The 288,358-nt window shown below is 38.8% G+C and overlaps 1 protein-coding gene across 1 annotated transcript; it reads right to left on the reverse strand.

The window, feature by feature from the left end:
• Positions 1 to 19,539: 19,539 nt before the first annotated feature.
• igsf9bb (immunoglobulin superfamily, member 9Bb) lies at positions 19,540 to 179,773 on the reverse strand. The gene is made up of 21 exons (XM_088939434.1): positions 179,492 to 179,773; positions 132,104 to 132,301; positions 121,671 to 121,817; positions 97,390 to 97,541; positions 89,284 to 89,401; positions 84,059 to 84,200; positions 80,241 to 80,386; positions 71,768 to 71,910; positions 70,912 to 71,052; positions 67,192 to 67,308; positions 65,684 to 65,834; positions 60,436 to 60,559; positions 48,283 to 48,458; positions 47,217 to 47,443; positions 44,866 to 44,950; positions 43,793 to 43,954; positions 41,979 to 42,024; positions 36,950 to 37,036; positions 27,067 to 28,731; positions 21,912 to 22,039; positions 19,540 to 19,754 (listed from the first exon to the last, which is right to left on the reverse strand). The coding sequence occupies exons 1-21, from the start codon at positions 179,553 to 179,555 to the stop codon at positions 19,540 to 19,542; spliced, it is 4,434 nt and encodes a 1,477-aa protein (XP_088795560.1). The 5' UTR covers positions 179,556 to 179,773.
• Positions 179,774 to 288,358: the final 108,585 nt, after the last annotated feature.

The following is a 288,358-nucleotide window of genomic DNA, read 5'->3' on the forward strand; positions in this document are numbered from 1 at the left end:
AGGAAAATGCCTACACAGGAGGATTGTGAGAGGTGAGGAGCTGGTATTTGCAAAATGTACCAGTGGAATGGATTGGGAAGTCCAGAGGCTCAGCAGATTGTGTAGATATCACTCAGAATTTCCCCAAACCTGTGCATGTATCTATTATGAAAAATGAAATGCAAAAATCCTGTCCAGTAAAACACCTCTAATTATATTTTATATCATTCCTTGGATAGTTTTAAAGCAAAGCAATTATTAAAAAGATAAAGTAGTGTTAAATCTTATTATGCTGGCACTTCATTAAGTATGGTGAACTAAAACATTGTTCCCCCCCCAGTAACTGGGTAGTGTATACAGGGAAAATGAACACAAATAACAAATGTTCAACCATCACTAATGATTGTCTTTCATTTACTTGTGAAAGTAAAAGACAGAATACAAGTTTCAATTCTGCATTCCGTAGTTTAGGCAGGATATGAGCAGCTTCCTAAGGTAACAGGAAACTTTGGAAGCAGCTTATTGTTTCCTAGTGTCTTTCTCAGGAACTTTTGTTTTATTTTTTAAAAGTAAAATAAGAAATGGCTTTTTGTTCACTTCACTGATGTTTTGTAAGATGTCCGATAAAATGCGCAATTTTGTTGAGGCGGACAGAAAAGCTGTTTAGCTTTCTTCTCCACATTTTGCCACCGGAGGGCGACCTATAAAAAAAGGAACTAGTTGTGTGTTTCAGCAGCGTGTGATTTTCTCACCAGGATTCTGCTTTTGTCGGGAATTTTGATACAGGAGCAGTGAATGTTAACACGCAATTAACTGGCCAGGCACGACTCACATTTTTTTTTCTTTTTGAATGATGCCAAGTAGCTTTCCAATGCTGAAGATGATATTATTTGAATCGACACTAAAACGTCAGTAAAGATTTGTGCCGCACCGTTAACTGTGGAAACTCCCGAACACCGATCTTAAATTTAACCTTAACAATTAAGTCCTCTTCACCCTAGGACATGGACAATCTGCAGTACTCGAAATTAATAATGTCTCATGGTCCCGTATTAGATAAAATACACAACTGAGCAACACAGTTCTGTTCATAACGTTCTGGAATTCTACAGCACTGCAGAGAGATTGCGTGACGTCATTTCAGCACCTTGGCTAGAGCACGTTTTATAATGTCAGGGGAGAAGAAGCTTTGTGAGTTAAACGGCCAACTGCACAAAATAATTACCTTTTACGTCTGAAGACCAGCATTAACCGTTTTTGGTATATTTAGTGGGGAAAATAAGTCATAAAAACAGTGTAGGTGAAAAAACAATACCTCTTGGAACTCTCGGCTACTCAAATTTGGTAATTTTTTTACAAAGCATTAAGTCATAAAGCAAATCCGTGTGTAAACTGCGATTCAGCAGTTTTGTGGTTATTTATAATGCGTTTTCATTGATTACAAAAAACAACATAAACCTCGAAACAAAAAGTGAACTTCTGTCTATGCAACATACTTTGACAATGAAAATTAATTTGTAGTTCTGCGTCAATCAATCGTGAAAATAAGGGATTCACAAAGGATGAGACGAGCCTGAGACCCTTTTACTGTCAAAACTAAAAAAAAATGTGTAGGTTTTACAAATATATTTTGTTTTTATATTTGTAAAATGATTTCCATTTGAAGATGGAAACACTGTTTCCTATTGAGTGGAGAAGTGCTGTATAATGAACACTTAAAAGGATCAGCAGGTATTGTTTACTTCTTACTGTTTTTATTTTGCTCTTTAACATCAGAAAAGAGGCTTAAATTTCTATTTGTGGAATATAAAAATTCAGGTTTCACTGTGTTGTTTTGTATGGAAACTTCTGTAATGTATCATAAATTGAATACATTTGTACTGAGTGATAGAGAAAGCTGAGGCTAAGTTGAAGCCTCTTCCTTCCCTGCAGTAAATTGCACACACCTGCCCTGATTGAGTGATTGGACTCCTGTAGAATGGAATTCCACAGGCAGGGAAGGGATCAGCTGATTGGCCCTGTGCTTAATTGGACATTCCTCAGGAGCAGCAGCAGTCTGGTGCAGAGGGCAGGAGCTCTGTCTGTGCTCCTGCAGTTCGGGGAGGGAGAATGTTCATGGATGCTTCACACTCCTGTGCTTAAACATCAGCCATCAGCTGGTGGTCCTAAATCCAGTTTGGGTTTAAAAAGTTGGAAAGACATCATGAAGACTTGCAAGGATTTTGTTGGGTATTGGATTTAGAGAAGATAAATTCTCTTTCAATCCGTCACGTAGTTTTGTTCTAGTGTGTATGGTATTCCTGGATTGATTTGAGTTCGCTGTAGTCTTTATAGTGTAGTAAATTGGCATTTACTGTTGGAAACCGGGTGCCGGAGGTAAGGTGAGCAAGTGGGTCTTGGAAAAGACAGAATGTGTCCCTTCCAGTGAAGGGCAGAGTGCCCATGGAAGGGTGAGTCCTCTTGAGTGAGCCCGGAGCTCCTGGGGATGGGGGGATCAGTGGTGTATTGTGCAAGAAGAGAGATGGAGAAAGGAGGAGTTTGACAGGAATGTGTCAGTTCCTGCTCTTCTAGTGCTCTTCTAGAGGACAGAAGAGGAACTGAAGATCTTTCACTGACCAACACCTGTGTGGGGGACTGAGCAGGATTCTTGGGGAAGGGACCACCAGTATGTTTCAGAAGACCAGAGGGGTTCTGCAAGCCAACAGTGACAGACCACCCAGACGTGCGTATGTCATCTAGGGATATGATGACCTTCGCCACTTTTTGTTAACTTCATGTCAAGGAGTCATCCCGTTATTTACACCTTCGTTATTACAACCTTCGAAGATGAATTTTCTGTTAGTCACATTTCAACAGAACTTTAAACTATTTTGAGGGGTGACCAGAAAAGGCATTTTGTAGTTTACCCCAGCCTCTCTGGTCAGGTATTTCTGATATCTTAGAGTTGGTTCATAATAAAATGAATCGCCTAAAATAGACGTTCTGGTCGTTCATGGTCTCCAGTGCACAGTAGAATATACACTTGAGAGTAAGTCAATAGAACCGGTGACAGCTGTTGCATGAAGGCAGGAAAGAGTGGCTGTTGGCCTCCCTCATGGGGTGTAGGGATGTAAGAGTTTGGTTACAGACGAGAAAATGGAGATTCTTCTCTGAACCACATTTCCCAGAAACCAACGGGGAACCACCTGCCATCCTCAGGCACCTGACCGATCGATAGGGTGACAGTTCACACAAGGAAACAGGCTTCCAGTGGGATGTCAGCCTCTGCCATCAATCTGTGTGGGTCTCCTTTTCTTAGACCTGCATGTTAAACAATTACCGCTGCTGAACCCTGTCCCCAGGTGGACCACACATCGCTTTGACTAAATCTCGAAAAACAAGTGATTTGATGTCTGTCTATTGACTTGGTCAGGTGAATAAGAGGGATTTAAGTAAAAGTTTTATATTGGACTTCATAAGGTTCATATTATAGATGGTTATTAGTTTATATGATAAGTAGGGATATTAGCCTTTTGAAAGGCAGCTGGGAAGTAGTATGCCAGCTGATGAAATCAAGAGATTGAGTACTTCCACACCATTTTCAGTCAAGTGAAAAAGCAGGAAATATGTAAGGTGACGTTGCTTTAAACAAAGCGCTAACGTGGGACCTAATAGGGGGGTAATGGCTCATTAAATGAGGTTTGTAACCACATTCAGTAAACATGCCAATGGACACCATAAGACAGCATTTTGTAAAATCCAGATATTTACATTTACAATCGGTTTTCTTTCCAGAAGAAATAGTTTCTGGCATTAAAGAGAAAGGGAAGACTTTGACTCTTTAAAAAAAGAGGAATATACTGTATGTGTTTTTTGTAAATGTTTATTATATCAAAATACAAAACATTTCTGAAGCAGAGTAAATGTTACATGGGAGATAAGCATCTGAAAAATGTCAACTCAATAAATTGCCTCCCAACTCCATTGCTCGGCTGCAACGTGTCAGGCAATATTCAACAATGCAACACTGCCTTTCTCAGCAGGTCAAGCATCTCCATGGACATGCAGTGTTACTGATAATGAGCTACAGCAGAACTCAGCAGAATGTCCAACACACCATGTTTGGTAAAAGTAAACCGCATCTAACTGGTAACTGAAATCAAAGCGTGCAGCTGCTCCCCTCTTTGCTAGCTTATTTGTCATTTTTAAAAATAGTCAGGTTTTTTTCTTCAATTTAAAATACCTACTGATCGATGCCCCCATATCGCACGTAACTTCTCCATTCTGAGGTCAGTGCATTTGCTCCGATAAAAGAAAACGGCGATGAGTGAAATGTCTGCACCTGCTTCAGTCCTTTCAGAGTGATACAGCCTTAAAAAAACTCGACCAGAGCATACTGAGCAATGCCCAGATTTCACATTCCTGCCTTGAACTAAAGACCTCAGCATGAGGAGAAACAAAATCTGAAAAATCTAGGACTGGCAACCCAACCTCTTCTCTTTGTATTTCATACAAGAAAAAACAGTGTCAATTGGAATTTGGGGGTTCTTTCACTAGATAAGTGTTGCCCCGCAGGTGCACAGGTGCAGGCTATTTCAATAAGTAAGAGCATACAGCACTGGCATCATTGCCATCTAGCTTGAAATACAGCAAAAATATATTATGTACTGTAGGTGGACGATGAGGGCATCTTTTAGCATATAGGTTTCTAACGAACCAGACCACTCTTTTACTAAATCCTACAATAATCAAGCATCTCCTTATGATTAATAAAGGGAAGAGGGGGCTACTGTCAAGCCTAAAAATGTGAAAAGATGCGTTCAAAGCCACAAAGAGCAAGGAGAGGCTTCTTAATAGAGGATGCTCGCGTGTCCCATCAACAGCTAGCAGCACCAGTTAGATAAACACTAGGGTATGTAACCCTTACAGTGTGTGTGTATACTTTCCCAGGGAGTGTATTTTATTCCCTGCTGAGTAAATAGGCTGAATGTTTGACAAAACAATACAACAGTATAGTATGTTACATAAGGCTTTGGTACAGCACCATATATATTTTTTCTATCTTTCACAGAAAAAAAAGGCTTGGAAAAATATTGATTTCTTATAATACCTGAAGTAGTTAAAAATTAACCCTCTGGTTGCCTTGTTGCCATGGGGGAAAAAAAATGTCAAGAGTCAAAAATCTGAAACTTGAAATAAAAAATCATTGACTTAATTGAACAATCTCAGTATTTTTTTTGTTACAAAATGCTGTGATATATTTACTACACAGCATTCTTTTCACCCCAGTAAGAGAATGTGTTTGCGTATATGCCAAAAATATTAAACTTGAACAGTATTGACGCTTAGTATTCCATTTCAAGGAAATCAATTATGGAAACTGTGTTCTGTTTTTGACTGGTATATCAGAACCAAAATATAATGACTGAAAATCAAAGTAAAGTAATCCAAGCAATAAAATAATAGCAGAAATTCTGACATACCGTATACAGGAACATATCAAATAAATCTTGCTTTAAAATCCTTTGTTATGTTTGGACACTGATGGTAAAGAAGAAAGCAGATTAAACACAGAACTCATATAATGTAGGAAAGTAATTGAAAGTTTGCTTTGAATGCCAGTGCAAATTATTCACATAATTTCTAAATATGATTCTCAAAATGTAGTTTTAGAGCCTCTATAAGCATAGAAAAGAGAGGCAAAATGTGTCCTAGCTTAAATGTATCTTTAAAGGATAAAAAAAAATATGTAGAAATTAAGTGACAGCACATTGAAGATCTACAGTAATTATGCCATGAACATTTATGCTCTTAATATGTAAAGTAACCAAACTTTCACAGTTCTTTAGCTCACTGGAAAGTAATCAAAACTGAAAAAAATATTACATTCTTCTGCAATTAACTTAAGGAATGTTTTAAACATGTAATCATAATCAGAAGTTTTTTTTAATTATTTGCTAGATTGGTAACTTGGTATTTTTAAATATAAGCAAAAAAGGCCAATTTAAATCTAAAGCCCAACTATAGTAAGATAAGCCTTTAAAGGCGTGTGTTAAGATTGGATATTCATTATTGCTGTTATAATTAAGCAAACAACAGTACATGCAAATATGGAAAACCTAAAAGCTGAATTGCTAAACGTGCTCTGCTGTCATTAAGGATTTTGTGTTCCATCATAAAATTGAGGCATTTTTTTAAAAGGAGTTCTGTCAAAATAAGTTTTTGTTCTGGGATATCTAAAATGTACAAGGAGCCTATAATTGTCAAAAAGAGAACAAAAAGTTACTAAATGAAGATGATAAGTTTTACAAAGCTCTATAAAGACTTAGACTTAGCTTAGTCTTAGTATAGGATTCCTCAAAATTAATTATAATTAATTCTGCGAATAACAAAAGCAACAAGAAATGATAATACCAGTAATAAAGCCCTGATAAATATTAACATTTTTTTGGTATATGCAATTATTAATGCAAACAAAAAGGCCAGGAAGACTACACATGCCAACAAACTGAAGTGGAAATTAAAATGAGCATTGAATACAAAAAAAAAAACATTGAATGGAAAAGAAACGCCAAATTTGCAGATGGATATTTGGCACCAAGAGGGTTAACATTACTGCAGTAGTGTGCTTGTAAACGTAATTTTTACACATTTACTGTCGCATTAATCTGTAAAAAGTGTGAGAACCTGTTTTTGTTTTTCTCTCCAAACCCAAACTTCAAGTTTAGGTTTGGAGGAACGGCATCCTTTTGAAAAGCCCAGTCTGAGATATAAAACACGCATGTGTTTTCTTCTTTTAAAAAAAAAATATCCGGTGCTGAACAAAATTCAGAACTCAAAAAATTAATAAAAATGTGTGTTTCCAATCTATGCTACCTCTCCGTGTTCTCTCGTGCAAGTGAACACAATCTGTGATTGTGAACGTTTGTGACTTTAATTCAGCAACCCACAAAGTTTCACTACAACATGTTCTGTTAAAGAGGTCATGGGGCCCACATTACTCTGTTGTTATAGTGGTGGCTTTGTAAAAAAATCTTCACATTTGTGGCGTTACAAAAGTCAAAAAAGTGTGATGGCAGCCTGCACAACATCAGTTAAAAGTCAGTAAAAGTGTGATTATGCTCTCTCATACTTTTAATTGTACATACAGTATGTGCTCCTCACTGAAATGCAGGGGAAAAAAAGCATTTATTGCCTGCTCAGCCTTTCATGATTTCATACTCGCTGGCCGCTCTGCATTACAACTCCATTTGCTTATAAAAATCAGAGCCGTTATATTCTCAGGGCTGTTGACTCTGAAAGTGAGCACCACGAAGGAGTTTGGAAAGAGATAGCACCAAGGAGTGATGTGTGCACACCGCTGCAAAGTCAGCACGCCAACAGAAGTTCAGATCGTATGTAAACATGACATGCAGTCTTTACGAACCTGCCTGCCTCCTTCTCCTTTTTTGTATTGTCATGATCCTTTTTGGATCTGAAACTCAGAAATAGTAAAGGCAGTTACAAAAAAATCTGAGTATATTCCAGTAAGCCTAAATTGGAAACACACTTTTTTTTTGTTTCGCTCCAGTTTTAGAAGTCTTTAGGGACCCCCTCCCCCTGCTGTGACTGTATCACATTTTTTCAAAACAGCTTCATGTATTGGTTCAACACGCATGTGCAGTAACAGATTTCACTACTTACATGGTTTGGATACTAGAGGAAGAAAAACTACATTCTTATATGCCCTGCACTGCCACACGGAGCTCAGTAAAGAGGGGGCCCCTCTCTGTGAAGATAATCTTCCCAAAGCCCAAAAGAGGTTGAGAATGATGCAGGGTTCGAGGCGCGGTTTGGAACAACGCGTAGGGAAGGGTGCTACAGCCAAACAGACCTAGACCTTCCCCATGCTGTTGTTTTGACTATGGTCTCACTCATTAAGACAGAAGGAAGATAACGGGCTCAGCTGATAATTTGATGTCCTGTGAGACTCGAAGGCCAGATTCAAAAACATGGCTCGTCCAGGTTAAATGTTCACGTGCAAGAGATTAGAATAAAAATTAATTTAGATGTATACATCGCCTAGCCACCCTTCACATTTAAAACAACTGGTTATGATTATACATCTGCAAGTCAGCTAGACACAAGTCTATTCCTAAAGTGGGAGAGATCTCTGTTCATTTTTTCCCGCACTGAATAGGTAGAGGACAAGAGCTTAAACAGGTTACTCCATGTTTCCTGCTCATATTATTTTTAACATGGCCAGAATTGTTTTCCCACAGTTTTTCAAAATCAATTGTAACCTGCAGAAGAACTGCTGCTTGTGCTTTAACATTTACATAAGAGGCAGGGGGACACAATTACAGGGTCGCTAATGAACATAATGAGATGCTTAGCTCTGCAAGTCACAGCACTGGAATTGGTAATTAAATACTTTCCATTGCATCCTGACTTGATATGCAAAGGCCATTTTTATAGGCTAATCCTGTGATTCATAATTTGAGAGGAACAGGAACCTTTCATCTGCTGTCTTTACCTAACATGCTTGACTTTAAAGGATATTAACCCCCTACTCCATTCCCCATATTTAATGACAGTGACAGTGGAAAAGCATCAGACTAGAATCCCTGCCACTTAATACTTGCAAAGATAATCATAACCAGAGAATTCAAACGAGCCATTAGATACTGTGTAAAAAAGCATTTGTATAGTAAATGCCTTTTTGTGTAAATGCTGTAGTTCTCTGAAGCTTTTTAAGTTGTCAATTAAACCAACCCTGCATCTAATTCTCAAGTTAAGAAAAATTTATGTCACACTAAGAATGATGGTATACTAAGTTTTGATTTTTTATTTTTTGTACACAACCAAAATGCCTTGTCAATATGTGAATAATATATCCATTTTTTTTCTTAAGTCTTTTATGATACAGTATTGCTTAACGCAGCAATGGATACAAAAATAAAATAACTTATAACTTTTATATATCTGGAAAAAATGGAACACTCTAAGCAACAGCAAAAATAACCCTTTTTCCCCATGTGCAGATAAGCAACATCTACACTGGTTGTTATTGTTACCTTTAATAATATTTTTTTGTTAATAATATTAAGTCATTAAACTAAAATCAACTGTAGCATTAAACATTTTATTATTCACATTAGAGAGATTTACTAACGGAGGTCTGCTATTTGTTACATGTGTTACCGCTGGAACGGGTAAAAAGATATACAATATGGTATAACAAGTTTGTATTCACCAGGTGTATCTATGTGCGTAGTTCGCAATTAAGCAAATCATAAACATTTCCAGTTCTTGGTTTTTAGACTGCTCTGCAAAAGTGTTTTTCTCCTTATACAAGGCAGATCTCAAGTTATAAAAGATAAGCAGAATCGCTAAGCCTTTTCGGATAAAGTCACATTGTTTCCTGATTCTTTGGCCCTGACCATTTGTGTCGAGTTGGCAGCAAACTGATAGACAACACATGCAGAATTGTCCACTCTTCAGTAATAAAAACCTCTGAAACATCTGTAACCATAATTGTACTGTTACAGACAGTAATATAAATCCCATTAGTTCATTTCTCTTCATGAACGGAGACCCAGACTGGAACACAAGACTGAAAGCTGTTGTCTGTTGTTTAAAAAAAAGTTCAAACTACATGGTGTAAATTCACCTGCTTGTAATATTACAATTTTGGTGTAAAGACACTGAAAGACTGGACAAATTGCAAGCAACATGTTCCTGCCAACAATTCATTTTTGACACTAAAAATGATTTTTTCTTTTGAGAAATGTGTAGTCACACCTTCACAAGACAGTTCACCTTATGAGTCATGGTCAGCTCACTAATTATAATAGCACATTTACTGTATATCCAAACTAACCAGCTTGGAATACGATTGTAGAAACAGAGCTTTGAATGAATGTTGTAAATGCTGAAAAGAGGAAAAGGGCTCTGATTGTGGCAACAGCCCTAACAAAAGATTGTAATTGTACCTAAAAAAACATTTTTGTCCATAGGGACCTTTTCAGCAAATAAGCTGAACCACCACAAACTGGAGACATGCATCACTTCTCCAACATACTTCTCTGAATCCCATTTCAGCCTCTCTTGAAACAGTGCTACAAGCAAAAGCACTCCAATGGCAAAATTAAACAATTCATGGTTTCTTGGATAGGGTGAGTGCTTCCTGACAGAATATTACAAGATCATTTACTTTTCTCTACTTTAGTAACAAACGCCATCTGTGAAACAGGAACAAGAACATAATGATTTACAGTAGCACTCCTTCGTTTTGTACATGTTGAGCTACGTCAGGCCTTTGCGTTCTGAAACCACAGCAGTGTTGGGTTCTTGATTTAGTCCATGTTGGTGGTGAAATCATGAGAAACTTTTCTGAGCTCTCAAAGACAACCCATGATTTAGGTGGAGAATTCTTGGTTAGTTTTCTGTAATCGTGGAAAATCTGCTACTGCATTCGGCAGTGGAAGACTGTCCCATTCATAAGGGGTAATATGGTGCTGTCTACAAGCCCTGACTATGGAACAACCTCACTAGATTTTTAGATTTTAATTCTTGGATTTTTTGATTGATTGGTTTGATTATTTGGATTTTAATAATTTTGGAATTTTATCACAACATTGTAATCTTTATTCTTGACATTAAAAAAAACATTGTGTTGGTGTATTTGTCACACAAAATCCAGTACTGTGAGAAAAAGTAATTCCTCATCCAATTCCAGTTTCATTACATTAACAATAAAGTGCCTTGTGGTATCATTTGTTTCACCAGACATTTCTCTTAGTATGAATTGGAAATAAGGACAGTCAGAGCTTTCATCCTGGTGTAAAGTTTCATAAAATAAGATAGGTGCAGATAGGCTCAAATTTGCAATTTGAGTTTGATTAACATATACGTGTTTAAACAACAGTATGCTTCTCCAATAATATTGTGCATTTTATGGTCTGAATTAGAGGTAAACTGTTCGATACTTAACGCCACAAAAACCAAACAGCTAAAAATATATATATATATAAAAATCAGGTGCTATATATAAACAGCATATATCTCAACACACCAGATAAATAGAATATTCTACTGCATATAAACTTTTTTTTTAATAATTATTCTTCCGTGGCTATAGCAGCAGTTACTGTCTGAATTTAACAATTGTACAAAAATATTTTTTGAGAAACACCAAACACCAATAACAAGACTTTCTACAAGCTTGAGCCATAACTGCTTAGGCAGCATTTAAGTTGAGTTCCACTTAGGGCTTGCTAATTACAAGTCACAGTTACAACCTAGGGAAGTGTTATCAGTATAACAATGGAGTCTTTATAAACACACACATTTGCCCTGTGTGATTTTAATTTTCAGGTCACTAACACAATATAATGGTTCGCATGAATAAACATTTTTTGTATCACATTGAGCTTCATTATCAGTGCTTTCCAAGAGCAACTGGATAAATTCATACATTACCAGCCTCATGTATTGTTCATCTTGACCCATTTTCAGCTGTTGGAGCCTGTTTATGAGATCACCAAATTACTGTGCTTTCACAAGTGATGCTGAAACCACAATATCTACCAACACAGACATACAGACGCCTAGTTTTTTCTATATTTTTCCACTGTTGCCACCTTGGTTTTATAGTTTACAAGACCTCAAATAAATGAGAAAAGGTCTAAGGTTAAATCAGTAATGAGAAGGTCAAAGTGAAATGCCTACTTCTTCTCTGAAACATTTTATATACTGTAATATGCAGATCCCACTTAATATTAAGTGAAACCTAGAAACAGTAATGTGAGTACAATAAAAAAGAAAATGAAGAATTTTATTTATATCCATTTTACATATATCACGGTAGGAGAAACATTAAATTAGAAATCAATTCAAACCATTTGTCATGGTCTGCCCTGCACTGAAGATGGAAACTACTTGAATTAAGAGTGCTTTCATACCCTCAGACTCAACTCATGTTGCCATGTCACTGTGGACAAAAAATGTAGACTTGCTTCCTTTAATATCATCACAATTAAAATGATAAAGTATTCACTTTGCCTTTTGCCATGCAATGAATCAAACAATTTCACTAAAAACTAAAATAAATAACTGCATTGCACATGCCTAATAAAGTAGGGTGCTTTTATGCTTTCTTCATTACTGCACTGAAGCTAATCTGCTATGTGTTTCTCAGCTCTGAAGTGGAAGACTTGACAAAGTGAGGCTCAAAGTCAACATTCCTTCCTAACCCATTCCTCTTACATGCCGTTTTGAGTTTTGTCTTCCCTTAGCACCCTTTGAAAAAAAAGTAAGCTTGTTACCCCAAAACATCCTAACAAATCTGAAGAAGTGAGTAACTGTATTATCATTTTTTTCTCCAAGCATTTAATCTCTTTTAGCACACCTAAGCTAGTTCCTATATCTTTATCTTTTCATTTCCTCTTTCTTTACACATATTCTAAAGCAATAACCATGCATAGAAAATCTTTCAGCTATACAATATGTACATTATACTTCAATACACCGTCCTTCACACTCTGCACTACATTTACCATTATATTTCACTCTTGTGTTGTCTTTATATATTATTTTGTATATTTATATATATATTCTTATTCTCTTTCTTAACATGCAGTAAAATCCCTTTAAACAATTCAGTCTGTACATATAAATATTCTGTTTCATATTCTGATCCATACTGAATTTCAACGGCTAACTTTCTAAAAATTAAGGGGAGAACAGCAACAAATTAAGCTTTTTTTTTGTAGGTACCCTAGGTACCTTGACATATCTAAATATGTTTCAGTAAATCAAATATGTTTAAAAAATTTCAGTTGTAATTTGCAATAGATATTGCTTTTCGGTCATCAACCAACACAGTATTCACAAACATATCTTATAAAACAATTCAGCCCTAGATAGCCCTTTAGAAACTGCTGCAACAGTCAGTGCAGAGACTACGATTGCAAAAAAAAACACTCCTTGAACTTCCATACATATCTATGATTTTCTACTTCAAACCTTAACCACTTGTGAACAGTAAATAAATATTCTTCCTTTATGGGGTGGGGAATTAGAAATATGTACAATATGGTACACAGCAGGACTTTCTGCCAATTAGATAGATATTAACAGGTAACAAGCAATCCTGCCAGTTTACCTAGATTTGACTCTCCAAAAGCTGTTTGCTTTTATATCGCGCTCATATTATTTCACCCTTCCTTTCTTTGTATGATACTAATACACTAATGCAAAATTTCATCAGTAATTTTTTAGTCGACAAAGCCAAACGTCTGTGCAAATAATATAGGGGAACAAGAGTTTTGATCTTTGGTGCTGCCATAGCTTATAAAACCTCAGAAAAGCACAGTTTATAGAGGAAAAGGCAGAGTTTTTAGAGAAAAGATTCTACTTGTAATTTGGAGCCCAAATCATCGAAAAAGGTTAAGAGTTTTAGACAGAATTTTTAAGTTTCCAAACATCTATTCGCTAAACCATGGAATAAGATAAACTTTTCATTTGTCTCTCCTTATACAGTATTTTTCACGTGCGAAAATATGAAAATAAAATGGTAGAGACTGACAGATGTGGCTGTACTGCCCGTTTTTAAAAATGCAATTATTTTGTTAGTTAAAGACTGAAAAATTGTCAATATTGAAAGATTTATTTCTCTCTCCCCTTTCTGTGATTATCTTCATTCAGAACAGCTGGTGTAGTGAGTAATCCATTCATTCTTTTAGAACAGTATTAAGACAATGAATCAGCTCTCTGAGAACTGACAGCTACTTAGGTCTACAACATATGGTAAATGCTGCTGGAGCTTCCTTCAATACTATTCAGTGAAATAACTTATTACCGGACTGCACTGGGAACAAAAGAGTAAATGGCTCGTTATACATCATTCTGTTCTCTTCAGTTATTGCACATCTGCTTCAACAAAGATCTTGCGATGTGTTCAATTCTTTCATCTCGTTCTGTCCTTCAGGTAGTGTGCGTTACAGGGGGCATTCTTTATATACAGTAGGAAAGCAATTTTAGCCATAATTTTCTGAGCGTTTCCATCATACATGAATGTTTGAAATCAAAACCCAAGACATAAATATGAAATTTATAGAAGCACAAAAACATGCTGAAAAATTAAAAAAGCTCACAGTCTAACTGATATGAATTAATCTAGCATTATTAATAAGTCTATTAATTAATCCAAAATTATATACTGTATATACATTCATTAAAATATAATGCAAAATCATACTTGAAGGACACAGTTTAGGATTGGATATGAAACTTATACTAAAGACCATTCACAATGCAAATCAAAATCTGTATTTTTGCCAGAATCATATTCCCTGCTATAACCAATGTACACTCTGTCCCTGCTAAACACCTGTTCGCTCTTAATAAAAAAAAAACAGATACCCTTAAAAAGGGAAGATTATTCGTTTCAAAGTGTACAAGATTTGTAAAAAAATGTCATGACACTGATGTCAAAGACAAAAACAAAACAGGAATCATCTTTCAAGTTTGTTCTGAAGGACTAAGGAAATAAGGAAAGTGCAAATACTGTATGCACATGTAAGAAAACACAGAGCCAAGTTCTACTGTATATGCTTCAGTTTAAAATGATTTTATACCCAATAAAAAGAAAAAAAAATGAAGTAATCCTTTTAGGCCAAGACAAATACTATCTATTTGATCTTTGAATGGGAAACTACACTGAATATTATGGCTAAAATAAGAAAATAAATTTTAAAAAGAAATCTAGTGCACCAAAATGTTTGGTACTAGAATTTTACAATTGGTCTATGGTTTTTGAAAACAATGGTATTTTCAGTTGTCTTGTATACATACAAAAAAAGAGATTTACTGTGAATACTCGAAAACCATGCACATCAATGCTCCTTGCGGGATCTTATTTTAAGCTACTATATTACGAAAAATAGTGTTTCCTAGGTGAAATGTATACCCCAATGTTCAACAATAAGCATATTAACAGCATTTACAGGGTATTTCATATGCACGCAGTATTGCAGCTAAAGAGAATCTGTTTCTGATATTACCAGCCAAAAGCTGCATTAATGACTGCGTATAAAAAATGGTAAATGCGTACATCATGAACATTCTGGTCAATACACCAATTATATTAGACTAGTGTACTTCACACACACTTGGATTTGTTGCAAATACAGTAGTATTCTATCAGAAGTACACCACTACTACTTTGTCTATGCATGTACAGAAAAAACCAAACACTTGTTTTATTCCACTTACAAGTAGCAAACATTTATCTGCAGCATAACAGTAAAGCCTATGTGGATTTATTGAGTAAAAATCAGAGCACTGGTATTGGTGAGTGTTTGATTTTGGAAACTTTTTGAAAGATATTTACTTGTACAACAGAAAAGGTTTTCCATGTACATTAGTGTCTACTGTCTTCAACAAATAGTTTCTTCTTATTTCCTAATATGCTCTGAGTTTATTTTGATTCTGTCTACCACACAGGAATGATCAATAAGCTGTAGAAAACTAATGCACAGGTAGTATGCCTTCTGAATGAGAAATTGTATACAGCTTAAAATTAAATACAAAAAGTACAAAAATCTATTGTTGTAAACAGAATTCTGCATTAGAAATACCCCTTTGAAACTGCAGAACTTTCATCGTTTTCCACAGTTTGGACAGCACCCCAAAGGATTCTAGCTTTGCCAACAGCTGAGTAAAATTTTGTCAACTCAGAATACTTTAGCAAATATTTTTGTTGAAACTTTAACGAGCCTCCCCATTCAAACAGCTGCGAGGTCTAGTGTAACAACAGGAAGAGGTCTGGATCTACCGTACCTTTTGAGCTCAATCAATTTGACTTCTGGAGGTGAAGTCCATCCTCATACTTGAAATTCAAAGAGAAATCACATTTCCTAACCTCCGACTCTGCACCCCACAACTCTCTTAAGATTCTTGTCCCCACACTATTAACAATATTGCAAAGGAAAACAGCAATCGACAAAATCAAAGCAAAAACCTCCACAAAAAGCCAACATATTCTCTTTTTGACAAAAATTTCTATTCAGAAATTGAAAAGATCTATTTGACCTACATTTTGATTTGTGAACTGTGTCTTGTTCTTCAGAACCAGATAATGATCCCTACTCCTCCAAAACATTTACGCCTGCCACCTAGAGCCAGTTGCAAATAAATGCTCAGGTATTTTCTTCTGAGAATATTCCTTAAATAATAAAGTATGTCAGAGTGGGGGGGGGGGGAAATATATTTTTTTACACTGATCCTTTCAAAAGAATTTGACAGTCCGTCATTGTCCACACAAAAATATTTCATATATACAGTGTATAGTATATATGTTTATACTGTATATATGTATCAGTTGGAGTTGATTCTTTCTGAAGTTGAATATAAAAAAGATGCCAGACGATCTGTGCAATACTCTTGAGCAGAGGATGTCAGCACTTATGCATGTGACTCACAGGATCCTCTGCTTTGAGAGTTGTTTGTTAGACCTTAATTTCGGAGACTTAACTGGTCAAAATGACCACTTGGCATTTGGTTCACCTTTGCTGAAGGAGAGTATATTTTCAAGAAAACTAGCAGGCCAAGCCCAAATGCAAGTCTAAATAAAAGCGAGTTCTGTTAATGGACTTGTTGCTATCGTAAGTGTGTACAATGTACCCTGTGGGCCAGAGGTCAAACAAGCAAGCAAAATTGATCCCTTGAAAGCAGTTGCTTTCAGCTTTCTCTGTCCCCAAACTGACAGTCACTTTATCTGTTTCTCAGAGGTTGCAGAGGTCTCAGAGGTTGCAGGGCACACACCTTGAATTATGTCCACTGTTTAAAACATTAATTGTGTGAGACCCAGTGAAGATATTGAATGAACACATGAATTGTTCAAGTGCTTGAGATCTTAATGTGGAAAAGGGAAACCAAAAGCCCTGCTTATTATCTTAATAACAAGAGTTTGACATGTTGTTCAATTCACAAATAAGGCATGCCCTGATTACAGGCAACAGATTAGCTACACAAGCAGTCACTGTCAAAAATAATGTTGTGATTTTCCACTGGTTACAACTATGCTAATTGCTAAACTGTGTAAGTAAAATAAAAAAAATTAAGATGCATCAGGCTTCTGGAGGTGCCCTGCCTTAATTAAAGCAGTAGCACTAGGTCCAGTAAGTGAACGTTATTCATGCCATCTCTGAAGAAATGTGAGTCTCACACACACATGCACTGCAAAAGACAGGTTAGGCTATGGCAGTCATTTGATCAGCTGCAGTGGGATCAATCAGGTAAACCATTCAACCTTTTCACACAGCAACCTGAAGTGTATGTATATAAATGCAAAACGAAAAAAGATTTGATTAAAAAATAATTGAGAAAATCTACTTGAAAAGCTTTCAGTGCGATGTGGATCCAATCAAATCTTTGTTTTCTGAACACTTGTCTGAAGAACATTCATTAAGCTAGAAAAAGAAGACTGGTCTATAAAGCACTTACATACTTTTTAAATCCTACTTTCATTTGGTATTTCTCAGGGGTTCAAAAATCGTGTCTGATCCTGTGGGTGAGTGGAACAACCACACTGGCCAACAGGACACCCTGCTGCCTTGAAACCAAACTCTCTTGACATGTCTGACACACTGTTTGTACTGGATATGTAAATTCTGCTGGGAACATACATATCTTCATAAACAAATTCTAAAAAAGCACCATCTGACGTCGAGAACAGCCAAACCCACTAAATATTCTCCAGAAAATGGAGGGCAGCTAGTCTAGAAAGGCGCCAGTAAAAAAAAAAAGCATTCCCTACATGAATGCTTTGGAGGCTTATAAAGATGTAAGGTTGTAACTGCCAAGAGTGGACATTTTTGTTGTCTTGAACCTTTGATATGGTCTAGGCAGTTATATTGACAAACATGATCAACTAAACAAGATGATAAATAGGAGCACCAGGCTACAAAGGCTGCTATTGAAGACTGTTCATTTAGTTGCTCTAAGAAAGAAATCAACTGAGGAAGATTAAGGAGGCAAACAGCACTGAGCTCTCGTTTAAATCAAGACATGCCAGAAGGTGTCCAGACTGTATATTTATAGTGTACTTGACTTAAAATAGAGCTCTCCCATATTCATAAAAAATACTATAGTATACTATGGCACAAAATCCTATCCTCCTCACAGTACAGTACTTGTGTTGTTTTATTTTCTTTAAGGGAGCTGTAGTATTTTTGGCATTACTATAGTACTTTTTTCCATACGGGGTTGTGGACCTTCCTAACAAAGCACAAGTGTGCTCACAAAAGAGGCAACATAACGTCACACCAGTGCTTTTATCAAAAGAGCCCAAAAGGGCGGAGACACCAAGATTCTGCTCCAGTGCAAAGCAGCAATAGTTCAAAGATTGTAGATCTGAAAACCAAGGAGCAAATAGGGATCCAAAATACATTTTTTGGACTGCGGTTGCAGTTTCTGTACACTTTATGCTCAAGATGTAAGTCAATGTTTTACTTTTTTCAAATCGCGGCAGAGACAGCAGACTTCTTTTTTCGTTTGTCAAAATGTGTTTTGACTCCCATTGTGCTTTGCATCGATAAAAAGCTTCCTTTTGATTGAAAATACTGAATCTGCAATGCAATTTCAATAAAGATTAATTCATTATCTGCCTTCTCAAAATGTAAATGAAGGCCACCATTGATTCCGAAACTTTCTGATTTAAGTATTTAATTTCATTCTCACAGCTCTACATAACCTCAGTGTGTCTATTTGTCAAATTTTAGTTGCTCCTGAAATTAAATTGTATTTAAGCACAAAATCTCCACTAGGGCTGTTTTTTAGGTATTAAATTATTTAGTTAGAAGCTTAATTAAATACAATGTTTGTGTTAGGAAATGTAAATGGTAGTTCTTTCTTTCAGAACATAATTTAAATAATTTAAATATGAACTATAAAAATTGGTGAGAAGAACTATAAATATCTGTTACCTTTTAAAACCTACTTTTCCAAAGCATTTAGTTATCTCTTTCTCTTACGAAAGGGAGGTGTTTCAAAACAACATCTGAAAGTATGTAGGAGGTAAGAACCAACTGAGGAGACATACATTGTAATGTTCAAAAGCTTTACAATGTGGAAACATTTTGAGATATTCTAAACAAATTAAAACAATGGAAAAAGGCTGAAGAAGGCTACTGTGTCTATTAGAAAAAAGTCCAATTGGGAATAATACTGTAATATATAAATAAAGGGAAAGATTTAAAAAAAATTAAATGCAAAGAAGATGGCCCCTTTATTCAAAATTCTAGTCTGGAAATTGCTGCTAGTTTCTTTTCATTCTGGTTCATTTTTAGCAAGAGTTAGAGCAGACGTATGCTGTTTGTGCCATTTCTTACCACTTAAAAACAACTAAATCGCGTGGGTGTGCCCATAAGGCCTTTGCACTGGAGTAAAACCTTTGGGAATTGGTCCTTTATAAATGACTAAAACAAACAAACAACTCCCCCCCCCCTTCCAAAAAAAAAAAAGAAAGAAAGGTAAACCGTTGGTCTTGGCAAGGAGCTGGCAGATGTGGGGTCGAGGAAGGAAGGAGACTGGTCTTCAGAGGAGTGTGGAGTGGTCAGGATCGGCTGTGTCCATGCTGGCCAGAATGGCTTTCTGGTCCTCTCGAGCCGGGCGCCGGTACAGCAGGGCGGAGAAGCGGGCATAGGGGTCCTGCCTGGCCGGCCGCCTCTTCTTCTTACGGAGGTAGAGAGCTTCTTCGGGCTGGAGTACCTGAGAGGCACGGGGCTGCTGGGTCTGAGAGGCAAGTACACCTGGGGGGAGGGGGGAAGGGCAAAAATGGCATGTTCCAAAAAAATGAGTCGGGAGCACAGATTCTCAGGGCTGCACCCCCAACCTGAATGATAGTAGATGATTGGGTCAGGGGAAAACCCTCAAGTGTCTCCTCCTTCCGTCCACGTTAACACCCTTCAAACCCTGACCCCTCACAGCCCATGTCATAGGGAGCCAGCCTCCCGTCCCCTGTGTATGACGTGCCCAGTGGCATAACATTTACCCTTTCACAAGATATTATTACATATTCTAGAAGCAAGTTTCTTTTGCTTGTCCATGATTTTTAATAGTGATCTTTTCTGCTTTTACTTGATACCAGTGTTAGATGATACCAGAGTTAGAAAACTCTGATTTCAGCCTCTCGCAGCACCAGAACAGATCGAGCTGGCTGGTCTGGCTAAAAAGTAGCTGGTGCTGCGTCAAAATTCCCGGTCCCGGCTTATCTTGATATTACAGTATGAACAGTTTGTGGAGCTCTGAGCTGCTGGAGTGTTACAGCTGATGCAGAGAAAGTCTTGCTAAACGGGGGCTTTTATTGTAGCTGTAAGGCTGTATTTTTAGGCTGTAGGGGTCCTTAAGTGGAAATTTGGAGGATGGCACCACTGAGGGTGATGGACGATGAGTAACAGAGCTTTGTGGGGTGGGGGTGTTATTCTTTGTATTTTAAATAAATCTGAAGAATTATTTGTCAAAGAATAATGTCCCACGTAGCCATCCCTGTAGGCAAAGAGAACATTTAAGGGCCTCCCATGGATTAGGGAAAACCAGAAGTAATTTTGCTTACGAAGAACAATTTCAGTCTCCCTCTAGGTCACTGACAGAGTGGACAATGGTGCATCAATACAAGTCAATTTCAACCTATTTTTCATCCTGAATGAGAACAGTTAGCTGGGATTCCTATTGCCCTAACCTTATGGGAACTAAAAATGTTGATTACAGTTGGTGCCTTTCAGGTTTGAAGCATTTTCTCTTTTTAGTTTCTGTTTAGTTTCTTCCACCACTGCCTTGTTATAAGCCTACTACTGATCTCATTGTCCTGATGGGATTAGTTTTCCATTCATAGGCTACTCCCCTGCAGTACTGCAGAGCTAATAGGTACCCTTCCTGATATCTTCTGAGCTCTCTGTACAGGATTTTGGTCTCAAGAGCCTAGTTTCAAAACCATTTGCCCTGTCGACCATGGGCCACCACTGAAGACTCTTGTAGTAGTTAATTTAACATCCTATCTTGTAATACACAGGATGGTGCTACAGAGTTGCCTGTTTTGGCCAATTAATGACAAAGTTAGATGGCAGTAAGTACAGAATGAGTATGAAATGCATTACCATGTCATAAAGGGAATGCTTCTGAATTTTCAGCAGTGATGTTTTTACGTTGTGTGGATAAAAATTATTAAAGCAGTGTCCAGAACAACTTTGGTGTTGCATAAAGATTTTAAAGAGGTGAAAAGCCATGGAGTTGATTGTTCCAAGCAAGCTTCCTCCACTACTACAGTTAACACACAATACCTTCTCAGACCTCTGTGGAATGGTGGTGGGAGGTCAGTATCACCTGGTGCATATATACAATCTGACTTTGGCCTGGAAAAAAGGAATTGATTCAGTTCTCCACAAGCAGTTGGAAGAGCCTTCACATGACTCAGGAATTAAGAACAGTTGTCAGTTAATGAGAGGGCTTAACGTTGCATCACTGAAACTCATGAGATTTCAATTATCCAGGTGATCTGGGGTTGATTTGAAGGATGTCCTTTAAAATTTAAGAAGGTCGGTCAAACGTTCTTGAAGCTTTGTTTGTTAAGCCATATCTTCAGGGCACATTTATAGCATACCAGTGAATGATCACTAAGGCAAGACACTATATATACAGTATATCCCGGCAAGCAACAGGCACAAGTAAGGATACAGCCTGGACAGGGTGCCTGTCTATTCTAACCACCGCTACACCGTGCTACCCTCTGTTTGATACATAATAAATCCACTTATGATTTTGTTTATTATATATATATTTTTGTTATGATCCCTTTCTGAAGGTAAGCCAGATGAGAGAAGGAAGGAGAGTTTCCCCAGACAGTAATCTGCACTGGAAAACATTTTTAAGTGGAAAATCGTTTTCTAACACGTGCCGGCAGCCGAACTGACCTGTTTTTCTCCTAGATTTGGAGTTGTTGTTGTTGACGGCCACCTTCTTGGGTTTTTTAATCCGTTGGTAACGCAGTGCTTCAAACCTCTCAGACCCTGCAGGGGCACTCGACGCACCTAAACGTTTCCTGGGAAGAAAAGGCAAAATAAGCCTCCCCTTTATTCTGGGATCTAGGATCAATTAAGAATAAAACCCCTCGCTCTTATTCATAAAGAGTCAGTGAACCACAGCTTGCCAGGTCGTTCGTCGTGCCTGTGATGGCAGAATACCCATTAAGGGCACGTCCCATAACCTACAAAACAACTGTAGTTATCACTAACGATCCCAAGTCAGTACTTTTAAAAAATGGCAACAGCAACCATTGTGTCAGTGTGTTAAAACAACAGCAAAAACATTTTCCACATATTTGAGACCTCCTAAACGTCTTAATTTCAAACACTGGGCTGTGACTTGAGTAATGACAGCATAACAAGCTGGAATTTTTTTAAAGAAAAAGAATAATATTCCAGAGTAAATGAATTCTGGCACATAGGAAAATGGCCTTCCCCTATTATGGCTGGTTTGAAAAAGAAAATGGAAATGAAAGGGAGAAATAAAAGTTAAACATTTGCTTACAGAACAGTATAACAAAGTGAGAAGAGCTGTACTCTCTTCATGCCTATGATGGGTGAGAAACTAGACACAATCCCTTCAAGATGGATCTTCAAAAATCAAAAGGCTACTGTATAAAGAACATCCTGTGTAAAAAGTGAGATGTAATAGTGATAACAAAGTAATAACAACCTGGCTACAGGACAATCATCAACAAAAAAACCCCAACAAAAACAGGAGCTGTAAGGCACTGAACACAACCTTCTTGTCATCATGTTCAAGTGCAGATTCTCAACCTACATTTTCATTACTTTGTCCACCCCTGTGACGTTGCAATCCAGCTCAGGACAGTATGAAAACACCCAAAGCTCGTCTCAGGATAGTACAAATGATGTAAAAGCTAGGCAAGACAGTCTGCATGTTCTAGCCAACTTACAACTTGTGAGCTACTGTAACTTTTATCTTTCCTTTACTATTGTGTATCTATTTATAATACTACATACAGTAACTTAATATTAAACCACAACTGCAGCCGTATTTTTATTACCTCATGGTAAATGGGCCATTTTTTCAATGCGGGGAACAGCCTTATGATTAGGAAATACTTAACACGATTACAGTTAAAATGAGCTTTTTTCTTAAAACCATCTTAGTGGATCAAAGAGGGTGGTCCTGGGTAATATTCATTCATTACAACCACTGAACGACAAATTTAAATGTACAAACTGAGATCTCTTTAGGTATCTGCACTAGAATGAGGCATTTTAATTCACTTTGACAAAGGATAAACACTGCTGGGTTACCTCAAGTTGAAAACTCCTGCTGTGTAGCACAGCTTTTCTTTCACAAATAAAAGTACAATGGTGGGTGGATGCAAAAACCTTCATTAATATGGCTGAGACTTTGGAATGATGCTGCAGTTGAAGTGACTGCTTGTATGTACACAACTAGACTGAAAGTATTTATTCCAGGTGAAACTTCAGGCACTTTAGTCCACATAATTGAGCAAAAACAACTTTCGCGAGGCATAATAACACAGTATTTTAGGATGCTGCCCTGCTGCTGTGGCTGTGAAGAGAGAAATCAAAGGACATTAGCAGAAGTGGAAAACACAGCTGAGCAACAAAGCTTTATCGGTATGTGTTCATAGACATGGATACTTGTCTACAATGGGCTTCACCATGCTGACAGGGGGAGAGATGGCGGGAGGGAAAATGGCTACTTGGGAACAGTCACAGAAAAGAAATCAAAGCACTCAGACGACAAATGTAACAAGAATTTATTCTGAGATATATTTTTTTTTGGGATATCGAAGAGCAATATTTAGCAAAGGCATGCATGGCATTTTGCACATGAAACAGGACTTTAAAGGGGAATACTTGCAAGGACTAGGAGAAAAACACGTACTTTATTTGAATTGCAATGCACGTGAATGACTATTGCAGTATACAGAAAGAAATCTAGTGTAGTCCAACAGCCTCCCATTAACCTCCGAGCAACATGATTCTGAACAACTGGAACTCTCAAAAGAAATGTCTTTTTTGGGGTTTCATGTTTATTTAGGAATAACCTGCATACTACAATCTCCTGTGAACAATGAATACGAAGGCTCCTCAGCACCTTTTGTTCAGGATACATACAGTAGAACTACTTAAAGTAAATACCAACAAACTGCCTGCAATGAAATATGTTTTTTCACCCTTTCAGCTGGATAAATCAATCACCATACCTAATGCTTCACTGATCTAGAAAGAAAGTCTTTGTTGTTTTAACAAAGAATAAAGGAACTGCATTTATAGCAAAGGGTTGCATTTTGTTGCTAAGTATATACGTGAATGAGCTGCTAATACAAACGAACAAAAACTCAATTTCAGCTTAGACCTGTGCAATCCTATTAAGGGGTATTTACTCTGGCTGCCTGCACAGTGCTTCTCCTCTCTAAAATTGTAACTGAGTAACTTATCTATTTTGACCAGAGCAGACTGGTCATTACAGATTGCAGATCTACAGTGGGCAACTACAAAAAATGTTACAAAAAGCTGCATGCTTATTTTTGGGGATTTCTTAATGCATTAGTGAGATAAAGATGGATGTATTCCCCTTTAAAGGACGATGTGATTAAAAGCCCCACCTGCTGCCCCCCCCCTTTCAGACATGGATCCAACCCTTACCTATTGCGCTGTAGAGGGCCTGGTCACAACAACGCTGCCCAGATAGCTGAGATCAATCAAAAACAAAGCAGGTAAGACTCCAGGACCCATCAAGAATGGTCAGTTTCCCTAGCCAAGCAAATGAAGACATTGTAACAGGTGAGGGCGCATTATCCTTTGCAACAAAGGTTTCTGAATTGGCCTCCCCTAGCCACTTCTGTCTTGGAGCAAGTGGTGTGTGTGAGGGGGCGTCATGTTGTCAGGTTAGTAGCAAAGATGGAGGGCCTCCTGTGCCCACTGTGTCGTGCTCTCCTTACGCTCTGCAGATCACACCATAACCAAGGTGTCCTAAAAAGCCTGGAACTGGTAACAGAAACGAAGTTCTTTTTTTTTCTGCTTCAGAGGCAGAGGCAGTGTCTGAAACCACTCAATCTACATGAACACAGGGGGTTCCTCCTGTTGGGGCGAAAGATGAATAAAACGGGACACAAGTATTGCCATCCTGTGGTGCTCCTCTCTCTTGAAACCAGGCTTTTTAGGTACCTGAGCTGAATTGGAAAATATTTTACCATGCATCAAGGGAGACTTCTCAAACGCTCTGCCCCAGAGGGACCTATTAAATTACAGTATTTAGGATGCACAGTGCAGAAAAACCTGCTGAAATGCACAGAAGAAACAAATGGGATTCTAGCACATCCTTGGCAAGCGAGAAATGATTCATAGGGGTAGACAGAAGACAAAAAACCTGTTCCCAGACTAGTTTCTTTCAGCACTTTCGGGCTTTATGAAAAGTATTTGAAGTTAAGAGCTGAACATGTACTAATTCAGCAAAGACTGACATTGGGGATCATACAAATACATAATTCATCATACAAACAATCATACATAATATCATACAAAGCTTTTACGATGTTCACCTATAATACAAAAGTCAGTTTTCCTCACATAAAATATACGGTAGCAGACAACACGCTTTGTAATTCATGGTGGGTGAATTTTAATTTAAATTGCTCTGCTTTGAATTGCACTTTGGATGGTTCTAAAGGCACTTGGAATTGTTCACAAACCTTAATGCTTTCTAAAGTAATTATTCACCTTTACAGAAGTGATTACTCACGTTTACTTACCTGTCATTGAAGTCAGTCCGTCTTAATTTTTTTTATTGTTATAAAAAGATTGCTGTAACAATTTAGACAAATACTGGTTTGATAATAACGATAAAATCAAATACAAATGTGTTTCTTTGAGATCAAGTTGCCATCATCTTCAAGCTATTAATTGTAGTCCACACTTAAACACCGATTCTTGGGGAAGTTGTAGGTGAAATTTAATTGATTAGATTTAGTGTTATGACCCAGCTTTACTTTTCTTTGGCCTCAGTGAATTAAATTAGAGATACACAAGAAGATGAAAGACTGTGAAAATAGTCTGCCTTTTTGCAGACTTTCAGCTTTTGAAAACCTTTATGCCAGTTTTCTTATCAAATCCCCATATGTACTGTTCTGTATAATCAAAACTTCCAGGAGCTCCTTGATTCATTACTTTGGGTCAGTGGTTCTCAACCTTTTTGGCCAAAGATTATTGTAGGCATAGAACGCTAAGAAAGGGGTGTTTTTCGTTTTTTTGCATGTATGTATAGCTACTCGTAAAATTTTAAACTAAAAAAAAAGGATTATTAAGACTCCAAATTAAAATAATAAAAAACAGACTTACTCAGTGAATCAAATGAGAGACCTGCTGTGACAGATTTTCAGTGGTTTTGCTGAAATTACAGTAGGTGTCAAAGCTGATAATTGACAGCGAATGTCTGCTGAAGCGTCAAGTTTGTTTCTCATTTTTGATTTTGTGTCACAATATTTGGCAAACCCACATTCACATACGTACGTCGTCACAGATGGTAAAAGCTTACGAACTGCTTTGTCTGCTATGTTAGGAAAAGAGTCAAATAGTTACCCAGAAAAAACCACCACGTCACTCCAACACAAAATCACAACACAAAGCATTTCTGGGAATCCCCCACCTTCCCTGATGCAGCTGTGCGATTGCAAAGCTCTCTGCTGCGGCTGCATACAGATTTCAGCGGATAGAGGTCACGCTCTGCCATCGCACTGCCCCTCTTTCTCCTCATGACAATAGAAATAGGAATATCGTAGATATGCATAGATCATTCAGAATCTAAATGATTTCAGAATTAGCTGATACATTTTTTGCTAAAAACCAAGCACATGAAAATCCACCATTTTGGATGCGACGCCCGAGGTAACCCTTGGTACTGAACATCTCGAGGTACCCCCAGGGGTACACGTACCCCTGGTTGAGAACCACTGCTTTAGGTTGTGACTGAACAGTAGCAAAGTCCTCCTCCCTCAGACATGAGACAGTTGCTTTCAATGTGACACCCTACTTCACCTACCCTGAAGTTGACAACTGAGGTGGCGATGGCTCAGAGGGAAGAATCTCTTCATCTGTCCTCCGCTGGGACGGTATCTGCCCGAAAACATCGCTGCTTTCCATGGGGGGCGATGGGGACTGGGAGGGATAGCTAGTTGCAGTGGTGGCAAAGGCCAGCTGGGGCCGGTAGCTGGGGCTGCCCCATCTGCCATTGCCCGGGACTTGGGCCGGCGAGGAAGTAGGAGAAGACCTCCTGGAGAAGCTGACGGCAGCGGGGGGCTGAAGGGTGATTTCTGACATTTCGGGTAGGATAGAGGGCTGGATGAGGCCTGGGCGGGGCCTAGGGCGGACAGCCAGCTCAGGGGATCCCTCCTGAGAGCTCAGGGGACTCTGGGTGAGAGGGGAGAGCCGAGAGGGCTGGAGGACCACCTGATGAAGGCTGGGATCCACCCGGCGAGCCAGCCTTGGGCTCAGCCGGGGCCGGGGCTCATACCACCGAGAGTCCAGGCTACCAAATGTGCTTGGGCCGCCCATGTGGGCAGCCGGGTCGGGGTAAGGCAATACCGGTACGCCCATACCATGGCTGGTATGTCTTAGCTGCCCGTGACTCTGTGCCTCTTGCATAGGTAAACGCTTGCCTGGGAGGCCAGAGGGCTTGACCTTGCTGGGAGACTTGCTGGGGCGGCTCTTTGGGGCCTCCAGCTGCAGGACGCCGGGGTACGAGGAGACTTGCAGGGAAGAGGGCGGGAGGGCCGGCCGGGGAAAGAGATGCGGCAGGGGGAGGGGGGGCTCTGGGAGGTCGCGATGAGGATGGAGAGGGTGGGGTGTGGGAAACATTAAGGGAGGACCCTCAAAGCTAGCAAAGGAGAATTCGGGCCGCTGCCAGAACTCGGGGGAGTGGGAGGACGGAGGGGTGTGGGTGAGGGGTAGCGTGCTGCTGGAGGCGGCGTAGTGTGGGATCTCGCCTTCCCCACTTTCCTCTGGGATAGTGGGGTGACCAAAAGGTCCTTCTGGTAGCAGAGGCGGAGAGGACATAACGGAGCTGAGGGGGCTGATTTCAGGCATGTAAAACGGGGCAGGGGGTTCGGGCTCCCCTGGGCTGCCTAGATAGCTGTAGAACTGGCCATGGGGGAAGCCTCTCTGGTGAGGAGGGGCCCGGATCTGTCCCGTGGCCTGGAGTCGGCTGCTCTCCACTATTCCCATTCCTTCCATAGGCCTCTGGAACCTGGGGCTGTAGGCTGGGGGCTGCAGGTAGGACTCTTGGCTGGAGGAGATAGGAGAAATCTGGGGCCGGAGGGCTGCGACAGCCGGGGGCATCGGCGCGGGGTCGTCGTTCTCCTCGTCCGACTGCCGGAACTCGGGGTACAGGTCCGACTCTTCCACAAAGGGGAAGCCTTCGATCCGCCGGGGCTTGACCGATGGCTCCAGCTCTGAGGGCTCCATGACGAAGCGCCCATCCGGCCCGCGGCTGATGAGCTCGATGGGTGTGGTGGCCTCAGCCTCGTGCTTGGACACGCTATACTTCTTGCTGGTTATTGCTCGTTTGGTCTTCTTGTAGAGCGAAAGCTCCTTCTCCTTCCCGGGGCTCAGTGTCTTCTTCACCTGCAGGCCGCGGCCATCCTCGGAGGACTCGGAAGGGGCGCGCAGGGAGCGGACACTTTCGGGGCTCACTTTCCCAGAAGAGGACCTGAAAGACGAACAGACGAACAGGTCCTGTTAGTACCACTAAAGCCCTTTGACTTAAAATCCACTCAGCCCTGGGAAGATTTTGTGTCTTACAGGAACAGGGAACAGGAGAGGAAGAATGATCAAAACAAACAAAAAAACACAGTCATGTTAAGTACACACCCCTGCAGAAAATCATCACTATTTACACTGTTGAGGTTCACTCCTGAGAAGCAACATTCTCGTGCATTTCTACTTTTCACATAAAAGTTAAAAAATGGGAAAATAGGACTGATTAAATCCCAAGGACAAGGATAATTCTGATCCTGCTCTCTCAGTTTTTGCATTAGCAAAATCATATTGCATGCAATCAAGTGCAGTTTAAGGGTTGTGTCTGTCTCCACTCATCCTTTCATCCATGTCATGAGTAAGCTGCTCCTCCTCAGTCTCCACCCAACCTCGTGAAAAAATGTGTTTGGTTGCAAAATCGGATGTGTAAGGTTAAAGTTAATGAATTTGTTGGCATTCTAGGTTTTCAAAGGAAGAGAAAACAAGGTGCCAGACTGTGTCTCAATCAGTCCTCTCCAATCCAAAAGCTTGGTTCACATAAAAGTGGGTAAGTAAAGGGATGTGGACTTGTCGGTATAATTAAATTAGTCTAAATTGGTAAAGGCATATGACGGTTTGGAGAAAATGGTTAACCTTCTTCCAAATGCCCAATTAGTTTTCAATGACTGGGCTCATTCAAAGGGAGAAAGTCTAGTCCTTGGGAGGGAAAAATAAAAGAACCAGGAATCTAATTGCCTTAACTAAAACTTCCCCAATTAGATGTAAATGAAGTGATGCTCCAGAATCCAACTGCTTCCAAAACACCTTCAGTTGAAAAGCTCAATAGTAATTATTACTAAGTATAGTCATAAACTAGTAATTACAGTATATAGTAAGGTCATCAGCTGTACCATTGGTCACATATTTCTCCAGAGGAAACTAGCATTCATCCAATTTTTATAGATATTGTATGGGAATAAAATGGAGAGCATAGAAAATTAGAAATGACAAGAAGTGCATTTGTTTTCACAATGGAAATCCTACCATGTAACATAGCCACTAGGGAAGACCATCTAGTCAGATTTGCTATAAAATGATTCTGGACCTTGAGCCTATTCGCTTTATAAGACGGCAGAGAATCAGAGCAGATGCCCAGAAAAGTAAAGCTTGCAGACTGCCAGTGAAAAGGAATATGCAAATGAGTGATCCAAAGCTCTCCAAACTCCTACTCAAAAGAGGATATTCTGCCAACCCTCTGTTTAACACAAAAAGATAACGAGTTTGATAGCAAAAGGAAGATCAGCTGTTTCAATGTTCCAGTTATCACTTATTCTAATCACACTCAGTCTCCACAGAAAAAAAAATCAACCTGGAGCATGCTGTTTGGAAAGAGCACTATTTAGAAATTATATTTCAATATCTATGTTTTGCATCTTCTTATACAGCTGAATAGCTAAAAGAAGGAGAAAACCAGCTTCAATTTCAGTTCTTTTTACCTCCTAAAGATGTTAGGAGAAACAATCTAAGGCAAATCATTTGTAGATTTGTAGAAGTTCCGTTTACTGTAATGGAGCTCCGTATGAAACATTTCAAGAGCAGAGCCAGCACTGCATCCTCTGCTTGACACCTCCTACTGCAAGACCTCTCCACTAATAAGAGCTAAGAACAGACCGTGTACTTCACATCTTGAGCCAGGTGAGTCTCGAATTGTTTCGTTCCTTATTTAATTTGCTAGATTCGGACTGCAATTAAGCCTTGCTTCTACGCCATTGTTTTTGCTTCTTTGTTCGTGTTTCTTCGCCATCTGTGATATTTTTAGGATTACTGTACAGAGATGTACAGAGACCATTGACAGAGATGCTGAAAGACAGATGATTCACTTGAAAGTGTTTCTACAGTATTCTTCCATTCTTCATTTTAAGCTACAGTAATTGCCAATTTTTAAGCATTGCTTTTCAGGATATTGCACTAATGTAATCCAAATGTAGTACTGAATCACTGTCAAACACACTGACGTTTCAAGATAGTCCTGTAGGAAACAACATTTGACTTCTCATTCTGGATACAGAAATTTTAAATGACCTTTAAGTGGCCATGTTTCATTTTTATCATTATAATTTCAGTACTGTCAAGATATCATGTTTGAACAAATATATTTCCATATTTGTGTATTCTGAATATACTCTGCCTGCAAAAACCAATTCTTTTTAAAATTGGCAGATACTGAAACTTGAAAATTAAGGAATGCGAGGGCGGAAAAAACATGATGCCTGATTTTGTCTCCAAAGCCTATTGTTTCTTTGTGTACGGCAATACATTATTCACTATCTTCTTTTGTGAAAAAGAGCCTTTATGAGGCCTTCACTGAAGGAAATGATGTAATACTGTGCAGCCCTAAGACATGTGAGAAACACCTTAATCTACAGCATTTCTTCAGCCAATGGACATGCTTTAACACTTTGTAAACTGCATTCTGACAGCTTCAAATCACCCCCTGAATCTAACATTTGCACAACATAAGTGAATGTTTTAATTAAGCCACTTCACAGCTTTACAAAGTGTATAAATGTCCTGTTCTGTCATACTAATTTAGTATCTTTGCATTCCTGAACATATTAACCATAAAAATATACTATTCAGATGGCATTGCTCAGGAAGTGCTTCGTAGTTGTAATATCAGTGAGCTGATATGTCTGCCTTTTACAAGGAAAGGAGCAAAACTGGACATGTAGCCACTTTTTTATAGTAGCAGAAACCTTTTACAAATCGCATTTTCAGACATTCTGTGCAACGAGGCTTGAACTAGAAATCTGAAATGCCTTACGAAAAAAGAAAGCCCTGAGATACAATCACAGATAAAATCAGTTTACATTCCAGATACAGGGCAGTACTTGCTGACATGGATGCATGAAATATTAATGTAATTTTCAGCCTGTATGTCCTGTACAGCAGCCTTTGGGTACACAGGCCCATCTTTCTTATGGGACACAAATGTGGAAGAGCATGTAAAGTCCTGATGTCTTTTATACGATATGATCCTTTAAGACCTCATTTTAAACATTGCAGGTGTTCCCTGAATTGACTGTTATTGTTCTTATACAGCACGCAGTGTATCAGTGTATTTTAGACATTTATGGGGAAAGCCTACTGTGTGTATAAAATGAGTTGAACAACTCAGATTCCTTTGAAATTTCAGAAGTGAGTGAATATTCTGTAGGCACAACTACTTCAGGAGCTGTGTGTGTGTGTGGAGGGGTTATTAAGGGTCTATCGGCAATAGATGCCTCATTTTTTTTTTGAGTTTGTAAGCATTACTGTCAGCAACAACCAATGGACCACATTTTTTTATTCCCCCTTTAGAACATTCAATTGCTTGCAATTGATTTGATACTCCCAATAAAGGGTACACAAGGTAATTGTTCTATCATATTAGGACTATTTATGACTAGGATATGAGTAAGGCACAGCTCATAAAATTGTATGAGAGCCTACTGAGAGCTGCATTGATTTATCTTTAACTTCTAACTTCAGCTTACAGTTCAAGATCCTGCCTTTTCTTTTTTTTCTGGATAATTCTTGTCATTACTCAGCTTTTCCTGGGTAGAATACATACTCTCTGATTGGCCTTTTACCATAGATAGCTTTATACATTTCATATAATTTTTGTTTTCTTTTTGTTTTGAAAGTATACTGTACATACAAAATGTTTTCATGTGATCTCTATTCATACGTGAATATGTGAGTGAGAATTATTTGTGCATGCAGAATCTTACAATGAGCCCTATTTTTTCTGTTTATTGAGATGTTTTGATGCATTCTGGATTCTTGCTCATAGGGTTATCACAGCAATGAAAAGGTTAATGGAATGCACTGTAAGTTCCAGTCCAATATATCAGATATGAATTAAGCCAACAAGAGAGTATTTAACCAAGAGATGAAGAGGAATAACCAGCATTCTCCAGAAAACAAAAGCAAAAGTCAGTTTTCATCAAAGATAAAGCATTTTATTTAAAGGAGCAAAATACAAGTTGTAGCAAAGTTCAAATGTCTGCAAAATTTCCTGGAATCACAAAACAGTAGCTCGTGGTCATGGGGGCTGAAGCGAAGAGGTTCAGTTCCAGCTGTCATCAGATGGTTCAGTGTTCAGTAATAACACCTAATGTGCTCTCTCTGCCACACAAACCAGTCTGTAAAACGTTCTTCTATGGCAATATAAAGTTACAGACAATTCAGCTCAAGTGCAATACAGAAGATGTGGCAGCAGTTGGACAATCTACTTAACATTGATTGAAAACAATTTTACAGTAAATTGATCTACAATAATGTAAGCACATGCGGCTAAAGAATTTAAGGTTTTAGAGGTTTTTAGGCCAAAGGTTTTAAATTGTCACTCTAAAGCACTTATATTAATCACAACGTCAAAGCACCACAGTAGCTTAGAACTGTAATAAGAAACGTGAATGGGATTTTAGTGGAAATATTACATTTTCTTTTACTGCACTTACTTTCTAAAATTGTGCACCCTACTGCAGATCTTGTGCTTTTCATTTTCTAGATCCTGCAGTACCTCAGTAGCCCATATAGAAATGATGTAAGTGTCTAAACATATTACAGAACAAATCTGAATACGCAGAGAGGTACAAAGGAAAGAAGAATGCCAGCGCACTCAGATTGCATGAAAGTACCCTATAGAAATATATAGTATGTATTTATATTAACAGTTGTCTAGCAAAGTGCTAAACCTACCTCTGAAAACTATGCACTGTGCACGGTTACAAAGCTGTAAAACAGCATACAAAGCTGCACAACACTGGAACTGAATACTGCACACAGCAATAATACATTAAGTGCAAGAAACATTTTGCACATACTTCTATTCAGTTCAGTATTTTATTCAGCCACTTGCTCAGACTCAGAATTACCCCAAGCATATTACTATAAATGCTGAAGCTTAGAACACTGAAGTCGAAGAAACTCGATTGGGGGGCAATTTGAAAGATTCCCCCCTTCACAATAATAAATGTAATTTGTCTCCGCTAAAATTTTAACAGTTCAAAAAACCTTTGTAAAGGTTGTCTGCTGGCACAAAAGTTTTTAACACCTTTTTCTCCATGTGAGAGCTGCCGGATCATAAGAAAAAAAAGTGTCAGATTTGACTGGAAAATAAACTCACACTTTAACTTCTTTATAAAGCTTTGGAAAAATTGTAAAGTTCATCAAATGCATGCAAAAGTAAACTCAACACACGCAAAAAAAACCAAACAGTTCTAGTGCTTTCCTGGTAGACTGCCACTGAGCTTTTTCAGGAAATAATAGGCATAGTGCTGTATTGTCACGCTCTCGTGTGCAGCGGTGTGCTCAGCGTCACAATGTGGCAGTGATTCAGGTGTGGCTTCCGTTCGGAGTCAGCACAGAATCTGAAAAAATACGAGGCACAATTGACATTACTGTTTAATGTCAACAAACACAAAGAGGGCTGTTTTTCCGCTTGGCAGAGGGTGTTTGCTGTTATCATACAAGTACAGCACATTTTAAGTAGTCTGACTGCAACTCATTTATCAGTCAACAGACGCCGTGTGAATTACGAAACTCAAACTCTTCTTTTACTGCTCTCATGAGATATTCCAAGGTTGGATAACGTATACAAATATAATGTATCACCTTATTCCTGATAATATCATACCTTTTCTAAGCAGTATCAAGCAGAACCTGGATCACATCAGCAGAGATTCAGTTTTTTTTAAGTTACGTTTCAGTCTCAGTCTTCATTTATCGGCAACTATTTGAAGGGCATGAGAAGACAATACTCTGAAACTGAAGAGTGCTGTGTTGTGTATTAAAAATATTTTATTGCTTGAACAATCCTTCAAATTATTCCAAATTATCCAAAAATATTCCAGTAAGGAATATGCTAATGATGGGTCACGTCCTGTAGTCGCTCCCATGATATGGTCAGTGCATTTAAAAAAAAACTTGGCTGTGTTATTTTGTTTTCGTTTTGGGGAAAGCTCTGGTCTTTCTAGCTCAAAAACACTTTATGTCAGTGAATGGTGACTGAAGAAATATTTTTGAAGCCTCCCTTTTGAGTAAAAGAGGCCTGTGCTGTTCCCATAAAGTCAGAAACAGGAACAGCATTAAGTACAGTAGCTGGTTTAGAGGTATGTCGTATGCAGCATTTGAACAAACAAAAACATAGGAAACGTTACAGATGAGAGGAGGCTTATCTAGATCATTTGGAAGTTAGTAGCTAACAGAACCTAGGATCTTATCCAGCTGTTTCCTGAAAGCATAGCTTTCCATGTTTGCTAGTCTCCTGTTTTGCCTAGCTTCATCGCTTAGTCACTTTATTGCCATTTTTCAATTTTTTTACAATTTAAAGATCTTTCAAAATGTAGTTCAAAATTCGATTTAAATGTGTTAAAGTATGAACAGTTTACTCATCCTTACTTAGTGAAGCCTTTTGTTGTTTCTTATTTATACAATATGTATCACAACCGAATTTCCCAAAATTTCCAGCAAGATTGAAAACGTTAGTAGGCATAAAGCAAGATTTGCTTTACACGTTTAATGCAAAGGAAACAAGGTTCTGCGTGGGTGACACACTGAGAGCTTGTTATGGGTTGTAATTTACCTAGTTGCTCAAAATTCTTCCGTAGAGAATTACTGGTTTGCAATTTGCTTATCGCAACCTTTTTTTTGTGTACAATTAATTCAATTTAAAATACCAGTCCTCCAAACCCAGGTCACACCAGGAAGTCTTTGTGATTTTAATTACATCTCGTTATATTCTGAAGGCTGCCAAAAGTCTCTGTCTTACTCTGCTTTGCCCAGTAAGATACATGCTGCTTAAGGTACACTGTTAATATTTCACCATTATGCAAGGTCCCTCCTGCAATTCTTCCCTATTTAATTCCTCCTTATTATGCTCAGGAGAACAGGAACTTAATTTTGCCTGTGTCCTTGAGGAGCACTTAGTAATTACAGAAGCAAGACTGCAACAGAGCTTTCTTTGGAGCACCCCATTAAAACCTTAATAAGGCTGGACAAAGTGCCCCCCCCCCCCCCCCAAATGTTCAACAATCCCCACCCTGGAGCAGCCAACACACTACAACACAGAGAAGGGGAGGCGTCTGTGTGATTAAAGACCGCTGTAGTACAATGGGGTGAACAGCAGCCACAGGCTAAAGGAAGCCCATGGAATATGAAAAGCAGCACTGGAGAACAAGACGTCTACAGATCAGCACTGAAACAATATCCACCGGCATTTAAAATGGCCAGTGAGGCAATTAGCTGAAGGTATGCCATAAAGTGAGCAATTGTTTTTCCACCCACTGCCTGCTTTGGAAATAGTTTAAAAACCAGGCAACATATTCTTAAATGACCAGCAGGTGGTGGTGTTATGTGTAAATATTATTGGCCACTTGAGAGTTATAAAACCTAGATAATGTAATAAGAGGAAGAAAACGGCAGCATCTTAAGGTGTGAAGAAAATCCTGAGGTTAGCATATTGACAAACTCAGATAACATAGGAACGGCCCTATTCCTGCTGGTTTACCCATAAAAATATACACAACCCCCCCCCAACATTTTCTTAACAATTTAGACTGTAAGATGGAAAAGATGTCATTTTGAAGTCTAGATCACAGCAGACAAGATGTATGGGATCACTAAAACTGAAAACATAACTTGCAGGACATGGTTAGACAACCTCACCATTACAGAAGGACAGATGTAAAAAAGGTAGTTATTAAATAAGTAGACCACAAGCACCGGTATTGATTTTGTTTGGGAAAAAAAAGGAATAGATTTCCTCTTATAGTTACCTCCGGACACTCAATACTGACACATTAACATGTGGCGGAGGAAATCCGGTAGTCATCATTTGACGTTGAGCAGGAGACTGCTTGGAGCGTCCATATGGTACGTTTTAGGCAAACTTTACTTAAATTTAGTAACCCTAAAGGCCTGTGCCTTTGCCACCTGCTGGGCACTTAGGACACAACAGTGATCAGAAATGCAAACAAGAGGGGACCAGCTCTGGTCCAAGGTTTTTAAAGGTGGCTGCTTATTATGGCCTGTGAGTGGTAAAGACTGGGGTACTTTTTCCACCCCTGGCAGATATGTGCCCAGCACTCTAATGGAGGCATTCCGCTAAGCCAGCACACAATGCTGAACAAGGTGCAGGCACTCACAGAGGGCTGCTGTGGGGAGCCCTGCAGCTGTTCCTCTCCCTCCCCTCCCAGTAAGGCTCAATACCAGGCAGTGGGCTTAGAGGAGTCCTGCGATGGGAAACAAAATAAAAATGGGGGAGAATTGGCCATCAATAAGGCTAAGGTTCAAATAAATATAAAAGAGATACAGAAGACACAAGAAAAAGTATGGCCAGTGCAATTATCACATTTCTCTGTTTATTAGTCACAGATAATACATAGTACAGTTCAAGGCTGATGCATGCAGAGAGTAAGGCATGATCTCATGCAGTTAGAAATGAACTGTAATATTTCTTGGTAGCGCTACTTTATCCTACAGACATCTTTAGAAGACTTTTGGTAGACGTTTCTGTACTTTTCATCTAAGGGAATGTGCAGAAGAGTGTACTGCAGCACACTAAAGAGGGAAAAAATGCTACACAATACTGTATGTTGGCTCAAGAGGTCTAAGAAGGCTGTTGCATGTTTTTTTTTGTTGTTTGCAGAAAGCAATTAAAGAGCGTAAAAACAGATAAATCCAAGTTCAGGAATAGCTACTTGTAGATTAATTCAATGTTAACTAACACATCGACAATACACTCTAATTTCAGAATCCTTGTAGGGCACCATTTTGTTACAGAACAAAATACAATAAAAAAAACATTACTTGGCTCATACTACATTGCAGCATGTGATACTTCATTAAAAGTGAGGGTGAAACCAATCTTGCACCATAGACTTACAGTATATTACTAGAAACCAAACAGTAAACAGGCATTTGTTTCTGTGTTAGTGTAATGTACTGTATAGTAAGTAATTGCATGGTGGCAGAGATCATTGAGGTAAACGTTACTATCTTCATGTTGAAAACCCACATATGTGTGAATTTTTTGCAAGAATTATGTAGATGTCTACAGACAGAAGTCAAACTATGTGCACTACTGTATGTACCACCCACTGTAGTTGCTCTCAATTTTAATGCTTTAAACTTATTAAAAGCTGCTTTTTAGTATCTTTTACTTAAAGCACCATGACAAAAGTCACATTAACAACACTATTTTTCAAGTGATGTAAATGACAGGATTTTACTAACAGATTAATTAGATACTGTGTAACATTAGATTTCTACTCACATGTACAGTACTGTACGTACCTCTCACTAGCATCACAACTAATCTCTAAAAACAAAAATCATGTTGTAGTATTTGGAAATCCAGTCCAACCTTTATTAAACTATCATGAAGATCACATTCAATAAAGAGTTGAAACAAGAAACTCTTGACAGCTGTTTAAGAGTACTGTAGGTACAATTCTGCATAGAAGACAATTTCTCATAATTGTATTAACAAGGATACAGATCACCACGACTAATCTGTATTGAAACTGACAAGAAAAATCCAAAAGTCATCAAAGGTCGAAGTTACTATAACTGGAAAAAGAAAAATAACATGATGTTAAGTTAAAAATAACCTCCATAAAGAAGAAAAACAATTGAAAATTATCAAGTGTGTTTCTTAAATCCTCGCTTGTTGGATACCAAAGTGAAAAGTTTTCCACATTCGTAAAATCTAACATTGATTTTTGTTTTTCAGAATTTACCCACAAATATGACTAAAGCACTCATGTGTTACGGAATGTCCTGTACTCCTAACTAGCTCCAGTGTACCATGGTAAAACCTTTTCAAAAGCATTAGTAAAGCACTGTAAAAGCGTGACAAAAGCCAAAGCCAAGCATGGTGAACGCATGAAGAAGCCCAGTGTTGAACAGTAACAGAAAAACACACAACAGCGTGCACATTTACCATGGTAAACCTTCTTAGCCGATTTCACTACAGTTGCTAAGCTGCTTCTGCCCTTTTGACTAATTCAAACCATCGCCTGTTTGAAGCTAAAGGCTCCTGCTTCATTTCACATACTGTAGAAACACTTTCACATCGCAACAAGAAAAGAAAGCAGAAACCAGTGCTGAATTTCCCATTTTGCTGTAGTGTTTAACGTTGAATTTGAATGGTGGAGGATAAATGTATTTAGTCAACCAAAAAAAAAACATGTTTTCTTCTAGAATTTCTTTAATAGAGACTTATCCAAGACATGTTCAAGAAAGACCTTTCAGCCTCACCATAAAGAACGGTGTTAAAATTAAATGGAAGCAATAATTTAACACTGTTCAAGGGGTGTGATAGTCTGACCCACACAGAAAGAACCATGCGTGCAAATTGGTTTCTTAAAAGTTGCGCTCTCTGAAGCAGGCTACTCTCCTTTCTGTCTTTTGCCCCCTTGCATCATATGCTGACTCTTATCGACTGTTATCCAAATACTGGACTGTTCTGCACCAGCAGCACTTCTAACTTTGTATTTCCATTAGCCATTAGATGAAAGAGTATTTAGAAAGAATACACAAAGGTGTCCATTTTTTTACATGTGTGGACACCGTGCTTATTTCAAACACGGCTAAGAATGAGATTTATGAAAAAAATGCCTCAAATGTAATATAACTCAACACACACACTTACGGATGATGGAAGAGAATGCCAAAAATGCGAGGAAATCAATGTCTTTGAATTGATTTTATCAGGCACACTTTCAATTTCATGTCAGCCTTTCATCACAATCACATTTCAGGTGTTGCATATTGAACTCATCTCAGACTTTATGATTTGCGAAGACCAAAAACAGTGTCAGCACATGAGGGAAGACGAAAGCTGTTAATAATTAAGGAGCTTTTTTCCCCCCACTTATTCCTTCCCCTTAAATGTAGTTTAACCCTTTAGATATCACACAGGAGATCATATATCACTTAATACCTCAGAGTGGGCAAGGTGACATAGTGGGTATGGCTGTGGCCGCAAGGGTCCTGGGTTCGATCCTGAGCCGTGGTGTGCTGTCTGTGTGGAGCTTGTAAGTTGCCCCCATGTTCAGGTGTCTTTTCTCTGGGAGCTGCCTTTCCTCCCAGCGCACAAAGTCATGCTTGCTTTCCTATTCTATGTACAGCAGCAGTGGAGGCACTTCCTCATCTATCTGATGTGTTTGGAGTAGCATGTGAAACTATGCTGATTCTGACAGTGAGTAGTTATACGGCACATAATGTAAACTTAACACACAGGAGCCTGTTAGCTTGGAGAAGGAAGTGTAGCACCAATCACCTTGTATGCCAAACTCATACAAATCCACTGTTTACAGCACATCTTTAAACTGAGTTCATTACCGTTTATAGAACAACGGTTATTAAAACAGCTCATGCGGAATTGATGTATGTGCAAAATGATGGCGGTATGATGTCTGCAATTGCAGGCAGCTGCAAATCAAGTCTTAAGGACACAGTGACGTTTTCAAGTGCCAACAACAACAACAAAAAAAGATCAGTATAACATTTTCATCCTGTACTGCAAACACTGTAGTCTTGTCATGTCAAATTGCATAGAGACGTTCAATTCAGAATTCTAAAAATTGTTTTTCTTGGCTTTTCTGGGACAATAGACTGATTAAACATGCAAAAGATGACAGACTTTACAGATTTTGATTTAATTTTAAATTAACTTGGCGTAAATTTTGGCAGTTTAAATGTGTTTCAAGCATAGTATTAGAAAACATCTCTCAAGTAGCATGAGCCTCTCCTCTGGAGCAGCTCCTTACCAAAACCATGTATGTGTGTGTGTAAGAATACAAGGTAACAGTCAAATGATGGTAAAACCACTGATATAATAGAATGTGAAATACAACCACAGGGCTAAATGAAGCATACTGAAAAACAATTCATACTGTATAAAGTGATTCTGTTTTGTCCATGTTATTGTGTTATCTTATAAGAGGAGTGACAACCTATTTACATTCAATAAGAAACAGCTTTGCTGACAGTTTAAAGTTTAGGTCTGTGTTTAGCTAACTATTGCCTGCTTCTGAACTGCTCAAAATCTCATGCAAATTAAATTGATGTTCTCAACTTAAAAACAGGCACATCCCCCCCCACCCATAATCAAATTTTTGTTTAATATTTACAGTGTTTAGGAAGAATGGTTTATTATACATGTGCCCTAGATCTGACTCCAACATCAGCAGAATGCAATTCTGACTTCTAAGATTGATACAATCAAGTTCACAATCAAGTTCTGGTGTCAAAGAATTCTTACCAGGTTGACTGGACTATAGCCCCATGGAAATGTTCTCATGGACAACAACAGCAGACACTAACCAGCTGCATGCAGTCCTAACCTACAGTATGGCTCTCCAAGTATGCCAGCCATCATAGACACAAACTGGGGCCACAGTGGACAGACTGGGAAAGAGCCTTCAAGAAACTACTGTTGTTTTCAATGGGAAAGTGTTCCTAATAATCCCATTTGTATGAATACAAAATGTCTTTGCTCCAGAGTGCTCAATTTTTATGATACAGCTGTTTGATTAAACCAGATAACATAACTACCCCATCATTTACGGTAATCTTCTTACTATATAGTATTATGATAAAACTATTCAGAGTAGCATTACTTATTTACAGGTATTGATTGTATTGTGAATTCTAAAACACAGTTGAGACAAAATCTCCATCTTTTGTAGAAGGCTAAATTCAGTGAGAATTGTCAGGCAAACCTTTGTCAAACTTAGAAGACTATCAAGAAGCTCTGAAGGGATGTGATAGGCACTTCAAAAGATGAAAAGTAGAAAAAAAATTGTGCAAAAACACCTTTGTGAAAGATTACCTTTGGGAAACTATGACAGGATGTGATATCTGGAAGAGGTATGGAAAACTGAAACACGTGATGGATTTTAAACTTAAAACATGGTAAAATCCCAACTGTAGCAGTAGCCAATAAATACAAGCTGCAGCAACTACAAGGGTGTTTACAGGCATCAGTTATTGATTATTTCCAGTTAATTGGTGTTGTTGCCATCACCTGGCTTCTCCATCCTAAAGATACATGACTCTCAATTCCCTGAAATTTGGAAACAGGTCAACCGACAGTATTCAGGTATGTATGTAAAAAAAATGCATGTGTGTGAAATCCAGGAGACGTGTTTGTGTCATTTTACTTACGGAGTTTCGACGCTTTTTCTGCAGTGAGTTATAGATAGGGGAGGGTCTAGAAGAGAAAGAGAACATGTGAAACAGAAGGTGAGGTCTCAGTTCTCAGTGTGGCATGAAGCATGAAGCAGCCACCCCAGTTCAATCGCAAGACTTTCGCACGATATATCCCAGCTGTCCAGTTTTGTGAAGGTGACCCTGTTACCACGAATCGGGAAACCAAAGAGGACCAACACAGCACTGTACTTGTAACAGAAAAGGGTAATTACTATTGTCTCACCAGACATCCAGTAAAATAAAAAAAATGTTTCTAGGGCTGTTACATTGATCCAGGCTTCGTTGAGCAATTGCTGGTTGGCGTGCTTTTTGAAAAACACTTTACTATGGATACGAATAGGAACAATTAAAAAGCCATGCACTTTTCCGATCTGTTCTTTTTTTTAATGTGAACTGAACTGCTTATGTGTCATGTCCACACTAGAGGTATATGCTGTAATTGCACATAACTGTTTGAGCCCTGTGGGGTATACTGGATGAAAACCTTTAGTTTAAAAGAAAAAATGATTAGGGAACACTAAGAACCCTGTCATTACCTTTATAAATCTCCACTACTGTTGAGCTAAAATCATTTGTATTTTCTTTCAGATTACAAGTCTCATATGTTTGATGGTTTAGATGGGCAGGTCATTTCCACACTGGATCGCAAATTGTTCTGAACAACTCGGTTTTTGCTGTTATTAAACAAATATTAACCGTCCAGAAATACATTATTTTCATCTCATAAAATGAACGTCTTTTGACATCGTTACAGCATTTGTTTTAGGAGAGATTGCTCAGACAATGCAATGGACCAGTTATTTAGTTAATTAAAGAATTAACTAAATAACTGGTCCATTGTTATTTGTTATGCGATGTCTCGGTCACTTGATCGCACTGTCCCTATCGCAATTTGATCCTCGCAAATGGGATCTCATCCTGCACCTAGTAGACCGTGTTGCCATAAAAATCACGGGTCTTTGCTTCGTCCTCATTATCTTCCTGTCAGTTGTTCGGTCAAATTTGTCATAATGACGAAATGCGGCAACAAATATAAAGGCCTAGTGTGCTTAATACTCTGGCTGGACAGAGGAAATGACCGTGCTGGTCGGAGATTGGGCTGTCACCTCCCCCCTCACTTACGAGCCAGGAAGTAAAGGCTGCAGTGGTAATGTTGTGGGTGCTAGACAAAGATGCAGTGCCATCTTCAGGCAGGGAGGACTCATAGGCAGGGGGGAGAGATTACAATTCAACATCGAATTTCCGTTCAATAAAACCATTTCCCCGCTTAACCCTGGAAGCTTTTCTTAGAAAGATATTTCAGAGCTTATTTCTGGAAGCGAGCATCTGAAATCCAAAGTGAAGTTTTGGCAGGTTTCATTGGTTACTTTAAGACTTTTCCTGACCTGACATCTAGCATTTAAGAATACAGACTGCAAAATAGAGAATGGAGCTAGGGAACAAAACTGAATCCTGTTTTTTTTTTTAAGAAAAACTGAATTTGAAGTCAAAGTTCAAATCGTTAAGTACCCCATATATAAATCAAACTGATGAAAAAGCAGGTCTTCTTCAGCACCTGCACTGATGATCAACTGAGATAACAGTGTGCAATTTCAGTTTGTAAAACGGACAGCCTGTTTTTTTTTTAATGAGAACTCGATTTTCCGGAAACACAGAAAGAGAGAGAGAGAGAGAGAGAATCCAAATGTGGGATGTGCCCCGCTTGGAAGCCAGCGATGGCCAGCTGCTCGTCACCCTTCAGGGAGATTAGCATGCAGCTGGACACCTACCACGCTTCCTCTTGAGCTTGCGTTTGCGCTGCTTGTTGACGAAACAGGCCGCCAGTGTGCTGAACAAGATCGCCGCGGCCAGGAAACAGATGGTGGCCACGATCCCAGCCACCACCGGCCTCGCCAACCCCTCGTCTGCCATCTCTGGGGGGGGGAAGAGATCTGAGCAAGAGAAAAAAGACACGCTGCATCTGAGAATCTCCTGTCACAGGAAGGTACACTTCCAGAGGGCACCTTTCCAACCAAGGAAGCACAAGGTTCTGCCTGTGCTTTGTGTTGCAGTTATTTTTCTTATTTCTAAATAAACTAAACATGAACATAAAAATAACAAAAAAAAAACCCATCAACATTGATCCATTTTCAAACTCCCAAATCATAATTCATGGCAAACTGTAGTTTACTTACATGAAGTGTTGTAGTAGCTAATTCATCACATTTTCCAATCAATGTGATTGACTCATTGTTATTAACATTTGTACCTCTTTATACATATCCATAAATCTGATGGATTTGTACAAATCAATCAGGATTAAGTATCATCTGAGAAAATGGCTAAAGTTTTAGATGGCTGTCATTAAATAATGTTTTTACATAAAGAAAAAAAAAAGCCCCAAAAGAGTGTGAAAAGAGTGTGTAATGATACAGCAGTGTACATTTATAAACCAATAAATACATATTTGTAAACATAATGAACCATTCTTTAGAGACTTGAAATACACTATTCCTCGTCTAGGGTCTTTCTGGACGTGATATTGTAATGATTTTATTAATACATGGGAAACGTCTTTTATAATGCATCAGAGATCAACAAAGGGAAGCCAATGTGTAGGACAAAGTGGGTTTTTAAAAACACTCTCCCCATAAGTAAGATGTGGCAGATGAAACAAAGAAACAGCAAGTGGAAATGAAATTCAGGGGATAATGCATATATATATATTAACTATATCAATGAATTCTACTTTCACTTTTCTATTGCTACTTTGAATGAAATGAGTTCAATTCATTTAAGTGGTAACCTCTGTGAGAGGCATAGGCATTTATTTGAGTTTTCCCACAATCACCATTTGACTCACCTGTACTTGAGACCCCCACAACATTACTGGGTTCGCTTATGAGGTCTTCCATGACAGCCATCACACGGAACTCGTACCATGAATCCTAGAGAGGAGACATAAATATTTTGTACGGACACAGAACTGAAGCATTTATGCGTGACAACAGAGAAGAATAGCACACGCCTGGTTATGTTTTTTAAATGCTCCCAAACAGTTTCTGTGTTTTCTTGGTTAAAAGTCCAACAATTTGCTGGGTGGCTACTTTCAATTGAAAGTGAAAAGGTCACCCACAAGGATCAATAGCGGAGGACATCAATAGGAGAACAGGAGATCAATTGGATTTGATCAGAATGAGGTTGGATTGAAAGTGCCTTCAACCTTCATTAGCCCTGCGGAGACCGATCACTCTCCCAATGGCGGGTGCTGAGGTGTACAGAAAAGATGACCTTTTTCACCTAATATACTGGTTTTGTTACTGAGACCCCCCATGACTCCTTGCAAGCTGCTTCTGAGGTATTCTTTATAATTACTAATTTTTATGACAGCCCACTGCACAAATCACCCAAAGACCTACTGGCAGTTTCGAGCATGTTCCACTGTGGCAAAATCAATACTACCAGGCCGGGCTTAGGAATAATGTATGAATAGGGGTCTACAAGGTTTACAAGATCAGTGACCTCTGTAAACCCAGACACTGATCGATGAGAGACAGGGTTATGGAAAAAGAAAAAAAAAACTTCCCTAAAGGAGACATGAAACATATTAGATGAAACAGGAGAACCCACTGTTGCACAACGTACAGTACATGAAATCAAGGTTTTCATCGGGGAACAGTCCTGAAATTAGATCTATCCGGTCAGGGCCAGAAACAAAATATTGGAAGACAGTGTGTAGGATATATGGAAAAAAAAAACCTGCAAAACTCTGAAAACGATGTGGCAATAAATCTAAATTCAGAGAATACAAATCCTTAGCTTATAATTATCATGTTTAAAATATATTTCTTCTGTTTAAAATGTAAAGTCCTCTCCTAACGTCTCATGCAGAAATAAGTTGCAGAGCAAGTTTAAGATAACGGGAAAATCACACATATACTTTATACACCTTTTATGCTATTTCTACAAGTAAAAGTGAGAACAGATTTTAAATTAGTAGTCACTGTGAGCACTAAGGAAGTAAGCAGAAAAAATAGACTACATTAACTAGGACATTTTGTGACCTTCAAAAGTGAACTGATGAAAACGTAAAAACTTTGAAATCTTGATATGGTGAACACATATAATGAAAAACAGCGAAAAAGAAATGATCTGAAGTAATTTCTTAAAAACAAATTGTTTTCACATTCTGTATATTCAGGATAACAAGCTAAAAATGTTCTTTTAGTGGGAACTAACTTTCTCCCTGAGGAATCTGACTCTAAAAGACAAAAAGATTTTTTCAAAAGTTTCATTTCTTATAGCTACATGTACTGTTGATTGGAGCAATTGTAGAACTGTTGCAATTCTGAACATGAAACAATAGAAGACATCAATATTACATTATGGTATAAAATTGCCAGCAGATTTTGTCCTGGACATCAATATTTTGTAAAGGACAGTAAAGTTCAGACAAAATGCCAGCTCTTGTTTTAACCACATTCCAGTGAGGACAGGCCTGCTGTCCTCAGTCGTCTGATCCTTTGATGTAAGACAACTGGCCAGTTAATAAAATCCAGGAAGCAGAGGCTTCCAGTTGGCTGTCAACCTCTTCTGTTCAGGAAGGAAAGCAGAGCCTCTGTTATGCTTTATTCCAGTGGGGGTAGAGAAGTGACCAATGAGCCTGTGGGCACATTGTAAATTTTTTTTTGGAAAAGGATTTGAGAAGACTCAAAAAGATTTGGGGGTTTGAAGCCAGTAAGAAACTCATCTGACCAGATAGAGATTCACAAAGAACACGTAAAATCAGAGCCTGCAGAGTGCATAGGCTATTTAGATCATAAATAAAGAAACACTGTTTTTACCTAACAACTGTGTTTTTGTGTGTCTCTTTTCCCTCAAATCAGCCTATTCAAAGATAGTTACAGCACACCGTCCCTGGGTACAATTGTATGAGGCACTGTCCTCACATTTACCAGGTTCTATGCAAATTGGAACAATAGATCACATTACAAAGAGGTGTGGGGTCATTTTCAAAGATGGAAAAAAAGGAGAATGCCCATTTAGTCATGGCACGTGACAGAAAGATTATTATAAACATCATAGGATATTCTATAGCACTTCTGAGCTCAGTAAATCGATAAAAGAAAGTGTCTTACAAAAAATTAAACAAATGAAATCTGACAAATTCACTGTCAACCCACTATCAGGATGTGTGTGCGTGGCTGTCTTTACCTGAACAAGGTCTCTGGCTAAAAGCTCCGTCTCTTCCGGAGGGATTGCATTGTCCAGCATGTCCCACCTCTCTCCGAGGCGGAACTCCATGATGTAACGCTCAAGTGGAGAAGTGTGGTTAGCTGGAGGGAGCCACGTTAACAGGACTCCCTGCTGCGTCCGATTGGCTGTGAGGCACCTTGGTGGGGTAAGCAGCACCAGTGGTTCAGGGGTAGTAATAGGAAATACTAAAAATAAACAGGAAAAAAAGAACTGGAAGTTACAGGACCCTGAGCCGTTTCTGTTTAATGAACACATTCCTGCAAAAGTGTCACATGTGTTCACCTTGGCGTAGAGGTAGGTGAATGCTCTGACTTCAAAGCCTGCAATTACAGCCCTTGTGCTGAACCTTTCAGTGTTATGATCACACGCAAACAACTCTGCACGGGTTTGACTGCATTTGAGAACAGGTGATTTATAAAAAAAAAAGAATATTCAGTTTCCACAGTGGAGCATCACAGTTTCAAAGAGAAGTGGAATGATGTTACAGAGCGAAAAAAGTGGCCCCATCCACATCATAACCTACTTTCAGAATTAAAGTACCGTACTATTTGAGAACAAATTAGCTACTCTTTTAACATTTGATCTAAATTTATTTGCCGTGTACAGTACATACAAGCATCTGACAGAGAGGTAAACATTTTATAACAAAATAATCTGCTAGATTTGGGAAACCGATCCATTTATCCATTTTCAGACAGCTTTATCCAAAACAGGGTCACGAGAGAGACAGGGTCTAACCCGGCAAGCAATGGGTCCAAGGCAGGTCCCACTCTGGACAGGATTCCAACACAGGGCAGACGCAGACACAGATGCACTAATTTTACTAAATCCAAACCGTGATTGAGGCAGCCGATTAAAAAAAAAAATATATATATATATAAGGGCCGGGACCTCACAAGGTAGCTTCACCTTCAAGGACCTGGGTATAAGGGGGGATACTGCGCACCAGATGTGGGAAAAAATGAAAGCCCTGTGAAATTCCTGTGGCCTGCTGCTTCAGCGACACGTCAAGACCCTCACTTACCTAGTGTGTTCACAGTGACGACCTCGCTGAAGGGGCCTGTTCCCAGCTTGTTCTGGGCCAGAACACTGAACTGGTACGCCACCTCGGGCTCCAGGCCCTCCACGAGCAGCCAGCTCTGGCTGCTAGGAACCGGCAGGGAGAGCCAGTCGTGGGGCCCAAACTGAGCTCGCTTCACCCTGCGCGGGAGAGAAGTGGGCACATACTGTAGCACAGAGTTTAGCGTCACGCGGGTGGGCACCCGCAGTGCAGCCCTGACGGGTGCCGCTGCTTTTGTCAAAGGAACACGGGGTGAGAATAAAAACAAGTGGCAGCCTGGATACTGTCCGATGCGCACGTACACTGTTCTTATTTAGAAGAAACTGCAGCCCGGTTAGAAATAACCACCACAGTCCCGAAAACCTATCTAGAATTTCGAGATGATAATACACTGAGATTAGAGTGTACTTTTGTGACTGTTTCTCCTTAGGCTTGTTCTTGCATTCAAGAGAAAGAGACAGCCCTGGCCTGCATTTTTCAATAAGCCTGAGGTACGCCAAGTGTAATTACAAGGGTCTTAAGAGATGCGCATTTGTAAATGTTGAGGAAAAAAATTGCTAGAAAATCTGGAAAGGTACTAAAGGAATGTGAGAGCTTTCTCTGTACCTTCAATCTAGGTTTAAGTTATAATATCCTACTCTTTCAAAGGACAGAAACCTGGGAAAAATAAACCCTCAACCATTAAATGAATTTCAGGATAAATGATGGCTCTGACAGGCCTAACAGTGCACTGAGAAGCTTCCATGAGCTAATGCAAGTTCATGGTGTCATGGAGTCTACAACAACCTGAACATATAAACACTGCAAGGCAGTGAGAACGTGAGGATAGTGAAGTGAGACATTAAGAGTCAGCTATACATTTATTACCTCATAAATCTAATTTCTCTAATTTATACCTAAAAGCTGTTATGGCTCATGCCTGTTTCCTGTCTACAACACAGCAAATGCAGATTCGCAAGGCGTTCAATAGCAAATGATGAAATTTTATGGAAGGTTACAATGTCATTATGGGTTTTAAAAACAACAAGAAGATTGTAGATGTAATACTGTATCAGGTCAGAGCTAGGATTATAGCGAGGGCCTGGTTTCTGCTAATTGTTCAGAAAATGTCATTGTAATGAACATCTTCAACTCTAAACCTTAATTAAACCTTTTTTCATCCAGAAGAGATACTTTTTTATTTCTTTGGTTTCTGGTGTGCCTTTAGGATGCCTAGCACCTTCACAGCGGCTGGAGCAGACTGGCTAACACAGGGACTCCAGTTACAGTTGACCTGCAACTACAGGCTGCTACTGTATATGGCCTCTTAGTCACATATAAATTGCCTCACTAGGGAGTTATTGACTTAATTATTGGATAATTGGTAAAGGGTTTAGAATTTCACATTCTCACATGGCTGTTTGGTATTTAAAGGACATGCATGGGGCTGGTGGTGATCCAGCTTTTTATGCTTTTGAATGCTGGATTTTGGGTGAGAAAGAAAGAAAGAAAGAAAGAAAGAAAGAAAGAAAGAAAGAAAGAAAGAAAGAAAGAAAGAAAGAAAGAAAGAAAAGGCCTAGACTACGGCAGGGTCTTTCATAGTGCCTTTTTACAGAATCAGACTTGACATCTCAGTTGCGACCAAAAGAAACTTAAGTGCTTTGCGTCTCATCCATAAGAACCAAATCAAACGACTGAAAGGTGTTTATGATTCTCTGGCACTGTGTGTTCCTTCAGTAGAAAACAAAAAGGAATTCCTATCCTAGTGATACCATGTCCTTCATCACATCCTCTTATTCATCTAGGTTTTTAATGTTTTTTTTTGTGGAATACATAATGCAATAGGTGAAATTAGGGGATTAATGGAATAAAAATAATAGAAATAAATCACACATCATAAGATTAAGAGACGTAGGAAATGTTAACAGAATAAAGATTTTAGCCAGTTTTGGCCTCGTTCTTTGCTTTAGTTTACTTCAACGGGGATTTGTTAACCTGGGATTATTTTGTGTGGCAGTGATGCATAACACAAAAAAAGCCTCTGAGTAACAGCCAAGGAGGTCGATTCTGATGAACGATCACAACGCTTCTCTGTGTCAGCCTGGTCTTTCATGATATCTGTTACATGCGTGAGGGCAATTCCATATCAATATTTTATTATATTTCTCTTCATTCTCAGACACATAGCAAGAAAGCATGAAAGAGGGGTATTTACAAGAAGCACCCTAGCTTGTTTGGATTCTGGATTTTGTCAAAAAAGCTTTGCAGAGCTTTTAATCTTTTTGGAAACGCATACAAGGGCAGCCCCGGTGACAGATGAAAAGTCTAATTTCGGTGAACATGGTTCCCAGGCTGCACATGCGTTGATTTGACGGAGTGGTTATTGACTTTGACGTGAACTGAAATCTTGGCGAGTTGTTGGAGAAGATTCAGGAAGTGAAGCCGCTGTAATTACTGGATTCTCTTTCCTGAGAATTTCATTTCTTAACACCTTTCACAAACACTGAATACCAACTCTGCATGCTACCAGTACCAAAAAATAAAAATGACTGTAAAGAAAATTGACCTGTATAGGTAAAGATTCTATGGAGAAAAGAGAACAAGGAGAGAGAAAATAAAAAGGCAAACTAACAATTTTTAAAAATAAAGCAGAACAGGTCTGAAATCTACAGTACCTCAAGTATAGAAAATGCCAGTAACACATGAACTCCTATTAAAAGGCAATGAATGTCTTTCAGGCTCAGGACAAAAAACCTAAGGAAAAAGCCTGCTTTTTTCAAGAAATATACGCATTCACAAAATGCATGTTCTAGATGAGTTCAAGAATACATACAGTAAAACTTCATTTTCACTCAAGGAATAGACACAGTATTTCTTATTTGGATAAATAAAAAAACTGAGGCTTTTAATCTTCCTTCCATCCATTTCTGCTCTCTTAAGGTATCAGAGAATAGCAGGGGGTGTCATTTTACATTCTGAAGTAAAATGTCACATTGGAAATTTTAAAACGCACCTTTCAATGACAGGAAATTTCTTATTTGACCCCAGTTCAAGGATAATAGACAATTCACCCTAATTTCAATGTGTAATAATACTTAAGCTGTAAAAAAAATGACTGTCGACAAGGGCTATGTAAAAAACACCTGAAAAGGACTAATCAAAATGATCACGTAGTATTCAGTGTCTTGCTTTCTGAAAGTCTAAATGGAACATGCAAAGAGTTTGAGGAATCTCTGGTGCTATTTTGGAGTGTAGGAGGAATTAAGCACCTCAGAGTGCACAAATTTAAATCAATGCAATGCATCTACAGTACATGAGCATATGCTTCGGAAATGCTTGACCTGATAGTGTCAGTATTTAGTATCTGATTAGATAATGGCTGCAGGGCTAAATGCTATCCTTAAATGCCAGTCCTTGTTATAATTGATGTGAAAAAAAGGGATGGTCAGCACATCTTGGGAAAGTGAAAAGTTCACTTGGGAGTGTTCACTTGGGAGTGTGTATTTGGTGTTTGCCTTACCTTGCATGGAAAGTGACAACGTTAGCTGGAGTAATGTTAATTGTCCATTATCTGTGTTTAACCTCCCATTTTGTACATTTAGAACTTGTATTTATGATCTTTCAGGTCAAACAGACCCAGTGCGGTTTTGATCTAACTGAAACCATCACTGTATTGGAGAAAAATACATATTTTCTTTTCTTTTTGTATGGATTGTGCAACTGCAATGTACATTTTAGATTTGTTAAAGCAAAAATGCATTGTAAATTAAATGATTTATTGCAGAGTGTGTTTGATCATTCTCTTACTGGAGGAGCAGATGAAATACAAACTAGAAATATATCTGGAAGGTCAAAAAGACGTTTTGGAAGAAAGTTCAAAAAGGTGGACAATTCTAAATTTAATTTAAAACCTGTAAATGTCTTTAAGGAACAGGATCCTGGCTTTTTTTTTGCCACATAACTTATGTTGAAGGACGTTGTTCCAGATTATCACAGCAAAAACTATCATTTATTACAGTTCTCTCCTAGTACGCATACACACTGTAGCTCTTTCTGGTTTGTTTGTACTTCATGAGTAGGGAAAGTCTACAGGATCTGAAATCTGAAAAGCTAAATGGAAGCAGGGGAAACGGAGACAAGGATAGAGAGAGACAGGAGGGGACTGGCTGCCGACACTTTGTTCAAGGACCTTGAAATTAGAGCACCGGTTCATCTTAATCCCCCTAGCACGACACTCTCATTGAATACTGACTCTGTCCTCCACAGCCCGCACTGTGTTCAAAGTCAAAACGTGAACAGCCTCCTCAATCACAGTTTCTATCAGCCAGCAAGGTACTGTAGCTACCTCTTTTTTTGTACCTTTCTTGCTGAATTAGTTCTGCAGTGAGCAAGGCTTGCATCACCTCCTCGTTGGGACCTCCTACAAAGGCGTAAAAGCCATAGTGCTGCACAAGGACTTAAGTCAATGAAGGGATAGATGGGGAGGCGCTGTAACCCACACAGAAATGCTGGAGACTGGAGAATTTTATGCAAGCCACCTGACACCACAACCTATGGATCAATATTAAGTTCAAGTAGACAGCTGCATCGGCAATGCATAGGTGGCAAAGGAACACACCTGAAGAAGGCTCCACAGCCGAAACCTTGGGTCTCTTTTCTTTTTGGCGTGGAATAACCCTTTGCATGATCAATATTCGGCCACCATGTCTACATAAACGTGCGATGGTGGTGTTTGAAAATGGACCAAGAACTCACTATCGAATTGGAGGATAAGAGCACCTGCAAGTCCATCCGCAAAACAAGAGTGCTTTGATTTTTCAACCCTGACATCTCAAATGAGCACCATGCTCTGGAAAATGTCAACGTCAGTGTTATTATTAAACAGTTGTCTAGTCTACGTAAGGGCGGTTAAGGCATGTTTGGTCTTGGGAAATGGGCTGCACTTGCCCAGAGAGGTTAGATTTGAAATTAGAAAGAAGGGAGTGTGCTTGAAAAAACATTTTCTGATGATAGAGACATCCAGTGCAGCGCAAAAAAAAACTTTACCGCTCTATGGCCTAGACACTGCATTCAAGCCTGTGTCATGCCACTATCTGACCGTGACTGAGATTTGTCAAGCTGCGGCTCATAATTAGCTCAGCGCCACTGGGACAGGGTGAGGATTAGTCAACCAGATTCTCTCCGCAAAACCACACCTCTTGTGACTTCCCAGGCACCTTCAGGCTCTGCAAAGGGAGGCAGAAGAAGATAATCCCGAAACAAGATGAATGGCTTGATGGGTAGGTGGTTCAGAAGCACCCGTTTACTCCTCCTCTTCCCCCCTGTGCAGTAAAGGCATTGCTGCTGTAAATTGAGACTTAAAGAAACCATCATTGACTCCACACTGGAGGGTATAAAATGGAAAATACAAAAACGGTTAAGAAAACTGCCAATTAGGTCCATAGACTGGTCTATAGCTATAGTTCTAATTGGCAGTTTTTTAATATAATAAAAATAAGAAGTATTTTCCATGTTATACTTCTAATGTATAAGACATGAGTGAACTAGAGGGAAGGACTTCTCAGAAGTTGATGCAGCTATACTAAGAGATAAGTAGCCCATTGAAATTCAGTACCTCCTTCTGCAATGTACAATGTAGACCTTTATCCTTCCTTTTGCAGTGGTAGTGTGCTGACACCGTTGAACTGGAACAATGCTTCATTGTTTCTGTTATTTATAATCACTTGCCCTCTCATGGACAGCAAATGTCCTATACTGCCAAAATGTTGTCATCCTTTGCTGACCAAGTACACCTTCTCACACCGAACCACAGAGGGATTGTTAAATTACCCTCTACTATGGGTACAGTATGGGTGACAGTGTAGAGCAAAGAATGAAAAGGCACATGTTGACTTGTTAACGATGATCATTCATTAAAATATGCAAATTCCGAATGAAGGCACACACCTAAAACCTAAAACAATCAGGGCAAACCAGGTAAATACTGTATATTCACAGGAAAGCATCTTGTACCCTAGCACGGCATTCCTCTTTCCCTGTCTTGGATAGCAAACAGCCCTCCAGGTTGTATAAGGTTCTCAGAATCCTCAGTGACTGAAGAATTGGAAACAGACCAATTATGACTGTAATTCCATTCAATAATTCATATACAGGTATCAATGAAATATGAAAAATCTTTACTTGCTTGACAGAATTCACAAATTAATTAATCTTTCAGTTGTTGCCTCCCCAAAAAGTGTACTCATGTGAACATTTAACGTAAAGGTGAAACATTTCCTGTTTCTAAAAGGACAAAACTGTGCCGTAGAATGAGCTCCAGTGAGGACAGAATCAATATACTGTAGTTATTCAGCCATTTAGAAAAAGATACCGCACAAAAATTGTCAAAAGATACAGTGCGAAACAAGACACAAGAGCGGTATATTGATGTGTACAAGTAACATGACTGTACAAGAATGAAGTAAAAAGTAATTCTTTCTCTAATGTTGCTCACTGAACTGAGCTCCTCACCATCAAAGGTTATGTTCCATGACCGTTTCGCCTTTCCAGGAGAAGAAAAATGTATTTTGATTCAGCAATTATAAATCATCTAGAAAGCACAGTTTTTTTGGAAAATGAACAAATTCCACTGAATCACTCAGGGGATCCTCACATGGAAGTAAATGCATTTAACATTACTGTAAACTGATAGGGCTATAAAAACCTTTTCAGAGCTCAGGTAGAATGAAAACAGGAAGCCTCTATTGAACTAGTAAGTAAAGACATAACTGCCCTAGAAAGCTGAACCTTCTGTGCATTGAAGTGATTTATAAATCTGAGAATGTGTGGAAGAAGTACATAGTTTTCAACAAATCAGTCCAGGTCAGTGAAACAAAATGTTCACCCGACGGTAGATGAAAGATTTTACAGAACACAGCATAACACCGAAACAAGATGTAGATGTTTGACACTTTCATGCAGCTGAATATAAAACATCTACGAACAATCAGCAAAAAATAACTATACGTCATTTCACCTTGTGCGAATCTGCATAATCTGAATAGGTTTCCGAGCCAGAATACTGAATATGAATGACAAAGTATGTTGCACAGGTCTTGAGTAAGCAAACACAACAAAAATGCCATCCATTCTATAGGAAAAAAACAAAATGCTCTATAGAATGTTGATATTCATTTGGAATATCTAGAATACAGAAATTGCAAAGGTTGCCAAGCAGTAAGAATGCATTACAGTGTTTTCTATTGGCCAAAGACATAAGAAACAGCAGCTGTAGTGTAAAGTGTTGCCAGCAGATCAGTTGATGTACAGCCAGTGAATACAAAGCTTTTGTTTCGCAGAGAATGAAGTGCTTGTAGACCCTGTACCTTACCCACAGGTCAGGGAGTTTTCACGATAACACACTTTATCCCCTGTCAGGTGCTGAGAAAATGCGATTTGCAAAGCATGTTCTCTTCTGTAACCTCTTAAGACTCTTACTGATATTTCTTAGCACAGAATAAATTTATATAGTTCCACCTAAACAAAAGTCTTGTGATTTACACGTATAGCTCATCATCATTGTCAACTGAAAATAACAATAATTACAAGTTACATTTATAAGGTGCTTCCCAATTAAGGAACTCAGAAAAGCCCTGTATACTGTAGTAGATCCAACAATCAAAAAAGGGGTTTGTTATTAACAAACACTTTAATGTTTTAGCAGGATCTAAATTCTCTAGTATTCAGGATCTAATATTAACAGCATCTGTTAATATAAAAGTCAAGCTAATCCTGCTACAATAGGGTTAATGTGGGCTGAACTTAGAGTTGAACTACTTTTGAGTCATTTTGTAGATTATTGGTTTTTGGAAGTTCAACATAAATCAGAAATCCAAAATACCTAAAGCAGTTCAAAATAGGTTGAAAACAGAAACATTTTCAACATTTCATTTTCAGTGTCAACTAATGCAGAACACTGTTTCTTTTGTACCTTAGAGTGCAAAACTTATTTTTTATTTGCAAGTACTAACTCAATACCATTTGTTAAAAAAGCACTTCTACTGGCTGGAATAATGCTCGTTGAAGTGTTCACCTCTGCCTGTGCTTTCTGCTGGCCTTTCTAAAATGCACTTTCATGAAGAAGAATCCATCGAGGCTCCATTCAACAAATGAAAGACACAGCATTGGGGAAAGTGTGTTTTTTTGTGAGAACTTCCTGACCTTTTCTATGGCAAGTGGTCTAGAAAGAACAGCTGTCTGTTTTGCCCTTGTTGATGAAAGTAAGAAACTCAGCTCTCCTGTTCATTCTCTAAATTAAAAATCAAACCAGACTAAAAGGCATTGTCTGCAGTTAAAAGTTAGCTTTTAAAGCCGAGCCGGAGTTCCGAACCTCACCACAAGAGACTTTCAAAGTTTAACCCATCTATTAATTCACAGGCTTTGTGAGGAATCAGTCATTAAGCACCGCCCAGCAGTGACTTCCTTCTTACCCCTTTAATTCACTCTTACTGTAAGTGCTTAAGGAACTTTGTTCTCTGAAGTACGCAAACTTAAATATCTTACTTCACAACAGAATACCACATCTGATAAAGTCAAGAGTCTTTGAATTTAAACCCCCGGGATTGACTAGTTACCCCTCTTGCCAAACACAACCCTATGACACACATCAACTATTGGAGAGTAAGAAGATGAAACCTAGCACTTTAAAGTACACATTCAAGTTGATCTTGAATACAACACTGGTTTCTGGGGGGGAAAAAAAGCTTTCCAATTTGTAATGGAGCATTTATCGCCCTCTGCGCCTCCTGATATTAACGAGTGGAAGTATGGAAAAGACGCAAGAAAAATAAAACAGTAAACAAGCTAATTATTGTTTATTCATTAGTTTTGTGGAGGAACCATGTATATTCTTAAGACAGATGCCACGACTAAGACTGTTCATGTGGGAACGATATATGAATCGTGTAAATACAGTGCTGAAGCATAAAAGGGGGTAGTCAGCTTGTAAGAGATGAGTGGGTGAGAAAGACTGTGGAGAATATGTGAGTCAAAGAACAGAGCAAAAGAGCTGTGGGAAAGAGAAAGAAGTCAGGGAAAAAAAACAAAAAGGCTAAGTAATACTGTAGCTGCACAGACATGGCGTCAGAGGTAGAGAGAGAGCAGCTGTTGTTTTTGTGGTATGGAACCTTGACTCAAAGTTTGTGGGACAGCACTTTTGGTGAGGAAGCAACTATGAGCACAGGGTTCTGATCCACCAGGTCAGCATCTTTGCTTTGAAACCCCCCCTGGTTACTACAATAGCAAAGAACGAGGGAAAAAGGATAAATATTTGAAAATCCACTTGCAGCTATGAAGCTGAATGGCAGCACAAAAAAAGGTCGAGTTGACACTTCTATGAGAGTTACTATATCTGCAATGTGGACTTTCTTTTATCACTGAATTTTTGACACACATAAAACACAAAAACAGAGAATGTCAAAGAGCCATAGAGCAGGAGCTCTGTGTTTCACTGTCTTATTCCAGGATAAGGCAACTATGCACTGTAAGGCATTCTCAGATTAAACAGTGAAATACGTTTTTTGTGTGTAATATTAATAACAGTAACGTGCTTGGGTCAGTGACTTGTGTGCATATGGAGGGCAGGGAGTAATGTATATTTTCTCTATGTGTGTTGTGGGATGGAAAAGGTTGAGAAACACTGTTCTAATCATCTATTATTCACATTGTCCTGGCTGTGCAATACAAAAACCAAACCAACAAAGCTGCACTGCTGAAAAACATTACAAGACAAATTTGACACAGAAAAGTCCGGTATTGCGGCATTCTCTAACAAACTGAATTCTTTTGCATAGTTCAGTGCTACACCTCACTGCATTTGCATTTTGTCTCACGTTAAAAGCTCCACTGTTTCGATAGGTGCTAGAAAAGGACAGAGGATGAACCTCTAAAATATGGCACTCAGAAGAGTGTTAAGATTTTAAAATAATTTAGAGTTCAGCCAGTGCTATACTCCTGGTGCCAGTTGTCTTTTTTTTTCATTCATGGGGGGGTTCGCTTCTTGTGCTATTGGCTTTATGGAGTGTGTGTGGAGGGTTTTTAATTCTGGTGGAATTCTTTTAATTCTGGAGGGCCTGGTGGTCCACAGGTGAAAGATTCTCTCACCACTTATCAGTGCAAATTGTGGAATGAATTTTTCCTTCTACAGTCAGGGGTCCCCATGCTAACTGCATCATTCTTCCTAATGTGAGGCCTTTAAGAAGACTAGAAATTAATTCTTACTGTGCCTAACAACCTAATTTACAGCATATTTATTCTACAGTGCTTCAGTTGTCTTTTATGTAACGTAAAAGATTCTGAAACATGAAGACTGTTTTTATGCGGAATGACATTTGAGAGGTCTGCACTAAGTCTTTGTTAATTAACAATGTACAGTACATCATTTTTTAACCTGCAATCTAGGTTATTTCCTTACAAACTAAAACATTTTTAGTAATTTTGTTAATGAGATGGGATACATCAGTATAGAATGACCCCCTTCACTCAAAATAATCTATTTTTTTAAATACTTTTAAACCAAATGGTAATTGCATGCACAAAAGATTCTGTAATTGCCATTTTGCCTTAATAAGGCTCTTTATATGCATTTCATTTAAAAAGTCTTCATTTACAGGATCTTTGCTATCTAATAATGTCTTTGCTGCAATATTCATTCCATGGAACTGCACTGCCATGATAAATTGTCAGGCTTGATCATTTTCCACTCAGTCTTCATAAGTATGGCTCCGCAGAATGTTATAGCAAGCTGACGATATTAACCCTTTCAAGTAATGAGGCTGAATTCAATAACATACCGAAATGCACGTTCTATCCCTGTCTGCATTGTGAGCAACTCAAAAGAAATTGTTTCTGATGAAGGATTAAAAAACTGTTTTGAAAACTTTGAGGTGCAGGGCTGCCGATTCAAACTCAATGGTGCCAACTATAGTCAGTTCACTTTTTTTACTCAACATAAATAATTTTCCATGCTTAGGCTGAATTAAAACACAGACCGCAATATGGTGTCAGTTGTGTAGTGACCAACAATCTGAACCTCATATTGAATCATATACAAATAAGGCTGAAGTGCAAAGGATATAGGCACTTATTCATGTGCTGTCCACAACTACTGTAGATATCTTCTCTTTCTGGGGTATTTCCTGGTGTTTATTCTAAATAAAATATATTTAATATATACCAAAGGGCTAGAATTGGCAGAACAAATCAGGGTTTGGCTGGGAATGTGCAAAGGTTTTCTCTTCATAATACTAATGATAAACAACACTCCTGCTGTTTTGATTGCAGAGTAGTGCTTCTCTTTAAATACAAGGTTGATGAATCCTGGTATGACTCTAAACTCCCTAAACATCCAAACTGCAGCATACTTCCCATTAACTTGATTGCAGACTGTGGGCAGGATAACTAAAAAAAGGACATCACTGACAAATTACCCAAACTTTGAAGCTGTCAAATAGCTCCACTAAAACATATCATTAACAAAACATTTTTTCTATTATCTAACAATGACTGATTCCTTGCAAAACAGCCTATCATACTAGACCACTGTTTGCAGAGCAATTACAAAGCATTCCCAAGACTCTAGGCTTAATAAACAAAACCTTTCTTGTCTATAAAATTATATCAGCACCATTTTATTTAAAGTGTTTCTAGTTAATTTACATGTACTAACTGTACATATTACACTTTATTTTTCCATGTTGGAGAAACAAAGATGCTGATAATGTTTTAAGACATTTTAAGAAGATTCCCCATATTTTCTATTAAAAAAATGCCACTTTCTCTTTCTTAAACATCTCCCTAGCAGGTGAAGTGAATGAATGTCATAAACACATTTATTCACTGCCCAGAGAATCAAGGAGCCCATTAGAAGAGATATTTGAGAAGAGAAAACTGGTGTTTTTCTTGCTTTTTCGAAAAAAAATTGCAAGAGAGTCTAGGGAGAACAATATAGTCTTGCCCAGAACCCCGACCCTCACCCCCCACCTTGACCCCCACCCCCCATATCTTGCCCTCTTATGGTGCTGCAGCCTTACAGAAGCAGGACAGAGCTCAGGTTAGTTGTTAGGAAAGAAGCAGAAAGCAAAGCATGCTGGGATGACTCACACAGGGCCGTACCAGACTGAGAATGTCTGCTCAAATCCTCCGTCATATCCTGGCTCCCAGGAGACATTAGCAGAAGTCGTCGAGGCCGAAACGTGTACATGGGCTGGGGCATGAGGGCTTGTGCCTGGAAAACAATATGTCCATGAGCACATTCAAGTACACTGTCAACAACACTAAACTCTAAGATACACAATGTTATGATAAATGAATTTCATTAGTCTAGACTTACCTCTTAGACCGACAACAGTATGTAACATACTGTATACCCTCCCGTATAGCTCTGTAAGCATTATTTTGTCTTGCCTTAAGAGACAACAATCTTGCACACCTGTACTTCACGAGGAATGAAGGCAGCCGGAAGCTTGGGAGAAATTAGAATCATTTATTGAGATGTGGAGTTTTGGCGTAACCCGCTTGGCTGAGGGCCAACCTCCCGGCCGTTGGACGGGGAGGATAGGACCCCCATGCGACCAATGGGGTAGCCGCAAAGGTGGAGAGGGGGTGGAGGAGGGATGCAGAAAACGAACGAGGAAGAGGAGAGGGTGACGTTTGGTATATATGGAGACCGGTTGCTTACGTCAGGATTAGTGAGAACTGCAGCAGCTGTGTCGAATGAGCTTGGCTGCTTTCATTCCTCCCGAACTTTCATTAAAAACTCCGTAAGATATGTGCTGCTGTTACGGACATGTGGTACAGAACTGAAACCCTGCTAACGGAGTACCTCTTTCTGCATTTGAAAAGTGCTTTTTTTTCAATTTGCTGCCTGGTAAACCCTCTGACACATTATTATCCAAAGCTTTTGCCAGACCTCGTGGCAAAAAACAAACTGGATCCCACTGTTTGAAGTGAATGTAGCTCACCAAACTGGAAACAATGTGCACCCATTATCTGATAGAACTGTAACCTTTTAGATTTCATTAATTAATAAAACTTATTTCACTTCTTCTCCATCTTATTCTTTTAGCACTTTAACTTTCTCTTGCAAGCCTTATTGCCTTCTGAAAAAAAAGAAAAAGATCAACTCTATATGCTATTTATATTACAGTTTCCACCTACAGCAATATCAACTTTATCATTTGGTGTTTACACTTCTACATACACGGATCCAAATCGTACACTTACCCTGACTCTTAATCCTTTAATATTACCATATTCTTTTTACTGTAATCCCAGAAATAGCTATTCAGCTCACACAACCTTAGCACTCACAATAACAGAAGGACAGGTATTTATTTCTGCAGCTGAGTGGAGAAATTACAGTGCTTTCACTTGCTCATTTACTTTTATTGTTAAAATATACTGTATCATATGTTCACTTGTAACATTAAAATAACAGCCATGAATACGGACTGTGCACACAAATATTTTCTAAGGGAAATACATTGTATAAGATACTGCTTTGACCTAGATGAATGGAATTACTGTATGTCATTTTTCTTGAAGGAGAAAAAAATCAGTCTACCATGCACTGAATTGTGAAATAGAGCCTATTAGGATATAAAACGTCTGCAATTGTGCATTATAAATGAAACAGGTCTTCTGCATGTTTGGCGTGGGCATTAAGGATGGTCAAACTTTGCCCAAGTGTGAAATGAAACCCCCAAACCTTTCATGCCCTCCTGCTTATTTCTTCCACACTTCATATCCTCTTTAAAAAAAACCCTATCTTAGCAACACATCTGAAAAACAGCCAGACGTTGTGAATGAAATAAACTCAAAAAGGTACAGGTCTGCAGCCTAGCTTGGCTCCACTAATGCTGTCACAAGCCTGCTCCTGGAGGTAAAATCTGAAATAAATCTGCCATGTCATTTCAGCAAAGCGCTTGCTATATACAGTAATGCACTGGCACGATCCTGCTTTGTCTGATCCCACTTCTCCCACTCACATTGTTTTAAACCTAATTCTAAGGTTACAAAGAAATCTGAACTGACGAATGCTTGTATGTTTACAGTATATTTAGAACAGGAGTAACGTAAGCAAGCTTAGGAAAAATAATTTCATTAGGGCAGGTTAGGATAAACATTTCACTTGAATTCAGGCTGAAAAATGACTGAATTTCTAGTCTGACACCCTTTTAACTCTCCAATAAATGTGTATGTCTTACAAGTTAAGCTCTCATTTATCTTAAATATTGAGCGCTCAACAACTGCCTGATTCCCACACTTCAATTCAATGACTAGTTCAAGGGGTTTAATGGAATCCTGAACGTTAGATTTACAGAACTGTTTTCGTTTAGAAAACCCGTACAACCAAAGACAAATAATGTGTAGTATGGTTCATCGATCAAAAATAAAATATAAATGCATCAGTTAAACTGATGTGAGAATATGGCTTTTAAGCCTCATTTTGTGGGAACGCAAAACGTGCGAGGGAACATGATTCATTATTAGACAGGAGATATCGATGGGAATGTAACTCTGTGTGCCAATTTAAAGTATTTTGATTAAGCAATACGACCTTCGCATCATTCCAAACTTTTTGCCTACTATGACTACATCCTGTAGCTCTCTGCTTGAATTGCGATATTTATTAATTACATTAATTAAATGATTATTTTAGCACATACTTGGAAGCTGCAATTTGTAAAGAACATTTTTTCTAACCTTTTAAGAGACACAATGAAAAGGAAGTGCAGAGTAATCCATTTCTGGTTTTTTAATGATCTAAAGCATTTTTGAGGTACAGCCGGGACCACAAATGGACTATAATTCTTAGAAATGGAAGGTTGTCTCTAAAATGCATATATAGATATATATTTGAAAATAAGTTCACAGACTTAAATGCACATATTCTAAAGACATTGAAGAGAGGAGACTGTTATCCTCATTTGGTGGCTAGCAGCTCATTGATCCAAAGGTCTTATGCAGATGTTTCTTGAAGTATTCCAGAGAATCTGCTTCAACAACATGGCGTGGACATCGGTGTCTTTCCCAAACATGTTTCTTCTAAATTTCTTCCTGAATCCATCCTCTGGTCCTAATTTTAGCACTTGCCCTGAAGTAAACTGAAAGTCCTCCATCATTTCTTCTGCCCAAGACAAAAGAGGCTCAGTTCTTTTAATCTATCTGAATGAAACATGCTAGTAGAAGCTGGCAGCTTTCATCTTATTCCTTGTGATTCATAACAATGATATCCGTGCCTTGAGCAACACGCAAAATACCTTTATTTCACAAGCTTTCACAATTCTTATCTCTAGCCCTCTAACCAGCTTGGGTGATGGGTATTCCTAGAATGAAGCCCTGTCATCCTTCAGCAAGCTGTAAGAGTCACAGGGCTTGAGAATGGAGTTATTGATTTTGAAAAAAAAAAAACTTTTACAGCATAAATCCTCTACAGCATATACACAGGAAAAAAAAGACCAGGAAATATTTATTCTCTAATGCACCCACATCTCAGACTCATGTATCTTTTGACAAACTGTAAGCTTTAGAGCTGTCCTTGACAAAAGGGTCACCATAGACGGGAGAGGCAGTACACTTTTCAGTCAGTAAAAACTTAAACAGAAATAATTTAATTACCTTAGGGGGTGTCTGAAAGTGCAAATTAAGGAACTTCTGATATAACTTTCTACAATAACCTCTCAGGAGTGTTTGTCATTGTTCAGGAGCAAAAATGTTTAAATAAAAAACGTTTCTTATTTAAACATTTTTTTATTTTTAATGACATAGTAGTGACATTTTTATTATCGTAAAAATATTGTTCCTCTGGATATATTCTACAGAAGAATAACCAAAATCATTCCTGTGTAAAAAGAAATGTTCTACTCTGACAGGATAAGATCTTTTTAGCCCTGAAAAAGTACTGTATGGGGTGACCTGATTCCAGTAGTCACAATCATTACAGGCATTGACAAAGTCAGCCAATTGACTTTTTTACTTTAGGATCACCAGTGAAACACAAACCAACTGACGAGTGGAATTACTGAACAAAGAAGCACATTTAAAACTGAGAAAATAATTATTATTTTATACAAAAGGTTGTTGGAATAAGAGAATAAGCCACCCACTCATGTCATTGAATCTAATACCATGGCTTTTTTTCTAGGAAAAGGTTTGATGAGATAATTAAATTATTTAGCTACTAGCAACTAAATGAGTTCCACAGGCTAAACTGTCTGGTCTTGTCTGTTGCCTTTCTTATGTTCTTCTGTACAACAGCACTGAAACACTCACATTTTCTCTTCCATATTTGCATAGTTCATGCAAAAGGCTGGATAAGCAGATTGGCTTATTTGTTCTATAACCTCATGTTGTAATTGCAATGTGAACTAGCTGTTTTCTTAATGTCTTTTATAAAGCTGCTCCCTGCAAGTAGCTGCCCACATGAAGAAACCTTCCCGAGTCAATACAGCACTTTTAAAAAAAATAGTCAGGGATTTAATGACTTTGCAGGTTCTGCAAGTCAGATACATTTGACACAGAACTCATTTAGACCTGCTCCTTTTTTACCCTCCAATGAAGAGATATGTTGGTAGGCAACAATTGCAAAGCACCATCCAATTTAACAGATATCTGGATAACAGTTGAGTACCTGGCAATTAGCATGAGATGGCTGGTGCACCACTCAGAGAGCTCCTGCTAATCACAGCGAGATGATGGCTGGATAGATACTGCTCAATGACACCCAATTAAACCACAGCCAGTGACTGAAAGTGCCCTTCACTGCCAAAGGAATGTCGACATTATCAATGTACACAACACCAAAGAACACTGTGTGCAGTATCTACAGTGAGTTGCACCTGTAATCTGTCTGTAGAAAACATCCTGGGGGTGAAACTAAATAAGAGCTATTGTATACCAGCGCTAGTTTTTAAAATAATAAAGCTAAACGAATGAAGTCCTACATAATGAAATATGAGACGCACAGCTCGCAGTTCAGATTTTTTTGTTGCAGCTGTTTACTTATTCTAAAAAGGAGAGCCCTGGATCTCACAAATTTCTCCTGAAAGATGAGCAGAGTAGTAACGCGGTTTTCATGAACAAATCGGCGGGAGAGGTGCGATGTCAAGGAGATAAAAACAAAAGTTATTCATGCACACAGCACACAGGGGAAGGGGCACACACACCATTAAACAATCTCAAATGCAAAAATAATGGCTAAGAGAAGTACTTTATAGTTTGACAGCAAGCACATTTTCACCAAAGGAATGTCTTAACTTGCTTACAGTGATTTATACGACAGTGAGTTTAGCTCTTTCTCGGGCTTTCTACCAGAGTCAGACAAGGGAAGAAGAGAAGAAGTTCCTACCGATTACTAGGAGATGAGTACTGGCAGTGATGCTTGTGACGACGTTGGTAGCGACACACTCCCACTCCCCATGGTCCTCCTTACTCAGGGATTTGAACTGTAAGCTGCCACTCGGTAGAATATTGTGCTTGCTTCTGCTGGGCTTCCCTACCTTCACAAGAGACAACACCGTTCAGCAGGAGCCATTACAGTAACCCAGGCGAAAGCTTTCAGCACATTACCCTGGGCTTTGGCTGTGTTGCAATCTGGAGTCTTGGGGCGCAAGGATAATTCCCCGAGGAGAGGAAGAGAGGAAACTTACTGTCAGTGTGGAGGAACTATAGAGATCTGCCTAAGGCATGTTACTGATGTGTCAGCAGATCAGCATCATTTTGTTCATTCAATAACGAGTCTTACACTAATTGATGGGAATCGCAATCAATCACAGAGCTGACAGGCATAATTGAAATTTGCCTTGAATAAAAGCTACCTTTACCCTCACGAAGGGCAAATTTCAATCAGCCACCATCAATTGTCAGGACTGCGAAGGAAAATACAAATTAAAAAATTAAAAACATTCTTCCTGTCTTCTGGCAATGACCTTTTTAATAAGAGCAAGTGTACTTTTCATGCACAGCATCTACTGTTTGCCTTTTCTCAAAGGAAAGACTACTCTAGTAACTATCACGTTTAGTAGTACTGTACATTTAAAATTTCATTTTGTACTGTAAGTATTGACAGAAGCTGTCTGGATGTTCTTTTGTAAATATTTATTAAAAGGAAAAAAAATATCTCCATTATTCATGCTGAATGTGGGGCAATTCCACATTCCACAGGATTCACTATTGGGTTATATTAGGGCCAGGTGTGCATAAGCTAGGCACAGTTCTGGGAGAGAGTGAGGAGAAGGATGAACTGTAGGGAGTTTAGAAAGCACAAAAAGAACTGATTTCCTCTTTTATTCAGAATAGCAAACTGATTAAACAAGATCCAGTCCTTACACACTTGCCCTAAACTTCAACAGCTTCCATGACTCACATAGAGAGATTCTGACATGTCTGCCGTTCTGATCCTTTTCACTCTGAAGAATGGATAAATAATATAATAATTCTTATGCTTAATATAGTACTTTTCTGGACACTCCACTCAAAGCACTTTACAGGTAATGGGGAATCCCACTACCAACACCAATGTGTAGTCCCACCAGGATGGTACTCTGGACGGCAGCCAGAGTGTGCCAGTATGCCCCCCACACACCAGCTATCAGAGGCAGGAGAACAGAGTGAGGAAGCCAGTTCATAGATGTGGATTATTAGGAGGCCGTGATTGGTAAAGGCCAGGGATAAAGTTGGTTAATGACCACAAAGAGTCAGGACCTTGGTTTGATGTCTCATTTGAAGGATGGTGCATTTTTTTACAGTACAGCGTACCTATCACCATACTGGGGCATTAGGACCCGCACACAGACAGAAGGGGGAGCGCCCCCTGACTGGTCCCGCTAACGAAAGCAGGAGTTGTGAGCAGTGTACCTTCCTCCATGTGATCGTGGGGAATGGATCTCCGGCAGCAGCACAAGGGATCACCAGCTCTCTCCCAGCCTCCTGCCGGTATTCCCAGCCGGGTAGCACCGTGAAGTAAGGGGGATCCTGCATTTCAGCGGAGAAAAGAATTAGAAACGGAGACTTGTTCTCACGCCCTCTGTAGCCAGAGGGCACTCCTTCTCTGTCCTATCTCTCATTTCCGTTTCTTTGCTGTCCTTCCGGTGTTTCTCTCTCTCTGGGGCTATATATCTCCGGGTCTTTCAGTCTGCCTTGGCTCAGCATTGACGTTCGGATGTCCTGAAACCCGCCGAGCACCAGGTCACCCCATGTCCGCTACTTGAGGGCATAGGCTTCTATACGGCATTCCCTGAACAGCTGAGCCTGGGCTAACCCCCGTCTCGCCGCTACGCATAGGGTCTTTTCGCTCTGCTGCCAATCTACGGTTCGTCCTTTCCGACATCCGTGACAGAATGCTGAGCCATTTTCCACCCCGCGAGTGACGTCTTTTGTTTTTTCCGCAGCCTTTTTCTTTTTCTCTGGGCTTTGTTTTTTCAGTTTCTCTATTCTAATCACTGGATATCACTCCAATCTTCCGTGTCTGTAAGCGGGTCCTGTACCTGGCATTCCTCGGGTAAGATCTCTCCGATATCAGTGATTGAATGTTGAGCTGGCTCTCCCATCCTAATTGCTGGATATCACTCCGGTCATCCGTGTCTGTGAAAGGGTCCTGTGCCTGGCTTTCCTCGGGTTGTCCACTCCGATATCAGCGTTAGTTTGGTGAGCTTTCTGCCGTTCCTCCATTCTTTTAGCTGGATATCTCTCCAGGCATCCGTGTCTGTGAGCGGACTATGGTCTGGCTTTCCTCGGGTTGTCCACTCCGATATCAGCGTTAGAATGTGAACGTGTCTATTGCCCAGTCTGCGGTATTTTTCCCCGGGTTTTTTGTTTTTTAATCTTGTTTTTGCCTGTTGTTTTGATTTTTCTCTTCCTGGTTTCCCCTCCTATTTGGTCCCCCCTGCTCCCTGTGTCTCGGAACTCCCTGGTCTCCCAGGTTTATGTCTGTTGTGGTTTGTGCTTGTGTACTTTTTTGTTTTAAGTCTCCGGAGCTCTACTCGACCCCCCCTTCCTCTACCCAATAAAGGTTTATACCCTGGAGGAGGGGGTAGCTCTCAGCCGTGGACTCCCGGAGGTTTCCTTTCAGTTAAATGAGGTTTTTCCTCCCCCCAGTGCTGTGCAGCTCATTTATTTGTATGGGCGTCAGGAGCCCCCCTTGAAGGGGGGGGGGGGGTACTGTCACGCCCTCTGCAGCCAGAGGGCGCTCCTTCTCTGTCCTATCTCTCATTTCCGGTTCTTTGCTGTCCTTCCGGTGTTTCTCTCTCTCTGGGGCTATATATTTCCTTGGCTCAGCATTGATGTTCGGATGTCCTGAAACCCGCCTAGCACCAGGTCGCCCCATGTCCGCTACCCGAGTGCATAGGTTTCTAACCCCCATCTCGCCGCTACGCATAGGGTCTTTTCGCTCTCCTGCCATTCTACGGTTCGTCCTTTCCGACAACCGTGACACTTGTTTCATGAGTGCACTTCAGCTATGCATCCACCACCTCGCAGAAAAACCATTCAGACACTTGCTGTGATGTTCCATTTTGTGATGCGTGATGTGGAGACATTTTTTAACCTTTAACATATAAAACATTTCGTTCAAAATCCTGAAATCCTAAACACTGAATACTTTTAAGGGTAACACGGGTAAGATGAACCACAGCAAGTTTCATCAATAAGAAAATAACTGAAATATATGAATTGCTTTCAGACCTGTGAATACTTGGTGGAAGCTCAGTTATGAGCTCTTTTTGGGTAAGACTTTACCAATCTTTGTATATCAGTTTGTACAATTTCTGACCGTTCATCTTCCCAGTTTGCATACAGATTTTTCTAAAGTCGCTCTCTGAAGGCTGCTCAAGGATCACTTATGGATGGCAGTTTTTCAACAGTCTTTCAACAGATTCTCAGTTCAGTTTCTAATTCTGAAGCCAGTCCAATGTAGCCATGTGCTTTGTGACATTTTCCTACTGAAAGGTGAGTTTTTGTTCGTTTTAGATTGAGAGCTGTTTTCCTCTATGATTTGCCAGTATTTCACCTATTTCCCTGTCAGTCTTGACAATCTTCCCAGTTGCTGCTGATGAGAAGCACAAATATAACAAAATGCCACCATCCTCTTTGACAGTAGGGACCATCTTGACTGAGTAACGTTTGGTTTGTGTGAGACGGAACACCGTATTTGTCTGGTCTCATTATTGCACACAGATAGAGGACACTCAACAAAATGTGAGGCTCATTAAGGTTATTCAATGTACCTAAATTAATCCAGGTTTGCTACAGCAAAGGATTTGTGTACTTACTGAAGGTAAATCATGACTTTTCTATTTTTCATATTCAATTTTTCACTTAATGTAGTGTTTTTACTTCGAATGTGTGAAGTAAATGTTGTACATAACAATTATTAATTGCTGCTTCAAAGTGCCATGAGTGCAAACTTTAAAGCAACAAAATGTGAAAACTGGGCACGAATCTAAATACTTTTTCAAGGCATTGTATTTGCTTAATTTTAGTTTAGAGTTGTTAACATATACAGGCAAATGATAGGTTTTTGAATTATTTGTTAAAATATGGTACAAATGAGTGGATGATGCCGAGAGGGTGTTATATAGTCAAGATCTGGGTAAACTTAATCCAATTATTCCACAGCCTACATGATAAATTTAGACATGAATATCATAATATTCAAACCAGCGCTATGGGTTTGCTTCTAACTGGTGTTTGTAAAGCCTCCTGCAGCAAAGTAATTAATCAAACGTTCAGCTAGTACAGCCACAGCGTTCTATAATACTGTATGCATAAAAGCAAACCCATTAAATATATAATACTGTATGTTAAATGACTGAGATAAATGAATCCTTTCTACATTAATAATTATATATAATATGATAATATGCATATAAAATGTACAGTATTGTAGATAGTTGCTATAAGGCTGTATAAGATATATGCTTTTCATTTCTGCTCCCTGGCATTTCAGTGCCTGTTTTTGGAGACAGAGACATGTTTATTATGTATTGGAAAGCAAATAACAAATAAAGATAAAATATCTGAAAGTAAAGGGAGAAATAAGAGTTGATGTTGCTTTATATTAGGATTAATGTAGCACGAATTAACGAGTGATTCATTTTGTGAATGAGGACTTATTAAATTTAATTGGGCACTTGTGAACCTGGCATACGCCGGCTATTGAGTCCACTTGACTGCAATTTGATTACCACCAGTGTTTTTGCAGGCTTGCCCGTATTTCATACATTTCCCAGAACCTTACTTCATGTTCCTTACACTTAGCGTATACACGGAGCGCAAAGCTCTAATTTTAGTTTGTTGCTTTCAGTCAGACATCCTGTAGGAGAAAAAACAAACACCTCTGAAATTAAGTTTCTTGCAATTTGCGGTTGTCCGGAGATGAAAACAGGAAGAGCTGACCTTTTACAAAATTACCTAACGCACAGAAAATAGAAACATCCAAAAATACACCAAAGCACACCCTGAGGATGTGTCTTTCTTTTGCTAAACAAACAGGTTTTACGTCCTTCACATAAAATCACTAGCCACAGTCTCGGCTGTGGGCCACAGAAGGAATATAAAAATAAAGTGAACAATCCTTGCCTTTAGCACCAGACGGGCTGGGGGGGACTGTCCCATGGTACCCAGGACGTTGTAAGGCACACAGGTGTAAGTGCCAAGAGAATCCTCTGTCACCTCTTCCACACGTATGGTCCCATCCTCCATCAGGCTCCAGCCGGGATACTGTGTGCAGAGAAGCACAGCAGAGAGTTCGTCGTAACTTCTGCCTCTTGCTTTGACAAACAAACGACCCTTAATCCCTTGATGAATAATGACCTTTTATCAAATGAATGACCCATGATCAATAATGTATTGTACCCACTCTCCTGATGATGAGAGCTTTTCTGTCGAGACTATTGTTCTTTCTCCAAAGTAATTTCCATTGCTCTCCAAACGTTGATTATTACCCTAGCAGCCATTACTAAATGAAATAGGCACATGAATGGATGCCAATGAGGTGATTGCCTGGAAGAGTATTTGGCTTGTAAAAAACCTAATTCACTTATGGTTTCTTCACAGACTTTACCTGAACCTTGCAGAACCTCTGAAGCTAACCCATACAGTATTCCTGTGTGTAAGCCCTGCCCAGGTGGCACTTTGGACATTATACTACGCTCTTGGTGGTGGGGATGGGGTTGGTAGGGGAATGTTTCCATGTTTTCTTACATCTGTTCTGAATTTCTGAGCCACTGAATTAAAACAACCGAACTTCAGGGGACGCCAACAGATCGAAACAAGATGCTTTGCTTTTCAGTGTACTACGAAAAAGCTCTCAAAAGGTATTTGGAAAAATAACTAATTGAAATAGATTTTAAATGAAGTATTATGCCAATTCAAACATATTCCTCTTTATTTAACTGTGGGTGAGACGTCAGTAGCTGAGGACGCGCCAACTGACCTTCTCAATTCGCAGTGGGCGGCCATCTTTATTCCACTTGACGGATATCACTGGCGGGTTGGCATCAGCTGGGCAGCGAATGAATCCTGGCAATCCAATTGGGACGTAGATGACAGACGGCATATTTACAACCCGGGCGGGGACTACAAAGGGAGGTCAGTGCAGCACACGTTAGAAAAAAAATACAAATGATATTGAAAAAGGCACAACAATTTATTTAACCTTGGCTGTGCTCTGCTTTATTCCAACAAGAGACCCAAGCATTCAGGTGTTATCTAAAAGAATGACTGAACAATTTAAGAAACCTGCTCTTCCAAACTTTCTTTGCCTTCCATATATTGATAATAAAGTAGAGATCTATTTGTACTTGAGAAGTATGGTCCTGTGCATTACAGGGATTTATGACTTAATTTGCATGATACTATATAACCTGTGGAATCAAATGTAAAACAGCTGTGATGTATTCATTCAATCAATCAAGGTTTATTTATCAAAGCACGAACAGTACAGCATCCAGCGGTGCTGTCAGCAATGAAATGCTTCGTCTGCGTGCTCGTTAACAGGGATAGAAGAGTAGAAGGACAGGAATTTATAGGGATTAGATTAACGAAAAGAAAAAAAAATGGGAGACAAAATAATTACACCATTGCAATTTACAGTACAATTTACAGATTGTGCGAAAGTAACACAAGGATAGGGGGTATTTAGCGCTCTTCGTATGCGTCCTGAGAGTGCAAGTGACAAGGAGGGCGCTGGTGCCCCCTGTCAGTTCAAGGAGGTAACTGCAGGCGTCTGCTGTGGTTGGCTGTTGAGCAGCCTTACAGCCTGGGGGAAGAAAGTGTTTCGAAACCAGGTGGTCTTGGCCTGTATACTTCGGTATCATTTTCCAGATGGTAGTAGAGAGAGCAAGTTGTGGTTTGGGTGACTGGGGTCCCTGAGGATAGACCCAGCCTTCTTGAGGCATCTAATAGACTAGATAACCTCGATATTCGGTAGCGCGCAGCCAGTAGTGTTTTGTGCCAGTTTCACCACCCTCTGGAGCACCTTGCATTCTCGGGCTGAGCAGTTATCATTACAGTATTACAGAGTAATACTATATGGAGTATTACAGTAACTGATCTGTTTTTGCCATATTGTGTCTCATTTTACTCAATATTCCAATTGGCCTGTTCCACTTTTGTGGTGCAGTTATCTATCAAAGACATACCACATTTGTATACGATACCAATGGCGTCCTGGCAATATGTTCTCGCAACAAGATTAAAAGTCTTTTCCGCTGAACAGTTACTGAAGTAGTGCAACAGATTGATAACATCTGCATAATGATGCTCAATCTGAGGCCAAAACATTTCAATTCAGTGGTCATTTTCTGCCATATTCCCTAACAAGGTCCCAGTGGGTTCACAACAGATAATGCCTCATTAAGAGTGTAATGTAATGCTTGTAATGCTTGGCTTACATGCCATAATACAACTTGCTTGTAATGTTGAGATTGACCACTGTACTACACAGGCAAACAGGAAATTGGATGCAATCAGACTGCAGCCAGTGAAGCATAACAGGCAGTGTCCAGTGTCAGTCTGGAGAACAATTAATAGATTGTCTTAAAATTAAAATCAGGTTTGACCACCATTACACCTTACATTCACAGGACAAGTACTGTACAATAGTAGCTTCTGGCTTTGCAGCAAATGCTTATTTTATTTAAGGCTAATTTTTTTAAAAAAAATGATTCGGGGTGATCTGAAATGAAAACATCTTCTGTTAGCAAAAGATTACAATGGGTCAAGACTAGTGGATCCAGCCCTCCGTTCTATAACAAGAGAAAGAAGGCTTGGTGTGAAGTTTGACCAAAGTAGGCTTTGATAGAACAAACACCTATAGACATTCCATGTATTTCAAATTCAATCTTTGAGCAATGGTTATTTCGATATCTGTTTTTACGCAAATCATTTCTAAACATAATAACTTTAAGACAGTTTTCTATTGATCCTGAAGAAGTCCACTCAATTAACATGCAATGCATTTTTAATATCTGGTTCACATTCTCAACCTGGTAATGAAATCTCTCCCTAGAAGAACAACTAAAGGAAACCAAAACTCCACCTAAAGCATACAGATATTATTTGTAAGGCTACCGCCAACTGAAATACATTAAAAACGTGTCATTTATAAGCAGTGGCAGAACAGATCTGCTGTCTGAGAGAGCACTTTACTCAGGATCTCAAAGGAAGCCTGGGACAGTCTCTAAGAAAACCTCTGAAGAGACCCCTGGTTGAAAACCGCTAGACTATAACATTAATCAATCATAATGTCTCTTGATACACATCGTGATATGCAGTATGTACTTCACAGTAATTTCACCCTGCATCCAATTTTGTTGGAACTTTTTTTCACTGCCAGATTGTGTATAAGAGATGACACGTCCAATAAGTTATAAAGTTTAAATAAATCTTTGCAGCATCCCCAAAATAATTTAATCTAACTATGCGGTTTCTCCCCTAATCCATAATTTTTGTTTGGTTTCAAACTTGACTACAACTCACTCTCCCACTTAACTTTGGAAAGACGTAGAATTGGACTTCAGACCATCTTTTTAGTGGGATTTTATCAACAGCTTTTTTAGAAATATGATCTTTTCAAAAGCAAATAAGCGCAACTGCTGAGGCATTGCTCAGTAAAATTCAATGAAAGCAAGGTAAATTGGACATACTGTACGCTCTCTCTACACCCTCAAACATTTTATTAAAACTTCTCCATGTTATTACAGATTTGATTCATAAATTAGATTCCATGATTTTATACAGAGATTTATACAAAAGCCATTATATAAATAATATGTGTTTATTTGGCAAGATCATTATATTTTAGATTCATTTTGAATAATTAAGATAATTGGATTTTTCTCTATATACTGGCTCATGTGCATTTAGATTTAAATGTACTATACTCAGGTCTTAATAGGTTAAACGTATCTATGGCAAGATGGATTACTTTATTCTTAGTATGATGCTGTAAACAAGCCTTTGGCCAGGGTCTACTCTGGGAGTGAAAACTGGACACACCTGACCCGGTTCCCTGATTAAGGTCCTGTGTGACTGGAATGCCCCTGGAAGGGAAAGAGCTCATTTGATTGGTCCAGGGGGTAACTCCACATTCCACAGGATTCACTATGGGGTTATATTAGTGCCAGGTGTGCATAAGCTAGGCACAGTTCTGGGAGGGAGTGAGGAGAAGGAGTAACTGTAGGGAGTTTAGATAGCACAGGGGTTAATAATGGACTCCTCTGCTTTAACACAGTCAGTCTGTAGCCCTGATCTAGGTGAAATCTGAAAGAGGGGAGAGAAAAAGAAGGAAGTTCAAGTATTTTTTTTTTCTTTGGAGTGGATTGATCTGGTGATGCAACCAAAGTGAATTTAGTATTTTTGTATTCTTGAATCCTCTGTAGTCTGAGTTGTAAAGGAGTAGTAATTCTAGTTGGAAACTGAACTGCCAAAAGGGTTGAAACAAGTGTGGTATGCTAGTAGGTCTCCAAAGAGACAAGGAACATGTCTTCCTATTGAAGGAGAAGACTAGATATTTATTGAGCATATGAGCCCAGTTTGGGGTGAGGGTGTCCCTGAGTATGTTGGGATTGTTTTGTTTTTTTAAGCCAATTGTTTGCCCTGATGAAGGCTTGTGTAAATGTTGAAGTATTTTAAAATATTATACTATACACCCTAATACTACCAATTAGTGCTGGTGCTTGTTTTCAGTTACTCAAAACACTGAACAGTGTTCATGGGATGGAAGAAAAAGAATAAAATGCTTTCGATGAGAACAGCAGCAGACTCCTAATTTCTTGTAGACTGCTACCAGCAGTGTTTGAAGTCATGGATGAAAAGACAGACAATGTGGCGATATAAGCACCACAGATGTGTTGGTTTTTCCCACAGTGTGCAGTGGGTAATAAAAGAAATGGAAACATTTAAATGTTTAAACTGGCATCACGATCAGTTGCAGAGGAGGGGGAGGCACAAAGTGGAGGAAGGGTAGGAATTTTAAAAAGCAGCTGATGAGAATGTTGCTTTCCACTACTGTAAAAGAGTATCTAAGGGCCTAATGGTGTTCATGGATCTCCACAATATAAAACAATTAGTAGAGGTCAGGTGGTGCTTTCAGAACAAAAGTTAGAATTAGCTATTAACCGAGTATTAGACATTATTAAGAATGAAATGGTGCAGGCAGCAAGCTAATTCAGGAATGGCTGGCAAAAATAGACAGCTGTACTTGTTCTACAGTACTGCCTCGTTAGGGAATACTGGAAAGATACTTGACTGATTCTATGCTGTTCACCTCAGGGCTGGTTTTTGTGTAAATAATATAACTACTTAGTAGCGCTGGTGGGCTCTTTCGCAGAGGATTCCTGTAGGATTCCAGTCTTAAAAGTTAGAAGAGCCTGTCAGTCTTCTAGCACCGCCGTTGTAAACGCTAACATCAAAGACCAAAGGAACCATGGGAAAACTGCTTTTACTGAGACTGGTACATCAGTCCCAGCTCCTCAGATGTGTCCCTCCAACACTCAAAACACGGTTTCTGTTCTTGTTGCTACCTGTACACGCCTATAGAAGGCTCCACAACCAAAGGCTTGGTTTTATTTTTTCTTTAATCATTTTCAGTCACCTTAACCTCTGCTTACATGCTCCAGCTTATCTTTGTATATATATTCTTTTATAAGGTAGTGTGAACTTTCATACAAATGAATTCAAACTGATACCACAGTATTACCCGTTGCCTGTCTATTCAAAAGTAACCCCAGTCCTAAGATTATGCCTATCTGTGGTGTCATGTCATGGAATAAATGTTCCCTGCTAAAAAGGAATGAGATTAGCTCTTGAAACTGGTGACTTTGGAAACCCCTGGAATGAACGCATTATTGTGACATTATGATGTGATACACATTTTCAGCAACACGTTTACTGTACAGTGCTTATGTTTATTTCTAAAGAGCTAAATAAGCACCTTTTTTTGAAATGTCCTAAAACAAAATATCTTCAGCCACTTAAATCATGTGTACCCCACACAATTTGAATTCCAAAATACAGAAAGGTATTTCCCCCCCTATAGTAAAATGAAATCCTCTGTGTTTCACAAAGCTTTGGGTTGGGAGATCAGATATCATGATGGCTTTTTCTTTTTTCATACAAAAAAGAACTACTCTACACTAACTAAGCCAGCTCAGTTCTCTGTGGCCAAAGCATTCTAATTCATAATTATGGCTGAGTACCCCCTCTATGTTAACCACAGAGATCCTTACTCAGATAGATTCTCTTTTTTTTTTGTCTTGGGCTACACTTATATGGAGAAGCCGTGTCTGAACTGGTTCTTCTACTCTCCTTCACATTCAGTTTTTAACTGCGGCGCTGTTGCCAGATAAGAATTTGCAGATGCAGAGTGTCAGGGGATGTGTGCCCATCAGTTCATCTCCATGCTATACCCTGTCGCTCGGTGGAGCTGTGTGCCAGACTCAGCGGGGCATGAGCAGTTTGCGGGAAGCTGCAGCAGTGGCAGAGGAAGTCTTCTGGGATCAGGTCTGGATCGCTGCCAAGTCAGATTCTTCCTGTCTGATGCTCCTGTACAAGTCAGAGCTTTCACTGAGTGGGTGGGGTGAAATTGCATTTTCTCTACGACTGTCACAGCCACAGCTAATAAGCCTTATTGATGTGCATTTTTTTTTTTCCACCAGCCAACAGGGATGATTATACATTTTTTGTGGTCTGATTTCTGCTTTGCTTGCTGGCTGGCAAGAATTTTTAAGAAAACATATTGCAGGGGATTATTTTAATGAGCAAGTGTGCTGGAGTTTGGTCTACCAAGACACAAGCACCTCTGCTGTCCCTGCAGGTTGTTCTCCTGATCTTGCCTGAGTGTTCGGCTTGCTTTGAAATGTCAGTACGGATTTAAAAGCCTGCACACCAAACACTGAAGGCATCAGAAACAGTCAGAGCTCACCTAGCTGGAGTGCATCAGCGCGGATATGAAATTATCCAACACAGGAACAAAATAAACATTGACGATTCACATGTTCACAGTTATTCAATGTTTTCTCCTTTAACTTGCACAATAAATATTTGTGAAAGGTGAAGCAAAATGAAACAGTTTTCATTGTGGGAGGATACCTAGGAGCACCTTTCGCAACTCAAAACCATAGCAAATGACATTTAATGTAGAAAACGACAAGAGTGCATAACAAACAGAGGAGAGCAGGAGGGTCTTCTTTATGCAAAGAGCTGTGGGAGTCAGGATATACAGTAGTTACCCAGCCATATTATTGAAGCTGATGTCTTGGTTTCCATTAAAAAAAAAACAATTACATAAGATGTAACAAGCCAGATGAGATTGTTAATATTACTGACGTTTCTCACGCTACTTAACTTAAACGTAGTAAATTCACTACTGGCAGCATACCAGACATTCATCCTCCCATGAGAAAAACAATCCCAAATGGCTTAATATTCAGTTCTCATAAATAAATCATTTCAAACTTGTCAAAATTCCCACTCACAATGGTTATCTTTCAATTCTGTCTGGGATAAACCTAATCATTTTAATTTTAGCATTAAACTGGAGTAGAAAAAGAAACCACACCATCAAAGATCCATACTTGTCCATAATATCCATAGAGTACTGTGGCACATCATCGACGTTTCAGTTTAAAAGCACTGAAAACCATTGATTTCAAAAGTGAAAACCACGGTATAGTGTCCAGGAATGAAACAACAGCAGCAAATAAGAAAAAGGTCCTGGTTTTACAACTGCATCGATGTTTTAAACAGCAGAAGTAAAACCTGAGGGAAAAGTACTGACCAGATTACTAAAAGGCTCAAGGTCATCGTTTCATTTCCACTCAATGACTCATGGGAGTGTGAACCATCAGATTGCAAATGTGTGAAATCACATCTTGATCACTTGACCACAATCACAAATGGCACTAATGGGCATTTTCACACACAATTCAAGGGCTAAATTGGCTCAGAGACTTAAGTAACCTCTCCTCCATTACAAAGCAACTAGCCAGAAAGTTTGGATTTGACAGTTCCTTCCAGAAGAGAGACAGAAATGTCCTAGAACAATACTAAAAGGTCAAACCCCTTCACACAAAGTAATTCAAATACAAACAAAAAAGGTTTCCCGTTTAATGTCATTTTATTCCTGTTTATATAATCTCTTTAGCTAATAAAAAGGGGCGAGCTTTAAAAATTGAAATGAAGGTTTCTGAAGTAATATACAGTATACTGTACATGTGTGTTGTGGAGGTTTTTCTACCTTTTTGGAGAAAAACAAAATATACAGCAAAATGGAAAAAAAAAACAGAACTGGCTTTTGTTTTAACCAAATGATTAAGGAACTCTTAATTACTATTATTATTTGCTAACATCATCATTCTTCAAGGATGAACTGTGGAATTCCACAGATTGATCAGGAATGGCTAAAACACTCAATGAGTGAGCTATTAATTATTTTACGGCTCGCAGGTTACAATGGAATACTAAGGAATGTATTCCATTGCAGTCAATGGAAGACCAGATACTGAGCTGCTAATTCTTGAAGCAGACAAGGAATTTTTATATCTTACATTGTCTGGAAATAGGACAACATTCTTTCTAGTATTTCATTTCCTATATTAGAATTTTTGTTTTCTCTCACTGCTCATCATTAAACAGATGCTTGAAATTTGCTAAAATACAGACAATACACAAATTCTGTTCTAAAAAACCAATAAGAAAATCTGAGAACTGTAATTGGGGCATACAATTACTGTGATTGGAGTACGTGCCAAATGTGAAAGCTCTTCTCGTTGAAGTGGTCAAGTCTTTTTAAAATGAGTATCAATTACTTAGCACACCAAAACTGGAACGGAGGAAGCAATGGACTACTTTGATGGGCAAAAAGAAGTGAATGCTGGGAATCTTGAACAGAGACGTCTACAAAAGGACCTGACTTAAGCATTGAAAATTCTCAAAGGCTTTGACATAGTCAACCAAATGGACTTCTTCAGACTCAACAGCGAACAGCGAAAAGCGATCCAATCAAGTGGAAACTACTCAAAGGTGCCTTAAAACCTGAGAAAGTTTACCTGTTTTTTTTTACATAAACGTGTAAACATACATGGGTTTCACAAATGTGGGAGTTTGGAATAACCTATTTTTGGAAAAAACATGTTTCACAGCTGCTAGGCCAATGAAATGGGATGCTCAGATTGGTTAGGCTACTGTTCTAGCAAATTAAGAAGCTAGATTACCTTCTTTATGTTTCTGTGCTCTTTAGCTAAGTTGAAACTTTTGCAATCTGCGCAAAAGTCACATCACAACTGCTGCCCAGTTGCATGCAATTTCCCAATTTTACCAGGGATGCTCATTTTAATGGGGAGGGCCTTTGTATTCACTCTGTTTTCTTGTTTCACTTTGACTTCAGCAGTCGGTTCAATACTCACACTGTACCGTCAGGTAGGCTGAAGCAGAGGGCGAGCGGCCCAAGCTGTTGCTGGGAATGCAGGTATACTTCCCAGAATCCTCAGGCTTCACTCGAAAGATGATGAGGGTTCCATCAATCAAAATCCGCACTCTTAGCTTCAAGTCACTGGGGAGACAAAAAAAGAGAAAATTAATAAAATGTGGCTTACAAAAACGACCACATTTAGATCCACTCTGCTGGTACACTGTGTATTGGGTGGTTTGAAAGAATCTTTGCATGAGTGTCCATCAAAACAATCACTTTCATACACTTCCTTAAACCAAAGATAGCAGTTCAATTTGGAATTGGATGTTCTCAAAAAAGCAAAGCAACACAAAGCACAAAATAAGATTTTGGAACTGGTATCTCTACAGCCTGAAACAACACTATTTTATAGAGCAGCGAATTTACAATGCCGGTTTGGGTTTTTTGAATGCCCATCACATAGGTTATTGCTATTGCTATTTTTAAAATCTTCCTCCATGAGAGCATTTTTGAAATTGTAACACAAGAGCCCAATCTGCATGACTGCCTTAATGAGATCTAGCAGATAATCGAACAAGGAGAGACAGACTCGGGAGAGTCTTACTGCTGGTTGGCTGACTCCAAGGGTCACGGACTTGTTTGGCGAAGATTAAACCAAAAAATGGAAATTATTTTACACTGGTGACCATTAGGTATCCATCACAACCAGGCCAAGAAGGAATGAAATAAAACAGCATTCATTATTTTTGCCCTTGAAAATATTTACGACCTATTTAGAGTAGCAAAAAGTAGTATTCTCTTTAAAATAAGCTTCAACAACGGAAGCATTAAATGTAGTTTTTAAGAGGTGGCACTAGAGAGCACTGTGTTGCTTACAAACTGATGTGAAAACAGAATGAGGGAAATAGGGGGTGTGTCTGAGTGAGAAATAATTGGTGCTGCTAGAGGTGCTTACTTTCAGCTGACTTCAAGGTAAAATGATAAAAATCAGGTTTTGCAGAGTTTTTCATCTTTTTGGAGTGTCAAAATCTATTATACATAAATATATTTTCAAATAGGAGTACTGTAGATTTCCTGTATCCATAAACAGCACAAAAAAATTGCCTAAAACAATCCAGTTCTGCATGGTTTTCTGTTGTTGAAAATATAACTGAAAGCTCTGATTTGTCCAGACAGTTAAAAAAAATGGCACTGTATATAAAGCAATCACATCAGCATTAAAGCATTAAAGAAAAGCCTACAAAATAATCTTTGCATTATCAGTGAAAATCAGTGAATCTCTACAATCTAACCATATTCTGCCTCCTTCAAGGTACGTCTTCGTTTTTTCCACTCGTACTGTTTTTATAGCCAGCAGCTATATCACTCTGCAACTCTCGACTAGCAACCCACTGAAGATAAGCAAGTGTGAGCCTGGCTGTACCTGTATGGGAGACCCGTCTGTGTGGGTCCTAGTGCCCCAGTATAGTGATGGGAACACTATACTTTTAAACGGTGCCGTCCGTTCGATGAGATGTAAAACCGAGCTCTCTATGGTCATTAAAAATCACAGGTCACTTCTTCAAAAGAGTACGGGTGTTACCCCGGTGTGCTGGCCAAATTTCCTCCTGGCCTTTACCAGTCATGGCCTCCTAATAATCCACATCTCTGAACTGGCTCCATCACTCTGCTCTCCTCCCCACTGATAGCTGGTGTGTGGGGAGCGTACTGGCGCACTTTGGCTGCCAGCGCATCATCCAGATGGTGGTGGAGGGGAGTCCCCCTTACCTGTTAAGAGCTTTGAGTCGTGTGTCCACAAAAGTGCAAGGATTAATTCATTAATCAAAAGATAGATAAATAATCCTTACACTTATATAGTGCTTTAAATTAATTAATTCTTACACTGGACTCGTAACAACAACATGCTACAGTACTATCAAATAAAATCATTCTTAGGAACGCTGCAGGTTCACTTTCATGCTCTTATATCTGAACTCTCCCGAGAAGTGGTCACCAGCCTCCCACACTCCCATACTGCATTTCTACACCTGCTGGCAGCCTCTGTTTAAAGTGCTTTAGTTCTCAAGGAGCAAAAAAGATCCCTTTCTAAGGAGTCAGTGCCGTACGCATGGAGAAGCCTGATGCAGCTCTTGGCTATATTTTTGATAATCCATGCCAGTGAAGCGTGTGATGACACAAGCACAGTGTCACAAGATATTCATGTCAGGAAGAAACAACCTGCTTTGTACACACTAGATACAAGCATGCAATTGCTTAGCCAGGATCACAAAAGCGCCTGCACAAACTAGCAGTCTCACCATGGGATTTAGTCATATTGCAAAAGAAGATTTGAATCTGTTTACAGTCTGTTGGAGACCAGTTCCTAAAAACATTACATTTTCTGCCAGAGCAGTATACTTGATAGTTTGGGCAAAACCTGTACAAAAACAGTATTTGTATGGTTTTATCAAATACAGTAAAGCATAATCTATGTGATCAATCCTGTAACATGACAGCATCTCAAACACATTCACAAAAAAAAACAAAAATAAAATGTTTTATTTTTTAAAAGTAGACCATGCACTATGCATGTGACAATCCATTGCATGTGTCTTTAGAGCTAAATCAATGTCTATTATGATTATCAGCTATCATTTTATTTGGTGTTTAGAGATTACGATTATACCTTATAAGTGACATTATTTGCTTGGTTTATTTCAGCATTTTAATTGTTATGATGTAGATTATCCATTTAAAAAGGCAACAGGGGAAATCTATTTTATTAGAAATGAAAGGTGATATACCGCATACTTAGATTTTAATCTTGATTAAAACTACTGGGCATAGGCTTTCTCATTAAATTTTATAATTTAAAGCAATTTTAGTCCATCCTGCTGCACAACATTGTCATATATTACAATGTTGCTAGGTATAAACGTGTACTAAGCTGCAATACAGTTGTCAGTAATTGCTATAACAATTCTATACTATAACATCTGGAAAAGAAGTGTAGGGTTTATGTTCCAGCCCAAAATGTGCCCATGACCATTTGTCAGCTTAGGGTGATTACAGAGAGAGTTACTGTATGCCTGCCTTCCAATCAATGCTGCATACAAAGTGTCAAATAACGAATAGTTCAGTAGGTGGTTCTGCCAGCCATGTGGTTGTGGGTGTCCCTGCTGAAAAAGCTGAATCTTAAAAATGAAATTTTTATGGCAAATCCAATTTGAGTGGGTAATTAGTATTGTTAATCCCAAGTTTGAAAAAAGAGAAATCTTTAGTCAACCAGCCTTAACCATAATTATAACAGCATATTATAATTGAGGGACTACACTATTATAATAGAACAGAACTATAAAATTATACTTACCCCCCATGAAATAGATGTCCTGCATACGTTTGCTGCCTGATATTACTGTATTATCTGCATAAGCTGTGCCAGAGTGTTGTGTAATACTTGGTCTTCACCGACTGTAAGGGGCGTAATTATTATTAATCCTTATTTGCCTGATTTGCAAGTTGGGTTAAGGACCCCATATTTCATTTTCAACTTGATATCTCTTATTTTTTAATTATATCCCCCCAACACGTTACAATAGGAATGCGATGGGAGCACTGCGGTTTGACAGTGCCTGCTGTTCCTAATTTGTTTTAGTGTGTGCATTCCTACCCTGTTGACTGCTGCTTCATCTATCAATTACTGCAAGTTATGTGTCATTCTCTGAAGACATAAAATCAGCATTTGATTTATCCCCTTCATTTCTCTAAAAAGGTCATTCTTCAACAGCTAGGCAAAGCATAACAACACAAATGTGAACCCGATCATAACTTTACTTCTTGAAGAAGACATTTTCTTCCTCCTGAAACCAGATGTATGTCAGGTTGCCAGGGTATGCTTCTGCTTGACAGGTGAACAGGGCATCCTGGGATATGTTTACAGTAATGTTCTCAGGTGGTGACACGATAAATGGAGGTCCTGGGGAAAAAAAGCAAAGAGAGAGCTTCTTGAGTAACATGCTTGGCAGAAACTATTTCTGCAATGTTTTATCAATTTGGACACTTGTTTCCAAGTGCCTAGAATTACAGCAATACATCAGATCAGTGACCAAAAAGAATATATATATATATTTACAATTATTTAATACCCATTCAAAGTTAAAATAAAGAAAAACTGATACTTATTCACAAAAATGAATGTTCGTACAAATCATTTAAAATTACAATAGTTAACTTTCAACAAATGACCTCCTTTAATCAGAAACCACAAAGGTGCAAATCACATAAATCTCCAGCAGGGAAAAGAGGTTTCTTTAGAATTACCATTTAAATGGTAAATTCCCTGCAGTGAACTGAAACTACACTATCACCTTCTTTTAATATTACTGCCAGAAATTGTATATCTAACTCTTAGACAGAGACTGTGTATCGAAATACCTTTGAAAAGAAACTCCTAACAATAACTATAAGAGACTATAAACTACAGTATAGAGCATTTATAACTCTAAAATTAGGTTCACTGATTGAACACAATCTACTCCATCAATCACTGAGACATAAGAAGTAGTGCTAATTGTTAAGCTAGGCATAACCATCCACAGAAGAATGAGCTGAAACTTATTTACTTTGACATCCTGGACAAACTGCATCAGTGCTCTCTTGTTTAACTTGCTAAGAGAGTTTACAATATTGCTTATCCTGGGGATAAAATCTGAAATGGTTAAGTAGTACAACCCTTCATTGCAAAATTAACTAAACAAATCCACTGTTTCAGTGAATAGAAAGAACATATGTTATACTGTAGTGCTTAAATACATATCAGCATTTACAGAAGTTCCTATGGTTCTTTGGCATGTGTTTTTGAACCAGATTTTCTGAGGAAAGTGGTGCATTTTTATCTATTAATGAATAGTCAGGACTCCCCTGGTTTTTAGTTTTAGAGTACCATGGAATTCTAATGGACTAAAGAAGCTAACCACTTAAACCATTAAACCTAGCACTCCAGATTGGACTATTAACAATCAACAATAGCTAGCTATGGTGGTGAAAGCATCTTGTACTTGATCAAGCAGCTTTCCTTTCGTGAGAACACGATTTTGTTCACAGCTCTTTCTGAGAAAAAAAAATTGCAAATGTTGTTTATCCATTAGAACTTGGTGTAGTTTGAATGGTTTTGACCTCATGTGTTAGTCAGCTAGATAGTGTCATCCACAGGATTTCACACGATGTTATAGTACAATTTTTCAATCAGTTTACTGCTTTAGGTTTTTTCCCCCCCTACTAGTTACTGTATATGCACCCTTTGCATCTTAAGAAGATGCAGCTGAAAGTCACTGCGGATATTAACATCCAAAATGAAAATTAACAAAAATAAATGTACCGGCCCCAAAATACAGAAGCACCCGGACTACCTTTCTAGTACTACTCCTGAAGTCTTTGTGCTAGTAGAAACCAAAAAAATTCCTCTCTACTGGGACCAAATATCACTGAAGATGTCTGAGACATTTTTAATGCACCTACAGGTATACTGTAGACAAGCAATTACTTCTAAAGAGGTCAAAAGTAGAGTTCTAACCCCACTCCCCTTATGTGGCTATACGGTGACAGTCTTTTTTTAATTTATAGTGCTTAAGGAGAACCATCTATATACTGTAGGCTACAGACCAAAAGAAAGCTTTAGTGAAATCTTATTTTTTGACAGAATGTTTAGGGCCGTTTTGGAACATGCCTGATGCATTAAGCTATCTGTCTTCATTTTTTACAGGACTGTTTTTATTCACTCGTACTATTCTGCACTATAAAAATATCTTCCTTTTATGAAGTTATCTGGCTTGCTCACTGAACTGATTTATTCATAATTCTCAAAGAGGAAAGGACAGAAGGTACCTGTGAGCATCCAATGTTTAAACAGACAATGAGTCATGTATATTGCAGACTTATGCCTTGTTTTCCCAGCATATGATCCAAGAAGACTATACATCTAACTACTGATGGAGAACAAGGCAGGGCAGAATGTTATGTCTATGTGTGTATGGTAATTTGTCATTTTCAAGAGTCTCAATGCATATGTGTGTGTGTGGTGCAGAGGGGATGACACTGACAAGGTCCCTGTGATTAAAAGTGATTGATACACCCTGATCCCACTGATGCCTATTCACTCTTTCTATTGGCTGGCTCGGTTAAAGTCTTCCTCTAGGCAATACATAAATCAATCGTTTGTTTAACAAGGTGTTCTATCATGCCCACTGGCTAAAAAGCTGCAAAATTTCCCTTTTCTCTTGTAGACTGACACCTTCATTGTTGTGGAATTTTCATTGCAAATGTAAGACTTTCTTCTCTTCTCCGGAGGTTTTTCTGCTTGTGATCAGGAGCTGCGCTCATCCCCTTCTGTTTGGGAAGAGCAGCTGCTAAGAACTCCAGCTAGGGGAATGGCGCACTAGGTGTTCGTCTAGCTGATACTCGTATAATGCAGGCTTGCGCCGAAATCTAGATAAACAACCTCAGAACACCACAGCCTATGTCGGACCTGACAATCAGGCTGTTACCGTGACAACAACATATGGGCAGAAATCAATCCCACTTCAATGCATTTGTCTACCATTCGAGACCTGCATTTGTGATATTATGGCGATCAGTCTAAGTGTGTCCTACCTCGCGTCTGTGTTTTTCTTATGCGCTTCTTGGTTTTGGATTTTTGCGTGTTTTCTCTTCTCTTTTTAGATTTCCCCCTTTCGCTTTTCACTCGAATTTTTCTGTTTTTTTTTAAAAAACTTTTGCTGGTACCCTTAGTTTTTGTCCTTGGATCTCCTTTGGTGCCTTTGTTAGTTTTCGCGGTCCCGAACTCTGCCCATTTCCTTTGACTCTCGCAGATTGTGCAAGCCGGCTTCATTGCTCTGCACTGCAATTTGCTACTTACAGTACCTGCCATTGGATCTGTCTTCAGCTCCAGAGTGCTGTGCTTACGCAAGTGCAGAGCATTACAGCTTGGTTTTGTTTTAGATTGGGGTCCCCAAGGAAGCCCTGAGGACCCTCCTGAAGCAAACAGCTCATGAGATCACGGAGAAATGTGCCAGGAGACACGTGCACAACTGATCAAAGAGAAAGGGTCCTGACTTATTACACATTTAATCAAGTCTTCTGGAGGAGCAGAGGAGGCCAAATGCAAGCCCACATCTTCCACTTAAGATGCCACTGTGCAACATTCACGCACCCTAAAATATTTGCAATGCAGATGAGGGGCTCAATCATAAACATGTGAGATGTGCAAGAATTCTTGCAAGGAAAACTGGCACTTGAATTTGTTCTATAGTCGTCATAGGTTTCAAGGGGGTCACCCATTTTACTGCCCCGTGAATGCTTTATGAACCCCAAATCCTGACCCGTGACCTGCTCCCACTGGTGATGTGTTTTGAATCACTCACTTGTGAATGGCCCTAGGTTGCTTGGTGCAAACAAAGCAGTGGCTAAAGCAATATCATGGCATTCATGATTGTACAATAAGGTGCAGTACACACAGCAACACCAAACGCTATGGTTCATGGGCCATTATGCCTTCATCACGCCTTACCACAATTTAAATCACATTATGAGCAGTTTCTGCCAGTCTTCCCTTTCATGAGAGCCACTACTATAGATCTCACTCATAGACGTGACAGCCAGCCATCATGGATTTTGAATCAAGCTGGTGATTCCTATCCTTCTTTTGACTAATTATGCATGAAACATCGGTTCAATGTTCAATCTAGTGCAAAGCAACAGTCAAAGGGAATGCATGTACTGTATGTGTGTGAAAGACAGAGTTACTCACATCCCCAGAATCATTCATACACAGAGGGCTGAAAGTAAGAGCTCCCAGGCATTGAGAGAGATAGTGTCAACTGGTACTGCTGCAGCTAATCTCTCCACAATTGTAAAACCGAATCAAGAGCTGTCTCCAGTCAACCCACAATACCTACAGTAGTTTCACTCCAGTGAATTGTACCTCCAAGGTGAAAGCCACAAGTTATTGGAGTGCATGGACTGAAAAGACTGTATACAAGCTCTTTTATATGTGGAAGGAATGATCTGTAAAAACTTATTTGATTTGAAAATCCCACCATTGGAATCCTGCACATATACATTACGTAAAGACTTTCACATTTGAGAGGGAGAGGGTGGCAGAGCTGTGTATATGCATAGCTGGAGGTACTGACTGGCACAGAATGACGGCAAACAGCTGTGAGAAGATCCACACCAACTTAAAATAACACATTTGCTGTTTCTGCATATCACATCCACATCACTAAGATAAGGTCAAACAGAAGAGAGAGTGAATCAGAGCATCTGGTGAATGGAAAAACTGCAATACATTTTATTACTGGATTATTTCCTGCAGCTGTTGTTAAGTAAGGTTAATAAAATAGCCAGTATAATCGTTCACAGAAAAATCTATGTTCAATGTGATACACATCCATATCACTAGAGTCCTAGAAACAAATATTCTTTTAAAACAAATTTGTAGCAGAAATTGTATACTGTGTGTCATAAAACATGTTAATTTAGAAAAATAATTGCTCTTGCATTTTCCAGGAGCTGTAGATACCATTAAAGTCATGACAGTTCTCAGAGCAGCCTTTTGAAGAAGTGTGACCTTGGGCTCAAGAGGTCTATATCTCGGTTAAATCAATTTAAAGTATTTCAGAACCCCAAAGTCAATAATACCAACTGTTCAAATCCCTTCAATTCTGTGATTCTTAATTGTGTTGTGGTAACAAATTAAAGCCAAGAACAGCACAAGCAGCCAAAAAAAGAGAGATTGTCCACCCGCAGAACACAGTAAACACAACCTGACCTTGACAGACTGCTGCCTGGAGTGAGAGGTTTCAATTAGTCATGCAGGCTTGAATCACTACCATAAGACAGTGCCCAGAGTAATGCCAGTTGGCCGCAACTATAAGTCATGTAATGTAACTACCAGTCAATGAGGGATGGTGTCATTGAGAGGTAGTTACATACAGTAGTATGGGTCTCACGATCCCATGCTAATGTTACTAGACTCATCAGAAATGGAGCAGTCAAGTTACCTTGGACAAGCAGGCGTGTCGTGTGGATGGCCTCTCCTTGAATACTGTAAGCCCGACATGTATAGGCTCCACGGTCCTCCCGGCTGATGGACAGGACTGTCAGACTCCCATCGCTTACCTGAAGACAGAGAAACCACCTCAAACAGAGACAAACGCTGGCACCTCCAGGCTCCCATGTATCCAGAATTTTTTAGAAAATTCAATGTAATTTAACTGCTTGTGGAAGCATAAATGACTATAAAGGTCTCCGTTACTTCTTTTATTTCCAGAATCTGTGCCGTTCATTGATCATGGCCTTTAAAAATAAAGATATTCTCTGAGTCAGTATACTGATCTGTATTTTCATTGCCCTTTTGAATGTTTACTGAAGGGATTCTGAAAGTTCAGTACACCAACGCCATAAATTTTGCACTGCAATCATTTTCACAGTTTCAAACGCGCTTTATCATAAAGTACCATTCTGTGATTTACTTTTACCATGCAACACCACAATAAACTTTTATAAGATACCTATTTTTATGTATATACAGTATGATTTGTTATGTGGCATAAAAATAGTTATTTTTATTCTCTCATTTTGAGTTAAACATTTTAGGGAAAAAACAACCACCCAGTTGCTGAATGTCCTCACGATTTCTCACTCTTCGTTTCAATAAGGCTGCAGACCTGTCCCGTGCTCTGCTCTTAAAGTGAATAGTCAGCACTGCTCTCGTGTTGTCCTCACTGCAGTGCATCTCTGACTACGTACAAACCACGGAAGGGGAGTTGTGCAGTTCTTTGATTTGCTTGTTTGAATGTTGAAATATGCCGCATGTCACCTATTGAGAAGAACGCCTGGGTTAAATGAGACACACCTGGGATAACTGAATAGCTGTCCTACACGGGGAGAGGGATTACACACGAGGCAGAGCTGCATATAGGAAAGGGTCTGTGTGGCCACTCCCCTTGGCCAATTCTTCAGTCATCCCAAGTGTGTCCCATTTTACCCAGCTTTTCTCCTTAAAAGACGGCTCTCTCTCAAAGCCACATTTCACTCTCACACTGCCCTATAACAATGCCACCATAATCCGATTTACTGTTGATGTGTGTCTTCCCTTTCATGTGTCACTTCACAAATTTGATAATGCTGCAAAGAATCGCTGTCCAGCCCATGAAAGCTCCAAGTACGACCAAGCAAAAGAGCGTGCTAGGAAAGGGATAGTCGGGAAGTTATTTTATACAATTCTTTTGCAGTTTTTGTCATTTACTTCTGTATATAGGTTTTACTCCTGTTCGTATACTGTGCTATTGGACTTCAATATACACTGGATTAGCAATGTTCAAATCTAGACAATGACAATTAAAAAATGCATGCAACTGATTCCATGTACAGAGCATACTGAAACTGTGTTTACAGTTTGCTAAATATGACTCTGAATAATTATTCATTTCAACCATTTTAATTCAGTTGTCCTACGCTGTATTATATTGACAAAAAAAGTCACAGATTCTGCTGCTTTCCCAAACAACAGCACACTGGAATGTGTTGACAGGAGCAGTTTAGAAGCTGGGGTCCTTCTGAATTATGCAACAGCTAACGAACGTGCTGGAATGTGGTTTATCGATCCTGGACAATAATAAGCTGATGGCTGCGGCTCTCGGAGAGATTCCATCCGCCTGTGTTCCCACAGGTATTCTTCAGAAGCATGCACATGTCAGGGCTGAGTGGGAGCCGCCGACAAGCCCGCCACCCGACAGAGCTAAAGAGACATTCATTTGTCAGGACTGAGAGGCCCTGCAGGGTCTGATGGACCCATGCATTATCGATAGGATACCAGCCTTAAAGGCTTGTGGTGCTGGCGACAGACCTTAATTAATTATCCAAAGAGGGGAAATACTGTAACTTGGCACAGGTGTTAAAGGTACAACAGCCTTTCAATCTTTATCTCCCTAGGAGTCTCATCTTTCTCAGTTCCAAGCTCACGTTACGGCACGGCAGTCTCCGTTCAGAAATGATCGTACAAAACCGAATATGACATCGGCTAACCCCCATAAAGATCAGGACATATTAGCCTCATTTCAGCAGAGGAAACTCAACAGCTGAGGTTACTGAGGCAAGGAAGGAACAGCATACTGTATATACTGTACACATGACACAGGAAATGTTTCTTCATCCGTTGTTTCCTGACTCCCTTATGGATATTCCATAGATCCTTAACAGCTTAAAACTAAACCACTAGTATCATTAATTCTAATAACTTCCAAGGCTTTCACAGGCTTTATAAGACCACCTTAAAGCATAGTTAAGAAAAACTGCACAACAATAAAGCAAATCATCAGCAAAGACTACAAACTCTTTTCAATTAAAGAGCAGAGCATAGCAATTGTACTGCAATTAAACTGTTTAAATATTTACAGATGTACAGTAGTTGACACAATGGCCTACATGGTTTTATTTCATAAGGTTTGTTTAGAACAATAACATTTCTTTCCCTGCATGATTCCTTAAGTAACTTGATAAAAAAGTTACTTTTACTTACTTTTTTTACTTATTACGTGTTCCAGAGGGTACAGTATTATTAGGGTACAGTACATGTGTTGCTAGTAACAGCATAATGATGACATGCAGGACTCCAAAGACAGTAATGTAACAAGGCCAGAAAATAAGTTAGGGGGGAAAAAAACTTGTCGTATTGCCGAAAAGAGAGGCAGAGAGAAAGAACTGGGTTCAAAAGATCACCGTTAATTGATGGATCGAAAGAACCTGTCCACCTGGGTCTGAGCATCCAAACATTGCTCTCCTGCCCTGGAGCTGCAAGATCACCAAAACTGCTGCTGGGGAATGGTTGCTGGGGCATTGTGGGAGGTAAAGCTTTAAACCAGGACATTCAAATGCAATACCTTGAGGGCCTAGTGTCTTCCAGCTCTTCTCCCACCTGAATTTTCAATTAAACCTAATTATTTCCCCATATATGTGCATTTTAAGTGGATTCTGGGAAAAGTGGCCCTAGGCGAGTGAGTGTGTGCGTACAGTATCTGTGTTTGTGTCAGTGTGACCAGTCCTGTGATGGACTGGCATCCCATCCGGAATGTGCCTGTGGCTTACTGGGATTGAGTATGGCTCCCCCACAATCCCGCGCTGGAAGAAGTGGTCAGAAAATGCATGGCTGGATAGCTAAACAAAAAAAGTACATCATGCTCCCCTATGAAATGATCTATATTAACTACAGAATCCAGCTTTGCATGGACCATTTGTTTTCTGGATCTGAGGATTGTGGGGTTTAATTACAGTAGTACTGAGTAGTACTGCAGAAGTACTGAGGCTCCTAACCACAAGCCCACACAATGACACGTGAGAGCTCCATGAAGGGTGTACGAAGTGAATTATCCTTTCTGTCAAAATTCGGCTCCCAATTTGGATTCAGTAAATCTACAATGATATGCTAATTACAATTGATTATAATTACCCTTGTCCCTGCTCACCTATCTCACCTCTAAACTCAAACAGTATTTTTCCTGAGGAACAAAACATCTGTGAATTTCAGAACATAAAGGGTCGGAGAACCTACATAAAGCAATTAACGGCTTCTGCATTTCACAAAGTTTCTTCTCTACTACCTTACAGCAGAGCTTGCTGATTCTGCACTGGTAAAGTGGGAAAAAAATCATATTTAGGCTACGGTATCTCCACTGGGATATTCAGCCTTTCATTCTCACTTGCTTTGCTATTATATGGATATACAACTTGCAATTAAAAATCACTTATAGAAGGGTTGAAGATTTTAGAATCATGTCTTGCTCAATATCTACACATTCTGTCTGAAACTACTGCATGTACAGGCAAGTGCTTAGAATAGTTGGCCAAGTCTTACCCCTCCATTGCACAGTATACACCAAAATATTTAATCAAGGTATCTGAGAAATACCATGCTGTGACCATTCGGATTACCTAAAAACATTTGGAAGCCAGTCAGAATCAGATGGAAGGCATCATATAATCAACGATGGGCCTTCATCTTGTTTTTATCTGTTGTCTAAATCCAAAACTTATAAATGAGCAAACAGTGATGGAAAGCAGCTGCAAGAGCAGCTCCTGCCAGGGCTCCAACTCTAATTCAATTCATTCTAACCTCCCGTAACCCCAAGTACAGCACACCAATTATTCATCATAAGGACTCATGACAGTGCGCTCATTGTAGCTACAGAATTACATTGCACACCCCACCATTCTAATTAAGACTTGATGAATTATTTGGTGCAGGATTAAGTTAACAACAGCCCACTAAATTTTTACAGGAGCTGAACAAAAAATAATCAATCAGGCAGGGCTGGCCTGACAGATCACAATAATTAAGTAATTATTTTGCAACTTACAGAAAGTTGTAAGTCACCAGTAATAACAGACTGGAAATGAACCATAAGATGAGAGCAACCAAAAATGACCAGTGCCCCTTCTTTATATGTACAGTACTGTATCGAAACGTTTCCATATACTGTATCTATAGGTACAGCATATCAAACAGTAAAGAGACAAGTAATAGGTTTATTCTATGCTGAAAAAAAGAAGAAAGAGAACACAACGTTTCAGCCGTGGAGCCTTCTTCAGGTGTGGGAGCCTTCTTCAGGTTCTTCGCACACCTGAAGAAGGCTCCACGGCCGAAACGTTGTGTTCTCTTTCTTCTTTTTTTCAGCATGGAATAAACCTATTACTTGTTCCTTTGCAGCCTACGCATGCTGACGCAGCTACCCACCTAAACAGTAAAGAGTACACTTAATGCAAAAATGCAAAGTATTCAACATCTACTGCAATTACCCAAACATATATTTTTTCAGACCATTTTTAAATAAAGCCTGAAAGCTGAAAGGACATTTTGCTATTTAGCTCTTTTGCCTAAGGAGCTGCCAGCTGTCTGTTTCAGACATTTAGCACTAAGGCTGGCTTCACATCTTATCTGAAACCACATCTGTTTGAAACTGTACTTTCTTTTTAGCTGGCTCGGATTACAAAGACAAAACTTTTATGTCCTTTAAATCCGGGGACAAGAAAAAGCTTTAATGAGAATCATTTAAACTTTAACGCCGATATTGTAGAAAGCCTTCGTGGCGAGATGCAGCTACTGTAGGTCTGTGTGTTCAAAATTCAAAATGCAAAAAACAAGCACAGCAGAGAGCGGCTGAGAAAAAAAAAATTGTGAAACATCTGTCGCCCTTTAGAGCTCTACATTTCTAAAGACTATAAATGTTAAACACTCAAAGTTAAGAAACATAGGACAGTTCCATCCCTCCATTTTCCAACTCTTTACACACATACTGTACAGGGTTGCAAGGGATCTGGAGCCTATCCCAGCAGGCAATGGGTATAAGGCAGGATACTCCTTGGACAGGATGCCAGTCCATCGCAGGGCACACACACACAGACAGACACACACACCAATATTCCCAGATGTCAATTAACCTCCCAGTATGTCTTTGGACTGTGGGAGGAAACCGGAGCCCTACAAGGAAACCCGCAGTAACAAGGTGAAAGAACACACTGTACAAACTCCATACAGTTCCGCACCACGCGTTGAGAATTGAATCTGGGGCCCCAGTGCCGATATGCAATGCGAACCACCTTGCCACCATGCCTCCTGGAAACAGGACAATCTGCCACACTAAAATATCACAGATCAGATACGTGCCAAGGCCGCGATTGTTTCTTTACAGAAACAGGCCTGTATCACCTCTAACAGGCAACACAGCCAGCACTGCACTTCCTATGCAAAGGTACCCCACTGGAAGGACTTCACAGGATCTCCTGACTTTGCTGATGGGGCCGCTTCAAGCGGTGTCTTTTTCAAAAGGAGATTCCAGAGCGCGACAAGGGGCTCCAGGAATTTAGCTGTAAACGTCACTGCTTCCCCCCCCCCCCACACCCCCCAGGAAAGATGATGCCAGAATGTACACATGCAGCAAACCAGCAAGGGACTCCCCATCAATAACGGCAGCCATGGAGATGATGATACGTTTCAATTTGTTTTGTGACAACTGACACGTTGTCATTCCTGCATGTGGCAGGCCTGGCTTTCACTTGAGTTACAGCACAATTCTGTCTTGCTGCTGCGAGCACCACATAAGCAACACGATCTCAATTCTATATATCTATTGGGAGTCAGCAGTTCAAAGATTAAATGGCATTTGGGTACATGATTGTATTATTTTTAGAATTTAAGCTAGTCTTTTGATTGTTATCCACAAAGTCACCTACTGTATGTGAAATTTAGGACTTTTTAGAATAAATTGATTTCTCTCATAAATTTGTAGCTAATTACGGGTCATTTTATACCATTAAGCTTACATATTTTTCAAGTGCATTTCAACCTTTTCAAATTAACCCATGACCACCACATACTCCATATTTCCCATTTGATGAAAAGCACTTAGCCCCAAAGCACAATTATTCATGTAAACTATTACACCAGACAAAATAGAAATTATAAGCTTTTTAAAGTTGTGTGCCACTTACATCAATGTGTTCTCTTCAGAGCTAAAAAAAAATCAGCTGTTTATTGAAATGCTTTATGAATTCCTCCTAGCCTTGCAAAACCAGCCTTCCAATAGAACTACATTTGACTCTGCTTGGAATATTTGTACAGTAATATGTACTCACATCAACATGAAACCTGAAACTGAAAATGAAATTAAACACGCATATTAAAATCAACAAAAATGTTATTTCTATTGATTAACTTACCGAAGAAAAATTAATTCAACCTCACTATAAATACGGTAGATAACTCAGGTGTTGCTTGACCTAGGTATAACACATAACAGAGGTGTTGCTTGACCTTTTGTTCATCAATTACACGGTCAGGTCACAGGCACTGGCACAGAAGCTGGTCAAGCTAGTAAACTAGTAGAAAGCTTTGGGTCTGGCAAAGATTTTCAGCAACGTGTCACTCTAAATAATTCCGCCAGTGGGAGTGGCACCTCCAAATAACAATGGAAATGTCACTCTACACCAGAGAAATAAATGTCAGGTGTTGCTATTAGCGCTTTAGAAAACAGCAAGCAAGAAAGGCAGGAAAGATGTATTTTTTAACAGGATCTTCAGCAGTTTCTGACCTAATCTGTACAACACATTACATCATACTATAAAATGGGAAAACCACTTTGAGGTGAATGTTTCTCATCACTTCTTCTCGGAGGTGTTACGCTTTTAATGTTGCTTGACAGTTTGCACAACTGGTCATCTCAGATTTGTTTTATACTGTATATACATAAACCTTTGATTTAAATCATTTTTCCTTAAATACCCCAAATTTGGATTTCCATAACTGATTGTATCAAACATTGTCCAGGACTGCTGCTGTGGAATATTAGGCACAAGGCCTAAGATTCTGCCTTGAATTTCCTAGGCAGAGAAGTTCGAATTACACAGTTCACATTGAGAGACAGTAATTTCTGACATTTACAGTGCAAAGTTGAGCTATTCATAACATTCTGCATGAGGAGGTGTTATCCAATTTAGAAATGCAAATGATAGGAATGTAAAGAGCTCCCTTCTAAACTGAGGTTAGCAATTTCTGCAGGTAAGAGTCACAGGACAAAACCATTAACGGGAGCAAAATAGGATAAAAGATAAAATAGGGAATGCATATTTTCACTTTCATTATATTATACATATAATGCTTTTAAAACAAGTCAGCATGCTCTGTGAAAACTGCACCATGTCATCCAGTCCACATACAAATGAGACCATTGAATTAAATAATTTTTCCTTAAATACCCCAAAATGTGGAATTCCCTGTTAGCAACTGATTGTGACAGGGATTGGCCAGGAATGCTGGTAGCGTGCTACTGGGGATGGGTTTGGGAGTTTGGAAGTACTGTCTTCTGGGGCAGTGAAAGTACTCATGTGAGGGAAGTGTTGCAGCTCAACCCCACATGTCCATGACTTCTTGCGTGCATCCTGTGGTGGGACCCTGGCGACATTAGCGCCATCTAAAGTCAACGTCATTGCTGCATGGTGGGCAGGTTTCAAACTACGGTTGTCTGGACTGCCAGCTATCGAGGTCAAGAACACTGTAGAGGACCTGGGAGGTACCTTACCTTATACTTCCCACTGTCCCCCAGGAGGTGCCTTACCTTATACTTCCCACTGTCCCCCAGGAGCTGTCCCTCTCGCAGCCAGCTGACCACGGGTTTGGGGTTACCAAAGGCAGTGCAGGTCAAGGTGATGCTGCCCCCTTCCTTGGCCTCCACATACTGTGGCGGGGTCTCCGTGAAATTAGGGGGAGCTGAGAAAAGAGAAAGGGGAAAAACTGCTAAGCTACGTGGACAGGTTGTCCATTAAATCCCAGATGAGGAACACCACTTTGTTTTTGTAAGAGGCAGCTGTTCTGACGCTTCAGTAAACACCACGCACCGTACTGGCCTAAAAATAGCCTCTTTCTCCCCCTTGATTTTAGAGAAACAAAAGAACAGATGTACTGACAGAACACAACATCAAAGGAACTGATTTTTTTCTTCAATCCGAGTGCGCTGGGAGTACTTTACTTATACGAAATCCAATGCTTAATCCATGCATGCACTGGTCGAACTCCAAACAGGACCGGATGTCTACGTTAGCAATCTGGTCATTTGGAATCTGGTCCGCTTTACTCTGCTTGGTCGTAAACATTCGCAGGAGACCCATGAATTGTGTGGAAAATTGAAATATGCAGTGCCTTCAGAAAGTATTCAGTCCCCTCCACTTTTTCCACACTTTGTTGTGTTGTAGACTTATTTCGAAATGGACTGAATTGATTCTTTTTGCCGTCAATCGACGCACACCACCCCATAATGAGAAGGTGAAAACTCGTTTTTAGGAACTTTTGCAAATTTATTACAAATAAAAAACTGAAATCTCTCATTTACAAAAATATCCAGACCCTTTATTCAGTACCTTGTAGGACCACCTTTAGCAGCTGCGAGTCTCCTTGGGTATGCTTCTACCAGCTTTGAACACCTGGATTTGGGCAGTTTCTCCCATTCTTCCTCGCAGATCCTTTCAACGCACTGTATGTTTATAATTAATATTTTTTTTTGTGCCTAAATCTTGAGATACCGTCAGCATGTCAACTGTGTTTTAATGTTGTGATCAGCTTATGGTGATGAGCAATGTCATCTGTATTCAGGGAAGTCATGCTTTCTGCATTTGCTGAAAAGCAGCCCATCACAATATTTATACATCTACTGACATGTATAACTACAGTATGTATCGCCTGCTTTTACCAACACCCCTCTCTTCTTCTTTTCACAAGAATCATTTATTTAATTCCATCTGCATTTCTCTGGAGCGGTCTCCTTAACCAGCCCCCAATTTCCCAGCTACACCAGTGCCATATATCACTCTCTGCTTGTTTCAATATTTCAGTGGAAAAGCCCCAGAGCTTTTATGCTACAAAAAAGCTTCAAGCTTCCCATTTGCTGTCCCGGTGCAATATCCTTTATTGCTTCTGTCTCTCTCTCTCTCTCCACCATATCTTGCACAGACACCTCTCTGAAACTACAGTAAATGGGCATCATATTTAATTTCTTTCCCCGACCTGAAGTCTCGGTTGCATTTCACCAAAGTTGTTTTGGGATGGATAATTATTTGGCCGAGTCCAAAACAAACGTTTCGGAGCCAACACTTCTTAAATAAAATGGACACATCTTTCAGACTTCAGGAACGCAAACCATAACGAGTCCTGCAAAACCATTTCAAAGCACTTCAATTGGCCGGTTATGGTATTGATAGTAGAGCTGATACCTAAAATACCTGAAGATCCCTATAGTTCCAAGGAATATGGTTTTAACATCTGAACGTGTTGCCAATGAATAATTAGGATTTGACTTTCAACAAAACATCATCGTCAAACTCTACTTTTGTAGTTTGTCTGAAATTGCTACAAAACCCTTTCTTCTCACAACATTTAAAGTGTCATAAAGTAGTGCAGGTTTAATAAAAAAACATGGCTTTTTCTTAGAGCTGTGATTCCAGGTATCTTTTTTTAAAATTTTTATTCAATGGAATGGCTCTGTCATTTATCAAATGGAGCTATAATTTATATTCTAGCTAGAGAGCCTGCTGTGACAGATACAGGTCTATCTCGGGCCTGAAGTGCATTACGACTTTGATTATTGCCTATATATGTCTTTAAGCTTGTTTAATTCAAATCAACTTCTTCATTTCCTTTTAGCACAGGAATGTGTTGACTGCATGCTGCTGAACACGATTACTTGCTCCACCATAAATTACCATATAACTCTATAAACTTACTGCAGGGCAGATCTTCCATCTTAAATCTCCTATTAACATAATCGTTTTTGAGCATGTTTTATTTCCATATGTTCCATTATCTGCGGATAGAGCTCTGCACCACAAAAATGAATATGAAATAAGTAAAGACATACCCATTACTGAAGTTACTGTGCATTCTTCCCTAAATAAGTAAGAGTGTTCTAAAAAAATATTGAGTTGCACGAAAAGCACTGTTAAAATCTTGGGGCTGCTGCTTACTCTACTGTATATTAAATAAAAAAGAAAGCAACATCCAACCTCATGTACAGTAAGTGAAGGTTTAGTTTCAGGGTCACAATGTTTGAGGACAAACTCTGTACCTTTTCTGTATACTGTAGGAACAGTACCAACATGTTGTCTAGGCACAGTGTACAGTATGTACTGTACCACAGTACAGGTAATGTTTTCTGTTTACATTTGTAACAAATATACTATATTTTGAACATGTTTTAAAATGAATGTGAAAAGGAAATTATACTGCAGCTGTTACTGAATCTTTGGTTTCTTAAAGATACTATGCTGAAAACGATGTGTCCGATTTTACTCCAGTACCAGGTGTGACACAGCACAGCTTGCTTGGCTCAGTAAAACTGAAGACATGTGGTCAAACTTTGCTCTGAGACAATAACTGGGAATTCTGCATGTCTGGCAGCCTGCTGTTAGAGAAATCATCGCCAGGAAATGAACATTTTTAACTAGTGTGGAGTGGGGGAATATTAAAAAAATAGGCTTTGGATGTATTGCTAGCACACTAGAGCTTTTTAAACTCGACGTCACATGAGCTGACTAAAAACTCAATTGACATTAAAGGAATATACAGGTACCTCTGCCTCTCAATTTGTTCAAGTGGGAAGACACTCATTATGGGGTTTGTGAAAAGTATTTGATTTTTCTCAATCGGGACGGTTTTTAATTTAGTCTGTTTCATTTTGCTTTCATTCACCTTCATTCATCTTTGCCATCCTATAATGTAGGTCAGTGGACATTCTTCACTTATCTCCAGGTGTGGAACAATCACAAATTGTTCCACGTTGTGAAAAGCCCATCCTTACATTGGGTTCTCATTTTACCCCTCTTCTATACCTTACAGTGCTTCTTTTCCATGTGATCTCTGAGGGGCAATACATTCCAGATTTAGCTTCTTTGCTCAAGATCAGCTTAGAGTTCTAGATCAAAATGTTACTGCAGTGTAGCTTTTATTTTAAATTATAGGGGCTCTCTGAAGATGTGAAACTTTTCACATGTTAATACCATAAGGGAAGGATGAGAAGAGGCCACTGCGTGCCCTTCAAATTATTGTGAAACCACAACTACATCTAGAAGTGGACTATGTGAGCCCTATTTTACAGACCCTGACTGGTAACAGTGCTATGACTGCGTTGTGTGCTTTACCATAAGTCACTAAAGAAGTACATCAAGAATGAGAATAAAATATTCAAAATAATACCTATCCTGGAAAGTGCACTATGAATTATTTTTATCCACACGCCTGCAAGGCAACAATATATTTGTAGTTCACTCATCATTGAAAGCAAAAGTGAATGTTGCCATTTTTTATAGGCCAAGCAAATTGTGCACTTAAGATCCCAAAAATGGGCTAAAGGCCTGTTCTTCTTTTAAAATGTCAGTTTAAGTATTCTTCTTCTTTACTAAGTAATGTATTGTTTGATAAGCTGCTCATGATACAAAGCACATTAAGTAATGTAATGTTTTTTTAAAACTGCAGGCTAGTCATGAAGGATAATGCTTAAAATGCTGCCACATCAATCTTCACTACAACAAACAGTTTGAGCTCCTATTTTCCTAGACAGCAATGTTCCACAGTGACACTTTTATAACCAGCTATGAGAGATCATTAAGAGGAATATTGCTAAATGAATCCAAATCACTGGTGAATTGGAAGGACAGTGATGTATAATCACTTAAGACATGCAACATATCACCACCAAGAGCTCAATAAAACTGATGTCCGTGGAAGATTTATTGTTTGAACATTTCATGTGTTTACAGATGCAGTATATATAAACCCCCAAACAATAATCTATCTCACCAAGCAATTAATTGTCTTAGTAGACAGAACATTTTGAATATTAATATTATTAATATTAGATTCAGTAACTGAGTTTTGCATGGAAATCAAATATTACAATGCTCCAATAATAACAATCATATTTTAAACCGGGCACTGTAGTAATATGCCTTCAAAATAAGCGCCAAGTGAAATTCACCTTTTACCTTATGCTGTATTGGAAACCATTACAATTTAAATGGAAATCACATTACAAAAAGAGATTGACAGATCAAAAAAATGTCCTTACACCAGGTGTCAAACTACTGTGTTTCACTGAAGAATAGGAAGACCATGGATATACTTTAAGCATTGTCCAGTATATGGCACCTGGCTTGTTTACAGGCTGATACAGTACCTGCAAAAACATCTAGCATTCTACTGTACATGCACACTTATGAAAACCACACTGAAGTGCATTAAAAAACCAACAATAGGAGACACTGCTTTACACAACATGTTCTGGGTGTCTAGAACATGCAACATAGAAATGTGGTTCAAAGTGACTCCATCATTGCATTTAAACAATGGCTGGAAGATATCCTTGGATGAATCAGCTACTGAACGACCAAACATATACAGTACGACAGGCCTCGATTTTCAATTGCAGACATTCTAATATTGCCATTAAGTGTTATAAAGGAATGGTGATCACTTTTACTCATTTCAGAAAGTGGTCTGGTTTTTTGAAGCATCAGTCGCATTTTTAATTGCAGTTGACGATTTCTGTCATTTCACTTTTCACCTCAAGATCCTTAATATTCTTACATTTGTGTTTTCTTTTGGTTCAATACAATATACGTTTCATCAGTTCTTCCTACAAAAATACTAAGTGTTGCAAATTTTTTGAACCGTGTCTCCATTTAGACCTGTTGTCTTCCCCTCGTTAATGAAAACTGAGAGACTGTAACAATATTGACAGCACACCAGGGAGGAAGCTGCCAAAGAAAGGAATTGGAGAACAAAAAAGATCGCTCTGTATTTGTCAGCCTGCTTGTGCTTCATGATTTTTTTTTCCTGGCTCTTTCCTTTTGAAATACTTGGGTGGCTAATTATTCCACCTATAGTGTCCACAACAAGTATCCCACTTCTGTAAAAATACAGAAGAAAGAAAATCAGTAAAAATGGAAGACCTACTTTCATATTTACCTATATTTACAGCTTCTTCTATTAGTCAGAGCAAACTAGCCTACAAAAACTCCTCCTAGTTTAAAAGAAAATGGCAGATTTCCACAAATCTTATTTTTAATTTAAATGGTATCCTACTAGCAATCAATTGTCCTGTATTCCAAACACCTGCAACTGCTTCCAAAGAGTATAAGAGTAAATGGAAGGAATCTTATTCCAAGACCACAAAGGAAATATGAATGGAAAATGGAAGTGTTAAAACCAACTGAGTGGGACACTGGTTCCTAAATCAGTTGGGTACCACATTACAGAGCAGCTGACACACAGCAGGGCTTTGGAAAGCTGGCTACTCCCTGCCTTGAATGAGATATTAGAGAAAACAGGTGGGCTGTTTCACAAAAGATCAGGCAGTAACGAGATCTGCCCGATCTGTGATGGCAGTTGTGTGACAATACAGGTATGTCATATCCAGTTAGACAACATGGGAGGATTAGAAGTGGCCCTGAAGAATTATTGGTAGAAAGGATGTTTGAATGAGATTTCCTTATTGTGCCCCAATGAGCCTGTGTAGGTAGATGTATTCCTGCATATCGGAAGTACTCTGAGTGCAATAGCTAGGGACAAAATCTATGAAATGTTTAGATCGGCACAGGCAGGAGAACATTAGAAATGACACTGGCGAAACTTATGAATACAGTGGTGTTTCTTTCGAGTTAGTGAGAAAAAACGAGCCCAGAGACAACCAGAAATGACAACTGTGGAGGCCTGGAAAGACGATCAGGAGAGCAGGAGGACAGAGAATAAATTCCTCTCACTCAGCATAGGGCAGTGTTTCCCAGCTGGGATACCATCAACCATGAACTGGTGCCCGGATTAATTTTGGAGCAGAAAAAAAAGATTGGAATTAAACCATTTTTCAAGGGGGTGGGAATGGCCCAAACTTGAAAACAGATTTCCCCGTGACAGGATTTCAGTGAAGGCCACGTCGGTCTCTGATGGCACCTGCCTGCCGCTAACTTCATGGTTTTCCAAACAAAGATATCTGTGGGGAAGAGACTAAACTAAACTGTTTGATGCTTCTTTATTTGACTAAATGTAAGTGACTTCATTAAGGCCAAAACCCATGCAAGGAAATGCAGACTGAAAATGGGCAGATGGATAGATTTCATTAGGATTAAAATGCATTACATGTATAAACCCATTACTTACAGCACACTCACTGATAAAGATATATTAACTGGATAGATGCCACCCTATTCCTTAACTTTAGAAGACACAAATGTTTTTAAAAGTGGTAAAAAAGGGTGGGATGGGGGGCAGTGTGTTGCTTATCTTAGCGCTGTTATCAAAACAAGCCTGCCTTAGGCTGGAAAAAGTTGGAAACAACTCCCCAAGAAAGGGCTTAAGATTTTTAGAGGTGAGTAACAAAAGACTTCTGTGCCACCTCTGCCCATTAAAAGAAGCACAACCATCTCTCTACAGCATTAAAGTCATTAACATTACTTGCTAGTGTTAGTATTTCACGATGAGTTGAAGAAACTCAAGATGCTTTTCTATGTTAAATAAATAATACTACTGAGTTATCAGCACATACAAATTGGCACTATCAGGTATACAGAAGTGACTCACATTCTATCCTACCACTGCGAATGTACTGTATTTCGAAGATTTTCTTAAAAATAACAATAAACTACCAAGGAGGAATTTAAAACTTTTGAACTCAATGCACACTTGATTTCCAGTTGAATTCATTATCTATTCATACGCAAATTTGTGTTATGACATTGCTCATGCATTAAAATGAAATCCTTCATCAGGCATTATTCATCCTAAACAGAAGCTTGTTTCATAGCACCATTGCTGGTAGACAAATGCCAAGTAGTGCCATCTGCACTGACCTGGTTTTGCAATTTGGGCACCTGCCGTATCGGAAATGAACTGACTCCACCATAACTTTCGACATTTTGGCAGGAAACTCCAATCGCCAGAAGGGAATCAAAGCAGAAGTGTTTACTATGACTGCAGCAACTCAGAGAAAATGCTTGCTCTCAGATTCCTGTTGCAGACGAACCAGTAAACACCTGCACATGCACCAAAGAGCTCTTTTGATGTGGCTGTCTTTGGACAGAGGAAGCAGACAGATGCATTAAGGGGTGTCATTATTCCCTTTTCAGCATTTCTTTTAATTTTCTTTTCTTCCCCTGCCTTAGTCCCCGGCTATACAAATAGCAGTATAAAGTGAGGGTCTGTATTACAGAACAGAATCAAAGAATGGGGCTGTATAAAGTTGGCTTTGTCACACCGTCCCATTCCATTATAACCCAATCCCTAGCCTTGGATGACACAACTTTCTTTTACATTGTAATGGTAGCTACAGTACAGCCGGAACTCTGTGAGACTGATCAACGAGACCATTTTCATCTTCCTCACACTGGATTTTAACTCAGCCTTTCTAAAAATGAATAAGAAGTTATTAAACAGATCCATTATACTACCAGGCTCTAGTTTCTACCCAGCCTCAGAAAGAGAGAGCAACCCATCTGCCAGGCAGTTTTTCTAAACTGTGCTACTCTCGTGCTCACAGGAGTGACACTCACACTGCTGTGAGCCAAGTAACAGTGACATCACCACTTGGTTAAACTATTAGACATTCACACACTTGCGTAAGCTTTCACAAGAACAAATTAAAAGACTGCGAAGAAAGCAAGTTAAAAAAAGAAATCACAGGACCCAGCAAGCTGTGTAAATGTACGCAGATGTTAATCTCTTTCCCTCCCCTCACGCTAGTACAGGTGTGATATAATTGGCAGAAAAGCTGCTCGCCATGAGACTGCTGAAAGAGCACCATTTGCTTTAAGCCTAATTTACAGTGTTTTTTGCCCATTCCATGTACAGCTCAGGTATGTATCAGTCACACATAAACACTGCTTTAAATTAAAAAAAAACTTTCCACTTTATCTGGGTAAGCACAGTGAATGAAACATGAAACATTTATTAACAAGGACACCATTCAGCAGCCTCACTCCCCAAGACATCTAACATCATCAGGTAAATAGTTAAAACTAATCCAAGAAACAATCAGAGCAAAAACTTCGGAAAAAAATTAATATCAGTTTTAATTATGCGAAGTGGGGAAAAAATTAGGCAGAAGTTACAGTATAAAGGCAACCCGATATGCAGCACACGGCTGTGCTGAAAAATTCTTTGCATAGTGGTGCATGTATACCTTAGAACTCTAGTAGTGATTGCTTACTAGCTTTCAAAGGAAAAACACAAACATCAGCCATTCCCAGGAAATGCATAACATCAAAACCTTTCTATCGGATCAAAGCCATTGTCTTTATACAGTAGCTTTATAGTTTGGCTGTGCAATGATTATGTGTTCTACAGTACCTCTATCAAAGCAAAATACTTCCTAACTTAGCGAGTGGAATATAAATATACAGTATGTAAACTAATGTAATTTCCTATGCTGATAAATGCATGCGACACAAAATTTTGTTCTAGGAATAACAGAAAAAACAAACTCTAATTACATTGTTATTCATGTTTACAGGTAGTGTTCAGTAATGTGGGCATCACACTGGGGAGGGAGTTGCATCAAATTAGGCCAGGACTGAGAATGTTTTCCCAGTTGACTTATCTAGCTTAAGGTATTAAAAATAAAGTACTTGTATGTGTCATCGGAGTAACATTTTTACTTTTTTACTTTTTCCGTATAGCTATTTCTTGCAAGTACCTCTCCGATGAAGTCAAACGTGATAAAAAAACGATGAAAAGTCAGATCACAACAGCTCCCATCACAACTAACATCATGTTACTTAAGGATGCTACATTTTATAAAAAAGCAGCATGAAAAATGTCAAACTCTGTGAGTCACCTGTTGTATCTTAACAAAATAACAATTCTTCAGCTCCTCTTTCAGAATCACAACCCAGATTGAAAAGCAGTCTATGATGGGTACTATGATATTCTACAGTGGCATGTAAGGTGAAAACTGTGCGCCATATCTAGCTTTGTGCAGAAAATAGATATTATTCTGTACTTGTACGAATAATATTGATCAGAAATTCTGCATACCCCTGTAATAATACACATGGTCATTATAAGCATTTTGTAAGCATTTTCCATCTAAACAGCACGCTTTAATGTGGTGTTATTATGACTTATCCTTCCTTACAGGCAGGAAAAAGGTTGAAGAATGAATAAAAAGTGTAGCGTACAGTATATATACCAAAGAGACGGTAATTTATGGAGACAGTATTGCTGATGTGCATCTGCATATGCATAAAGCATATATCCAACTAATCAGTACAGTGGTTGTGGTTCAGGTGCATAAGCCCTGGATGAATGCCCTTATAGTAACCTCTGCTTAGGCTTTCCTTCCTAGAAAAAAAGATTATTCCGGCATTATCAATGATTTTCCTGAAGGATTGTACTGAGTAGAGTTGAAATACATTTAATCTCTGATCAGTGCTGAATGTATGGAATCTTTTAAGCACTGAGAGGTCATATAAATGCCATTTTCGGTGACCTCAATATGTACATAGGCAGCATCCATACAAGCAAACAAAACAATCAAAACAGGCCACAAATCGGATTTTGGGGTCTTAGTGCTAATCCAGACTTTCCTTTTATCAGTGTTGAAAAGGTACTGTAATTCTAAACAAGATCCTGTGTGTGGCAAACCAGTATCGGGGCCTTTGTTATTTTGCTGGTTACCAAAGAACCCCATTCTTTAAAGCATGCATTTCTGTTATCAACATCAGATGACAGTCATTATTTCAGCTCAGAGAAACCTACAGCATTCTGTAAAGTGCCTAAGTCAGTAAGCCTAATGCTCAGGGAGAAATTAAAATAGTCTCTCTCTTTTTTTTGTAACTATTCTGGGACTGATTAACCTAAAAGGAGGACTCAGTGTGAGGAAACAGCATGACTGTGCTTTTACGATTTTTCAGCTTGTGGCTCTGCTGAATAATGCAGATAAGGTCCACCAGGCTGTATCTACAGTAAAAGGTAACTAGAACAAGGCCTGGCAAAGAACAGTGCTTCTCAGTTAGCATCAGCCTTGATTTCAATTCAGTCTGACCGTCCAAATGCACACATACTGTATGTTGCATGCACTGTACCATGGTGAAAAAAAAACAAGCTTAATGAAATCCAAGTAGGTGTTTAAGACAGCATTGTAGTAGAAATAAATCGTGAAAGATTAACACATTACATTACATCACATTAAAAATTCTTTAAGTCTTAATCAACACCTCCCCTGGCTATGAAGAATGAGGGGAAGACCATGACAGATTATATCCGTGTTCCTACACCACATCATCTCCGCCATCTAATACTGGTTTCACACTAGAGAGGTGCTCATCAGTACACTGGGGAATGTTCATGCGGGGGGTATTTTTGCATAGCTAGCAGAGTGTTTGAGGCCTGTCTTCACAAAGGGACAGATACAGTAAGTCCTGTGATGTAAGAACATCAACTCCAACTATCTAGCTTTAGCTATTATGGACCATAAAAGACGAGCCCACACACACACCGACATTTTGTGCATTGGGTACAACACTGGATTGTTCTAAAAAAGTACTGGTCTAAGTAGTAGCTACAGTATAATCAAAAATGTCGGTGGCAAAGAGTTTGTGAAATGCACTGAAACAAGAGAAGTGAATTAAGAGTGTACAGAATGTTTCTCTGTGGGATATACTGGAATATAGAAAATACATAATGAGTATATAATATAGGCCACCCAGTGCAGACATGGATATTGAGGACAAATAGCTTACTTTATGATGAGAACATAAAGGGGTGAAGCAAAAGTGACATGACATCAATAGGAGATTTCAATTTTCCACATATAAATTTGGGAATTGTGACGGATGTTTTTAGAGTTAGATGTACTATCAATCAACTATCAACTATGGTTGATGATTGCTTATTAACCTACAATAGCTTGTAAAGTTCACAAAAGTGAGGATTATTTTGCTGCCCAGATAAAACCAATAATACCTAGGTTTTATTGACCTAATCTTTTCAAACAATCAGGATATACAGGAATCAAGTGAATAGATGTTATAGAACCAATGGAAAATGTCGAACGTTACATGGTAGCTTTTGATTTATAACCTAGTATTTTCTAAAACTTCAGTATATAATTTTATAAAAACAGACTACAAAGCAATGAGGCAGATGTGAACAGAAGGGTTCGGAATCAACAGAAAAAGGATGGCTGTGCGTTAAAACCCCAATACAAATACATCCAACTCTAATAGTTTAATGGAGAAATTAAAAAAATAAATCAAAAGGAAGAGGCAGCTACAGGCTGTAAAAAGGCTCATGTAAAAAGGCGTGAGATTCAATTATTGAGAAAGAACATGCAGTACTATATGAACAACAGAATAAAGATATTACAATTGCTAAGAGAAAAAATATTGTAACAAGAGCTAGAATAATACAAAGCATTAAGATAAAGTTGTGGTCCCCCATAAAAGATTAAATCTCAAAAAGAAGTCATAGGAATCCAAGATAATGTATGGAATGTAAATTGGTTAAACTGGGGGCATAACGTCTCACTGAGTAGATAGGAATAGTAAGCAGTGATAGGACATCTGTACCAGGTCCATTGGTCTTTCTGATCTACTTCAAATATTTAGATTCTGTTAAGGTTTGCAAACTAGTTGAATATGTCAATGACACACGAGCAGGGTAAGTGGCAAACACATCAACAGTAGAACAGTATTACAAAAATCTTGTAGAAAATCGTGGATTGGCAGTCATTGGTAGGAAACACATGACAGAGATCTGGGTATTTATGAAGATTCTTCTCTGTCCCCATGTGGGCAAACAGCAATAAAAGCAATCAGAATGCTTGGGTATATAGTAACATTTGCGGAATTTAAACCTAGGGAAACTACTGTATGTTCAAGTTTTATTACATATTGGTAAGACCTTGATTACAAAAGTGTTCAGTTAGGGGCAAAAAAGAATCTATAGCTTTATAGCTTGTCTGAAAACCAAACAAAGGAAATTGACAGGAGTTTTAATCCCAGTATATAATATCCTAAAGTGTATAGATGTTCTGCCCCATTCATATCAACTCGATTATCATATGGCTCTCATTTCCAACAACAGTTACCCATTATGTCTTCATATTTTACAATATCACATCATATCACTTTTAATAACTGCTTATCCAATGTCGGGACATGGTGGTATGGAGCCTAATGTTACAATATTTCTGTAATGATTACTTTTTTAGTATAAAATCAGTTTTAAGCATTGCCTTCAACAATCATATTAACTATTATATTTTACTCGTTTGCTACTATACAGCTAAACCTAAATGTAGTGTTCAGGGACCATCCTTCACAAACTTTTTGTTTCTCTGAATACATGCAGCTGAAAGCAAGACGATAATATTTGTATACTTGAACAACTTAGTAACATCAATTAAATCCTACTGGAAAATGTACAGATGCAGCCATTCAAAACGGGTGGGGTATTTCGCGGTATACCACGGTGGGCGTCGCATCAAAAACGCGGTATCACGCGGTGCATCGCATCATTTGACGTCATGCCGGAAAGTATCCGGAATCACCTTGTAAAATCACCAGGAGGAGCCAATAAAGCTTAACCTCTCATGTACAGCATTTGAGCTTTTAAATTTAAACTGTGTATTACAGCATGTTAATCATCAGTCATTAAAAAGTTGGTAAAATAAACATGAACTCTTAAAACTTGTATTAAAATCCTTGTATCTCCTACCCTAGAAAAATAAATGAAAAAGACATTTTTTCTTTTTTACAATGGCTGTCTGCCCCAAAAACATACTTATGGTGTGCATCACATTGCTGATTTACTGTACATCTGCCAGTATATAAGAGAGAGAGATCAAAGCAACTTGTAATCACCCTTCCTCCTATGAGTGAACAACGTCTGCAAAATGAAAAGCATTTGCCATAAGGCACAGTGATTGAACTTGAAGTTACAAGATGCTAAAGCCAGGAGCAGGAGATGGATACAATGACAGAACCAATAAAGCAAAAAAAGCTGAAAACCCCACCTTCATGACAAATAGCAATAGGGGATCTATTATTTTCTCATTTAAAAATAAAAATCACCTATCAATATAAAGGATCTTGGTTCAAACCCTAAAGAAAACAAAAACAGGAAGACATTAATATATCTGTGTGGAAACAAATAGGTACAGCTGAAAGCAAACAGTCCCATGTCTTAAAAATCGATACAGAAAAATATACTGGTCACTGGACAGATTACTTGCCAAAAAATACACAAATCATAATCAAGTAAAAGACAAATGAAACCAGAGATGAATTTCTTTTGTCTTTTTAGAACCCTCGCTGACAAGAGTGTTTCACAAATTCACACATCTCTCATTTCTGCTCAGTGCCAGGAAAATGATGAGATAGATGCAACACATATCTTAGAAGATGAAAATGCAATCAAAGGTGGCTAAAAAAAACAAAAACAAATTGCAGGCGTTGACTAATCAGTGTTTTGCTGACAGCAAACAATATTACAGAGACATGGTATTATTACCATTTTTTTTTTACAACCTCCCACAGATTCTAGTTTCTCCAGCTTATAAAGTAGCTGATGCAATTACCTCCCCCCGAATCCATAGCTCTCATCTCTGACAAGATAACTCAATTCCAGGAGATGCAACCACTCTCGGTGGTTTTATTGGGTTACATCAATGTGGCGCAGGCCTGGCTGCCTGTTCTCAGATTTTTTAACACAAGACTAGGCTTCGGCAGAGATTTCAGACCTGCTGCAGGCAGATCAGTCCATGATAGGTGTGCAGTGCGTCTCGAGGGCCGTCTCGGCATTCTAAAAATAGACCGCCTTCTTGCCCCTGTTGCAACCTGAGCTAAAAAAAGACCAACATTCAATTCAAAGATGAAAACACTGCGAATTTTCACCCCTGAAGTAATTTCACTTTTGGAGAAGCAGTCCCTTCTGATATTACTGCAGTCTCACGTCACCCTTTAAAGTCACAAATGCAGGTGGAAATACTTACATCGCACCTTGACCTCTGTGGGTTTGTTATTGTAGTAGTCAAAGGTAGGAAAGCATTACTTTTTGTAAACATCCTTTTAGTGGCCAGGTAAATGGCTTTAAGCGTGCGTTATAAACAAGTGCACGGAGGAGCTCTCAGATCTCTGTACGATGAGGATGTCTGCCGTCTTTTTCTTTTTTTTTTTTTTTTTGCCAATTGTTTCATTTGCAAAAGTATCAATGAAAAGCTGACAGTCACACTGGCGGGTGGGAGAGTGCAGTTTCGACAACAAAGGAGGCACACTGCAAGAAAGACAAAACTGCAGCTCAGGGCTCGCGATTCTTATCGGCCTACTAATTAATGAAAATGAAAGCAACATTTTAACTTGCACTGATTGTGATCTGGAAGGTGACCTTAAGAGAATTGTCTATGGAAAACAGCAGAATCATCATCAGTTGCCATAAAAGCAACTGCTACTGTATGTCTAGTCTCTCCAGATTTTGCTTTTTAATACTTTTTTGTAATACACATATATAATCACCTTAGCAGACTTGATCTGCTTATACATGTAATCCTTAGCTTTGTCCATTTTACATCATTTTCCTGCTATCATTTCTACAGGCATATCGCTAATTTTAAAGTCCTAAATGCAAGCAATCCCAGCCAACTAGCAGAGCGTCATGATGATGTTATGCTTTCAACCATATCTTTGGTTTCTGTTTAGGACTACTAAACACAAGCATTTTTTATCAATAAAACATAGCTCAAAGAAATGTGGAATATACAACCATAGAAGAGACAGCATTTCTGTCACAGGAAGAGCAACCAGGCTCAGCACTTCACCTTTCATCAGAACACGGCTGCTAAATAATTATTTAGACAGCACGCATTCACTGAGTACGCTGAGGTTCTTGTTAGAGGAGCCACATTTTAATCAATTTACTATTATCACAGGGCGCGGCATGTGTTGCCAAAAACATTCTAAGTATTTAACAGAACCAAACAGCAAAATCAGACAGTTACAGGTTACAGAGGCTTCATATTCAGAATGAGTTCGAGGCCCACCTGATGGAGAAAAGAATGGAGATGGGCACTTGGATGTTTAACAGGATTTTGCCACCCTGGCTAGCAGTATAAAGAGAAGGCATCGGCCATATGAAAACAGCATGTGTTAAAGAAAAGATTCTGACAACTTCGTGCCTGTGTCAAATAATCTCCTTATCGGTAACCAATGAAACCTTGCGCGGAAAGAAGCTGAGGGATTTAGCTTGCCAAACACACTGCTTGAATACTAAAACTAAAACTAATACACTACTAATTTTAAATTTATGGCAGAAATAACACAGAAAAACACATTTCAAATGTGAACATAAACTAATATTGAATAATAACTCTCACTATCAAGTAGCCACAATTATGAAATGGTTGTTCCTCCTTTAAAAAAGCTGTCCAGCGTGGAACACGAAGCACAGAGAAGATGAAGGGATGAGCAGTGTAGCTCTAGCGGTTGTGCAGGAACAGGTACCAGAGGGAGAGCCTTGTGGCGAAGCAGAAGTCACAAAACATCAGAAAACGACTGTCCCTAGCTCACGCTCGAAGGAAATGAACAGCTGTGAGATTCGGGCTGCCCTGAGGACATTTTATAATAAACCCAACTTCATTACAGAGCGAAAAATAAACGACTAAATGCTGAAGAACAATAACAGGAAATCAGAAAGCCAGTGGCGAAAGGGGTAAACATGAAACAGCCACACTGATATCAAAATAATAAAACCGTGCTAATTATTTTAAGCTCACATTCAGGAATTGGCAGCTTCAGCAAACGAAATGGACTTTTCAGCGGATGGTGCAGTATACGGACACATACAGTACTGTATGTAATGATGAAAAGAAAAAAAACGTTTTCCACTCAGCTTTGATACAAATTGACTCGCTTTACATAGTACAGTATATCTTTGCCGAGCTGCTTTCCAAGTTATAGTTCGCTTGATTACTTTGTAGCTGTCATGAAAAGCATGAAAAGCTAATAAGAATACAGCTTACGCTCATTGTCATTCTCTGTTCAAGAATGCTGAAATAATGGAGGCTAAATAAACAATTGATCTTGTTTAAATTCTCCTCAGATTCTTTTCTACCAAACAGAATGAACTCACCTACATTCAGCTCTGGAGAATGTGATACGTCTTTTTTTAAGTGAACAAAATGCAGAGTAGTGGTTAGGACTCTCGAATCATAACTAGAAGGTTGCAGGTTTCAGTTCCCACTACAAAGGTTGTAACTGAACCCTTAAGTCAATTGCTCGAGCTCAACAAGTTATATGATTGGTACCACCAATGTCTCATCCTGCTTTATGCCGTGAAAATCAGGTTGAACTATGGGTTTCAGGCTTAAATATGGACTTTACCATTAATTACTACATACTAAAACAATAATAATACTAAAAAGATAGTAATAATCAACATCGGCATTCAGTTCCACTAAAATTGGCATAAAAATTTATTAAGTTTATTAAGTTAAAGGCAGGTACTTTATTCAAACTGCTGTGGTAAAATGCCCCCCTGTATAAATGGGAGTCCAGGTCATCTCTGTGAATGAGAATCGTCCATTGACTTTGGAATAAACAGTTGAAATAAAGGAATGAACAGTTTTCCAGTACTAACTTTTATGAAAGCCTGACACCAAATGGAAGCGACCACATGGAGTGTTTCAGACATGTACAGTCCATACTGTATTACAGGAATGAGACATAAATCACGCTGCTGAATCGCACACTGTCTTGAAAAACTAAAATAAAATCCTCATTATCCAGTCATAAGTGAACTTGAGTGCCTGCTCGATATTCATCATCATTTTCTCCCCCTTAAGAGGCAAGAACACACTTTCTCACATGCCATGGTTCTGTGGCTCTGTCTCTTAATTAAATATAAAGCAGTCTGCCATCTAATTAGCACCTAACTGACCTGACAATGACGTGATGTGCTAAGCTAGGGCAGAAACAAATGGGAAAAGACTAACTTTCCTCAGACTTTCATCCGCATGGAGTGTAAACACAGATGAAGTTTTCTGAAACCAATTGGAGCAAGGAAACCCATTCAATAGAAAAACAAATCCAAGCAGACCATGCGAGATGTAAATTTCATCTCTTTGTCAGGACAGTGCTTAATCCTGGGGGGATTATTGATGACACAGAGTCATGGTAAAATCCTTTTACTTAAGTTAACCTCAGCGGATTTCTTTTTTGATACTTGAAATGAATGAAAGCAAGTACAACATGGAATAAGCCACCTCACTGTGACTTACTAGGTTGACATGCAATTAAAGCTGAAGCTACACAGTGGAATGACATGGTAAGACTTTCAGCTGTCTTTAAGACTTCCCCTACTTGAACCACAATGAAAACAAAAGCAAACTGTCTGTACAGATCCATAGGAATTAAATTTAAATGAAATCTGCACTGACTGCTTTTGTCATTAGTAGGAATTATACAGATCCCTGCTGTTATCACACAGAGATAACATGCAAGGAACTCAACAGCAAGCTGAAATCAGATCTTACATAAGCCCGTGTTTTATTAAGGGTGTCTTGTGGAAGGTGTATGATGACCATGAAAGTATGGTGTTCACTATGTTCTGTTCAACCGATTTTAATATCATCCAAGCGGGATGGTTGCAATTAGCTGCAATTTCACTCAGGTGAGAATGACATATGTGGATATACTGTATGTCAAATGATAAAAATGTTACAGTTTTAGACCTAGGCATGGTACTGAGAAGCGGACATTAACTTTAATCTCAGGACAAGGGGAATACAGACTCACATACATACAGGTACAATGAAACTTTAAATCTTTCGCATCTAATTTCAAATGCTCCGTGACAAAAAGTAATTAGTCCATAACTGGCTAAACAAATGTATAAATTCTTGTGTTTTGTTTCAGTTCCTGCCTTGAGATGGCAATGCTATTTTAATTGCCATGGAGTTTAATTTTTGAAGCTTAGGGCATAATCTTCTTTAGGAGATTATAGGGAATCCTGACTAATGCTTTCATAAAAGCAAAAAGATCAGTTTATTAAAATTTAATTAAACAAATTTGGTGTCTAACCGAAGCAAGAGTGATGAAGCAGGTGTCTTGATGAACAAGGCTAGGACAGAGACAAAGAGATAAGAAATCTGAAGAACAATCACCATACATATCATGATACAGGCAAGTCTATCCCTAACGGACAGTGTATCAACTCGTAATAAAAACGACAAAATCAACAAAGGACATGGAATGAGGAAATGTACAAATTTCATGTTATATTAATGAGGAATCAGCACAGGAAAAAAAAAAGATTCCTTTCAATCCGACTGTTTCACTATAGTGAAAAACTGCTAAAATGCATTATTTAGGACTTCTTTGTTTGATTCAATTTTAGTGTCTACTGGCCACCACAATTTCGTGTGAGGTTTAACATCCTGCAAAACCCAGCGTGCGCACCGATAAAATATAAATAGAGAGTATCGAAATTCCTCAGAACGAACAAAACATTTAGAGCATTTTGATTTCTCTGTAGGGCATTTCAGAACAGGAAATTACAGAACATGAGAGAAAATACTTCATGAAAATTCACTCGGGTCTGCATCAATTCAAACAGATCCAGTTCATTATTTGTGCCTGTGATGTTACATAGAGTATATATTTGGATTAAAATAAGTACACCCCACATCCTGTCATAGGTGGTGTTTACAGTAATGGTTTAGGGGTTGGCAGCAGTCATCAGATCACTTTCACCTCACTTGCCCTAACTTACAATCATTAGCCAGCAGCCATATCACTCTGCAACTCACAACTCACAACTGGCAACCCACTGAAGCTCAGCAGGTGTGGAAGAGATGTTAGTGGGGACAGCAGGGGGCACTCACCCTGCGGTCTATGTGGGTCCTAATGCCCCAGTATAGTGACGGGGACACTACACTGTAAACGGGCACCGTCCTTCGGATGAGACGTTAAACCGAGGTCCTGACTCTCTGTGGTCATTAAAAATCCCAGGGCGTTTCTCGAAAAGAGTAGGGGTGTAACCATGGCGTCCTGGCCAAATTTCCCATTGGCCCTTACCAATCATGGCCTCCTAATAATCCCCATCTATGATTTGGCTTCATTACTCTGCTCTCCTCTCCACTGAGAGCTGGTGTGTGGTGAGCGTTCTGGCGCGCTATGGCTGCCGTCGCATCATCCAGGTGGATGCTGCACATTGGTGGTGGTGGAGGGGAGCGCTATATAAGTGTAAGCAATTATTATTATTATCATTCCAGATCTTGCTTCCTAGATATAAAAAAGTGAATACCATATAGAAGCATCTCTCCCTCCTCCACCATACTTCCACCTTTGCTCCACCTTGGTTAACTGCGCACACTACATGTAGGTCCCAGTTTCCTCATCCAGTTGCCAGAAGGTTGCTGGTTTGTCAAGAGAGTTAAGCTAAATCCTAGCATTACTAATCAATCATCTTTCAGTACATTTCATTCTTGGGTCATGTTATTCCTCTTGACTGAGCTGTAATAAAGAATGCATGTATATACAGAGGAACCTCTGACTTTGTTGGATGAACTGCTCTTCCTTTTCTGAAACGTATAGAATTTGGTAATTACTACAGAATTAATCATATGTTCTGCCTATGAATACAACGATATTAAAATTAACTATCCACACCGTACTGTGTAAGTCACCTTGAAATGAAATGAACATCACTTTCTGTGTTGAAAAATGTTTTGTTATGCACTGAATAGCAATATGTATAATTCATTTGAAGTATTTCTTCTCTCTGCCTCAGCTGCTTTTTAATCCTAAATGGATTAGTGATGACCAGGAGTCATGTATAAATCCTTTTACAAACCTAAACTTGGGATGTGCTATTTTGTTCTCTTCCTTTTGAAACCTTAGCTGAGGTAAATACTGTAATGCACTGCCACTCCTTGGTGGTCTTTTCTAAACCCAAAAATCAGAACTTTGGTTTGAAGAACTATGAAGTACCAAAAATGGGACAGTGCAGCCATCTGTATTTAACCTGTGAATGAATACTATATCTGTATTTCACAAAAATACCATGGACATGCAGCCAATTAATCCTGCCAATGAACATCAATCTTGCCTGAATAATATGACTCCATCGTTATAATTTTTTTGCAACTAATAGCTCTGAAAGAAGAAAAAAAAAGAAAAGCTCTGGAAGGTGAGGCACTCCATGAGTACTTCGGGTTGCCTTGGCAACTCTCCATTTGGGAACAGGGAGAAAAAAAACATTAAAGACATGAAAATTAAGTTTTGCATACAGCTGTTGATTCCAGTTCAGGCTGGGAAACTTTGGGGTCTGGATCAGCCTGAGGTCAATAGTGGCAGCGGATGTTTCAATTTCTTTCTGTTATCACAAATACAACATCTACGTTGCGGGGCATTACACATACTGTACGCCATCAGAGCAAAAGCAAAAACCCTCTTAGAACTGGAGACTTTGCAGTAGAAAAGTGGAGACTGCTGATTGATCCGAAAAGAGAATGTACCAGTGAGCACTCGCATGCCTCAGGGTATGGGCTCTCAGGGCCCAGACTGAAGCTAATTTGCACAAGATGTGTGTGACAAAATACAGTATGACATTGCCAACGTGTGATGTGAAAATTGCAATACTTTAGGAACCAGCACCTGAACTGTCGCAGGCACTAAAAATTTGGTCAAAACTTCAGTGCTGAATAATACTACGGTTAATAAGGTGGGGCTAATGTATTCCTTCCAGTACCAAAAACAACTGCTTCACTCTAATACACATCCTGTTGACTTTATGAAGGGCACTGACTGCATTTTAACACTAACCCACTTGACATTTTCTTCACACCTGCCCTGCCACATTGAAAACGTGTGAAGTCTGGGAATATTGCAGGAACACTACCTTAATTAGCTCAAATGATGAGTAAATAATGATGTTGGTGTTGTAAGTGCATCATTGTTCATTCCTAATTGACAACTGGCAGTCAAAAACGCTCCAGAAAATGACCAACAATAACAGACCAGGGAGAATTAGGAGCTCAGGTTTTCATACATTACAACTGTAAGACAACAAAAAAAAGTTTGCAGAATTGGTCTGGCTTTTATACACACAATATAAATGTACTTTTGTTTTCTTTGATATTAAATCCTATTGCAAACAATGGGATGCTTTAAAAGGCCATAATGAGCTTTTTAGAAACACCTTTACAGTCAACATTACCAATCAATTGCCTTGCTTTAATGTGTTTTGCTATCAGTATTGAATAGGTATATTCCACTTATTCCTTCACGGAGATTTTATATTGTGAACATACAGTATTTACTCTCTAATGACTTTCAAAAAGTCAGCCAATAAAAGTAAGCAGCTAACCGCAGCAAAGACTTCAAAAGTACTTTGAAGTTTCCCGATAAATTAATCAACCCAATGGACTCTTTCAGAATCAACCAAGTGAAACACAAACTAGAGTCTAAGTGGAAATTACAGGAATCTGCTTTTAAAACTGAGAACAGGAGGAGCGTCTTCACTCAAAAGTTGTGTGAGTCTGGAATAAATTACTCAGCCATCACTTCATGTCTGGATGAGATTCTAAGATCAATTAGCTCTTAGCAGCCAAATTAGTTGGATGGGTATAATGCTCTACTCTTATTTCTTACATGACATTCTCGTCAAAATTTAGTAGCGCAGTGAAGGTTAGATATTATAATATATATATATATTATGGTCAACATATTAGTTCTAACTGCATATTTCTGCCTGTATATACAATTGTCAACATTTTATTTTAATTCTAATTTTACTTGGGAAATGTGCACTTTGAAAGGCAAATTTAGATGCTTTTAAATGTAAAAATGTATCTGTCATTTTGGAGCCTTTTGCACAATTCTAAGAACATGACACTCAGGTTTAATGGCATGGGGACTCTGATAGGAATATATAAATTTTTAATGTTACATCAATAGCTTTATATGGACCATTCAAAGCCAGAGTAAAATAAAGTAAATAATTAACTGGTCTTGAATGTAGAGCGTTATCATTGAGAAATTAAATAAAGAGCTTTCTTCTTGGGCCAGTCATTCAGTGCTGGAGGAAAGCCAGGGAAATTGTGCCCCTCTCAGAACACATCTGGTCCCCCACAAAAAATTGTGTTTTGAGTGTTCAATACTGGATTATAGATATTTTTCTCTTGTTACAGTATGTACAGTGTTCCTTCTCATTGAGTGTAGAAAATCCTGCCCCCCGAGACGGTAAATCTTTCAAGGGGTTGCTGTCCACGCCTCCTCTGAGTTCATGAAACCTTCGACACTCACACCAAGATATAAAAAAAAGGGCCAAACACCTCCATGACAGACATAGTGTACAGTACTTAATGCTTATGTAACTTCCTCCTCCACTTCTTCCCATTCCTCTTATTCTGCAAGGTCCTCTCTGATTGACATGACGTCACTGTGTGTACGAAGACATCTGCCCTTTAAAATCCCCCAATTCCCTCCCCATCAGCCAAATTCTGATATCCCCTTCACCCCCCTGCTGAAGTGTATTTAACAAACCAGCCCATCCCAACCCATCTACTGGCCTGGCTTTGACCTGACAGCTCCCTTGGCATAAGAAATAACAGCTAAACTCAAGACCTATCTAAGGTTTGCTGTCACTACATGTCCTAACAGACAGCAAGTATATTAAGGCACAAAAAATCTTTCCTCATATAAAAATGAAAGCACTGAGCAAGCGCCTGTCTTGAACCCATGAAAAGAGCTTTCTGTATTCTGAAATAACTACTAATAACTAATGATGATTATCTACTAAAGTACATGAACACTATAATGCAGTAATTAATTAAGAATGGCCACATTTAAAGTATATACTATATATATATATTATATAGTACTTACATGATACTAATTATGGAACATGATAGTACATGTTAGCCAATCATGGAACTAACCATAGGTATTTTTCAACAATGCAGTGAAAGTAAAACTAAACAAATGATTTAGTTTTCCTCAAAGTATTACTCAAAATGTACCATATCTGTTTCAAAGACGGCTATAAATGTAACAGTTTGGAAAGCAATACATTGCATCAAGGCCATTCTTATTTTTTTTTATTTTGGTTTCTATAATGAACTTGTTTGTCAAGAACTTGTGTGCCACTTTATGCGATAAGTTGCTTTTCATGTCAATCTCTGCTAATGTAACCTTTAATTGAATACTCAATTTTACAATTTCTTCAGCATACTGTAGCAGTAATTACAAAATAGTCATGCAAAGCTAAGGCAGAGTAGCAATTAATACACTGTACATTCATGCTGGAATAAGCATAAAATTACCATCTATGGTATTAAGCAATTGCCTTTGTAATTACACTTAATACCAAGGTGAAGAAATCAGCTACTCATAGATTTTAAGACAAATCTCTTGGGGGTAGTGGCTTTTAAAGTTGAACTGATTTCATTGAGATTAAACATAATCACATAAAACAAGGAGGAAGACCAATTTACAACAGGTACGGAACATACAGTAATATTCATTCATTCATTCATTCAATTGAATGACTTAATTCAATTAATTATGGCAAATATGATTCTGTTTCAAATATGATTATATATGGCAAATATGATTCTGTAATAACAAGGCTATTATAAACATTTGTAGAGCTCTTTAAACAAGGCATGTTAACCAAACCACAGATCTCGCTGTTATACTGTATGATTTTTGACAACATCATTTGATCATTTGATAAATGTTAAGTAACATCTGGAAGGCGCTACATGTTCAAGTCCAGCTCTGCGAGGCACTACGAGCCCAGGCTCCGACATGGTGGACACGCGGCAATGGCGACCCTGGACAAGACTTGTTCCTTACTCACCATTCACCGTGAGGTGCACCCAGCTGCCATTGTAAAAGGTGTCGTATTGCTGCTCCAGCATCAGGACTTTACACTCGTACCAGCCCTGGTCCTCCGACCGCACCTGCTCGATCCGCAGAGAGGCCTTGCCGTGCAGACTGACCCGACCTGCGAGAAGGGGGCAGAAAGGGGAAACGCCCTTTGAAGCAAATTCTAGCGATTACAGTGCTACCTGCTAATGAAGCCCCCATACACACCAAGGGTGACAACACTGTGTCATTCTAGACAAATAATTAGGAACAGCTGTACTGCCTACCACAAAGGCCAGAGCCAAATCAGACTGTCTTATGTTCTTATTGGACATGTTTACATCAAGATGGGGCCATGCAGCTGATCTAGTCCATTTGCTTTTTTATCGTTAACTGATCCAAGGATCTCATCCAATCATTTGTTTAAACAAGCCATGGTTTCGTGGTTGACCATAATGTGGATGGGTAGAGTTTTCCAAGTACCCCCTCATTCTTTTTCTAAGAAAAGTGCCCCCTGTCCTCCTGTTCTCAGTTTTGTAACCTCTTTCCATAGTTTCCACATGGGTGGAAACATGTCCACTGGTCCTTGAATGATCTTGTTGTGATTCTGTTACGATCTGTTGAAGCAGCAGAAGTAATTCCAAATTCTAAAGTGATTCACATTGAAAGACATTTATACAGGGAAAAATATAATTAAAGGCTCATTAAACGAAGAAAACAAACTTTAACTTCTGAAAACAAACTTGGTCGATTTTAGCAGGTGCTGTTAGCATGTAACATGTGACAATAGCACGTAAAGACAATGATCTATAAACAGAAATACAGTAGCCTGACCGTCCATGTTTCTTCCTTTGCTGTGTGAACCAGGTGTCTGCAGTTTTGGCTCTTAAAAACGCTTCATTGCAGGAATTAATCCTTTCAAGGACATTAACTACTTAATTGATCTTAATGAAGTAACATAAAATAATTAAGAATCTGTTTGGGGACAAATTCTTCAACAGAAACTCAAAGCTGTGGTTGTCTAATGCCAGAAGTAGCAATGAAGGGGAAAGAGGTAATGCTAATCAGTGAGGAAGAAAGGGATATTATGGCTTTGCTGTTACACTGAGACAGAAAAAGAAAACCTCAGAGATAAGGAAGAATGCTGTAAACACAGTAAATATACCACAACACCAAGAGTTCCAGTGGCACAGAATATCAAGAGTGACATTTGGTTTTACAAGCTCTGGCGATATAAAGGCAATACAAACTCCCTGCTGCACTTCTGGCAGCTGTTCATGGTAGACTAAAATATCAGAACATAAAGGCCTTTCAAGAAAAAAGACAGCTGAAACAGGCAACACTCTGGCTTCTTCTTTAAGCTGTTTTCCATCATCCTCGCCAAACAAGTCCGCTTTTGTGATCTACAGTGGACTGACTTGTGTTTTCGCTGTTAGGAAGTCGTTCTTCTCAAACCCTCCTCCCCCCGAATTTCTTTTCGTGCCTTTGCTCATTCATATTTAAAGAGAAGCACTAATGTGGACGGTGTGGCATGACGCGGGGGCCTGCCCAGTGTGGAGGCGGAGCCTAGGTAGAAGGGCGGAGCCCCGCCGTTGTAGTCCCAGCTGTCCCAGGTTCTAGAAGATGAGCCCCAGCTGGGCGGGTCCTATAAAGGCACACTGGACACCCCCCGAAGGGACGAGCAGGGACAGCCCCGGAAGGGGATGGCACCCACGTAAGGTTTTCTTTTTCTTTGTTCGCCTGACCTGCTGTGCAGTACCACCGGGGCAGGCTGTTCCTTTTCCACAAGTTTAATTTTTATTTTTGGCCTACCAGACTACCAGACTGTACCCCGCTAAACAGGGTCAGTCCAGTTTGGTCACTGCTGGGCTAGTGTTTTTTTTTTTTTTTTACCCCAGGTTGGACCCCGTTAAATAGGGCCCAGCGCAGGCTGAAGGTCACGAGGCACAACGGTACACTTTAGGTCGGCCTTTTTATTTTTTCACCCCTTTTTGTGTTATTTTTCGTGCCTGCTAACCTCACACCAGTGCTTTCGTGCCCTCACCCAGGGCATTGACTTTCTACTGGTGCTTGCTATGGCGCCTCCCACTACACACTGTCACAACAGGGAAAATGTGCTTGTTTGCTAGATGTAGAATCTACACAGTGACACAGAAAGCAATCTGCAGTTCGAAGAATGAAGTGAAGCCTGTAACTCCACATGCACATATTCAACAAATTCATAACACTGAGCAAACTCTGACAACAATCCTTCATGTAAAAACCATTAAGATTAGCTAAGAGGGTGAACTCCAAAGACACGACCACCTCTCTCACTTACTCAAACTAAAAAACCTATTTCCAACTATTGGAGATACAAGTAATAGAAAACTGTTTTATATAACTTTACCGTACCTCCATATTAAGTCCAAAAGAGCCCATAACTCCAATAATATTACAACTTGAAAATAAAGTAAAAAATAATTACTTTTTTTATAACAAGCATGCATCTAGATAGACTGTTTTTGTCAGTATGCACACGTTAAGCTTCACTGACATTCATTTAATTCCAAAATAGCATTCACTCCTCTCTGATGGTCTTGAATTGCTTTTGGAAAATGCAAAAGAAGGACAGCTGTCGGCATTTCAATTATACAGAACATAAAATCATTTTCCACTTTTTTTTCCATTCTTGGCTCATACAGTGTAGATAGTGCAGTACACTTTCAAAAGGCAATCAAAAAAGGTTTATTTTTGTGATCTCGGCTCTACTAGAAAATCCTTGAGTTGCAGTTCTCTTTATTGCTTACTTTTCCATTATAAATTCTGTACACAGTTGTGCAAAAGTTTTCAATGAGTGTTGTGCTAAGAAATCGAGCGACAGGGGCTTTTTCACAGAGTGTTGTGTTTAAAATCGAGTGATGGGAGCTATTTCGCTGAGTCTTTTCTTGAAAATCAAGTGATGGGGCTTTTTTACTCGTGTTAAAAATCAAGCAACGAAAAAGTTTCTCTAAGTATTGTTCCCATTTTATATGTAAACTTGATTTTATGTTTCATTTAAGAATATAAGAACAAGAGGAGGCTATTTGACTCGCCTAGTCTGTGTATTTTTCACTACATGATTGAAACAGAGAACTCATTCGGACATTTCATAAAGGTAGGCAGGTTAACTGTTTCAATAGCATGTCTGAGCAGCTTGTTCCAAACTTACACAGCCCTTTTCGTGTGTAGTAAAGAAATACCTTTATAACCTCTGATTGGGATATCTGAAAAAAAAATAGCTGATGACATCCATCTCTCCCACCAGAATGAATTTATTCTCTCCCCATAGGCCTTGATATTGTTTTGGTATCAGCTGGTCTTTCATCTCATACTTACATTATTCTATATTTATTTCAGTGGAGCTTTAAATAAAAAGGGGACATTATTTTGCTCATGCCTTCCACATTCCACAATTTAATTTAAAAGCATAACATTTCAATAGCATAGCTTCTCTGTAGCAAAAGGCTTAAGAGAGACAAATGATATACTTAAAAAGGAAAATAAGAGTGCAAGCCACGCTTTAGTTCAAAGTTTGTTTAATAAGCATGGAAAGAGTCTCCTAGCAGAGACTCTTTCTGTGCTTAGCTCTGGGCACCAATATAAAAAGAACAGTATTACTGGAAAACCTTACTGTTCATGAACTTCTATCAAAAGCTTATACAAATTAGGCACACTTTGTAAGCAGGCATAATTTGGTTATTTGTATCTACCAAGAGTCAATTAATTTTTAAGTATATATCAAGCGATAGACACCTGGTGAATCTTGGAGAATCCCTAGAAGGCTCAGCTAAGTCATGTGTATGCAGAGCAGTTAGAATAGGAGAACAAGCTAAGGCAAAACTAAAAAAAGACAACCAGGAATAAACATTGTCAGGAAAGGACAAAATATCCCTCCTCAGAATCAGTCTTAAACCCAAACAAATGTTTTTGCAGTTCAGATTTGAGCTTTTTTTCTCAGTGGAGATGTATTGTGTTGTTACAGTAAGGGTAAACCATTCACCAGGTATTAAAAAATAATTTGTTCAAAAACTAAGCAATGTAGGTTTACCTTAATTTACCTTAATTTCTTTACAGAGAATACTATTAGCAACAAGAACATAAAAAAATCTCTGGTCTGGTCCAAACTTTCCGGTTCCCTGACAAAGGTGAGCCAGGAAAAATAAAAAAAAAATAATTCTGAGGTCACATTAAGGCAAATGGATAAAAAACAGGAAAACCATAGCCAGTGTTTAAAACCACAAAATGTATTAAAGTAACACAGTGTAGGAGCTGTTCACAACAGCACATTTTTGCAGACATTTTTGAACACCCTGTATCAATGAGACCTCCAGTTTAATTTCATCTTAAATCTTCTCCATCAAAAAAGCATTCTGACCTAGCCGCCAAATATTCCACTAACACCTTGTAGCACAGTTGTGAATTAACACCAGGTGGTCTTTGTGACACTGTCTGAAGACGAGTGAGATACAATCTCATTTTTAATTTATTTCCAAAGCATGGAGTGTGTCTTGCAAACTGGGTTTTAGATTAATTGTTCTTGGAACTTTTCCAGATTGAGTTAAAATGTCATCCTGTTTTTAATCAACTTTCCAATCATTCTTGCTGAAGGTGCAGCAGGGTACTGCATACAGTACAGTATGGGCCATTTGCTTATTCTAGAGCACAACAGGACAGAGAGAGCAAGTGCTATGTTTTTCAGAACTTTGCTTTTGCATGAAACATATACTGTCATTTCACATTAACAAAGGAACATGCTGAAGTTTAACATTATGCATGTTATGTACTGTATTAATGTTCTTTTTAAAGTACTGTATAATAGCAGAACTAGAATACTGCAGTATCTCTTCATGCGACATGCTTATGTCATTACAAGCGGTGGCTACTCAGATATAAATGTTTCTTTATTTAGCTACAGCAACAGAAATAATCCAGCCCTATTCTTTGAAGGTTCTGCAGTATCCGTGAAAGTTAATTCCATCTCACCACCACAAAGGGGCCCCTGCTATAAAAACTGATAGACACAGACTTGGCCGCTGTTAGATGGCAAATGTAATCCCTCCTCTGGAGAGCTTCTGTAATTTAGATGTTATATCCTGATGAGAAAAACCTGGTTAAATATTTTAAATTACAGTGCTGCAGCGTCACAGCTGCAGGCGAGCCTGTCTTGAATGAGAATCACCCCACATAGCACAGAAAACCTAGGAGCCTAGGGGAGCACGGTTAAAATTAGGAATCGGTAAAAGAATGTGCTTGCTCCCGTCAGCTCTGAATGCAGTACATTTTCATTTTGCTGAAAAAAATCACCGTGATAATGTAAGAGACAAACAATACTGCTCAAATCTCATTTACACAAAAGATACTGTATATGCTTTGATTTTTTTTTTTTAGTTTACGGGTTTAGGTTTGCAGTATTATAGGCTGGGTCAGTCAAAACTTTAACACAGAGTAAAATACAAAACCCGTTGTCTCCTTCCAGGAACTACAATTAAATGCATGAAGCTGTGAATGCAGTCTAACACATAGAATGGCAGAGAAAAATAATCTCCACTGAACTAATTGGGACTGACGGAGTTGGAGATACATGAGTAAGGAGAATGAGGGTGCGTTTCAGGAATGGTTCAGTCATTGAGCAGAGCTCAGTTTCAGATTGGCGCACCTCACCAAGGTACTGTACCTCCGACTCCAGATTCCCTCTGAAGAGACTCACGAGAACTATTTAATCAGCCCTGAAAGACAGCGAGATGTACTCTTTCATTGAGCCTTTCCATCTATGACCTGTTAGAATCAGATTATGGAGTAATACATGAATAAAATGTCAGCCTGCACATTAACAAGGTTAAACTGAATTGAGCTGGTTCCTTCTGTCAAGTTAAGGCGGATCAATCTGAATAAATTAGAAACATATAGAAAATAAATTGTGCCATAATCTTACTGTCTCTCCTTCATGGGCAATTGTTGGATCATTCAATAAAAAAACATGTAAAGATCAAAATACTATGTGAGATCCAATGTTTTTGAGTCTTTGTCAATTTGCATCTTAACATTTGTGATGACTTTGCGATGGATTATGTGACTTTGTAGAAAAGGCTCACTTCTGGCGACCTATTTAAGGTCAATAAGCAGCTATGCAATATTTTATACAGACAAGTTTTTGTTTTGAAATGTTTAAAATACATAATCTAAAATATAATATGTTGTATTTCAAAGGTATTACCTAACGCCAGAAAGTAATTTGTCTTCTGGGCAATTTCAATTACTTTACTAGAAACCCTAGATGAAGATCAAATTTGGCCTCACTCATAGAACGTTTATGTTGCATCAATTTTTACTAATTTTTTGGACAAAACGCAAGCAACATAACGGGAGAAAAAATTAAATTCTTTGGGCAACTTTTAAATTAGTTTCCTGAAAGATCATGTATATTTCTGACTGTTTTCTTAAACGATTGTTAATCTTGAACATTGTATGAATATGGCCACTTGTCTTGATGGGTAAAAAGAGTTTTATCCATTCTCCCTGCTAACATCATTAGACTCCCCAACAGATTAACCTTAACTTCACTACCCACTATGCAAAGGATTCATTTCTTTTTGGCTCTGAATGAATGGTGTCCTTACAAAACAACCCCTTTAGAAGACTGAGAACACAAGGAGGTTAAGTCCTGTACTGGAAAGGAACCAGTGGCATTTTAATGCAACTGTGCACATGCTACCAGATGAACTCTTTGCACTCATTACAGTGCCCACGCAAGATGTCAAAACAAAGGCAAGCGCTCCCGAATTACAAAGCCTCTGCTTGTTCGTGGGCACTCGGCTTCACGCTGGTGTATAAAAGTGCAATTGTGTGCTATAGCCACCACTAAAAGAAAGCTGTGTTTTAGATACAGTACAAGAGGTTAACAATTTCTAGAGGTTCCTGGGACATCTAGAAGAATTATCACACAATTTTCAGACACACAGACACATACAGTATGGAGCTGCAGAAAGACAGCCAAAGTATTTGAGAAGGTTGGCTTGTTTTTTAAGAATTTACCTGCATCACTGTCAAGGTTATCAATTGTTGGGCAAATTCATTCCCAAGATGATTGCTAATTTCTTTATGTACACCACATATACACTTGGACTTGAATGGAGAGTAAATGAGATATACAGTATACCAATTTAAGGATACAGGAAGTCGAGCTGAAACATAACTTCTGGAAGTTCAAATGATCCAAGAATGCCCCATTATTTTTCATTTGTGTATTGCCTATACTGCTCGCAATGAGACAACACTGAGTGATCGTCAATTCATTTATTTAAAATTGGAAGTCATTAGGAGAAATTGTATAATGGCACACTTGGGACCTGTGAGGAAAACAACGAATCGATCAGTAAAGCAAGCCCATCACTAGGAGACAGATAGAGATAGAGGACATATGCCTGTAACAAGCAAAACTGGATCGACCCAGTCCTGCAGCAATAATCTGCTAAGGAGGTTAAAAGATGATTCAGTCTCCTTGTCCATCATCTCTTGTCCTCTCATCTACCGGCAGAAACCCAAAAGATCTCTCAATCAAGTCCCCAGACAGGCACGCAGACATTTACTCAACTAAGAGGAAATCCTCTCTGAAGAAAAAGTAAAAGGCATTATTTATGAAATCAATGGTGAATCAGCAACATGGCCTTGTTGGTAAACATCAGTAATGATTACCTTTATATTCATGCATTATAAAGCCCTGATTTGAATTCTTCATTTCTGCTACTTCCTCTGCAATCAATTATTCAAGCTTTTCATTAGGGATCAGAACTGAGGAGTAGTAAACGAGTGAGAGGAAACCTGGATTAAACATTGAGCTGCACTTGGGTCTGTAAGCAAATGCTTTAACTCCAGACAACTCATTTACATTCCCTGAAATGATCAGCCGATTAAAAATGCATACCATGCCTGTAGCAACGTCTAATAAACTATCATCTTCTCTTTGCTTTTATTAAACGGACACGGTTTTAAATCGCGCCCTTTGTGCCTCCGCATCTTATCGCCAATATAAATTTTAATCTCTGTAATGAACATGTCTGCTGCTTTCCCATTTTTCTGCTAATTCTGCAGCCCAATGTTCTGGCCACTTGGCTTGCTTTCATTAGTCTGCAGATTGTCTACAGACAACAGATTATGTAAACGATCATAATCTTTTCATTAGCCCTCTTATTTCCACGGTCATTATCTCTTCTTATGTAAAAAGGCAGTGACCTGCAGTTGCTATTTTTATCGATTTCACAGGTATAAATGAATTCCTTTTTAACCTCGTTTTCGAGAAATGTTTATACTTTGACAAATGCACATCACTGCCAACCATTTTAGTGTGCAGTTAATACCGTTTGTCTCATTCATTCTTTACTCTTCTCAGCACCAACTGTGTGTGTTCAAATCCACATGACTTCCCTGTAGCTTTAATCATCTCAAATTAAACCTTTATATACAACTGCTAACGGATTTTGAGAACTTTATTGAAAAGTAATATAATGAAGGTAATAATTGAAGGTAATATAATGGACATTTTTTAAATCTGATCAAAACTATCTGAGGATTGGTCTATATGCTGTTACAATTTGAATTATGAAAAAAACAAGCAGAACTTTTTAGAAATACAAACATTTACTAGCAGGAATTTTAACCCTTGTATAATACATGAAACGTATACCAATAAGAGCGCATACTTCAGCTCTGTACACAGGACTTTCAGGAAGAACTATGGCTTGCCATAAATTTAGATTTCTGATTGACAAAGGCTTTACCAACTCTTTTTGTTCTGACATTTAACACCGCAGAACACATTCTGCGGATGAAAAAGAAGAAAAGTTTTAATTGCCAACATAAAAATGGTCTCTGAGCAAAAAAAGCACTATTTGACACACCCTGATACAGTTCAGCTGTTCATCTTGGAAACTCACAAACCTTAGAGGCATTTTGAACTCCACAGATTGCCAGCTTACAAAAGTGCCCTTGATGGCACTACGCTAAGTTGCTATAGGTATGCATGCACCAAAGTCATAAGTGATCCAGATTTTCCAATGACTGAAATGAGCTTGCAGATGGTTGATTAATTAAGGTGGTTGAAATAATTAAGCAGTTGCAGGGATGACAGCACTGAATGGATGTGCTGTCAGGCAGGTCTTTTTTTTTTTCCTGGAGGTGGTATCAAATGGAAGAATCATAAGAACTCCCCTCCTTTAGTCTTTGCAAAGATTCCTTTGCTGTTTTAAGAATGAAGAAATTGCAGCTGACAGATGTGTAGTAGAGCATCATAAGAAGAGTAACAAACGACAGGAGGGTTGTTCGGCTCAGCAAACTCATCTGGGTGTTGGCCAATAAATGCTCTGAGGATCTGACCAAGCCATTTCTTGAAAGAAGTCATGGTATCAGCCTCATGAACATGACTGGACAGCTTGTTACAAGTACCCAAAACCCTTTCAGTGCCTTTGAGGATTTGGAATACTTGAGTCGGATCCCCTCATAACTTTCTCTGTCTAACGTTTCTCTGTTTAACTTTCTCTGAATTTGTCCATAAATGTAATGCAGAAAAGCTACACTGAAAAAGACTAAATAAAACCGATCAATAAAGTTGTTTATGTGTTGTTTAAAGATACTGTTCCAACCACCTTATCATGTGTTCAAAACTTTAAAAGATGTCTCTATGCTCAACTTCTTCTCAGGTTTCTAGGCAATCCTGTTCTTGATCTCATCTATTCACAATTCCTTTAAAACTTTCCCCCAAAGTGTCCTAAACTTAAGATGGATAATTAAAAATTCTCTAGCAACTTCCAATTTGGAACGATCTGAGGTGGACAAGGGAGAGGTCACAAAAAGCAGACAAGGCGAATAATAAAAAATGCTATCTCAGCTTAGGCTTTAACAGGACGGTCCTATAAATCACATACTTTCTGCCTACCTGGCAGAGCTCATGAGTGTCGATAAAAATAGGCTGACAGAATAAAAATAAATGAACACCAGTAAACACCACACCACAGAGCACAACTTGGCAAGAGGAAACCATAAACTGTATCCTCTTGTAACTTATTTATATTAGAAAAAAAAGCTAAATTAATTTAGTGGTATTAACAATTATTTTACCACACAATCCATGCAAAATCAGTTTGTTCTACTAGTTTCTAATGATTCTAGTAACATAGAGCACTGGTGAGGTTTAGCTGATAGCAGTGACACTGTTCTGTCCCTGAAAAGGACAACTTAGTAGCACAACCCCTTGTAGACTTTTACATTGTTTTGAAGAGCTTGTACTTTATTTCAAATCTGAAAAATGGATTCAGAATAAATTCATAAGGGCTACAGTAAATACCCTAGTCTAATTTCAATGGGAGTATGCCATCTGGTCCTCTTCAGAGGAGATGCAAGACTGCAGCTTACCAGCATACTCGGGGTCCACATGAGGAGGGTAGAATCGAAAGTTGATGAAGAAGGGGATAGGCACTCCAAACTTGAACCATTCCACCACATAGGGGGGCTGCTGGCCGTTCAGAGGGTGGATCACATCACATCCCAGGATGACGCTGTCTCCAGCACGCGCCGTCACGAACTGGGGCTCCTCCCGGACTCCGTGGGCACCTGCAAAGAAACATGATACACTCTGATACGCTACGTTTTAAACACCAAACGAACTGCATGACACCCATGCAACATCCTGTTCGGGAACCTTTCTCAGTGCTTTGCCAATTACCCAATAATTAACTAATGACCAAGTTCAACTCAAATGTGCATATTTTCGAGAGTCAGAGCCTTATTGTCATGGCCTCCAGTGGAAGGAAGGCTGAAGGGGTTAGTCTTCCCTGACCTGGCTACTTTATAAAGGTAAGATCCCAACAGCAGAGTTCTGTCTTTCTCTATCTCATCTTAAAAATAGGGCACCAAGAGTAGAATGTGAATCATTTTACAAAGAGGGACAAAAAACATAAATATGAGAGTACTAAACAGCAAGCAAATACTTTTTAGGAGTATTTTTTAAGGGTTTTATGTTCTATCAGTTAGCGATGTTAGATTTTGTTTTTAAAACGCTGATAAGACTTTAAACTAATCAAAGCTCTTGGGAATTCCTATTTCCAGGCTTAGCTTTAAATTTTGATTCTTAGTAACAATGGTAAGATGTCCTTCATGTGCCATCATAACAGCAGACTCACCTACGGCCTTCAGTTGCGGCGTTATTAATCAGAACACAGAAATACATCACATTTTTTTAAGAACTTCTGTTTCTGCCCTGCATTAATTTCAATTTTCCAAAGTAAAATCTGACTGGAACTCAATCAATTTTAATGCATTTTTTTTATGATACATCCTATCAGCTAAACATGTTTTTTGTCAGGGCCAAGATAATCATCAGTCCAACTTTCATTTGTCATTTTTTGTCCTTCATCATCACAACCTGCAAATCTACGCTGCTGTTTGAGCAATAATCAGCAAACCTGATACAGTTAAATGTTTTTCATTGTCGTTCACACTACCGTCACTCCAGTTAAGATAATAAAAGACTTATAAGCATACATTAAAGGTAAAAAAATAGGTTCTAGGGAGAGAGTATCACCTCAGTTTTCTGGATATTTATTGTATTCTGTATACAATAAATGGATTCTCCGCTTGGATATACAGTATTTGCTTAAAAAATGCAATAGATAGAACTTGTACAAAGCACTTCCCTAGGGGCAGATTATCAATGTCTTTTGCTAAGTGATTTTCTGCTTTGATGGATCAAATTTCAAAGATGGGACTCAAGCAAGTGAAGAATAAAGAAACGTTGGTTTTTCAGCCGAATCGTTTTTTTTCCTAAATGAAATTAAAAGAAAACGTCGGAAGCGCCCCGACGTCGGTTATTGTCGATTTTGAAAATGTCTGACAGAGAGATCAACATGCAAAGCCCCTCTGGTTACTGCTGAACAAATTAAGGACCTGTGACCTGATTATGCCAAAAGTTCACTTGTTTCCTCTCAAAACCTGGCACGCTTACTAGGGCTGTGGGGTGACAGCTGCACAATCCTGTCAAGAAAACGAAACATTGAAAGAAAAAAATAAATGGGGTGGACCTCTGGCTTGTAATGTGTGAAGTTTACAGTGCTTCAAATATTTACAAATACAGTATATCTGTAGACAGGCTTCCAACCCTATCAACTGTCTCAATAATGAATGTTAACCACATCCCATTCCATAAATGCTAGAGCTCGTAGTGTCATCTCATCTTTCAAGGTTAAAATTTTGATGTACAGAATCAAAATATGTAGACAATTTTGTATTAAGAATATCGCTGCTGCAAATTTGCAACAAATTTAATACATGAGTATCAGATTTGATTGGTGTTTCACTTCTCACCCTATACTTCAACTGACATTGTACAGGTGGAATAGAAGCTTAAGATTCCTGTAAATTTTTATCCCACTCTGGGGCTTCAGTGTTTTGAGCTTGTATATTTTTACAGTCCACTCGCTCTGGTCAGAATATATAGCCACAGGGATCCATCCCATCAATGGAAGGGCAGGCTGTGAGCCCTGAGTCCTCATTGATTGGGTGCTAACCCTCACTGGGATGAGCTCTGGAATGAGGAGTCATGTGTTTCTGTTTTAGTGATCGATATGTACAGCACTGTACCCCTCCCCGCGCCCATGCGTGCACATTTCCCAAAAGGCAAAGGTTAGAGTTTCTGCTTGGCAGAAAAGGCACTTGTCTTTATGGATTTCCTCCCACTGGTACAAGTGCATTCACATTGCCTGTTCTCTCCACCGAGAAATAACCAAAAATCAACATCAAACTGTGTCAACAAAACTTCAGCCCATCTTCCTGCTGAGCAGAGAAATCATTCAGTCTTAAGATCACACAGGCCGTTTGACTTTATTTGGCTGGAATCCTCACATAATATGACTCTCATTCGAGAAAGAAATTTCTCTTAGGTTACTTTAAAAAAATCCACATTAGTACAATGCAAAGCGGATTAAAACGTTTAAAACATGTAGGAAAGAATAAATCAATATAATCTGAGTTCAGAAAACAATCTATTGGTTTATAACACCGCACAAAAAAATGTTCTGAAATCATTCTGCATTTTTGGTTTTTAGTTTCTATCATTATGTTTTGACATAGTGGAATGTGAGGTAAAAAACAAAAACCTCCCTAAAAAATAAGGTATTACAGTTTGCTATTTTCCTCTGAGCCATCTTAATTCAATAACTGATCACACATTTACAATATGGCATTATTAGATATTAATGCGAGTTCAAATGGAAAATGTACCTTGTTTTTATTTGGACAGTCAGATTTTGTTTTCTTTTTTTGTGCATGGACATGTGATATCAGTTTGTGGGCATTCGTTTTCAGACCTCTTTATCCACTTCAGGGTCGGGGGGGGGGGTGGGGGGGTGGAGCCTATCCTGGCAAGAAATGGGTGCAAGGCAGGGTACATCCTGGACGCCCACTCCATCACAGGGCGCGCACGCACGCACACACACAAACACACACACACACATAAGCGCCAGGGCCAGATTTCCCAGAAGCCGATTACCCTACCAGTACAGTATATCTCTGGGAGGAAACCGGAGCAACCTGAACACAAGGTGAACATACACACTCTAGGAAGCTAGTGCTGCCCACGTCAGTAGTTTATATGCCCAATATTAAACTGCTTTCAAAACGGTGGCTTTCGTAAAATCTCATGACTCAGGGGATGTTAGGTTGCAGGCAAAGCTCATTCAAAGCACCTGTAAAATCCGTTTAGAGCACAGAGGCGTGAGTACACCGAAGGACACTTCTGCTTGCATATTCAAACAGCCTATTGAACGCACAACTCTGAACAGCTTCCAGTTTTTGGGTGCTTATTGTCACTCATCCGTGCCAATCTTGTCTTTCGTTTTCTTCAAGTTAACTTGTACAAATGTAAGACATCAGGAAAAAAGAACTGTTTGCAGAAGGCAGTGAAAAGATGGAAAAGCTACACATACGCTTTAGGTGGTGATTCAGCACAACACTGTACCCAGGATGGGTGTAATACAGGACGACCTCTGATAGCCAGCTCCTTGAATTTGCAATGACTGGCCAATCAATCTATCCAGGTCACGCAAAACAAGCTGAGGAGATGATTTAATGAAAACCTAAGATGATGTGTTTAATTAAAAAAAGATCCCATGTCCATGATTTCTTTATCTATCTTGTGAATTTAGAATGCTAATGTTAATTATGATATATTTTGGATTCCGTATTTTTTTATTGCTTTTTATGCAGAACTTGAGCCCTTCTATAGATGCATCTATATATAGCATTATTGAGTAAAACGGTGTATTTCAGAAATAAACAGGTGTAAAATGATTTTAGATGGTAGATTTGAATGATATCAGGGAGGCAAACATCATTGATCAAATTACAAATGCTGTTCTATTAGATAAAACTGCAATAATATTAATAGTAAAAACAGTATTACGTTATCCCTACGGTGTCCCAGTGCAAATAGCCAAGTCTCCCAGAGCCTCTGTTGTCAATCGTAGCAGGATGTGCTGATTGGCTAACGGTGACATCATCCGCTGGCAAAACAAGCCTTTCAGGGAATGACTTCACAGTTTATATTAAGGAGAGCAACAAGCAGTAACTAGCAGACCTCAGCCTCCCAGGAGGCCTTTCACAGGTTTACAATCAAAAGAAGCAGGGGAAAAGAAAGGCCGGTGAGTTCATCTCCATTAAAAAAAAACAGAAAAGAACACAGACTCCATCAGCACTCATTCTTTACACAGGTGTCACTGTGTTTCCAAACCAGAGGAGAAACCATGTGATCCATTCTAGTGACATCAACCCATGTGTGGTGTGTTCTTCCATGTTACAATTTAGAGTTCATTATTAAACAAGTCCCCATTAAATCATAAAATCATAAATTGTAAGTGTACACAATTCTATCAATTCAGTAATGAATTTAGCCAGCCTCTTCTGTTCTGGAGATAAGGTAAATTTGCTACCCTCACAGAACCATCGACAATTGCACCGCAGGAAATACAATGTTTTTTAATTGTTTGGTGCACCACTAGCTTTTGAGAGAGGAGGGGAATTTTGAATTCTTAAGATTTTTTTATTTATTTAACACGCATGTTTCAAACCTTTACATTTTTTTTTATCTACAACCCTTGATCAATCTGGATAAAGAGATATACTAGATGATCTGTCTGGATATCACTCCGCTCTTTGACTTCTATTGACTATCGCTTTGGACTGCTTGTTAGGTTTTAGAAAGTAAATCCTTCCAATAACAATGGAAACTGCTGGTGCACCTAAAGAGTCACAAATTGTAACACAAGAAGCACAATTATACGGCTGGGGTCCTTACAGAGGTGCAGATCTTGCTGAAGGTACAGAAACTGCAGCGTGGTCACAGCGAGTGGAAAAGTGAATCTTTTTTTTTGTTGTTTTTTTTGAAGTAGCCAGCTTTTTTATTATCTTCCTTTTACATTTTGAACGTTGTTTCAAAATTTTGGGTGGGGGGGCTTGAGGTCAGAACAAATCCAATGGAATTAGTTTCAAAGTTGCGTTCTGGATGCCAGCGCCCTAATTTGTTAGTATTTCTATTTCAGAATTAAATAAATAAATACAAAGTAGGTCAGTTGAAGAGTACAGTTCATTCACAGTTCAACTCACTGTCTTCTGAACTATCGCCACACTTTTAATGTTACAATAAAGTATATCCTGTACAACAAGGCTCCTGGTTAAAGCTGGTACTCCATGACGTACAGTGTATTTCCATGTGGTTTGGCCAAGACCATCATTCTTTTGATGGGGCTATACTGCAATATGACCTTGCAATCCAGCTTCTGCACGTATAGCTATATTCTTCACAGAATATAAAAATAATTACAATCTTAATAATTACGATCAAACATATCCTATACGAGGGGTAAGGATCTTTATTATAATTAATGCATGGATGGATATCCTGTATTTGGTATTACTTTATTATAGCATTTAAACATTGTGGCTTTTACTGTTTGTTAACAAGAACCAGTTAAAATTTACATTCACACCTTTGTCTTTTACTGCGTTTTCTTTTCATAAGATAATAGCTTAACACCTACAGCCTTGTCAGCTGCTTGATCTTGCATTCTGTCTCTGAGTTGTACTTCTCATTAAATTAGTGTTCCGTTTTATTCATGGGAGAGCAATTAGTTAGCTGGATGCAGACACACACTGATGCCCAAAAGTACAGGCCTGAGAGTTTACTCCTGAATTACCACCACACGAGCGTGATCCATCGGCTGGTATCATCAGACGCAAACTCCAGTGGTAAAACTGGCAGTTCCATACAGATCTAGCCCAACTACATCCCCTTGAATAATACAAGCACAGTTCAGTTAACTCTCACAGAAAGACATACAGTAAAAGTGTATTTCTGTTACAACAGTTTCATCTCTAAAGGAAAAAAAAAAGTGTCTTTTTTTCCATCTAATACTGACCAAGGATGCTTCTTTGTTATTCACCACTACAGCCACCTTAATAATGCGATTTATTATGCTCCAAGAGTGATAATGTGCTGCAGTTGTTAGTGACTGTGCAATCTTTTCGATTGCAGAGCAAAGAGATAACCCTGAGCGAAACTCTTTACAAGGAAAGAGCTTTCCTTGAAAAGAGGTATGTTTAATAGAATGAGCTTTGGTTCTCGTAACCGGATTTTATTTTTATATACCACAAAAGTGCTTTGTTGTACATGATACGCGACAGCAAAGTACAAAACAAAATGTTACAAATTGAAATTAGGATAGTGTAAGGAACCTGCCCCCTGTCGCAGCCTTCTTTCGAAAGCAGCTCCTTTTTAAATGAAACCCTTGAAAAAAGCCTCTGGTCAAGTCACAGGGTCTAAATGGTCCTACTCTGAGAAACAGGGAGAGAGCACAATAACAGTTCTTCAAAAAACAAGCCCGGAAGCTAAACAATGAAATTGCATCTAAATGGATTAAAATCAGTGTGTAATGAAACGCCGACATAAAAGATCTGAAATATTCCAGAATTTAGGTCACAAAATACTAAAATAATCCGAAGTGGGTTAAAAAAACTAATTGAAATCATTAAAAAAGCAAACCAATACAACGTAGAAGCATAATTTCCCAAGGAATAATTACTTGTATCCAATAATAAACTACGTCAAAAAGAGCAGTCAGGTTTCAGCAGTTCAAATAACAGATGCTTTGAAGAGCTTTCCCCATTTTCTTGTTCCCGTTAAAATATGAATGAAGCTTTTATACTTTCTAGATAGCGTCTTGGACCTCTTTATCTCTGAAAGGAAGTACAAGGGAGAAGTACAAGGGCAAAAAACTACCCTGTGCGTAACTAATAAATAAACATGACAGGTGATTTTCTTTCAAATATCTGAAGACTCTTCTCCAAGGTACATCTTTATTCTTATTTTTTTCTTTCTGGAATACATACAGTACTTAGGATTGGCAACATTATGTCTGTATATTTGTGTTTTGTATATTGTACTATCCACTCCTCTCACAGCCCAGAGGCAGAATTCCAGAGAGCAACACTTTTCAATTTCCGCCATTGCTGTACTGTAACTCAACGCAAACAGGATTATCATGCTGCAGGCTTTCCCATCAGATGTTTCCCAAACGAGAGGAATCAATAAAGATTGTGTTCTTTAATGGTATATTTGCAGGAAGTGAGCAATTTTAGACATACTGTACAAAACTAACTCTAGAGGTCCTCCTTGCTCATAAGCAGTGCTTATTTTCCTCTTACTGTGTTCACTTAAAATCAAAAACATTTATCCATAAAGGATGGTTCCTACTCCTGAAGTGCTGCATCTTCGATTGAAAATTAACAGGAAGGACTAATTTCGCCTTTTCCCTGTGCTGCTGCAGATTAGACTAAGAAGCTGATTTTATCACTGTTGCTTTTTAGGAGTTGGCCTAATTAAAACTACATTTGTATTTGCATTGTAGTAACTGAATACACTAAGTTGTTCATACGCCTTTGTTGACCTCTTGGTATAGAATGCCACAAAACTAAGTGTCACTTAAAACTAAAAAAGAGAGATTTGTTGTTTGAATATTAGTATATTATACTAAGAATATTTCTTCCTGGCATGTGCTGTATATAGAGCATTTCACCCACACTCCCAACGTGCTTTACATACAGGAGGTGGCCCAGTTCATCCACTACTGAAATGCAGGACCCAACTGGGTGATACACAGTAGCAATTACGGGCCTGCAGCCCAACTACACAGCAAATCAGGCAGAGAAGGAGGAATTTAATTCACCAGCTGAATTAAGGAGGAATCATGAATCACTGGTTGGCCAGATTGTGCAAGGCCAGAGTAGAATTTATCCAGGTCAGCAAACAATCTTTAAAGATCAGCTAGTGAAGCCCGTTCTCATTCAAAGGACAGCATCTCATACAGGGCAGTGTCCCTGCTCACCATACTGGAACACTAGTCTGGAAACCGACATCTGGCTCACAGAGAAGAGTGCTCCCTCCCTATCCACCGACACTACATACAGCAACAGCCAGGTTTCTGTGCCCAGCCTTGCTTAGCTTTGGAGATCTGACAAGATCAGACTAGAAGGAGATAGTGGTGCTGTTGTACACATAAGAAAATGTCAATTGGTTAATCTGGCTGGCCTAACCTAATCTTTATTACTTAATGGTGCTGTAGAATGTTTCTCCTACTTGTTTCTTTTATAATTACAGTATTCCAAAACTAACTAAAAGAAAAAATTAGGAAAAAAACCTTAGTCTTTGACTAAAGCAGGGACACTGTGAAAACGACAATCCAGGGTTGGATAAGTCACAGGAGAAGCAAGAAGAGCAAGTACTATGCCTTTTTAAACTATAGATTGAGCAACCAGATAGAAAAAACATTCACAGAAAACAAAGAAATGTTACAAAAATAAATGCAGAAGAATTTGGTTATTGTTATTGTTCTTTTTGACACAAAGTTTACAGAAGTTGGTGAGTCTGTAGTCCAACAGATAATCTTGTTTGAATTTCAGTTTTAATAAAATTTCATTAGGCACATTCCTCAGCTCTCATCAACGAAACCAATACAAGACTGACCTAAAAAAAACATACCCACTCATTCTCCATCAAGCCTGCTACAGTTTACAGTGATCTAATGAACCCCTAGCAACATCAGAAACAGAGATTCCTGAGATTGACTCTCGCCTTTTCAGAGCCAGTGACACAGAAATACTCCTCCGTGGTGATTACTGGAAACGCATTCTGCAACTGTGTCTGCTGACAGGGAAATAACTATTGGTAGACACAGGAATGCAACCTTCTGAACAACACATGTAGTTCTGAAGACTAGCCACTCTTTGAAATGCCACTATGCAACATATTTTTTAAATGCCTTCTCATTTCAAGGGAAAACCTGAGAAACAGAGACAAAAGGCCTGACACTATTAATAAATATACTGCTTTTAATAAATTTTCAATTACCACTGTTTTATTTCCACGAGCCTGACTTAGAATGGCAGACGGTGTGGTAAAGTTTATGTAAATTAGTTTCTGAGTCCCTTCTTTCTCTAATCTCTCAAAGTAAAGAAAAAGGCATCCCAACATCATGCTATTGCTATTAGTAACCAATGAATTAATCCACAATAATAACCATAGAGGAAAATGCTATAAAGCTGATGGGCTTCTAATTACAAGGGAGAGGAAAAGGGCAGTACATAACTCAGCTCCACAGCCCCTATTAGGATTTAATGCACTATAAATGACAGATCTTCTGTGCAAGTTGATTGCTTCACCTTAACCTGGTCCACTATCCAATAACATCTTTACTGATGTATATTGCTTCTGACAGCTGGTTTAAAAGCAATCACCATGTCTCTTTTCTTCATTTTATGATCCTGACTAGCCAAGATTTTTTTTCCCCTCTGTTGTGAGACCTGGCCTGTGAAGTTCTGTTCTCAGACGTTATTGCGCTGTACTGGCAGCACTTGGTCCTCAAACAGGCGAAGAGATTTGATTGATTTCCCTTCCATTTGGGAATACATCACAGCAAGGAATGGCCAAATGCAAGATTGTTTTATTATGGAAAGACTGGGTCATTCAAAGACCGCCATTGTGGCACAACTAATAGTGCCAACGGGGCAGTCCTTCAGAGTACTGTGAGCCCTAAGGCCAAGAAATCACTGGTTCAAACCTAGGTCGAACAACAAGCCGGTTCTGACCAATATTTCCCAAACCGCACCAGACAACTGGCAGAGCCCTGCTGGGAGCTAGTCCCTCATGTTCCTATTGGTTTTCGATGTCTGCAGGCTTACAGTGACATCAGTGAGGAAACTGCTGATCCTCCAATCCGCTCTATCTCTCCTGGAATTCTCCATGGTCCTTATTCTCTCCATGTCATTGATCGAGAACGAAGCCTTAAACAGTGGGTGATCCCAAACGTTTTCTAATGGGATATGCCCTCAACATATCAGTAATTGGACTTGTATCTATAAGACATAATTAAATATAAAAATCAGAAAGAGTCCATGGTAAAATAATCAAATATGAAAATGGAGACATGGGTTTTCATGGGAAATTGTAATTATCCTCACCTGCACTGTGAAAACCTACATAAATGTTAGCAGCAGACACAGAAATGGTCCACCTGACTAATGTCAGTATTCCTAACACAAAACAGATGATATCTGTATTGATATCGTCTTTTCAGACAGCCAAGACTGAGCAAGTAAAAAGTGAGAGAATCGTTAGGGAAATCCCATCATATTATAGCATGCTTTGAAATACATTTTGAAACTATACAGGCAGAGTTGTAAGCAAAGGTCTCCATGCTCAGAACAGATGACATTGAACAAAAGAGGCAGATCGTAAGAGAAGGGGAATGGGTTAGAATGGATATAGAATCGGTTGTGAATGGATGACATCAGTTTAAAGATCCTCTGCTTGAAGCACATAATATATAATATATTCATACCAAAAGTAGGTAATGTAAAGCAAAGGCTAGAAAGCAGTGGCCCAATGGATTAACAAAGAAATACTGTAGTTTTAACAAATGCGGAGCACTTGATCAAAACAGAACAGAACCTAGCTGAAAATATGGATGAATAATGAATTACAAGAACAGGTAAAAAAGGTTATTAGAATTATTAATTATTAATGTCCGAGAATTAAAAAAAAGGAATATCTTCAATCTTATTACAGCAAAAGAACAGTAATGGGTTGTGTAAAGCATCTCAGTGATAATACTGTGAACTTTCTTGAGAAACGGGAAATGGATGATGAAATGAATACGTTATTTCACTCAGGTGTGTATCAGGGAAGGAACAAGACGGTATGCCACAGTCTGAGGAAATAAAGTTTTATATTGAATAATATTAGGAATGAAAAGGCAGAAGTGTTTCATGTATTAAAAGCACTTAATTCATTTGTAGGGCCTGAAACAAACTGTTCTCAAGGAAACAAAAGATGTTATTCATACTGTAGGTCAGTAACAAAACTCTTCTAGCAGTTTCTCGAGACAGGAGAAATACCCACTGGCTGGAAAATTGCTATATTATCATCCATCCATAGAAAGGGTGATACAACTGAATCGAGCAATCACAAACTAATTAGCCTTACTTGTAATAAAGTAAAAATATGGACATGATAATTGGAATTAAACCAGATGATCAACTGTAGAGAAACGAATTCTAAACATGGTCAAAATGTCATTTAGAAAAGGTACAGTAGGTCTCGCTTAACTTACTTGGAAGAATTGGCGAAAAAAGTAAGACACAAAGAGAGTATACGATATGGTATGTTATGAGTTTCAGAAGAACTCTGCCAAAGTTCTTCATCAAAGTTTAATTCTTTGAAGTCTGAATCCAAATACTGTACATGCATTGCCTTCAATGCTTACTGCATTGTAATTAATAAACTAATTAGCAACTAATAACTAATAATAATAAACTAATAATCTTCTCTATTCAGGACTGAAAAGTTTCAGTTCTTTTAGTCTGACCATGTGGGACATTACTTTGAGCCACAGAATTTGTCTGATTGCTCTTCACTAAATTTCCATAATAGGGCGTCCAAAATTGCACACAATCTTATAAACAAGACCTTAAGTAGGATTTTGCATAATGTGCCTTGATTTTAAATTCTACTCTTTTTAACTTTATACAGTATCCTAACATGTCCTCAGCCTTTCTATTTTCTTCCCCACATTGTGTAGAAGATGTAAATGATGTGTCAACACAAACACCTCAGTCTTTGTCAAAAGTAAGTTCTTCTACTGAAGCTTTTCCCATTTAGTATTTATAGATTTATTTTTTTTTCAACCTGCATGCAATACCCTGCACTCTTTTTCGCAAAGTGTCATCTGTCTGCTGTCTGAATGGAAACCGTGACCAAGTCCTTATCTTGGTCACAGTCTTTTTCAGGCTTCTTTTCAAATCCTTATTTTGTTCTTCAACAGAATGTGTCCTAGTGCCTTTAACAAGTTGAACAATAAACAACCTAAAAATGAATCCTGGGACTTGCACTTACAGAGCCCCTCATTCATTGATGCCAAAAATATTGAAATACTTCATACCAGATTAAGAGTAGGGTGAAAATCTTAGGAGTCAAGAACAATGTCCATTTCTTGGCAAAAAAGTGCATGACTGATGAATGCATCACTACTGATACAGTAGCATACTGATATCACAGTACATTACAGAAGCTGACAACATGTACAGTACATAGAAATACATTTACTAAATATCTTTGTACATAAAAGAAAGCAGGCAAAAACAGGAAATACAGGATTAATGCGTAATTTAATTGTTAGATATTTAAATCCAGTAATGCTTGGATGAATTAAAATAGAAGTCTTATCTGAGGCACGACTTTGGAGAAGAAAGAAGAGTCTGATTCTGAGCCTCTTACCCTCTGTAGTCAGTGAGGTCATGTCGCCAGATGGCTAAAGACAAATGAAGATGCCAGCAATTTACTTTGGAAGCTGAACTAATATCATACAATATTTGTGTGTTAACCACCAACAAACTGCAATGGGGTGGAAGGCATTTTAAATCTGAGTAGTTTGTTTAAACTCTAATACTACATAATACAATCCTGATATCAAGAATCCGAGGAAATCTGTAAAACATGATGATACATTTCACTTTGCCAGATGTTTCCTCTCTAGGAAATAGAAAATATTTGTTTCAACCTACTAAGCCAACTTACAAGTTTTACTATGAAAAATGATTAAACAACTATTAGGCTTACTGCTGAAAATAACATTAATAATCAAGAAACTGTAGTAGCTCCCACAGATTTCTGTGTGTATGCGTACACATGTTCAATAACTTACAGCAACATTTCTGCAACAGCAACATTTCTGACAATCTGGATGAAAATCAACACATCCACTTTTATGAAACCACTTATTTTCTCTGTTCTTTCATGTACATTTTTGCTTCCATTCCAGTAAATAAATGCATTTAAAAACAGATGTTATCACATCCTGAAATAAAGCTACAAATTCTGGAAATCTATTAACTCTGTCAGCCCACACGAACATCTATTCCATCATGTTTTAATCATACAGTGGAGACATTCAAGCACGGATAACAGCCATAGCACAAGACATGATATGGATTGTCCATCATTATTTGAAAGTATTTCCCCCGTTACTTTTAATCTGTGTGTTTGCTGTTTCTATAAGAAGCTCTTAGCCTCTGTTCCCTCCCAGTGTGCTCCAATGCATCAGTTAGCAACTGTGTCTGCTGGTTTAATCCTCTTTATTTTGTGGAAGAGTTAATCCACTTTATTTGATTAAGCTTGCACAGCTTTCGGACTGAAAGAGAGCAGATTTAATCAAACAAAGTTATGTAAAATGGGGCCGTGGTCTGCCTGTTACAGTCTGCACTTAAGGAATCTGCGGCGCTTACTGGTTGTTTCTATGAAAAGCCATGTGACTGCAACAGAGTAACAGACAGGCTCAGCGCTGAGCTGAAAAAATGTCCATAAGAACACATGGACTTATGCAACATGGGACCTTGTTATGTGTGAAACGACAGAACATTTATAACAAAAACAGATTTGCCAAAGAATCCAGAAAATTGATTCATGATAGCATTCATGTCCTTAAATACTACAAGGAACGTTTTTTTTGCCTACATTGGTATGTTTCAGTCTAACAGCATTATTTTGAGAAGTTGCCGTGCTCTAAAGGGGGAAATTGGCATTGCTTACGCTCGCTTGAGCTCCAAACACTTAACCATGCCGTCTCCATCAGCGGAAATCAAACGCTTTTCAGTTGAAGAGCTTCAACGTCAATAGTTTGGATCCTTGAGCGCCTCTCCAAGTTGCATCTAAAAAGAATGTCAGTTATTCATGTCTTTCCAAATGTGCTGAAAAGTGAAGCAAACATGCTAAAGGCTTGCTCTTAACCCATTAACGCAACAGGCCTGCCCAGCGGGTGCAACTGACTGAATGCTAATGGCAAAATTAGAGACCTCCTACACCATTTATACAATAATGTGCAGAAATCACATAATTGGAAGCTTCCCCTATTTAGATTGTATGGTGTTGGGCTCCTCTTTCTTGGGTGTAATTAACGCTGTTCCTGCACTGTGTTCTGAAGGAAGTAATCACTGGCAAATGTAAACAGAACTGAGGCAAAGACAGAAATCGACATCGTCTCTGCCTGACCCTTCTCCTACGAGACAGATCACAGGAGGGTAATGTGGCTGAGGGCAATGCTTAAACAAAAAAAGCTGCTTTTTTAAGAGTATCACTTGCTACGAGAACCATATTATCTTTTTTGTTTCCTCTTTCCTTGCCCTGGCAATGGAAAACCATACATAAGCACTCACTGCCACCTACAAATGAAGCATTGCACATGTTTTGCAACTGAACATTCAGTCTTCCTCATCCTGCTTCAAGCCTGTACACATTTCCAGGATTTATTATTGCACTGGATGCACAGAAAACATGCAGAGCTCAGTATCGCAAACTGGGGAGAACAGGGAGAAAAAACGCTCCAGTGCGCTTACATTTTCTTGGTAATTCATTTCAAAGGATGTTTCGCAACTGGCTACTAAAATTATAGGTAAACATAATTTGTGGAATGTTAGGGTACAGTAATTCAAACCTACAAAGACACCATTGTAAAGTTTATGGAATCTACTGTACCTATAATTCTTCCTTAAAGATTCTTGCAATATAAAGACCTTACATTCACCTGACATTCAGTTTTCAAACAGAAATTAGGTTAATGCTTCTGAAATAAGGAATTGATTTGTATTGTTTTATTTTCTCAAGGGCATAAATGTGTATGGTTTGGTCTCCAGCATGGGTTGTGTAAACATATAACATGGGCCATTAAAACTAAGGCCTGAAGGACTGACGTTCATCACAAAATAGAAATACATGCATTTTGATGTAGTGAATCAAATGTTGAATTACACAACAAGTGCTCACTGTTTCTCCTGCGTTTTCTCTGAATGAATGAGCAGTTTCACAGCTATAGTAATTAAAGCAGGAGCTAACATCAGCTGGAGGGCTCTCCAACATACAATAGACATTAAATGAGTACATGTAAACTGGGCAGTGATAGGGCCAAATCTACTGTAAACCATGAAGAGGCCATTTCAGTTCACTTCAGCATTTTTACAAATGTAAAAAGGACACAATTGTCTCTTTTAGATCCGGAGGAGAAAATTGTTGTTGTTTTTTAAAATAAACTGGTACAGTCAAAAAAGAAAGGGAAAATGGAGGTTAATGACTGTAATGATATTAATAACTTTTGTGATCCCTTTAATTTGGCTTCTAACTGTCATGTATTCAATAGTATTGCGGCACATTTAAAAACTAATTACATGAGTATGAGCTGCGGTTCAGTGGAAAAAGCCATTCAATACTGGCTGGTATGGGCTGTGAAAGCCCCAGCACTGTTCTGATAAAAGCTACCTATTTGGATAGCTCTTAAGCATCCAGGTGAAGTGAAGCCTCTCCAATCCATCGAAGAACAGGAACAAATTTCTCTTCTGCTCCTTCCTGCACAGCAATGGGTGGGAAATCCAGAGTCATTGATTTACTAACTAAAGAGGTCTCACCTTCAATTCCACCTGCTGGCAAATCGATTTTCCCTGAAAGCTGCAGTGTGCCATATTGGAAGCTACAGCTGACACATCCCTTTCTGCCCTGTTCTCCTGGGTAACCTTAGGGCTCCAGAGGAAAGATGATAAACTGATTCCATAGCAGACTGCGAGATCTTGCGGCTGGCAGGTGGTCTTGTCCTAACAAAGCTTCCTTGCAATTACACATTGTCTTTATTTCCCCCAATGCTTACATTGTGTGATTTATTGCAAGCTTGTCCAAAAGGAAAATGGAAAATGGAACAAAATTCAACAAGGCTTTTGGTTCCCTAGGTATTCCAGGTATTGAGCCATAGCTGAATACTTCATGGCCAAGGCTAAATTGCTGTATGATGCCTGATCAAAGCATCCTAATTAAAAATGGTGAAGGAGTATTATTATTACTTAATGTGTGCATTTTTAGATATACTTAATTAACCCTGATTCAGACAGAGTGATGAGAATTTAATAACTCTTAAGCGATAAAATCAGGGTAGAGATAATAAGAAAGCTATTACAGCTGCTGTCTATATCTCTTCTCTCATGCCCTGGGAGAAAGCGTTCATTGATTTGTTATTAACAAAGTACACCAAAGTCGTTGGCATACATTGAATTCTCATGATGAGAGATGTAGCGAAAGAGCTTTCTTTTTTGGAGGGGGCTGGGTTAGGACAACTGCAGAATTAAAGACGGACGAAATACAGAGAATTGCACGTAAACAGCTTCCTTCGAAACTGTCTCCTTAAAGAGATTTTGAAAGTAACGTTCCACAGAACCGCCTCTACCTCTTACTCCCAGGTTTAACAAATACACTAATTAAATTAGCGTGACTGACCGTCGATAGCCTAAAGATGTTGTCAATCGAAGTCCAATAAACTATGGTTCTTACTCTAAACCCCTGGCTTCTCGGTCTTTTCCACTTCTGGTGTTCCTCAAATCCACCGGACAGGTTGGCATCTGATGCAACCTGTTGATTTTGTCCTCTGTTTTGACACGGAAGGCCTATTTGTTTATTCTCGTCTCTGCTTTAAGTCGGTCGACCGAGTGCATGTTCAATATAAAAACACAGAAAACAGAATTTCTCAAGCCGCAACATGTAAAACCACAGACTGAAAGCAGGTTAACATTCCGAAGAAAATTCAATAAGGGGCACCACAGTGTGTGACTTCTACTGTAAAAGACTTCTGGAGCTCTGTTCCTAAAAAGAACGTCTGGGCAGCAATTAAGCTGAGTTTTATTCGTTTTATATAGAAGAGGCTATAGACAGGACAAGAAAGGTTAATTAATATCTTTCTTTTTTTTTCTTGTTGTTTGTTCTTTTTGTTCATTAAGATGAGCCACCTAAGAGTGGTAACTCCAACAGCACTTTATCATCCAACAAAAACATTGGATTTGAATTATTAGGTTTGAATGGTTATTCTGTCCTAATATCCTCACCGGATTTATTATGCATCCTGGCAAAATGATTCTGTGGTATGCTCCAGTGTTCACATCAGCGTGGAAAACAAAATGCATCCCTTTCTACAGTATGTCTAAAAACGTTGGCTTCGCCACTCAACAAACCCTCACAGTGCCACATTTAAACTACAGACGTACAGTATTTCCATGGATGTCCTGCTCAACTATACAAAAGAGGCAAACAACTAAGGATTCTTATCAGTCATACTTGTTGAAGGTCAGTGAGCATTTCTGCCTCTGGATGGGGCTACAGTGAATGGCTTCCCTTGGTGTAGCATGAGTGGATCAGTAATTCTATATGCTGGGTTAAGTTAAATGGTGGCAGCTGTCAGCTTGGCAGATCTGTGAAAGCACCTAAAGGGAATTTGAAAATGTGCCCTGGCGCACAGAAGAGAAGAAAGCAAGTAACAAATCTTAAAGAGACTACTGTTTCAAGTGACTATACCTTTCCAGCCTCTCACGTCCTTCAAGAGAAAAGTTTTCTCCTAACAGTGCTTTGGTTAACATTATAATATCCTGTACTTAATTGCTTACTCGGTGATGATTTTGCTCCTCATTTTCCATTTTTCCTAATATAACACTTAAAACAACATGCGGATGCCCAAAAGGCTTGTGCATACCCATTGGAATTTCCCCTGAATGCTCTATTACATCACAAGGCATCTGATGTAGATAAGAGCTACTGTACTTCAGATTCTGGGTCACTCATGATGTGATTAATGGCTGCTCTTCTTTTAGAAAATGCCTTGGATAAATGCTGCGATATTAATATTAAATAAGAAGGGAACGACTGCAAAAGGCAAAGCCATTTGGTTTTAAATCAAAGCTAATTCTTGATACGTACTGATACTGTATATGGAATGAGTCTGGGCTGCTGGTCACCACCGCCAGATGTTTTTAGCTTGTCCTTGCAAATGCGGAGGTATTTTTATTTACATGTACAGCACAGAGCAGTTACAAAATAAAGTGACAGCCCCCATTTTGTTTACAGAAAAAATGCTCCAGCCTCCATACATTATTCAAAAACATTAAACAGCACTTATTTTTCCAAGCAAGAAAGCTTGCCTGATGAGGCAGAAGTACCGCACCCCATGCAAATCCAGATGCTGTTTTCACAAAGATGCCCTGAAAAAATATGTTAACTGTGAAGTTCAATAAAGTCGGGATTCATTGACTTCCAATCTCAATGCAGGAGCATATTGTTCTTCACTAGACATTGATAAAACAAGGACTAAAATAACAGTGAAAAAATGAATAACACTCTGCCACTGGACGTCGAACAATGACAGGATGCAGAATGTATACAGACAATGCTTCCGCTGTGTCCTACTGAATTTCAACCTGATCTTGTGCACTGGTGTTCTGAGTCACCTTTCCTGCCACGCTGAAAATCTATAAAACACTACCACTGAGCAAAGTGGCTTATAAAAAGAAAAGTATTATTTAAAAAAAAACACTGCACCATCATCATTTTCCACTTTGGCAGGCATAAGCAAGAAATTTTGCTTGGGTCTGGGCAGGAAGTTAGCGTGGACTAGCCTTGCAATTTTCGTTAGCGTGTTAGCGGTAACACCCGTTCTTTCCAGTACAATATTAAACCTGCCTGACTGCACTAATACAGCACAAGACCCTTTGCTAATACACCCCCACGGAAATCAACTGAGGAAAAACAAAAATGAGCAAAAGGTATACATTAAGACTAAAAACAGCTGCCAAGTGAAGCCGCTTGCCACTAAAACTGGAGACACGAGAGTCCATCTGTGGCTTTTATAGCTGAAAGACAGACAGTGGAAAGGGCTAGGAAAATATTGCTTGTCTGTTGCTATAGTAGACATATTAATGTTTAAAGATCACTTTGCTATACACAGACCATATTGCCGACTAATGTGGTTTAGTAATGTTAATATCCTCATCGCTTCATCATCACCCAACCACCCTTTTTGTAAGTGCTTTATCCAAATCCGGATCGCTGGGGACATGCAACAGGCGCAAGGCAGGATACACCCTGGACGGGACACCAGTCCATCACATGGCAGAAGCCAGTTAACCTAACTCTGTGTCTTTGGACTGTGAGAGGAGACCAAGGCACCCAGGGGAAACCCACATGCACGGGGGGGGGGGGCATACAAACTCCACGCTAACAGCTCCCAAGGTCCAGAACTCATCCCAGGGTTCCAGGACTGCGAGACAGCGATGCTGACCACCCTGCTTCGTCAGCAGAGAAAGGAAATACAGCCAAGCAGGCCAGAGGGACTGAGTGGAATCGGGCAGTTATCTCAGGAGCATGTGGAACAGCGGGAGTATACTGTCCTGCAAATAAAGCAAGAATCTGCCACTGCCTTCGTTTTTGTAATGGAAATACCCTAGCAATAACGTTATTGCTGTTGATGTTATGAGAAGCAGTTTAAAAAAAAAATCTCCTTTGGAATACCATTTCTGTCGCCTAGTACTTTTGTTCTTAGATTTATTTTCAGACTATAGTCACACAAGTGGCTGGTAACGTGCTGCCAAACACTAATGAGTTTCACCACATAACCCTTTATACATTTTTAAAAGCATAGATTAAAACAATCATAATCAATCCTTTTCCTAACACAAGTATCAAAGACGCTGGTTTCCAAATTTCAGTGAATGATTCTTAAGTTATTTCAAATATCTTGGCACCTAAACTCATTCATCACACCGAAATAATTATTCATATCCTTGCTTTGTGAGAGTCCCTTGAAAAAATGTCTCTGCATGCTACCTTTCTGTAAAAATTAATTTTCAGAGCATTTACAGGTACTCATGTTTCAAGTGCTGATTCAAAGGGACACAGACTAAGCCTTTTAAAAGCTTGGCAGCTCACACACAAAACGGATGCATACAACTGGCTGTCTTTAGTTGGCCAAATATTACTGTAACTTTAAAAGGCACAACATTCTTCCCGACTACATTAGCTACATAGTCTGTAACAGTTGTTCTCAATCATGGTCTTTTTGTTTAGCTGGAATCTTAATCACCAGCGCTAATTAAAGCCAGTAATTGATCTGCTTGCTTGTTTAGGCTTTCAAATATAGTTCAATAAAGTGGTTCTCAGCTCTGCACCTGGGTAACCACTGTGTCTACTCATTTTTGCTCCAGCCAAGTTCTAATTCATAGGCTAATTTATTTTAATTTCCTATTTATTTTTTTTTTAAAAATTGCTTTAAGCTCTTAAAAAACTGAGCAAGATTTGTAATGGGTCTAAATCCTATGCTAATCGATGAGTTTGAAGAAAGCACTCATTCTGGTATGCTGGCAGAAATATAACCAATCGCATTTGAAACAGAAGAAAAAAAACACTGAATCACAATGGGAGTTATCTAATACAGTGCCCTTCTCACTTGCATCTGTTCAGCATCAATTAATAGCTTATGAAGATGTTAAGACAGAAATAGGGGAACAAATTCTTAATACTGGATGTCTGGTCTATAAGATTCTGATCTATCACTAGCAATAGGAAGCAGCCACAGGCTCGACAGGAGGTGCACCAATGCAATCCAATCAACAATAGTTGCTTTCGTATATAATATCTTATACAAACTGCATGATATCAGAATTCCCAAATATTGATAGTAGACCATTAAGGAAAGCCAGACTGCAGTGCAAAGGGATGCTGTTGAAATGCAGGCAGGCTGCTCTACCCTCTGGATTGGAAATTGGCAAAGCCAGAATGCACACTGCTGAAGGAGATCACTATTTATCTGAGTTTGTTGCTTAAGCAAATGGAAAACCATGTCTTTGGTGTTGCCTAAACATTTAAGGTGATAAATATTTAAATTATTTAAATAATGGAAAATCATTTTAATTCAAATACTACATCATCTTGAGCAGTAAATCTGTAACATGTACTCATTACACAGCATCAACATCTGGTGTAACTATGTAAAATCTAGAATATATTCCTAGTCCTTTCTTTCTTCATAAGGGTTGAGCTCACTGCTGACTGCTCATCTATGCTCATGAAACAGCACTGCACTCAGGAAGGTACTGGAAATTCAGGACCGAAGACCCAGAAGTCTAGTGCTCAAGGAGTTAAGATCTTTCAGTGAGAGAACCCTTTGATAGGGATGTAATTGAGTGCCCTTATCAGCGCAGTGAAGGTCACATCCAATAACAAGACACAGCTCATTTGTTTCGAGCTACACTGTGAAGCCCAGCCTGTGACAGTTCTCAGGATGTGTGTGACTGTACAGGAGTGAAGTATGATATGAGTGTGATATCTATTATTTCCAGATATTGTACCTTCTGTTCTCTTCTGTCACCCTTGCTGGCTCTGAACCCCTTGCCATTACTGCATAAGTAATCATCTCTTTGTTTTTAAATTCGATCATAAGATTTTTACATGCAACATCAAATCAAATGCTCCACTTCTGGCTCTTTTTTATAATGCATTTGCAAATGCAGCGTGGCGTGGCCGATGTGATCAGGCTAGACAGAGGTATCAAAATACAGCACCTCTTTCTAGCCTGATGGTTTCCTTCCTGTCTGACCATTGGACACATTTTCATAAGATACAAAATGCAGCCTGGCTAAGCTCCATTACAAAAGCAACCTAAGAAAAATCAATCAAAATATCACACTTGAAAGTGACAGAATCGTTTTTCAAATTTGACATATTTCCTCATTTTTCTAGATGGATATCTACAGTAGGAAGACATAGGGGTTCATATTCTCCTATGTACTCTAATTGTAAAGGAACTGTATCTAAAAATGTACGATAACTCAAAATTAGTGAGCCTAGCTGTATTTTTTTCATGTCCTACAAAGGTAATAAATATGCTCATAGAACACAACAGGTTACATATGCTTTGAACACAGCAAATCCTATATTGTTGGCTAAATATTAGCCATGTCCAATCCTCTCACCCTGCAAGTTTCCTGGAAGCTAAGTGACTCTTTCTAATCCCTGATACCCCCCTCCCCACCACCGCCGCCCCCCATGGCAATAACATCCATAGGACAGCATTGCAGATGCTGCACAGATGCAGAGGGACTGACAAAGAGATAGTCAGATCATGCCACCCCAGATCTAGTGTCAGGCAGAGAAAGGATCAGGTGTGCAATACTGAGCTTGCAGACAGAAGGAGGGGAGGTAATTAAAATTCAATCAAATCCATTTCATTCCCTCCTTCAGAACACACTTTTTTTTGTATCAGGTAAGCTATTACTTGGTTATTTTTTAGAGCACAGCCCTGTTCTTTTTACATGCTTATGTATTTTATTCATTTTTAAATCCAGTGGTTTGTTTTTGGTTTTCCCCATTTTTTTGGGGGGGGGTATTTCTGACAATAATCCGACAAGCTGGCACACAGTCTAAAAAAAACCTGTAGGTACCTCCTCTCAGCAAATAAACCGGGCAAACTTTTTAAAACCCTTGATTTACCACCAAAACTGCACCGACACAAATCACTACAGAAGATCACAAGCAGCTTTGGTGGACTCCTTGTTCTGCTGCATTTTCACTCCACAAGAGTGGAGGGCTGTAATCCTTGACTGTATTTGCAGGGCGTAACACCACAGTTTTGCTTTAGCAGAGTTTAGCTTGGCAGCTGCACTGAGGCTGGCTGCACACCGGAGGAAATGGAATGACGATGATGTCAGTGTAATGGGCTGACCATGTCACAGATCGGTATATGGTTTTCAAGCACATGTCATTGAGCCCCAGCAGGTCATTGACAGAGCACCATATTAATACGTAAATAAGCAAAACATAAGGGTTCATGAAAAATACAGATCAATGTGTAAGCTAAACAGAATTTCACAGAATCCCTGGGAGAACTCTCAATATCAATTGTGTTACTGAAGATAGCACAGGTAATACAGTACATACTGTAGCACAGTAACATTTTTTTAAAATCTCTGAGCAGGTCCATTTGTTACAAATAACACTTTCCATGTAGGTAGTTTTCAAAGATTTTTACAATACACATTTGTATGAATTACTAATGCATGCCCAGTCATCATCTGAGGCACAGACTCAATGCTTTGGTATTCAGGAACCTCACTGCAACCTAATGTTAAATGTTTTCCAATTTCCTGAGACTGAAGGACACTTTTCTCATTGGCTCTGTAAAATGAACTGAAACCAGGGGGACTTCAGAGAAGACAATACACAGGAGGATAGGTAATGTGTTGATAGCTTTGTTGATCATATACGATATTACATCCTCCTTCCAGAAAATTACACTCTCATACAAGTACAACTGCAGGAATGAAAAAAGGAATTTAAAGTTTTTAACTCTTGTATACTCTATGACTGTGCTTTATTAGCTATGCTATGCTATATCTTTTTTAATTATTAGCTTGACCATCAGTGTTATTTTCAGGAATCAAACAAATCAAATGTAGTCAAAGACATGGCCAAAAACTGATCAGTTAAATCTCAGGTAATAAATAAATAGGTAAAAATCCATTACTTGCAGTATGGTATTATAAATATCTCAAATGTTTATCAGTCTTTAAATGTTTAAACCTAAGATGAAAACCTCATTTGGCAACAGCTGGGGACAAAACATGTGGGCACTTATTTTTAGACCTAAAAATCAGTTCTAGGAAACAAGGAATAGAACAGGCATGGAGAAAATAAAAATTTCAGCAAATTCTCTATAACATTAATTTTTAAGTTTTTTGTCTCTTACTGTTATCAATCCTAGGAAACTCCCTTCAGGCTATCCTAGATGCTTGCTAACTTAAAAAAAAGATATTACTAATGCATGCATACTTCAATGTGCACATTATAAAATAACAATCTAAAATAAGAAAACAGAATTGTTAAGCATTACAAAGATTAAAACTTGTCAATTAGGATCTATACTTATTTAGAATTTAATTTTCTGAGAAAAAATATTGAGGAAAAATAAGGAAAGATTAATATTTTTCAAACATCTCCCCTTAGACATAATTCTTACATACTCCTGCTTGAAAAAGGACCATCAGAAATACTCATATTAAATTCTTTGCTTCTTTATCCTGAAAAAACAAAAAAATGCAATGAGAATAAATGATGTTAAAAGTGTCCATATGAAAAAAAGCGTTTCTTTTTCTGAACTTCAGTTTTCAGAACTTCTTTTCAGTTTTCACTTGAACATAACTTCAACGACTTGAACTTGAACTGAACTTGAAGAACAGTTTTCAGAAATTCAGAACATCTGAGTTTCAGTGTTTCTGAACTTTAACCAAAAACCAGAATCCATTTATGATTCTCTCCATCACCTTAGAAAGATACTGAAAATGCACTTCACATAAACTGGGGCTGCTGGAAGATTGATATCAGCTTGGACAGAGAGTGTTGACTCTTTCAATTATCTTTCAACTCAAAAATATTGTATTGTTATTTAATCTCAGCTAAATTCCAATCAAGCTCAAATGCTGTTAAACACCCCAGCGGCAGCAGCTGTGGAATGATTATTGGATTGATGGAGCCTGCTCACTCTCCGATGGTTTGGAAGAACAATGATGGGAACGTAATAACATTTACTGTACAAACGAGAGGAGATCTTTCAGTCCACCTGGTCTGTTTGATAGACTCATTACTGAAAGAGAGCTCCTTTAGCCACTGAGCAGCAAACTGCATCAAATAACCACAACACTGAGATGAGGAAAACAGAAACTGTCTTCAAGTGCCAAAAGCAGAGCAAAGCATCTGAATTAGGCCGTTAAAATGCGAGTTGCACACATCTGCCTCACATCACAAGTGACATACAGTAGCAGGAGATCTAAGCTGTCGAGAAGCAAATGGGACAGGCAGAAGGAGGGGAACCTGCTTGTTTTTCCACATCTCTTTATGCACTGAGACGAAAAGCAAACCTGTCATTTCGTATTGAAAATCACTTTGGGTTGCTTTACATCTGAAGTATATATTTATATACCACACTTCCAAAGGTGTGGCCCTTGGGCCTGATGTCTAATTAGTGGCAGAACATAAAGATCACTAAATAGATCAGCACGGCCTTAACTTTCTATCCCTCTGTGGAACAACAAAATGGCTTTTTAGTGCTATTGTTTGTCCAAGACATGAATTATAATTAAGGCAGTGAATGACTAATGATGCTTTCCTTTTGTTAAAAGGCGAATAATTACAATTACTTTCAAAGAATTATAGTTACACTGCAAAGAGCTACACAACAAGAAAGCAGATTTTGTCCTTCAAATTGTGTGAGACGCACATCCAACCGAAAGCAAACCCGATTCTTTTTTAAATATCTGTATCAAATGCTTGAGGATTCTTAAAAAGGTTCTTGTATCTGAAAACCTAGTCCATCAATGTAACAACGCAAAATACAAGGTACTCCACAGACAGATCTGAGGGTCACAAATGTAGCAAAATCTAAACGGATCCGGGTGCCACAGCAGAGGAAAAACAGAAAGCTACAGGAAACAAAGTTGCCCATCTTTTCTGTGCAATGTGTATCAAGACAACATCCTGATGAAAGTGCAGCCTTGGGGTGACTGGCAACGGCTTCTCTACAGCGCATTATCAGATGGGCTTCATGTGTGACCGGCACTACGACAGCTACTGTCAGTCCCAGTCTCCACAAGAGCCAAGAGCTCCTAGGCATTTTTTTGTAACCAGAGTGAGATTATTAGAGAGATCCGTTCCCAGTGCTGTCCTGTCAAGGCTCTGTGACTTATCGCAGTGTGACGCCGAGCTGGACTTGACTGAGTGCAACGTGTCCAAAAAGCTGCCCAACGCACCGTTGTTACAGTGCACACACATCCCGCTGCCTGCCAGCCAAGGCTTGTTTCCAGACCCGGTCCAGCGCCTCTGGCATTAGCACAAAGATGCTAGTAAGGACAGGAGCAAACAACGTCTGGGGACCTGGAGTCAACGGATTGTATAGCGTAGCGTACAGTTTACTGCCAAGAAAATGTAGAAATCCAAGCTCAGCACACAGGGACAAATCTGAAAACTGTCTGTGTTACTGCCACACAAAAACATGTTACCAAATGAGTGACTATTTGACTATTTTCTATTTTTTTGCGGTACAGTAAATGTACAGTATATCTATATAACCTGGTCTAGTAATTAATTTACCAGTGCATCTCTACAGCAGAACAAATGGTATTGTCTGGCCCAGCTCCAAACATATGATAGGTGATTATTTAAGATGCTTGAGGCATCTTAGTATATTATCATATTCAGTAGCAGGAGTAATTTACCACAGAAGGTACTAAGGTTCAGTAACACTGCAGTGTTGTGGTAATTTTCCAAGAAATTCTGATGTAGTTTTCCCATCATACTTTGAGTATTAGAAATCCTGCGATACTTTTGTTGTACCTACTATAGAAGTATTGCAAGACTACCACAAATCATTTCCGTATTAAATCTGACCATCCTTTGGAATTTGCAGATTTTGTGCTCATGGAATATCAAAGACAGAACTGCTGGATAAAGTAAGGCAAGCAGCCAACAGGAGATATGTTACCTTCCTTGAATTACTCTAAAACTCTATTTCAATCCTGTCTTCTGACTCCACTCCGGGTCCCCACCACGTGACACCACCAGCCTGCCCTGAATCACTGCCTTCCTCCGAATTGCAAGCTGCCTTCCAGTAAAAGCTGAAACCACAAGACTAACACCACCGATCAGTAACCTGAGTCAGTTTAAAACTCGGGAAGAGAAGAGATAGAGAGTACGAAAATCTGCAAATACCACCTCCACTTCAATGTCGCTAAACACTGTACAGTACTTCTCCAAACTGCGTTAAAACAGAAGGCGACTGCCAAAACTGGAGTCATTCCTAAAACACCAGCATACCACCCTGAATGACTTCAGACGCTCATGTCTTAAAGAATGAAATAGAAAGAGACTGGCCACGAGCTATGACATGCAACCTTCAAGGTATTTATGGAAAGGATTTGAGGTCAGAGATTACTTTTTCAATAACATGAAAAGAGCAGTACAAAATAAATGTATGCAGTACATACAAATAGCAACTGTGTAACAGTTACTGTAGACACAGACATCCCAACCTGCAGCTTAGATGGACCAGAACACAGCTGGAAATACCTAGACTGGTAAATACAACGGCTGGCAGAAAAACAGAGGAGACCCAGGTTTCAATGCTACCTAGTTTCAGTGTTTTGGTTTAAAAAAATGTTTCTGTGAGTTTCTGAACTAAAATCTTTGATTGCAGGAACTGCGACTTTTTTTTACAAATCATATAAGGCTTTCCTACAACACCTGAGTCTAGTTCAAACATTTATATAGTATCCATAATGATACAAAAGCAATATGAATAATGGCCTAATCAACATACTGTCAACAAATGTAAAAAAAATGGCTACTTCCAGCTACATTTACTTAACAGTGCTAGCTTAATATTGTCCACGCTTTTTGCAGAACAGATGCATTTTCTGAGACTGCACTCCTTCCGACAGCGCTCGCCTCTTGAGGGCAGGTCAGCAACAGGGCAGACGGGCAGAGAAAGAGGGTCGCATCAAGTTTCTTCATCATCAATCCCATGTAAATGGCCCTGGCAGTGACTGCACTTCGGGAAGAGGGAGCGGATTAGTCTTGAAGGCAGCCTGCTCCTATACAGGCAATCAGCCCCCTGCTGCACCACTTTCAAGAGCAGCGGCCTTACAAAAATGCCGCTGAAGTGGCACAGATGGAGGTCAGAAAGGTAGGCAGGGGGATGGAAGAGAAGTATGGGATAGGTGAAGATTAACTTGCTCTGACCCATTTCACAATATGAGAACACTAAATTGTACTTCTCACAATGAGCCTTAAGCCCATTTCACCAGCCAAGATACAGCCATACTGTATTACACTGACAGGGGTGAATTAGGTGAATGAAGTATTTGTGGTTGCTTGTCTTGACAATATACAGTATGTTAAAGTTCAAGTTTATTGTCACATGTCCCAGAGTACAATGAAATGCCTACTTGCATGTTTTCCTCACATGACAAATGACATAACAGATGACAAAAACTGACATAGAAAATAACATACAGTACAGTAACAAACGACACCACACTTCTTGGAGACAGGAACAGTCTGGCAGCTGTAATTTCAATCAGCATACTTTTAATCAGATAAACATACAGCAGAATTGAAGTCTCTTTAGATATTTGGTTTCTAGTGTTGTGAAATAGGTCGGGGCAGTTTTTCTGTCGGGGTCTAGATGGAAGGACAGACAGATGGATGGAGAGTTGGGCCGAGGTCGAGCTTTGATCTTGATCACGAAACCAAACGGAGATACTTCCTGGGCAGACCTGAAGGTAGCAGCCGAGTTACAGTATCTCTGTGCTTTTTTCGGCATGAATATTTAATGCGGGTGGAGGAGACGGTGAGGAGGAAGCTGACAGGACTGCATCAATGGAACGGCTGCCGGCGAGGCAGGGAGAGCTGTAAGATGAGACAGGAGAGGAAGCAGAGAAGCCGCAGGGGGCTGGGCGAGATGAGAGAGGCACAATCTCTGCACACCGACTGACGCTCCCCGCTTCCACAAAGCATTTTAAATAGCAAACAACACAACATATGCATCGGCTCAAAGCTCCACTGACTGACTGACACATGCTGCTTCCGCACAGCAGTGAGAAAATCATGGTGCTGCAGTAAAGCTATGCCACTGAGAGCTGGGGACTGGCAACAATCAAAAAGTCCTTTGCAAGATGACGTTTAGGGCTCGTTTTTTATTGTAGTGTTGACGTTTTCCCAAAACACGTTGTCGTCTTTTGCATCTTGGAACCTCCACAACTATCTTTGAAAAATTAGCTGCATTAAAAAAAAAAGTTACAGACCAATACTCACGTGGAAGAGCATGACAACTAATAAACAAAATGATTACCTTAAAGAGAACCTTTTGTTAGCGGGATTGTGCTTAACACAGACATAAATGGAAACCTGCAAGATGTGATTTCTGTGGCTCCTTTCCTGCCAGACATACTAGATTTGATGTTCCCTGAAGGGTCAAATTAAGATAAACACAAGGAATGTTTTATTTAAATGAGATATTTTCTGAGGGCCAGTCCACTGTTCTAATGAACAAACTCGACAATGTGACTTTGAGAACATAAACTTTGGGAAGCACCCTCTCTATATCCTGTGCAACTCAAGAGAAATGGAATGGGCTCATGTAAGGGAAGTAAAGACAATCACAAGCATTTTAGGATTCTGCACAATCCCCTTCGTTAATGGATGAATTTCTCCCTGAGACAAAACTTTAGAGAGACTTTAAAAGAACATATCTCATTTGAATTTCATTGTGGATGGATATCACACAATTCCAACTACACTGAACCCCTACCGTTGTAACACAATGTGTGGTTGAGGTGATGGGAACAACCTGCCAGAAAAATCACAGTACATCTACTTAATCCTTCAGCAGATTTCCGAAGGGAACAAGACAGTGAACTCCCCCACCCCCACTTCCAAAAAAGTAGTAGCAGTGTGAAGTCATGGTTAAGACTGTGGGCTCAGAGGATTGCAGGTTCAAATCCCACATGGAGGCATTGGTGCTGCAGCCTTGAGCAAGGTGCTTGACTTAGACTGTCTTAATGTGGCCTTGGACAAAAGCGTCAGCCAACTAAATTAATAAAAAATAATATAAAATCATACTGCCGACTCTAAACGTAATTGTAAAATCAAAGTGTTCCTGAAATACCATTTGAAAAAATATAGCTGTCAGGGATCAATGGGTTTTACGAAGTCTGTGTATGTGAAATGAACCAATTATTTTAACAGCAGGTAAGCTGCTGGGATGGCAGTTCAGTGTGTAAATCTCCAGTTCAATGTCTATTTTACATTAATATCCTCCAAAGTAAATTCAAGGAGCATCCCTGTGTAGCAGGTACTGACCCTAGCTCGCACTCAGCAGAATTACACACGCCACTGTTGCTTGTGGAAAAAAAAAAAAAAAAAAACCTTTAGTAGAAGCAGAAAGGCCAAGTGGGAAAAAATAAGCCAAGTCACATTACATGAAGGATCAAAACCACCGTGCAGAATCAGCTTTCTTATGCAATTTATTCAGGGCACAGAAAACTGGAGCAAACTGAGTCCAGCTTGCCAGATGACCAGCGGCTGAATAAATTCTGTTTGGTTAGACAAACTCAACACAGCTAGATGAATTATGTCTACTGCTCGAAAAGGCACAGGCATTGCCAGCAAGTGTAAATTACAAGGAATCAGCATGTAGTGCTGCCAAGAGCTTTTGTCACTGTACGGAGCAGAGGAGGATCTAAATGGCAGCTCTAACATTTACTTTTCTCTGCTCGTTACCATGCTAGATCCCATGTCTACAAGACAAGTTCCTTCCCACTGTGCTCTGAGCTGCAGTGTCCCCCCACAAAAGACATGAGCTAATTTATTTTCGTGTACTGTACGTGACATCACTAGCGCTGACTCATAGGAGCTCAGAGCATTAATGGCGTAATACTATACCCTCTTTAGAAAAAGGTTCTTGGTTGCGCACATAATTCTTCAATGCATAATTTAATTTTCATGACACCAGTTTGCTGCTGTTTCTCTGTGAGGTCTGACACTTTGCCAGTGTGTTTTTCAGGAATCAGTCGGACTAATTATACCACAAGTGTATTTTCAACAAGGAGCATTAATCAAACGTATTGGCAGGTGGGATGCTCAACTACAAATATGAGATTGAGACAGTTCTATTGTACTTTTTGAAACTATAGATACGCGATTCCATATTATATTAGCAGAAAAGCTTAAAACTACCACTTTTTTACACCCTATTTCACGTTAGTTAAAGACTTCGATGCTTAAAATGTTTAGGAAGAAATGGAATACTGGTGTGTATTTTTTCTTTAAAGTACCGAGACCAGCCATATACTGTAATACTGTCTGTTTATGTTCCAAAATTAATATCATTTATGGCCTTCACATGCGTTATGCTCCTATTCTTTTTATGCTCAGCTACTAAGATTTCCCTTCAGTGGTAAAATTCCATATAAATATTCAATACTAAAACGGGCACAGTAAAGACATTTAAATCTTTCTATGACCGACCAACGCACCACGAGTGCCCCTGTTTGTCAACCAATCACGTACCGCGGTATTTTGCGTCATCGCGCGTCACGATGCGCGAGGCCGTAGCCAATTACCTCCGGTACGTGTCTGTGCCACGCACTTTGAATGGCTGCATCTGTAGGTTGAAACAAAAATGATAAAAGACTGCTTATAGTTTGCTTACAGCTACTTCTTGCCTCTGCTAATTCTAACGTTCTGCTGCAGCCAATTCTTTTCAAAGTTTAAAAAATTACCACCTCTATCCATCCACTTTTCCCCCATGGAATATTTACTTATAAGCAGAAGACTCCATTCTGATGTGGAGCCCAATTGATCACAATTATCATTGGAAGGTTCTCTCTCTGTTTATGTACTCTGTCCTGAAATCACTTTTTCTCTCACAAATCAGGTCTGCTGTATTCAAGATCAAAAATTTTCATGTTAAAACAGTAATCAGAAAACAGTAAACATTTTTATATAGTACACCTTGTTTTACTTACAGTTAAATTAAATTAGTTAAATGGAAAACGTCTTCACTAAGTAATTATAGATATCTGAGCTTCTATACTCACTGCCGCCAACTCTGATAAGATATCTGAGACATGCCTTGTTGTAAGCTTTCATTAACACAGGAGAGGGAGAAGCAGAGACACACACATACTGCACAGTACATTTTTTCCCAAAGGTCTTTCAGATTCCTTCAGATCATAGCAAGCAACCTAAAACTTAAATTAGGACGGAACTTAGTAGGAACTTCCTTCTGTTCCACAGAGGAATAGCCATTAAATTATTCTAGGCTATAAGGATTGCACATACTGTCCTAGGGCCTGGACTCCCATAATCAATACTTTGTGCCACGGATGCACATACGAAATACAACAAATATGAAGTTACACGTCTCAGACTGTAGTGCAGCTCATGAAGCTGTGTTCTTGAGCACAGAAACTCAATACAATATACTACTACAACGTGGTCATTTAATCAAGTCATTAAATTACGCCTCACAGTCCTGCCTGCTATGAATGAAGAAGTCTTCCGCGTGGAATAAGGTAAAGCCTGTTACTGTTTGTTTTTTTGTTGGCTATCCTTTCCACGAACAGGGAAAAACATTTGTCAACACCTTATCACAGTCCCTGCCTGCTGACTGTGCTCCTGCAATGGGACATGGGCTGCATTTTTTCTCAGGCTAATCAGTTTTTGGAAGCAAGGTCGCTAGGCAACCCAACAGGCTCTCGTTCTAGAAGCTGCTGGGGTGGCCATTGCTAATATTGATGGGTTGGACTTACGAGGAATGCAGCCATCAGCTCTGAGACTCCAGGAATATCCAGAGGGAGCATAACATTATGAAACAGGGCATCAAGCAGGGGCTGAACTCCTCTACTGAGAGGATCTTAGCGGGTGTCTGAGGTGAGACACTCCTGCAAGGCAGTGTGAAGCCACCAGGAGGTGACTGACAGAAGATTTTGTCTTAGCTGTTGACTGAACAAGAAGGCCTTAGACTGGGCTGACTGGTTCAGAAATATCCACTCATTAGTTAGAGAAGAGGAAAAGAGGATTTGAACGTTTGACTGTGGGAACCAATAAGAGGTAGAAATTGGAAATACTCGTTCCACGTGCTGGGTAATAGAAGCAAAAAATAATTTGGCATCCATCCTTTAACCTTCATGTGTCTTCTTTTTTATGAAGATACAGTATAACCATAAAAGCAATATGGCTATGGTTACTACAGTGCGAGATGTACTGTAACTAAAGTTAAACGCATGCAACCCTACTTAATTTGTTTGTGTAAAATATTTTCTTCTAAATTACGGTGTTTATCAAACAATGCATCCCTTTAACCTTGCCAACAGCATCTACAGTACACTGGACACAATTAAACAACACTCACTGCAGGAATGGAAATGCTCATTCACTGTTCCATATCATGGACACTGAGGACACCCTGAGTTCAGAAAGCATCTGTGTAGCAGTTCAGTTTGTTAACTTTTCCAAAAGACAGGCACAGTAAAACCAAGAAAACAAATCACAATTTAAAAATGGGGAAATATCTCCACTGCCAAAATTGTATCGCATTCATATCACTGTGTTGTTTATTATACACCGAAAAATACCCTCCAGCCACTCAATAAACAGCAGAGATCATTAAGGGACACTCACTGAGATAAGGGATTGCTTTTACAGCCTGCAGCTAAGGCTGTCCTCTCTCCCCTTATTGAAATATAGGTCTTCTCTTCCCCAGCCTGTATTACTGGAGTTCTTTATTGTAGTTGATTTCTTCTCCTTGAACTATTTGCTCATTGTAATTACAAGTTCCTACAAAGCAAAGACAAGCACGGAATTCTGCAAAGAACACCTCAAAATGGGAAAGGCCACTGCTTATGGCAATGAACTTTCATAACACAATATTTACTTCTTTAAATTGGCCCTGACATGCAGATGTTCCACAGAGAAAGAGTAAAAAAAACACAGTACGGCAAGAGTGACAATAAATGAGTAAATATACTGCCTGCTTAACATTGTGCTGATGTCTGCTCAATGTTAGGTGTTAATAGATACTCCCATATGATTTACTGCCTTTGAAGCCTTTACGTTACAAGGCTGCAGGTTTTTGTTCACGAGTTAAGTAGACTGGGGAGTAAAGAGGCTATTTGCTTCCAAAACAGAATACAGTCATCACCTAAGGGAAAATACTTTGTCACTGACATAAATCTGAAACCCCCAACCATGTTATTCTAGAGGCTCAAAGTTGGGGTGTCAGGGGGCTGCTCTATGGCATTTTTGCCTCAATGCTGATGAGATTGCTTTGCCTTTCTTTTCCTACTGTATATCCTTAAGCGAATATTGCTGCTAACTCAACTTAAGCCTACGGAGGACACATTCTTTTACAGAAGCCCAGAGATCACTCACTCAGGTAATGAGGTCTCCATCCCCATATTACCACACCTCTCCTCCATTCCCCCTTACCAATTAATTCTGTTTTCCCATGACCATGCACAATGCACTCCAGACAGGAACTTACATGATGAGTCGGTCCTTCCCTCTAGAGACTCAGTCATTAAAGTGACCCAGATGCATCTAAGCATGCATTCATATTGTAAACAAATCCCAGTTTTGGAAAAATATTCAGTTTCTAACTTGAGGGAGAAACGAAACACACCGATGGATCGTCAAGTCAAAATGAATGATGTCAACTACATCAAAACCTTGTCTTCTCAAAGGAAACACGAGAAACAGGAATTTGGTTTACTTATCAAGCTCCAGGTAAACCAGCATAAATAAGGTCTACAATTTAAAACAGCTAGACCTTCTTTTCTGTGGCCTGTGGCAGGCCTAGAATAGAAGCATACTGACCTTATTGAGATCAAACTTCAATCAAGTCAAAGCCATACATAATTTATTGAACTTCTCTACAATGCATCTTTAAAAGTGCTTAGTGCTTTCAAGCAAGAAACGCCTTTTAGTTAGTTTCTGGCATTTGTTCAGTCATATTACAAAGAGAAGCTAACAGAAAAAGCTGGGGTGTTTCAGAAATTTCACTGAGATAGCAAGTGGGAAGTGGGAACTGAACTGGTTCTGGCCCAGATATTCTCTTTGATCGACTTATAAAGATAGCGGAGATTTATGGAGCTTATCGTTTGCCTAGGCCTAGAGAAGTTCAAACTGCCAAACATTAATATCAGCTGCAAGAAGGGTTTAATAAATGTAAGAAAGATAGCAACCAAGAGGAATACATTTAGCTTGTTTGCTTGCTAGTATTCAACTGTTCCAAGTATCTCATTTAATCTCTTCTTGAAAAAAAGCAGGGTGTCAACTTCAAAAACATGACTATGTGCCCTGTTCCAGTCCTACAGTTCTCTGCAGCAAAAAGTTCAAAAGCTTCATGCATTTCACACAAAACGTACACCCAAACTACACCGGTTTGAAATTTGACAACACAATAAAGCCCTTGCATTCATTTGTAAGTTCACAGCACTGCTGCCACATGCAGACAGGTTTTTTAATGTTGGCAAAACCAGCTCCATGCTGCAATTACTTAAAATGACCAAAAATGTTTAAAATGTGGGTGATTATGTAATACAGAGGAACATAATACCAAACTGTTTGAATCAGACCCAAATTACTGTTTGTGGTACACAAATAAACAGTTCTCTAGCTACAGCAGGCCATCATGTTTGCATCAGCTAAATACCGATACAGATTTTAATAGATGTGTGGTTATGAGAGGACGAAAAGCAAACAAATTTAAAAACATGCTAAAAAGATGTTCATTTTGTTTATTTTATTTTTAAGCACTAGAACTATCTAAATCCACTATTTTAACTAAATCAAGTTAGAAAAAGTGAAGGCAATCTGACAAAAAAATGAGAACTTCTTATTCTACAATCTGTTCTTGATTAAGAATAATACCTCTGAAACTTTCACTAAAAAGTTCCCAAAACTGTCCACAAAACTATCAGGATGTCTAACAATATTAAAATTAAAATTCTAGTGTCAATGTGACAGCAAAATTACCAAAAATTACAAAACAAGAAAACAAATCACCAGATATTTTTTTACAGTGCATTGTTGATTTGAATACAACCGATATTCTTGAACGGGGTAGCCACATGTGTTAGTCTATAAATCTCATTATACAGGTTCTAACTCAATTAGCTCCTGGCATCCTTAGACCAAACCTGCAGCTAGAAAGCATTTCCAACCGAGCTATTACTGCAAGCAGACCATGAAAATCCAACAAACCGAGCAGCACTGCATCGACTGCACCCAATTCTTTCTGAACTAACTTCACGCACAAAGCTGATTGGAACAGCACACTACAGCTACATTGACAATTGCCAAGATTCTATAAGCCCTTATAATGTTCATGTGATGGATTGGACAGACACACATGACAAGTTACGTTTAACACAGATAAGTGCGAAGCGATCCGCACTGCTAGGAGGAGCGCACACACTGTACATGTATCACATGGGTGAGTCAAAGCTGCAGGAAGCTACATACTAAAGGGATCTCGGTGCCTATGTAGATTCTACCATGTCCTCACCAATGCAGTTTGGGAAAGCAATGTAAAAGCGAACAGAAGACTTGGGTATAAAACAAAATGTGTGATATTCAAGCATAAGCACACTCTACTTATGCTTATACTTTCTAATGCACCAGCCAGACCTCACTTAGAATACTAAGTGGTCAGCATACCACTAAAAGGATATTATGGCAAGTTCAAAGAGAAGCAACAATGATTTCAGGGGACTGTCATATTCTGAATGGTCAATGGAAAGAATTATTTTCAGTCTACGACAAAGGAGAACAAAAAGAGATTGCATTCAGGTAAGAATGAAGGATTATAGAGTAAACGCAGGTGATCATTTCACACTCAGCAGTGAAACGAGGACCCTGGGTTCCATCTAAAGAGTGAAAGAGAATAAGAATAAGAAGAGCTTCTGCAGGTAGTTGTGTACCACACTAACTGTAGTTAACTGAAGCTGTGCAACATTTTAGTTTCACTTGGCAATTAAACGACCCAGGTGGGCCAGAAGGGCCTACTCTCGTTTATTATATGCAACTATTAGAATTATTACTTTATCATAACACCCAGTTTGGTTCACATTCATTTTGTGTGTGTGATAATTTTTTTTAGAGGAAAACATTTTCAGTGCCCGTAAAGTTGCATCTCACATTAAGCAAGTGAAATGACTAAACTGTCTGCGAGACACATTCATTCACACTAATGTGAAAGAACAGGCTGCAGAACAGGAGCTACATTTGGTTTAAAAAATGAGTAAACTCTAACTTAAAACTTAGGAAAGAGAGTTGGCAGAATAACAGGGAGCATCATTTCCTTCTCCCTAATCACAACTAAAATTAATCAGGGCCAAATTGTAGCAAAGTATTAACCAAATTATCTGTGTAGGAGCATTAAATATCCTAAATCTGCAGTCGCCTACATACAGTACACAGGAACTTTGCTCTGCAATCCTTAAGGATAGCAAATTTATCAATCGCTTGCCTCCTGAATCCTAGTACCTCTTTTTTCATCCACATAATAGCTAATGCACTGAGTCAGTTTTGGGACATTGTACAGTACATCCTTAATGTTCTATTTTCTTCAACATGGAGAACTGTTATTTGGGTTGAGAAGTTATGAGTGTTGTGATACACGACAATTTCTTCAAATGTTCTTCTTCTCAGGGAATAACTGAGTGCAGAAAGAGCAGAAAGTACCACTGTGGCACTTAGTCTGCACTGGCACACAGTCTAGGTTAAATGGCATCTTAAAAAATGTGAGTGTGTGTGTTACACAACAGACTGGTGTCCGGTTCAATGGATATTCTGCTTTGCGCACACTCTCTGTTGGATTAGGATCTGGCTCACTAAGCAGTTATTGAAAATAGATGGATAGCTCTTCTGTATGGGACTGGGTATACCTGCACTGTGTCTGTCAGCGAATGGTTCCACTGTAAACATTCCTTGTGGAATTGAAATAATTCGGTTTGCAGAAAAAAAAAAACAGCTGTAAACTCAAGTCGCAAACCATTTTCAGATTTCAGAAGATGTACAGTACGGTCGCTTTTACCCAGTTATACTGTATAGCTGTATTTACACTTCTCAACACCACAATCAACAGATGCAATGTCTGTGCAATATTTACACAATGTTTTTTAATCTTTTTGGAAAGATGCTTCATTTTGGGGATGAACAGAACAGGATTTCGCCAAAACCACTGCCATCTCATATTACAAGTTGGCACACATACTCCTTACCCCTGTCCTTTGTGCACTGCTGAAGTGTCATAACTGGCCTATTAGGTCTCTAACTTTTCCAGTCTCTTTTAACTTCTATTTCTTTTCTCCAACATTATACCTCTCATTCCACTCCTCCTCATTGCCACTACTAAAGAAAAGTTACAACTGGGCCAAAAGTCTTTTGTCTTTCCTATTTTGTTCAATTTTCATGTCACCTTCTACTATTTTCAGTTTTCCTTTTCATTTTCATTTAGTTTAAGATGGGAGAATAACTTATGAATGAAAACGCCTGGATGGGTTCAACAGCTTGCACACACAACACAAAGATTATATTGCAAAGAAATAGACAATAGCCAAGAAAAACACAAATATTAGCATCAAACTGGAGTGCAGGGAAAACCGGAGGACTTGACTGGACAAAATAGTAACTCTCTTTAAGGGATTAAACAAAAGATTGTGATGAAGCAAGCTGAGACTTAGTGAAAAGCTTCTTCCTTCCCTGCAGTAAATTGGACACACCTGCCCTGATTGAGTGATTGGACTCCTGTAGAATGGAATTCCACAGGCAGGGAAGGGATCAACTGATTGGCCCTGTGCTTAATTGGACATTCCTCAGGAGCAGCAGCAGTCAGTATAACAGCAGTCTAGTGGAGAGGGTAGGAGTTGTGTCTAAAGCCCTACAGTTCAGGCAAGGAGAGTGTGTTAGTGGTATCATGAGCTGCAAAGTGTCTAGATAGTGCAGGAGGGTTTATTCAACTCCTGTACTTTAGCATCAGTGGTTGGTTGGCAGTCCAGTTTGGGGTTTGGAGCATTAGAAAGAGATAGTGAAGACTTGCAAGGATTGTTATGGATTGGATTTAGTAAAGAGAGAGGGATCCACAGAGAACTGAGGATTTTTCTCTTGTGTGCACTGCATTCCTGGTTTAGCCTGAATTCTCCAGAGTCTTTACCGAGTAGTAGACTGTTTTTAGCTGGAAATTAGCATCAGTTAGGGAGGTGTCCTAGTAGTTTAGATGAGGGGGGAAAAGTACAGTGGAGAGTGGCCACAGAATTGTGAGCCCAGCTGGGCATGCCAGGGGTCTCAAGGTAGGAATGGGATGGGTAGGTCAGGGATGGGAGAGGCTGGCTGATATGGGGAAAAAGAGGAGTTCGAGAGGAATTTTATAGCTCCAGCTCTTCCAGTGGAAGATGGAAGTGAAGGGTTGTTCCACAGAAGAGGACCTTATGATCTGATGTTAACTAATACCTTTGTGGCTTTTCTGGGGACTGAGCAGGCTTCTCTGAAGGGGGATCACTGGTACATCCTAAGAGCCTGGAGGGGTTCTGCAAGCCAAGAGTCATAGTGTCATCTGGTCAAGTGCTGCCCCCTAACTACTCTCCCCCCCCCCCCCCCCATCAGGCTACAGGAAGCATTAATCATTTTGATAGTTTACTCCTCTGAGCTCTTACCTACAGAAGACTACTTTGCTAGCCCCATTAATGTTGACATTCAAGCTAAAAATATTAAAACCCAAGTACAGTAGATGCTGTATTTCCTTGTAATCAGATCAAGAAGGTGTCTGAAGAAATCACTTCTTAAAAATACCCATTGTTCCTGTATACCTGCTGGAGAAAGCAGTGTGCTGGGTGACGGAAAAAGCAATTTTCACTTGTCAATTTGTGTGCCTTTTAAAGCCCATTTTATTTCAGATTGCATGTATTTGAACTATTTCTTTTAGAACAGAGCATTGAAATTTATCTTGGGTGTTTCTATGCCCTTTCAAGTTTTTCTTAAATCTTCATCTTCACAAAGGTTTACACAATCTGTTTTGTACAAGGAGAAGGTCAAATGAACCCACTGTAGAATGAATACTTAGGAACACATTTGCAGATAGTAGCTTGTAGTATTTTTGCAATATTATAAATGCAGTCTTAAATCAGGCCTAATAAATGTTCATAGTTTGTGGCAGAGAGTTGTACCCCACTTTCCATAAAGTTGGGGACCCACTTCATTTACCACATGGGCAATACTTGAAAGCCATTTTTCCCATTAAAGAGCAAACCAGGAGAAGTGAGAAAATGCCTCACTAACCAAATGAAGGGAGGCCATATGGAGCAAGCCCAGAGTGGAATTTAGTTAGGACACTGGTGTTAACACCCCTTCAGTCATAAAAACATGGGATCTTAAATGACCGAGTTATTGGGACCTTGGGTTAACATCTAATGTGAAGGGCAACACCTCCTATTACAGCTGCCACATTTAGGCATTGCTCTGGAATTTAGGATCCAGAAGTAACGGTGTTGACTTCTCGTCAACCAACACAATTTACAGCAATATCCTGGTTTTCCTTAGTTTCCTTAGGACTGTCATCCTAGTACTGTCAGATCATATTTAAACGCTGCTGAATTTTTGTCAAGCAACCCAACATTCCTATATTTATTGTATCGGAATGTAGTCCTGACGAAAGTGTTTTCTGAACAATGATCAGTATAAGTAACCATTTTTAGCCAGCGATCCTAAACTTCTGTTTTTTACAGTTACAACAACGACTCCTAATATAAATTTATTTTGACAGCTCTCACTTTGATGAAAGCCAACACCATGTTTCAGACATTTTGTAGTCATTGTTATAAGCTAAGTTTATAGGTATAAAAACACCAAGCTTGTGACGATGAGGGTGAAAAAACTGTAAAAGACAATTGTACAGAAAGTCAGCTGAACTACATGACAGTTGATAGCAGGCCCTCATGCCCAATTTCTTTTTTAAAAAAAATCAGGCGACACTCAATTTAGCTAATTTATGCCTCTGTGAATCATTTACTCAGGCAAGCTTCGCACCTCTGCTATTGCCAGTAGAGGCAGTTGGTAAGAGAATCTTACAATTAGAATAAGCGTGACTGGGGGGAGGCACTGATGCTGGAGACACATCAGGAAATCTTCTGCTTGGGTGACAAATGCCCCTTATCCATAGGAAGACACAATGAATCAGGCATTAGATCAATGTCAAACCTGCCTTCTACTTAATCTATGCATTCAGGTCACCATTGCAGGGCTTTTGTCACTGTCACTGTAATATTTTTTTTTCTTCCTAGTTCCTACGCTTAATTTTTCATAGACTACATGGGGTAGAACAGAAAGGTCCACTTACAGGGGAGACCAAGAGCCACAGCTTTTATCAGGATGACAACATCCACTCCACACATATCTGGTATCCACGCCACATGGAGTTGACAAATACCCGCCTAAGCACGTCTTAAACAATCTAAATAAAATGATTAGGTCGGACTTTCACATCAGTACCACTGATGCATTCCTACATACTGTATACAGAGATAGAGATTAATGAGTGTTTCTCTTCATTTTTTAGAATAGTAATTAGATAGATAACATGCAAATTTTGTCAAAGAATTCAGATTTGCTGTTCTTTGATCTGAAAGCTGTTAACAGTTTGCAATTTTAATTACTTGCGATGAGGGGACGGTCGTTTAATAAAATTATAAATACAGTATATTGAGGGCAGAAAGTACTTGGAAGAGCTGGGATATAAACTAGCCAAGCAATCCTAATAGTTTCAACTGCCAGTTTAAAATGGCACCATTTTATAAGATTTTGCTTTTGCCATCTAATTTCTGATGCCTTTCGGCACTTTAGAGCAAATCATAAGGATTTTCTTATTTCGCTCTTTAAAGAATTCAGATTGGTCTCAGTTTAATGCCAGTGACACTGGTCAGAGGAAAAGCAGGATTTCCCAAACTTTACCTGACACATACTGTATGTATGTACTGTATTGACAGTCTTGACTGCCTTATAATTTATAGGCAGTACTTTCACAGTAATAAGTCTCTTCAGATTCAAGTGCTATTTTTAAGCTTCCTCATAAATGCAACTTATTACTCCACGGATTTACATTAGGTAATCAAAAGTCAAGAAACTAAATCTACATAAGAGTCATAAAGAATAAGCTCCTAAGAGGTTAACTACTGAATGTACATATACTGTATATTCCAGCAAAGTAAAGACCCTCTCTATGGTATTGGTATAGTTACTGTATAAATAGGAACAGGTAAAGGTTTAATCCATGCTGAAAGGAAAAGAAAACAGACACAACGTAACAGCTGTGGTGTGTACAGTATATACTCCATCTCATTCTCAGGTTCTGACCCAGCAAACAGCATGCGTTGCAACCAGTCCTCTGCCTTCTGACTCATAACCACGCTACAATAAAAATGGTGAAAAGACGCGTTCATTTTCCATTAAAAAACACATATGGATTCAAAACTTACCACACAATCCATGAGTTTACTCTTCATGAAAACGGCAAAAGGAAACATTTTAAGTCGGACCTAGCGCTTCTGTCAAGCACAAAGGGAGACCTAACGCACTGAGTGCTCTGACAGCGGCCCTGCTCAAATGCTGATTCTGTCAACATCACTCGACGCCATATTCCACGATGCCAATACTTACAGCACGAGACGGCAGAAGCAGCACGCTTGCGGGAGGCGGGAAGCCCCGCGCCCTGTCCGCCCGCTCTCCTGCAGCAGGTGTCAGCAGCTCTGAGGGAGCCTGAGCCTCCTCTGACGAGATAACTGCAGGGCGAGGGTGGCTCATCAGCCCCCACCCGCGCTAACTGCTGTCTGCGTGTGTGAAGGGTACCAGTGTGGCATTTACTCAGCCGCAGAGATTAGTCATAATCAGTTTAAGGGAGACAGCCGTTATTGGGCATATGCTCATATCGTGCATAAAGATGCACGATTCCCCTGGGGTGGGGAGGGGGGGGGGGGTACTTAGAGATTCAACAAGTGTGGCGTAGGCTTCCATCACACCCCCTCCAGGCCCCCATTAAGAGTTCCTGCCCTGTCTCTCCCGTAAAGCTCACGGCAGTCTTACTGGGGGGATTTCAACTGGGAAAGGGTTTGCGTTGGTAGGGAAAAGAAAAGGGGGGGGCTGGCTCGCATCCAGTTCGATGCTGGCGAAGGCAATAGTGGCTGCCAGCTGACAGCTTGAGACAGCAGCGGAGCAGCAGAAGGATAAAGCTCCTGTTAGTCTCTGTTTCCACACAGTTCTTGGCTGTGAGGTAGGGGAAAACAAAGCATATGCATCTGAGAAGAGCTGCGATGAGGCCCTTAAGTCACGGAGTGACATAGAAGTCTGCGAAAACAGCCCGGGCGCACATGAAGATCGGGACACGTTGGACGGGGCTGATGAGCTTCTTGGTTGTATGTGTGATAAGATCAAGGGACCGCAGATAAACGAAGTCTCACTGAAACGCAATGCTGCCGGCAGACGTCCCTGCATATCCGCCAATCGCACTTATTGAGCGTTTAAAAGCTTAATTTGAAATGTAGATAGGCAGTGCTGTGGGAACACACGTCTTTGGCGAGCTAAAAAATGTTCCTCCACCACCAGGCACGAGGAACATCAAAACCTCAGCTCCCGACTCCGATTTCCTGGGCTCAAGTCCAATTTAGTTCCAGAAATTAGGTCTGCATTGTTACATTTACTGTAGGAAATTGTAGCCTTGAACAGAAAATGGCTAATAAAATGGCTATAATTTATGAAAGTTAACTCGGGCAATAATTAATAATGTTAGCTGAATGTGAAGATCTTAATTCAGATCTATTATTTAAAAAGACAGAGCTCATTATGCTGGATAGCAGTGTACCTGTCTGACTTCTCCACATTCCTTGAGCCCAGACTGGCAGCAGATCTCTCACAGTTAAAAGGTTTCTCAAAAGGGGCATTGGTCGAAACTCAAATGAGAGAGAGTCCTTCTGTTGTTTGAAACCTGCCCCTGATGTTTGATATTACTCTTGCCAGGTCCCAGTTTAATGCCAGTGACACTGATCACAGGAAAAGCAGGTTTTCCCAAACTTTACCTGACACATACTGTATGAGATATTGACAGTCTTGACTGCCTTATAATTTATAGGCAGTACGTTTACAGTATTAAGTCTCTTCAGATTCAAGTGCTATTTGTTTCAGGGAGCAAGTACTCTCAAACATGGCAGAATGGTAGAATGAGTACATGGGTAGAAAATAACAACAGATTAGCGCCTCCATAACATTCACTGGTTTTTAAGCAAAATTTGACATGGTGCCAACTCGAGATACATTGGAATTCCACTTTCATCTTTAGCGATGCTATTAAACATGTTCCGTCTGTATTTTAAATTACAATTAGACAAACAGCTCTGTGAAAATGCTCGGGTTAGAATAGTGCAACTTTTGTCATCGGGAACATTTTATTCTAGAAAGGCTACTCAGTTGCCTGACCTGTCCCACTAAAAATAAAGTATTTCCTTGTTCCTTCTGTGTTTCTGAAACCCCTGAAAGACCGGGTCATACAGTATATCATTTTAATGTCTAAACTAAGAATGTCAATGGTGATGTATGTTTGTAAAATAAACATTGGCCCTTTGACATTAACAGTCATTTGAATAGTGTGTAAGAGCTTAATTAATCAATATCTGGGGTAAAATAACGACAACATGAGGACAGGAGGTCAGAGGTCTGGGGTGACTGCTTCCTAGTTTGTCACTGCAATTTTTATTCACATTGAGAAGGCGCTAATATTGTAAAACAAAGATTACTCCTAGGACCTCTTGGACTGAAAAGCCACCCAGCTAGCACAAAAGGCTGTAAAAATATTGGCAATGTTATATTTTTTTGCTGAACGTTTGTTGTTGGGTTGTGCTAAGAACAATATTTTAAGGAGGTTTTTACAGTGTTATTGGAACATTGCAATATCACACATTCAGACCTACTGTAACACTGGAGCCATATCACAAAAAACTTCAATATTGACAAGATGTACATGTTTGTTGAAGGTTTACGTAGGAGTGTTTTACACACACTACAAAGATGTCAGCTAAGTATTTTGTAATATTTTGACAAGCGAATACTGCAGCTGCATTGTGCTCATGTTTGTTTGTTTTTTAAATAAAACAAGTCAGTTTCGCAACTAACTTCCAAATACGTTAAAAAAAACTTCTTGTTTCTAAAAAAAGATCTCAGTCTCGACAGATAAAGGTGGTGGACTGCACTGTATATCCCCCAAAAAAGGATCTGTAATTAAGTATAATTAAATACCATTAGGATAATTTTTGCTTTGTTAAGCTATTTGAGCTTCCAATTGCAACATTCAAAACTCTGAATTCTCCATCCAAAGAAAAGATTAACCAGATTTGTTATGAGCACCAATTACCGTTAAAGCCAAAATATTAATTACCTACGCACATCCATTAGCTTGCATTAAAAGAAGTTATCATTTCATTAGCGCTCTAAGCCACAAAGAACTGCGCCACGCACACACACAAAAAACAAAACAAAACAAATCAGACACTATTCCCGTTAGCTCAGGTCTAGTCCTATAAAAATGCAATAGCAGGGTTTTCACGGTGGAGGCAAGAGCGATCCTCTGATCTTGTCAAATCTCACCACGCTCAACTCCAAAGCACCACCTCCACACGCACTGAGTCAACGCTCTGTCAGAAGCGCCGTGTACACTGACTCAGCAGGAGAAACACATGATTCTAGTAAAGAGCACAAACCACCGTCACTCCGGAAGGCATCCCCCCTTTTTCCCAGTGACGAAATTTTGCAGTGACAAGTCTCGTTTCCCAAACTGACCCCCCCAATAATTCGTAACGGGGAGAGCAGCAGAGTAGTGACCTAGACGGGGTACATCAGCGCAAATACAGCACAGCATCGGATTTTAGCAACATCAGACTCGCCAGAATAAAATCCACATCACAGATGTGTGTGTTTTTTTCTGCTATTCTAGGCACAGAACCGAAAAGCCTTCATTTTCGTTTTAACACGCTGGAAAATAGCCCGTTGTGAAAGCTCAGCGTAGAGACGCGCTGTTCCACCAGATTATGCAGATATAACGTTGTTAGCATTATTTCAGAGCACCATGTTTGTCATGGGAGAGAAAAGCGTTTGATTCAAAGGTTTAAAGCACACGCCCCATTTTTGGGTATAATACCGACAGCCTAAAAAACATGACCGGTTTCGCTTCAGATTTAAACATTGATACGATATAAAATGACAATTTTTGTTGAAAAACGTGAACCTTATAACATCGTTTTATAACCATAACACAACATCACTTAAAAAACAAATTATCCCAAACTGTACTCTGCATCAAGTACACTTGGTGCGCTCTATTGCACCAGTTTAGGTAGAGTTCAGAAGCGCCCCTTCCTCTGGTTTACAGTGGTACTGCAAGGTTAAGTAAGTCCACCAGGATGAGACAAATTACCGACTTTTAGTATCGATACATTAAGGCATTTTTTATTGTATTTTCTAATAAATTTGGTTAAATCTAGCGATGCAGTTACTCACATACCAAAATGTATCCCTGAAAAGAAAACCCGTTCGTTGCCGCTACGACAAGGAAAGGGGGTATTTATGAAATCTCAAGGGTTTTTTTTATGGGAGCAAAACAACTTCAATTGCAAAATTTCTGGACTACCGACATACAGTATATGCACCCATATTGGTTTCTAAGGCATTCCAGATTTAAGATCTAAGATTTTCCCAAAGTATTTTAATATTACCGTTTTAACTTTTTACTAGATAGTAAAACTGACAACGAGATCATAAAAACCCGCTAAATGATTTACTCCAAGACACATTACAGGAATACATAGTAAAAGCCGGTACTATAACCTCTGTGTAGGATACCATGCCGTTGCCTGCCCCGACGCCTCTTCAAATAAATTAACTATTTACTGTATTTAAGTGTTTTCCAATACAGTAAGTGCGTTATAAATAAAGCCAATCACAAGCAAAGAGCTACAATGCACTCATTTCACTTGTTAAGAATTTCACCCATGATCTGCAATACTTATTCGTTCTGATCAGCAGGATCTGTCTCCCAATCCCGACTTGAAATGCTGGACTGTGTAATGAGGATACTGGAATAACATTATTGTCCCAATAACTGGATTAAAAATGCAATCTTTCTTGCTGTGATATTTATATTACATTTACAACTGGAAATGCACAGAGCTAAATACCTTCATACAGTCTTGAATTAAGCATATTTTTAAACACTGCAGCATTGTATGCAGGTAATAATTCTTGGGCTTTTTTTGACATATTTGTCATGTGGAAAGTGTAACTAATAATCTAAACCACCTTGCCTTTTTTTGAACAATGTTGTCCATAATACAAAAAAAAACTATTTTATCTCTTTGCTTTTCAAACCATTTCCCCATAAAGCGTTAAAAGTATTTATAGAAAATTGACTCCACTTTCTGAAAAGGGACTGATCGCTCTTCCCTGCACTATGCAATAACTATTAATTAGCCAAAGATCAACAGTCATTATTCACGTCTTGCAATTTCCCACAACTTAACCTAAGCTACGAAACCGCAGCCGGTCGGGATACTTAAAATAATAACTATTGCATTTTGGTTTTTCAAGAAAATCTGGTACACTAAAATAAAAAAGGGAGAAACGACAGGGATCCAAAATACGAAAGAGAACTGGTTATGGCAAGAAAAACTTGGGTACCAAGCAGCATCAAATATTGCACTTCAACTCACCTTGAGCAGCCGTTCCTCGGGTGATGAATACACTTGCTATCAAAGTGGCCACATACCAAATCATAGTACTATTGCCAACCAGAAAGAAACCTCATCATATCTCAAAGTGCCCCTTTCAGTAAATCTTTCATCGCCGAGCCCCCTGGACGGTGTTCGCACAATCTCCCGCTAATACCCTTTTACTCATGCCCTGTGCACTTTTTTCTCTGCGCTTGCCTTCATTCTCGCCCTCCCGTTCTCTCCGTTCGCATCCTCTCTCGTCGAGATAGAGCACCTGCAACCAGCGAGTTCGGAGGCAGCCAGCGCTAAGCTTGCGAGCCCGCGGTGAAACCTAACTTGGGCCTTTAGCGGGTGGCTCCGCCCGCGCTCCGCGCTCATTGGTCGGTGTGGGAGGCCTGTGGGCGGGTATTGGCCGCTCCCCCCGTCAGTCGGGCGGCAGCAGCGGGCGAGCCCTGTTCTCAAGGTGAGTTGGAGCGTGCAGTTGTGCGAGCCGCAGTATCATGCGCAATGACAGAGAGCCGAGTTAGCATCTTATCAGGCGTTCCTGTGTCCCTTTTTTTTTTTGAACAGCCAGGCAGCGTTGGAAGTTGTGTCGAGGGGGGGGACATTTAAGCGATGCTTTTCTTGAAACCCACACATCTGCGTGCTTAAGCCTCAGAATTACAAATCCGTTAAGGGACCAGTGTGTTTGAGCAACTTGTTCAGAGCGTAGGTACAGTATAGCATAGTTCTTTCTGATAGTTGACTCAAGTTTTAGCCATTGTGCTGGAAGGCTTAAACATTTAACCCACGGAGATCAGGGTTGCCGCCGGTAATTTTAAAGCTATTTCATGCAATTTGAATTTTAGCAGCGAGATGTTGATATTCACGTATTCTAAATTAAATTCTTATCTGCTGTCCATCAGTCGGAAATTACAGCCAATTTCTGTTGAAGTTATCTTTGAATTCTAAAAGTCACGTGGTTCTTTCTTTGGATTTAACTGGTTCCAAATATATATATATACAGTATATACACACATGGCTTTATCTAAACTTTTTTTTTTTCATCCGAGAAAACTGAAGAGGATAACAGTATTTTAAGAAATGTGCGACCATGCACATCTCTGATGTCAATGAGTGGTAACATGTACAGCTCATTTTAAAGTTTTTTTTTTCTTAAGGACGCGAGTCACATTCCGTTTCCTTCACTTTTACTGATTAAACCAGTTTTCAGCCGCGCAGAGACGGATACGCGTTACAGAGCAGAACGAGTCAGAGCGCAAAGGCGATGGTAACAAAATAACGTCACTAAGCAAGCCTCGGAGGAATGCAAAAACGGTCCTCCAGTCTTTCCCTGAAATTCATGACAGTGAATAGCGTCAATGAGATGTAATTCTCCGTTTTTAAAAGCATAATTCTGGCACCACATTACGATTGTGCGTCCATCCACTTTCTAGCCCAATTCAAGGTCGTGGGGTAGCCGGAGCCTGTTCCTACACCAGTCTGTAACTGGGCAGACATGCACAAACACACATGCTTGTACCAGGGCCAGTTTTCCCAGAGGCCAATTCACTTACCAGTATGTTTTTGGACGATGGGAGCACCCACAAATGGGGGAAACTCATGTGCACAAGGAAGGTCTGGCAAACTCCATGCAGATAGCCTCCCAGGTCCAGAATTGAACCCAGGGCCCCAGCACTGCAAGGTTGCAATACTGACCACTGTACCACCCACCCACCAAATTCACAAGCAGTACGCAATTTACTGTGTTCTTCCCTCAGGACTATTTAGCGTCCCAAACCCTTGTCTCACCAACAGCTGTCTACTAGAGTAAAAAATATTTTTAGCTTTTTAGCTTCTGGGCAAGGCTCTGGTGCTCTGATGCAGGCAGCACAGTGGCACAGTGGTCAGTGCTGGGGCCACGGGTTCAATTCCAGGCCTGGGGTTCTGTCTGTGTGGGGACTGTATGATCCCTCCATGTTCATGTGGGTTTCCTCCCACAGTCCAAAGACCTACTAGTAGGTTAATTGGCTTCTGGATAAACTGGCCCAGGTGCAAGTGAGTGTCTATCTGTATTTCTGCCCTGCGACGGACTGGTGTCCTGCCCAGGGTGTATCTTGCCTATTGCCCCTTGTTTTTACTGTAAGTCTAAAGATGAAATTCAGATTGTGCACATTAGTGAAAACCAAAATTTTGCAACATCTAGTGGCGAGAGTTAGTCTTGCCTTTTACCAATTATTTAAATGACTTTTTTAAATTTTAGCCATTGCATGGCTTTCATATTTTCACATTAAAAAAAAACAATAAAAGTAGGTTTGGCCTATCTGTAAGTTTTTGTGTATAATATAAATCCAAATTTAACTGCACAAAGCTTGCTGCATTGAGTGCAATTCACTTTAAGTTTAGTTTTTAAGTAATTATTAGTAGGATTAATATCAGTTCATTTGTTGATAAACATTCTATCGTGAGGATAACAGATTGGAAATCTGGCATGTGGTTTGCTGAAAGGCTGAAGCAGTTCCTCTGAATTTAAGCAAATCCAATTGCATTGAGCTTTTCTCATGTTTCCTTCTCACAGTGTACAAATAATAGATTATACACAGCCCAGGGGTGTATTCTGTCATCATTAGTCCTGTGCTGATACAAGGTATTCCAAATTTATGTAATGAGCATAAAAAACCATCATTTATAAGAGAAACAAATTCTCAAAGTTATTATCAGGAAAATGACCATGTGGTTTGTAGCAGGTGCACTAACATTTTACAGAGCAGACATGACATGCTACGAAAGGCACAGATTAGTTGCATGTGTAGCCACCTTCAGGAGGAATACAAGCTGGAAATATGCACCACATGATTTACACAAAGTTGCAGAAGATGTCCTGTCAGCTTCTGTCCCATTTCTTTCATAGAACCAGCACATGGCTATTCAGATGCAACATGTCAACCTAGATCATCCTACAAATGTTCAAAGGACTCATGCCTGGCATGTCTTCCTGCACATTTGTGCCACATTTGCTGACACCAGTCAAGGTCTTCTACACAATCTTTCATTCATTGCTAAAGAAGACATGGTTCCACTATCGGCAGACCCATCTAAGGTATTGATCCAACATAACGATGGCATAAAGGCATTGTGCTTCTGATAAACAGGACTTATTGGTTGCTCACTGTATTTGTTTGTGTGATTTTCATCATGCCTGGCATTCAAGAGGCGGAGTTATCTCAGGTCCAGGTCCAAATAACCCTCAGGTTTTGAATTTGATGGTGACAAATTTCAGCCTTCTCTCTTTAAATGGCATGATGCGATACTGTGTTCATTATGCTGCGGGAGTAAGTAAGGGGAAAAAAAGTGCTAAAAGTAGAAGTCTTAACACCTACAGTGTTGGAGTCTGGTAGCAATGTGCTTGACTTTGCATATGAGAGAGCATATGACTGGCACGTATTTTCTAATTAAAGAAGAGCTCATTTAAGAGGCAGGGGGAGATATTGGATTCTGTTTAAACTAATGTGGGGGCTGTAATACACAGCTAAGGAAGAAGAGGTCATCATTAATTAATAATTTGAATCGGACTCCCAGGCGATTTCAGGCAGTAAAGAAATGAGCTCCGAGCACAGAGTATCCGTACTTACAGCACATTACCACCTCATGTACAGAGAAATAGTGAGGCTTTCAGAATAGGCTTTTGACAGTTCTTCAAAATGTTATGTGCTGGAGAAGTGGTAGCATTATTATTTTTATTATTAATTTATATGGCTTTTATCCAAAGTGACTTATATTGCACCCATTTTTATAACGGGTCATTTTACTGAAGTAATAAAATTACCTTGCTCAAGGGTGACACAGGAGAGGCCCACCCAGGGTATGAACTCACTGCCATCCCTGTACCAGTCCAGGGCCCTAACCAGTACTACACAATGCTGTGAACCTGACAGAACGATCTCTCTGGGTTTCAATGCAGGTTTCTCTAATGTGTTTCTGGCTCATCAAGTGTTTTGAAATTATACAGCGCTTGCTAATACAGCACTTGGCATGACCAAGGTTCAGACCTATTTCACATTTTCCTGTTCATTTGCACAGACCTAGATGATGCTTCTGTATGGTGTACAGTATTTCTGTTATTTACAAAATATTTGGCTGCCTTAAAGCTTGAATTCTTTGCTTTTTTGTCCACTGAATTGCACACAGTCAGCTGTGTTTTTTCTCTCCCCTCTTCTGAGGACAGCTTTCTATAATTATCTTGCATAATTAAGCAGAAAATATACTATAGCAGGAATTGACCTGCATATTATGTGCAATTGGAAGTCCAGCTCAATCATTTAATTATGGTTTACAAATTAAACTGGGCAAAAGTATAGGCTTTGAGTGAACACGTTTATTGTACTTGACATTTCATGGTTCTTATATCCTAATTCTGCCCACCATGCATAGAAAACAATCTATTTATTTCTTTAAAAACTTGAATAGGAAAAAAACCTATCATTTTGTAAGCAATGCCTTATATTTAAAAGAAGCTTCACAATTTAAAAAAGCTTAAAATGACTTCCAAGCTTATAACATGATGTTAACTGCCTTTAAGAGCTGGCCTGTCAGCAGATTTTCTAGGTTTCTTTAAAGCACCTGAAGAGCTCTGAGGGGGTGGTACATTAGTCCAGTTGGGCCAATAAGAAGCTTGCTTAGGTCATAAAGCTCTGCTAGAATGAAAATCTACAGACATACCTGTATCAGCTCTCCTATCAGAACAGGAGTTAGACCGTTCGGTCTAAAACAATCAGAAACAGAGCAGCCTAAATCCACAATTGTCCTCGGTATTGCAAAACATTTTCCAGGGCAGTTTTAAGTGTGAGAAACTGTAGGGAACAGCAACCCAGCTAAACATGAACTTTAGGAGTATCTCAATGCAAGCTGTCCTAAGAAGTGGTGATGCTTAGTGTTTGCATTTGAGTTTGAGAGTCATCTGTTATAAGCTGATGAATCATGCCTTATATCCACAATGAGGGTAATCACAGTCCACTGAGGCTATTCCAGACTACGCAAAACAATGTGTGATACTATGGGAGTTTCAGAAAATGAGTGGTGCCTTTCTACGAGAATCTGTGTGCCTGGCCTGAGCTCGACACCAGTAGAAATGATTGTGGGGTGCAGGGTCTGACATCAGATTATACAGGCTTGCTTCAGGTTAGCACAAGTAAGATGATTTGTATAAAAGCAGCAGTAAAGCTGCCGAACATCACAAACGTTGGATGTTGTGACCACTTTTTAAAACACTCCAACACTCTTCAGGGGATGCTAGCCAAGTGAAACCTGTAATGCCATATAAATATCAGAGTGTGAGAACATTCTTTTATTAGAGCAAAGCCCGAGTCCTGGCTAAAAATATACATTTCAATATCTATATTTAGGATATGCAGGAAAAATGTGATCGTGTGTGTGTGCAGATTTACAGTTCCTGGCTTTACACTTATACTATTGGTGACATTATGTTACAAAGATGAATTCTGGCTTTGGACTGTGTCTGGAAACATGAGCACCTTGCACAAAATCCAAGTGACCATGGAGGAGCATGCAAGCTCCACACAGAAGATATGTTAGGACAGAAGCTGTCTTATTAAGTGGAGATGCTTAGTGTTTGCACTAATTAAAATTAAATGGAATTGAAACTAATACCCGAGAGGCAGCAGCACTGACACTCCACCATGCTGCCATTTAATGTTTGATTGTGTTGTTCAGTTCCACGATTTGTTTTACATTTAACAACATCTATTGTCATTCTTTTTCTATCTTTATTAAGTTGTTTTGTGTATATATACATCTGTGTATACATACATGCACAAACAAGTTTTGGAGCCTTCACTATTGGTCTATGTCAAGAGAGGGTATTTTCTAGTGATGGGATCGAAAAAGATGTTTCCTAGGCATTTTATGGGCTTGATCAGGATGGGACTGCAGTGACTGACTGACAGACGACACGGAGGACGATTTGATAGAAATAAAACTTCTAACTGAAGAGATAAAAATCAGCAAAGCAGCCAGAAGATAATGAAGCACATAAACATGCTAGCGTCTCTCTAGGATTCTGTTTCTTGAACCGGAGTCCTTGGCTTCAATCAAGTCTGTTTCCCTAATAATGCAAAAACTGTCGAAATCACAAATTCTGTCAATACCACACAAAAATAGCCTGCTTCTCGGCTATTTATAAGCTTGAGCCAGCTCCCAGAAGACCCTGGGACTTCCCTTCCAAGGTTTCTTCTCCACTGAAGCATGTGGGACTTAGATAATGAGCATTAAACAGCTTCCAGAAAACATAAGAAGCACTTCAAACGGGAGAAGATAATTCCTCTGATCTAGTTTGTTGGGTTATGTAGCTATTTTAATATATCCGTCAATTTTCTAAGAACTTTATCCCATTCCAGGTCGCAAGGGAGCCGCAGCGTAACCTGTAAAACAACGGACATGAGGCTGGACACACCCTGGACAGGACATCTGTCAATCAAAGGGTACAGAGAAACCCAATCACTCACACGCACACCAGGGCCAGTTTTCCCAAAAGCCAATTTATCTACCAGCATGTCTTCGGACTGTGGGAGGAAACTGGAGCACCTGGAGGAAACCCACAAGACCACAGGGAGAACATGCAAACTCCACACAGACAGCACCCCAGGAACCGAACCCAGGTCCGCGGCGCTGTGAGCCAGCAATGCTAATCACTGCTAATAGCTGACATAGTCTAATCTAATAACTGATCAGTCATCAGTCATCTTACATAGTTCTTTGTGCACCATTTTAGAATATTTCTACATGAAGACTGATTAACAAAGTGTAACACTACAATACCAGTGACGAGTAAGGCTTTTATACAGAATTGACAAATGCTCCCGTTTTAGAAAAATAAACCTTATGCCGGTAAGAAATTCCTTACATAAACCGTAGTATAATTCTGAAAAATGTTTGTAATACAGTAGGGCTTGGATATGGCAATTTTAAATACTTTATACATTTGAATATATTTATTAGAAAGTATTAATAGGGCTGTGATGTTGGTAAGATATCAATGTGCTCAATCATTTTACACAGACTACAGTGAAACCAACCCTTATTGTAGATTAACAGGATGCTAGTAGCAAGGACTTGGCCCTCACCCGAACCACACACCTTACCCTAGGTTTAGGGGAATGTAATGGTTTTATAACCATTTACAACTTCATTAATAATAATAATTGTTCAAAGAAAGTTATTACCTTTATTCAGTTTTATTTCAAAAGGCAAAATGAAAATGTGAGTTGAAGATCATTTAAGTTTCTGAATCACATTGTACAGTTTTGTACCACTTGCTTCTTGTATTGACAAACAATTCTCCATCCTGAAGCAAAAATGCAAAGGAATTCATCACCTCCCAAAAAAAAAGGCACTGGATCCTAACTATTCAGTTGTTGCTTTTTCTCAGGAATGTGAAATTCCAAATAATGAAATTCGCATTAGAACAGTAATAAAACTTCTTAAGATGCAGGTAGAAAGCAGTATAACTAAAAATAGTCTTGTTTTTCAAATTAACAGTGTTAATATAGCTAAGCAGGTGGGTGTTGCATTATGACAAGGTGTTAATGTACTCAACTATCTTGCACAAATTACAGTGAAACTTTGCACATTGTGCTTCTCAAACGATTTGACTTGTTTTGCGTAGTAAATTCCACCTTAGCAAATACCAAGTCCTGAAACTCAATTAAAAGAATGGAATCAGGAGTTCCCAAATGGTTAAATAGGTCTACAATACAAGATTTTGTTGGGAGATTAGGAAATGTCAGTAGTTGACGTGACCATGAATTCCCAAATGGTGGTACACAATTAGCTGAACAAGGCCATTCAGCCCTTAGATAGTACAGTAGCTAATTGATCCAAGGGTCTCATGCAGTCATTTCTTGAAAGAAGCCATGGTATTGTCTTTAACAACCTTGTCCGATAGCTTGTTCCATACTCCCACAACCCTTTGGGTAAAGAAATGCCTCCTCTTCTCTGTTCCCATTGCACTTCCACTGAACGTCTACTTGTGTCCTTTGGTGTGTGATTCACTGCTCATTCTGAAGACGTCCACTGAGTTGGTTTTGTTACTGACCTCGGACGATTTATTTACTTGTACTGGGTCCCCTTGTAATGTTCCCTGTATGTGGCATCTATCCGCCTGTGCAGGGTATTCTCTATCTAATATCTAGCTGCCCTTTTGTGGATGGATTTTAGAGCAGCAGAATTTTCTCTAATGTAGTGACCAAAATGTTTTTACAATATACAAACTGATATCTTACTGCCACAGTCTACAATTTTAACATAACATCCCTTAATTTAACATTTATGCTTTTATCCATATAACAACAATACTATGATAATAGTTAGATGATAACCATCATCACATTCTAATTGTTTTGAAAACATTTATGCCTTTTCTGTGCTGCTACTATTTACTACAGAACTTTGTTCTTCAGTTGCCTCAGCCATATTGTTCAACTACTGTATTTGCCTTTCACTGTCTAGACGTCTCCTATTATATAATGGGAAATTGAATAATGAGGGCTCCGCTTCCCATTGTCCTGGATACATGTGACTTCATCTTTAATGGTTTGCAAAATGGTTTTGCAATTGTAGTAATGAAAGCACTTATTTTAGCTTCAATTGCAAATTTCCTTTCAATTTCTCCTTTTTCTACTTTTCATCTTTTTTATGTGTGCCTTCAATTAATTGTTTTTTTTAAAATATTTATTTCCAATTCATTATTCTCATTATATTACTTTCTTGTTTTTTCCCTAATTGATTTGTTGAACCTTTGGGATAGTGTTTTTAGCTTTTGATTTAGACACTCTAGGGATAAATGTGTTCTGAGCTTCAAGCAGAATCTGCTTAAAATGTTGCCATCCATTCTCCTCTGATTTCATACCTATCCTGTGCCATTTTTATTCTCTTAACTTACTCCATGAAAGTCTGCTTTCTGAAAATGGTAACCTTTTGCTTTGGATTAATTATATATAGTTTCAGAATATACTTCTCTCGACTCTGTGTTCCTCAAGTCTGGACTGACTTGATTGACTTGATTGAGAAGACAAGATCTATACAAACATTTCCTCTTGTAAGTGCTTTAACACACTGGGTAAGAATGCTGTCATTGACTATTTCCACCATTTCACTTTCTGCTGCTGTAACTTTCTACCCTTGGTGAAAAAGCAGATGTCTCAAAAACTATTTTACACATGCCCTGTAAAATGAAATAAAGAATTTTCCTGTAATGAACATTTGTATTTGGTGGCTATATCATATTGCTAACACTACACCTTTACTTCAAGGTCAGATTTGCCTGCCAATGTGGTTGTTTCATGCCTGTCTCATGCAATGCGTTTCTTATACTGCTAACATTTAAATATAAACACTTAATTACCTACTCATTTAGGTATAAGCACTTAATTACTTCTCCAAGATAACTTCCTTTTGGAATTTCATTGTTTTGTCTGTCTTCCACTCTAGTTTATTCCATTATACATGGCACAGACATGGAATTTCAAACAAAGAAGATACTGTATGAAGATACCATCTGTGTGTGGGCATCAATTTTATATCCGAACAAGTTATGATTGTTATTTTTACAGTTAAAGACAGACCAATCAGATATAGTTCTATAATCATTCCTACAGTATTCTGAATATTAAGAACTAATCAAAGGAAAAGAAAATGTGTATACAGGAACACCACATTGCAAGCATCACATTAGAAGTGGACTGATCACATGGAAGGACCTGACTTTTATTCAGAATACTAACTGTATTCATATCCAGAGAAAAACAAAAATCACTCTGTAACCACTTTCTAGACAGAAAAGCACAAGCAATCTTCTAAAATGAACTACGGGTGTACTTGGCAAAAAGTAGAAAACAGACCTTCCTCAGGAAACCAGAGCATCCATTGGAAGCCCACTTGAACTTGAACCAAGTGCCCCAACACTGTCAGGCAGCAATGCTAACCCTACCCTAACCGCAGATCTAAACGTAGGCAAATCAGGTTGTCTGTCCTCAACACATACTTATTAGATTCCAAAATGAAACAGTGTCTTATTCAAAAACAAAAAGTCTTGGTTTCGTCTCCAGCAGCACAAAAAGCCGGAGAAAAGCAAACAGATCTAGCGGTCAGCTTCGAGCTTCACCTATACTGTTCTGGACAGCTAGTGACAGATGCCACATTGAAGCAGAGCCACAGAAGAAGAGTTTTGCCAATCTTGCAGAAAGTATCTGTCTTCCTGGAAAAGTGCAATGGTTTGCTTTTGCAGCAGCTTTTGGAGCAAATATGTCTACATAGTATTATACAGTAGGTAGTAATATTATTAGTGACATACGCACATTTCCTATTTCTGCCTGAACTAGATAAATAAAAATAGGATCTTGGTGGAACATGAAACCTTGTGCCAGGAAATTTAAGACAGACTCCGGGTCTAGGCACATAATATAAATTGAGTACCAGGTGGTGTCTGGAAATAAGGAGCACTATAACCTTGCTTGCCCAAAACCATTTTGAGAACCCATTGAAACTATTTGTTTCATCATGAAAAACAGATGCATTAGAAACAGTATTGTACTGTATACAGCTGAATTTAAAAAAAAAAAACATAGAATGACACAGGTATGAGAAATGTGTGCATTACAGTCCTTAAGAAGTTCCTCCTGGAGAGGAGAAATAGCAATTTCCATTATAACATTCTCATTATTTTCTGCTAGAACTTTGTTTGCTCAGGATTGAAACTCCAGTCCTAACCCTTTTGCCTTTACTGTTCATAATCCAGAAAATGGGGGAAAAACACTAGGTGGAAAAGACTCTGCTTCACTTGCTACTGTATATTGATGTTCTCCAGGATTAGTAACTTCAGAGTATCCCCTAATCTCAAACTGATTGCCTGCTTCACCTGTGAAGTACTGTATTAATGTTTTACAAAATTCTTGGAACCTGACACTTGAAATTGTAATGATTTAAGCCTGCCTGACATCAAATGCATTCTCGAAAAGACTGTTCTTTGAGGGCTGCCAGCTCATGGAGTTCTCTTGTGTTGGGCACTTCAAACAAGCTCTTTGTCCCACATGTGTTCTATTGGAGGGAAACATTTTGTTTTTCACTTAAAAGCTGTCTCCTCCCTCACTCTCTCGTCTCTCGTTCTCCCCGCTACGCCAGCACAGCTTAATTAGAGTTTACCAAGAAGGAAGAAAACATTTGAACATCAGGTTTCTAAAGCCCACAATGCAAGGAGGGGGGAGGGGGAGTGGAGGTCTGAAGAATTTAATCCTGTCACGGGATATCTAGGTAATCTGTACACAGTTTCAACAAAGAACGTAAAGAACCATGTCAGATTCCGACAATAAATTCTGTGCTTTATGGAACCTCAAAAATGAATGCCATGAAGAGCAAGTTCAGAGCTTAATCTAATTTCACTGTGGAGAAAAGCATTAATTAGAAGGCTGCAAGCATTTGTTTTCCTAAAAAGAAAAAAAAATAGATCCAGTGCATGACTACACTGTTTCAACAGGTTGTAGTGAAAAGCTGGTTGCAAGCGAAACAAAACAAATGAGATTTGGCATTGATAAATGCCACCTTCGATGGTACGACACTAGAGTGATGATAAGCTATTAACAGGAATTGTACACACTGTCCATTAGGTACTGTATGTGTGGTCCAGAGGGCAAATTTTTGTTCTGCTGAATCTAAATGCTATGTGTAAAGTGAGTGTACAGTTAGTGAGCAGTTTTTCCAATAAGTACTGGTTTGTGGAGATAATTCTTGGGATCACTGTTTCCTATTGGACAGAATTTGTTTTTCATATGGGGTTTTAAACAAACTCTGTGCTAATTGTGCTCTGTGCCTCTTTCTTTCTAAAACAAATGGTCAGTTGCAGGAAGTGGGCCTGATTTCTCTACTTTTCAATCTCCAGAGGTGAAAACTCATTGTGCTGTTGAGTAGATGTACTGGTCAATTTTCTCTACAGGAATTCAACCAAAACTTTTGGAGCTCAATACCACTATCCAAAGTCTCTGAAGTATTTCTTAACACTGCAGCATATTAACCACTGATTAAGGTAGGAAACTAAACAGTGTTGTCAAATGATTAAAATCAATTTAATTGATTTGGAGGGCTTGATAGCATGTATACCTGAAGGTCTACATGTGGATTATTAGGTGGATGTACTTCTGCGTGGGTGGTGGAGAGTGGTTTTCACGTGGATGTGTGTGTGGATGGGAGGTTGTATATACTGTATACAGCATCTTCATGTGTGGATCTGTGTGGGAGAGCATGTGTGGGCGTACAGGTTGGAGGGGGAGCAGATGTTCAAACACAAGAGTTTAAATAAACTTACAAGAGTTAATTGCTTCATTATGCTCGTGTTTTTCTGAAATAGAAAAATACAGCTAAGAGTTATGTTAGTGCGCTCCTTCCAGTGTTAATAAAAAATCCAATCTGAAATACAGTACCAGAAAAAAACATGCAACTATTTTTAGTCCTAATGTCAAGCTAAAGGATATCAAGGGAAGAGTATACAAGATACATTACACAGTTTATTCCTAGGAGTGACAAGTGACAGAACACTGTGATTTAACAAGTTAAAAAAACGGACAAAACAGCATTTTGCTTTATCTTGCAGTTTAAAATTATGTATCTGTTGCTGGGGCTCACATGTTATTTGATGGTTTTCTAAAGTGCTTAATCAAATAAATAGTTGAGACCTTCAGCACATCATGCAACTGATTGGATGTAGTCAAGTCAAAGACTTGGATTGCTTATTTTTTTCATTTAAATGTCCTTTTAATTGAAATATCCATATAATTATGCAAAGTGAATATCTACTACAAGCAATATCTACGCTGTATGTAATTACAGTATGTTTTTAATATCCAAACGTGGAATGCTGTGACTTATATGTGACATGACCTAAATAACTTGCAGGCTGATGTTTTCTAAGTTTGCCCTTCTGAATTTATTCTTAATCAGAGATGTGTGAGAGATCAGTGTGCCTCCTGCCAGCTGGACCCTCTGTCCTCCTGGGTGTCAGGAAAGGCTGATTAAAGAGAGTGATGCCGGCAGAAAAGCTTAATTTGCTTTTATTCAGTTTTACTTTAAAAAAGGCAAGAAGAGAAAGTCACAAAAATGTATCCCGATGATTATTAACATGAAGCAAATCCAATTCTCTCAGCACACGAGTGCCTGATATAAGATCACCAAAGGCACACAGGTTATTTGACATGACTTGTCTTTATTAAAAGGTGTGCAGTCTATTATTTTGTCTAGCTGAGACATTGATATGTGAGGGGCAAGAGTCTGGGCATGCTGATGAATAATACAAGCTAAAAGAGATACCTACAGGTGCCACATGTGGCTCTGACAACATAATTAGCACAAATGTTCACAAAGGACAAGGGACAACACATGAGGATGTTATCAGCCTAGGTTTGAGCTTTGAACCTCTTGTGACCTGAATTCAGATCTAACTATTCATTTTACACATTGGTACTTTTAGGCTATCAGTGCTTCACAGAAAATACATTTTTGTAGAATTCTATTTTTCTTAGAATTCCAGGAAGGCCAGAGGATGTAATGGCAAAATATTTTCAAACAGAGGGAAATGAGCAAACTCTCAAGGATAAAAAAAGATGTTTTGTGTACAACTGAAATTGACAAGAATCTCATCTTGTGCTCATGGACAGAATACACAAGCGGAGTAAAAAACATTTTTCTTCTTAGAAAGTACCTTCAGTAACCTGTAAACTGCACTTATCAGCCACTGTTCAGAGGTTAAGGTCAGCTCAACCTGCAAGGCTGCAAGCACAAACAACCAAAAAAAAACAAATATGAGAAGAGATCTAATTACTGCCCCCCTGCCCATCTGAAGGCAGAAGGATGTTTACTTTCTGCCTCAAAGCCTTCTTTTTTAAAAACTGGTTTATAGAAAATCACATTCATCCGAAGCAATAATAACCCAGCCAAACAAATCCGACCAGGTCAGAAGCAGTGTCAGTGCAATGAAAATCTTGGGGCCATATTGGTGAACGGAGACATTTTTGTTTAGATTTTGGATGTTTGAGACGGTATACTAACAAACTTTATTTGTTAATTTCTTGTTTTACATCATTCCCCAACATAAATAATCGCAACTTGGAGAACAAGTTGAGTTACCTTTTTTTTTAAGTCAAACTTTGAAAGAAAACCTGTTGTTTCAGGGTGGAAACTATCATCAATAAAAGCACTGGTGCAGTCAAGCGAAAAGAGAAGGACTTTGTTCCTATACGGATACAATATTGAATGATTCTGGGGGGACCAGGCAACAAAGACACTTGCTCCAAATGCCAGTTAAGTTCTTCAATCCAGACGGCACAGGTTCGAGCCTGGGTTACGTCTTTAACCCATGGTGACAGGAAATCCCCAAGTGGTGGTACACATTTTCACACTAGGAGTAGGATTGGGATTAATTGGCTAGGGCTCTCCTGGCTCCTTGAGGAACTGTGACTCTCCAGGATGACCCAGATGCCTGCAAGTGTGGGGGTAAAGGAGAGGTCTCTCCTCCAATGGGCAGTAAAATGCTTCACCTTTGCTATGGAGATCGTACGCTGCCTGTACATCTTAGTTCTCCCCATGTGAGAACAAGCCTAGTCACTGTAAGCAGAGACAGAAAGATGAAACGACTGCACAGTAGGTGGGTCTGCAAGTATGATAAAGCTGAAAAAGAAAATGGTAATACTAAAATTCTAAAAAGTATATTGTAATGTTTTTATTTTATTCCTACTCAGTCCCAGGATTAGGTGTCAATGTAGGTAGACTGCTTGATCTTGGCAGATGATGCAGTCTCGCTCATTCCCCTGTTCACAGTGGTGACTAACTGTTCACAAGAACACTCTGTTCATTAGGCGCGCTAGGGTTTTTAATCCACTTCTTTGTCAGTAGATAATCAGAGGTCACTGCGTTTGGATGTACATCAGAACTACAAACTTTTCTTTTTCTCCCTTACCTTCTTCCTTAAAATACAGTATCCAATACAATATTTTGGGATTTCCATAGTACGTCTGATCTAACAAGAGAGATTTGAAGAGGACTGCGTTATACGCAATGTCAATGAAGTCAATTGGCTGACTGAAACCTTGAAAACAGCTGTTATGCTGTGCAGCAACAAAATTTAGTGAATGCACCAATAGGACAATGGAGAAAGCAGCCCCTACAATATTCACCAGGTAGGTGTGCTTCCCATGGGGCAATTATTATTTGGTTGACGAATTTAGCCACTCCATGGTAAGCAGTTTTGAGGCCAACTAAATGTATGCGTTCCCAGTACATCAGTGACCTTTTGTTTCTACTCAGACAGGAAGTTATCTGCTGTAATGTACTGCACGGGGACATGGCTCATGTAAAGATACTCCACTGGCTGTTTGCATTGTCTTCCAGTCACAAAAAGACACCACATAACGTATCTGATATTTAGGCTTTTAGTGCAATAGACCAGCATCCGGTAGTTTCAGCTTGGATTACAGGTTGGTCAGGTCATTCCGTCTTGCCAGTGGATTTCTCAAGCTCTTACATTTTCAAAGAACCTTTTTGCAAACTAAATCCACATAAATTCATCTCTGAAAGAACTAAAATTCCCAATCTGGGCATTCATACTTTACTAGAATAAATTCATTATTCATTTGTGTTGGGGGGGGGGGGGGAGGGGGATGCACTTACTGTGGAAATAAGGCCTCCGGGGTGAGGTTATTATACTTCAAAAATATTTACCGGCTGTCAAGACAAGAAACTGCTAAAAAAGAGAACAAGGAATGTTCAAAACATTCTGGAATTGACTGATGGAATTTGATTTTGATGCCTGGACCTTTTTAATTTTAATGTACTGTACATCCAAACTTCATGTTCCTTTCTCTCAGAAATAGACTGTTGTTGTCTGGCACATGCTGTGTTTCATCTGTTTTCTAGTCTTCTGTCTTGTACACAAGAGCAAATATTTGGAAAGGCAGGGGGCCAACAGAAAAAAAGGCAAGGCAATTCATATTAATATCTAATTGACCCCTCTGGGTCTTATACTGAGAAAAAGATCTTTTTTTTCTCCTCTGTTTGCACAGGGTTCCTTGTCCCCAACAGAATAATGTCCGTTCCATGTACAGTAGGTAATACATGGTTTATATCTCTCGGCCTCAAAGACAAAATATCTTTACAGCAATTAAAACAAAGTAAAACCATCATTATCTCACCAGAGCTTCCGGTTACAATATGAAAAGAACATTTATGGGAATCTAATTTGTGTGGCAAAATGATACATCCACTGGATGAGTCATAGATGGAGAAATAAAAACTGCAATAATGCTCAACACATTACATTTATTTAATGGGTTATCATTTGCTAATTAAACTCATGTTCCTATTGTGAATGGGAATAAACAACCACTTGGGAAAGCACAAAGTGGGTCACTAAGCAATGTCTGGCAATCACGTACTGTAAGCACTGAAATGTCTTCATTTAAATTCTAAGATATTTTTAACTAAAATAAAATTGTATACCTATTACAAAGAATAACTTCAGATAGTTTCCTGTGGTCAGCAGTGCAGAAAGGTGCTGAAAGTAAAAAATAAAACAGATGAGCAGCTTTAAAATATGTCATACTTTGTTGCTGTCTCTTAAGGGGGGTCTTTAGTATCAACTTTCAGCCTGGCTGTTTAGTGTCTCAGTCACGAAGTGGACAGAACAGCTTTTTCTTCCTGGCAGTGTTGTCTCACACATTTACTGCCTTCCCTGAGATCTGTCTGGTGTTGAGGTATGTGGGAAGTACACGCCATCTAACTATTAGTCAAATAATTTCTACAGTAGTTCCAAAGCTCTTAGTAGTTCAAACTCTTGTACATGTTAAAAAAACGTCATTCAAGCTGTAATATTTCTAATGATTTTATCCTTTAACACGTCCAGTGGGTGAAGAAAAAAAAATCAGAAAAAAATAATTGCAGAAAGTGTCTTATTTTTAGTTATGTTTTAACAAATACGACCTGCACTTCATCCATCCACCTTCAATAACTGCTTGATACGACACATGGTCACAGTGATTCAAGAGCTTAATCCCCCAGACAACAGGCACAAGGTACAGGCACACAAGGAACGAGGTGGCTTTTCTGTATTTGTAATGCAATACTTCAGCCAGTGTAGTTTTGTCTTGACCACACATGTTCTGCTATTAACACACTGTCAGTATTTTGTGGTCAATAATACTTCCTCCTAAAACCCAAAGAAAATTAGAATGATTCATATTTCTCTTATGCCTTTGCTCTTTTCTTAGAGTCAGTAATTGGAAGGTAAATACCTACTGCAGATGTCTTTGCTTTCAAACAAAGTCACAATAGTGATTATCTGAAGGATAGTTTTAGATTCAAAACTGTAAAAAAAATATATATATATACTATATATATCATTTAACAGGGAGTGGCAAGATGCAATTACAGTGCTCTCACCAGTAGAGGATGTTAAAGGTCCTCTAATTGTTTTAAATTAGACACACTGGGGTGTGCACTGCGATGGACTGGTGTCCCATCCAGGGTGTATCCTGCCTTGATCCTGTTGCTTGCCAGGATAGGCTCCAGCTCCCCAGCAAACCTGCAATGAAGAGGTTAAAAACTCGATGGAAGGATGGATGGATGAAACAATATTTATTAATTAAATTGGTGGGCATGGTGGAACAGTGTTTGGCCTGGATAATTTGCAGCACTGAGGCCCTGGATAGATCTGGGGTGCTACCTGCGTGGAGTTTGTATGTTCTTCCCGTGTTCGTGTGGGTTTCCTCTGGGTGCACCTGTTTCCTCCCACCATCCAAAGACAGACCGTGTTACTCCAGCATCCTGGTCAAATTTCCCATGGGCCTTTGCCAGTCATGGTCTCCTAATAATGCCCATCTCTGAACTGGCTTCATCCCTCTGTTCTCCTCCCCACTGAGAGCTGGTGCGTGGGGAGAGTACTGGTGTATCATCCAGGTGGGGCTGCACACTGGTGGGGGTGGAAGGGAGTCCCCAGTACCTGTAAAGTGCTTTGAGTGGAGTGTCCAGAAAAGCACTATATAAGTGTAAGCAATTATTATTAAGCAATTATTTATTGGTCCCATTCGATATAAAGCAGTGTCTTGATCATTCTGACATAGTCTTTGGTGGCTTTGGAGGGGAGTCCCCATTACCTGTAAAGTGATTTGAGTGGGGTGCCCACAAAATATTATTATTGTTATTATTAATAATAATAATAAGAAGAATAATAATAACCAGAAAAGAACAAGTTATTCAACAGGATGAGCCATCGATACTTACATGACAAGAACAGGCTACAATGTAAAGAAAACATCTCATAGCATGAATGAATGAAGATGTCAGTATTTCCTCATTGCATTGACTTTCCTTTCGGTAACAGCTAAATTAACCAGCTATATGGAAGTGCACATTTGAAACGGATGTCAGCATGCTGAAACAGAACACAAACACTCCAAAAAAGCACTTGATTTACTTCCTGTTTGTCTCTGAAAGGCCGCATTTTGGAATTGTTTTTTTCCGTTTTTACAATAAATATAGTTTCTAAGTAACTTCTAAAAACAGACATTCACATTGCATCACCAGACCACAAATAAAGACAGCATCCTTTGTAAATTAAACTTGATTTACCATGAGCATATACTGATTTTTGACCATTTCACTTTCACTGAGGTTAATCAATGAGGGCAGCAGTCTAATTCCAAATTCCTACTTGGCTCATTTCCTTGGGCTCAAAATAACCAATAACTAATTGAATAAATACAGGTGAATTTAAATTATGAAGCTCAGCTACTCAGCCTGCATCCTGCTATTTAAAACTGGAAAACTAAGATCAAATATTGATTTGGATTTAGACGAAAAAAAGACAGATATACTGTATACAGCCCCTTCCAGATAAATTCTTATCCCTGAAGAAATTACAATAAACAACAGAAATATAACAGAAAGATTTTAAATTGGATAAATGTTTATATTTATTGTATTTCTGCATAAGAAATTAAAACTTTTATGCTATAATCTTAATAATATTGCACGGAGCAAAGCCATTTTTTGTCATAAATCAAGTCCAGAAAACATATGGGTCACAGCATTCACCCAGTATTTCTGAAAAGAAACCCAGCAAAAACAAAATATTAACATTCTGCTCTTGTACGTGCAATACATGCCTTTGGAACTCTTTAGGAGGCCTCTAATGGTATCCTTTCCCCCCGGGGTATGAAAGGAGATAACTCACAGAAGTCTCTCGAGAGCAACGTGCATGGTCATATCTGAGGTTGGGGAGTGTTTGGAAGGCTATAGGGGCTGTGGTTCTCAAACGGTGGTATGCGTACCACTGCTAGTACGCCAGATGACCCTGGAAATTTGTTGTGTGCACTGAAAAATTGGGACGGGTTTTCATATTTTCTATTTTAATAAAATGAATTTGTGTGTCAAATACGCAGCCTACGTACTACAATACAGCGTGCGCCAATACTTAAGTGGACCCAAGAGCTACTACGTAATTCTATTACATTGTATAGAAACGCGTGCTACAAAAACTTAACTGACCAATTGAAAAAGCTAATTGGGAGCAGGAGAACGTGCGTGATTTTGGGACAATGCCAAACTTGTGAGCCCAGGAAAACGTGATAGAAAAATATTTCAGGACTGTTCTAGGTTAATTTGAGAAAAATACACCGAGCGTCTTGGTGTTTCGCTCCCATGCGCATGAAATAAAAACTTCTTTTAACTTCTGAGACGGACTCCTGAAATGGAAACGGTGGGAAATGCAAGCTTGCGGATTGATAAAGCAGGTAAGCCCCACCCTATTTGTGAAGAAATGCGTTTACCGTTGGCAAAAGAGCTGACACGTATTACAGTATGTGTGGAGAAAAAGCTGCTAAACAGCTCGACCTGCTGCTCCTTTCAAATGACAGAGTCGCTCGTAGAATTATTGATATGGCAAATTATGTCAAAAGTACGCTGCCAGAGCTCGTTAAGATGAGCAGATGCTTTTCACTGCAATTAGATGAGTCTGTAGAGTCTGGCCAATTTGTTCTTTTACGTTAGATATGAGTTTGAGGACACGTCCCATGAGGACTTTCTGTTCCGAAAGCCGTTACCAACAAAAACTACAGGAGAGCATATATTTCAGCTTCTGAATGAATTTATCGAAGAGAATGGCATCGACTGGGAAAAAATGCGTCGGTTTTTGTACAGGTGGTGCTAGAGTGATAAAAGGCAGACACAGCGGTGTAGTTGCACGAATTAGAGAGGTTGCTCCAGATATGAAGTCGACGCACTGCAGCTTTAAAATCTGTTAGACTCTACTGTCAAAGTTGTGAATGGTATCAATTCTCAACCAATGAATTCACACCTGCTTTGCTCGACTAAACAGGCTCACCCCTTTCACTGAAATGGTAAGTGCTCAGTGCTGTTTTTATTATATGTGTACTGTATGCGCTCATCTTGGTCATTGAGATTTTCTGGGGTTCCCATGAGAAGATGACTTGTAGGTGTTACAGTACTTGGATGCTTTGGTTTGATCAGGGGTGGTACTTGGTCCAAAAAGTTTGAAAACCACTGCTCTAGGCAAATGGTCACTGACATACAGAACACGTTAAGGAATGGCTGTAGACTAATCCATTGCTTTTCCCAGTAGTGTCTGTTATTTAAGGAATTCAGCTATTCAACAGGCTGAGGCTGAAAGCATATATGTCCGAAGGACAGTCATAAATCCAAAGGATATCTTGAGGATAAAAAGGGTCTTAAACTGCTTATTGATGTTGAGGGGTGAGTGTGATATTCATAGCCAAGATGCAAGGAAGAAGCCGCTTATGAGAAGACTCCGTTTTGAGTCTTTTGATCTAAATGACATGCTCAGCAGTGTTATTTTGGTATAAAAAGTTACTCATTCGGGCACTCTGTGAAATATCACTGGGAGTCTATTACGTTTTGAGCTTGTTCTTGGGTCCTGGAACCCCTGTTGACAGCTCTAATATATACAACTACAAGGACATTTTGTTCTCTCTGGCAGAGAGAACCAGATGGTGCAACAACTGGTTTTGGTTTTCTCTGGCAGGAAACTCAAGCTTGGCTGAAACAGACACTCAAGCATGCCAAACGATCTAAAGAAACAAATATCTAAACAAGCAAAGGAGGGGTTAACTGCACGCAAAATATTCTTGACGGGTCATCTTTAACTTTTCAGCCTTCATTTCAATTAAATATCTGCAGTTTGAACTCAAGGATGGACACCAAATGTCTCATAAGGACCTTGAGCAATGTTCAACGTTCTAACCTTGAACACACCAGAACCTCAAAGCTCACGAGAGGAGGCTTCTAGTCTGTGTAACCCCTGCTAGAATAAGACTTGCACAATGGCGAGGTGTGAATAATTGTGACCCTCATGTTTTCTGAACTGTATTATGTTATTAAGATTGCAGTATAGCTTTTGGAAAGCAACACATTTTCCAATCTCTACATTTTGTCATTATTTCATCTGAGCATGAGTAAATCTGGAGAGCGCCGGATATGACTCTGTGTTTCCTGGGGTGTTCACATAAAGGAAAAATCTCCTAATTCTAGGTTACTGGAAGATGCAGTAAAAATTCCACCAATCCATTTTCTAAACTTGACTTTATCCAGTACAGGGTTGTGGGGGAAACTACAGTCTAAGCCAGCAAGCAACAGGCACAAGGCAGGATACAACGTGGTTGGGATGCCATTCCACTGCAGGGCAGACACAAATACACACGCTCACATTGGGGATACGTTTACATACACCAGTTAAACTACCAGTATGTCTTTGGACTATGGGATGAAACCAGAGTACCCAGAGGAAACCCACACAAGCACAGGGAGAAGATGCAAACTCCATGCAGGTTGCAGTCCAGGAATGGAACTGAGTGGCCCACCACTGTAAGGCAGCAAAGCTAACCACTGTGCCACTCTTGTAGTGAGTTATAGTATCTAGACAGATATGAAATAGGCAAAAAATTGTTTGACAACAATTGTTCAGGTAGAGCTATTATTATGATCTTGTATTTTTACTTCTCCTTTTCCAACATCTATTCATCTTGTCTGTGCTTAGGCTTTACCATCACATATTTTTATTAGACCCTACACAATATCTGGAGCACCCACTTTCTGTTTCTGCCGAGCCATTTCTGAGCACATCTGTCACAAGATCCTCGGTTAAAAACAGAACGAGCTTAATTTGATATAAAAAGCACAGAAGCAAAGATAAGTAGCATTCTGAGCATTTTAGACGGTGATAACAAATCTATGTACAGTGCAGTACTAATAAATATTCCATTCGATTTGAAGAAACAAGCATCGTTACAAATGAAAACACTTCAGGTAGAGCTGCAGAATTATGACATTAAGCCAGATATGAGTCACTGCCTAAAAGCCTTTTTGAATTTTGAAAGATTGTGTTTAAACACGAAATTGTTTTCAGACTCTAATTTGTGACAGCAAATGTATCAGCTCGGGTACAGAACTTTCAAAGGTGTGCTGCAGTTACAAAATCATGCTACATTAAGCAAAATGTTGTACGAGCTTACGTCTTTGTGATTTGTAAAGCTACCCAGCCCAGTGATGGGTATACTGTAGACATACAGGCAGAGTTTGTACTGTACGTTGATTTACAGTAAGGAAGCCTCTTAAGGAGTGTAAGGAAACCAATAGAAATTGAAAGCTGCTTCACTGCAGTCTGTAATATGATTTTGACAGTTACAGTACCAAAGACCATCAAACTTGGAGAACCATTGAGGAAAACAATTATTTTGTGATAATGAAATGAACGGAAAACACAATTATGCCACTGAATAATGGCAAAGACTGGCACGTGCCTTGGGACTGAATCCTCACGAAAAATCAGAGAGAATGTCACTCCAGCAAAGACTTTGTGAAAGGATAAGGAGATTATTATTTTTTATTTCCTTTCTGTTAATAAGCTTAAAGATATGGTGGTTGGATTCACAATACTAATGTTTGTAATACAAGTACTGTAGTAAGCTGTGATGTTCAGAACCACCTTTTAAGCAGTTTATGACCACAGTTAAATAAGAGCCACTGATTCTTGAAAGTATGCACTTTACAGTATATATAATCATAACTAAGAACATGCAACTTCTCTGTATCCTTGTGTCCTATATTGAAGTCCATGTTTTTGTTTTATCCAAAATCACCTTCTTCAGTCAGTCCAAGTTCAAAATCACCAGTTCACATTCCTCCTCCAAAAATGAGTTTGGACCCAGACTGCTTTGACTCCTTCCTTGATGTACAGTACCTGAGGCAAGGGCTTTCCAGGTGAGTCAGGTTTCCTTGAGTGCTTAGTCATCTTCAGGACCCCATGGTTTCCTGGTAGTTTTTGACCTTCAAGCTGACTCTCCATAACACCACTCACTGGTCTTCTCCTGCTCTGCAAGCAACCTCAGGTTGGAATATGAGAAGTAAAGAGAGTGGACCTTAGCAACGCCATCAGCATTGCTGATGGGAATGACCCAGTAGGGTCAAAGAGAAAGTAACCACCTTGTAACTCCACTGTACTGACACATCCAGGTTACAGCTGCCAACTACTGACAAGTGTGAGCTGCAATATGGAATGCACACCCTTAGTGATAAGTTTTCATTCATGTTAAGAATTTTCCGTTACTTCTTTGATATTTGGTTTTACACATATATGTTATATAGGGTTGTTAACCAATGACCAAAAAAGATAGACTGAGAGTTTTGTCCTCAGTTGGAACTCCTTTTAACTCACATACTGTATAATAAAGAAAGATGTGCCTGTCTCATTTTAACAACAACAGTTCAATAGTCTGACCTTAATGTCAGCAACATTTTGTATAATTAGGACCTTATATTGTGTTCATGCATAACTTATTAGGATTCATGAAGATGTTTGCCTCTCAAAGGCATAGGTCTAATTGTCAAGGACTGAATTCTTGGAGATAACTCACAAGTGGCTTAAGAAACAGACAAAAAAGAAAAAATTAAATCTACCCATAAGAGCAATAGAAAGGACTCTTGAATTTTTGTGGTTTGTTTCACTCTGAAACAACTACCCTGTTCTCTTTTTCCCCCAGCACATACTGCATATAAAGTTGATCAGCCAAAAGACAAGGTATAAAGTTTTTTTTATTCATCAGTCTCTCAGTGCTTCTAAGGCTTAGTCTGATCACAGAGTACTATAATGTGGAGACATTTTCAGACAGTTTGGTCTAGCGTGGATTTGTCAAATAAAAACCCCACTGCTGACACATAAATACATGTGAGCAAGTAAATGACCGATTTCTAAGCGTGTGATCATTTTAAGTATTTGCCTGTAATGGATTTTTATATAAATAATGCAGCTTGGCTTCTGGAATAGGTTTGCATGCTTAATGTTTTAAAAAATCAGCATGTAGTGCATGATTTAATTTGGACTTTCTACATTTAATAATAAATGAAACTGTGCATAAAATTGAAGAACCAGTAAAGAGAGAATATTGAACAACTTTTGATTTTCCTTTTTTTTTTGCATTTATTTGGGCGAAACAGAGGAAATAGACAGTATTTATAAAACTTGACGGGCTACTGCCTAGGACTTAAGTTGAAGCGGTACTGGGATCTTTTTCAAATATGAATAAATAGGTAATTCTGATAAGAGCTGGACACCAACATCTTCCTGTTGCTCTCTGAGTCCTCTGGCATAGCTATATCTTCTCCTCTTGTCTTCTAATTATTCCTTTAACAGTTGAGCAGCATACAGCCAAATAAATTACAATTGATCCGATGCTTCACATGTGGTCGATAGCATTGATCTCTAAATCAAAAAGACAAATAGAAATCCACATTTTAGAATTTTTTTTCCACTTTATAAACTGCTCACCAGCAGTCTGTGGTGAACTACACTTACAGGGTTTTTAATACTGTATGCTTTCCCAAACTACTGACATCAGCTTTCTACTGTATATACATATGTGCAGGGTGTGTACAGCTTCACCTGTTGAGATTCAAATGGCACTGGAACTGCCTCCGAATGTCAGAGTGCTTCTGCCTCAATATGGTGAGTTCTGCTATTACAAAAGCTGGGTCTCCAGTTTTAGAGGCTATTGAGGGTCCTATAACATTACGTTACTGTAGCAGGCTCAGATAAAACCTGTTACATGTGCAGTCCATATTTGATTTTGAGCTTAGAAACAGAAACGGACATGAGGGACGTAGGAACAGACATTTCCCCGATATACAGTAATACAGACTTTAAGACAGAGAGGACTGGTTAGTAAAGTGGTTGTGGGGCATGGGGACACGTTTCAAAGTTACAGTAGGTACCCAGCTATTAAAATAATTACCCAGGAAAAAATCTCTTGAGACTTCCCCTCTCTTCTTTCCCCTACTACACTCAATCTGTTCAAGAGTTTTTTTCACAGGTGATGCTGTGTTGCTGTTTTTAAAAGACTGTTATGTCTGTTTTTGATGTAATTATTCATTATTATTGTCAATTTTGTATTGAATATGAGTACTAACGCTCTGTGTTGTTAGATGTTCTTTCTTTTCTAGTATTATTTTTCCAGCAATTCGAACTTTGTGCTAAAAGGCCTGATGAAACAGTTTCCCACATCCTGCTAAAAGCTTTGCCAAGGCATCTGCATTGGAAGGGCCTGCCAGTCTAGAAATAAGCTTTATGCATGCTGACCTGGTTGCCACAACAATAACAATTGAAGTATTGAGCTTTCACATTCTGGTGCTATAATTGCTCTGACTGGCAACTGGATTTACAATATTTTTTTCTTATTGCTCTGTTTTGGTGGAGGAACAAAACCAACAAGATAGCATGTTTGTGATGCCCTGGTAGTGCCTATTAAGTCGTTTCTTTGAAAAAGGAGGCCAGCTTCACTGTGATTTTTCCTCTATTTCTTCACATTAGGTTTTGCAAATCTTTTATGGGCCCTGAAACCTGGCAGCAGACTCACTCAACTTGCGTCTTACAAAGAGTTCCAATTTAGGAATGTGTGAATTATTATCAGGTCTTTACTGGAATAACACTTATTGTCACCTGTATTTTCCCCATGTTTTTCTGAGGACATAGAGATAGTCTCTAAAGTGTTGCAATCTCCTGTCATCATCCATGTATTGAACTATGTAGGTCACTGCATCTCAAGACACTGCATACTACAAACAGATGTACTGTATAAACAGGACAGCGATAGCGCTAAAATAATTTTGTCAAATGATAATAAAATGGTAAAAATAAAGGTTCAGTACAGAAATGGATACAAATAGTTGTGCCTTCCATAAGTCTCAAAATAACTCAGAAGCTCTTAAAAGTTCAAAAGGACTTTGTATAGGATAGAAGCTTTCCTGCCAACTACAAGAATATGAGTATGCTACCAGAGGTCAAGCATAAACCTGTAACCTGACATTATCAGTTCAAAAAGTAATAAATCCAAAAAATCATTTTAAACATTCTCACATATTGTAGCAGGCTTACCCTTGTGCTTCTCAAACAGATCAGGGAGGACCTCACAGAGGCTAAGTAAACACTCCTACTTGAGCAGCATCAGAAGTCGCCAGTGGCTGGTACAATACGTAACTGATGAAAGATATGTACAGTAGGGCATGTCGTCGTGCTGATTGACCTTCTCAGTAGCACACAAATATCATTTCCAGTTACCCCAGTCACTCAGGCCAGTTCGGCACACAGTAAGCTCACTTTCAATGTGTTAAATTGACAAGGTAACATTAAGAAGTCATGTCTAGAAACATTGTTGTTGATGTGTTTCTTAGAAAATGACATTATGTACAGTAGAGCAATTATTTATCTATTTTAGCTGTTCACTTGATTTATTAATGGCATGATTGAAACATATGTGAAAGCAATAGTAAATTGCTAATGATTCTGCACACTTGACTCCAGACTTGTTAATAGGAACTGACACACTGAAGTGCCTCATTGATTGAAATGCATTTGGGGACCCGGTTTGAAAAAAAGTGCAGAGTGTTTCCAAAAAATATATTTCAAATGAAAGTTTCAAGTACACATTGGGGAAAAAAAAATAGTGTTGAATCATTTAATATACTTAGGGTTTTATAAAGTCTTTTTCAACTAAAGCCTCAGTCAGCTACAATTAAAATGTTGTACACAATAGGTTTAATTAATCAAATAATCAAAATTATTGGTCCCTTATAAGAGCTTGCTGTTTGAGTTGATACAATCCAGTGCCTAATTCTGATGCCTTCACATTCCATACATTTTCAGACTTCCATCATTTTATGTAATGATGGCTGATGCCAGAAAGAAACTGATGATACCTGCAAATTATTGTGACACACGGGCTGATTTTTTTGTGTGTGTATTTCACTTACACAGAAAAATGTGGCATCACCATGTGACCACACAGTATACTGTATGAAGTGGCATCTTACAAGCATTCTGTTTCACTGGTTGGGCCAGTAACTAGGGAAATCAACAGTCCACATGAACTGGAAACTGTTGTTCAATGCATTTTCTATTTCTCAATTTGTATATTGATGGAAACAGATATTCTAAAATACCAGCAATATTTTAAAATAGTTAGGCTCAAGGCAATTTGATCTTGCAACAGTCCTACATTCAGCCCCATTAAATTAAACAAATACCAATGAGCCGTAGGTCGGTATGCTCGCTAAGTTTCCACTTTATGCCTAATTCAGTGGCCTCACGCCGGGCAAAGGGCAAAGAAACATATGAAAATAAAAAACGGTTTACTCAGTGAGTGAATTGCATGCAGTTACTAATAAAAGTGGAGTGCAATCAATAGTTAATCAGGATGTTTGCACTCTGCACTTGGAATGCACTCAAATTGCAAAAAATATATACAGTAGAAGCACTGCCATTCTTTGCTTTTCCAAGGTTACGTCACAACTGACAACCAAAAGCCAAATACTGTCCCACTGGAAAAATCAACAAGCATTCTGACGTCTCATATGTCAAAGTGCGTTTTTTTAGCAACGCTCAAAAGGGCGAAGTTTCTAAATGTACAGTATGTAGCTTTATTGAACAGAAGCCCAATGAAAGGATTTTGCTTATGATAAGCAAGAACAGTTTTATCCTTAGCCAGATCATTAGGTTAAAGCTCTCCTAATTGGGCTTCATGTACAGTAATATCTTAAAGTAATAAACACAAAACTTGCCATTTATTCTATGCAGCATTCCGTAATTCTCATGATGTCAAAATTGTTTTCATGTTTTTTTAAAGAATGTTGTTCTTCAATTACAGTACCTGAAAGACAGGTTTGCTTCGAATAATAATTCTCGGTTTCCATTCTTTACTCGTGTGGTTTTGTTACACTAATTTATTTTTTTTGTTCCGATCACAAGTAAATTATGAATGACTAACTTATATTTCTCTTTTCACTTATGTCATTTAGTCTGGTCAGCATATGATAAATGAAATGAAAATGGCTATTCTATGAATTGCTCTCCAGTTAAGTGGTTCCCAAACGTGTGAATTTAATAAGTGCTCTCTTTAAAACGCCAAAACCATGAGAGGTTTATTGGCGAATACTAAATTAGATTAAATTTAACTTGTGAAAATACTAATTTATCTTATTGTTATACAGTAGCAGTATGTCCTTTATAAATCTCAAACTTACTTGCGCGCATCAATAGTAACCCTAATATAAATATTCACTTATAATACACTTATTGTGCTGTGAAATCACCAGCTTTTGTCTTCTGGTATTGTTGACCAGGAGAGAAATAAAGACATTCAGTCATATTAAATAGACAGGCCTCTATGATGTCTTTGATATTTGCACCAAATTTAAAAGGGTTTTATAATAAAGAATTTGGTTTGTATGTGCATTTCATGTTGACGGCAGCTTCCTTCATTCTTCCTTCTTCATTCAGTTTGATGAGACTGAATACCGTTTTGCTGTCACTTCTCGTCTGTTAATGAAAACTGTATTAGAATCCAAGTTCCCAGATAATGAAAATTGTGCGTTCTGCAACATTATTGTATTGTATCAGTTTGCAAGAAGCCATAAAATGAAAACTCCCAGCCAGGCACTTAAAGATAGCTTCATCTAGTCTTCTATGACTGACGGTGTACATTAAAATGTGTCAGAGTGACAGATAATTAACTTTTATCCACAAAGCATGCTTTTTCAAACATTCTTTCCGATTGGTGTATAACACATTTTACGGCGGTTTTCTCTAATACTTCTTGCCAACTAATCAAATACCCCTCAGTAGCACTTTTTTTTCCATTTGTGTTTCCCCATGCATGAACACAATTCCTCATTTACTGTATGTCGGTTATGTTTCAGTTGTATCCAATATGGTCTAGAACATAAAGGTTACAGAACACCCGTTGTTTGAAATTCTGGACAAAAAAAAAAAGAACTAGCCAAGCACCAGCAATTCCTCTGCATTGTAGCTGGCTCGAGCAAACACCTAACCCGATATCGGCTGGATTCTTTCAGTGTTGGCACAGGTCTGCAGAACAGCACCAGGGTAGGCTGGCATGAATCTTCCACTGCTCTGCTGTGGCATTCATTAGGAAAAGTAGGTCAGGCTTGGGCATGTGAGCAAGACTCCTTCCCTGTGGCCTTGGCGGGTGTTAGTATTTTAAATTCCTGCTCCTCTCTACGCTGTGGGGGGCGGCAGGGAGGGGGGCTGGCTGGAGGAGGTGGAGCCAGTCTCTGTGAGGGGGTGAGGATGAGCTTTTTTGTCCTGCTTGCATACCCACTGATTTCAATGCCCTCTGCTTAAGGCAGGGGCCAAAGCTACCATATGCACTGAGAGCAGGTAATAAAATGTACGCTTGCCAAACTGAGGACCTGAACCAGGGCTTTAATTTAATGGTTTAGTTGTTGTGTATTAGTTAAGCTGTGTCTACACAGAAAAGTGCATATCGTTAATATTGAATGACTTACAGGGGTGAAAATTGGCATCAAAATACAGAAGTCAATTAGATCAACAGATCACAGACAGTACAAGAATACAGCGCTTTAGACTTCTATAAGAAAACTAATTGGTAGCATTTTTTTACAGCTTGTGCTTGCCAGAAATAACTACTAGTGTCTTTTAATGTATAGATTTTTGGTTTTCTTTCAGAAACTGCAGTGTGATTACTGATGATGAACAAAACAAGCATGTAAAACATAAATATGTAAGAATTAGTTTGTAATCTAGATGACTTAAGGTGTTGCTGATGTGCTTGGAAAGAAAATAAAGAAAAGAGAAAGAGCTGAGCCTGCAGTTAATGGCAATTCAGAGCGAAGCCTCCACACGTTTCCCTGCCATCCTACCCCTGACACCTCACTTTGCACAGCTGCTCTGACATGCTTCCTGACGGGAACAACAGGTGCAGAGATTCCCTGCTGATCCGTGCACCTTCTGTGTCCTTACAGCAGATTTAGACTGCCCAGCAGTTTTCACATCACCTCTGTCCGTGTAGGCCTATGCAGTACTCAATGAGGAGGACCTGTCTGGACTTTAAGAAGTGCAGACATCAGATGTAATGGCATGTGACACAGAAGATTCCAGCATGCATGAAAGACCCTTGCTGTTTCTGTTTGCAGAAGACTGACCTCTATCCTGTTCTTTCTTCTGATCCAGTCAAATAAAGGCTATGAATGCAGTTTGTGAATACCTGAATACATTTTGTTTCTGGTAGGATAACGACAATATGATAACGACAAGAACCACAGCATCTACAGTTTATGATCAGCAATACGATACTTGTCACCGGTAGTTCTTAGCTCAGTAGCTGGTTGTTGAGGTATTGAATAAGCTGCCCGGCCGTGTTGTTGAAGCTGATACCCTGCCTTCCCTCGAGAAACAGCTGGATCTCATTCTCAGATCAATGAGCTCCTAACTACAAAATGGGTTGGCTAGGCTGAATGGCCTGCTCTATTTTGTAACTGTTATTATGTTCTTATGTTCCATAGACATAATTATAATATGAGCAAGATCTTCAAATGGCAGTTTTATCAGCAGTGGGGAGTGTAAATAAGGCAAGACATTATTGATCTAGAAGTTGTCTTTACATCTCTTTGTGAAGAAAATGCCTGTGCCTCCTAACGCTACTTAAAGCATTCCTAGTTCTGTGGGACTAGCCATTTTTAAAACTTTTGAATACCCTTGTCATAATGTAAATGATAGGGAAATCACTCAAAAAATAATCCTACTTTGTGCGTTTTCCAAATTATGCTGTTTACTCTTGCAAGAAAAGAATCCATGTCTCTCAACCGTCAATAAGAAAGGAGTTTCTCTTTTATGACTGGAGAAATGAAGTAACTCGACTTGTAACGTACAAGACATGGTCCTGCATTTACAGCCTTTCAATCGGTATGTTACAGAGATTGAAGAAAGAAACTTGCAATGTACCTGGCATCATTCCCCAGAGTTTTTGGATTTATGCATGAAGATACTGCATATATTCATTATAACCAATACCATGGATTTCTATTTTTTGCAGGATTGTCTAACTACAGTATCATTCTTACATTTTACATACTGTACAGGAAAATGACGGATAACAGCGTAATAGTTATGTAATTGAGGAACAATTTATAATGTTCTTTTTATTCTAGTAATGGGAGTGTAACCTATACATTTATACTATTTCTATTGGCACATTGTTTTAATTACTCCTTAAATCTACTGCTATAAGCTTGTTCATCATTTTATATGCAAACCCAAAACAATGCAATATACACTGCCATGATTTCAAGTGCACATACAGTACATACTGACCAACCTGTTATTCAAAACAGAATTCCCAGATAAAGGCATTTGAAGTCTTCAATAACTGCTGCTTTTCTTTTGCTGCTGAGACCACTGAATGTATTCAAATGTGAAGCCACTTTTAGAAGTTAGAAAAAACAAAAAACATACTGGCCTCTACCATTCAATGTTTCTAGAGGAATAGCCTGAAGTGGCATTACAAACAGCATTTTCCAAATGTTTGCGGACACATGTCATGGGCATCTGTTACCCTTGCAAAGATAGCAATTGTGAAGATTGCCACCAACTTTCAGCAGGATGCCAGAACAGAACACTGTTTTGTAGAAGCAGTTATGTCTGTTAAACTGGCACTATGAGTGACAACAGTCTGCTTTAAATATGCTGTTGATTGTTGTGACCATAGCAAGAAATCTATCAAACAGATAAGAGACTCCCATACCAGCCTCACTAGGGCTTTGTGTTTCATTGCCAGTGTGTTTCGCTTAAAACGCCTTTCCAGAGAGTGGAGAGCAAATGACCTGAGGATAAACAAGCAAGGCGTACAGTATAGCACCCAATCCCTCACAAAGTCGAAATTGTACGGCATTGATTAAAAAGAAAAGATAGTTTCTCAGCAAAATGATCCCTGTCTGTCCTTTGCTTTCCATAAATTCAGTGAGTTTCATACAAAGTGAAAAATTTAAATCATTCACAAGGTGCAAAAAGTCTTCCAAGGCTACAATGTATCGCAGTTTTTCAGGCATTAGGTGGGGAAAAAAGTTCTACTGAATCTTTAAAGAAACAGATTTATTGAAGCCTTCTTTAGAGATGTTCTTCCTCAGAGATATCCTCAGAATTATTGTGCTGAATGTAGTTACACACCGAAACTGTAGAGCTTGTATTGTATCTGAGACGTGTGGGCTTTTGTCTATGGGGATCCCAATGTAAACTGTCTTTTGGGTTTGCATGGTCAGAAAATGAGATAATGATACGCCTTCTTTGCCCAGAAAATCCGAGCCTTGGTTTTTGCAGTCTCTTTTTAGATATCTTAGAGATCGAAACATGAGCTCAAGTACATTTGCAAGTGTGGTTTTAAACAAAAAAGTTTTCAGATTTATTCACCTCTGTTTGTCAAGAAGAGACTTCTCGATTGCATCTCAAATTAGCTTCAGTGCGGCTCAATCAGATTCGCTTGTTAAGAGCTACTCAATGAGCAAAGACACTGAGCAGTGTTTGCAAATGCACTTGAAGCGGCCTCCAATCACGTAACAGCAGAAATTGCAGAATGTTAATCTTATGTCACTGTTTTGATTTTAGACATTGGCTGTAAAAAATATACACTGAACTGTCAATGAAATCTACAGCACATCCATTCTCGCAAAATATACAGTACAATATGTACTGTTGATTTTAAAGATAGATATAAGGTGGTACAGAAAGGCTTATCTCTTCTCCAGTGTGTATATATATAATTTAAGTAATTTTATTTGACATAAAAAAGAAACTGAATAATACATATGAAGATTAAGACAAAATGTGATTCTGCGTCAGTGAGAATGTATTCAAGATTTAGAGAAAATCTAAATATTTTCTGTATATATAGGTATTAAAAACACAAGAAATGCTTACTGTTCCAATACTTATCTGTTCCATTTTTAATAAATTTCAGAACATATACATATTCATCTAACAGAAGGCTATGAACATAACAATGTGGCAGTACTTTACAAATGTATTAACTACTGTGCTGTATATAGTGTAGGAAAAGCTAAATGGCTCAGAAAAATAGGACCGCAGGTGTGTGTGACGGCAAATGGGATTTAAGAAGAGGCGCTCGATAAGTTCCTTGTCTCTTTAGACAGATGGCCCACTGTTCCCAGAGCTCCCACCACCACCCCCCCCAATCCAGACCCCCGCCCCCCCCAGCTTTCCCAACCAGGATATATCAGCTGGAAAGAAATTCAGAGACTAGCACATGGATAGAAATAACCATGACTCCAAAGGAAAGAGCTTTCACAACTGAAAGGGGATCCAGCTCGTTTTGGTCCTTAGTTGCTAATTGATCCAAGGGTCCCATTGGCCTGTTTCATGAACGGCAACAGGGCATCTGCTTCAAGAACATGAGTGGTGGCTCATTCCAGGCTCCCACAACCTTTTCTGTAAGGAAATGTCTCCTGCCTTCTCAGTTTTAAAATCACTTTCCTGTAGCTGTGTCCCTTTGTGTCCTCTGGTGTGCTTTTCACTATTCGTCCCGAAGTTCGTTACATCGACTTTGTCTTTGTCTATGTTTTTTTTTAAGAATTTGAATGAATGAAGGATATTTCCTCGTAGCCGGCTCTGTTCAGGCCTGAAAAGACTCACTTTCATTCTGTCAGTTTAGGACATTGTTTTGAGGCTAGGAGTGCGTCTGAGCATATTTCTCTTGACTGATTCCAGACTGACATCTTACCAGGACATTGTAGAATGTTTATTGATTTAAATTATACGCTTTCACTAGATGAAGCAACATTCGTTTGGCCTTTTTACTGCTTTCCAACACTGACTACATAAATAAATAAATCTTTTTCAAATTTAACCTCCTTACATCCAGTGTTTCTCATCCTGTGTTTACAGTTTATGTACAGTTAATTTATTATTTTATAGTCGGATATTCTTTTTATTTTAACAGGGCATCTCCTGGGACATTTGAATAACAGTTGGTCATAGGTATACTACTACTTCATCCATAATTAAATTAGATTTCCAGTACATTTTCATTTATAGGGAAGTATTTTACAGTGTCTTTGATCTATGTTCCACAATGGCTGCACACTACCTTACACATACTCTGTATTGTTATTCTCTAGAATATCTACCAGTCTGCAAATGAGATCTTTCAGCTGAGTCCATTAAATATGGAGGTCATGTTTCATACCAATATGCAAGAACAGCTAATTAAATTACGTTGATACTATGTTCTACCACTAATTGGGAAGTATTAATACTACAAGACTGACATTTAACAGGAGTTTTAAGACTTGTGATGGGTGTCGAAAAAAATAATTACCATTTTATTTGCCTTACTAATCACTGAGGTAGACGAGGAAGTTACAATACTTTCCACTGACACCTGTCCTGGCTCTTTCTTGAGCACAAACAAGCTGTTGACCTGGAAATAAAACCAAATAATAAAGTTTTCAAAGGAGCGTCACACAGATGGGCTAAAGGAATAGAATCTCTTTGGTCCTGAATGGAGAAAGTGGTAAGGGGGGTTTGGTTCAAGGTTTAAAATCCTTGAAAGTATTGAGAAAGGCTGAATGTGAAAACATGGACACGCAGTCGCGAGTGGAATTAAACAGATCCATTTAGGGTTGCAAATAGGATGGAGTTCTTTATACAAAACATTACACAGGTTTGGGGAAAAAACTGCCCTGTCAAATTGTTGGAGCTTACAGAGCGCAATTAATCAAATGGTCTCATCTGGATTGTAAACCCTCCTTGCATTCTTGTGCAAACACAGTGAATACTGAACACTGGTCAAGTGTACTCAGACCTGACTGACTTTACTATGAATCAGAACATTTTTGTCTCTGCAAGTTTGCTCTTAATCTCACATTCTTGCTCAGCTGAAAGCACTTCTGACCCTTGCAGTTTGCATTAGCTGTTCTCTTTGCAAATTGCAGTATTATTCTGGAGGCAGAGAAATGGGACAGTAAGTTCTGCTTCTTCTGTTCTTTCTGTGTCCTAAATTTTAAGCTGATTCATTCTGGAAGTCGACCAAGAGACGATGGAAACAGTGCCAATGTGCCTTTTTTTTTTCCAACTTCAAGAAATAATGGTGTTAAGAAACCTGTTTTTAATAGCATGTTTTTTTATGTTAGCACTTCAGTCCCTTGGCTCCCTGGCTTCTTCAGCAGTGACTGCAAGCTGCCAGATATTGCAAGGAAAAGACAAAGTGCTGGCAGCTCTAACTCACTGGGCCTGCTTTTTAAACCAGAATGGAAGCAAGGTTTGATTTTCCTTCTTTTATTCCCAAGTGTATTAGGTGTGTGTCTTCATGCATGCATGCACAACTTAATACCTCTGTATGTGCTCATGTGTTTTCATGCAAGTGTGAGCACGAATTTTTGCACGAGGCAGTGAGCATTACTTTATCCATGTGGAGTAATATGTGTGAGGAGGCTCATGCCTATGCACTGCTTGTGAAGGATTTACTTATTTTGTAAATATTAATGTATATCTAATCACCTTAATGAAGTGAACCTTCCCCCGGCCAACAGTTTCAGAATTCAAACCTCATCCATATGAAGTCTTGTTATAGTTTTTCTATATTGATTTTGGTGGTTTGGAATCACACTTTTGGAATCATACCAATCACCATACAGATTAGCAAAGCATTCCACTACTCCTGTCCATTCCTTGTTACTGGTTAAAGTCACATGAAACTAAAAGGGTATCATAAGATTTATATGTAGTATGGTATGTGGCAAGAAAAAAAAACATGGAATATTCTTCTCGGGGATCCAGTTAAAAACAATCACCCAGAGCACATTGCAAGCACTAGATAGACTAGATATTGGTGGTTCAAATCTGTTTCCTAAGCCAGCTAAGAATGAACTTTCCTGTAGGAGAGGCACTGTTTTTCTAGCGTTATCCTGGAGTAAGGAACAGAAAATGTACAGTAGACAGAGTTTTGTGTATATTTCTGAAGCCCAGATCACATTTTCAAATCTCAGGCCTGCCAGATAGGCTGAGTGCTAAACCACTTACAAACCATTCAAAGCCTTTACAACACTTATGGGCTTTTCCCAAATTTCCTCCACTAGTCAATTTTCCAAGCATGTAGGTTTTGTAGCGCAAGCAAGCCTCTAATACAAAAGAAGGTTCTCTGCCAAGCAGTCAGAGATGTTGACCTCTCCCTTCTGTACTCTGAGAGACTACTTCAGCCAGCCTTCCTATTGCCTACTGGGAAATGTAGTCTCTTGTGGCCTGTACCCTGCATACCTCTGGGGTTACGGGATTACAAAGCTTTGCAAGCAAGGTTACGTAAGGTCAAGGCTCTGCAACATTTTGGCCCATACAGCAGTACACTCTCTGTATAACCTTGTCCCATGTTCTGACTCAGAAGTTACAAGGGCTAAACTAACTGCTGGGCTTGCCACACAGAAGTGTTTCCTGTGGCCTGTTATGTGTGAACTTTTTAACGTCGGGCTACTGACTGTGGATTATTCATCTTTTCCTCAAACATTCAATGGCTGTATTGGGTTTCTGCAGCAGTGTACTGTACCTGGGCTGTGGAGCTCCCCATCTTGAGCAGTTAGAGCCACTGGATCAGTCCAGTTTGAATACCTGCCTTAAAACACTTTTTAACTTGCCTCTTCTCTAAATCATTACTAAACTGTTGAACAGAACCAAATGCTACTCTGCTGTCTTGTATGAGCTGAATTGATATTCCGTTCCCATTTTTTTGGAATATTCTTTTGCTCTTCAGTCTGCTTCCAATGTTGCATCAGTGCTCCATCTAATGCTTCAGATCGACTGTGGGTTCTCCTGGACCACAGTGTTGCCTGAACGTTTATGTGTGTATTTGGCCTTTGCTTCTGTGCAGCAACAGGAGAACCAGCAAAGCGCTGGTTCTTTCCTGGGAATTTCAAGGTGTGGGAACATCAAAGAAACAAATAACAACCAAAGATTCCATACTAAGAACAACGGTAGCCTAAAGCATTTTGAGACATAATGGTAAAAAAAAATAATCAGCCTAAGTAATAGTTTCCTTTTCATATTACTGGGACATAAAAATAACATATTGTTTGCAATGGAATACTCATCTCCATACTGTAGGTAGTAAATCCCAGATTAGTGGGGCATGTTTCTACACAAGAAAAGCTGTGCTTAAGCGGAAGGTGTTCACCAAAACACAGGCAGTTTTTCTCATTAATAAATATTGATCAGAGGTGTTTTGAGTGGCTGCAGCTTGGATTGTGCGCATTCCATCAGGCTCTGAAGGAGGTTTATGACCAAATGTTTTATTAGAAGCACAATGATTTTCATCGACCAATAAGAAATGGTTAGCTGAAAATAAAATTGCATCAAAAGGTCAGTACCTAATAAAGGCAAGTTAAACGCAAGATTGTTTGCTATACTACATTATGTTTTGTGGTACTAAGCTTTCACAGCCGTTCAATGCAATAGTGTCCCCCAGACGTACTGGGACAGCAAAGTCAAACTACTACGTAACAGTCCTACAATTTGTGTTTGTGGTCATGAGATTAATATGATTGATGTGTACAATATCTAGTATTTATTTGCATTTGAAGTATTTATTTATATTCATTTTTGGGTAGTTCCATGCATATACTGTATGTGATAATATTGATCATATAACTACATGCTTTGCTTTCAACCTGGTGATTTCAAGTGACCATAGCTTTTGGAACACATTGACTTTAAGTAATGTGTCAGTATTTGGTTATATATCTTTATATAATGTAAATATATATTTGGTAATATATTAAATCTCCAGTTCCTTTCTTTTCCTACACTTTAATCATGTCATCACATGTCCATTTACCTGTCTTTAAAGCAAATGTTGACTTAGCCGTCGCTGTACTGTTGGAGCGCAAAGTATTTGTGGATTTGTGACACTGTATTTGGATTTGCGACAGTTTTTAATACAGTTACTATCAGAAACATAAAACAGAAATTATGCCCATGTAATCATACGGTTGCTTAAGCCCAGACATTAATTCAATGCTCAATGTCATTTCTGCTTTCAGTCATTGACCAGAAGCTCCATCTAAACGTGTTACAGTATTTTGCAATTTATACTGCTGATGAAAAAATGAAAGAATATTGCCACTGCAAAATCAGCCACCATATAAATAAGCATGATATTGTGTGACATTATAACTATTAAATACTGTATCTGTTTGTATTCAGAAAAAGAAAAAATCCCGAATGGATGTGTAAATATGAATGATTGTGTCTTGGAGGCAAAAAGGCACACCTTTTTTGCTCCAGCCATCTGCCAGCAAATGCCACCACATCTGCATTTACAGGCACGTTGTGCAGGCTGGCAGGCAGAAGGGGATATCGGAACACTATGAAAGTGCCTTGGCAGGCGCGTTTTGTTTGCAAAGCATTCCGCTCGTACGCTGTACTATGGTCCCCGTCCTTTCCCCTCACTTACCGCTAACCAGTCCCAGCTACACTCGGCTCCTTTGGCAGTGTGCCTTATTTAGTAGCTGTAGGACACTGCCAACTGTCACCACTTTAAGATGAATTGGTGATTCCCAACTCACTGGCCTATATTCACTGTAGAAGCCAACACACTAATTGGATTTTATTTAGGAGGAAATCGTTACAGGGGGAAAAAAATGCTGAGCCCGTAGAAAAGGTAAGGGGCAGAACGGTTCAGAGTAAAAAGCAAGTGTTACCCACAGAAAGCCTAGTGCTATGAATCTGGGACAGAATCTGATTTCAAGCCTCCAGTACTTTCACAAGGAAAAGGAATAAATAAATGTGAGCTCCGCATTCAAAGGTTATCTTTAAAGCTTCTGTGAAGCCTTAATTACAGAGTTATTGAATTTCCGAAGAGCGAGCCTTAATGAGGCGTGTATGAAATAAACCAGGGATCAAGAAACAGATTTCTCTTGTCTTGGCTGTGAAAAATTAATAAATTAGGTAACCGTTAAATTAAATGATTTTAATAAAAACGCGCTCATCGTATTTATATAGAATTTAAGAAAGGACTCATCTAGATAGACTGGGAAGTATGTAGAATTTCAGAACCGTTTTGCCTAAAAGCCTTTCATGGCAGTGGGTGGGAGTATCTCTCAGCAGGATGATTTGTCTCTGTATTTTATGCATGATTTCAATTACGTTTTTAATGTTTCAGGTTTAACGTGACATCCTCGACCATGTATTTTTTACTTGAAAACCATTTTTTTTTTAAAGTTTATTTTTACATGTTCTGTGAACATGATTTTAGACTGGTCTAATGATTGTGTTAGAGAACTACGGGACATGTTACAACACTTCCTGCTGTACAATGACTTCTTGGGAGGTTTTAAATGAGAGATGTCAGAAGGAGCTGCTCTTGATGCTAACATCTCTCTCCAATTCTCTCAAACCAGAAAGTGTTTACATAATTTGCGAAGGAGAAAATTGAGCTCCACCGCAGCTCAATTCAAAACAAAAAAATGAAATAAATTAAATATACTTTTTAGCTACTGTACAGTATCCGTTGTGAAACGTACACTTGCAGGGAAAAGAATTATTTCATTTGCATTTCTTTATTATCATCATCATCATCATCAACGAGACATGCCCAGTAATTAATAAAGATTAATTAATACGCCATATCACTCAGTGAGCCAACAGCTGTAGTATTATATTGCTTTTTCAGTCTGCACACCAGGTCAGAAAAGAACAGATTAAATAATAAAAAGATTAGAAAATAAAAGACGAGCAACGATTTTTCAAATGAGCATTTTGCAATAGGAAATGTCCTCTTTATTGTTACGGGAACAGAAGGACATTGATTTGCTGTTCAGGCATTGTCCAGATGTGTTTTCAAATAAAGCTGCAGCTAATGCAACTGAATTAGCTACAGGAAAAGCAGATCTGTTCCTATAGTAATGGTATTTTATACAGGCCTCACTGAACAGATTCACATTTACATGTAAGTGGTCTTTCAGCGTTAGCAGAATGAAACATTGCCTGTTTCACAATTTAGCTATTTTAGCTAGATATTTGTATTTTTATTTTATACTGTATGTAGGTCTTGTTACATGATGGCCATGTCCTTAATACTTCATTGACCTTTTAGTGTTGTGAGCACAGTGCCAGTCTCACTCTAGCAGTGTACCTAATTGAGTATTCAAATTACAATATTTCACCAGCAGAGGGTGTAAGAAAGTGCTGCTTATTTAAAGCTGATTCTGCATTCAAAAAGAAAATACTAAGCAGGAACATGGAATTAATTTCAAGTAGTTCTATTGTTTTGTTTTTTTTTTCTAATGGGACTAAAACATTTCAAGTATGAATTGAGTGTAATTATTGCAGATTTACCATGGTACAAACTTCAAAACAAGGCACACTACAAACTGCTTTCATTGTTTCTGAGGAGAAAACAGAAAGGACTATTTTAAGAATAACTATAGACTCAAAGAGTTCAATGTACCAGTTTCACAAATGAAAAGTATAACATTTTTAGAAGGCATCCATTATTGTTGTTCCTGACTCTATATAACCAGGAAAGGGTTAAGTCTGCTCATCACTTAAGTTTTTTTTATATATAATGGCAACCATTTAAACATAGTCCAGTCTTTTTAATTTTATACCACTTTCACCTTAAATCCATTTGCAGACTCTAGCACAAGAAATCTGATGCATAAAACAAACTCTTGCCTTATTCAAGGTATTCGATCATTGTCTTCACTTCACTGCTTTGGTTAACAGCTGAAGAATAAGATAATGTAGGGTTCAGTATCTGTGTTTCAACATGGATACCAGCCTACAGCACAAGAACTTTAGTTACAGAAACCTTAGCTTGCCTGTGGATTTACATATAAATAATCAATTACATAAAACACCATTTTTTATTATCACTTCAGGTTATTGAAGCATGTCTGTGGCACTGAAGATAAGGAATGATTTCCTGCTCCATTTCAAGTGTTAGTGGTTTAATAATGTCACAATGTGATTGAAATAGGTGATGATGTTTTAGAAAAAGGGGGTTTAAGCTTGAAAATGGGATTTGTGAGTATTCAGACCACACCTTCTTCCACCACTTCTGTCAGCCCCCAGCCTATTTCTCTATTCCTACAGAAGTGATAACTGCCCCCTTTTGAACTGCCCCTGGTTCTTTCCTCTCCTCCTCTCACAAAAATGTTAACAATTACATCCGCTTAAGAGATACAAAAAGCCAACACTGGAAACCTGTGACCTCTGAAGGGTGGATTACAACGGTTAAATCGCATTATCCTCCGAGGTCTCTCAACGGGATACTGGCCTAGGCTTTCTGAAAAGTCAGTGAATTAACCTGAAAAGGAGAGAGCCAGGTTTTCAACATTTGCACCATTTCAGAAGTTCTTCCTGAAATGATTTTTCAATAAGAAGGGTTGTTAACACAATATAGAGACCAGACAAGCTAGCCTCATGTTTGTCCTTTCCCTTTACTCTGAGTCTGAGACTTTTTCCTGTTATGCCCCATTAGTGCAGCGTGTGTTAGGATTTGTAATAAGTAGAGGTTGCTTCTGAGTGTTTAATGCTGGAGAAGTCATTTATTAGAGGCCCTTGAATCTTCCAACACGGTTCCTCTAGAGACCTGTCAGGAGACATATATTAGCTTCTGTTAGTGGCAGTGAAGTGGAGTTTCAGGTATTTGATGAAAAGACACAACACAACAAAAGCATCCTATTTAGATGTGCTAAGTTCTGATGACACACAGACTGGAAGCTAAAATGGAAGAAGAAATTAATAAAATGTTGTATATTTCTGTGTTTTAAAGTTTCACATTGCCCTTTTGAATTGCTGTTGGCTCTTTCTTCTCCTCCTCTAGCAATAGTTCCTCTAACAAAGGCTATCCTCCTCTAATGATAGTCTCCTTTTTAATATAAGGGAGAAGCTCAGATCATCTTACCCTCACATTTGACACCATATAGTTTCCCATGACTTGGACCTGGTGTGCTTGCTGGCCACAGACCTGGGATGGCTGCAGTAGTCGTTATGTTTGTGCAGCTCAGGGGCGTCATGACGAAAAGGATATGCTGTATGTTATCCCTCTCGCAGGACAACACTATTTCTACAGTATGCACTGTATCGGTCTTAGAAAGTAACAGGTTTAGTTCATTCACTTAGCTGGGATCTTGCACCAGCTATTTTGTCAGAAGGTAAACATGTCCAATAAAAATCATTTCTAGGGCTTTCAAATTCTTTTTAATATCCTACCATTCAAAATCAATTTCAGACAAATGTTACTATAAATAAGATGTGCACAAGTAATTAATTTGGCAGTGCAGAAATTATTGCTTTATTCCCAAACTGACAGTTACTGGCAGTTGCTTACTTTGTGTTTTCTTTTTTATTCTGATTGTTTTTTGTTTTATCAGTGAGTAATGGCTCATGGCCAGTCATTGCAGGAGATCTGATTTTACACTTTCTGTTCTAACATTTAATTTTTTCGAGAAAGGACAAAAAGCTTTCCTGCAACTTGTTTCTTTCATCTTTGCTCATCAGTCGTTAACCTTGTTCTACTAAGAATGGAATGATTAGTTCCTGAAGGGCTTATCCTGTGATGCTTAACACTTACCATTTTAAGTTTGTTAATGAATGGATAGATTGTGTTTTCAATTGGTTTTCCAGAAGTACAGATGACATTTTTCTCTTAATTAATTGAAAAGTAATTTGATTTACAGAATCAGCTTGGCATAGACTGCTGCATCTCCAAAGAAGAACCAGTATTGTGTGCTGTGAAAATCAACAACTCATTAACAAACAGCACACTTCGGCACGGGGGTAGAGACAAAGGTCTCTCTCACACTAACATCTTATGTAAAAGAAATGGGCATTTACTGAGTCTGTGCGAAGCTTACAAATAGAAAATTGTGTGCGGCACTTCTGTTCTTGAAGAAACACCAGAAGGTGATTTGAACGTTAATTAACATGTTTGAAGTGTCAATTTATGGGACTGGATTTAGGTTTTCAGATGTCAAAAGACATCTTTTATGAAGCTCCCTATCATAATGCAACATCTGGACATCTCTTTGATTCAGCTGCAAAAGCTCCTGACTACACAATCAAAACCAAGGGCACTTCTGCAAATGTTTCAAATAATAGATGCAAAAATTACAGCTGGAAAAAGAAAAGTTTAATTATTTTTTGAGCAGTGCACAAAAAACCCTGAAAAAAAAAACAGCATGCCGGTCTAGTTCACTTTCATTTCGTGGAAGACCTCTAAATGAATTTGGATTTCCCCTAGACTTGTGGAGAAGAAAAGAGTCGCATTTGTTTAAAGAAAGAGCTTATTTGTACAAAAAGTCATTGAGGATTAAATCAATTCCTCTATGTTGCAGTAGAACTAAAAGGGAAAAAAAGTGTAATTTAGGCTCAATCAAAACCCAGTGCTAACAAAGAGTGCAGCGGGAGTTAATCAACTCTGAATACATAAACCGAGAGAAGAAGAAAGGAACCGAACCACACTGGAACAGCAGACTTTCACCTGCTATGCAGTTGCTAGGCTAGCTGCTATTCGCCAGGGAAATAAAAAGTAGACAAAAGTTTGAAGGGAAAAAAGTGGTATTTATGCAGAACAACAGTAATGGTGCTGACCCCACTGAATTTTGGTTTCGAAATCTAACATTTGGCTGTTGCGTTGGAGACCACCAGAAATGTTCCAATCAAGCCTTCTGTCTGTCCTTAGAGAAAGATTTGGCCCATTATGAAAGCGTGTTTAATCAGTTCATTACCCACTGGCCAAACTTAGCCCGAGCCCATCTTGTGGTGCGTTTTCTTTCTTGTCTGGGTACGAGATGCTCGCTCATGAAACCGGCCAAATACTGTATCCTAGCTGCACAAGCTCATACAGAAGGCTGAAAAAAAAAGAAAACATCCAGAAAACCTTAAGACCCAGCAGGCTGCTGCTGGGACAGTGTTGCAACAACCAGAAAGACTGGCAGATTGTGGTTTGCAGAGCTTTTTGCTTTCACGATAAAGTTCTGATAAAAGGGTCACGGATGGCCTGTGAACTGTGAACTGTGAACTTCTGTACTGTATTCTGGAATGGAATTTGTGTCATAATCATCCACAGCTGTTGTTCATAACCACACTCGCATACTGTAGCTCTGGCGATGACTACAAGCTGGCAACAAAGCAAAGCATGCACAGCATTCCTTCTGTGCAAAAATTATAATTAAAAGCAATAATTATTTGTTTATACTCAGAACAAATTAAAAAGCAGTATTGAATCTAGCTCTTGAATTCAGTCTGGGTCACTAATTGGTGATGAAATGTTACTGTTGGTTACATATGCCGAATTCGCAAAGTATATCATTATATTGCAGACTGAGACGCTGTATGTCGCTACATTATTGCCAGGCTGAAGGGTAACAGAACTTTGCACAGAACATGTTGTGCTGCTGACACATCGGTGACAGTCACCGTCTCATGCAGTGCTTGAGTGAAAATGACTTTTCGAACAGAATCAAAAATGTTTTCATGCTTTTATGTGCATGCCCAAAAAGAAATTAATAAATGCAATGGGGCTTTTCTTCTTTATATGCACTTTCAAAAAAATACAGTAAATACGCCTTGTATCATATATATATATAGTACATAGATCCAGTAACAGAAAGCCACTTACAGTATGTCACCAAGAACCTACAGTACAGTATTTATCAGCGCAGGCTGTAAGAAGGGACTATACATTGAGTGGAACTCCAGACCGCGGCAGGGTACCCATATGCACAAACATGAAGAGGAAAGCGAGAGGTACTAAGTTAGCTTTAGACCTATTATTATTAAATTTGGCTAATGCCGTTATTCAAAGCAACTTGCGTTTTTTATTCATTTATACAGCTGGACTACAGTATGTAGTGAAAGAACCCCAATTTAAGCAAAGCTGAATCTTGCTCAAAGTTACAAAAGCAGTATCCCCACCTGAGACTGGAACGTGCAGACCTTCCAGGTGCAGGGGCCTAACATCTTCATAGCCCTGAACACTACTCCTCAGTGCTGCCTGCTGCCTCTTTTTCACTTGGAAAACAGTACGATGTGCTCACAGGAGCAGCCCTCAAGTGGCATGACCAATCAAAGCGATCATTCTGACTGACAATCAGCTACACAAACAGCTTGACCTTAAACAGGTTCAAATACCATCTCTTCCCTGGCCAGTTGTAGCTGACGTTCAGGTGCTACAGATAAAGCAGGTACTGTTTGAAAATTTCCAGTGTTCTGGCAGGATGTAAACGACGAGGATCAAACAACCTGCAAGCGATCAGACAAGCCTGACCTGGTTTTCCAAACGACAAGCATACGTCAAGCTTTACAGGAACTTCGAAGCATCTTTCAAGAGATCAGGATAGGCAGGTCTTTCAACAGCAGACCAGCTTTCTTCCCCTTTAAACTGGGGAAAAATCAGAGGTGCTTTCTGAAGGGAGCTCAAGGTGTAAACTGAAATATTACTGCAGCTTACCCAGATGGTGACATGTTTTAACAGTGGAAGGCTTCCTTTTCTCAAGTGCCACATTTGAACTGCGTATTTGTTTACATTTCTTTGAGATTAAATAGAACTGCGCTTTTACAAGGAATGTTGAGTTGACTCATTCAGCAATTCTGAATGGCAAAGTAAGTGGAGCACTACAGCTGCGGTCTTCATTGAAAAGCTTTTAGAGTGATAGAGACCTACTGTACTGTACATGCAACCAGCTTCAACATCATGCTATACAATGGGCTAGAAGGTAGAACGCTTGGGCATCTAGTTCAAAAAACAGCGATTGTACAGTTTGATAGAATGTTTCTAAAACATACTAATGTATCGAGAAGCTAAAAAAGGTTTTCTGAATTATTCTCCAGATAAGTTTACAATATGTGCAGGTGATAATAAAAATTTGGGGGAAAAAACAGAATCGGTAAACCGATGTGTTCACTGAAGACTTCCGTGCATGTACTGTAACTTTTTCTAATGGAGTTGTCTGCCCCTGATCTAAGCAGTTAATATACAGTATAATAGGCGATTAAATAAATAGTTATTCCAATATCATCATAATGTATTCTATCACTGTAATGAACCTGAGACCAATGTTATAATCTAATAAAGAAATAACGAACAACAATGGAAAACATTTTTAAAACTGTTTTAGTGGAGTAACTGAGTCTGAAATATGATCCCTGTCGTTTTTAGTGTTATTTTAATCCACAGATAAAAAATGTACCTAACAGTACAGTATGTACAGCTTAGTCTTCCCAAAACAGCGGCTGAAGTAAATACAGTTGGAATCAAACTGGAACTGAAATTTAAAAGTTCAGTTTAATTATATCATTCCCATCATTTGTTTTCTGTAGATACTGATGCCCACTGACATTTGTGAGAGAAAAAAACAAATTAGGCGAGGGTTGCACAAAGAACACCGCAAAGCCTTCCTGCTTTTAAACTCCTTGACTCTTAAACGCTCTGGATCTAGCAGTTACACATTACCGAGTTCACAGGTACGCCGTGAGAACCATCTATAAATCATCAAGGACTGATTCTGTTTTACAGCAGTAATCAGTAATCCGTGAACTAAAATGATGTCCATAAGCTGTACTTCCTGGAATTAAATTTGGTCTCCTGCCAACACTTCTAGAGAATCTCAAATAAGGACAATGAAGAGTTGTTGTAATTCCAAAGCACACAACCTTGACAAATATAAGTCGTCTTACACAGCTAATGGGCTACTGCTTCCTTCTTCGTTTTTCTCCTATCCAAACTTTTCAGTTTCGGAACAAGCAGAGGTTAATTCCAGGCTACAAACAAAAATAAAGTGTAAAATACATTAACAATTGACTCTGCATCCTTCCTCGGGTGTTTAAAGAAGAAAGTGGAGAATAGGAGGCATACTGTATAAATAGGGTCAGGAATGTAAAAAACACAGAAGAAAATAAGAGATAAGAAAGGACAGAGGTTACAGGAAAGGATCAGTGGCATGAAAATGAGTCCAAGTCCAGGGGGATTTGCGAAGGCGGCAATCTGTTAGTTTGGATTTAAAAAGAATTGAGCTAGTTATTGAGTGTTGGAGGAGTTTGTAATGATGCTTTTGGCTGTTTAAATCTTTCTTTCTTTCTCTGGAGTCTTTGAATTGATGTGAAAGATGCAGACAAAGAGAGGCCAGTGTAATCGTGATGGGGAGGTAAAACGGTAGACTATTGGCCTGGAAAGGTCTTTGATCTGTACTGCCGTGGCATGTTCTCGCTCGTCTCTGCAGGAAATGCAATACAAAAAATTGCTGGACAAGCGTGATGCCCTCTGGGCCTCCTCTACTTGACGAGAGGTCATCCTGCACGCTGACACAGCACTCCACTGGATCTTCATCAGCTTGGGCTTTAATTGCAAAGCAATTCACATTAATTTAATACTTTAAATACATTTGAAGTATTCACTTGTATATTAATAATAATTCCTTGCACTTACAGGAATATAGCATTTTTCTGGATACTCCACTCAAAGCACTTTACAGGTCATGTGGACACCCCTCCACCACCACCAATGTACTGTACATCCCCCACCTGGATGATGCAATGGCAGCCGTAGTGCGCCAGTACGCTCCCCACACACCAGCTCTCAGTGGGGAGGAGCGCATAGTGATGAAGCCAGTTCATAAATGGGGATCATGAGGAGGCCATGATTGGACATGATTTGGACAGGACGCTAGGGTTACTCTTTTTGAGAAACACCCATTATAACAATAAGGAATATCTTAATTCTGACACTGTGTGTTTCCAATCACATAGGAGTTTGAGAATAGATGCTTGACCTTAAGCAAAACGGTTCACTGATGCGAAAATAATTCTTAAAGTGAAAGTAAGACACTGTGTGAAGGTGAATGTGTGACAGTAAGATTCAGTTCTTCTCAGTATAAAGTACTTTTGATTGTTCATTTAAATAAAAACATAGTGTACACAACTTTCAAGGGCAAATAATTTTAATTTAATATTTTTCTTACCGAGTGAATCGACAGAAAACAAAATATCATTTACAATAAAAACATGGCCAACAGCCTTTCACCATTGTAGCACAGAAATCAAAGCAATACAATCGCAAAGTACAATAAAATATAATTAACATAACCAGATATAACAGGACATGCTATTATTAACAAGCAGCACGTATCGGGCAGAAATAATTTAACCATGAAACTGAAAACCCCTTATCTTGCGAATTAATTATTCCAGTCTTTAGTAGTGGAAAATTGAATTGATGCAAACTCTAAAATGGTAGTTGCTCAAATTGTGTTTCTGAATGGCAGGCATTTGGCTTTATCAGAGTATAAGCTATTCATAAGATGCCTGCTGAATTTCATCTAGAGCTTTTCAGCTTGTTAACAATTTTTTTCATAATCTTAGAAAGGCAATGTAAAATGGATATAGGTTTTCGAATTTACAGTCTGACTTATCACTACATTTAAAAGTGTCAGAGCATCAGCGGACTTCAAGACTGCTGGATTTTATCTATTTTGAGAGAGAGATTGAATAAGCAGTTCAGTGGAGCAGATACTGAGCGAGCAACAATTTAAAACAATTTTTTAGTGTCATGGTTTGGATGACCCCTAAATGCAGGAACTGCTTTTGCTTTGTAGCTGAACTACGTCACCTACAGTAGCAATTATAAATGGCACTAGGATTCTTGTTCTCCTGCACATGTTCTTTTAAGGAACCACCAGTGCATCCACTGACCAGCAGCGGACACTAGTATTGTTTAAGGACCCTGTTTATTTTCTAGCAATTGCAACATTCATCACCATCCCACCCAAAAAAACACAGAATCCACAACATAAAAAGTATTTCCAAAAAGCACAATTCCAGCCCTGCACAAGTACTGCATGGACCCCAGTGACCAGAACCAAAAAACCCAAATGAACAGACTGGCACTGCCCTGAACACACTGGATCCTGCTCCTGGTCGGTTAACCTCTCTTGAGTCCTAACGCCACAGTGAAGAAACTGTGAAGTTCCAGGCAACCTCCTCAGTCCCAGACATCCTGAACAATGTGTTCCCGATGTTCCCCTACTCTGCCCTGTTTCTCTCCGAGTCCAGCTTTGGATAGAAGAAGGAGAAAGGTAAAAGATGGCCACTTCCCCTCTGCAGCTCTCATTCCCCGGTCTCTGAGTCAAGTGTCTCTCGCAATTGTTCCTTCTTCCAAGTCCTAAGTTATCGCCTGACTGGGTCTCATTGACTTAACCCCCCAGGGGTCATTTTTCAGAGCTCAACTAGCACTTCTGATAAATGGAAGATTGAATTACAACAATATGCTTCGTAGTGCTTCACAATACATAAAAAAAACATGACACAAAATAAAATTAAAAAACAAAGAAGATGGAGAGAAAACGCATGCAATCACAAAATGTTAAACCAAAGACTACCTTTGGTCCCAAGTTGAACTTTTTTGTGATTGCTTTTGTCTTTTTTACGTTAAGGTACACTTCAGCCACAGCAGGAGATGTACTGTAAAAGCAGTTTTATAGGAGTCACTGATTTCTTTCAATATGGTCCCAGACCTTTGGGGCACAATAACAAAATGTCCTTTGACCCATGGAGTGTAGAATCATCGTAAACCACAATCTGCTACATGAAAGTTGCGTCAAAGGAGGTAAACAGAGGAAAAAGGGATTGTTAAAAGAGAACCATCCAGCTGAATCGGAACTAACAATATACAGTAATTAACTATCAGGCAACATGATGAAAAGTTCTGGTCAAAACGGAGAGGATGACTGGAGGATTTTCAAACCTTTTGGGCAAAATCATATCAATTGGAAGAAAATGCTTATACTGTACCTACCAAGAGACAACATTGTGACTTTTTTCATCAAAAGTTGTTTTGAAAACCACAGCTGGAGTTTATTTGGATTTATTTAGACGAAAGTGAAGGAAATCTTCTACTGGAGCAAAAAAGGCTTATGGAAACTTGTGAATTTTTAATGTTGTTTTTAGCTGCTGCTGCTCCGTCTTTCAAAAACTCCCTGCTTTGATAACGATGGCCTCTCTCAATATGGTGGTAACTTATGTAAGAAACCATGAAAGCAAGACCTAGAGGCTAAAAGCAACAAAGATACGAGAAGCAATCATAAAATCATAAAAAGTGAAGCTTTATAATACCAGCAGTAAACCATAGAGCTGCGCTTGAACCGAGCGTGTTAAAAATGAATTCCCCAAAATCCTAAAACAAGGAACATCAGCTCCAGGGTCAAACTTCAGGGTTAAAAATAATGATTTTTTTTAATTTATTGCTAAACTCCAGCACCCTGTGCTATGAGTAACTGTTGGGTCAATAGTCAAAACATAGGCAGGGGAGAAAACTTGTGCAAGTATGGTACTTAGTAGTGAGAGTCCAAAGAAAAGGTTTTACTTTACTGATCAACAAGGTGGTGCAATGTCTAGTGCAGTGATCTCCATTCCTAGAGAGACCTGTCTCTTTGATATTCATACCGCACGTGTCTTATGTAGGAGGGTAACTAGTATTCGTCTTTACTTGTTAAGCCAATAATTGGTTAAGTTAACTAACTTACACTTTAGTTGGACATAAACCACAAAACCCTGTGTCTTGCCTTAGCTAGAGATCCCTAAAATGAGGTGGCTACTTCAACGCTGTGATTACTCATATTAAATAAAGTGGGGAGAAAGTAAATCTCATGTGGTTTTAATGACCAGGTCTTACAAACTGTGATCAACACTAGGAGCTCCAGGGAGCATCACTAATGTCACAGTGATTGACATATTGATATTATTTATTAAAGAAATTCTCCATGTTGAACTCCGCCTAGCAAGCGAAATCTTCACTGCACAACGAGACACAACTAGAGCAAGCATGCGCATTAGTAACAGTTCAGACCCAAGTCAAAGATCGACAGCCATGGACGCAAGTACCCGAATATAGACTTTAAACCCAACCTCCGGCTCCCCCTAATGGCCAAGGAAAGACTTCATTTTAGCCCAGAGAAAGTTAGTCTGTAACTTCACATAAAATGACATGAAATGAGGCAGACTAGACACAGCACCTGGAAAATGGATGAAAAGACCACAACAGTACAATAAATGGTTGTGACAATCTGGAATGTTGTTATAGAGTTGATCATCAGAATGTGGATTATGTGTGTGCAGACTATGCTAGGACTCACAGGAAGTCATGAGAGTTCGAGTTTGTCTGCATCCCGTCATGATTTCAGTACAATCTCTACTTCTTTTTAAAGATCTGGGGAAGATGAGGAAAAACAAGGAGGGGTGAATCTTAAACAGAAAAGACTTCGAAGACGAAGGAAAAGAAAATAGTCTTTGTAACATTTCAGTAAAGCTCTTGACATGTAGTGAGTATCTTTAGAAAAGAACTTCTTTTTGAGCAAAAACAACTAATATTGCACGTACACAGTAGGTAGAAATATGCCGTTTGTATCTTACATTAAACATAAAGGAGTTTGCATTTTAGGAGTATCTGCATAGTGAGTTGCCTTTAATAAAAATGTCTGCTATAAATTATGTAATAAAGGAAATTGTTAGACTTAAACAGGAAGAATATAATCAATGTGAACCCTCACAAGACTGCCTTGTAATTCAATACAGTTGGTCTGCCAGGGTAAGTGTGCTGAGTCTTGCAGAATGAAGAAATTCAAATGTATAATAATTGATTTACTCCCCACTTTCAGAGTTCAGCCTGCTTTCAGACAGACTTACACAGAGACAACCACACCCTTACTGCTGCAAAGGTTATGGTTTGACTATAGAAATCTTAACAAGCATATTGATAGACAGAGTAGTACGGTATATAGACAGTAAGTCTAAAAACAACTCAGCCATTTCTAATTACCCCTTGTACTACAATCTATTCTTTTTTTCTGCACCTAGTAGAGAAAACACTATAGAACTGCAAACAAAGTAGGAAATGTTAAAAGAATTTCCACTTCGGAGAGTTTTCTTGATTAATTACTGGAGAATTGTCTCCCGAAGTAATTTTAACTGCAGGGAACTAATGAATAATGTTATCATGAAACCCGGATACAGCCTAAAGCAACAATTTTTTACACTTTTTTTCTTTCTTTCTTTTCTACACTTTCTTTGGTCCCCAGCCGCCATGTTATTTGTTCATTTATTTTAGTCATTGCATTTAAAACCATCAGTGGGGTGTCCGACAGTGTATCGGTGGTTCAAAATGACATTAAGCACTGGTTTACTTAACTACCACAAAACTGACCTATTCCTGTTCCTCACCCAGCAAGAACTCCAGTTTTATATTGCCTTATTCAAAAAGGTGTAACCAAGATTTTCATACCTTCTCCCTATGCAAGGTAAATTCAAAGCACACAGATCAAAATGCCTGGTTGTGGGAGAGATTCCAGGACTGTGTTTTACGTGAAAATACGCTCTTTCTTTCCCTTAATAATTTTCCCAGCATAAAACAGAAATTGGAAAAAATGCTGGGTCAGTCCTTTGCGTCTCAGGAAAACTGCACACCTTATGTTTTCAATAGAAAAAGCAAAAAGCTAGACATGGAGAGAATCTTTTGTATTTTGTATTTTTCAACTGCCTGCCTATATCTGTTTGGCACACTTTTCTAATTGTGTGTTTAACATCAACAATCTTTATTATTTCCTTGCTCAAATGAATTAGAGCCACAACCAAAGCTCTAATAATAACTTTGTTTCCCGTTAAAAAGCATTCAGATTACTTTGTCCTTTCAAAATGGCTTACGTTCCTATAAAGAAGAAAATTAATAATTCGACTAGTATTCCCTCTTTTCCTGCTTCTTTAATGCCTAGCATCTGTCATTTATTTTTCCTAATATTGCTATGATAACTGGAACCAGAAATTACAGTTTTCTAATGCAATATTTGCAAAGAAACTTGCAGTCTTCAGATACCTCAATGACTCCATGTGTGTTGATTTCCTGGTGGATCCATATTTGTTCTGTGAAGATATCCTGCAATTGCTGTATAAACCCAACATGGATTGTAGTTATGAATTATAGCAGGAACAGAAGAATTATCGTTCCGGCAATATTAGGAGCTGTGACATGCAGTATCTGTTTTGCACAGGCAGATGCAAAATTCTACGGAAGACTGTAAAGAAAGAAAAGCAACATACTGTATGAAGCAAAAAACTTTTCACATTTCCAAATTCAATGCCTAAGAAGTTTGGGAGAGCCTAAAGCGAGCTGCCTCTTGTTTTTAAGAAAGAGAATGCCTCATAGCTGAAAGCCTTTAACTGAAGGAGAGAGTTCTCTCAGCTACCATTTAATTGACAATGTGTTGCTCAATGCATTCTTGTCATATATGACATATGAATTGCTCTTTAATTTTTATTGACCTCCACCGAAGGTTTAGACAAAGCATAAGGTGTCATTGGTGAATCAAAAGAGGATCAAAAAGATAGACAGACTTTGGCAGATTTTGTCACATTATGCTTTGCATTTAAGACGGATAAAGGATTGATTTTACACACGGACAGTAGAGATATTTTCTCTCTGAGTGTTTTGATGTGTTGTGTGTTCTCCTGTCTATGCCCCTCAGATATGTCATTCTACATTCTGGCCCATGAATTTTTATTGTGAGGACATCAAAAAGGTGATTAAAGCACCTCGGTATCCGTGATGCAGGGACAAAGGACTACAATAACACGCTTCATAAATAAATAAAGCTCAAACTTTGGATAGCCAAGCAGAAAACTTCAGGATGCTTCCAGCTTTTTATGGCTGCCATCCCAGCTGAATCCATCCAGCAACCTTGCAAGTCTCTGAAAACCACTAAGGACTTCGTTTGGCAGAGCAAGAGAATGTCATGGCATGTTTATCACTATTCCTTGAAGATTGTATTGTACAGCCACTGTTGTTCCACTGCTGGAATTTTTAAGGTTTTACCCACAAAGACTCTGCCCATGGGAAAAAAAACGAGGATAACAAACTTCTACTTTAATTTGACAGCTTTTTTTCCATTTTAACTGTTCAACACCGATAGGAGGCTAGATGTCTCCAGGCTGGGTCTCGTTTTTTCATTCATCCTAGTCCAAACTCTTTGGCATTGTCAGTTGCATTTTTGAAATGGTTGGTTTCCAGAAGTTTCTCAAAGCTCAAATTAAGATGGGCCCAAGAATGAAGACTCCTTTTGTGTGTGCACTTGCCAATGTCCGTTTTAGCGTGTGCATTTCAGCATGAACTGATTTAGAAATGCTGAGATAACTGTTTGTTCACATTTCACCACAGCAAGATTGAAGAATGTATCATACTGTTTTTTTTAGAACACAGAATTAAACCCATGCTTTTAGGCATGCAGTTTTGGAAAACCCAAGTTCATTCTTAGATGAGATGCATAAATAATATGACTGAAGAAAACGGCAATATACCTGTAGCACTTTTGAACAGAAATTAGACTGATACTAAAATGATAGGTTCATGGCGCAGAAAAAAATATGTTTACATATCTTCCAAACTGCAATATAGTAATTTTATTTTAATTCTTTACTTTGGAGCCCCTGGATGTATTTTGAAGGCTTTGGGGAAAAAAAAAGAGCGAGCCTTTTTATAGAAATATATATTATTTCTCTGAGACAAATTCACTGTGGTAAACTGCTGCTGGGAAATGCCAGCAGAATCCTAATCACTTGGCTTTTGCAGAGGTGAAGAAGCAAGGGCATTTCTGCTGTACTGTACAAGCTCATCCATTTCCAATATCATGGGCCACTAAACACTAGGGAGTGAAATAACAGCTTCCTAACATGAAGCTGATATATCGGAAAAAAATAGGAATCCTTGTTTCTTTCAAAGACTGCATTAACAGCTCAGTGCATACAATGACTACTTTAGCAGTTCATTTGGAACTTTATAGCCATGAACTTGAGGTGATAGTCTGGACTCTAAAGGAGCTTGACATGAATATAAATAACAAACAAATCTGAAGTCAGCAAGGCTGGATGCTAGTTAAAAGCATTCTCCATTTCCCATTATGTCATATTATTTAATGGCAATTTTCAGCATGCCTGGCTACTTAGCATATTTAAATTATAATCAAGGGGAACCTAATGTGTTCATTCAGAGAGGGGCAAGATAAGAATGCTAATTAGCACTGTAAAAAAAACCCACTTTGCTTGTGGTACCAATGGGCAGTGAATCTTCCTGTGAAATTTATTTGCATTGAGTGACCTGAACCTAATTCGCAGCAGGATTTTAATTCCGTGAACTTCAGCTGAGATAAAGCCATAAAGATGCTACAATACCAACAGTGCGTTGTCTCAAACTGACCTTTGCCACTTCCTGTTTTATATTTGTGCATTCAAAGCTATTCAGACTGGATGGGAGCTAAACCGAAGTGGTGTGCATGATTATCTCCGCTCGTTTGCTTAGATTATATGGATTCCAAACACAGCTGATAGAAATGCAGTGCACGAACAGAGAAGTGCACTGTGTTGTGTTTTTTTTTCATCTGAATCATTGTTTCCATCAGTGTAGCACATAATTGCAATGCCAGCATCGGTTCACTATCGCATGCCTATACTAGAAAGCCAGTGCTAAGTGAACTCAATATTAGGTGGTCACACTCCCTAATTAAATCAATTCCGTGGGAAATCTCCCCATAATCACAAACACTCCTGCCTCCTTCACTTACTCTTTCACCCAGTAGGTATTTAGCTACTTGGTCTATCTCCCTTCTGGGACTTGAAGCACTCATGTGAATGTGTAGAGCTATTTAGGACACAAGAAAATTAAAACAGTTTCCAAAAAAAAGGGTCATTTGACCTCATTTTGTGCTGATTGATCTATGGATTTCTTTGAAATAATTTCCTTGAAAGCACCCAGTAAACACTGTGCTTTGTAGCTCGTTCAAAGTCTACCACAGCTCTTTGCGTAAATAAATACAGGATGTGCTTTTTGAGGTTCTCAGTCACAAATATAGTTTTGCGTAGTTTCTATCTTCTGATTTGTGGTGTTCTGTTGTTGAGCTTTCTGCCCATTTAACTGACTGGGTTACTAAGTTTTGAAAATTCAAAAGGTGGCTCCGGTTCCCTTGTTCTTCTCTATTCAAGACTAAGAAGACTCAGTACATTTGACCAGTCAGAGCAGGCAATCTTTAGAGACCTGAAGGGAGCTATTCTTGCAAGGAAACCCTCAATGGTCAAGGATTGTAAGGAGGAATGGGCCAAAATGCAAAAATTTCAGTGTGAAACATTGATAAACAGCTACACGAAACATGAAGTCATTATTGCTCGAGGTGATGCCACCAGGTACTGAATCTGAAAGGGCTGACATACTTACTGTTGGATTATTTTGTTAATTACATCATCCAAATTTGCCTTATGTCTTTATGTCATGTTTATGTAGGTTATCTTTATCTTTTACAAAGACCTTCACAAAGATTTAGTTAGGGTTTTAGATCTTTTTATATTATGTTTATGTCTATTTATGTTTTGCAAGGATATGGACCAGCCTAGGTGGTTCACAAACATTTTCTATACGATAAGATTAGAACATAACCCAGTATAAATTCATATTTCAAAACATATACAGTACTGTAAGTGTAAGTGAAAAAATATAATATAATGCAGAGATCACATATTGCACAGATGTGGAATATATAGAGGTCATGTTCTTTAGCCAGGGTAAGTGTAAGAGATACTGTAACACGTTTTTCTTCTTGAAGTGATTCCAGTTTTAAAGGTGGTGAATAATCATTGGGTCAGTTTTGTGCTGGGATGAGATGAGAGCACAGACACAGTGTATCCTTTCCAAAAGGTCTGTTCCAAACTACCCACTGAGACTCTTCATGCTTTGGATGAACCAATAGGCCATAAAGTACTGTAGATGCTTGCAGGTCAGTAACCACTAGACCACCTCTAGGCCTCGGTCTTTGAACATAATCTGTCAGACAGGTCTCCCAATTGTAGCACTTTTTGCATTCCAAATGAACAATGAAATTATGTGATCTAAAAGAAGGAAATAAACTTTGTATGTACTGTCTGTAATAAATTGAAAATGCTAAAAGAAACTAGGGAGCACATTCATCTTGACTGAACAGATTCAATTCATCAGTGAGAAAGACAAGCATGGGCCATATTGATAAGTCAAATTATGATGTTAGTTATACATTTGAGAGGACATCAAATTTTAATGTTAATCTTCTGCTCTCCTACTGTACATATAAATGATCTCAAATCACCCAGAATTCTCCGCTTTTCTTTTCTAGCCCCCCCCAACCCTAACTACACCCTTGAAGCTGCCTCCCTGGTTCATTCCTTGTAAGCGAGGGGAGATGTGACAGCACTGATCTTTGGCTAGCGCTGTTACTGCATGTCATTTCCTCACCCAAGATATGCCAAAATATTAAGTACACTGTCCTTCTAATTTGAGCTCATTTCATCATTATTAGAATTAGATCAATCTTCTGATAATAAATTCCACCAGGGGATATAAATTTTACAGAAATAGTTTTTTGAAAGAACGCTTAACTGATCTTAAAAAAATAAGCGTTTGTTTTTTTTGGTGGCTACTCTTAGATACTGCAAAGTTTCTAAATCATTTTCTATAATGTATTTACTGTATGATGTCCTTCTATTCGTAGTGTGTTCTAGGATTTTTCAAGACAACCTCTAATAGACAACATTTTGGAATTAATGCAAACAAAGATAAAGATACGCTTTGTTAATGGTGTGTTTTACACATTGCTTTAGGTATAGAGTCAGTATCTGGCCAGGGTCCATTGCACTGGCACAGAAAGGCAATACATTTTAAATCAGACTCATTCCAAAATACCAATTTAGTCTGAAAAAGATGAACAGGCAGTGTTGAAATAAATCACATCACATTAGAATGCAGGGCAGGTCGTGTGAATGTCAAATAATTCAATTTCATTGCTCCCCGATAGTATTGGTACTGTGAAGGCTAAACTGGGATTTTTTTTCTATGAACATTAATAATACTAATTTCTCATGGGAAACAATCATAGTACATCTCCCGTTTGTCCTATAAGAATTTTATTTTTAGTAAAGTCAATTCAGTTCTATGGGTAAATCAAACAATCTAAGGATCAAGCCTCTTTATTTTGAAGGAGCAGAATTATTGGGGAAATGTGATGACAGCCGTCTCTTTTTGGTGTTTGTTCTTGGGTAGTTAGGATTTTCGTAGCTCTTTTGTGAATTCCTATGAACATCTCACTTTGACCTCAGTGTTTGCAGTCCATAGTAGAAAGTCAAAATGAAAACCAGAGACAAGCAGGCAACTTAGAAACTGAAAGAAAAGAAAATTGATCAGAACCATGGCACAGAAATTGGGGGTGCCAAAATCAACAATTTTCAATTAAAAAATCATGTCATTTAAGAGCGTCTGTCCCAATACGTACTGTATGGCTACCTGAAAACACAGGGTACGTCCAAGAAAAAATCAAAAACTTTTTTTTTTCCCAGCAAATCAGAAGCAGCTGTTTTGTAAATGGATCACAAAATGGAGATCAACAGGGTCTGACAACACAGCTCCTCCAAGACAAAGGCAATGCTGTGCTGTCGGATACGGTGTACAGTAGTATGAAAGACTGTGGAATCCTATCAGTCCTGAGATGGGGAACAAGCAGATAAGACCAGACTAGAGGATGACTCGCCACAGAATGGAAATGTGACCTCTGTGTCTTTAAACGAGGAGCAGAGAATGTGGAAAAAAATGCGAGATGATACAGAGATGCAAGAATGACACCGAGGGCTGGAGTGGCTATAACACAGAGCCTGACTCTGATTTATCACATCCTCATATCTGCCTGACAGCTTAACAGTCTGACAGCTTGCTCTAATGGCATTTAGCACTTTTATGTTGCCTTTTCCATTACTATGCAGTGCTGTGGAAAGGGGAAAATATGCTAGGAGAAGAATTAAGCAAGGCACATTTTTGAGCTAAAAGCCTTGAATGGTTTGGTTTAACCTGGAAATAAAAGTGTTTTGGGATAATGGTGCATGGCACCTAATGATTGTTTCCTTGTGCAATGCTGCACAGGTTTGTGGTTCATAATTTACAGAAATGAAATCAAGCGTGCTTCGTCTTTAACATCCACTTTCAGCCGTCAGCTTTATTTTACACAGCAAACCCTTCAGCAGAACTACACATCAGGTGGAAGGCTAATGCACCTGAGGCGGATAATGAAAGCTCAGAGGTGGCAGAAAAGGCAGTATTGCTCTTCCGAGACATGTCAATCGGGGAATCCTGATCACAGCTGGGAAGTGGTACTGCCCTGATCTGGGTCTGAGATCTTTGGACATTAGAGCCCAATCTGCTTTTAGAGCGTTTCTGCTCCCTGAAGTCCATTCACTGCCACTGTGGTCAGTACAATGTTCTGCTCCCTACAGCTAGCATGTACCAAGGCCAATGACTTTATCTTGACATTACACATAGAAACAAGTATACGTTTATATAAGTATAGCTTATATAAATTAAGTCAGTGACTGGTTTAGCTTGTTAATTGAGTTGGAGTAAAAACCTGCAAACACTCTGGCACTTAGTTAAACACTGTACACTTTAGTAGAGCATACTGTGAAAAATTATTAAAATGCATAGGAAATATATATATATACAGTACAGTATGTACAATGGGGATTAAATTGTAGTCTACGCCTATAATTCTTCCTTACATTTATAACAGCGTATTGAACCCTTTTGGACAACTCGCAAGTTAGTGACTGGAAGGAAAAAGCAACAGCCACACATTGGAAAGATCTACCCAAAAATGATAACACTTACTACATTACCTGAAGTAAAAAAACAATCTCAGTGAAACGCACCATGACATCAAATGTCACAGAATGATGCAGTTAGATAAAATAACAATGCTTTCCTTTAAGTCTGCTTTGTTTTATAGAAGTCAAGTGTGTTACTGCCCCATCTATCCTTTCCCTGTTTTCTCTTGGTTATTGTAATTTACAGGGTTGTACGGGGCAGCTAAGTTGACTAGTAATGTACAGTACTGTAAAAAGTGTGGAGCCACCTGAGGCTGCTGACGAGACGCTCCTTGCACTGTATTTGCGTGAGGGAGTTGAGAAATGAGCTGCACCTGTGCGCCTCACCTCTCAGCATTCGCTTGGAGAGCGGGTCAAGTACTGTAAATCTCTGGAACGAATTGTACACTGCCTAAAAAAAAGAAACCCAGTTCGGGTTAAAATAACACCAAGTTGCATTCGTCGTCACAGTCTCGGTCGTAGCGGTATCAGCCACTGGAATAGCGGTATCCCCCGTATTTGTGGGACTGGCGAGACCGGGTTTTGCAGCGTTACTAACGGATAAAGCAGGGACCTAGTGCATACAGTATTAGGCTTGCATGACTACCGTCCATCGGGGTGCACTGGTTACTGACTACACACTTCTATAGGGACATATTCTACAGTATGTAGGTTTCCTTCTGATGCTACCAAATCAGAGGGAGATCTGTTACACGTGTGCCAATTGGCACGGGCCCCTTCCATCTTCCAAACACATTCACAAACTTTCGTTCGGAATTTTAATGACTCGGTGTACGAAAACATCACCATCGGTCAGCCTCCAGAATATTTTCACAACTGAAACGAGATTCAACCATCTGTCATCAGAAAGATTGTTGTTCTTTGTGAGGGTTACAACATATCTGAAATGTCAGCTTCAAATACTGTAAGTGTAGTTCAACTTACAATGTTTTTTACATTAATGTAAGACATTGGGATTTTACTTATTATGTACAGTATTGTAATCTGTTCGTTTCAGCACAGTCCTGATTTAAACATGACAACTGTGACACAAAAAGTATCTCGCTTTTGCTTATATTAATTGAACTACATGCTAATTCCTAAACGTTACATCAGTTCACTGCTAGGAGCGCTAACATAATCAACCATTTTTTTTTTAAATCTATATATATCCACAGTTTCCTTAAGCACCAATGAACACAATCTTCTGCAATTTGTGAAAAATTATATAAACCTACCACAAACTCTGGAGCAAAGACCTTAATTAGAGAATTTAATGAGATTTGATTTAATTAACCATGCAAACACACAGAATAGAGAATTCTAATTAAAGCCAAGCAATATTTCTCACATTCTCCAATACCTTCCTTTTGCACTTCAGAAACCAAAAGAAGCTTTGCTAAGGTGCAGTTGTTTGCCTTCCTACAAAGTATAGATTCACTTCTGTTAGAACAACTCACGGTTGCTCTTCATTTGAAATTTGTAGACTTGCTAAAATGTCAGCATTTGCTAATCTCTTACTACACATGGAAACACATGGACTGAACATTACTATCAAATTAGGTCGTAGGTCAAACCTTGCTTAAGAAGAGACCTGTGAGTCTCCTTATAACACTGAACATGAATCTCTCATTTGAAGGATCATGCTCCTGTCTTGTCGTAGACATTTCCAACCTTAGACGAATACAATGCCAACATACAATTGCTCAGTGACTCTAATTGTAGCTTATACTAAACAAATTGAATATGTTGAGTCATTGTTTTTTTAATTAAATCTTAGTTACTGTACCTGTATACTGAAAATGTGTTATTGCTACAGTATACTGTATCCTAAGAAATGAACATGAAGTGCAGTTTTACAGTATACAGTATGTAAATAGCGATCAATCGTTATTCTGCTACCGCTACACTGAAAGTCAAAATATCCAACATGCTGCAAATACGGCTCCTGAAATGTTCTGTCAAAAAATGTTCAGCCTGAAGCTGGAAATTACATCTCACATTCAACACATTACTGCTTACTGGCAGTCTGTTAAGGAGTGAAACAGTAAACTGCTACATCTCTTGACCAGTGTGATATTTGTTTTGATGTAACACCATTTTGGTGTATTTCTTTGCTTTATTAACGAGCTTGTGATTTTTATTTTTTTTGCAAACAAGATCTGTTGCTTCTTGTACAGTATTTTTACACTTCACCCAAATACTGAAAATTACGTGTGTGCCTAGTCCTGTATCCATGATTTGTTTATAATTTATTAATTTATTATTAAGTTTAAACTTCTTGATCCCTTGATTGTAAAGCAACCCAAGTGGTGGAATTTCAAATGGATCATTTTCATATTTTTCTTAGTTTAGTTTTTAAGAAACATCTGTTAATTGGATACTTAGCCCTTGGAATGTTACGTTTTATCTAATATGTGAACCCTGATTAAAAGCAACAGAGCTAAATACTGGCTTTCATGTATTATAAAAGTAGCCTCTTTATTGCTAATGTTCAGTAGGTGGTATACATGTACAGTAAGATCTATTGATAACTTTAAACAAATGTTTAAAAGCGCTTAATGTCTTCATTATAGATTAGATGATGGGAGTTCAAACAAATATTCAAAATCCTGAAAGATATTGACAGTATTGCCAGAATTAACATGATGGATTTTATCCTGATCAACACTGAAAGGCATCCCCAAGGACACAAACAGAAATGAAATGAATTTAGGACAAAGAATACAACTTAAGCATATCAGAAATATCACAGTGAAGGACATTTCACCTGCTTGTTTCACTCCATGCATAGTCCATGCATCTCCATAGTTCCACATTGTGCTGGAGAAAAAAAACTCAAATATGAAATCCCCTTGAAAAGCTCCAGTAAAGGGACAAATCAGAGAAGCTGTATACTGTATGTTAAAGAAGTGACAGGGAGCTGGAGTATCTGACAAATACCATACACATACTGTATGCAACAGAACATACAGTATAAACCCATTGTGCCAGCATTCTGTACTGTAGAAGGTCTTTACAGTTATTTACACAGTGTAACTGTTGTCTGCAACAAGTTGTTTAGTAGTGGGGTTGAAGCTGATCCCTGGGATCAAGACCAGATCAAACAACATGTTTTGTTTGCAACCTTTCTCACACTCTCCAAATTTCTCCAAAAATTTCCAATAGAGAAATAAAATACTTGAGAATACTTGATTAATTTTGACTTTGAAGATCTTGAAATAACTATGAAGCTTTGAGAAACTCTTGTCTGCCCTGATGTGATGCGGAGTTGCAGTAGCCCCCTCTCATTTCGCTTCCCAAGCACGGCACCAGAAAACCCCACGGCGAAGTCTCGTAGACCCTTAATTGTGTTTAAACTATGAAAAACGAGAAGCAGGATGATGGACAGTAGAGGGCAATTTTAACTTCTAGTCAAGCTTCATCTGTGTCTCAGAAGAGTTCTGATTTCGATGAGGGAGAGTGCTGGTGGTGGAGGGGGCATGGTGATGAGCCAAATGGTAATTAAAGTCACCGCAGATGCCTTGCACAGTGAAGTCGTGCTGATGGGTAATTAGAACATTGTGAATAAAGGAGAGTTGGGCTGAAAAATCACTTGGTTCATTTTTCTCCTTCACATAAGCTGCACCATGTTTGTTTGTCATTAGTCATCTGACAGCCGGGACAGAAAGGCAACAGATCCTCCTACTTTAGTTTCTCTTGACCTTCAGCATCCATGAGCTTGCCAATCCGCAATCCACGACGAATATTTTCTTGTTTGGGTGTTTTTTTTTTCTTTTGCGCTCCTGCAAACATTTAACTGCCTTCAACCCATAAAAGAATTGGGCTTGAGCGTTCAAGTTTCGATTTAAAAAAAATATTCACATTAAAAAAAAAATACCAAAAAATACTTAGACATTTGTCATTCGAAAACATGGTGGAAAGGTTTGCAAGCAACTATATTAACCAGACTAAGAAAGAAGCGTTACATAAAAATGCAATGACTTTTCTTTTTTCTCTCTTTGACTAACCTTATTAGAATTTGCTTTAAATATATCATCCAGGTTGATTTTCAGCGACAACCATTCATCTGTACTATCTCATTTAAAGTTAAAGCACAAAAAGCGTAGATAGTACTGCCTATGACTTCCCTAAGTCTTAATAGATATTGGTAGTGTTGGTGTTACTATAAATCAAAAACTGCAGATTTAATTGAACTCTTATATGCATGCAAACCTCTATCTTAAAAACCTCCTGACATTATTTCGTCATTCGCATATTCTTCAAATTTATTCTGCCAATCATCATTGCCTAAATGATGTCTACCTCAAATTAGACGCATTTTGTTCAAAGTGTATTTCTTCATCAAAATATAGCTCTGATGGCATTAATGAAATCCAGGGGTCTTCATCTGAATTCCAGTGTTTTGGAATACAGTAGATGTAGCACTCAAGGTACAAGACAATTTCCTCTGCATAAAGCTGGACAAAGAGAAAATTAGGTGATTAAACTTTTGTGTAAGAAGCTCGGTGCATCCTGTAAGACATGACCTGACAATCTTTTCTGACATACACAGATTTCCTTCACGGGAAAAAAAAAATCAATTTAAGGCAATTGACTTAGAAATCAGGAACAAATTAGTTCATTGTGGCTGGAGCTGACAATCTTATTCATCTTAGCTAGGATTCTTTTTTTTTTTGCAACTTTCAAGTCTGCTTTTTCATTGCATGTTAATCTTCAGTTTCTTTGCCAAAGCCAAAGTCCTACTGTTTAACCTTGTTCAGAACACTTACTTAGCTCAGTGCTGGGAGCACAGAAAGGAAGTGCCATTTCTGACCGTCACAGCTCCCATGGAGACCACAGGAATTTTAATAAGCAGCAACGCAACTCGACAGGAAAATAATAAAGTATCTCCCAGCAATCATAATGCCATTAGAATCTCAGGGAGTGACAGGGTTTTTAACTATGGGGTCTGCAAGGCTGGATCCATTGTTCATTACTTCAGTGAATTGTGTCTGGTGATAATGCTTTGGTATTAATTTGATTTATCGTCTTGTAAAGTACTTTAGGACCAAGCCACAAATTCCTTCCCAACCCTAGCACAAGTGAGAGGACTATCAGCATAAAGCTTGTATTGCAATCTGTGTACCCTTCATCAACTGATCCTGATTAAACAGAATACACCTGGGCAGGTATGTTTCAATGTACAAGTACATTTTTTTACTTTTGTTAAAAGAAAAAGGGTGAGTCTAGACGTATTAATTGTGATTCAGATCATTACTATTAGACACAATAATTACTAATCCACTCTTTGCATAAATAAAGAGCAAGAAAAAGCTTCTCAAGCAGCTCAACCTGTAAAGTTGAATGTCTCTGGTAGCGTGGTATAATCTAAGCTTCACCATGAGCCTAAGGTGAAGAGGTTGGGTCAGCCAGCAGGATGGCCTCACTTTACAAACCCACAGCACCTTTCTGGGACTCAAGGGACGCTAGTGATGTTGCAATGTTGTCACAAGGGTCTGTATCACTCCTCAGATCGAGGCTAGCTCTCCTATATTGAGCACAATGAAACTTGCTGTTTGTAAAATGCTGAAGGGCGCTAAAAAGTACAGATTTTAAATTATAAAGGAGAATGAACTTATGTTTAAAGACAGACAATGACATGGGTCAAAGGACAGGGAGAAGAGACAAATTATCCTAGTATGGGCTTAAATACAGTATAATGCATATCACAACTGGCCACATACAATGCTCTCTTCAATGTGTGAGAAACCAAATTTTGACAAAACAGTAGAAGCGAACATTTTTCTATCAGCGCTTGCATCACTCTTCTCTTTGAAGTGCAGTTTTCCTGACAAATTTATTCTTATTAATTCAGTCAGCGGAGCCGTCAGTCTCCCTTCAGATTTCATACCAGCTGCAGATACAGTATGGTCTGTTCTGGTCCCAGGGATTTTTACACTTCTTATCATTTACTGTACCAGAGCACCTTTTACCTTGAAAGACCTCTGGGTATGTCACTGCTAGTCACAGTGATGAATGGTTATTAAAGAAGATTGGAGACTTTGCTGCTTAAATTATTGTGAGTCCCAGACTGCCTTTTGAGAACAGAGCTTTCAGGACTCACTGTTATGGCACTGCCTTTCATACCATGTAGAGAAGAAACCTCAAGTATCCCATCTGCGAATGATGACTCTAAAAAGCTTTGAACTTTGAGTAGATTGAAAATATCAAAGTGTCAGATGCAATCTATGGTGCTGTACTCTTATGTAAAGTAATACCAGGAAGGTTGCTTAATTTGGAAGGTTGCAACATTTGGAAAAATAAAGCGTGTTGATATAGAGTAGTAGCTAGTTGGTTAGTCCTTGTATAAGCTAATCACAAAATTTCAGTGATTCCAGTGAAATGGTGGGAGAGGGTTAAACAATTTCTACTTTTCTGAGACAATCATTTGGAGATGATTTTTCAAAAATGCATAATGCTTGATCAAAAACATCATCTTAAAGTGTGAAGAACAATTACACACTAATTGCAATTTACAATTAGAAAGCAAATCATTATTTGATGTTATCTGCATTGCAGTCATCTTTTTTCAAACAAAAGCTCTGTTTCAACAAGGCATTTTAATGTAATTTGGGCATTTATCACAAGGGACACACATATTAATAATCACTAATTTAACTATATTAATTGCCTTGGAGTATTAATGTTTTATTTGGGTATCTGTAAAACTTGTACACTTGTTTTCTTTTTTAACAATGTACTTCAATTTTTCTGTTATACTCTTACTATAATTATAAGCAGAATTAGGCTCTACAAAAAAGAGATTCGTTTCAGTCAAGCTGATAATTTTTGTTTTAATATTAGAAGCACTTAGTAAAATCCCTTCTGACACATCAAAAGGTGCACTAGAAATATTGAAGGTGAATATATTTTTAAGGTGATTAAATATTTTACAAGGGTAATTAGAAGTAAGGTACTGTAAATATTCTATTTTGTCTATCTAAAATAATCTATGATCCTGTGTAGAGGAACATTTTTAATAATATAAAATATGGCAAAGACTGTACAGAAATAAAAGAAATAATCATGAACATCTTAATAGGAAATAAAACATTTTTTCCAGATCTGCGGGGAGACTGCGCTGATGGTTTTCTGCCTTTATTAAATGTCAGATTATTTTGAGGGCCGACTAACATAACAAGAACAGAATATTTCACCTTTATTAGATCAATTTTGCCAGTATTCCAACATTGCAGGCTTTTTGATTCTTAGAAAGTGGTAACACTGTTTAAAATCAATAAGGTATAAAACTTGAAGAAAAATACATGAACTGAGCTGCAAAGCATGTTTATAGCTGTGTCTATTTTATTGTCTTCACTGTACAACCTTTAACAACTGTGAAAGAAGCCTCATAACGCCACACAAAGTGAACATTTAAGTACAGTATGTGGAATAAAGAGACTTAAATGCTTTAAAACAATATTTGCAACATGCATAGACAGAATATTTGTTTGCTAAAAGGCTTTATGACCAAAACCTCTAACTGACCTTTTGAACTCATTACAAACAGGTTATTGAATTCCACTTTTTCTGTTGATGACAAAGTCAAAGCCTACAACAATTGTGTCACTGACGTTGTCAGTTTGTCATTGCGGCACTGAATGCCAAAACTTAAAATATCACTTCTGCCTGTTACTCACCTAATAAACAATAAGTGGTTTTGCCTGATGAAAAATGTGAGTTATATCTGATGATAACTCCCCACCTCCACAACAGCTGTTTAGGAGAAGAATTTGATTCAGTCTCTTGACACACTGTGATTATGCCTTTCGATCTGCACTGAAAACTCAGAGCTGGAGAATCTCAGGTGTTCATGAGTTTCATCGGCAGACAGTTTTGCAAGATTTTATTCTTTTGCTCAGCAAAGCATGGCATACTGTATCCGTGCATGAAACCGATATGAGCCAAGACATTATAGTCGCAGTATTGAGTTTTATGTTTTTTTTAAAAAGAATCATTTGTTTTAAGCTAAAAAATCAAAGATCTCCAGATCTGTATCTTTCTCGCAATAATAAACAGCTTGGACAGGATGCAGAGGATGTGTTGCAGCTGGACGTGTTTTGATGTCTTACAAGCGTGACGCATTTTCACATTTGGTATGCACTGCTATCACACCATTACAAACAGATACTAAACATACGCACAAACAAATAAATACTATAAACGAGTAAAAAAAAAAAAAAACAACAAGTCATGTAGTTCATGGAAGAGCTTTGCAGAAAAAGCCCTGTAAGATTCATGATGGATTCCTGGTGTTGTTCAGCAAGGTGTACAGGTAGCCATTCCGCTGCTGATCTTCCACACTAAGGAAGCCGAAGATTGCTTTGATCTTCAGTGCACCAGGGAGTCACACTCTTGTGCCACTTCATCTGCACTGATGGCTTCTCAAGTCTTTAGTTTTATTCCTGGTTAATGATTAAGCATTAATATCAGACACAGTTAGCGTTGCCTGCAAGACAGTCAACTTTCCCTACAGATCAGTCTTCAAGCCCAACGGCGAGGGCTTTTAATGAGACAACTGGGTCAATCACCCAGCAGGTGCTGCCCCCTGAGAAGAGTATTGGAACAATTATAAATTAGAAGGGGGAAATTGTGCTCTTGCAGACATTTTTTAAACTGTGCTCCTCAGTTTTTGCATGGAGCTCGGTGTTATGACAAGAGCAGAGAAATGCAACAGTGGCTAAGAAGCTGTATGTAAAGTGGTAAAACAGACCCTGTCCACAGCCAGTTTGGTGGATAATGTTGATTTATTATTATTTCCAAATGAAGATTTAAAGGTAGGACAGAACATTTGAAAAAAAAATCCTTTCTGTTCTTTTTTCTGACTCCAGTGCATAGAATTCTATCAGTTTCAATTGATGTTTTTACTAGAGTGTATTCAGTTCTTTTAATTAGAATAATAGGATTGATGATGATGATGATGATAAGAATAAATAAGTAACTTTGTTGAGATAAAGGATTCCAATCATGTTTTCTTGCCACTTGCAAAGCCGATTTCATTTATTTGCATGAACACTACTTTATCAGTAACACTTAAAATCCCAGTAAGGCTGTCGCATGTAGCTTTGGTTGCCAGATTACCAGCCAAAAAGACATACCTGGTCTAGAATCTGTTCAAGGAAAAGCTCTCAGATTAATTTTGGGGTTTAAAGGAATGTCTTATATTGACATGTTAAAGGGTCTTTGAGTCTCTTTTACCGTATCTTGAATGGAGACAACTACAAGTGAACTTCATTGATGTATTTATATTATTATTTATAATTCCAATTCCTGCTGGGGCTTCTTCAGGATCCATATTGAAAAAGACATACTGTAAATAGAAAACAAGTGAAAATTAATGGCTCTTTAAACTGATACTACATGATTCTTCAAAAAAACGGTGCATGCTTTCTTCAGTTCAGAGAGCAGCCGTAGGGAACAGTGAAAGGTGTTTATAAACCAAGACAGTTAAGTACTGTACAATAGCCCAGTATCTGACGCAGAATTATGTCAAATCCGTCAAATCTTCAGACTTCAGGCTAAAGAAAGTAATGGACAGAAATTCAGTTGTCCCCACAAAAAGAACCCGACACCTGAATTGTACAGTCCATTAAATTTTGAATTCAGAAAAACACCTGGTTTTCTCAGAAATTCCTTTTATCTAGGACAGTCCCAAAAAGTGGGTCAGTAGGCTTTTCTGGTTTTTCCCTTGTCAGTTTGGAATTCTGACTTGCACAAGTGCTTTTCTCTTCAGTGACTTTGCTTTACATGACTAACTAGTGATTAACAAACTACTGGAAAAACACAATAACCTAGAAACCGAAATGAACACTGGATGATGAAATCATCCTCTCCTGCATTTATCTGCTTTCACAAAATCTCCTGTGCTCACTTGAGCTTTCTTCCTGCATGTTTCCTGCAGTTTTTCAACCATTACTTTTATGCCATCTGCACAGCCTCACCCCAGTGTGCTAAATAATAAAAAAAAAAGATTCCCTCATAATCAAATGTACAGTATATTTAGAAGAGTAATCTGAGGTAACCTCAAAGCCGATACTCAGATTAGGATGGAAATGTTTCCATCCTGTAGGATGGAAAAGTTGTCGTTAATGGTCCTGGGGATAGAAAATGTGTTAGGGTGAAAGGGAAGCACCAAAGGAATGCGGTTTTTAGGCCGGGGGTTCCTGATCGAGTTGATGGTCTGGGGGTTGTTTTTGGCTGGGATGAGGGCCCTGTTAATAACATGGGTGGGGTATCCTCTGTTGATGAAAAAGGAGTGCATTTTGAGTGCATTACTGGGTATGTACATCTTGAAAATCCATTATGGTTCAGATCTACACCAGTGTGTCATCAGAAATTCCAGTGATATTAGATTAACAGTACATAAGAATATATTAGAAAATGAATTAGTTCCATGGATAACCATTTTTATTTATACGCTAAGCATATATTTATTCTGGGCTTCTGGGCATACTTTCCACTGGTATGATTAGCAGTTCAAAATATTATTTCAGATCACGGCTGTAAAAAAAAAAACAACAGGGCGTAACGAATTAATGTAAACATTAATTTTCATGAAGAAGCAGCTTCCTACCATGTCCCTGACATGCAGCTTGAACAGATCACAGATTGAACTAAACCAACTACTGTAACAATGTTTGTGGGGGAAAGAAAACACTTAGAGTATTGAGCATAATGGTTTTACGTTAAACTCTTCAGGTTTCCCAGTTCTCTGCAGTTCAAATACCGTTCTGGGCTCTCAAGAAACATCCTCACAGAAAGGAACAGGGTCATGATCTTCTGGTGTTTTAATAAGCCAGTAGATAAGTGTTTGTTTAACTGAACAGAAGGTCTTGGTGAGAAAGTTATTGACTGGAACAGTCTAAAATGAGCTGTGTAAGGTAAATTGCAACAGTAAATCAGATGAGTAAAGGCCCTAGGGACATTCATCCCTATTGTACTGTTGACTCATTTGTCTCATGTTTAGGACTAAGATCATGGAAATGGGTTAATTATTTGTTGCCTCCTGCTAGAGGGTGGCAAAATGGAATTTAAATAAGGGGAACTTTCAGGGTTGTGAAAGTCGAACAAGTGACGACTATAATAAAATGTCTTTTGAATGCATTGCCCTTAACAATCCAGATGTGCTTCACAATTGTGTCATAGATGTTATTTGAGAAAGTGTCTCTGCTGCCATTATTGTGAAGGCAACATCTTCACAAAAACGCCTCACAATTTTATTGAGCTGCTAGCCAGGCACTAACAAGCATGCGATCTCATTTAAGATGTGCTAAGCTGGCAAATTCGGTGGCATGTGAAAGCTCGCTCTGCCCTTGGCATTGTAATTACTGGCTTGCCACACACACACACACACACACACACACACACACACACACACACACACACACACACACACACACCACCCACGGCAATTTTAGCTCGGTTTGAATCGGCCAGCATGGGACCGCAGAGCCTCCTTCTTGCTGCACATTCAGCATTCTGAATTGAGCGCCAGGCTGAAGGTGAAGACTATCCAAGATCAATTCCTTAAGGTAAGCTGCTTCACACCTGCAATGAGTGACCAGCCCACTGGAGAAAGCCTGGGAAGGCACAGCACAGCCAGAGCACACAGTGTCTTCTGTTTGCACTTGATTGAACCACAGGCAGCTTGGCATGGTCTGACTTAGCTGCCCACAGCTGTCTCCTTTCCAGTCTCGTTAAACTCCATATCCATTGCAGTAGTGGCCAAACAGAGCCCTTACCATAATTCAACTTGTGCCCCACACAGTCCACTCTGTTGCCCTGTTGTGTATGTTGTGATAAGCCTGCGTTGTAACTGATACTGTCCCGCTGGTTGTGTTGCCTGGGGATGAGTGATTACCACTGGACTGCGCAGAGCTGGTGCGGAAAAGAATGCTTTCTGGCAGAGCTAGTATTTTAACACAATTCCGTCTCAATTGAGCACCTGTTTGCTTGCAGAACATTTAAGTCACAAGGAAAGGGCCCCTCGAATGAGGAATCAAAACTAAATAATAAGTACAAATCAGTCATCTCCACAAGCAATCCGTCCACCCAGATTTGAGGATTTATGCCAAGAATGGCACTAAACTATTTTTACGTCAGACTGCATATTAACTCATCAGGTAACATTTGCCAGTGAAGATTGTGCCACCGAAAATGTACGTAAGTACTGTTCTGATTTTGACGTAACCCATTACAAAGGCATCCATTTAAAATGTTGAAAAAGCTAAAATTGCTTCATTTTTCAAACCTTTTTTAAAAGCACTTCTTTGCTGGTAATCTTTAAGAATTGAAGATCAGTGCCATTAACATTTGACCCTCCTCCACATGTTCTGCTTTTGCTTTAACTTGGCTTTTCATTTCTTCAGGGAGTTAGCGTCACTGTAATTTAAACTGTCAAAAGTCTGGGCTGACAGAGAGCCCTCACTCACAAAGTGACTAAGTCCCCACTAGACAAGTTTGCCAGAGTTATGTTTTTGTTCCACTATGTGAGTTTTTGCTGGAGGCCTTGTACCTTTTTGAGTTTACTCTCTGCCTGTTTGCCTTCTGTAAAGTATATTTAATTAATGTTGTTCCCCAGAGTGTCAGCCTCCAGTCAATAACATCAAAATGGCTCAAATCTGGGCTGGCCTGCCTGTCTGTGATTCACACACCTGCAGTGTGACAAATGGCCACCTGTCTAAATAGTTCATCGTTTCCTCTCTCATTTGTTCTGCTAATATCACTTAATAAATTCAAATTTAAAATGCTACTTTTAATAATAATGATAACCTCAGGTATTCAAGAGCTCTTCCTTGTCCTTTTAAAAACTTGCTGTTGGTTGTAATTTGTAACAGCTGGAACTTCATAATAATAATAATAAAAAAATAATAATAAAACTTTATACAGCACCTTTAAAGGTGGCTTCTCAATGCGCTTTAGAGAAAAAATATACAATGAGAATACACAATAAGAGGAGACAGTAGATGGGGTCCTGATTACAGTAGGAGCTAAGGGGTAAATAACAGAACCAGGTGAGTAACGGCCCTTCTAACGAAGAAAGTTCTGAGTCTAGATTTGAAAGAGTTTAGGGTGACTCTCTGATATCCTTTGGGATACAGTTCCAGAGCTTTGGAGCATTACAGGAGAAGGGCCTGTCACTGGTAGAGTGTAGACGGTCTTGGGGGACAGACAGGAGACTAGAATTAGAAGAGCGAACGTTTTAGGGAATAGGACAGCGGTAGCTCAGACAGGTACTGAGGTGCCAAGCCATGCAGAGCCTTATGGGTGAGCACGAGGATTTTGAAGTCGACACGAAACTTGACAGGAAGCCAGTGCCAGGACTCCAGGATAGGAGTGATGTGATCACTTGCACTAGACCTGGTCAGGATTCTGGCTGCCGAATTTTGGACATTTTGAAACCCCAGTGAGTAGAGTTTCAGCCTTTCAGCAACAGTTAGCAGTAACATAGGATGCAGTCTGGTGAAATTTCGCAGCGGTCCATCCTTCCTCGCTTCATAGGACAGTACTCTTTCCACATGCGCTATGAGTGTGAAGGAAGCAGATACTGTATGTAACCTTTAAATTCCCTGATTTCAACTTACTACTCACTCAATCTAGATATGGAATTTTCCCTATATGAACAAAACAAATATGCTTTCTGTACTCCAGACGTACAAAAATGCATGAAGAAATGTAACAAACACAAAATGGCTTTTGTACATTGCCACACATTCCTTGGCGCTTACATTCCATGCTGTCCTGTTCAGTGTTGTGTGTGCTCTACCGACATTTTATAATTGAGTGTTTCTCTCATTTCAGTTTCAAATCCTAAAAGCGATGAACAGCTCATACCAGAGCGTGCACTGGTTCAAGTATAGATAACAGAGCTTAACTGTCCTTCCACAGCGCCACATCCCAAGTGACAAACTGACAGCTAACCTTATGTTTATTTAACACTTGTTTTGTCTGTGTAAAACGACTCGTGTTGTTTCTAAAATGTCTTTTTTATAAATGTGTTTATAAAGGTCGATTTCTTATCATTCTAGGATATATTTGAGAAACATACAGAAATCTACCTATAGGGCAATGTAGAGGCAGAAATATTAGGATACGGAACATTTGGTGAGAGCAAGCAACTAAAACTGTTCATTTTAGTATATGGCAGAGGGGAGAGATAAAAAGGGCTGCCAGGAGTATGAAACAATTCCTTTGTGAGTCCTTTTTGTTTCTGGAGTCAAATAAAGACACCAAAGAACCTTTTAGAAAACATGTCATTAATATTTCACCGATTTAACAGAAAATGCAACAAAGTCGAAAGTAAAACACTTTTCTAGGTAAAGAATGTGTGTCTTCCTGAAAAGAGTCTGAACACATGAACTTTCCATTTTTGACCACTTTTTGATTCTGCACTTACAGCCTTTTATCTAGAGGAAACTCAAGCGCAGGATAAGAGGGAAACTTCGAATACTTTTTAAAATTAGGAAACTTAATAGATGAACCTTTCTGCTGGCTAATAACCAAAGCCCAAAAAATGGACTTTGTACTGTGAAACAGTAAATGTTAATTCCTTACACTTACTGTATATAGCACTTTTCGGGACACTCCACTAAAATCGCTTTTCTCCCCTCCACCACTACCAATGTGTACTGTAGCTCCACCTGGATGATGCGATGGCAGCCATAGTGCACCGGTACAGTCCCCACACACCAACCATAATTGGCAAAGGCCAGGGAGAAATTTGGCCAGGACACTAGGTAGGCACCTCTAATCTTTTTGAGAAACTGGGATTTTTAATGACCACAGAGAGTCAGGACCTCGGTTTGACATCTCATCTGATGGACTGCACATATTTTTACAGTATAGTACTATAGTAGGGCATTACATCCTACACAGACCCCTACTGGTCCCACTAACACCTTTTCCAGCAGCAACCTTAGCTTTCCCAGAAGGTCTCCCATCCAGGTACTGGCCAGACTCACCTGGTAAGCTTCAGTGGACTGCCAGCTGTGAGTTGTAGGGTAATATAGCTGCTGATCTGTGTTTTAATCATTGACACCGACCATTAAAATGTGAAAAAATAGATGAAGTCTTCTATAAAGACCTATTAATCATTACAATAATATGATAAAAAAAACAAACATCTACATTCAATAAAAATAATTATGTCTACATAAACTGCTTATACAAAGTGAAGGTGAATGCAAATGTCTCTTTTTCTACTGTTCAAAACACTGAGAACAGAGAAGCTGTGCTACAGAACAATATCGTTCATTTTTCTACACAATAATCCATGGACTTTCCTCGAGTAATACATCCCCGAAATCACTGTCTCCTCTTCTGTATTATACTGTTGCAATTGGTTGCCACTGGGCTACCAGTTTACACTTACAGGGCAAACCTTTCTCATCATTGTGCTGTTTTTGATTAAACACATGCACAGTTTATTTAGAAACATGAAGACATTGCTAAATCTAGGGAAAAGAGTGAAGGATAATAAGAAATATTCTCTAAATCTGTCCTTATACAGTATGTTGTTTCTAATCTTTTGAATTGTAATCTATCTACCTATTCCACTACTTGTTGTTTTATAGCTATACAGTAGGTTTAGTTTCTACTTGCCTACTTGCCTACTTGACAGTCTTTGAGAATCTTTTACTGAAGCCACATTGCAATCATACAGTGTTTTCCATACTGCAATCTTCAGTGAGTTTCACACTTGTTAAATAAGCTTTATCTCTCCAATTTCCATTTCATAATTGCTTTTTTAAAATATCTTTTAAGCTCCATTTTTTATTTGTGAAGATGGGCCTTGTGTCCTCATTTAAGAGGATGAGGGCAGCTATTGGACCTGATTCATACTGAGACACCGTTGCATGCCCACCAAGTTTGAAAGTGCCAGTGTCAGAAAGCAGTGTGGTCTTGTGAATAGGTCACTGATATTCATTCCTGTTCCTGGAGAACTTTGTATATCTATTCTTCATTTCACCATGGACTTTTCAGGCCTTTTATTTCAATCAAGTGGTCACTTTGTTGGTTTATATGGCAATAATATGTTCTCCCAAAACCAGGCTCGTCTTAGGAGTTTCACAGGCCCTGACAGTCCTAAATTTGCTTTGTTGAAATAACATTAGGCAGTCCTGGAATAACAGTAATTCGAGCCTGGGAAAGATTTCATGATAAAGTTGGAATTTACAGTTGTTTTTTTTTTTATTGTACTGTACAGTATATCTACCCAGTTTGAAAGTGTCTGCCATTAGAAAGTCGTGTGGTGTAGTGCTTAGCTCACCGATATTCATTCCTGTTCCCAGAGCACATTGACATATTTCATTTCACTGTGGACTTTTAATGATTTTTTCTTTCCAATTAAATGTTCACTTCATTGGTTAATATTGCAACTGTTTCCTCATCTAAGGTACTGATACAAACTAGTGGGCTGTGGCTCTCTAGGACAACGAGTGCATATGACTGGGTAACTGGAAGGTACTTTGTTCAAATGGTTCAGTAAACTACCCAGCTGTATACGTGGGTTTAACTGCATGTAAAGCAGACGTTCTCCTTGGGCTTGACCTTCTGCAGAGCTGTTAGTAAATTGTCACGCTATGGGCTCTGTGGAACCTGACAGGGGAGTCCGCGCCTGTAAGTCACTGTCTTACCGTGTCTCCCCGTGGTACTTTGCTAACTAGAAATTTCCGAATGAGAAAATCTCGCAAGATGTTATATGACGTCTCTTGCATACTGTAGTTACCAGCCAGGTTAGAGTAAAAAGCAAATTGGCAGCCAACACCTGAATAAGTCAAAACAGAAAAGAGAAAAGAGCCACATCTTAAGCTAGTGGATCTGATTCATACTGAGATTCTCCCCCTCAGCTCACACCTCTCATTAAAGTTCTCTCAAACTGTACCCTATTAAAGAACAGCCTGTACCATTTATGCACTGTTTCAGTTTTCTACAGCATAATTGAGTCATTCTGCCCATGTATTTTTACTGTACCTTCACTGCACGCATGCCTCTTCCCAACTAAGATTAATGCAATTTTTTTTAACCTTGGTCTTACCGGGCGTTGACACAAATCTATTCTCATCTTCTCAGTGGAGACCGACCAATATCCATATATCAAGCTGCACCAAGCACCCTAAACCCCTGACACACAGACACACACACTCCGTCTTCGCTTGATGTTTTATGGCAGAGCTCGGAGTTAATTACAATCACGAGAAAGCTGAGTGCCCATCTACTTTATGGAAGGATTTTAGTGCATGTGGAAAGTTTGACAGGGGAAGTATATTGCTGATGAGGCTTCAGAATCAAAACGCTTCCCGCTGTATTTAAAAAAAACAAGCCAGGGCTAATAACTGTGCTGAGGTGATAATGATGTGCTTGAGGGATGTTACAGCAGGGTTGTTAATACTGAAGCATAAAAACGTCAGTTCTATTATTTTATACAGTATACTGTACATGTTTAAGCTAATACAGAGTTTTGTGGGTTTAAAATACTCCCACTCAAATATACATCTATTTTTACCCTATGTACAGTATACATAGTATAATGTAATGACTGCGGGCTTCGGTACAGAATGGAGCAGGCATAGGACACATTTATTAACATTTAATAACTCGAACTGGGGAAAGGCACACACACAGGGACAGGGGTTACAGCGCTGCACCTTCACTAACACAGACATGAAGGGAAGAGCCCGTCTCCCAGCCTCCGCCCCACTCTATACTCTATGCAGTCCCATAGTCCCGCCCCCAGGCACTGTTCCCAGCCTGCCTTGCGTGCACATGGCTAAAGCGCCCTGCATGGCGCTACAGTAACTTATCCAAAATAGGAAGAATGATTCAGATCACACTGGAGCTCTTTATGATTCCCTGTTCTTGAAGTACTGGGATATTAAAATAACTGTGTGAATGTGGTGCGCAGTAATTGTGCGAAAATGATTGATGATTAAATAAGCCTCAATTAAGATATGTGTAAAATTTCTAAAGTTATCAGTACAACCAAGATTTAAAAAAAAATAGTCATAAGCTGTGGTTTTAAGAATAACGTTTTGAGGCACAAATGTACCATTTGTAGCTGAATGGCATTGCAAAAGAAAAAAGAAATCAGAAAATTGTTGATAAGAGAAATCTCAAAGGCAGAATACCCAGATAATTCTAAACTATTGATGGGAAACCAATAAAATCACAAGCCTAAATTACAGAAAAACGTTCCCCTGTGAAAGTTTTGTAAGGGAGAGGGAATGAATTGTAAAACGAACAATTAATCACTACAAGATTAACATTTAGATTATTTTAATCCTCTGGTCCCGGACGGACACTGACAGTTTTACTGACAATGACATTAAGAACTTTAAACATGTACAGTAATAGACTTCATAGGTTTGGTAATTGACCTAATGCAGCTCATATACTCACACAGGGAAGGAAGGAAGTGAGATTCAGTATCTGAAGTGGAACAGGCTGGGAGCCGTCTGGTAGCCATAAAGACAGTAGGATCGACAAGTGCAGTCTGGGCATGGGCGTACTATTGGCATGCAATAGTTAAAAATCCTTTTGGGCACAGAATGGACATTTTAATTTACCTTTCTTGCTTACATGTCTCTGCATTCCTACTACCGCGTTGATAAACAGCGTTGATAATCAGGCTTTGAAATATGGAAAATCCAGTTCCTCTGGAGGGGAAACTATAAAACCTTCCTTGGAAGCCCATCAATTATTCACCAATCAAGGTCTGCACAGTCCCCAAGGGTCTACAGTGTTGCTGCCTGCATGCCATGAAGGGACGGGAATGGAGCAAGATGAGAGGCGCACTCAACACAGCCTTCGCATCATGTAGCATGATATGGCCTAACTCACCTCTTCTTGCTGCGTTTAAACAGCTCTTCTTTGCAGATTCAACATGTGACACTAAAGGTACATCAAAGGGGAAAACAAAATTAAACATTAAGGGAGCAGCAATAAGGGCAATCTTTAGTCTTAGATTAAATAATGGAAAAGAAGTTTGTAAATTTAAACAGAATTTGCTTTTCTCTCATACAGTATATTTAGAAATGATCAAGCTTCCAGTAAATCTAATTGGCTCCTGGACAAGTGCTTTATCCACATGTACTTGCAGTAGTACACTATTCTAAGTTTATTATCTACAGTAGTAATAATAAACCTAGGAAAGGTTTATTAACTTTTTCTATTTTAAGACAACGCTTTTAAATAATAAAACCCACACAGATAAATAATCAGGATGTACTGGCAAAAATCGAGTAATTCCATCTTCACTGAAACTTTTTGTCGCACAGTTGGAAATTAAACATAGTTTCACTGTGAAATTAATATAATGTAGGCACTTAATAACTATGTAAATCAACTTAATACTGATCAGCTGTACTGATCAGCATTATTCCTATCATTGATCAAACCAAGTCAACAGTGGATCAATATTACTGATTAGTTCAGGAGAGTAAAAGAAAAGAAGATAATAAATATCTAAAATCTACATATCAACTATCTAAAAAAGTAGATAATAGTGGATAGTTAAGCCTAAATAGTCAATTATTTTAGCAACTGCAGAAAATACACAAAAAACAAATGTAAATTAATGTCAGTACATAATATTTTATGAACATTATTATTCTGTGGGTGTGATGGAGCAAAGTAAGACTTAGTTAAAGCCTCTTCCTTCCCTGCAGTAAATTGGACACACCTGCCCTGACTGAGTGATTGGACTCCTGTAGAATGGAATTCCAAGGCAGGGAAGGGATCAGCTGATTGGCCCTGTGCTTAATTGGACATTCCTCAGGAGCAGCAGCAGTCAGTGTAACAGCACTCTGGTGCAGAGGGCAAATGGGGCTGTGTTTAAGCTTCTGCAGTTCTGGGGATGGAGGTTCTCTAATTGATTCTACCCGCTCCCCCGCCAGAGAGAAATTTGTAGTTTGTTTTTTTTTAGTGTATGGTAGTTTGAGTGCAACCATTCTGAGGTCTGCAATGATGCCTTATTTCAATCCCAGTATTTGTTTGCTAGGAAATGATCTGTAAAGCAGCATGTGTGGAAAACATAATTGGCATGGACATCAGTATAAAAAAAATGAAAACCATGAACAGTCTTTCTATAGCGTCTAAATTGTACTAAAAATAAGTACCAAACAAATTTGCTGAGCAGCTTTTTTTCTGGTTTCAGAGGAATGTTATTTGCCTGCCATTAGAAAAAGCTGATGGAAGAAGTTTTGTAGTCAAAAACAGCTTTTTATATGTACAGAAGGAATCATAGCCTATCTTGTAGTTTCCTAAATGAGGTAACAGACAGCATGATTAACTGAATTCTGAACACATTTAGTACAGTATGCTCTCACAAAATCATTCTCTTCTTAGTATTTTCACAGACCCTGACAATCCTAAATTTGCTTTCAGAAAATAACATTATGCAGTCCATGAATGACAATAATTTGTGTCCGTGAAAGAACTGGTTTGATTTTAACGGGGAATTCCCAGTTGTTTTGTTTATTTTATATCCACCCAGTTTGAAAGTGTCAGCTGTTAGACAGCAGTGTGGAGTAGTGAGCAGGTAACTGATATTCATTCCTGTTCCCAGAGCACACTGTCATATTTTCTGGATTTCATTTCATCATGGGCTTTTAATAACGTTTTTTTCAATCACATGGTGGCTTCATTGCTTTATATTGCGACAATATGCTCTCGCAAAACCAGGCTCGTCTTAGTGGTTTCACAGACCCTGACAATCCTAAACTTGCTTTTTCATAAAATACAATGAAGGTCACTTCATAGATTTATATATAGTACTCTTTACTCAATTAGGATGGTAAGGTATCTTACCTTTAACCTAGTAAAATTGGTGGACTGTGGCTCTCTAGGACAATGGGTGCATATGACTGGTTAACTGGAAGGTACTTTGTTCAAATGGTTCAGTAAACTACCCAGCTGTATACAGTACGTGGGTTTAAATGCATGTACTGTAAAGCAGACGTTCTCCTTGGGCTTGACCTTCCGCAGAGCTGTTAGTAAATTGTCACGCTATGGGCTCCATGGAACCTGACAGGGGAGTCAGCGCCTGTAAGTCACTGTCTTACCATGTTTCCCCGTGGTGCTTTGCTCACTAGAGATTTCCGAATGAGAAACTCTCGCAAGATGTCACATGACGTCTGTTACCAGTCAGGTTAGGGTAAAAAGCAAACTGGCAGCAAAAACTGAATAAGGCACAACAGAACAATGCCACAACCTTAGCTGTTGAGTGAGCTTAAGCAGCATATGTGTTTAAAACTGCACGCAAGAGCAATACTTCGTCAGCTGCCATTGCAGAAAGCAGAAAAATAAATGTAACTAGGAAACTGAGCTCAAGTGTGAGCCTTGTCCGCTGTACCATCTGTTCTTCACACCACAAATCCTCCTTTTAACCTTTGCCAAACCAGCATCTTCTCTTTAGAGTTTGGGTTGTGCAGCAAGCCTTGCACTTGTGAACTATAAAAAAAGATCATCAGTTCTTTTACTTATCAAACTAATCCCGTATAAATTATAAATTTATACGGGATAAATTAAAAGTGTATCTTGGCATGGGGAATTGTTTTTTTTGGGGGGGGGCTTAAGGTCTTTGCGAATGTTTTTCTTTTCTTCTTACTTGACACTTGAAAATTGTTCCCTAATGCATTCTTGAAAACATTTGCTTTTGGTTGGATCCTTCGGATGTTGACTTTCCATGTCCATTGCATCTCTTGTAGATAATGTTTGGAAGCCTGTTTGACAGACCAGAATGAATTGATAAGATGATGTTAAATGATTGCTGTCATCGCTGTTTTCTCTATCTAAATGGGGAACAGGGCATTGATGATAACAAATTCTGTCCTGTGCAGATGCTAAGGAGCAGAATGCCATTAGATTTGGACATTTCCAGCTCCTTTCTTGCCCGTGGTTCAATGAAAATCTTCCATCTCTGGTGTTAAAATCTCCAAATAGAAAATGTCTGTCCCTCCACAAAGAATTTGATTAAGCTTGACACAGATATCCTTGAACAGATCATTGTCTGAATATAAAGTAGGAACATATGTGGAAATTCTCTAGGTATATTTGTTTCCTGCTCAGTTGAGATGCAGAATCCAACCTATATAAGGTCGTAGGGGATTTCAGTGTCTAACCCAGCAAGCAATGGGAGCAAGCCTAGATGCACCCTTGATGAGATGCTAGTCTGTTGCAGGGTAGAGACACAGACACAAATACAGATACTGTACACACACTCACACCAGGGCCAGTTTTTACAGAAGTCAGTATCCTGACATGACGTACAGTACAAGCTTTATCCAATGGCATGCATGTAGACCAAGATGATTGGAGGTCTCATTTCGTGCAGCCTTCATCTCCCAGAGCAGACAAGGAAATACCCCCCCACCCCAGTGCTGCATTTTCTTCTGTCTGTCCTGCTGGTGAGGACTTGATTGCCAAAGCCTCATTTGCTGACTAAGCAGGATGCAGGAATCACAACAGACCTCCACAGTAATGAAAGAGGCGCCTTTGTTTCCATGCTTCACCTTGTCAATTCAGACTCTGCATTTTCCCCTTGTCAGGTGCCACTGTGGCTGGTATTAGAACGTTTTAGATCTAGCTAGTCGTGTACTGCAAGACTTGTTGAACACAGCTCAGCGGCACTGAGAATGTTACAGAAATATCGGCACCCCTTTGAAACCCAGACAATGTAGACCTGTGGTGCAGAAGAAGGCCCAGTCCTGTAGCATAACCTAGTTCAGCTCTGTCTATGGAGGTTTCAAGAGACCATGATTGAATACCAGCAGGTAAGTGTTCTTTGAAATCACTTTGATAGAGCAGATTGCCAAAACGTTTTGGTTTTTTAAGATGCTCATGTGCCATATACTGGTGGTGTGCTTTTTAGGTTTAAACTCATAGTGTCTAAAGAAAATACTGTAGTACGCAACCTGTGCTCCAAGTAACATGCGTGCCTTTGCTGACTGTGTTTAGGTTTTGTTTATGGCAATTTCACTGTGACAAATACCCTTATGATGCTATAGGCTGCAAAAGAGGCAAAGATAAAAATGTTGGCATTGGTTATTTGTTTATTTCTTTTAGAAATTGTATATTTCTTTCTTGTAGAACTTGTCAAGAAAATACTATTTAATAGAATGTTAATAATACATCTAGAGATATTCAGTAGTAATGAGGTCAAGTTAAGGTTATAGTTGAGATTAGTTAGTTCTATAGAATCTTTTTAATAGATATTCAGTGGATACTTCTCTCTTAAATTCTTTATAATAAAATTTTAATCTAAAAGACTATTAACACGCCTTATACATGTCAGCAATAAAGATATCTAGTTCAGAAACAAGGCATTTGTTTGTGAGACAACCACTGGTGATCCGCGATGCATGTAAAAGAATGCAATCTGTCTGGAGAAAAGGTGATTTTTAGAAATTGTCATAACTGACAGAACATTGCAAGCTCATTTAAATGCATTAATTCAAAGAAGTTACTCCCATGGATATAACCCTGAAATCTGACTGGGGACCCCTGGGGGCATAAAGTTCTGAGCGCATTTAACGTTTCACAACACAAGCCAGCCGTAGTGGCAAATGTTAATGCCGTGCTTGCTCTACGTGTGCGCGGTTGTTATGACTGGTTACCAAGACTGACAGCTCGCAATAAGTTGTGAGAAAGAAAGGTACATAAATAAAGAAATTTAATTAATTTAGAGTGCGAGGCAGCTATCCGTTTGATGTCCTTTCACTCCCAGATCCCGGCAATACAGTATGTGCAAGAAAAGCAGGCTTCATCTCCTTGGTAATAAAACTGCAACGCTGCAGCACTGGCAGTGTAATTGAAGCAGCTGAGCAGAGGCCATTTCATGATAAACGGCAGGCAGGCTCTCGGTGAGTGGGCAGGGGCTGGGGTTGATTAGAATACTTGGAGATGATGTGATATCATTCTGATTCCACACCAGTGTTGAGGCCCAGCGGGGAAATAGCTGAATATGCTCACGAATATAGAAGAGGGAATATCATAATTCAGCGATTCTCTTCCTTTTTCCTTTCAACATGTAAAATTAACATCTAATAAAAAAAAATACTTTTATTTAAATATTATACTCAATCTATTTATTTTGATAGATACAGCACATGCAATGCTGTATATACTGAGTATGTGAAAACTCCTCAATACGTTGTTTTACTCCTAAACACCAACTGGAGTGCTTCTAGTACGTGGAGTTGCAATAGTACAGACAGTAAAGGAAGAAGATCCAACCTGAAAGACTACTGTGTCTGCAGGTCTTCCTTCCAGCTCAGCTCCTCACAGCCAAGTTGAACTAATTATTGATCTTACGGTTTAAGAGCCGTTCCCAGCTCTTAAGATGATACTGATTTGAAGAGACTTGTAAAACCTTGTGAACTGTTGCCCTGCAGAACTGGGGAAGAGTGCCTCTAGACAGCATTTATTTCTTGGAGATCTGCCCAAATGGTAGGACGCAGTTCATAGAATTCACAAGTACATAGCAAATCGATACAGTACATGGTAGGCAAGAGTCTAGCTTAGACAGTTCAAAATTTATATTAGTTCGATTCACCTGAGGTAGCTTTAGGTTGGTCAGATTTACAGTAGCAAGCCTAAAATGAAATTTACCTAGGACACGGGGATAAAAGCCTCACTCTTGGCAGGACTTTGGCTTAATGGCTCATCCAAAGGTACAGTAGGCATCGCATCCCCCAGTTACCACACTCCGCTGTGTAATACAAGGGCTTAGGTGTTTGTTTTTGTCTTTGAATCTCTTGTCCAGAGGGGGTAAGTCTGCCCACTACCAACAGCTTTCAACACCTTTCACAGCATCATTTTGTTTTTGCTTAGAGGTCTCCAATTCCAGTACTGATCTGTCCCAGCCTTGCTTATCTTCAGAGATCTAACACAATCAGCATAAGCTTGGTAACACAGCTGTTGTGTACTTTAAAATTGGTATATAACATGTTTGTGAGACCTCTCCTTCACTTCATTAATTGATTACGACCCTCAACATGTCTGATTTTCACAAGTTTAAGAAGAAATTAATTTGTTAAATATTCATTTACTGCTGTATACTTTGAGAAAACTATGATATAAGACAATAGACAAGGATTACATTGTCCTTGATATTATGTCTTTGTAGCTACTGTATTTTGTGAAACTGAGAGGTATTGGAAATGCAATTGCAAACACTGTCTTTATGCCAGACTAGCATTAGGGTTCATTTTGTGCCCAAAGAGCATTTCAGACATCTACAGAGATTCCTCATTGGTTTATCTATCCAGGATTTTGGCTGTATGGATCCATAATCCCTGTTATGTGTTCATAGTATTGAAGCTCAAGGGTTTTATAATTTTACATGACCAACAGTTCTGCTCACATCCCAACATCTTTTTAAGCACCATGTAAGGATGCTGTACCTCATGGGTTCATGAGGGGGCTTTTAAAGTATCCCACTCCCAAAGCATGTGGTTATCTCGACCATTACAGAAGCCATTACCGTGTCAAAACAGGAGGCAAGGTCTTGGCAAATCAACAGACCCCCCAGACAATCCACTCAGACTCCTACAGTATTTGTTTCGAAATAATCATTTAAAAGCCCACAAAAAAGGAAAACTTTGGCAGCAGCCCATCAGAAGCTAAAGGACTGATGTGGAATTAACAGACACCGATGTCTCATTTGGAAACAATACTTAATAAGCACGGCCTAAGTGGTTGGGATTTACGTTCAGCAGATTTTAATACATTTGATGTTTCTAGTAAACCCACCAAAAAACTAGGTCAAGGTTATTTTACTCTTTTGCTGGAGATTGATGTTTTTTTTAAGTTTCCCAGAAAAGAATCTTAATCTGTTATTAATTCATTGATGATTTTTTACATTATTTCATGTTTTCAAAATGCACAATGTTCAACTGGATGAAACATTTATATACATGATAATCATTTTAACCAACTGTTTTTATTTTTTTCCATTTTAGTTTCTGCATTTTCCTTCACTGTAAATTGTAATTGCAGAAAACTACAGCTTCAAGGAATCATAACATAAAACATGTATTCAGAGACACACTGATCCATTGTCTCATTTCCATTACAGTCTTTTTTATGCCAAGCTACCAGCAAAAAAAAGGTTGTTATACATTATGCACCTCTTACTCAATTACAGAGCCCCTGATTGCTGCTTTGTGAAAAGTGCTTAAGAGACGTCTATTAAAGTTCTTGGAGCTGCAGGAGGATATTGTACTTTTCCCTGGTGTGGTGGTTACTGTGTGTGTATCTAACACTTCAGCACAGCAAATATGAGAAAATTGAATTATTTCCAGTTCAGCCATTCTTGCAAAGTAATTCTGCTTCCCCCACCTCAATTCTTTTTACAAAAAGATGAGACATTCTACTGAATCGGTAGCCTTTGGGCCTCATTTTCCTAGAATATATTTTCTTCTCTTTCATTCGGGATGAACATTTTGTACCGGGGTGAGATGATTAAGAATAAATGATTAGGTTTAAATACCTGGTTGTTTCTCAAAGGACTTATATATAGCAGTTAGAAAGTTTTTGCCCTTCTTCACTTTCACATCGGGTCTGTCTGTGTAGATAAGAAAGACCAGAAAACTCAGCAACCCCTGCAGACAACCCCAACAGAGCTTTGCAATATTCTCTTCATGTCCAATAATGTCATCAGTATCCAGTAAATTCAAAAGCTGCTCTGGAAATTATTTTCACAGAGAAACGAAAACAGAAAGCGCAGCGTGTTCCTTTCTCTGGCAGACCACTACACATGGTATTGATCCAATATTTAAGTACAGCAGGACTCAACCTTGTGCTAGGCTGCATGAGATCAGTACACCCACCTACAGCCCCCACTGTTTTGCAGAGGCACAGACAGGTGCTTGCTACCAATAAAATCACTGTCTCTTCAGAGCATGGCTCTTTAACATAAAGCAAATTTATTCAATCAATCATTGGGGAGTCAGAAGCTTCCCAAGTTCTCATCCTGTGAGCTGCCACTGTGTCCCAAATGCTCCTGTTAATTGGCTGCAGGAGAAAGTCCAGAAGTATTAATTCTCATAGGTGTAAGGATAGCGCTATGAATGTATGGACATCAAAACTGCATTAGATGTCGCTATACAAGAATCTTGTGCATTGGACAAGCCCTCTTAAGTACTATGTGACAGTCCGAATAAATTTTGCCCTTTTTAAATATTTGAATATGAATGATCCATTCATCTTCATGAAAGAAACAAAAAATGATGCCAGGGTGAAGAAATATACCGTACTGTACATACTGTAATGTACAAGTATAAACCCCAAGCAATTACACAGCTGTCTCAATACAATGTTCACGCTGTATATATAACCGTTACAGTAACTCTATTTCCATGACAAATGATAATGACAGAGACCTTGATAAGTTAATTCAAGTGTCCCCCCAATTTAATCTTCATTGCGGAGTCTGACTGCAGGCACTGGCATTGTCTTTAAAAATAACAGAAATAGTATGTTAAAGTATCAAATTTCCTAAACAGCAATAAAGAGAGTAAAACAAGATTCTTTGCTGCATGATAATTGAGTAAAATAGAAAGAGAATTAAACAGGAATGGGTCCAATGTTGACCCAACTCCAAAACTACTGTTAAATCTACTGTGAACGTGCCTGTCATTTTGGAAGTATAACACACTTGCTTAAATGTGTCGTAGAAAATGACTTCATGACCTTGTGACCACACATGAAAAATCGAATTACACAGCTGTTTGAAAATATATTCATGCTCGATAAAGCAACAACAGAATGTCACACTGTGCACATCCAGTAGCAAGAAGGACAATAATAAAGAGATTTTTGCTTTCTTCCTCTTACTGAATTCACAGTTCCATCAAGCTCTTCTCCTGTGATGCTTTGGGTTTCAGGAAAAGCAAGTAGGTTATATCTCTGAAATGCCAAGTACATGGTTCTATTTAGAAATCATTATCATTAAATCAATCAAATCATTAAAATAATTCAAAATGCCACCCAGAAGAGACAAATGTAGGAAAAAGGACAAATCAGACTAAATCATTTGGTGGATCCTGAGAAATAAGTAAAGGTTTTTAATATTATATTGATAGGATTACATAAACCACTTAAGCTGCATATATTCTGAAGAGTCTTTTTCAATACCCAACAGGAACAAGTGTCCATGCGTATCTGAATGAGGCCAGAAAACATAGGCTCACGCTGATAACTCAAGACGTGATGTCAACACACAGCATAGCAAAGTGCAGAGAAGCAGCTTATCCACAGGAGCTGGAGCTCGTCTTCTTAGCGAGTAAGCGAATGTGTATTGCTAACACAGATGGGACCAGTTCCTCACAGCTGACTCACTCTCCTGACACTGTGCACAGCTCTCAGTGGAGCTCCACAACCCCTTCCAGACCCATTTTAAAATTTTACAATTTTAAAAGCTTGGAAACACAGCGGGTATTCTTAATGGACGCCGATTAGGTCTGCTATGCAAAAAAAAAGATTTAGAACAGATGGAAAACAATTGACAAAGGGAAGCTTTGAGGAGTTTTTGTTTCACGAGCTCAATGATCACATATTGTTGAGGTCTGATTTACACCTACTGTAAAGCTGTTTTTTTTTGTGTGTGCCTTTAAACAGCTCCTCACCTCACATTAAGGAACTATATTTGAACAAGCAAAAAAACTTTAATAAATACCAATAAATATTGATAATCCGATAATCTGTGAGCTGTAAAGTATTGAGAAGGCATGGCTGCTTCATCTTCAAAAAAGCATCCCTGTTACCTGTCACAGTGGCAATGCATAGTGTGGAAATAACTCTTAGTAGCAGAAAATTACCTCTTACAACAAAAACATGCCAGATAGCTAAAGGCACAATGGCCTAATGTCTAGACGAGATGCTTTTTAATAAATAATGGGTATGCCTTAATGAGCATTATTTGTTTACTTCTCTTCTGTTTTCAGCTCTCACACTGGAAATCATGATGAACAACTAGTCAGTTAAGTTTCTCTTCACCTCTAAAACATCACACCCTGGCAGTGTATTTCGTTTTAATCTAGGATGGGTTGTCCAATACACCATAGGTAATGCCTACACACAGACCTGACAAAACAACAGAGCTTTCTTCATCTGATACTTCAAACAGAGGCAAAGACGTTTAAAATTGACAAAAACATCAGTCAAATCCCAAGGCCGTTGGGTAATGGGTAATTGTACCAAAGCATTAAGCTGTAGTGGTTGGGGAAAAACAAAACTTTATTGTATTCTTGGAACCTTTTTTCAGGACCAAAGCAAGCAAGTGTGATACAATGGTCACACTAGATAACCCATTCAAAAGGGGCCTCAGGCAGTGTGAGACAAGACATGCAATCACGCTTGGGAATCTGCCTGGTGATGGCGGCTGTAGTTTGTCAACTCCCCGCTGGAAGGTAGGGAAGTAGCCAGGGCCCCAGTCTGGCAGAGAGTGCTGATGAAAGAGAGAGAGAAACTCTACCTGTGGGTTCCTGCCACTTCATCTCAACACCTGTCCTGACGAGTGGCTGTGAAGCACAAACTGCACTCTTGCAGAAGGCTGCGACGCCATAAAGGAAACGTATTATAGGCTGGCATCACATACACAATGTACACCATGCAGTATAAAGTCATGTAGACACTGTGCTGCATGGCTCGCGTGCATGGAGCGAGATGAATAATGGAGCTCTGGAACGGGGATCTAGAAACAGAACGAGATGACAGAACCGGGATTATTTTTATGCTATTTTTTTAGCACGGATTTTCTTTCTACACACATTCCCCACACAGCTGCAGATCAAAGGCCATCCAGAGGGAATGAGCTTCAGCAGTTATCGTTTGAACTGTACTGTATAGCCAGATCTTCTTTTGAGACCACAAGACATTTAGACAGGTTACATACAAAAGGAGACCATTTAGATGAACGTGCTGAACTTGCTTGAACTTGCATTTAGATGTTACTTGGCTAGATACTTGTTGGTCCAGGGATCTCGCCCAGTTTTACCATGTTCGTGAAGAGGTCTATGAAGCAGCCCAGCATCAGTGATAAAGATGGGATTTTTCTTCTAGGTCCCTTGTTTCTTTGATTTAGCGAAGCTCTACTGTGATGATCTTGCAAAAACCATTTAGAAGATCGGAAACGTTTGTCTTAGGTTTGCCATCAGCCTCTTGTTCACGGTTAAATTGATTCAGTTGTTTTAATCTGTGTAAATCCATGTTGTAATGATTCAGCAATTCAATCCAATCAGAAAGCAATACCAAGCTATTGGAGCATCTGGGATCAACATGGATTAAATTGTTCTGCTTCTTATTTAGAGAAACACAGAGTTTGAAATATCAATTCAACTACTTTATTAGAAACTGTATGCATCTATATTGAACTCTGTATTATGACTCCAAAGTCTACATTATTGAAAATAACAGATATTAACACATCTACATCACTCACTACCCAGCAAATAACACTCTTTACACTTCTAATAAAATTGCTCTGTTAATATCACTTCCATTACCTAGGATTTTGTTTTAAAGTACAGATTTTACTGTGACAGTCTGCATAAATTTATAGTATAGAATTTCTTCTCGAGAAAAGAAAGTATTTTTCTTCATGAGCTTCAAAGTGTACCATATGCTTTGGAACAACTCCTGCATAAAATGTGGGCTGTTAATTTCAGTACTTTCTTTACATAAGAGATGATTAATAAAAACAGCACATGGAGACAGAGAACTGTCATGCCACATTTCATTGATTACATTACTCCACCTTTGAATCAGTGTGAACATGCAGCAGAATGTTGAGTGTGTTATGCTAATCAAATGTGATTGGTGTTCCTGTCAATCAGAGTATCACTCCTTCACGACACACTGGTAAAAAGCGAGACCTAAGCAGTTTATTTTCAGCCCAAAAGTTGTATAAAATCACATGAAGGATCAGTACAGCTACCTGAGCACAAAAGGAATGATACGTGTTCCTCAAATAAGGTATCATTCATATGTAAGAAACCTTTGCACTAAGTAGCTTTCCGAGACAAAAAGTTCCGCCTTTTTGAGTGACACAAGCAGCTCCACATGGAGTAAGTTCTAAATGTACTTGAAGGAAGAGTCTGAGCTAAATCCCAATGGTTTATTGTGAACTAGACTTCAAATAAACCAGGAATGTCATTATTGATAACTAGGATTAGTACAGAGTGGACTTTCACAAATTGATACCATACTTATACTCACATATACAGTACATGTAATTATTGAATTAGTGTTCCTAGACTGTCGTTTTTGTCTGCTGGATTTTATTCTAACAAAGCAATCCAATTTTGCTTAAATGCTGTGTGAACCCAGAAGTCTGATCACATAAATGGCATCTGTCTTTCTTTGCTTTTTGCACCAGCTGAGAAATGCCTGATTGCCAGTGATGTCATTCCAGTGAATAAAACAGCTCCCACTGATTGAAACTCTTAGTGTTTCCCGTGGTAACAGTCTTCTATTTTTAAAGTCTCTGGAAAAGGACAAAAGTTGATGAAAACTTCTGATATATCTGAACTTGTTTGTGAAGATTATTTTTTGTTAATGAAATGTCTACTACTGTATGTTTATGAAACACTTTTTCATCTCAGCAAACAGTGGGATTTAAGATGTTATAAGAAATGTCCCAAAAATAGTCCAAAAGTAAATGCAGTCTCAAATATGAAATCTCAGTACTGAAGCTAATCCTTTTGAAATGTTCTTGTACATTTTGTAAAATGAATTTTGCAATGGTCTTTAAAAATGCAATATTTCTTCCAAGAATACCTTCTTGAAATAGTTGAAACACTTTGTACAAGTATAGGATCTCAGATGTATCACAGAATGAACATTCAGTAGGTAAAGTTTGGACTTTAAAATCTTCATGCTCACCTATAAGGCTCTGCATGGCTTGGCACCTCAGTACCTGTCTGAACTATTATCGTCCTACTCCCCACCTCGCAACCTTCGCTCTTCTAATTCTGGTCTCCTATCTGTCCCCCAAGCCCGTCTACACTCTATGGGTGACAGGACTTTCTCCTGTTATGCCCCCAAGCTCTGGAACTCTCTCCCCAAGGATATCAGAGAGGCATCTTCTCTAAACTCCTTCAAATCCAGACTCAAAACCCTCTTCTTCAGAAAAGCCTTTACTTACCTGGTTCCATTCTTCACCCCTCTGCTTTTCTTAGTACCACCATCCACGGTCTCCTCTGTTCTGTAAAGCGCTTTGAGAAGCCACCTTTAAAGGTGCTATATAAAATAAAGTTTATTATTATTATGATAAAGTAAATAGAAAAATATTACTGTATACATCAGGGTTTCTATATAGCAGGGGCCATTCAGAACAAGAAGAGATACTGATGGAAATCCACACAAATGGAGGGGGAAATCACAAATCACAGGAAAGGTTAGGAGGAAGTATAACTGATGTAAAACAGAGAGAGAAGTGGAGAATAATTTACACACAACCACACAGGGACAAGAAAGCCCAAATTCTGTGAACCAAAAAAAATACATACTCAAGACAGAACAGGCAGAACAAAACAGGAAAAAACAAAATGAACTCCCAAAGATAGGTAGTCAGTCTTGGCCACACTGCATCCACAAACAGTTCAGTGGAATGGCGGTCGAGACAGTTCTCAATAAACCTGCCAGAGTTCCAGTAAAGCCATTTCCAAAGCCTTTAGAAGGTGCCATCTTAGTAAATCTCTAGAGCTTTAATAAACTCAGGAGTATTCTTACAGTTTCAAAGACTTTTTCAGCATCTGGATTACTGTTCTGTATCACTAAAGGTCTTAAGCTGTCAAATGACCATATAGGCTTACTGTTCCTGCACAGCACTTGTCTGGCTCAATGCTCGTCTGTCTCAGGCTCAGTGCTCTGCACTTAAGCAAGGAATTATTGTTACATCTCCCTTTTAAAGTGTACCAAAGGCACACAAACATAAATAAAAGCAATACTTTGCGAGACCCCTTGTCGGCAAATTACTGTAAAACAGAGCTTTGCTGTTACAAGAAACTGCTAAAATATCCATTTCAGAAGGGAAATACTGTAGATGTTATAAAACAATTCCCACTCTTATTTACAAGACATAGCCCGTGTCTGTTTTGCTGTACATGGCTGGATGCCGAGTCAATTATGGGACTTGTTAATGAAATTCCAGGATGATTTGCATTAAAATGCAAACAGGAGGGGCATTACGTATCAATTACAAACCTTGTCTGTCTTGTTTTAAATGACTAAAGCAGCAGCTAAGATAAAATAAACTCATGCAATACTTCAAATGAAATCAAGAAAGCAGGCTTCTTTAAAATTTTAAAATACCCAATGATGAGACTAGCAATTACAAATCCCATCCATCCATTTCTTCTGGACAAATGTGCTACAGGAGGTTGATAGAGATACATAATGACTCGAGTTTTCTGTACTTTCGGTCCTTTTGCAAGACATGTTCCTAGAGACACTTCGAAAAGAGACTCATTGCTTATGCGGAAACCCTTCGAAACATGAACTTCAAATACGTAAGACAAACAGACGCGGAAACTGATTTATACGATAAGTGCTGAGATGTATAGTAAGTATGTGCTGGCATTTTCATGCTGTTTGGGGGGAGTAGTGGTATTCATTTTGATTTCCCCTTTAAGAAAAACAGAGCGATGCACAGCCACTGCCTGGCACCTGTACTTCAAAAGGGCACTATTACAACAATAGAGATTGCCTTCTCTGGAAGAAATACAACTGACATCCTGCATTTCATGACAAAACAGTTCACACTTACTATACAGTACATATGTTGTCAGCTTTCTTATCTTTCTATCACAGAAAAGCAGATGTCTGGTGAAACAGGATGGCTATATCAATAATGTATGTTGTGTCTCTCTTTTCTGTTTAGTGGGACTGACACAAAGCTTTACATCAAAAGCTGAATGTTTCAAAACTGCCAAGGCCATTCCTTATCAATGTGCATGGCATAGAGTAATAAAAACGTTTCAAAGTATAGCACAAATAGCTAGGAAATGGGAAAGTCTATGAAGAACAGGGCCCAGACAATTAAAAAGACTGAATAGTCTGTAAGGAGCGTCTACTGCAACTTCACTGAATGTGCTGGCTTCTTATTTCTGGATGCTTCTATAAAGTGTTGACTAACTCCTAGTACTTTCTGCCAGCAGCATGAGTAAAAGAACGTTGTTAAATATAGCAAGGCTTTACAGTCAAATTACTATAATGTTAATCAGATTTCTCATTTAAAATGGAGGAGGTTAAAATGAAACCTGAAAACGCTGCAAATTACTATTTGTAATTCAAAAAGTTGTTAGTGTGGTGCACCTTTCATGTGAAGTAATGTACCAGCGACCTCATCTATTACTTATTCAAACTTTCTTGTGGGTAAACATTTGTACTGCTGGCTCTGACAAAGTTTAATTCATGCAAATATCTTTCGTAGGGTCATTTTCTGGAAACTGTTAAGATCACTGCAGGCGATTAAATGTCCCAACAAATGTGTATCAAAAAGAATAAGAGGAAAAGTACAGCTATATCCCGACATGGTGTAGAAGCTCCATTAGGCCTTACAGCATGATTTAAAATGTAGCATTACAGAACCACCGGGAGTCAACACTCGACAGAACACTTTCTGTTCCTACCATACCATAACTGTGCTTAATTAAGCATAAAACAAATAATATTTAAAGGATTATCCTGAAGCACAGCAGGCTGTCATTTTCATGTCAGGCCACAGTGTAATGTATTCCATATGTATACTAAGTGCTGTAGGATTCAGTTAACAGTTTGGCTTAAAACCAGGAAAACACTTTGGCAATGTGTTACACTGAGACCATACTATAAGGCCTTCATGGTTATTCATGCATGCTCTAGATTTGTTTCAAATAAACGGCTTTTATTCAAGCACCATGTCTGCGTATGTCTATAACTACACTATAACTTGAAGAGTTATAATGCAGCAAGACCGCAGTGTAAGACTATGCTATTGATACTTCTAAAAAAAGACCCAATTAAATCAGAAAAAAGCTCAGAAATGCACTTGAAGGAAGATTACTGTATGTTTAATCTGCCCGAGACACAAGAAGGATCTTACCTCTGAATATTGAATTCAGTTACACTTTATACAATAAAGGGCAAAGCACAAGGAATTATCCAGTAAAAATCAGGTACACAGAATCTAAGAATTAAAGGTTGTCTGTGCTGTGTCTTGTGCTTACACTCTGGGTTATGATTTATGGTCTCAAATTCCTGAGGGGGATTGGCCTTTATACACAGTTATCAGAGGTCAATTACAGAGAGTCTTTGGAAATTAAAGTAATATGAACCCAGGAAAGACAGTAAGAAGAAAATATTTAAAAACAAAGACCGTAGAAGGGGTAAAAAGTGCTGAAAGAGCTGCATTAAAGACTGTGTTCTGCTGTGTTTTCTAAAGAAAATGTGACAGGAAGTCTGATCTTGAGTCAACGATGAAGAGATATGAGTAAACAGGAGATGAATGGCACTTTGCATGTTTTCATGTTCCTTGTACTACCAAGAACAGCAAAAGAGAACAAAGCATAACACATCTTCCTTCTAATTTTAGTTATAGCTTTTTATAGTTTGTTTCCTGAGCCAACACTGCACGATGTCATCTTTCCAGCAGCCTGCTTCTGCACAAAGGGCATGTCATTTTTGGCTTCTGGCTGTCCAGATAGTACACATTCCATGTATTTTGTAGAATTTCATTCTAGTTACACTTCTCGAATGTGTCCCAGTATGTGTGAAGATGGTGAATTGTGCTGGAGCCATCCCAGTGCGAGGCTGTAATAAATCACATGCAGAGAGCGATTACCAATTACTACGATTTATGTAAACTTAATAAAGGGACAGATTCTTCACTAGTAGGGAGCAGGAAGGAAAGCTAATGCATTTGAATATGCCATGGACCTTTCAGTCACCTCTGTCTGGGGTGGTTTCAAAAAGAGAAAACCCTCATTTCTTGTCCACAGTGTTTAAGAAGCAGGGAGGTAATCAAGAACATTTTAAAATAAGCAGGACCCTCAGAAGCAAGGAGAGTACAGTCAAAATGTAAAGTTGGCGAAAATGCTGCAGATATTTGGTGCTCATTATTTAGTGGTAGTTCCATTGACAGCCAGAACCGAGTTAATAAGCATAAAAATACTGTTTGGAAAACATGGAAAGAATACTTACAGTTTTAAAAATAAAAAAATGATATGATAGACAAAAAGTCAGTCATATTAAAAAAGTTATCCAGTAAATAAAAAAAACATGCATGTACACTTAATAAAGGTGTTTCCCACTAAACTACATCTGCCGTATCATTATGCATACCATGTAATAACGCTACCATAAAGCTTAGAGAATTTGATAATTGTATTACAAGATATAGCGCCTTGCCTTCGTTTTGTCATCAAGACTTCCTTTTAATGAAAGCAGTGTGTGAGTGCAGCCCCCGTACTGTAGTTATATGAATAAAATCTGACAAGCATACAGGCCTGACAAAACCCCAGAAGCTTTTGGGTGCTCTAGTGCTGTGACAAAGCCTAGGGAGAAGCTCATTGTGTTATTGCCAGTGTACACCTCTCAGGGATAATGTGTGACCCACTGTTATCAGTTTCTGCAGTCGGCCTTAATGTAATTGCAGTGTTGTGTCTCCATCCCAAGCACTGTCAGATCCTTCATCACCACTGTGGTGGGAGAAAGATGGAGGGAGGGGCACCACTTAGGAAGGGGCTTGGGGTTTAATCCATCTAGAACTTTATCTTTGGACATCAGCATAGAAGGGCAAGAAATGCATAAAGTGATTCTGTCAATCTGTTTAGGAAAAAGACGGCGCTCTCCAGCTCGACATGGGTTGGGAGACACCAGCCGTGGTTTTTGATGTTTTGTTTCCAATGAAACGGCGACTGCCGCTCGTGTCTAGATTTATTGAATATGTTGCTTGGTTACGCAGTTTCATCAGTATGTGGTTGACAACACAGAAAGTTGAGGAGTTGAGAAGTTGAGGAGCTTCTGTTTTGGGGGCATAAGGCAGTGCAAAAGAATACGCTTCAGAGACACAATGAATATGGATTGCCAGCTGTATAAAAAAAAAACTTTGGGAGCAGAACACACAGTTGTCAGAAGACATGTAGATCCAGCTAAAGGCACAAATTGACTATATGGAGCAGCATCCAAAAATCATCACCATCAACCTTCCAAGAACTACCAAGAAGAGATTTCTAATCATGTACCATAAGGGGATCCTTGTAATACCAATCTACCCTACAAAATCCATGACTTTCTTCCTATATTGGACAGAACACTTGAGAAATCCCAATAAGCCATTTGCTGCCACAGGAAAAAGACAGATGTTTTTACATGTCATTCACACAGATATTCAATCGGTTTGGAAGAGCATAGTGGAACCATTTGTAACTAGTCCTTTATAAAATTCTTAGGGCATTCAATCAAAAGCTAAAAAACAAGTAGAGGAGTTTTCTGCTATTAAGAGTTTTTTGCTATTAAAAGTTGAAATTAAGCATTCTAGGACTGATTAAGTGAGCAATGATCATTGTGGTTTACAGTTTTTCTCCAGCTTAATATTTTAATGTAGCCATTACATACTGTCTGAAGCACTTGATATTTCCTTTTGAAAAAGTACTTTTATCTTTGCCTCTGAAATGCAGACCACCCTGCAACACAGGAGCAAGAGGTCACTGACAGCTGTTCAATAAACGTCAGTTGAATTTATCAGGAGAGCCAAAGGGCTTTTATTTTTCCATCTTGGGCATCACTAGTGCGGCAAACATTTCCCAGCTACTGCAGCTTCATGCCATATTTTTCCCAATACAGAAGAGTTGTCGGAAGGACATGAAACTAAGGACATTCAGTCCTTCCCTTCCTAAAAGAGATGGTCAAAGCCACCAGCCTGGCAGAGTGATATCTAAAATAGAATCAGGAAATTAGGGCTTTCTCTAAATAGAAGATGACTGATTTAATCTCTGTACACTTCATAGACACAAGACTAGAGGTCTGCCATGCTAAAATCACAAAACCCTATCCAATTAAACCAGGGAAGTTGGAATATTCTCCTTGTCAGCCTTTTTTTTAAAGAAACTGTTTCTTTTTTTTTGCTACCTTTGCATTCTGTGGAAGCCAATGTAAAAAAAATACAAAAGGAACAAAAGACTTAATTATAAGCAAAATAAATGCAGTATATTTATAAACATGGGCGATGCGTCCTCCAAAAACCTTGAAATTATATCTTTTAAAACCCAAAACAAGGTGAAATGCATCTGTGCTTAAACAGAACTCTGAGAGGCTATAAGTCAATGTATGTACAGTACTGTACACCAGGGACAAAAGATGCACAATAAAAAGCAGAGGCTCTGGATTGTGGAGAGTGCATGGCAAGCGTACAGTACATTAAGTCCAAAATACAAATCAGCAGGAAAGTCAGACTCAGTGCATTTTCCAAACAGTGGATTTTGTTTTAGGCTGCTAATCTTGAATACAATATTTTAATTACAAGGCCGGCTCATGGTTTTTTGGCAGATTTTTAATTAGGCAAAAGCCAGCTTTTGACAGCTGAGTTTTAGGCTTGTGCAGTTGCACTCTTGGTCTGGAGTAAATGAAAAATGCTTGATCCATCATTAAATTAGGAAACAAATGGCTAAAACGCCAATTGTCTGTAATACAAAGTACGCACAAGCACAACATTAACGGTTGGGTGAATACCAGTGTGAAAATCTCATTGTCTTTGAACTTGGGAGGTTCAAATGGACTTTGCGTATACAGTACAGTAGGAGGTTTCCACTTCATCCACCACAGAAGTGCAGCAGTAATTATGCTCCTGCAGTCCCTCTACATAGTGGATCAGGTGGATCAGAGGATATAAACTGTTTCACCAACTGACTTAAGGGGGAAACCCGACAAGGCCAGATTGTGCAATTCCACAGAGGGAATTCAGCCTCAGAAAAAAATCGACAAAAACAGAATAAAGTTTACAAATGAGAGGAGACAGGGGGAGTGGTTACTAATAGCTATTTTATCTGACGAGAGCCCCCCCTACCTTACTAAACAATGACATGGTGTTTTAAATGACCAAGTACTAAGGAATGTTGGTTTAACACCTAATTTGATGGGAGATGCCTCCTATAGCCCATCACCGTATTGGACATTGCATTGGAAATTCTTCTGCAGAGGGAAGATTGCCACCTACAGATATATCTGCAGTGTTTTAAAGCCTCACAGCCTTTTGTTTTTCTCTGCACACATTATTTGTTTAAGCCTATGGGCATCCCTGCATTAACAGTGCAGCGTTTTAAATTCTCCTCTTAAGTAATCATGTAGTAATAACCTCTAGTGTCCTGGCTGTGACTTTACTCACTTCCTGTCTTGCAGGAATTCTGCCACAAACTATTTCTTGCTTAAAGAATCGATAGTACTCAGGGAATTTTCGGGAACTGGATTTTGACCCTTGATGTCATCAGTGCCATTGTTGTGAGAGCTAAACTTTTAACTTGTAATGTAAATGGAGGTCTTTTGTTAATTAAGCTCTATCTTCCTTGTCGCACTGCTCAGATAGTAAAAACTGACACAACAGAACATTTTACATTGGAGCCCATTAGAGTTCATTGGAGCTCCTTCATGTTTGGAATACTTTAGCTTGAGTATTCAATCAGATTGGTCTTGCAAGCAGTCTGTGTTCTCAGGTCAGCAATTGCGGGGCTTTTTCTTAGCCCAACCTTGGATTTGAACCTCATGTTTTGAAGTATTGTGAGCCTTTTTTTAATTTTCATAACATTGTGCATATACAGATCTCCCTCAGCCCAATATAGAAAAGCTAATGCATGCTTTTGTCATTTCCAAGCTTGATTATTGTATTATTATTTTAATGCAGTGCTTGCTGGTCTATCAAAAGAATCTTTGACTAGACAGAAGTGAACATTGCTATACAGTACATGCACATATATGTATCAGTACACCCTTAGTAATAGGAGAATTTCTTTTCTGTCTGTAGCCCTGGAACTGGAGGTTGTTTGAATGGGTGCAAAGCTCCATGTGGTAGCTCCTAATGAGGTGCGATGTCTTCCTGTTTCCAACTTAATGGCCTGTGACATCATCGTGTTAAGGGCTTTCTTTGGAAAAGGTCAGCGTGACTTTCACATCAAGGCAAACCTGCAAAAAAACCCCGAAAGAAGCAGCACATTTCAGACCCTGCAGTTTAACGGTGGGGAAAGATGCTGTGCAGTTCACAGGAATGGGCGAGCAGAGGGTGTCTGAGCTCGGGTCCCCTGCCGTCTTCGCAACACTGAGGCACTTGTCTGTGACATTTCATGCATGCTTGCCTATATTGCCAGTTTTAGCTGTTCAGATCTTTGCAGGATCAGTACGATGCCTGTGAATATTAAGAAGATTTCTTTTTCCATACAGACTTTCCCAGTGGGACCAAATGTGGCACACAACCTATTATAAACTGCTGACAAACACATCAAGAATAAAATAGTATTTAGATGTATTTTTATTTGAAGGGCAAGCACAATATTTACAGTGAGCTCTCCTTCGAATAGAGTGGAAGAGCTTTCATTGGTAAAGAAATATTGGAGGGGTTTATGAGCTAATCAAAGACCTGCCAGCCTGAATTACAGAAACAAAATGGGACTTGAAACAAAATATATGAGAGCAGGGCGTGAAGTGCTAAATTAATGATGGTGGTCAGATGTTTTTTTTTCCATTTGAGAATTTTCGATACAATGGAGGCAATTCTTATAGTGCGCATTAGTCACCTTCATTGCTCACCTGCTGTTCATTTCTGATTTGTTCCTCAGATTTTTCAAGCCATGAATTGGCAGTACAGTGGTGTTTATTTCACTTCAAAGCTATGAAACATGAAAAGGTGTAACAGCTAGAATTCATTCAGGAATTCATACTGAGAGGCATTAAAAATGCAACAAACAATAATTGGGGTTTTAAAACAGATAGCCAATGCCAAGGCATTTGTTGTATTTTTAATTCATTATTGTTTGTTTTTTTTAATTCCTCAGTACAAACAAAAATGCTTTCATGTTGGTCTGTCCTTTTAGGCCATGTAATGACAAAAAAAAAACATTATATTTAATTCAGTTAGCATAGTGGTACACAATTTATGTGGAAAGACTACTTTATACACACAGGGTATAACAGGGAGCTGGGCTGAGCTGAGCTGTAAAGGAGAAACTAGCATAATATCTGTAGAAGTCAATCTAAAAATGTTTCTTTTTAGTTTTCTCTGTGAAATAGCCTCTTCTGGTGTCCTTGCAGCCTAATGGAAATAAGTTTATGGACAGTGCACTGTTATTATTCTATCACTTCCTAACTAATATCTGTGTCTGGATTCAATGCAAGTAAACAGGGAAAACAATTGCCACTTTATGGGGAAATATCTACAGTCAGTCAGTGGATTATGCGATTCGATAAAATTTTCTGTTCCCCATTCAGTATGTGACTCACAATACATAAACACAAATAGGCAGGAAAGGTATTTTTTGAAGGAGAAGTGGCATATACTGTATATCACATTAGACAGCTTCAGTGAGTAATGCTTGGGTTCTAACATTTATATTGTTTGGCTTTGCTTTAAAGCACACTAAATGGACTGTCTTGTAAATAATGCATGCATCAAAAAATTAAACACAGTGGTTTGCTTCAAAAGAAGTCAGTAGAATCAGATATCACTAACACCTTTTTTCTTTGTTAATATTAAATCAGAAATGACTTACATTTGGGGTTTTTTAATAGTTGTATAAATATTAACTTACTGGAATATTTCTTCCCTTCTGGTATCCTCCACTAACCTACTGTAATTATCAGAGTATCTTTTATACCAAAATTCATTATATGAAATGCTTTATTTTGGTTTCCTCATAATACTGGAATGTCCATGCCATGACCTTTTAGAGAATGTTTTCTTTCATAAAAGAGTGCTGTTATGTACAGTAACTCAAATGAAATCTCTGTTTCTATAACACTAGAAACAAAGAAACAAGACAAGGAATGATTCATTCATGTACTCTTAAAAGCACAACAAAAACGTTATGCCAGATGCTAAATGCTGCACAATTAACAAATAATCTACTTAAATATTCCCCTCTGTCCATAACTCAGTGTTTTTGTCAGATAATGCTTGCTCTCTAAGATAACATCAAAAGCGTTTTATACAAAGAGAAAACCATTAGCAATAGGGAATCAACCATTTGAAAGTGGGTTATTTCGATTATAATATACAAAAAGAGAAAAACATGACAATACAGAAGATAATGGTAATGTTATGTAGAGTAAGTTTTTAAAGCACTATTATGGATAATTTCAAAAGTGTCATGAATGTCTTTTATCTCCATTTAAAAAGTTAAATGTCCTATTTTAACATTAAAAGCCTAATTACAGTTCTTGAAATTTTTCCACGTAATATTTTGACACGTATATTTTTTCTTACAATAAGTACAGTTCTTACATCTTCTCAAGATACTGAGAAGATCTCAAGATTCTTTGATTTTCTCTTTTTGACAGTGCAGAAAAACATTAAAGGTAAAGCCAGAGTCTACAGTATTTCTACAAAAAACAGGCGCAGGTCAGGATACACCCTGGATGGGATGCCACACACGAACACATACAGTGTACACACACACTCACACCAGGGCCGATTTTTACAGAAGCCAATTAAGCAACAAGCACGTTATGTCTTTGGACAGTGGAAGGAAACCAGAGCTCCGAGCCAAAACCCCATGCAAACGCGAGGAGAACATGCGAACACCATGAAGATAGCACCCAAGGAATTGAATCCAGGGCCTCAGGGCTTCAAGGCAGCCATGCTGACCACAACATCAAATTTACACCTGTGTTTTCCTCCCCATTATATAAAATATGTTCCACTTTGTTGACATATAGTTAGGTATCTCAGAGTAACTATCATCCAGTCTATCTCTATAACTGGGAAACCCTCAAAGTGTACTTCACTACCTTGCATAGCCAGTGTTTATGCGCCAAGGTGCAGAAATTAAATCTTGCAGATAGTAATTATTAAAGAAATTGTTCCCGAAGAAATCATTTTTCGGCAACAGAAGAGGCAGGGGATTTCGGTACAGGCAAATCTACAAACTGACTGTTTTCTGTTCCTCTGTGCCCACTTTTCGGAATTAAAATGTCAATTATATTTCTCCTGGAGAGACTCCACTATGTAGAAAGGCTGAATTGATTCCCTCTGCTGTTCTAATCTGAAGAGGAAAGATTTCCCTAGCCTACTCTAATCCGAAAGGAACTAGGAAAAACTTTGAAAGTACCTCATGAATGCTGAATGGAAATGTGCTTGTTCACGAAAGGCAAACACAAGATGAATCCAGACAAACGTTAAAAGAAATATTCCCAGATTTTCACAGGCAGCTACGGATTTACTTTATCTATCCAAGGAATATTTAAAATACTGGTACATTACATTTCAAGAGAATAAAGACTTTCACATGATGCCTGTAGATCAAGAATGAATTTTGACAGCATCACAAAAACTGATTAGAACAGAATAATAATCGCAGGACACATTGTGAAGGCACTCTGGAAACAATTGATGTTGGTCATCACAATGATCCTAATTCATGCTGAATACAGGGTGACGTGCCCGTTATGTTAAAGTGTGGCCAGTTCAGGATCTCTGTAATTTGCTTGCCGCTGAATGTTCCACCTGCAGTGACAGCACTAGTTTAGCACACAAAGCACCTCCAAAAACCAATATGCAATTGTGATAAAGCAGCATTAAAAAGGCACACAAAGTCACCTAGAGTCACCACTGAGCTCAAAAACTGGCATACAGCATACTCCACCGCTACCCTACAATTACCACAGGTGAAGGTGGAATACAGAATGCTACATGGCAAGGTATTAAGAAGGAATATAAAAGAGGGACTGGAAGTGTGCGTGGTAATCTGAAAGGAGACTCAAACAGAATAAAGACAAGAGCTCAAGCACTGAAAAAGAACATGGTACTGAAGAATGCCTGCAAACCCAACCAAAGTAGGGGTGGGGGGAGTGGAGGAGCAGAGAGCAGAGCAGTGAGAAATCTCGATTCAGTGAAGACTGAGAAGACTGATCTTTCAGAGAGAAGACCTCCAGGTGCCCAAAAAGCAATCTCGTCCCTTCTCTCAGAGAAAACGTCTGTGAGGCCCATTTTATGGTGTAGTTATTAAACTAGCTTTAGAGAGCACAATTGGAAATGTTGGACCTCTGTCTGGGGGAAGCCACTCTCAACCAAGTAATAGAGAGGTTAAATAAATAAATCTGCCTGAATTAATTAATCAAACCAACTCGTCAGATAACCTGATGGCCACAGACAAGACACCTTAGCCTCCTATTCATCCACCATCTGGGTAAAATGTCACAATATAGCTAATATACAATATGTATACTGGATATACAGTTGTGTTTCCCATTTGTATTCTTATTTGTTCATTGGAAAATATACAATTACTGCAGTGTCATACAGTAATGGATGGTGCATCGTAAACCTTGTGTGTTTTGCAAGCTTGTTGATCTAAAAATGTGCATGTGAAAGCTGTGTGTAGTGTGCTGCAGTAAGAAACCCCAGTTTCATCATCTTGCATGAGTTAAAACTGAATGCTGCAATACTGGAGCATTACAATCCAGCACAGAACAATTCCAGCTCGGCATCTCAAGCACTAGAAAAACGAACTATGACCTTGGAGTTTTAAATCCTATCTCCTACAAATGTCGTCCACATTGAAATGCAAATGACTTCTCTGAATTATTTACTGTAGCGGCTGCGTTTATGAAAACAAGATAAGTGTAATAACAATTATGCTTATCTACAAAGAAATCAACAGTGCATTTATGACATTATGATTACATTTGTTTTCTGCCTTGGAAATTAAAGAGGTTAAAAAAAAGTTAAAATAATAAAATAACCATCACCGTCCTCCATAAAGTTATTGTAACATTACACAAGTGTAATAAAATATTGCTTTCTTTTAGAAACAATGCTCTAAATCAAGTAAAATCTAGCAGTACAAAAAACTCACATACCTTTTTAAAAAAATGAAACAGACGAGTACCAAAAACACAGGACTCCTTGTCACAGAATTTAAAGCGAAGTAGGCAGGTATTATAATAAAAAAGGTCCTCTCAGAATAATCTAAAAATGAAATACTGGGCCAGGCCAGAGGGCAAATGAAAGTGCTTCTTGGCATTAAGATGTCGCCTGTGACATTTCCTTTATTTAACACCTCACATTTCTACAGTGCTGACCATATTGATCTCACCTACACTTGATGGGATCACAGCCATTAATCCACTAAGATGTGGCTTTGTTCTCTTTCCTCCCCTTCCATTTAAAAAGTTTGGAGCCTGGAAGACCACAAGAACAAGAGGAAGGGTGTAAAATTAAAAATAAGCCACATCGCCCATCCTTGTTTATTTTGTTTGTAACAGATTGAGGCTTCGTCAAGCTTGCTCATGACAGATTGATGTGAATAAGCTTCTACGACATGACTGAGAAATTCATTTTAATAAAATATGGCTCTTTGGAGAAAGTGCCTATATACAGTATCACATTTCCGAGTCTTGCATTTTTGAGCTTGTCAAATTTTGATCGGTTCTCCAGGTGATCTGCTCTACATGATTTCAAAAATTCTGAAAACACAATAGGATGAAAAATCTGAAATGTGGAGATGACAGGGCCAGTGTTAATTAATAATGGATTTGATTACTTCCAGTGAAGGATGATTGAATCCCATTGTTCAAAGCGTCCACCCAGCATCAATTACAAAAACTACAAACCTCAATTTTACTAGAGGCACTTAATCAACACAAACCCACCATCACGTGCTGAAATAGGTGATACAGTACATGCTGTATGGAAGTGTTTGCTCCTTGATGTAAAAATCTAACAAAGTAAGACTATATCTGCTTGCAGAGGGATTGAACACTTTTGTTAGTCTAATTAAACTACAGGTTTAATAAAGAACTAGATTAAGAATTTAATTTACTGAAAATTTACTGAAACATTACATGTATAAACAAAGTTTGAAATCGTCACAGTATCGCATTTTACTGGCGTCATTGCAAAGGAATCTCTCCAGTTTTGTTCTCAAGAATATGTAGATGCTAACCAAATTGTAATACTAAAAAAATGAAAGTTAGGACAGCGTAGCTCTTGGAAGACATCTCCAAAAGTTTTCAGAATATTTCATTTTATCAACTGTGACGTCTTTCCATATTTTATATAACTTCTTTTTATGTTGCTGTCACCCAACAAAAAGATTTACTCAATAGAACAGTGGTTCTAAAAAATGTCAGTAAACTGGTATGATTTGATTAGACCTTTTTAACCTCGATTACCTTTGTTGTAGTTTTCACTCATATGTAAAACTCCCATAATCCATCTGTTGTCCAGCGACGCATCATCCTATAGACCAGAAGAAGGTCGATGTGAGTCCAGCCTAACCCAGCAGACACATGTGGAAAAGGTCTTACAGGAAACACAGCCACACACAAGAGGCAAACCGCAATACCTAGCCAGCAAGGGTTTCAAGGATGGGAGAAATCTCAAATGAGCACAGGAAGAACATGCCAACTTCACACAGAAGGCAACCCAGCCCAGAATCAAACCCAGGACCCAAAAGATATGAGGCCGCCAGAGCTAACCTCCGCATGGCCCCATTTACCCAAGAAGCAATAATATTTTTGTGTGCCAGAAAAAGCTCTAACCAAACAGTCTCAGCAGGCCTGGGCTTGTGGAGTACACCTTCCTGATCTCAAAGGTCAAGAGGGCATTTGGAAGCTCAGGTTTGTGAGGGTGGAAACTGACCCCCATGTGCCACCAGAAAAGGTGTAGGAGGTGCCAACCTTCTGCAGCTGATGATGCATTCCAAGGCGGCTGAAACAATGTTATGGAACCACCTCTCAGTACAGTGGGATGGAAGACATATTTCTGGGTTTTGACTAATAAGCTGTAGGTGTTGATCTTTCAGTTTTATTTTTTGTATGGTTATTTCACATCGCTTTCACAGATGAAAGGCAGAAAGCAAGCACCATTTAAAAATATATACATAGAATCCCTAACTATAGTTCTTGCATGCTTGTGCAATTTTAAAAAGGAACAGGAAAAAAAGTCTTGGTACTGGAAGTACTGATATCCATTATAGTGCCTTTTCACCTGTGGTTCAGACGTTGATCTGACCATGATGAGTTAAACAGTCACCTTTTTTGCCAACACAGGAATGTGAAATGCAGACACATTGCCAAGATGCTAGGCCAAATTTGCATTTCTCAGACACCCAACAAAATATCTCTGCATGATTTGATTAGCTCAATTGTGACTTTTGATTTTTGTGCTATTGATATTATCTCCCAAAAAGAGCTATTCAAACAAAAGGCTCTGCTTTCATATTTGTTAAGAGTGTGTTTTCATTCATTTTCTTTTGAGCTTTTCAGGTAGATTTCCCTTGGAAGCTTCAACTATTTGCACAAAGTCCTATGGACTGCTGTATATGGTTTCCACACCAGGAACATTTGCCCTTCACCCTGATTCCACAATGGCATACTGTATGATTTTGAAACAGTAGGTATTTCAGTTTATAATATTAACAGAAAATTTTGAATTAGATTAATGCAATTTATTTTGAATACTTACAATTTTTGGGGGGTGAATTATATGGAGAAGGCCTTGACTGGATTATTTAAAACAGTTACAGTACAAAAGCTCTGGTGTGCTTTAAAATTTGACTAAAAGGTTTCACTAAGCAGATCAGCTTTCTCTGTGTGGACAATTGCATTAATACTACCAGCAGTCACAGCCCTGGCCTGTGATGTAACTGCAGATCACATTATTAATTAACCAGGTTTCATGAAAGATGTTCTCATGTTCAAAGGGAGTTCTGGTCTCTCAAGAAATTGAATAGATAAATACTGGGAGTTATTAGTTTACGTGATGAAGTTTTTGAAAATCTGACATAAGATGTAATAAAGAATACAAAATTCAGAATACTTCAGTGCAAAACCACTTAACTACAAGCAATTGCTGCTAAACTTTCAGAAATGCCCAGTAACCTTTTATAGCACTTTTGCTTCTGGGCTTCACTGGCTGCTTGCAACTCCAGGTTTTGAGCACATTCATTTTTGTATTTATTTAACCAGGTCACTTAGCTGACTACTCTTCCCACTTATACTGCTGTCACAGATGTTTCTGTTCACACACAACAAAGAACGGTTAGTTCTCATAGGACATGCCAAGGCTTTCTTAGCCTCACTGGTCAAATCTGAAATAAGATTGATGTTTTAATACACAGTATTCATCCATCCATTTTCTAACAGCTTCTTCCAGTTCAGGCTCGCAAGGAAGCCGTTGTCTATCCTGTCAAGCAACAGGCGCAAGGCAGGATACCCCCTGGGTGGGACTCCTGGCCAACACAGGTCAGACACACAGACACTCACACCAGGACCAATTATCCCAGCAGCCAATTAACCTACTGTACTGGCATATTTTTGGACTGTGGGAGGAAACCAGATCTCCTGGTGAAAACAAGGAGAACATTGGAGCTCCACACAGATAGCACCACCACAGTTGAACCCAGGGTCCCAGCTCTGAGACAGCAGTGCTAACCACTGTGCCACCCAGTTTAAAATTTCATTTTTTCAAACATGTTTAGGGTCATACTGTGCTTAGCCACGACCACACATTGAAAAGGTACCACAACAAA

Source organism: Atractosteus spatula, chromosome 22 (assembly GCF_055471065.1).
Source record: "Atractosteus spatula isolate fAtrSpa1 chromosome 22, fAtrSpa1.hap1, whole genome shotgun sequence".
In the NCBI taxonomy this organism is placed as follows: Eukaryota; Metazoa; Chordata; class Actinopteri; order Semionotiformes; family Lepisosteidae; genus Atractosteus; species Atractosteus spatula.

Coding starts and splice junctions, on each gene's coding strand:
- igsf9bb (XM_088939434.1), bottom strand. CDS start 179,555: ATGATTTGGTATGTGGCCACTTTGATAGCAAGTGTATTCATCACCCGA. Junction 65,835..67,191: donor CCACGATCACATGGAGGAAG/GTACACTGCTCA, acceptor TCTCTTGTGAAG/GTAGGGAAGCCCAGCAGAAG. Junction 28,732..36,949: donor GCTCCCCACAGCAGCCCTCT/GTGAGTGCCTGC, acceptor TTCGTCTTTCAG/GTCCTCTTCTGGGAAAGTGA.